The sequence below is a fragment of the Cnephaeus nilssonii genome (genome assembly GCF_951640355.1).
Source record: "Cnephaeus nilssonii genome assembly, chromosome: 5".
NCBI classification, from domain to species: Eukaryota; Metazoa; Chordata; class Mammalia; order Chiroptera; family Vespertilionidae; genus Cnephaeus; species Cnephaeus nilssonii.
The window spans coordinates 40,682,231-40,970,588 of NC_137076.1; the positions used below are offsets into that span (position 1 = coordinate 40,682,231).

Here is a 288,358-nt window from a genome sequence, read left to right on the forward strand (position 1 = left end):
TATACTCATTATTAAATCACAGAATATAGGGTTATATATTAGGATGGATAAATTGAGAAAGGCCCCAGTGAATTCATTACGTGTGTGTGTGTGTGTGTGTGTGTGTGTGTGTGTGTGTGTGTGTGTGTGTGTGTTTAAGCTGGCTTATTTAAATGCATTAGAAAAGTCAACCTTTATTTTTAATTTGGTCGGAAAAAGAGGAGTCTGAAAATCGATAAACAATCTTTAATATATAAAGATGAGTTACCAAGAGAGATTATGGAATTTCATTTCCCAAAGATGGTTAGATAGAGTGATGGATATTTATCTACACTCTCTCTAATAGTTTGGGTTAGGTAAGGTTTGCGTAGAAGCAAAAAGACCAGTTCAAGGTTTAAACTCTTAAAATGATAATGGAATTCGACAAGGGAAGGTATTTTTAATGGAAATGAAGAAACCCTATTATATTTTCCACATATAGGTTAAATTTATCTTTCAACTTGGGTCAGAAATAGACTAGGGGCACCTAGTTTTAGGCATGTTTTCATTGAAATTTAACAGTGCTAAGCAACAGGACCTTCTGAGGCTTGATGTGGGTGCCCCTGGTCCATTTTTAGGTAATTTGGGGCCAGCCCTGTGTGTTTCCCTCGACAGGCTAATATTTTGACTCCTTTTAAAACTGAAATAAAAATAAAATAAAAAATCTGGCCCTAGCCCATTTGTCTCAGTGGATAGAGCGGTGGCCTGTGGACTGAAGGGTCCGGAGTTTGACTGCGGTCAAGGGCACGTACCTCAGTTGCAGGCTCTATCCATGCCCTGGTAGAGACGTGTGCTAAGGAGGCAACCAATTGATGTGTCTCTCTCACATCGATGTTTCTGCCTCACCCTCTCCCTTCCACTTTCTCTAAAAAATCAATAGAAAAATATCCTCGGGTGAAGATTAACAACAGCAACAACACACACACACACACACACACACACACACACACACAAAATAATAATTAAAAAACAAGCTAGTGTTTATTAAGAGGAGAAGCTGAGCACTGAACAGTGGAGTGGGCAGAGAAATAGGGGGCAGACTGGAATGAAAAAGGTGGCAACACTCAATGGCTCTCCTGTGTCTCCAGCGCGAAGCTCCTATATGCTTCTCAACAAAACCAAAGCACTAGAGGGCCCTTTATAAACTAGCTTCCCTAGTCAGCACCTGAGGTGCCCCATTTTCACTGTGCCCCTGGGTGACTCTAGGTTAGGGTTTCTCAAAAATGTGTAGTCTCAGCATCATCTGTATTAGAGTCAGCTGATTCTTGAACCCATGCTAGACCTACTAAGTAAGAATCTCTAGGGAGGATGCTACAGTGTCTGCATTTGCAGGTAATTGTGACTGCACGAAACCTCAAGAATCACTCACTCCCTGGAGGCAGATTTGGATTTAGAGTCAGTTTAGAGAAATCCAGCTCTCCCCAAGTATTCTGCTGTCAAACAGTTCCTCAAATCTTCAGACCTGTTTCAAGAAGGTGGAAGAAGATGCAGTTCAGTTACCTCCTTCTCATTTCCTAGCATCCATTCCAATTGAACTGAAATCCTTGGGGAGTGTCTATAAATATGCCATCTGCTCAGATTTTTTTTTTTTTTTTTTTTGCCAGACAGTGGAGTTCGCACCACCTTCCCACTACTGCAGACCAAAATAGCTTCGTTGGGTCTGCCCGATTCTAACTACTAGGAGCTTAGTTTCCTGACAACTAGGCACCCCAAGACCACTTGGCTTTTTACAAGGGAATTCCATTATCCTTGGGTATCCTTTATGCAGTTGGGATGGGAGATAAAAACTTTGAATGCTGGAAAGAACCATAGAGTTAACCCAATCCACTCTCTAACTATATGGAAACAGATGCAGGCAGATATGTCTATAGAAAGAAGGCAGGAAACAAACATATCATTGAGTCCCTACTATGTGCCAGAAAGGTACTGCGCTAGATTTTTCAATGAGTTTTGTTATTTTTTAAAGTAGAGAACAGTCTATCCATTTTGTGTAGATAAGGAAGCTGAAACTCAGAAAATTAATTTGCAAAGTCATTCAGTGAACAGGTAGTATAGATCAAGGATGGAATCTAGATTCTAATAAAGAGAACAATATTAGCTATCATTTATTAAGCACTTACCATGTATTGGGCATGGTTCCAAACATTCTGTTTTTATTAACTTATGTAAAACTAGAGCCCCAGTGCACGAAATTCGTGCATGGGTAGGGTCCCTAGGCCTGGCCGGTGATCAGGGCCGATTGGGGCCTTCCAGCAGCTGGCCAGGGCCTTCCTTCATTCCGCGCCGCCCTCTGGTGGTCAGTGCACTCATAGCGAGTGGTCGAACTCCCTGGTCGAACTCCCAAGGGGACAATTTGCATATTAGCCTTTTATTATTTAGGATAAAAGCCACAAAAATCTTGAGGTATGTAGTAGTATTATGCCTTTTTGATAGGGGAAACTCAGGTAAAGAAGACAAAAGCGTGCCTGACGGTCACTCAGTTGATAAAGAAGCCTATGACTCCAATGTTTTCTCCAGCATCAAGTACCCTAGAGAGAACCGAAGCAGGGAAAGTAGTTATTGTCCACATAGGAGATAAGCAGTCCTGAAGGGACAGATTTAAGAAGCACTCCTGATGGTCTCTGGATCATCTATCTGTATGGATGGGAGGTGGGAGGGGGTGCTGGGGCGGGGGGTGGGGAACAGAGGAAGAAGGAAAAATTGAAAATAACTGCATTTCCTTGATTGCTTGCTTGGGAACTAAGTACATGCTGACACCGTTAACTAGACCTAGAATGAAGACAAAGTGGCATTGCCTTTATGTTCTGTGTTACATACATGGATGGTATTAGCTGTTTCTCCAGCTTAACTGTGAAAGGTCATGTATCCCCCTCTTCTATATAAAAACGCATTGATTGATGGATTGACCTTCAACAGAATTTGGGACATGGTCTGCCTGGTTTCCTGTGTGGAGGACAGTGAAGTACTAAAATATATACATATATAAATATATAAAACTTTAGGATGTAATAAATATAATTCTATACTTGATTAATTCCTTATTTGAGAATTATTTTCTGGTACCCACTATGGCCTGGCTATCAAGGATACTGTGGTGAAGAAGACAGACCCAGAGCATACCTTCAGGGACCTTATGTTCAGATCCTTATATTTACTATACAGACAGTAAATAAAGTATCAAAAATTAGTGAAAAAGTATAAAGATAACAAAGTGTCGTGGTAGAGTATAACAGTGCAGGGTCCAGGAGATACAAAGTCTTATAATACGTGGTAGCCATTTGATTCCAAGTGTGATAGGAAGAAATTGATGAGTTTTGAGTAAGGGAATAAAATATAATCTGTTATGCATTTTTTTTTGGAATTCACTATGAATGCCATTATATTCAGGGCCAGATTGTGAAGATAGAAATGGAAGCAGAAGTGATGGTTAGGAGGGCCAGAGGCAGACTGATGATGATGACTTAAATATAGGTGACATGAAGGCAAAGGGAAGTGGGTAGAAATTGAAATCTGTTTTTGTGGAGGGGGGGGTAGCTGGCAGAGTTGTTGATAGAAAGGGATGGAGAGGAAGAAAGGGAGAAATCCGAGATAACACCTAGGTTTTTAGTTTAAACAACTAAGTCCTGGCCAAGGTAGCTTAGAGCATCATCCTGATATGTCAAGGTTGTGGGTTCAATCCCTGGTCAGAGCACATACAAGAATCAACAGTGAGTTCATAAATGGGTGGAACAACAAATCAATGTTTCTCTCTCTTCTCTCTCTCTCTCTCTCTCTCTCTCTCTCTCTCTCTCCCCCCCCTTCCTTTCTCACTCTAAAATCAATATATAAAAATTTAAAAAACCAACAACTGGGTAAATAGTACTATTTACCATTATCATGGTAACTGGAAGAGGAATTAGTTTTGAAGAAAAATGGTGGTCAGATACACGTATGTATATGCATATGTATATGCATGTGTAAGTATGATACCACAGCTTACCAAAGAGTGTTCTGGACTGGGAATTTAAAAGCCTGATTTGTGTCTTAACATCCTCAGTAAGAGCAATCACCTCTCTACACCCCATTTTTCCCCATCTGCAACATGGGGATGATTATATCTGTCTGTTGCTTCAGAGGGATGCTGAGAAGATAAATGAGATAACATATATGAAAAGTACTTTGAAGTCTTGGGAGGATAAAAACTGTGTACAAATCCAAGCTATCATTATTACATACAGGGTGTGTTTGTATTTTTTATGTTTGTACTCAAAATCATCAGTATTATCACGCTTATGTGCTTTCCTCCATGTTCAGTTCTCAGAAATGGCAAGATGAACATCTCATTCCCCAACTGTCCCTTCACCTATAGCATTGGTCGGCAAACTCATTAGTCACCAGAGCCAAATATCAACAGTATGATTGAAATTTCTTTTGAGAGCCAAATTTTTTAAACTTAAACTATATAGGTAGGTACATTGTTATTATCTTAATTAGGGTACTCCTAAGCTGGCCTTTGCTAAAAACTCAAGGGGCCAAAGAGCTGCATGTGGCTCTCGAGCCGCAGTTTGCCGACCACTGATCTATAGTATTCTCTTGACAGGATTTTGCAGTTATTAGTGTTGTCTCAGATGTTTTTTAAGACCCTGGGGAAAAGGGGTTTTTCCCAGTTTGTCTCAGCCTGGGTGATTCTGGCAGATGACGCTAACGATGGCATCTTTTCTAATAGAGATGCAGAGATTATAGAGGACCAGCACGTTGTCTCACTGAAACCTCCAACAACACTCTAAGAAAGGTATTATTTTTATCACCATTTGACAGAGGGGAGATGGCTCAAGGGGTTAAAGTCATTCGCCCCAAAATTCATTTTACAGCCGGAGTCATTAAGGCTAATGAAAGAGTTGTGTTCTAAAATATAGCATGAACTAGCTCCAGGGATGTTCAAGAGCCTGTAGCCAGGTCCCAGATAATATTCATGGATGTGTGCGCGAGCTTCTTTGATCCCTATAACCTTAGACACAACGTCTTTGGTTCTCGGATAATGGGTGTGACTACTGATTTTCCTGCCTGGAGTTTCAAGAGCTGCAACATGTCACCCATTGCTTTGTGCCAATGTTCTCACTACATGTAAACAAAATAGGAACAAAACAAATAGTCTCTTGCTCTCCAGAGTAACTACTCGTGATGAATAGGATGGTCTTTTCCTTGGGAGGAGACCCAGTGCACTCAGTTTCCTCTGAGGTGATGTGCAAAAGAGAGGTCCTTGGAATGGTAGAAAGAAAACTGGATGTGGAATTCAGACACACAAGTTTGAATCTTGGTTCAAAATTACTGACTGTGTGACCTGGGGATGAAGTGAACCTACTGGAGCATCAGTTTTTATTTTATTTTTTAAAATAAAATTCACCATTTTATTTAAAAATATATATATTTTATTGATTTTTTTACAGAGAGAAAGGGAAAGAGATAGAGAGTTAGAGACATCGATGAGAGAGAAACATCGATCAGCTGCCTCCTGCACACCCCCTACTGGGTATGTGCCCGCAACCAAGGTACATGCCCTTGACCGGGACTGAACCTGGGAATCTTGAGTCCATAGGCGGATTCTCTATCCACTGAGCCAAACGGGTTAGGGCAGGAGCATCAGTTTTAATAACTCTAACCTGCATATACTAATATTTATCTGTTCACTGGCTGTAACCTTCTAGTCAGCTTCACCTTCATCTGCAGAGTTGCAGAAGCACAAGTATATATATGTGGGATAAGTAGTCACTTTCAGAGTGCCTTGTTTGTAGATTATTGGACTAAAAATTCTCTATTCCGTTCATTCCTTCCCTTGTCTTTCTCAGCAAAAATGCAAATAATAGCAAAAAATGCTATTATTTCCAGTAGTCATACAGTATGGCTCTCAGCATATTTATCTATTTAGAACCAAGCTAAGGAGGAATGACATACAGGGTTGCATGAGGATTGAGTTAATGCATCGGAAACGTTTAACACAGTGACTGGCATACAGTGAATGATGGATAATTGTTAGCTGGTTTAAATTTTTCTTACTTAGGTGATTCTCATTTTCTTCAATGGTTCGTCTGTGGCCCTGAGTGAAGAAGAGGGAAGACTCTGGCTCCCTTCTAAAAATGTCAGCCTAGTCGGTGGGCAGGTAGGGCTTTCTTGCATCCTATCTGCAACCCTCCCCCTTATTTTTTGCCCAGTTTCTGCACACCTAGGAAAGTATCTGGATAACTTTTTTGTTAAGTTGATGGTAAATGCAAATAGAATAATGACAACTTTGAGAGCAGTGACAACATTTTAACTTGTTTTCCCTCTGAACTGAGTCTGAAAAGCAACCCTAAACCTGTGGACAACTTGTTTTTCAAAACTACATTTCAGCGTTTACAGGTGTGTGCCTGGGGCAACCAAAACAAAGATTACAGCGATGGTTATGGCTGCCTCCCAGGCTCAGATAAAAGAGGCGCCTCACAGTTAGCTCTGCGTGCCAGCTCACCTGAGGTCAGACTTTGAATTTCCCCCGCTTACACGGCAGGTAGAACAGGGCCTCCCAAGGCTGGGTTTTAAACCCACACGACTGTTTTCCCCAGGCTCTCTCCCTTCCCATTTTGAGTTTCTGGGTCCGCCATCCTGCCTGCTGGCTCGGGTGTGCGTCCCGGGGGAGACAGGGTGGTGCTTGGATGTGGGCAGCCGGGGGAGCAACGCTGGGAGGCGGTGGCCCCGGAAATCGGCGGGGGACAGCTGCCCTGGGACTGTCCCCCAACTGACTCAACATGCCTAAGGGGTCACAGCATTGGGCTGGTCCTCTCCCCAGGGTCTCTCCAGGGCTGGGCAAACAGAAGCGCCCCGGGGATGCAGTGAACGTACCGGAGCTTCCCGCCCTTTCCCGGGACCGGCTCCTCCGCGCCTCCCGGCCGGCGGAGGACACGGCCGGCCCCTGCCCCTGCCCCTGGCCGCTTCCTCCGGGACTCGGCCGCCACTCCCCGCCGGCGGCTTCCTGTGGCAGGCGTGCGCCCCCAAGCCCGCCGCCCCGCCGCCCCCTGGGGTCCCCGCGCAGGTGCCCCCGGCGCCGGGCGAAGGCGCGGCGGGCGCTCGTGGGGAGGCGCTGTGGTGCCGGGCGGCCCCTCGCGCCCCGGGCGCCGGCTGCGGCTCGGCCTCCTCCTCCTCCTCCTCCTCCGCTCCCTCCGCTCCCTCCGCTCCCTCCGCCCTCCCGGGCTGGGAAAGTGGGAGGCGGCGGCGTGTGTGTGCGCGCGCGAGGGGGGCGCAGAGAGGAGGCTCCGGTGCCGCCGCCGCCGCCGCCGCGTCAGACACGCCGCGAGCCGCGAGCGCCGCGGGGCCGCATCCGCATCGGCCGCCGCCGCCGCCACCGCTGCGGGGCCGCGAACAAAGAGGAGGAGCCGAGGCGCGAGGTAGGGCGCGGGCACAGCCTCGCGGCGGGGAAGGCGGGGGTCGGGCGTCCCCTTCCCCTTCCCTCCGCGCCGCTCACGCTCTCGTCCCCCCCGCACCCTCGGGTCTCCGCGGGCGCCGAGCCGGGACCTGCGGGAGCCGAGCCCGCGGCCTCGCCGCCTTCTCCCGGCAGGAAGCTGCCCGGGCTCCGCGCCGCGGGCTCCGGCACAGCCCGCGCCCCGCCGCGCCCCGCCGGCTGCGCCTCCCCGGGGACGCCCGCCCCGTCTCCGCGGGGAGGTCGCCGTTTCCCGGCGGCGCTCCGTGGGGCTGACTTTCACAACTTCAGGTGCGGGTTTATTTTTAAGTCCTTGGAAACTTCCAGCTGGGGGGGTGGGGTGGGGTGGGGTGGGGTGGGGTTCGGTGCCCGGTGCCCGGCCTGACCCAAAAGGAGGCGGAGATTCAGGAGGTCCCCGCGCGGGCACCGGCCGGGCCGCAGCCCCCGCTCGGGACCCTGTCCCGCGGGTGCGGGCGACACCTGGCCCGGGTGTGTCTGCGGCGCCGGCCGCGCCTCCCCGCGGCTCCGGTCTACCTGCCGGCGGCGGGGGAGAGGGTGCAGCCCCGGCGCCCCCGCCCCGGCTCCGTCAAGAACAGCTGTGAACGCGCCCACCCAAACCTCTTGGCCCCCTCTCTCTTAGGCGGTCACGTTCCCATGCATTTTGGTGGTGGTGGGAGAGCGGCGCAGTCCCTGGTGTGAAGCCCCCCCCCCCCCCCTCCATGGCCCCGTGTTCATAGTATGCCCCCAGTTTCCAGTGCAGCATTCCATGGCCAGACTCTCTAGGTGATAATTTTGCCAGGTTTTCTGAATGGGATTAGGACAGGCCGTTCAGAAATCCGTTTCCGAGTTTGTCAACCGCTGCCCTGAAGGCTGCTCTTACAGTTCAGCTGCTTTCAGGCAGATCTGTGGTGGTGTCCTTTAGAATGGTCACAACCTTCAGCTCCTTTTTTTTTTGGGTTTGGGCAGGATTAAACAGTGCTATTTTTAAGGCCAGCGAAGAAACATATGTATTCAATATTGGGATCATTTACCACAAGGGATCACATGAGAGGCAGGGTTTTTTTTCGTAAACGCTCAAGTATCTTTAAAAATTGGGCATTTTGTTGGACTTAAAAGCGATTTCAGGTGTAGAAAACTTTCAGTTGCTTCTGTTCAGCTTCTCATGCGAGTTGAGGGCTCTATTTAAGGCAGCTCATAGCACTTGGAGGGGCTGAAGACATTATGGTCTTGATTGCGTTTCATAAATCCTATTTATTGCACGAATCCCGTGGAGGACTTCATAGCTGTTTCTGCACAGTGAACTCCTAACTACCGCTAGGGATTAATTTTGAATTGTTTTTAAAAGCCCGTTTTGTTTTTAATTGTTGGCTTTGGAGATCAGGAACCACATTCCAAAGCAGAGCTGCACTGTTCAGAGGAAGCACTTTTGTGTACTTTTTGGTTCTTGGCTCCTCTGTGAGCCTTTTCCCCAGATAACAATAGTTATTTTTTTTCCTCCCTCTCCCCCCCTCCCTTCCGCACTCCCCTCCGGTGACTCCAGGGCACAGTCTGAAATGGATGTTACATGAATCACTTCAAGGGCTGCATACAACTATGAACATTTCTGAAGCGTTTCCTCAGTAAACGATAAAGATGGATGAATCTGCCTTGTTGGATCTTCTGGAGTGTCCTGTGTGTCTAGAGCGGCTGGATGCTTCTGCCAAGGTTTTGCCTTGCCAGCACACGTTTTGCAAACGGTGTTTGCTGGGGATCGTGGGTTCCCGAAATGAACTCCGATGTCCCGAGTGCAGGACTCTGGTGGGCTCTGGCGTGGAGGAGCTTCCCAGTAACATCCTGCTGGTCAGACTCCTGGATGGCATCAAGCAGAGGCCTTGGAAGCCTGGCCCCGGTGGGGGCAGTGGGACGAACTGCACCAACGCATTGAGAGGTCAGAGCAGCTCCGGGGCTAACTGTAGCTCGAAAGATCTGCAGAGCTCCCAGGGTGGACAGCAGCAGCGTGTGCAAGCCTGGAGCCCCCCAGTGAGGGTGAGTAGCCTGCAAAGCAGTTTGCTTAATAAGGGTGTGGTGATGGCCACGTATTTTTTCTTTATTCTCCCAACTTGATGTTTTCTAAAGCAGCCCATTGCTAAAAAAAGCCACACGTACTGTAACAGATAGGAAATGATGCTTCAGGGTATTTTTCTTCCCTTTTGGAATGGAATTGGATATAAATAATCAATGTTCTTGTTTTTAAAATTTCTCCAGATAATCTCTATTATCTTTTCAGAAACAAGTAGCAATTCAATGAAACCTAAAACACAGCATCTTTTTGGGACCAATTTAAAAATGGAAATTTGTTACGGTTTTACTTGGTTGATGGATTTGGGAGAGCCATAGTTATGTATGTATGTGTACATTTGTGTATACGTGTTATAAACATGTGTGAGAGTAAATCGTAAGTAGGAAGTCAGGCCTTAATTTTTATGTTGCTTAGAGCACAGAATTTTCTGGTTGGGGGAATTCTTAACAAATCATGGCCACAGGTAGCAGAGTTTCGTTGCTGTAGCAACGAAATGTCATTTAGGACTATGCCAACACAGCAAGAGAATCTAGCTTTATGTTGGGTTTTACAGAAAGTGAAATTAAATATTCCATTAAAGTGGTTTTTCTTGGGTTTTGGGTTTGGGCTGAAATAATTTTAAGTGAAGTTAAATATTTGGATAGTTATTGTAACTTAAATTTCTAGAAGGTAAGGTATTCTGAATAAATCTGAATTTATGTTGTGGGTGATGACACACCAATAAGATATGCTTTGCTCATCTTTATAATAATAACAAGTAATTACGGGCTGCATACAACTATGAATGTTTGTATAGTTAAAACAATTCCATTTGTGTTGGAAGACACAGTTTTGATAATTGGCCAAAACTGATAAAAAATATTTTTAAAGAACAGTTAATCTGGATGAGAATATATATTTTTCAAATATTTTTAGCACACACACAAAACTGGCTTCTTTTATTTAATGTTGGAACAACCCATTGGGATAGCATTCGATGGTATAAATTCATAAATGTGACTATCAGACAACTGTAGCTGAGTACAGCCTTATAACCATTCCCTTCCTTCTCAGGCCATCTTTTAAAATGCTATATTATATCACTAGATGTAACATAGGTAAAGCATTTTAATCACTAGAAAATAGTTTCATCACTAGCATAGTAAGATTTCTCTTGCTTCTCATATTTAAGATTTTTAAGATAGTAATGACTTTGGCTTATGGAGGTTTTCTTTCCCTATTTGAAGCTCACATGTAAAATTGATCTGCTTATAGCTCTTTTCTTAAGACTTCTTTTATTTTATGGAGTTTACTGATACCTTGATTAGTGGATATGGACTCATCAATATTTCAACTACAGAATCAGTGATCAAGTTGATCATTTCTGAGACACCTGACCCAGGTCTGCTTAGTTTAATTAGGGAGTAGATTTAGTTCTTTGGAGAGATTTGGTTTCCTTGTTAATTAGACTAGAGAAGGCATAGCTTCTGGCTATGAATAGAAGTTTCTTAGTGGTTGACACCTTGCCTTACCTGTTGTGAGGAATGCATTGAAGGTTTGATTACTGATAAAAAAGGAATTTAACAAGAGGGCTCAAGCATTCAGCTTGACATTTTCCTTTCTAACAGAAATTGACTATGAAATGCTGTAATGTCCATTTGTTTGAACTGCTAAGCTCCCAAAATTGAGTTTCACTTTTCTTAGTGAAATTTTTGTGAGATTTGTTGATGTTAGTATTATTTTTGTGAGATTTTGTTGATGTTAGTATTATTTTTCTGGCTTATACGATTTTCCTAATTTATTTCATGTTTCTTCTTTAGCATGAGAAAAATTACTCACCAAGAAGGGCAACTCATCTTGAGCCTTATAACTTGAATTGTTGAAGTCCATAAAGGAGATAATATCTGTTACTTTGTTGGGGGCACGGAGAGTGTTGGATGAAACAACCGGGATTTTTCAGTTATCTGAGTGGATGCAAATGCTGCAATACTTAAAAATATAGTTTTTTTCCAAGTCTAAAAAATTTCTTATCAGTACTTTTTATCTTCAAGTATTCAAAACAACCAGGCATCTCAAAGGTGAAACATCTCAGGAAATACTCCTTTAAAAAGTAAGAAATCTATTAGATACAGACATGTGGAGGTTGTAATGTACTCCTTCGGACCCTTCCCTTAGGTGAGGGACCATAATAAATACCAAACGTGTATCCTCCTCCCTTAGATGTTCTGACATGACCAAGCGGCGCATGAGCCTTTTTCCACATGTTGCACAAAGCTGAAAGTGATAACATGTGGAATGTTGCTTCAGTTTATTAGTTATGTTCTATGATCCGTTAGATTGTGACCATGTGGCTTCCTCATGTGTTTAGCCGAGGTAGATTGAGTGTTATCAGCAGATACGAACATTTCCAATGTGTGACACACATCTTGTTCCCAGAATTTTAGTGTTTCCTGTCTAATATGAAGGAGAAAATGAAACAGTGTTGGGTTGGAGTCACCAAGGGAGTCCATCGACTCTTTACCCCAAGTAAAGAATTGCTGTTGGTTTTAAGCCAGAGTCAAGCAGTGGAGTGAGCCACAGGGAGGGGGTAGTTGCAGATAATCTGTTTAATGGACTAAAAAATACCTGCAGAAGATAGATTTTTATATACATGCAAAGTGAGATAAGGAAAACATATTTAAGTAATTCCTATAGAAGTACTACTTAAGAGCATAGTTAAATTTCTGCTTTCTGTGTGTGATCCCATTGTTCAGGATCTATATCAGTGCGTGTGTGTGTCTATCTAGGTATTATTACGTAATGATTTCACACTGCCTCAAAGTGAGTTTATTCAGCAGAAATAGATCACACATCGATTGATTTACACTGATTTACACATCACTTACTCTTTTTTAAAAGTCTAAAACATATTGAGCACTTATCAGGTTCCAGGCACTGCCCTGGCTGCTGGATAGATAATGATGGACAAACCAGATACAGATTCTGCTTAGCAATTAATGAGTATGTGTCAGTCTCGTTGGAGAGACACACTAACAATTACAATAGCAATGCAGGTAGGTAATTAAACACAGTAAGTGTCAGAGAGAGCCATGGGAGAGAAAAGAAGGGTCTGTGTTAACTGAGGGTAAATTGTGTGTGTGTGCGTGTGTGTGTGTGTGTGTGTGTGTGTGTGTGAAAGAGAGAGAGAGAGAGAGATTTTCAAAAACTTGCTTGAAGAAGAGGTATTTGAGCTGAGGTCTGAAGGGTGAAATGATGTTATTGGAGATGGGGCTGGGCAGTCACAGGGGCAGAGGGGGTGAGTATTCCAAAGGCCCTGACCGACAGCGCAGGGCATGGCTCCTAGAAAGAACCAACGGAAGGTGAGTGTGAACTAAGCAAGGGACAGGGATCGTGACCTAAGACGAGGCCTCAAGCGCAGCAATGTGCAAGGCATCAAGGGCCACCACAAGGCCACCTGGGGTCAGGGCCAGATGGGTGGTGTAGCTAGTCAGTGCTCTGCATCGGAGTTAGAAAGACTGAAAATCATTGAGACAGGAGTGATCACAAACCTTCAGGACAGAAATGGAGCCTGGGGGTCAAAGCTCTGAGAGCAGGAAAGGTAGGGCATTCTGAATATGGGGGGCATACAGATGAGATTTCCTCTCTCCCGCAAATGCCCAGGATGCTTCAGTTTCTCCAGAGTCATACCCACGCCTCCCTTCTCTCCCTCTCCTTATTGCTGACTATTATGGGCTGAATCGTTTTCCCCAGCATTCATAAATTGAAGTCCCATCTCCCAGCACCTCAGAATACGGCTGTGTTTGGGGAATAGCACCTTTAAAGAAGTGGTGAAGGTAAAATGAGTGTATGTGGGTGTGGCCTAAATCCACGATATGACGGTTAATCCTCATTAGAGGAGGAGATTAGGAGACAGACACAGAGGTAAGGCCACGTGAAGACACATGGAGAAGATGGTCATCTACAAGCCGAGGAGAGAGGCCTTCAGAAGAACCCAGTCCTGCCCGCACCTTCACCTTAGACGCCTGGCCTCCAGGACTGAGGAAATGAATATCGGTGGCTAAAGCCAGCCAGTCTGCCGTACTTGCCAAGGGCAGCTCTAGCAGAGAAATACGCTCCCTGGGGGTGTATTCCTGAAGGTCGGCCCATCGAGGGGCCTTTCGGTCGGTCCACTGCCAGTTCCATTCAGCCCCCGTTTCCCCATAGACCTGCCGTGCGTGGTCCAGCTCGGCCGAGGTGCAAAAACCTTGAGAAATTCTTCAGTCCCTACGCACCCTCTTAGATGCCCCAATGGCCCGGCATAGTTTTATAAAACGGTCGGGAGGTTTATGTGGCAAGATACCGGATTCACCGAAGGTTTTGGAGGCGAGGGAGGGAGGCGCTGGGAGAAGAGAGGTTCTAGCACTGTTCTCTCTCTCCAGTTCTTCTGTAAGTGGGGTCTGGAGAGCGTGCTTTATTGGACGTAGCGGTGTCCACCTGAGGCACCACCCAAAGGAAAGGCAGCAGGAAGAGCATGGGAGGAAGAGAGGAGGAGAAAGGCAGGATGGCAGGAGACTCCGGGGGAGAGCGGGGAAAGCTAGTGCTAGCTCTGATTGCTCCAGGGGCCGCCGTTGACCATCAGTGAGGGCACAGGGACTTGTGGAGTGTTCCTTTCAGGCTCCCTTCCGTGCTGTAGTCTGGCCTGGGGCAGAGGTGGCATTAGTGCTTGTTTCTGTTGAAAACGTTTACGTTTTGGGGGGAATAATACATCCAAGAAACAGCAAATAAGGCAGCATGTAGTGAAACTGCAAACTACGGGGTAAGATATGGAATATGTCTGCCCAGCCAGCGCATCTGTCAGCCTGCGCACTGAAGGGTTGCTGGTTTGAGTCCCCGTCGGGGCACATACCTGGCTTGTGGATTTGACCCCTGGTTGGGGCACTTAGGGAAGGCAGCTCATCGATGTTTCTCTCTCTCTCTCTCCCCTCGTCTCCCTTCCTCTCTCTAAGCATGTCCTTGGGTAAGGTTAGAAAAAAAAAGAAAAGGTATGGAATAGGTCTCTATAGTGAGGTCCGTGTCGAGTCGCCCCTGGATGTATTGTCTGGTCAAAGGGTAGATGGAGTAACTGGGTTAGAGTGGACAGGGACACAGAAGCACATGCTCCCCTGGTGTGGAAGGTTCAGTCCAGACTCTGGTAAAGGAATTGATGTGTCTGCACAGGCGGGGATGGGTACCTGTCTTCATCCACACTGGACCCAAGCACGACCTCTCATGTGGTTTAGATGAGGGAGACTCCGCCATTTCCTAATGAGGAGAGAGAATCCTAGATAGGCCGCCTCCTGCACATCCCTTCCTGGGGATGGAGCCCACAACCCGGGAATTGAACCATGACCTCCTGGTTGTTAGGTCAATGCTCAACCACTGAGCCACACTGGCAGGGCAGTCCCCACCTCTGATTCCCTTTCTGTTGCCTGTGGTCTCTTCCTCACCATTCCAAGAGCCCCTGGCTCCTCTTTGCCGCCCTCCCTTCCTGAACTCTCTTCCTCCTCCAGGAAGGATGCTCCTTTTCCCCACGGCAGTCAGACACTCACTCTGCTCGAGTACTCCAGCCCCTCTGCCATCCGTGGCTTTCACATGGTTTAAGCCAACCTGAGGCAATACATGACCAGCCTTTTTTATTCTAAGGTCAAGAGGCAAATGACTTTGCAGTTCACTTTGTAGCAGGATTCTTCAGGAGGATCCACAATAGTAGAGCAGCGTCATGCGTGCAGTATAGCGAAGCGTGTTGGTGATAGAAATCTCACACCTGGAAACAGCTTTGCTAGGAAGGCTCCCTCATCGTGGAACGTAGCAGACCTTCCCTCTCCCAGAGCTTTTATCATGAACAGTGTGTCTATCTCCCTCCCCTCTTTCTCCTACTTCTCCTTTTTACATTTCAGAGACTTCTAAAAGGAGTGACCTTAAGAAGAGCATTTCTGAGCCCCACCACCCTCTCTGCGGCCCTGCAGTCCTTTGTCGTGTATGTGCCTGCCAGTGCCTTAGTCAAGGGGATGGCAGCAGTTGCTTCATGAATGGCAACATATGGGTAGCTGTAAACACGGCCAATTTAAACACAGATGTGTGAGTGGGCTCTTTGGGGGTAGCTGAGAAGGGAATGGAGGTGCCATTTCAAAGGGTTGACAGTAGCAGTTAAGTGGCAGATTATTTGCATTGTGAGACATGGCAAAAGAGCAGTAGGAGGATGTGCAAACCAATTTTGAGATACATTAAATATAGTACAGAAAGGCAAGGACTGTCAAGTATAAACATTTTGTTCTGTTAGCCTAAGGAAATAATAAATTTCTTAAAGTATTTTTTTATAAGAAAAGAAATCCTTTTGAAACACTGCCTGTTCAAATCCAGCAATGAATGGAGTGAATTTTCATTTTTTTAAAGTATAGTAAGTGAACCTAAGCATTGAAATACAGAAATGAAATAAAAGTTTACTCTAGGGTGCTCCATGTCTAGTTTTTTTTTTATTTTAATTTTTATTTCAGAGAGAAAAGGAGAGGGAGAAAGAGAGATAGAAACATCAATGATGAGAGAGAATCGTTAATTGGCTGCCTCCTGCACACCCCCTACTGGGGATCGAGCTCACAACCCTAGCATGTGCCCTGTCTGGGAATCCAACTGTGACCTCTTGGTTCATAAGTGAACACTCAACCACTGAGCCACACCGCTGGGCCCATGTCTAGTTTTATGTGAGATACCCTCTCAAACAATATAGTAATAATAGAATTAAGAATATCAGTGTGGAATACATATAGCTCTGGCATTTGTACCAGGTGTACCGGTTAATAATGCAGATTTTGTAATAAAAGAAAACATGATAATTTCAAGAGAAACTTCAGAAGTGCTTTATTCAAAGTAATGTCCATCGCTAGCTACACATTTCCCCCATCTTTCAGGTAATTTGTGGATACCGTCCCAATAGAACTTTTCTTGTTTTGTGGCAAACCATTCACAGACCCAATTTTCCACTTCTTTGTACGTTTTGAAGTGCTGCTCAAAAAGTGCGTGTGCCATTGATCAGAACATGTGGTAATCTGAAGGAGCAAGGTCTGGTGAATACGGCCGGTGGGTTAATACTTCCCAGGCAAGATCTTTTGAGGTGTCTTTAACTGGTTTTGAAGTGTGTGATGGTGCGTTATCATGAAGCAAAATTACTTTCTGTGTCTTCTGGTCCATTCTGGTCGTTTTACAATCAAAGCGTGGCTCAAATTGATTATTTGTTGTTGGTAGCGCTCAGTATTAACGGTTTCACCTGGTTTTAGAAGCTCAAAATACACCACACCTTCCTGATCCCACCAAACGCAGAGCATTGTCTTCTTTCCGAAGTGATTTTGCCTTGCAGTCAATGTTGATGGTTGACCTGGATCAACCGATGATTTTGTGCATTTGGGATTCTCAAAATATATCCACTTTTCATCAACAGTCACGATTCGATGCAAAAAAGACTTTCTTTCGTGCCGTTGAAGCAACATTTTACTGATGACTTTTCGGTTTTCCATTTGTCTTTTGTTGATGTGGCACCCATTTTCCTTCCTTTAAAATCTTTCCCACTGCTTGTAAATGATTGGAAATTGTTTGCTGAGCAACGTTTAATCTTTGTTCAAGTTGTTTGTGAGTTTGACACGGATCTTCATCCAATAATGCTTGTAATTGTTGGTCTTCAAACTTTTTCGGTTGACCTGGACGTTCTTTGTCTTTCACATTGACATCATCACTTTTAAAGCATTTAAACCAGCGTTCACAATTATCTTGAGATGGAGCATGTTCACCATAAGCTTCCCGAAGTATACGATAATCTTCAGTAGCACTTTTCTTCAAAATAAAGTAATGAATTAAAACTTCCCATAAATGCTTTTTTTTGGCACGAAATTCGACATTTTTAAGCGTAAAAATATCTATGATGTTAACACCTTCAGCAAATTTGACATATGAAGTTTTTAAGCTTGCTGTCAATACAACCAAATAGCATACATATCAAATCGCATATATATCAACGTGTAACCCCATCTATTGAAAAAATCCACATTATTAACCGGTACACCGGAGGTGTGTTTGAGCACTGATACTTAAAAGTTGAACTTTTGATTTATTAAAAGGAGATTCAGTTCCTATAAAGGTAAAAATATTATTTCACTTCTAATTATATCACTGCTTAGTTTTAAAGATCTTTAAATACATTTAAAAGTTCTTTAACTCATTGAATACATAGATTAAACATTAACATATGTAATAAAATTAAATTTCAAACCTTAAATATTTGTTTTGCTCAGCTTATGCAAAGTGACATTAGTTAGCAAATCTCTCCATATTTTTCCATTGTTAAACTTGTCTTTTAAGCACACTCTTGGATAAATTATTTCCAGCATTTCATGTGTTTTTACTTTTTTCCCCCATAGTAGAGCACGATTGAAGAGTTTTAAGTCCATGAGGCAAAATATTTTGGTAGGCCTAATTATTTTCATTCAGTATTATGTATTTCATAGTACGTAATATTATGTGCTGGTATGAGCACTTTCTTATTTTACAAAACAAGTCCAGAATACTAGAAGGTATTGAAAGCCTTGATTCTTTTGTACAAAGGCAGGGATACTGTTGGAAGTGAAGTGTTGGTTGAAAGGCACCATCACGTGACAGCTTGAAATGTTGACATATTCCAAGATAGCCCAACTCCGGCACCAGAGAAGCATTGGGTCTCCGCGTCGGAGTATGAAAATGTATGCTGTGTGGAAACCGAGGATCACCTGTATGGTGGCAAGAAAGAAGGAGACCTGGGTTCTCGTCTTGCCTGTGTGACTGTAAGCCGGTGATTTCTCTTCCACAGGCCTGAGTTTCCTCTTTTAGACAATGAGGGCTTGTCTCATAGCAGAGTCCCTTTGCTGCCTTGACATTTTGGAAATAATTACCCTAGCAAAGGCCAACTCTGATAGTGAGCATTGAGAACAAACTGAGCTTGGGGTCTGGATATCCCCTTGGTGCTGTGAGATGAATGTGCCTCTCACAGTCACCCATGGGCACCAGGATCTGCCCTAAATCCCCTTAGAAGCCAAGTCACACTGTGTCTGCCACAGGAACCTCCGGATGAATCGGTGAGTAATCAGGGCGTGAGAAGATAGAGCAGAGCAGAAAAAGGGCAGCTTGGGGAGCCTGGCCTAGGATCAGTCTCTAAACTGGGCTGGTGTGCGTGATGGGCCTTCAGTGGCCTGGAATGATCTACCCCGAGGATATTTTTTTGCATTGATTTTTTTAAGAGAGAATGGAAGGGAGGGAGGGGTGAAAGAGAGACAGAGAGAGAGAGAGAGAGAGAGAGAGAGAGAAACATCGATGTGAGAGAGACACATCGATTGGTTACCTCCTGCATGTGCTCCGACTGGGCAGGGGATCAAACCTGCAACCCAGGTATGTGCTCTTGACCGGGAATCAAACCCGCAACCCTTTGGTACACAGGCCAATGCTCTAAGCATTGAGCACACCGGCCAGGGCAGGAATGATACACCTTTATTCTGCCTGAATACTACCTTCGTGTACAGTTGTCACACTGCCTGAAATTTCAGCACTTGGAGATTGAAATTGAGTTGTCCACATACTAAAATGTTCTCTTTGGAAGGGTATGGATTTATCCAGTCCCATTGCTTTTCCCATTCTTACTGAGGTGAGAACACCCACTCTTAATGGACAGGAAGTTTTATGCTGAAAGGGGAGGGGTGGACACGGAGTTTCTTTGGGGTCAGACAAGCCTGCATGGGGGAAGTGCAGTGAGGGGCTAAGGTGGGGTTTAATTTATCCCCTACACTGGGACACTTTTGAGAGGAAAAGGGATGCTGCTGATACTTTTGCAGAGTCAACAGCAGTCATCCGGGACTGTCTGGGGCAAACAGGGCCATGTGGTTACCCTAACTGAGGGCAGTGTGAGCGAGCCCAGGACATAGAAGGTGGTTTCACCAAGTGTGGGGAAGATGCCAAAGAACACAGAAGCTCTTTCAAAAATGTGCAGGGGAAGTGAGGGGAATTGATTTCTTCCTCTGAATGCTCCTTTCTGTGTGCTTTGTGGTTTTGCTGGAGCAAAAAATGGGATGTAGTACAAAAGGCAGGGGGTTTTAGCATCAGGCCAGCCTTCTTCTATTTCTTGTTATCTGTGTGGCTCTTGGGCATGTTATTTCCTTAGTCTAATTTCTTAATTTGTAAAATGATGACAATCTGCTTTCCAGGGTGGTGAGGATTACAGGAGATAAGAGATCGTAAGCACCCAGGACCTAGTAGATACTCAGTAAATGCCAGTACCGTCTATTTTCACTCTTTCCAGATATTAGAACTTTTAGTACCATATGTCAGTTATATTGTAAAATAAAATCTGTGTGTGTGAGGGTACACATGTGGGCGGGTGTGGTCTGATAATTTATTTTTTCAAAAATATTTATTGATTTCAGAGAGGAAGGGAGAGGAAGAGATGGACACATCAATGAGAAAAAAATCATTGATTGGCTTCCTCCTGCACGTTCCCTACTGGAGATCAAGCCTGCAACCCGGGCATGTGCCCTGACGGGGAATCAAACCGTGACTGCCTGGTTCATAGGGCGATGCTCAACCACTGAGCCACACTGGCAGGGCTGATAGTTTAATTAGTCAACATTTATAATGTTAATGCCATAGGATATTTGGTTCTGTTTTAAGCAGCCAGCTTAAACTTCAGGTACACAAGCTGTTCATCAGTTAGTGACTGCAAATGATGTCACTAAATAGGTGGTTTGTTCTGGTCCTCCCAGTGCTTGTAGTGCGACACGGGTTCTCTGGGTCTCACTTGTGAAAGGAGATGGTGAACACCATTATCTCTGGTACTCCTTCCTGTTCCCTCATCCTGGGGTGAGAGACCCAGCCAGCAGGATCAAGTATCTGTTACACAATCTGTGACTGGTTTCATTGCTTCTCTTTTTTTTTTTTTCCTTTTCTCTTGATGATGTGGGGAAACGAATAGCTCAAATATTTTCTTTTTTTTTCTTTTTAATTTTATTAATTTATTTTTATTGAATTTATTGGGGTGACATTGGTTAATAAAATTATACAGGTTTCAAGTATACACTTCTATGATACATCATCTATATATTGCATTGTGTGTCCACCACCCAAAGTCAAACCTTCTGTCACCATATATTTGACACTTGGCTCCTTTAAGAGTGTCTTCAGTGGAGCTTTGGGAAGGCTCCAATGGCCGTGTCTTTAAGGCAGAGAGAAATCTTGAGTAACTGCAGGAAGTAATGACCATGTGGAAGAGAGCTGTGGCATGGAGGCTGTCACCGAGACCGTTTGGCACAAAAGGGTATGGAATGCATAAACAAGTTTTGTCCTGTTGAATGCCAAACTCTCCCTTAAAAAGAAATGCCGAAGAGACCTTTCAATAGTTTTAGAGAGGAGACTCATTTTGGAACTTACCAGAATAAAAATGTGAGGTAGGGAAGAATTGTTAATAATTTGTATATCCTATCTAATAAAAGAGTAATATGCAAATTGACCATCACTCCAACACAGAAGATGGCTGCCCCCATGTGGACACATGATGGCTGCCACAAGATGGCCAGCAGGGGAGGGCAGTTGGGAGGGACCAGGCCTGCAAGGGAGGGCAGTTGGGGGCGATCAAGCCTGCAGGGGAGGGCAGTTAGGGGTGACCAGGCCGGCAGAGGAGGGAAGTTGGAGGTGACTGGGCCTGCAGGGAAGGGCAGTTAGGGGTGACCAGGCCTATAGGAGAGAGCAGTTAGGGGCAATCAGGCTGTCAGGGGAGCAGTTAGGCATCAATCAGGCTGGCAGGAGAGTGGTTAGGGGGTGATCAGGCTGGCAGGCAGAAGCGGTTAGGGGCAATCAGGAAGGCAGGCAGACGAGCAGTTGGGAGCCAGCAGTCCTGGATTGTGAGAGGGATGTCTGATTGCCCGTTTAGGCCCGATCCTGGTAGGACAGTCGGACATCCCTCGAGGGGTCCCGGATTGGAGACGGTGCAGGCTGTGCTGAGGGACACGCCCCCCCTCCGTGCACGAATTTCGTGCAATGGGCCTCTAGTTTTTTTGAATAAGAAACAAGATCATTTCACTTGTGCATCTCCTCTCCACAGAAACTTCTTCCACTCCCTGTGTCTTCCACATTGCTGTACCCAGAGTCTGTTCGGTCCCACAGCTCCAATCATGTCATTCTCCCCAAAAGTCTGCTGTGGATCCCTTTTACCTTGAACAGTAGTTTTCAAACTTTTAGTTTTTCATTGCAGAATCCTTTTATGAAGGGAAATCTGTATAGATTTTGTCTATCTATTTATGTGTATCTATATCTTAAATAATAATACTTAACATGTAAGTCCATTTAGAAGACTGAGAAAATATTTGTGGAATGTTTGCAATGCCAGGCACTTGGATATAGATAGTACTAAGGAAGGGTAGTTATTAATTAGATAAACTATTAAAGTTCTAAAATCAACTTTTAGGTCAAAATAGTTTCTCTTTTCATTGCTTACATTACATTTGACATTATCCCATTATTAAATTTTCACAAATCACTCATGATCTTCAAACCTTCTTCAAAAGAATGCTGGATTTTCCACTTATCTCCAACAGGCTGCTCATAATTTTACTTTTCCCCTTCATTTCAGTAATCCTATATAATAATGAGGTAATATGCAAATTAACCCTCACAAGATGGCTGCCTACGACCAGGCCAGCAGGGGGGTTAGTGAGGGACGACTAAATGACTGAACAGCAGGCTGCGTGGGGCAACCAGGCTGGCAGGAGGGTGCAGTTGGGGGTGACCAAGCCGGCATGGGGGGCAGTTGGGGGTGATTAGGCTGGCAGGGGGGGCAGTGAGGGGTGACTAGGCTGGCAGAGGAGGGCAGTTGGAGGGAATCAGGCTGGCAGGGAGGGCAGTTAGGGGTGATCAGGCTGGCACACACAGGCAGTGAGGGGCAATCAGGCCAGCAGAGGGGGGCAGGTAGGGGCTACCAGGCAGGCAGGCAGGTGAGCGATTAGGAGCCAGTGGTCCAGGATTGTAAGAAGGATGTCCGACTGCTGGTTTAGGCCCGATCCCAGAGATCCCCCAAGGGGTCCTGGATTGGAGAGGGTGCAGGCTGGGCTGAGGGTTCATCCCTCCCGTGCATGAATTTCATGCACCGGGCCTCTAGTCAATTTATATTTATCTATTTTTTTGAAGACAGACTTTTTATAAGTTCAGAATAATAATATTTAATTATTATCAAGTTGACCAAAGAAACTATTCTGATAGGTCCGGGTGAGGCTGTGCGCCCCTGGATCCGGGTGAGGCTGGGTCCCGGGTCCGGGTGAGGCCATGCCCCTGGGTCCGGGAGAGGCCACATGCCCCTGGGTCCAGGTGAGGCTGGATCCCGGGACCAGGTGAGGCCTCGCACACCTGGGTCTGGGTGAGGCCACGCGCCCCGGGTGATGCTGGGTCCCAGGTCCGGGTGAGGCCGCGTGCCCCTGAGTCCTGGTGAAGCCGCGCCCCTGGGTCCGGGCGAGACCAAACCAGAGGGAGTCAGACCTGCATTACCACCATTTGTCTACCATCCAGAGCTGAAAAGTCAGTGCCGACATGTACACATAAGGAACTGGTGGACATTGAAATTGGGTCTCAAAAGAACTGTTGGTCCAGAAAGAAACTTACTACAGACTGACTCATTTGCCTGTCAGCATAACTATTATTGCTCGTCTCACATTCGATTCTTGTAAGTATATTTCTAGTAACACATGATCTCACTCATCTAGGGGAAATGATGAACAACATAGACTGATGAACAAGAACAGACCCAGAAACAAGGAGGCATCGATCGGACTGTCGGGCCTCAGAGGGAGGGTAGGGGAGGGTGGGGATAGGGGGGAGAGATCAACTAAAGGACTCGTGTGCATGCATATGAGCCTAACCAATGGTTAAGGACAACAGGGCGGTGGGGGCATCCGTGGGGAGGGGTGGGGGATGGGAATGAGGGGATGAGGACAAATATGTGACACCTTAATCAATAAAGAAATTAAAAAAAAAGAAACTATTCTGATAAAGAGACCTTTGAAATTAGGCAGTGAAATATAGATGAAAATGAATATTAGTGTTATTCAACATTAGAAGTCAATATCTGCATTTTATTATAATAAAAAGAAAACCCTGATCCATGCAGATAGTCATAAATCTGTTGACATTTTATCTAGACTTATCCTTTAAAAATGCAAACCTGATTACCACATTTCACTAACTCCAAAATGCCATCAACTGTACGTTATTTTATGAATAGCACAGAAAGAAAAAAAAACGCTAATTAAATTTGATTCTGGGGATAAGACGTAAAAAAAAAGTGTACCTCACAATCATTGGAATTTAGTATTCCAGTCACTTCATCCTCTTAAAAATCAATGGCTCTGGTTCTCTCAGTATCAGGACAAAGCTCCCGATTATGTTCTAAGAAGCCTGCTTGGCCTCGCTACCCTGATCTCTGCACTTCAGCTGCACGGGCCTTCTTTCCAGTCGCCCAATCTTCCAGATGGCAGATCAAGCCTCAGTTCCTCTGGAGAGCCTTCCTCGACCTCCCCAACCAGGCCACATCCTTGAGCACTTGTGTGTTTTTCCCTGACAGCACTTACCATGGTTGACATCTCGTTTGGTTCACATCTTAGTTCAGCTTACGTGCTTATTTGCTCAGCATCCAGCTCCCTGAGGGCACAGAACATGTGCTTTTGCTCCCTTCCGTATCCTTAGTGTTGGGCACAGCACCCAGTAGCACCCTAGTAGAAAGCACTCAAACATTTGTTGAGTAAATTAAAATCACTTTGTTGCCGATTTTAGGATACTCTTCAATTCAGAGGATCCAGGAGATCCAAACATGTGAGAGTAGGTAATTAAGACTTTAATTTTAGAGTTGAATTACCAATATCTACCAAATTCTGTGTTCTTGTCGCAAATACCAAGTTCAGACAAAAAGCACTGAAAATTGCTAACTGTGTGTTAACCCTTTAGCTTAATGTTATCATCATAAGGTGGTCAGTGTGTTTTGGGGGGAACTCTCGGGTTCCATGATCTGTGCTGAGATGGTGCATCTGAGCTTCTCCTGATCTTCAGGCTTTCTCTATCTGACTGTACCTGCCTTGTACAGACACGAATCCAAACAGGGTTGATCATAGCTCAGCCTTCCCAAACAATGACACATTTGTGAGAAAGTCTACTGTATTCACAGTGATGACGGATGCTTTCCTCTGTGGCCTGCACCAAAACATGTTCATCTAGATTTTGGAAGCACAAGTTAAGACGTTAAAATTTGATACATAAAACACATGAAGGTGTCGGTATTTCCTTTGTGGTACAACTTTTAAATTAGTGAAAAATATTCCCAAAGAGAAGATTTGAATGAAATGCCTGTGGAACCTCACTGGTCCATTTATTTGTAAAACCAAAGGGTAATTTGAAAACCACTGACTGGCTGGATCAAGTCTTAATTCTTGATTTACACTTCCTCATCTGCTCCTGGCTGCTCCTCAGTGGTACGGACACCAAGCGTTACTAGTACATCCTGCAGTAGTCCATGATTTATCACTCACCCCCGGAACAAGCGCTGGGCTCACACATCCTTGGCTCACGTGACTGTCCCTCGCTCTTTGTCTTCATCTCAGCTCACATCTAGGCCTCATGAAGTCTTCTTGGACCCAGGCAGGATACCTTCCGATGCTCTCACCAGATGGCTCAGATCTCCACTGTCCAATTCCCTTGCTGTCATCTTTTTTTTTTTTTTTTTAGAGTAGAACATTTTTTTTTCTTAAATATATCTTATTGATTTTTTACAGAGAGGAAGGGAGAGGGATAGAGAGTTAGAAACATCGTTGAGAGATAAACATCGATCAGCTGCCTCCTGCACACCCCTTACTGGGGATGTGCCTGCAACCAAGGTACATGCCCTCGACCGGAATCGAACCTGGGACTCTTCAGTCCGCAGGCCGACGCTCTATCCACTGAGCCAAACCAGTCAGGGCCTGATAACTTTCTGATGGCTTTTGGAAATGCAGCCACAGTGAAGAGCCATACTGTACTTCAACTTTCAATAAGTTGGTATGTTTTTTTAAGGGAGCTTCTATTTATAGTTAAAATATCCACTTCCTGATTTTGTAGGGTAAGAAAGGACACGGAGTGAACATGTTCCGAAGATGTCTTGGGGAAAAAAAAAAAAAAAGTCTTCCGAAGAGAACGTTTCAAAAGCTTACTGGTAACTTATTCCAGTGCCTTGCAATCTTCCTAGCCAGGAAGTTCTTTTTTTTTGTATCAAATACAAATTCCTGTCCTTGCCGCTCAGTCACATTCCTCTCGTCCCATCCTTAATGGGAAGAAGCGCTCCCCTGTGCGCTGTCCTTCCTAACCTTGCGGCTGTTGTGCCGCCAGCCTCCTCCCGAGCATCTTTATCTGGCCTAAATAACTGTTTCCTTTGCGCGTCCTCTTAGGACCCATTTCCTAACGTTTTAATCATTTTAGTCGCTCTCCCTTGGACGCTCTCCAGCCTCTGCTGGTCTTGCTCAGGTTCAGGTCCAAAATAGCTCTTAGGCAGATAATAATAAAGTTCCTTCTGTGGAAGGGCTATCCCGTGACTCTCCTGAGCAAGCTGCTCCTTTTTTACCTGATCTTAGGCACCTTTAAAAATAACTCACCGCATGGCTCCTTTCTACCTTGCCTCGACCCTCAGACGGTTCTCCTCTACTTAGATCAGTTTGGGTTTCTCCCATTTGTTACTTGAGCCGTCAGTTTTTACTGCCATCCTAATTAAACCGCCTCCCGTGGTTTCTGTCGTCCTTATGGTAGTATCAGCAATTTGTAGCTACCAACGGGAACTAAACAATGTCAATCCAAGATGCTATTGCTTTAGTAGATATTTGTAATTATATGAATGCTTCGTTTTAAAACACATGTATAACTTGTTTATTACATTTATTTTAGGTATCCTGTTCCCCTATTTGGTATTTGATTGTTCTCTAATTGACGGTGTTTTACTTTTGGCTTCCAAGTGATAAGTAACTTGAGAGCTGGAACTCTTTATGTTTTAAACCTTCTTTTCTCTTCTTTACACTTGAAAAAGTAGTAGCTGTTCCAGTCAGTAAATACATCGTGATGGGAGTGATAGATGGTTCACATTCCAGAATTCCAAGGTCCATTTGGACGCATTCAGATCTTCATAAGAGAGAGTACCTAGCCACACATATAGTTTTGGTGCACTTAATGGTATTCATTTTCCATTATTTAAGTCAGCTATGAGTGTATTACCCAAAGGCTGGGTAAACCCTCATGAAACTTAGATGTAATTGGGTCCTGAATAACAGTTCTCTTGAGGGTGGCCCTCGAAACATTTGTGTTGCACCTACCGTGGTGGTCTAGAAATCATGTTTTCCTAGTTTATTAGAAAGAATGTTCTGCTGAATTTAATCAGAAGCCTTATAAAAGGCTTGAAATATGTCACCTGTGTTCTCGTATCCCCCAGGCACATCATCATTCTGACATAGAGGAAAATGAAATGGAGTTACTAGGATGCATGTGATCTTTACCAAACACCTTGTGATTTCTCGGCTTGAAAATCTCTGCTTTGGGAATGAAAATGTTACGTGTAATAATGGCCTCTGTTTTGATGCAGATTATCGACATACTAAGCAATTCCCGTGTCAGGTGATTCTATGGATGGTAGGAAGCACAGGTCCTGATGTGGTTAGCAATAGCACCTTCCCATGCTCAATCCCAGAAGAGGCAGCATGCACATTCACAATGAAATTACAATTCTTGAGCACAAAGAGGGAAGGGGGAAGGAAAGGGTAGTTAGAAGAATAAATCAGCCCCAAGACACTCTTTGCAATTCTTGAATCATGGACCAGCCAACTCTGCTATGAAACCCCACAAGGACCCCGGGCTCTCTAGTTCAGATACCTGTGATGAGTCTCTGTGATTGTTAATGTATCAACTATTTAACTATAATGCATAGATATACCTTGAGTTTATATTAACTCTCAAGAGACTAAGCTATGTGATACCTACAAATAAGTCACATTAAAGTCTACCTAACACAGGGGTAGGGAATCTCTTTTCTGCCCAGGGCCATTTGGATATTTATTTATAACATTATTTGCAAGCCATACATTCATTATCAACTTAACAATTAGCCTGCTATATTTGGTCGAACATTTAATTAACTCCTAATGCCTTGGAAGGGCCAGACCAAATGATTTTGTGGGCCTTACATGGCCCTCGGGCCGGACATTCCCCACCCCTGAGTCCTAACATTTCATTATAGATGAAAGAGAATGGCATATCTCGAGGATCAGCATGTCAGGAGGACTTGGTAACTTTAGAAATGTGTCACGCTGTGGTTTCTAGGTATGTTATGAATGAAGAAGGGCTTTGTGTGGGAGGAGTGGCAATGTTATATGAATGTTTATATGTCCATTTGCGTGTGTTGCTGGGTTAAGTTTCTTCTTTGTGACCCTAGCTTTCTTTATTTCTCTTTTCCACATTAACCTGCTATGTAAATTTCTCAGCCCCCGCTGGTGGCTTTTTTTCTCCTTCCAATTGTCTGGGCAGAGAGTACTCATCATTAACAACTAGTTAGTGTCTTGTCTTTGTTTAACTGCAGCCAGGCTATGGTCTGCCAATTCCGTCTGTAACTGGGGGCTGTTAGCCAATGTGGGATTTATCAAATATGGCTTAAGTCCAATGATTATATATTGAAATTTGGAATGTATGAAAAGGACGCATGTAGCAGTTGTTCAGTATACATTTCTTCTCTGTGCCTGGGCTGGAAGGTCACCATTTCTTGGCACTGTTATCAGACACATGGGCATGTTCGGCAGAAGAACCAAATAGGTGGGGGTAAGGATAGATGAAAACCAAAATTGATTTTCAGTTTGATCCTTACTATCAGTTTTCCTAGTCAGGTGAGTGTTACCTGACAAGTATGCAGAGTTGCTAATTCTTGGCAGCCATGCATTGGATAATACAATCTGCAAAGTCAGGGGTAATTAGATCACAACTGTCTTATCAATAGCCTTAGAATGGCAACCGTAGCAGTGTTAGCTGGACAGCAGAATCACTTTGAAGTGGTCATGGGGTCATTTTAAGAGCTGATCCTATGGAATAATGTCTATCCGTTCGAAGAAAGTAAATTATTGACTACCTGAACTTGGGGGAAAATATGTAACAAGATGTTTTGTGATCTTGAAAGGGTGAAGCAATGGTTTAGTAACCGTGTTCTGTTTGTTGCATCCAGGTTAGCCATGGATGAATTCATTCTGTTCTCAAAGAATTTGTTTTGCAGCGATGTCACTATGAAAGGATGCTGTGGTAATAAATTTCATAAGCTGAAACACTCATGCCCTAAAATGTGAAAATGCAGGACTCCTTTTATATACTAAGTGCAACCTGAAACCTTAGGTTGCCTTTACCTTCCACATCTCACGTGGTTCTTGAGTCTCTAGTCAGCCTACCAGAGACCCTATCTCTGTAGATAGTTTTCATCCTGATAAATACACTTATTTGGCACAATCAAAGGTGATCTGAACAATCATACATAGTTTTTCTGTGTTGTTTTTAAAAAAACACATATTTTTATTGCTTTCAGAGAGGAAGGGAGAGGGAGAGAGAGATAGAAACATAAATGAGAGAGAATCATTGATCATCTGCCTCCTGCACCCCCCCCCCCCCCCCCCACTGGGGATCGAGCCCACAACCCAGGCATGTGCCCTTGACTGGAATCGAACCTGGGACCCTTCAGCCTGCAGGCCGATGCTCTATCCACTGAGCCAAACTGGCCAGGGCATACATAGTTTTGATTAACGAACATGCTAGGCTTTTTTGGTAAGGTTAGAACAAAGAATGATATCACTAGCAGTTTTGCTAATAAAATAAATACAGATTAAAGACTGGAACCATTTCTGGTAGACTGTGTCGCCTTAAATCATTCAAAAGTAATGAAGCAGTTTTCTGCAACAGATTGTGTTTCCTGATGAAGGAAGCCACCTTTGTTCCCTGTCCCTGATGCATTCCTTGAAGGTGAGGTCACTGCATTACTGATATCTTTTTCCTTTCAGAAAAAGGGAGATGTGGCCCGCTCCCAGTGCATTCCATTTCTCACAGCCTGTAAAATAAGCTTAAATGTACCTGTCAATTAAAAGCTTTTGAAGGACAAAAGCCAACCTCAGAGGCTTTGTGAGCCATGAATTGACAATAAAAGACAGTATGCTTCTGTTTTTCAGATAGCCTATTTAAGGACAAAAGAACTATTCACTCCTACATGACTTTCATGTAGTTATAATAAGGGGGGGAGGATGGTCATATTTTGGGCAAGATTTTAAGGCTGCTCGACTGCGATGATTTGAAACCTGTTTTCACTTATTCAAACTAATAAAGTCACTGAGTGTGTATCTGTGTATAGAGTATATAAATGTCTTTATATCTGTATCTTTAGATAGAATTAAATATAAGAAGTAGCTGCCCACCCCCCTATAAAATCTAAGCTTCTAGAGCAGGGGTAGGGAAAGTCAGTCCCGTGGGCCATATACTAAGGCCCGTGAAATCATTTGGCCTGGCCCTGCAAAGGCATCAGGGGTGAGTTAATTAAATGTTTGACCAAATACAGCAGGCTAATTTTGAAGTTGCTAATTTTGTGTGGCCCGAGAAGGATGTTATAAATATCCAAATGGCCCTTGGTAGGAAAAAGGTTCCCCACCTCTGATTTAGAGAATATCGGGGTAAGCTCAAACTATCGAAATAGTCTCCTGACTGTAATCTTCCCAGTCCACCTCTGTCTCCTAGAGTCATTCCCTTGCATCTCAGTTAGTGTGACATGACACTCTCTTGATCAGAAACTATGCAGTGGCCCATGAGACTGAAGTGATATAACTGAGCCATCCATGCCTTTTCCTCCACCTTATCGGATGCTCATTCTATATTTTGCTCCAGCTGTACAGATTCTCTGGCTGTTCATCAAACCAGCAAGGCCTGGGGCCTTAGCACCTGCTTTTTGCCCTGCCTCAGAGGAAGGTCTTCCCCCCAGATTTCAACATGGCTCGCACCTTTACTTCAGTTTGATCTCTTCTCAAATGCCATTTCCTTAGAAGGTTCTTCTCTGACCACCATATCCAAATAAGCCCCTCCCTCTCCTCCTGTCAGTCTTCCTGCCTTGTCCTGCTTTATTTTTCTTGGTAGCACTTATGTCTGTTTAAAATTACATATTTATTTGTCTACTCCCCATCCCTCCCCCCAGTAGACAGGAAGGTCTATGAGGTCCAGGACTTGGACTGAACTTATCCCTGTCTGTATCCTCAGCCAATGGAACACTGCCTGGTGCGTAGTAGACCCTCGATAAGCGTTTGTTAAATGAACAAATCAGCGAGTGAGGTTTACTTGATGTTCTGGATGTTATGTTGGTCTCAGTTGCTCTGCCAACCTCATGTTGAAAAATGTGGCAAACAGGAAAATGATTGTTAATCATTTCAGATGTTTAGGTTGGAACTAAGGATTTTTATAGAGAAGAGAATTAAAGTGTCATACTTGCTCGTGGAGTGATTCATTTTGTGTTGTTTTGTTTTTATGAAGATAAATGTGGAATGATTTAAAAAAATAATCTTGCTATGAGTCTTTATTTTTTTTCAACCCAGGAGATGAGCAACACGATTTCAAACTACAGCAGTATCTCTGCTTTTAGCTTTCGGAAATGAATATGTACCCTTTGTCACCGACTGCGTCGGTGGAATTCAGTACTCATACATTTAAAGCTACCCAGAGCACCAGGTAGTAAGAGTATGGCAAGGAACGCTGTCTTTTGCATGTATTTCTGCAAACTCCTATGCTTAACATATTCTTGGGAAGAGAAGTGACATTGTTTTCTGTACCTAAAACTGTTTAAGAAGTGGGTGGAAACACCTATTAATCTTGGCTGTGTCGTGACTTGAGCATATTTCCTCCTATGAGGTAGTGTGGATTCAAATTAGCCTTCAGATATCCTTTGTTTTTCCTTTGCAGAATAATGCAACTGGATTGTGGGTGGATTCTGGTGAGTGTCCTGAGCCTGTTGATTAATGCCAGAAATGAATTTCCTTTTTCTAATCTAATCCTGGCGGCATACATTACAAGTGGAATTCATTTAAGTGTCTCTGTAGGCACTCATAAACATGACTGCAGTCACATGTTTCACCAAAGACCATACTTAAATCCGCACGTGTTTTCTCCAGCTTACTGACTCGGGGAGTCACTGCCTGCTGAAAACCCCCTTTTCCCATGTTGCCTTCCGTGTCCAACAATGGAATTTCACCGACAGATTCTTCTCTGCTTCCCCATGTATTGGTCCTTGGTCTGCTTTCCGCGTAGAATTAGAGGACGGGTCTTCTCTACTCCCTAATGGGGAACCACCAAAAACTATTTGGGGCAGTTCTGCAAGGTCACTGCACGTAAGTAGGCAGCGAATTCAAGCTGGGGGAACGCTCCGTGTCAGCATCTGAATCATCACAGACACTGACTGAGCTGTCCCAGCCCAGCCCTGCTTTGGGAAATGGGACATTTCACGGGGGTGTTTCCCTTTCCTATTTCTGTTCCCACTGTCAGCTACAGAGTTTCCATCATCATCTACAGGAATGTCATGCTCCCCGCTCAGACTCAGATCCCAAGGTCCACACCCCCTGCGTTGTCTCCAGTTAGGTGATGCTATTCCCTCTGGCCCTAGCACAAATGGTGGCCCCTCCCAGGTCTGTGTGTTACTATTATTTGTAACCTTCCAGATCGCGGCCTCCTGGTCAGAGCTTGGGCAGGGATGTGGTGATCTGCAGCTGGCCGCCAGGTTCCCCCAGCTCCAGGCTCTAGCTCCCACCTTCACCTTCGCCTCACATCATCAGGCCTGTGGGTTCGCTCTGTGGCTCCGCTCACTTGTCACTGGTTAATGACTGTCCTCTGGGTCAGGTACACACCTCTGAGGTCGCTGTGGACACCGGCCACCATTCATTCACTCGGTAAATATTTATTTGGGAAAAGCTCCCTGAGCTGGTTTGACTGCCTCCCCTGTGCAGGCGCTGCAATCCCTGTGTAAAGCCATGACGCTTGCTTTTTCTCACCCTCCCCCCTGCCCCACACCTTTTCACTTGTTGTTTGCCTTTTCTTGTCCGTCCTTGCTACCCACCCCCTCCCAGCCCCATCTCCAGTTTCAGTGCCCGAGCCTTTGTCTTACTCTGTTCGACAGTCCCTGATGCCCTTTTTAAATTACTTAACTACATTGGATTCACAGTAGAAAAACCCATAGAGAATAGAGAACGTAGTAGCCCGGCTGGTGTGCCTCAGTGGTTGAGCATCAGCCTATGAACCAGGAAGTCACTGGTTTGATTCCCAGTCAGGGCACATGCCCAGGTTGTGGGCTTGATCCCCAGTGGGGGATGTGCAAGAGGCAGCTGATGGATGATTCTCTTTAATCATTGATGTTTCTATCTCCCTCTCTCTCTCTCCTTTCCTTTCTGAAATCAATAAAAAAAAATTTTTTTTTATATAAAGAACATAGTAAAAGGCAGCTTTAAGAGCACACTTCTCTAATGTTCCTGCAAAATGGAACTTTATCTCCTCCCACCTTCCTCTTTCAAAGAAGAGCTATGAGATGATTTAAGTTTTTCTACAGCGCCTTGCAAGATCGTCCCATTTACCAGGAATTATTTTATAGAGGAAAACATTTGAATTGGCTTTTAGTTTCAGAGTAAATAATTGCTAGTTAAGTGACTTACATTCGTGGGTCAGATCCAGGTAATGTAAAATTGCCTCTCTTAAAAAATAAAAATTGAGAAGTGAAATTTGTCCCTTGGTAATCTGATTTGTAGAAAGTGGGGAACAAAGGATTCCAAACAGGGCTTTTAAAATCAGTTCTAATTAATTGTGTGTGCAGATGCATCAGCTAAGATTGGGAGGCAATTAGTCTAATTATGTTTAAAATACAGTTGCATGCTTAAATAGATAATCACACCCTCAGGCCTGCCTATCTTTTTCTGCTTTCCCCTTTAGGCACGTAGTGAATTTTTTTGGCCATGAAGCATGTCCTCATCAGTGTCTTTTTTAGCAGAACAAAGTGACAGAATACCCATGAGCAGGATTGTACATCGTCCCAGCTCAGCCCGATATTTCAAAGATAATACCCACACCACATACCTGGATGGAAAGATTAAGATATGCTGGGGAAAATGTAAAAGCCTCACTCCCCCTTAAATCTTATTTTTGGAAGGCTGAGTTAGTTGTCTCTGTTAACTATTTTTCTCAGGCTCCAATTTGAAAGAAACTATAGCTGAGCCCTATTGTGAATGGTATGAAAGAATTTGAATTGCAGAGTAAAACTTGAGTAAGTAACACCTTGCCTAACAACATACTATTAGCATGAAAGACTCAGTTGCAGACCAGGGAGAGGGGCCGGTAAAATTGCCACCTGGGCTTCTGGAGTAGCTTTATACCCATCAGGTCATCAGTTGGTACAGCTTACAGTGGATGTGACACTCCTGAAAAAACTGTGCTTTCCGTTCCAAGTTAAGCAATTGATATATTTGTGCAGGTGAACGAACAGAGATACTTTCCCTGCCTTTCAGTAAAAACTAAGGTGACCATTTTTCTCTTCGGTAGATTGTTTTATGGGAAGAATCCATTGAAGGTGGTCTTGTATAAATACTCCCCTATTGCCCTTCCTTTGGTTTCTGGTAGCATCAAAAATGATTTATAAATTACATCTTCATTTTATAGGATATCCTGCAGTTATAAGACTACAGTCTTTTATTTCTGACCTTCCGCGGCGATTTTTCTTTTTCTTTCGGCAGGGTTGACTGTATTTCTGACCAATTTTTTTGTAGCCGAAAACTGAAGTTTACTATCATTGCTTTATTTATACTGGATTATGTGGTTTCTCCAGGTAGGTTTTCACCCATTGGAATGGGATCTTGAGGATGGATAGCTGGTGTGTTAGGACAGTTGGAGCTTTGTTTTCTGGACTGTTTTTGCTAATCTACATATATATAAAACCCTAATATGCAAAAAGACTGAACAGCGGAAAAACTGTTTGCTATGATGTGCGCTGACCACCAGGGGGTGCGCGGAACATGGTGGCGTCAGCCGCGGCGGGATGGTGGAGCAGATGAGTGGGGGTGCCAGATCAAGGAGGGGTGCCGGTTGCTGTCATCAGGGGTGAGCCTCTGGTGGTTACTGAAAATTCTTTGCTTTAGTGCGCCACGGTCCCCCCTGGTGCTCGCTCCTGCTGCCCGCTTGCACCTGCTGCCGGTGCCCGACACCGGCCTCGATTGCTTGGTGCTGTCAGCAGGTGTGAGTGGCGGCTGCTGGCCCCAATTGCCCCTGAGGGCTTCTCCACCTCCCCCTGCTCCTGAGGGGTGATTGGGGCAGCATCTGCCACTTACACCTGCTGACAGTGCCAGCCCTAATCGCTCTGCGCCATCAGCGGGTGCGTGCGGGGCCGATGTGGTGGTGGCGGGAGTGGGGCTGCCAGCAGACGGGACCGGGGGCGGCCACGGCAAGAGGGACTGGGCGGGGGTGCAGAGGATGGGCCAAGACCCGCCCCTGTGCCCATTGCAGCCTTGCAGCCCACAGTTCCTTTCAAGGTGCACAAATTCGTGCACTAGGCCCCTAGTCCTGGTATAAGAACACAAGCTTACTACATCAGTGGGTTTGTGTGTACAATAGACAAACCCGGGTGGAGATTTGAAACATGGACATTAGAATATGTAGATTTTTGGTCAACGTGGCCTGTGCTGTTGTTACAGGAGAGGAAGGTGCCTCATCTCCCCCTGTTGCTGCTGGGGGGTGGAGTTCTCGGGATACCACTAGAATAAGCATTTCCAGAGGCCTCCTCGGGAGGATGCGATATGGTAGAAAGCTTTATTTCTGTGGAATTACACCCCTGAGATTCCAGAGTCCCATTTCCCTTTGTTCACTCATAGGAGGAGTATAGCTGGGGTTTCAGTAGATCCAGAAGCAGAACCAGTGTCCAGAGTTACCTTTCTATGTTGGAGCCGGGTCCCATCCAGCATCAGGTTAGTTACGGTCCATTAGTCCATTGTGTGTGGGGTCCGTGTGGCCGTGGGCCATAGGGGTGAATGCAAGAGAACCAAGAGAGCCGACTCCTATGTTCAGGGGGATATGTATTCCCAAATGTTCTCCCGCTTGCAATGGCCACGCCCATTCTGGCCAATCATCTCTGTCTCCAGGTGTGATTAACAGGAAAGTACCTTCCTTATGTCACCCCAACTTTACTGGGAATGCATCTATCTTCCCTTTGTTGGACTCCTCCCTCCCCCCCCCCCCCAAATTCCCCTACCCCCAGGGGGAGAGCAAAGTTGTAGCTTCCTGGTGAAGCTGCCCAAATGACATGTCTATAATTTCTGGCCTTCCCTTTGCTCCTTTCCTATTATTAATAGCGAGCTAATTACGACGGTATCACCATGACTCCAGTATGCACATGCATTAGGGCCTTCTGTTCACATGACATCCAAGACACAGGCTTATATCTACTAGTAAGTGGATTTGTTCAGAGGTGACAACTGAAAAAAGTTTCATTTTATTTCCTTCTTTGAGTCTATCTTGCCAGAGTTGGTAGAGTTAAAGTTGTGTTTGAGAGCTTCATCCTTCCTTTTATCTTTGAAACAGCTTTCTCTTCTTTTTATGGTAAACATAAGCACATTTTTCAAACTGTAGACCAATTTAGGAGTTTGGTTTGTGTTACAGCAAAAGGTAGATATATTATCAGATGTGTGATGCCAATCATGCTATCTCATGATGGGATATCTGCTTACAGATACGGGATGTGTTTGCTGCCATGTATTTTCCTCTGTGTGTTGAATGATCTATATAAATATGTGACTGTGTTTTATGTAACCTTAACTAAGAACTGGGTAACTCACATTTTTGGTACCTTTAGGACCTTTTTCACACACAGCCTTATATACCATCCTTTTTGTTTATTATTAATGAAACATTAAATAATAGAACAATGTATAATAATAAAAGCATAATATGCTAATTAACCCTTTGCACTCGCTTGCTTTTTTCTCGATTCCTTTATTCTAATGCTAACCGTGTCGAGTCACACTCGACATCCTAGTGCCAAAGGTTAAACCAGAATCCTTCTGGACGACCTTCCAGATGAAGCCAGGGCTGTGAGGGAAGCTGGGGTCCCGGGTGCCGGAGGGAAGCCGGTGCCAGCAGCCAGGAGAAGGAGGCCTTCTCTTGCACGAATTTCGTGCATCGGGCCTCTATTTAAAGATATTAAAGGAATTGACAGATTATAACAACAGTACTGGAAAACACTGACTTAAGTTTAGAAAAGCTTAGCTCTGTGTCCTAGTTAAATAGGTGCAACTTAAAAAAACTATTATTCTGTCTTATGTATTACTTTTTTTAGACATTCGTCACGTATCAGTTTATCTTCAATATTCCTCCATGCATTTTGCTTAGTTAGGACACTAGGTTTTGTGTCTTTCCCCATCAAGTAATGCTGGTTATAGTTAGATGAATTTAAATTATTAATTTATGGTCTGAGAATTTAGATTGATTGACATTCTGGCATTGGCAGTATATTGTCTTCTTGAGTCTACAAAAAAGATGTCTTGTAAAACTCTAGAATTGGAAGAAAGAGATAATCCATCTGGGAAGAGCTTTTACAAAAGCAGCAGGAAGTACCTACTGAATCAGCACTGGTCCATTGTGTAGAGGGGTTTGCAAATTTCTAATTAAGCCATGGAATACGTAGGTCCTCAATTCATATAGAAAAAAAATTTAATGGTGGTGAGGTGCGCGCAGGTGGTGTGTGTGGGGTAGCGCATGTAATGACAGTGAAAATTAGAAAAAGTAATATGTGTGGAAACAGCAAGAAAAATTGAAACAGTGTCTTAAAAAAAAATAGTGGAACAATAACAGCAGAGTCCCTCCATGTAATTTTAAGATCAGACAAAAGAATGGCCGGAGTGTAATGGGAGCGTGTAGAAGCCTGTAGCTAAATCAGAAATGAACAGGAATGCAGTTCAAAACCTCATTTACTGCTCTTTAGTCTGTTGTCCTAGAGACAGACTTAACATATTGACTTTGGCAACTTCGGGGTAGCTTGCCGCGTCTGCAGCTATTTAAGTGGAAATCTGAATTTGTGATTTGAAAATATACGTTTACTGTGGTCAGTGCAACAAATTACATTTGGGGTCGGGTGGGAATTCCCAGAAGGTCCTGAGTCATCTTCTAGAACATAATGAAATAAATGGATCAAATAAAGAATTCTGATTCTAAAGAGTTCAAATAGGGAGATGCAGAAAAGGAAAGCAAGACTCATTGAAAACACAGGGCAAGAGGCTGTTGAGACTGATTTAAATTTCAGGCACCCTCTCACTTTGTAGCGTGACTGAGGTAACTGGAGAATGCAGATAGCAAAATTAATAGTCACGGGGGTGCTTAAAATATTGTTTAAAGGTTAAAATGAGAAATTTAGCTTAGAATGATCAAGATCCCATCCAGTTCCAATTTTCAGTGATTCCTAAAAACCAAGTGAGGCTTTCAGCTTTCTCTGACTCTGCCTGCCATGCTTTGCCTTTTGGTGTTATTGTTACTCTGTAGTTGCAGGGAAAATTACATTTCAAAGGTTTTCTTGAAAAACATTAATCCAGCTAGGGATTGTTTCAAAAGTGTCAAATGAAAAAAAAAAATCACGGAGTTGGGAGAAGGGGCTTGAAGACTGGACAGCTATCATGAAAATGAATTCTCTTCCCTGCAGCGCTATTTTTCAAGACCACCTGTATTGGAAACACCAGGGTGCTGATTAAAAATGCAGATTCCTAGTCTCGCCCCAGACCCACTGATTTTGATTTCTTAGGGCTAGGACACAGGAATCTGTATTTTGAACATGTTCTTCTGCACACTGGATGTTTGAGGGAAAACACTTCCAAAATTGAAGTGCAAATCTTAGCTATTAAGACATACACATTTAATGTTTTAAATGTCTCTTTCCTCTGGGTATCATTTTGGAAGTGGTATTTCATCCTAAAAATATTGCTGAAAGGGAAAGATGAATTAGATGCTAGAATTTGAGGCACTGCACAAATGAGGTGTCCGTGTGGGTAGAAAAGTTTTCATGGAAAGAACTTTAATGTTTGTGATTAAATCACACATCAGATTGATGATTGAAATGGTTTAGGCAGAGTATTTCCCCTTTGGGAGCAGTGGCAGAGAATCATTAAGCATTGTAACTTTTACGCCTATTAAAAACGAAGCCCTGGTGTGTGGCTCAGTAGTAGAGTGTTGACCGGAGCTCCGAAGGGTCCAGGGTTTGATTCCCAGTCAAGGGCACATACCTGGGTTGCAGGTTCAATCCCAGCCTTGGTTGGGGCGAGCATGTGCAGGAAACAATTGATGTGTCTGTCTGTCTGTTACTTTCTCTCTCTCTCCCCGCCTCTCCTTTCCACTCTCTCTCTAAAAAAAAAAAAAATCAATGAAGAAATATCCTCTGGTGAGGATTAACAACAACAAAAAAAATGTATTCTAGTTGAAGTAGAAAAATATTTGATTAAGACTCAAATCCCTTCCTTCCCATCAAAGGATCCTATTTATAATATTTTTGGCACATAAGCTATATTGTTCATATATATAATCTTCATATTTTATTCAAAACAGAAATTACGTGAAACTCAAATGACCTAAAACTTTATTGTATTTAAAAAATGTTTTTATTGATTTGAGAGAGAGAGAGAGAGAGAAAGAGAGAGAGAGAGAGAGAGAGAAACATGGAGGAGAGGGAAACATTGATTAGCTGCCTCCTGCATGCCCCTTACTGGGGATCAAGCCCATAACCTGGGCATGTGCCCTGACCTGAAATCAAACCTGAGACCTCTTGGTGCATGGTATGATGCTCAACCTACTGAGCCACACTGGCCAGGGCTTTATGTATATTTTTAAGATCAGTTTTGAATGTTATGCTTTCTGCTGTTTAAACTACCTGGTCATCAGACTTAGAGACCCCGGCCATATGAGCCAGAGAAGCCTGCGGCATTGACTCTGCCATGCATCACAGGGCCTTATGGGTGAGAGCTAGCCCCATGTTCCTAGAGCAGTATGTATTTCAGTAAAGACACCCCTGGGTCTAGTTGTCTGACTGGCATTTCAGTCGGATCTCAGCCTGTGCTTTTGAGTTTTCATTTTAGAGAGATAGCCACACTCACCTTTGGTTTAGATGCATTTCTGGAGCAGCTGAACTTGGGCCCTGACTCCAGGACGTGCCCAGGTGGAGCTCAGGTGTGCTGATGTTGGTAGTGGGCCTGTATGGAAGCACGTCTCACGGTTCAGGTGCTTACCAACCCATCTCTTCCCCTAAGGCTTTACTTTAGTGAATGGTGATTTAAATACAAACAGAACCCCCAGAAATTCAGACCAAACAATTCTGGGTGAATTTTACTGCCTGTCTGCTGAAGGGTGAATATGTTGAAGGAAATCTATTCAAGTCTCTTCTAAAGAGTATATAGCATGTATTTCCTGTATTAATTGGGGAATGTTTAAACTTAGGTTCATTTCAAATAGACTTGAGCAGGGGCATAGGTTTAAATTTTTTTAGCCGCTAGTAGATGGCTTAAAAAGAAGGCTTGACTTCTTTCTAGAAGGCCTCCCTGCAATGAGAGAATGCTTAGACGATGTTTAGTTAGGTCTTCTAAGCACATGGGCCGTTGTATTATGAGGGGCTGGTATAGAAGTGGTGTAAGTCAGGTCAAGAATAAAGCAGGTTAGTATCCTAAGGTAGTCACCATTTCTCAAACCAGTTCCTTAAATATTTAAGTGCAACTGCATTTATTATAAAACACCTTTGAATTCATTAAATGACTTTGAATAAGTTGATTGTCTTAAGATCCCACTCTTAGATGTTCCAGTGTACACTTTGAGAGTTTGTGCTTTGTAAATCTCATTGTAGACCTTAATTATCTTTAAAGAGAAGTTTTTAATTGATATGTTTCATGTTATAATTGACAGTTAATTGATTGCAATGATTCTGCTTTAAAACACTGCACTCATTTCCTCGGTGTAGAAATGTTTGGTGGAGAGGTGGACGTTGCTAAAGCTGGAATCGTTAAATGTTTTAAACCTTAGACAGACGGTGCCTTTTAGTTTCTTAGGAGAAGTCTTTGAACAGTTAATTGAATAAAAACACATAGAATATGCGCACTGAGTAGCAGTGACTAGTTCCAAGGTTGATCCTTACAGACGTCTGTTTTGTTTTCCGAACAACACTCGTGACTCCGAGTATGCATATTAACCTCTCATTATTTCTCTCTATGCTTGACTTCTGGAACGTCACCTTCTTTCTGTGTTTCACTTGTGCACTTGGCCTGCATCATATTCTTCATGGTTTAACAGAAATATGTGATGGTAACAAAAATAGTCCCTTTATACAAAGTAGGTAGAGATGCAGTTTTGGCTGAAACAGAGGACCATCTAAGGTGTGAAAAGGCAAAAATTCCATGTTGAAGAGGGAGGTAAATAAGAAAAAAAGATTGAGAAAGCATTACTGAAATGAGCCAAATGTATATTTTAATATTTAAGAGTTGAGCAAGAGCAGTGCCAACAATTAAACTATCATTTTTGAGAGTGCGTGAAAGACCAGTATGGTATCTAGAAACAGGAAAAGGGCCAGGGAGGAAAAAAAAAATTAGTTTGGGAATTATTTACCTATCAGTTTTTATGCCTGAAATAGTTAGATACCCTAGAAATCAAATTGGAGGAAAAAGGACCGGGAAGCTGTAAGTGCTGCTTTTGCAGTGTAAAAGGAGGCAGAACCAAATGCCAATGATAAAAGAATTCTTTATAGCAGTATATTAGCGCAGCCAAAACACTTTCAGAGGCGGAAGTGAATATCCCTGAGCTAACGAGCCTGTAGTAAGTTTTATTTAGCACGTAGATGATGTGGAGGAGTGAACCCTGGTATATTGTTGACTGAGTTGTGCCAGAATAATGAAGGCAATGACTTGTTCATTGTGAAAGCAGCACCGAGTTGATGATCCTTGACCGTTCTGTTGTCAAATCTGATCTTGAGAAAGTCCGTTCACCCTGATAGACAGTCGCCCTTAGTTCTCAGGTTCTGTCCCTCACAGGTGTCTATTAGGACAGATCTGTAAGGATGCGCTGTGTGTTTGGCACAGAGGCGTCCCATAGGTTCCTGGCATTGGTAAGTTGGGAAGGCAGTGGAGTATCTATGGCAGCTTTATATTCTGTGTTTTTCCTAGTGGTGAAGATGGCTTGTGGCCACACCATTTGGCCGGGGCCAGAGTTCCCCCATGGACCGGACACCTGGCGGACTCCCTTCCCCTCTGCTGGACTTGGGCTGCCGCCCAATCCTGGAGATACTCTCAGTTATCAACTATTCTTTTTGGAACCTCACGCCTCAGTATTACCATTTCTCACCAGTCACACTGTAGAAAAAGATTGGTATTTGAGCAACATTTTTCTAAAGGTGTCCTGGCGTGGTGACCAAGTGCTTACAGAGGTTGTATTGTCCTCTGGCTCATCCCTTTGTTCTGAGGTTCAGTCTCTTGTCAAACGGATGCTTTTAGCTTCCCATCTTCTAGGTCCCAGGAAGAGGAAGTTTTTATGCTATTCCCTCAGTTTCTTCTCTTTGTCCTTTGACTTGGGTGTCCAGAAACTTCTGACATTTCTTCTCTTTTCTTCTGAGTTTGTCTGAAGAATTCTCTGTGTACCTGAAAATGTGTCTTTTTTTTTTTTTCTGAAGGGAGGATCCACACATTTTCCTCAGCTTTCCTAAGAGCTCTATAACCCCAAATGTTAAGAACCTCAGATCTCGAATAAGCTTATTTCTTGTTTCCTGATTAGGACTACAGTATTCTCTCTCTGCAGTCTTATTACTAATTCCTTATCTATACTAATAAAAGCCTAGGTAGTCCTCACGTGCGACGTTGTCACAAGATGGCCACCACAAGATGGCCGTGCGCACAGCGGAGACAGGGCCCGGTGGCCGCTCTGCGTGGTGAGGCCTGGGGGTCCCATGGCTCCGTGCAGCGTGGAGGAGGTGGGTCCTGGCAGAGGAGGCGGGTTGTGGCAGGGGAGGGCAGTTGGGGGCAATCGGGCCAGCAGGGGAGGGCAGTTGGGGGTGATCAGGCTGGCAGGGGAGCAGTTAGGCTTCAATCAGGCCAGCAGGGGAGCAGTTAGGGGGCGATCAGGTTGGTAGGCAGAAGTGGTTAGGGGCAATCAGGAAGGCAGACAGGCGAGCAGTTGGGAGCCAGCAGTCCTGGATTGTGAGAGGGATGTCCGACTTCCCGTTTTGGCCTGATCCTTGGAATCACGCCTAAACTGGCAGTCGGACATCCCCTGAGGGGTCCCAGATAGGAGAGGGTGCAGGCCGGGCTGAGGGACCCCCTCCCCCTGCACAAATTTCATGCACTGGGCCTCTAGTCAGTAATATATGTCCAGCGGCCCTTCATCTTAACTATCTTGTATCCTCTTGCTGAACCTTCTGGTCTCAGGGCTCTCTCCTTAATTTTTTAAAAACTCTATATAACTCGCCTGAATTTCATCATACTACATGTGACTCAACTGGATGTGTCTGTCCCTCCATTAGCCACCTTCAGGGCCTTGTAATTCAAATCTGCATTCAAAAATATAAATTGTTGTTGATGTGGGCAACCAACTTATAGGCAAGAATAACCATTTCCCTTCGTGAAATCAGTCTCACTTTTCTCCTGAGTAAATAAAAAGTGCCTTTGGATGATTATGCTTTTTAAAATGTTGTACGATCCCAAGCATGACCCTCTTTCTAACCAAATCATCTTCACTGTGTGTCTAGGAACATTTCAGGTTGGTTTTCCACATCACATCACTCCTTTTCCGTCTGTGCATGCTGTTCCCAGTTACTAGATGTCAGGTGCTGGTTTATTAGTAGACACTACTGTGCATGTCACACAGCCAGTTGGCAACACATTTTTGGCTCCTTCCGATGATTCTCTTTCTAGTTGGCTGGCAAATGGAATCTGTTCATTGAGAAGAGTGAGAGTGTGTGTGTGTGTGTGTATGTGTGTGTGTGTGTGTTTATATGTATTCCTGGCGGAGGATGAGGCAGAAGCAAAAGTTGGGCTGGTTAAATACAGTCATCTCTCTTCTGTTTTCTTTTATTCTTTTTTCATTATTTTGTAGCTGAGATTTGGGGTTCTGTTGTTCAGTTTTTATGCCTGTCAGTCAATTATTTGTTAGTTGTTGAGTCTGCACACTTAGCCTTTTATTATTAGAACTAGAGGCCCTATGCACAAAGATTCGTGCAAGAATGGGCTTTCCTTTCCCTGGCTGCTGGCACCGCTTTTGCTCAGGCCCCGGGACTGCCTTTCTGCCTTCCCACATTGCCCAGAGGCCTGGAGCGGCTGGGGTGGTGAGGAACGCCTGCGTCGTCGCCATGGCTGCTGGGCCCTGTGTATGCAAATTAACCCACCATATTTGTTGGGTTAATTTGCATACTCCTGATCGGCTGGTGGGCATTATGAAGGTATGGTCAATTTGCATCTTTCTCTTTTATTATTGTAGATTATTGTAGATAATAAGACATGTGGAGAGCAGCTACAGTATTTGGACAGGTTCAAGCCTCAGACTAATGAGAGGGCACAGTCCTCTCATTGCCACATGCATGTCCCAGCTTGGAGGGCGGAGCCCTCCCAGCACAATTATAGCCAACAGCTATAGTTGTAAGCTTAAACCTATGGTCCAAACATGTGGCCCCACGTGCCTGAGTGATGTGGGCTTGATTGAGTGCAGGTGCATGTAATTGAGTAGGATCAAAACTCACGAGAATGTTGTAAACATCTTGACCATGCCCTTACTTTGTCTCGTGGCATCTGGCTATAAAATAAAGACATGGCTTGTAGTCCGTGGCGCTGTCTCTTCATCAGAGAGGCAGCGTCCCACCGAGACCCAGCTTTCATCTCTTGTCTGTCTTTTTTCAATCCTTCACCGCCCCCACTCAGGTTCACCCTAGGCCGTGCTGGCGCGGCACAAAGACACACTATAGAAACATATATTTATGTATCCATTGCTCATGTTGTGAGACACTTGACCACGGTGATAATATGCGTTAGCTTGCATGAGAGTCTCTAGGGTAAATAGTGTGTCCTTGCTGTGTGCCAGGCAGTGCTCTGGGGCTTTACGTGTACTAACTTGTTGAGTTCTCACATTATTCAGCAAGTTAGTACATTATGAGGTAGTTGCTGTTATTATCTCAACCTACAAATGAGGAAATAGACACAGGAAGGTTAAGTAACTCGTGTAAGGTCACCTAGCTAATAAGTAACTTTATTATTTAGAAGAGGCTAAGCTATGATAAAGTAATGAACAACCCTTATATTTGAGAGGCTTCACACAACCAACACTTACTTCTTACTCATGATACATGTTCAGTGCGTGATCGCAGGGGGCTCTACTCATAGTAGTTAGTTACATAGAGACCCAGGCAACTCATACCAGTACTTCCAGGAGGGTGACTGGTGAACTGAGCTCTGGCTTTTAAAGCTTCCTCTTGGTAGTGACACAGTTTACTGCTGCTCGGATTCACTGGCCAAATGAAGTCACTTAAAGGAGGTAGGGAAGTGTCGTCGGCCATGTGCCCAGAGGGAGAGAAGGGTTGGCATGTTTGTGACCAGCCCTAATAATTACCACGGTGGCGGGGCCCGGGCTGGAGTCCTGGCAGCCGGGCAGCAGAGGCTGTGCCATGGTGACAGCACAGTGACCGTAACTGTAAGAAAACCCATGGCGGGTGTCCTGAGGCACATAGAGTCCAGAACAGTTTGGTCACTTAGGATGCGGAGGGCATGTCATTGAAAGAAATTAAGGTAAAGTCTCCTGTAATATGCTCATTACTACACGGTGTGTAATTGTTAAGACAGCATGCTATTATGTGAAACGCAGTGTAGGGTAATAGGTAAGAATGTGGATTCTGGAGTTAGGCTGCTGGGATTGAAATGCCAGCTGTCACAGATGACCTGTGTGACCTTGGGCACCTTGCTTAATGGCTTTGTGCTTCATTTGCCTCATATTTAAATATATACAGTATTTTTCTTGATTTCAGAAAGGAAGGCAGAGGGAGAGAGATTAAAAACATCAATCATGAGAGAGAATCATTGATTGCCTCCTGCATGCCCCCTACTAGGGATTGAGCCTGAAACCAGGGTATGTGCCCTGACTGGGTACCGAACTGTGACCTCCTGGTTCATAGGTTGATGCTCAACTACTGAATCATACTGGCCGGGCAGTTGCCTCATACTTAAATGAGAATGTAATAGTACCTGTCATATAGAGTTATTGTGTCATTGAAAGGGATTTAAAAAATTTGTGTGTATGTGTATTGCTATTAGAATAGTAAGTATGGAATTCATAGTAAATATTGAATATATGTTAGTGTTTTTATTATGAATTTTAATGTCACAGAAAATGACATCTCTAAAAACTTAACTATAAGCAAAGAATTTTGATGACCAGGTTAGTCTGTAAGGTTATTATGTAAGCTAAATTTGTTTTTCATAATGCTTGGGTATTTTTAATGTTTATAAATTTCCATCTGTATTAATTAAGAATTAAAGAAGTATCTTACTGAGTATTGCTTCCCACAGTTAGATTATAGGTGGGATCCTGTTTTAAGAATATCAGCATAAAATAATTTGTTAAACTTAGTTATCCTATATAATAAAACCCTAATATGCAAATCGACCCAACGGTGGAATGACCAGTCACTATGGCACGCACTGACCACCAGGGGGCAGATGCTCAATGCAGGAGTTGCCCTCTGATGGTCACTGCGCTCCCACAGGGGGAGTGCCGCTCAGCCAGAAGCTGGGCTCACAGCTGGTGAGCGCAGCGGCAGTGGTGAGAGCCTCTCCCACCTCCAAGGCAGTGCTAAGGAGCAGCAAGCCCTGCTTCTGGGTCATGGCTGGCGAGCCTCTCCCGCCTCCACTGTAGGCGGGTGGTAAGGAGCGAGGGGTCCTGGACTGCGAGAGGGCGCAGGTTGGGCTGAGTGACCTCACCCAGTGCATGAAATTTCATGCACCGGGCCTCTAGTTAAATATATTAATACCCAGAAAAACATAGGAAATATGGATGTGGAAAACTTAAACTAGAGGTTGTGTTTTGTTTTGTTTAAGCTCTAGAATGATGGTTGTCAATGGGGAACTGGGGGTGATTTTGCCCCCCAGGGGTCATTGGCAGTGTTTGGGACATATTGTCATACTGGACTGGGGAAGGCGATGCTACTGATGTCTAGTGAGTGGAGGTCAGACGTGTGCTCAGTCTCCTACAATTCGCAGGACAGCCACCCTCCCCAACAAAGAATTATTGAGCCCAAGTGTCAATAGTGCCAAGGTTGAGAAACCCTGACCTAGAAATAGGAATTGATTTACTATGGGTTACTTTAAATAGAAGGAACTCTTAGAGTGCAGGTGGATTCCTGTTGTAGTAAATGCCACTGTAATGACCTTCTGGAACTAGTACGAGGCTGTTTCCAAACACCGCCAGGCAGCTTATTCTAGCAAAGCTGTGCTCTGAGGTAGAGCAGTTTTTATTAAATGAGAAGTCTCGTGTCACAGGTGTGTTAATTAATCCTCACCCATGAAAGCAGCAATTAGGATCTCTCTCTTTAGATGTAGTGAATGTTCTTCACCAAAACTGATGTTCTTTAACTGCTATGGGAGTATCTATTTGAGGAGTTGTATGTCAGTTCACTTCCTGTGAGAACGGGAAGATGGTGGTACCAGGTCCAAGATCATATTCTAGATCAGGGTTTCTCAGCCTCACACCACTGATCTTTTGGGCTAGATAATTCTTTCTTTGTGAGGTCTGTTCGGTGCATTGTAGGATATTTATTTAGCAGCATCCTTGAAATCTACTCACTAGATGCCAGTAGCACCTCCACTCAAACAATAGGGACAATTAAAAAAATTGGCATTGCCAAGTGTTCTCTTTTGGGGGAAGGAGGCGAGGGGATTGCACTCAGTGAAGGTCCAGAGTAATTTGGAAGAGGGTGCAGGGGCATTCAGGTGGACTGAACGGATAGGTTTAGCAGGGTGAGGTAGGAACGGAAAACAACGACAAACCAGGAGTGCTTTTCAGCTTTAGGAATAGAGAATCGGAATGATAGTTGGAGAATATCTCAGAGTGCAGCATGGTAACGAATAGGGACAGAAAATGCTTTATAGCTGCTGTGGGGCAGGGGCAAAAATAGAGAAATTGAGGGGGAAGGAAGACCCTCAGACTTACCTGAAAGCTAGATTTTCAATTATGTCCCTTAATGAAATGTCAGCTCGTAAGGGCAGAGCTGACAAGTATGGAAGAGTAATGGTTCTGTGAAATAATAGGGTAGAGGGAGGTGGTTTTCTGATTAAGTTGCTCATTATCTGGAGGCTATGAAGAAAATCAGTCAATGAGTTATTATGGTGAAATATAACCTTCATTTTCCCAGAAGCCAAACCACCAAAAAAAAAAAAAAAATTTAAACTAACCAGATTTGTTTTTCATGACTTACAGTGACGATTCTTGTTTATCTGAGTCAAGTGTAATGCAATGTGTTAATAGATATAAAATACTTGAATACATGCCCCATGGTGAGCTTTCAATAAGTGTTAAACAGTTATCATTAGCTGTTAAAAATGAAGACCATGAATAATCATATTCAATATGGTTTTACTTTTAAATGATTTTACTCTAAGTCTTTGAAAATTGGTAATTCTACTATGATGTATAGACTACATGTTAGCTGTCAGATAATCAGAATATTACATTAACCAGAACATCCCTTTTACCAACTATTTAGAGTAAACCACAGTTTTAATATAATCTGCTACATATTAAGACTTACTTAATATTTACACCCAGGCAGTTTCCACCATTGACCAGATTCATAGATTATATCATGTCCAGAATTTATGGATTAAACTAAATTCCTGCTTAATTGTTTGATGGGCATGAACCTTATTTGGAGGTTTGCGCGCATCACTGAAGAAAGGTAAAACATACCTCAGAGCAGCCGACTTTCAGGACTAAAGCGCAGTTAATAAAAATTACTGGACCGACTTGGTTTTATATAGCTGTGATGTATGCACTATGCTTTTTCATTCACAGTATTTGATTAGTCAGGTTCAGCTCATTTGCCCCAGCTAAACCAGGCTCATTACTACTCCGGGGTGTGATGTGACTTATTTTAACTTCAAGAAGTTGGACAGAGAGGGCCAGTGGAATGAGAAGACTTGGATTCAAGGGGCCATTTTAGCCATTATTTCATCATTATTATATGACCTTTGGCAAGTCTTTTGATCTTGTTGAAGCTCAGTTTTTGACATTAAATGGGAATAATAATGCCTACTCCACACAAAGTTATTTTAAGAGTGAACTCATTTGGAAGGCACTGAGAATCATGAAGCTTGATGACTTGGTCTCCCTCCCTGGCTTTTTAATTTTTTTAATTTTTTATTTTTAGTTTCTACTTCTATTTTTTATTCTCCACATCACTACAATCGTGGGTCTCAACACTAACTTCCTTGTTTAAATTTCTTCAGAGCCATCTATTGAATAGAGAATCGAGTCCAACATTTTAACACAGTCTACAAAGGAGTCTGTTGGGCCTAAATCCACTTTGTCACCTCTCAGGTGCCCTCACTGGCCATGCAGTGTTGAGAATGCTCCAAGCCGGTTCTGCACGGCTGCCTTTGTGCACCCATCCCCTCTACCTGTGTCTTTTTCCCTCTACCTGTGTTTTTTCCTCCTCCTTTCGTCCACCTGACCAGCACCCTGGCTTGGCACGCTCTCCCCTCAGCAAGGCGGTCAGGCTGTCTTTTTTACCGGTATAATAAATTCTAGAATGGAAATATATCTAAATATGTGTTGGACGTATTTCCATTCTTTCATTATTTCTTTTTCACTTTTCTTCTTCAAGACTAATAGGTTTTGAAAGACAGGGCCTCAAGCTTACGTATCTTTATATTTCTGATGTCAAACAGTGCCCAACACGTAGTAGGTATTTGGTAGATACAGTTGAGTGAATCAATAGTTGAAGAGAGATGGCTCCAGACAGAAGTAGAGGAAGAAAAGCATTGATCATTGAGGACTCTGATGGGCACAGAAGTGGGCAGTTGGTGGAGGAGTAAGTATCCTGTCAGAGCTTTGGGCAAACACTGATCTTGGCCATTTAGAGTCTTGAGTGTAGGAGAAATTAAATTTTTTTTTTTGTATTTATGAATAACAGATTTGGGCCAACCAACATGATCAGATAGAGAGTAGTAAAGCAACGAAAATATAATAATTAGACACATTTGTTGAATGTGTATGTGCCAGTATGATTCGAAGTGCTTGGCATATTTTAGCTCAGTTACTTCTCAGAATAATCCCCTGAGGTAGGTGTTATCACCTGTCCCATTTATAAGTGAAGAAATGTGGGCACTGAGAAGGCACAGAAGCCCAGGCACACAGCTGCTGAGAGGCGAGCTGGGACCCACCCCAGACCCAGAGCCGAGGTCTTTAGCTATCTTTTATCACCTCACAGCAGGACACTCATTGGCCAAAGATGTTGCTTTAAAACCTCTCCAGCCTCCTGTGTTGTTTTTGCTTAGTGGCCATAAATTTAAATAAGTAGATCTCATTTTTATAGAAATTTTAAAAAGAGGGAGCCAGTCATATTTAAATAGTTATTAGTATTTGAAGCTTAAAGTTGAGATTTTAACATTAAGATTGAAATACTTCCCGAATTTTATGGAAAAACGGGAAAACCATTTAAAAAAAATTTCCATTTCTTCCAAATTCACCTTACTTTATTTTAATTGAATATTATTTTGGATTAACTCAGTGGATGAAGAAAAAAAATCCTTCACAGTGCACTTTATGAATCTGCTGTTTATATATAGTGATGGAACGTCTATGGCTCTGTCTGAGGGCCAGCATTTTGAGTAAGAGACATTTTGACTATTTATAAACATGCTGTGGTTTGTTTGGACTTGGATCATTTAAAGTCATATTGGGTTAAACATTATTTCTTTTAAATGACCCATCCATATAAATACAGTTAGAGGCTGCAGTATATTTTCATGTTTGTGTTGTTTCAAGTAAATCTTAGTCATGGTTGCAACTTGGCATTCTTTCTACATTTGACATTTGCAAGTATATCTCATAAACTCTCAAGGGCTAAACTGAGGTTGGTTTCGTTCCCACTTGTGAGGAGAATGCTCTGAAGGGCTCAATAAGTAATACTTGGAGGAGATATTCTCTACATCAGTATTCTCACTGTCTGGCCTCAGCGCAGGGAATTTATAGCGGTGTTAAGGCAACTTTCTGAAAACAGTGAGGTCAAGCAAAGTTAGACGTTTCAGTGCTTCGAGATGTAAAGGTTTTATACAACTAATGTGCATTGTGACCCTCAAAAGGGGACATAGTGTATGTACATCCTTTCCTAAATGTATGTGACCAGAGAATAGGGTTGTTTTATTTATTTATTTATTTATTTATTTATTTATTTATTTATTCATTTATTTTTAAGGTATATCAATTTGCATTTCCAGGTGTTCCAAGGAACACAGTCAGTTTGGGGAACCAAAAAGTCAGGTATTTTAGAATAAATTTATTACTGCTTAAATTGCTGTTTTCAGAAATTGTTTCTTTGTTCATTATTCAAAGAAATGGGCCAACAGAAGTATTAGAGAATTGAGTTGTTTGACAAAAGAACCGTTCTTAATTAAGTCCCAATATGTGTTTTAATTATTCTATGTAAGTCTCTTCATGTACTAGAAAAAAAGTAAGAGAGTTGTAAAGATGAGTCTATTTTCCCACAACTGAGGTTAGAGTTAAAATGTCATGATTTATTTTTATTGGAAAGCGGTGACAGTTGAGACAGAGTTCAGATATCTTTGGTTAACCAAATGGAGACTTAAGGATTTCTGGAAAAACTCACTCTTTTGAGAGAAAGCAAAGTTAACTGAACAAAAGTATAGCCATAGGTCAACCTGCCTTTAGCAGAATGAATTATAACTATAGGCAGGAACCTGAGGACCTTTTCTAGAATAAGCCCTGAAATGCGATTACTGTAGTAGATATCAAACTCTTCGTGAACCTAAAAGAGCTCTATTGTGCTTTGATTGTTTTTTTTTAAGTGTTTTTATTGATTTTAGAGCGAGAGGAAAAGAGTGGGAGAGAGATAGAAAAATTGATGAGAAAGAATCATCAGTTGGCTGCCTCCTGCACACCACCCCCCCCCCCCCCCAACTGGGGACTGAGCCCAAAACCCCAGCATGTGCCCTGAATGGGAGTCAACCAGCGACCTCTTGGTGCATGGGATGACGCTCAGCCGGGTGGGCTTGATTGCTATTTTTAAATATATTTTCTGGTTTTCACTCTTAGAACTATATGGAAGTTCTCTCAAGAACAGATTTAAAATTTTTTTTAACGCTACAAAATTATAGGAGATTTTTGTGATGTTATTCAGCCGAGTTAGTCTAGGACCCATAAATTAAACCAGGGAAATCCCAAGAAAATTTTTGTTTGTTTGTGGATATAGTGTATATCTGTAGGAAAAAAATACAATGTTACATGTACTAACATGATTACAAATTGTGGCAGGCAGAATAATGTCCTTCTCCCCCAAAGATGTCCATCAAATCCACTAACCCTGTGAATATGTTGTTACATAGCAAAGGGGAATTAAGCTTGGGATGGAATTAAGGTTGCTATATTAGCTGACTTTGAGGTAAGGAGATGATCCTGGAGTATGCAGATGGGTCCAATGTAATCACAAGGGTCGTTAGAAGTGGAAGAGCGAAGCAGAGAAGGTCAGAGTGTGCCATGTTGAGGAGGGCTCACACCGCTCTGGCTGGCCTTGAGGATGGAGGAAGGACCCATGAGCCAATGAATACAGGCAACCTCTATAGGAGCAAGAAAAGGTATTCTTCCTTAGAGCCCCTAGAAAGGAAAGCAGTCCTATCGACACCTTGATTTTATCCCAGTGAGACCCCCTTTTTGACTTCTGACCTCCAGAATTGTAAGATAATTTGTATTGTTTTAAGCCACAAAGTTATACTGGTTGGTTACAGCAGCCACAGGAAACTAACACAGTACACATGTATATTGTGATCTGTTTAGGCGAATTACCTATTTTTGAATCACTTACAGCCAATATTTTCTGGTGCAGGTTTTTAGTTCTCATAGAAGGTATACATTTAAAATATGTATCAATGAAGATCGGCCTGTGGCTCCTGGAAACAGTTGAAAAAGTAGCATATTTAAACAGTTTGCTGAAGAAAGACAAGAATTGAAAATGCATCATGTTACTTTTATAGGAAAGAAAATCCTTAATAAAGTTCAGATCAGGCATTTGGGATTTAGAATCACTTCATGGACTCTAGGATTTATGGAGTTCCCTTCATTTACTCTTGTGGCATTATTTTTAAAAAGTTTTCCTTTTAAGTTTCCTGAATGAAAGCATTTTGGGATGTTGTAGATTCTGTTCAAGTATCCAAAAATGGTATATGTATCCATGCGGGAGATTCCATTAGAGCTATTTCATTGCCCTTTGACATTCCCCTTAAAAGTGGCTGGGTTTGCCCTGGCCGGGTGGCTCAGTTGGCCAGAGGGTCATCTCACACACCGGAAGGTTGCGGGTTCAATTCCCGGTAAGGGCACATACCTAGGTTGCAGGTTTGATCCCTAGTTGAGGCACATAATGGGAGGCAACCGATCGATGTTTCTCTCTCACGTGGATGTTTCTCCCTCTCCTTACCTCTCTCTCTCAAATCAATAAACATATCCTCGGGTGAGGATAAAAAAATAAAAGAGTGTCTGGGTTTATCTGGGGGGAACATGTCTGCTGCCTGGGGACACGTAGTCTCTCCATTCTCAAGTTGTTTCCAGTCCACCAGCGGAGAAAGGCGCACGGGGAGTAATTATAGATCAATATGGTAGTATAGTAAACTAAGTAATGCATAGAGGGTATGGAACACCCAGGGATCCCGGCTACCCCCCCGCCGAGTGTTGTTTCAGAATATGAAATGCTAATTCAGATTTTAAAAGGAGCATTATGTTGCTGTGGGCTCCATAACAAGTTGTCAGGCATAAATTCCAACCTGACACCCATTAAGAAAACCACATACTTTTGGAGCCAGGGATGGTCTCCATGAGTCATTTTGCCATGTACCTATCAGTGAAAGATGAAATATTTGGAGACACATAGTTTACTCAAGAAGAACATTTTTAAAATATGTGAAGTAAGGAATAGTTCTTCGTTTCTCATTTCCCATTTTGAATCGTTTTAGTGTTGAATGAACTTAAGAGTTTCTTGAAAAATAGGTTATTGATCTGTGTGGTCGTCTTGTGATTTTTAAATTCTCTCCTATTTTTATCATTTTGTAATTGGAACTAATTGAACTCTCGGTTCTTTTTGTGTGTGTTTTTAAAACCGGTTAGGTAATTGAGATAGTACAACTTAGGTTCAGAATTAGGGGTAAGTAATGTTGTTTTAATTCGTTCAGTGCTTCTCCCAGTCACAGTTATTATAAGGCTTTAGCTTCACTGACTATTTTGGCACACTGCGTAAAAGATAGTTACAAAGATATATTTTCATTATCTATAGTAGTTTCCTGTAAAATGGATGGTGCATCATGGCCATATATTAAAAAGGGTCCCGACCTAGACATTTGCTGCTGGCTGTGCCTTTTCTGTTTTTTGGGGGAGGGGTAGTCAGCATGTGATATGATTGATTATTTCATGTTTAATTCATCTATGTTTTCTGTTTTTTCATCTCCTTTTAAAAAAAAAAGTCGGGCCCCATCCTATTTTTCCTTGTTATAGCATTATATATATTTTGCTTTTCCCTGCTGTGGAATGGTGGTGGTATGGTAACCAGGAAAAATTTTTATATATGCACATGACAACTACGGCAAAAAGCAGAATCCTTTGATTTATGAAGTTGAAACTGAATTGTAAATGTCAGTGAGTGTGAAAGACAAACCAAGTAGGAGTTTAAATTATTTTCAGAAACAAAAGACACTTTTTAAAAATATAGTGTGCTTTGCATTGTCTGGAAAAGTTCTTCTTCATTTGCCAAAGGTACGTAACTACCCACCTCTTTTCATTCACATGAAGGATATTAAACAAAGGAGGCACACTGTGAGTCACAACATTTGGTTGTTCCGATGTCACGGCATTATCTAGAATAATGGCATTAGTCAGAATATTGTTCTTCCTAAAAGTGGTGATCAGAAGTATGTTAGCATATTATTCCTTGCCTCATTGGTCACCCCATCACTTCACATATTCTTGTCTCCAGTCTTGGTCAGAGGGGGCTGTCAGCAACCCGGCAGCACTGTGGGTCACATCTTCTCTGTCTGCCAAGAAAAAGTGTCCCTTCTCTCCAAGGGTATCCTGTCTGCCCATCTCTTCTCTTATCTTATTCCTTAGTAGATGGTTTCATCCCTGCAATTTTAGTCTCTCCCTTTCCATTGATTTTTTTCTCTTTAAGTTCCTCAAATTCATATTCTCTTTCTCTTCCCCCCCCCACACACATACACACATACACCCCTCCCCTCAAATCTGCTGCTCCCTCAAGTGACCACTCCTTATATTACCTTCCTTTTATAAACAAGCCTTGACAGATAGTGTGTACTCATCTCCATTTCCTAGACTGACTCACTTCCTTTCTCTCTTGATGAAATTGCACTCTAGACAGTTCCTGCGAATTCTTAGTCACAGAATCCATCAGGTTTTTCTCAGTCTTTATCCTCCTTTACATCTGGGCATGTGACCTTTTTGCACACAGCTGGATTCTTGAAACCGCCTCTTTCCGTTCTCCTGTGCCCAGAATTCTGTCCAAGATTTTCTCTGCCCACCCCTTCTCTGGTGGTGACACCAGGCACGTGACTTTAGGGGTCAACATGGTGATGACGACTCGCAGACCGTGATCCCAGCCCTCACCTGTGCATGAGCTCTGGTTGCACATATTCAGCTGATTCTCCTACGTGTGAGGTTGGCCAGCACTCAAACCCAGGGTGTCCGACACACTGCCTTTCTTGTCACATGCTCGTCTCTCTCCATGGTGCCTGGCTTTGTCCATGGCCCCACCATCTTCCTGTCTCCCAGGGCTGACTCTCCGGGTCAGCCGGTCCCTCACCAGCACTTCCTTTGTCTTTGTGTTGCCTTTTGGATTCATCGGTGCAGAGCCTGCTGCAGGACTGGTCTCCCTCTCTCCAGTCTCTTCTCTTGTCCATTTAGCCTGCACACGGCTGTTGGATTACTCTGCTTAAGCAGGAAGTCCTTTTTCAGTACGGTCACCTGCAGAACGAGGCCACACATCTTGGGCTGGCTCTCCAGGCCCTGGCTCTCCAGTCCAACTCCCCGTTCCAACCTCATCTCCGACTTCCCCGCTTCAGCCCTCTGCCCCAGCTGGGTAAGCCACCTTAGGCACAGTCTGATGTCTCATCCTTCAGAGTACCCCGCTGCTTTTCAGCCGTCCACTGTAAGCCACCCAGTCCTCGCTGCCCTATTTCCTGGGTGAGTGCAGTAGCCTTGGACTCTTTGAATCCCTTCTTTTCTCCCTCCATTCTGCTCTCCGCTCACATATCACCTCATTGATCACTCCCATAGAAATCCCCCAGATCACTTTCTGTTTGCCACTGCCTGTCTCTTACCTGCACACTTATTTGTGGGTCTGCTTGTCTAGCTCCTCCACTGGAAAAGAGCTTTGTGGCAGCAGTGAGTTTGCCTGTCCTGTTCCCAGGGTAGGAACAACACGTAGGCCGTGTTCACTGTGTTCAGTAAACCTTTGTTGACCGATAAGATATGAGTCACTTTAAGATACGGAGTAGAATCAGTTTAAGACACGAACCGAGTGAACGAGCACATGTCTGACACTTGCTGCCTCATGTCATCCTACTGTCCCATGTGCTGAGCACAGCACCTTGCACTCGGGGGGCATCCGTAAACTGTCAGTTGGATAGGTGTCTTTTTTTCATTGGTTTTTTGGAGAGAGAGTGGAAGGAAGGGGTGGGGAGAGAGAGAAGCATCGATGTGAGAGAGACACATTGACTGGTTGCCTCCTGCATGCACAGGGGCCAAGGATTGCACCTGCAACCCAGGTACATGCCCTTGATCAGGAATGGAACCGGAGAGCCCTCAGTGCGCGGGGGCAGGTGGGAGGGGTGGGAGGGGTGGGGGAGCCACGCTCTCATCACTGAGCAACACCGACCGGGGCGGATAGGTGTCCTTTATAACTTCCTGAGAGAAAAGTTCCCCCTTGACGTTTCATGTCTAGAAGGCCCTGGAGGAGTGTCCTAAGGTAGTCTGCGTGTTGGAGGACTGATGGCCAGTTGGGAAGAAAGTTGGAGGCAATAGTGGGTGTGCTTCACCTTGGGGAAGAGCTGCAGCTGGGCAAGCCAGGTGGGGCACGGCCCTGGACCTGATGGAAATGCACAGAGTTCGGGGGTGCTGTTTACACAGGCATTTGCAACGACTGGGTCTGCTTCGTAGTCAGACAGCTCAGAACTTTTCATTTCATACTGAGTTTCCTCAGCTGAGCTCATGTAGTGGCGGCCTGGTAGGGAGCCGGATGGAACGTGGGGAATAAACATGTTCCATAAAAGTTAAAGTGTCACAAGGTAGAGAGTTGTTAACGTTGAGTTCTTTCTCGCGTTTGGTTGTAAAATGCATTTTAGCAGGTGAAAGATTAACGAGGGAAGCAATAAACTGACTGAAATTTGTCCCTCAGATTGTGATTCCACTTTTATTGTAGCAGACTTTGTTATTATTTTGTTACGGTATTTAGCCAACACTTGTTCATTTGGAGTTAATTCTATTATCTTAAATCCTTGTTAGGAAGGTGTCAAAATATACAGAACAGCCAATGATTTATAATGTAAAGCTTGTAATAATAACCACATTGCTGATGTTACATTGTGGTGTGCTTTGCCTTGGGAGGAAATATAAGCCAACCTTAAAAAAAAGCAAATGGGTTGAATATATATTATCACGCAATGGACGTGGCACTCAATAATATTATAAGAAAAAACTAGTAGTAGAGAATTTTTGAGATGGGCGAGGGGAGGAAGATTTATAGAAGGATGAATTGTATAGTTTATTATGATTCTAGTCTGTTTATCCACTAAGCACTAATTTATGCTTTAGCTTAGCAGCTCACTCGGTGCTCTATAAAGATCCTATATATAGGATCCCTCTAATAAAAGGCTATCAGAATTGTAGAATGCAGATATTACGTGAATGGTGAATTTTAAAATTCATGGCAAATTTTAGGGAGTAACAGATGAAATGTTGTATCACCTTGGATTTAACAGCTATGTTCTTAATATTGTAAGGCATAAAAGATGTCCCATTTAATTGTAAATGATAAGGTATGTTACAAGGAGTCTAGTGTTTATATGTTAAAACTAGAGGTCCGGTGCACGAAATTCATGCACTTGGGGTGGGGGTGTCCCTCAGCCCGGATTGCAAGAGGGCGCAGGCCAGGCCGAGGAACCTTGCCGGTGTACAATCTGGGCCGGGGAGAGACGCGAAAGGTTGGCCAGCAGGGGAGGGGCCTCGGGAGGGCTCCAGGGCATGTCCAGTTCCTCTCGCTCAGTCCCTATTGGCCAGACCCAGCTGTAAGCTAAGCTACTGGTCAGAGCATCTGCCCCCTGGTGGTCAGTGCACGTCATAGCAAGCGGTTGAGCAGCCTTAGCATATCATTAGCATATTATGCTTTGATTGGTTGAATGGCTGACCGGATGACCAGACCCTTAGCATATTAGGCTTTTCTTATATAGGATGAATTGCTGTCATGAAGAAGGTTTTTAGTCCAATGCATGTATTTGGCTGAGCCTTCTTATCCAATGTTACTGTTTTCCAAAATTTCCCAGAACAGAATTGTCAGTATTGTTGGTTATGGTCAGTCTTGCGTTAGACATTGCTTTTCTTTGATGGAGATCAACACCAACAATTTGGGCAATTTATGAGTGTCATTTTTGTGGGAAGCAGGTCTCAAAAGTGCTTCCAAATCCATGTCTGTGCCATGAGGACTCTCGGCTGGTAGATTGTCCATCACAGTTTGTTGGAAAGACGTGTATGTGCATGTGTGTGTTCAAATGCTCCTCAGAATTGTGATTATAAACATTGTCAGAAGCAGAGAGTGTTAGGAATCTTCCACTTGAAAGAAAAATGACAAAATGAATAAAATCATGACCTGACTTGCCCGTGGTTCTGGGCTCAGCCTCTCATCATGATGCCATTGAGGGTTACTCCTGCTCACCAGAGAGCACAGAGGGATGTCGTGTCAGCAGTTTGAAAGCCGTGTAAAATGCAGTGTGTGCCTCTCATTTCTGAGTAACCACTTGAGACCTTTTGGTATTAAAGTTAGGTTGTGTTTAAACTATTCTGACACGTGATGTTCAAAGACTTTTAACTAACCCACAATTACTCTTCTGCTAGACCTCTGCCTTGAAGGCAAATTTTACCTGTGACTGACCTTCAATATCATTAAATCTCACAATAATGAAAACCTCTGCAATGACTCTGTTCTTGAAAATTATAGATACTCACCTCATAAAATGTATGGATTTATAGGTTCTTATTCCAGATAGCATTTTCGTGTAATTACAAGTTCCTTTGTGCGTTACATACCAATAAATAATAAGAGGTTGTTAGTCGGTTCAGGCTTTGGGTTGCATAATTGGGAACTCTCTGGGGCTTCGTGGGCCAGTTGTCTCACTGAGGAACCCAGCAGTGGTAGCTAATTCCGCCGGAGCTGGGTGCTCAGGTGCCCAGACTGCTGGAAGGTGGGCAGGATTTCAAATCGCTAAAATGGCCAATGGCCAGGTGATGGTTGCTTTCTTGGAACAAAGCATGCGTTTCTCCCCCCGCCCCCCCCCAACACCTGCCCACTCCCCAATCCACCCTTGCCAAAGTATGCACTCTAAAAGTACTAGGAAAAGGAAAATGTATTCCACAAGGAGAGGATCAAAGAGATTCATTGGGTTCATTCATTTTTGACTGAGGAAAGCCAGTGTAAATATTTAATCTTATAACTCGTGAAGTGACATGTATTTAAAATGAAATTTATTCTTCCTGTGAAGAGTCAGCTAGCTGTGGACACCACTTGATGTTTTCCTGCCAGTTGTAGTTGTAAGAAGTTCAGAGTAAAGAAATAAAATTATGACCATTTAAATTTTATTATTACAGTTGTGAAAATTAAGCACGGTTTATGACACACAATAATGTCCTGCATTACATAGTTACTTCTCTCTTAGTTAGAGATGGGCAATGCAGTGTGAGGTGTGCTCACAGATGATGCCCTTTGACTGATTTGAAGTAAATTTAGTATTTCATTGAAACATAAACCAGAAGTTTCTCCTTCCTTTGTTCTTCTTTCCTCCCGTCTGTGTTCCCCCTAGTTGAGATTATCAGAGCCTAATTTTAATTGATTGCATGGATATTGATTGTTGATAAAAAACAAAACAAAACACAAAACACCTGTCTATCCAAGTATCATTCTAGTCAGCTGAGATTTAATAAAAATCTGGGGATGAAAAGCATGACATTTACGTGGATAAAATGATTTTGCAGAGGGTGACAAGTTACTGATTCAAGTGATTGTGTGCTTGATAAGAGGAAATAGTAGAAGGGCACAAATGAAGAAGTACTTTCATCTACATTTATAAACCCTTGGTTGCAACAGCAAGAATGCATGAAAAAACAAACAAACAAACAAGAATGCATGAACATGGTTCTTGAGCTTGGGCTCTTCGAATAGTCAGAGCAGCTGTCTGCTGGCCCTCGGGCCCTTGGCCTGCAAACAGGCTAAAGGAAACAGAAAACAGGAGACAGGGAAGAACAAACACAAGCTGCCCCTTATACACATCCCTCAAATATTTGGTAAGGGATTTCAGAGGAGAGCTCGTTCGTTTTTTTTAGCCATCTTTGATAGTATTGAAATATTTTCTTTCAGGAAGCAAGCCTTGAAAATAAAGCAGTAGATCCTTTATTTGACATTGGTTAGGAAATAAGGTGTTCTCGTGGATGAATATTTATCTAACTGGAGTTTATTATGTCAAATACCAAATACCAGAACCTTTTTTTTTTTTTCTTTTTGTAATTTTAATTCAGTCTTTCCTTCACTACTTCAAGCACTCCTCACATCCATTGAACAACGACTCCACCACACAGATGAACCCATTCCGGGGGATTTAGGATCGCCTCCATTATTACACTCCGGGTGCTCCGAGCCTCAGCACAGGCCAGAGCCTGCTTCTCTCTCTGTCTTGTGTGAGGTCAGGCTGTAGTCTTCATCTCCTCCACGATATCGTGCCGCATCTATCAGCTACTCCTCCTGACTCTTTTATGAGTCGAGAAGTCAGGTAACTGGACTTACAGTGAACTCTCTGTTATGTAAGGAAGGGTTATTAAGGAGTGTGTGGTAAGTTGTATTTGGGTGGAGGAATTCATTAGTCATGAATTACTATCGTGCTGAAAGTTCAGGGCTATGTTTCAGGGGGTGGATCCATCAAACATCTGACTTCTAAATATTGTAGATCACTAGGTTCTAAGGCGTCTTGAAAGAATGGTTAACTCCTAATGACCTGAAGTACAATTTTACTTCCAGATGACCTATACTTAACATTTTAAAATTCTGAGATGCACCCTGGCTGATGTGGTTCAGCAGTTAGAGCGTTGGCTTGGGCACCAAAAGGTCATGGGTACCAAAGGGTCACGGGTTTGATTCCCACCCCAGTCGGTCAGTGTGCATACGGGAGGCAACCACTTGATGTGTTCTCTTACATTGATATTTCTCTTTCTCTCTCTCTTTCTTTCTCCCCCCCTCCCCCCCTCTCTTCTTATCCCTCCCTTCCACTCTCTCTAAAAATTAATGGAAAAAATATACTTGGGTGAGGATTAAAAACAACAACATAATAAAAAAAAAATTCTGAGATGCTTCTTCCCATTAATTTAATTCATGGATTTATTAGATGCTACACTTATGTTGCAAGCCTCAAATGCGTTTCAATATTAGTTTCAGCCAGCTACACTTAAACAGTTAATGCTGCTCTAAACCTTAAGCTAACAATAAATGACTTGGGGTTTGCCTCATTTTGGACCACGGGTTGTGGTGTTCCCTTTCAGTCCTGCTCCACAGCCTTCCCTCGCTGCGTTGAGAGTGGCTGAACCCCCATCCAGAGGCTCCTGGTCCCAGCTCCAGGAGAATGGGTGAAAGGAGTTTCAGTTCAGGCCAGTGATTTTTATGGGGAGAGGGGCAAATATTTAAATATTTTAAATAACAAACTATTTGACCCTCCAAATGTATGTGTATATGTGTGTGTATGTTTATGTTGTATTATATGTATAAATTTGTACATGCACATTTAAAATAAAGATGACTATCAAACTTGATTCTGACGTAAACCCTAGCTATTGTTTATTCCCCCTAGGGATAAAAGCATTCACATTTGAGTTTAATATCGTGCTGGAAGTTCAAATATGTAGACTCTTCTTTGTACTGTAGTGATTTGGAGGATCATAGGAAATTTCTTAGGGAAATTGAAGAGACCCAGTAATTTCTTGTTTGTTTAATTTAAAAATAATATATTTTAATTGATTTCAGAGAGGAAGGGGGAGGGAGAGATAGAAACATCAATGATGAGAGAGAATCATTGATCGGCTGCCTCCTGCATGCCCCCTACTGGGGATCGAGCCTGCAACCCAGGCATGTGCCCTGACCAGGAATCTAACCATGATGTCCTGATTCATAGGTCAGTGCCAGGCTGGAACCCCTGGTTTAGTAACTTGTCTACCCCTGAGGTCCAGACTAGTGTCCTGGGCCCTTTGGCTGACTGATTTTCTCTGATTTTGCCAGCCATTACCTACCCTGATTTCCTGTTTCTGATTCACTGCCTGGTGACAGACATTCCTGATGGAGACAGCTTTGTTGGTCATTTCTCTGTTGCCTAGTTGTTGGCTTTGGTCTAGCTTCTAGACTTCTTCCCAGATTAATCTGTTTTCCTGATAATTGCCTTTATTGGAATTGGTCCTGTCCAGCCTGCCCAGCTCATGGTGGTTAACCAAGCCTTGCCTGACCATGTGAAAAATAGTATCAGGCAGATTTTAAATTCTAAACTAGCTTCTTTTATTGAAGGCCATGGGAATTCTACTGACAAGGAACTAAATGGTATTTTATTTTAAAATGTAACTATAAAAAATGAAATGCCAAATGTATTTCATTTACCAAAAATGTAAACAGCAGGAAAAATCCTGAAGACTCAACTATCTTTCCAAAAATAATTTTTGAGTTAGTGATTAATGAATAATGCAAAAGGAATGGAAGAATAATTCCCTTTAATAGATTTGACTGTATGTTTAAGAAATTTGTATTTATCCAAGTTATGAAGATAATTTCCTGTTGTTATATTGCCGTTTATTGTTGTGTAATAAACCACCACTAAATGTGATTTCTTAAAACAACAATTTATTATTTTTCATGATTCTTAGGTTGGCTGAGCTCAGCTGTGCAGTTTTTCTGTTCCATGTGCATATCAGCTGGGGTCACTCATTAGACTGTACTCAGTGAGGGGCCTGGCTGGGGCTGGAACATTCAAGGTGCTCCACTCTCATGTCTGGCACCTCAGCAAAGTCTTCCTGGGCCTTTCTTTCTCTCCATGGTCCATCAGTCTAGTCCACCTTCATTGCATGGTGGCAGTATTCCAAGACAGTTTTTATTACCTTTTTATTCTAACCTTTTAAAACTTTATTTCTAACGTGATTTTATTAGTTTACTCTTTTAAAGAAATAGTTAAATACACCAATCCTAACATATAAAAAGCCAGGGGCCGTCACGACCGAAACAACCGGATGGACGACCGAACAGTAGGCTGCGTGGGGCGACAAGGCTGGCAGGGGGTTTAGTGAGGGACAACCAAACGACTGAGCAGCAGGCTGCGTGGGGTGACCAGGCCAGCAGAGGGGCAGTTGGGGGCGACCAGGCCGGCAGGGAGGCAGTTGGGGGCAACCAGGCTGGCAGGGGGACAGTTGGGGGCAACCAAGCCGGTGGGGGGGGGCAGTTGGGGGCAATCAGGCTAGCATCAGGCAGAGGCGGTTAAGGGTGATCAGGCTGGCGGGGGGGGGGGGCAGTTAGGGGTGATCAGGCAGGCAGGCAAGTAAGGAGCCAGCAGTCCCAGATTGTGAGAGGGATGTCTGACTGCCGTTTTAGGCCCAATCCCTGAGATTGGGCCTAAAACGGCAGTCAGACATCCACCGAGGGGTCCCAGATTGGAGAGGGTGCAGGCTGGGCTGAGGGACACTCCCCCTCCCAATGCACGAATTTCGTGCATCGGGCCTCTAGTTGTTATATATAACAATTTTGTGTGTGTGTGTGTGTGTGTGTGTGTGTGTGTGTGTGTGTATCTGGTAGACTAAAGAAGATAATTTTTGCTTGGAATAACTAGACAGTTATACTGCTTTGCACATGTTGATATAATTTTCAAATGAATTGCTCTCATGAGATCTTCCTCATATATTAAGAGCATAACATGAGTCTTTGATATGGAAACATGAGGAGAAAGTATTTCTTGTTTCTAACAGACATTTTTATGCTCCATAGTAGCCATTGCATACTTATATTTATACTCACAACAATGACAAAATAAGTAAGGGCAGCTATAGAAAATTTACCCCCCAAAAGTGGGTTTCAAAATTAAAAACACATTACTATTTACATTAGCATGTCCAAAAATGAAATACTTATGTGTAAATCTAGCAAAATATGTATAAAATCTATATGAAGAAAACTATAAAACTGCGATGAAAGAAATCAAAGCACAACTTAATAAGTGGAGAGATACTTCATGTTCATGAATAGGAAAACTCCATGTTGTCAAGATATCAGTTCTTCCAACTTGATCTCTAAATTCAATGCAATCCCAATGAATTTTGTTATTTTGTGGATATCAGCAAACTGATTCCAGAGTTTATGTGAGAGGCTAAGACCCAAAGCAGCCAAAGAACAAAGTTGGTGTAATGACACTCCCTGACTTTAATACTTAATACAAAGCTAACAGTAATCAAGACAGGGTGGTTTTGAAAAGAACAGACAAATATTCAATGGAATAGAATAGAACAGTGGTCGCCAACGGGTGGTCTATGGACCACTGGTGGTCCGTGAGGTCCGAAAGGTTGGCGACTGCTGGAATAGAAGGCTCAGAAGTAGACCTACATAAATACCGTCAAGTGATCTTTGACATAGGATCAAAGACAATGTAATTGCTGAAAGATAGTCTTTTAAACAAATGCTACTGGAAAAATTGGACATCAGCATGCAATAAAATGAATCGAGACACAGACCTTATACCCTTCGCAAAAACTTACTCAAAATGAATCATAGACCTAAATATAAAATGCCAAGGTGTAAAACTCCTTGAAGATAACACGGGAAATAATCTAGGTGACTTTGGATATGATGATGACTTTATAGATACAACGCCAAAGGCACAATCCATGAAGGAAAAGCTAAGAAGCTGGACTTTATCAAAATTAAAAATTTGTTCTTCAAAAGACACCGCCAAGAGAATAAGAAGATCTACAAGAATTAACACTTAACAGTAAGAAAGCAAACAACCTTACTAAATAAAACTGGGCAAAAGACCTGAACAGACACCTCACCAAAGAATTTATAGAGATAGCAAATAAGCATGTGGGAAAATGCTCCCTATCATATGTCATCAGGGAAGTGCAAATTAAAACCACAGTGAGATAGCTACCACACACTATTAAATCAGCCAAAATCCAGAACACTGACCAAATGCTGTTGAGGTTGTGGAGCAACAGAAATTCTTATTTATTGCTGATGGTAATGCAAAATGGTACAACCACTTTGGAAGGCAGTTTGGCAGTTGCTTACAAAACTGAACATACTCTTAGCATATGATCCACAATTGTGCTTCTTAATGTTTACTCAAATGAGTAAAAACTTACGTTCATACAGGTGTTTATAGCATAAATGCCAAAACTTGAAAGCAACCAAGATTACCTTCAGTAGGTGAAAGGATAAATTGTGCTACAATGAAAAATATTTTTCAGTACCAAAAAGAAATGAGCTACCAAGCCATGAAAAGACATGGAGGAATCTTAAATGCATATTGCTTAGTGAAAGAAGCCAATCTGAAAAAGTTACATATTGTGTGATTCCAACTATATATAACATTCTGGAAGAGGTAAAACTATGGAGACAATAAAAAGATCAGTGGTTGCCAGGAGTTATGGTGGAGGGATGGAGGAATTGTGGAGCAGGGAAACTACACTGAGTGGCCCGATTATGATGATCTCTGAACGCATAATAATCTGGCCACTCAGTATATATATTAGAGGCCTCGTGCATGAATTCATGCATGGGTGGAGTCCGGCCAGTCTGTCCAGGAGAGGGGACATGGGTGGTTGGCCGGCCTGCCTGCCGGTTGAACTCCTGGTCGAGGGGACAATTTGCATATTAGTCTTTTATTATATAGGATATACACTGAGTGGCCAGATTATTATGCGTTTAGAGATCATCATAATCTGGCCAACTCAGTGTATATTGTGTATAATACTATAATATTAAGTGGATATCATTATTCATTTGTCAGAACCCATAGAGTGTACAACATCAAGAGAGAATTCTAGCCCTGGCCATGTGGCTCAGTTGGTTGGAGTGTTGTCCCATATACCAAAAAGTGGTGGGTTCCATTCCTGGTCAGGGCATATTACCCATGTTGCAGGTTCGATATGGTCCAGGTACATGCGGGAGGCTACAGACTGATGTTTCTCCCTCACATCAGCGTTTCTCCCCCCTCCCTCTCTCTCTACCCCCTTAAAAAAATTACAATTAAAAAATTTAAAATATTATCTTAAAAAAAAGAGTGAACTCTAACTTAAAATTTGGACTTTGGATGATAAAAATGTGTCAGTGTAGGTACATTGATTGTCACAAATGTACCCCTCTGGTGGGGGATGTAAGTGGGTCAAAGAGTATATGAACCCAGACCTCCTGGTTCATAGGTCGATGCTCAACCACTGAGCAACACCGGCTGGGCTTCTTTAATTTTAAACAACCCATTAGGCCTAGACCTGTTTTGGAAATAATAAACTAAAGTCTGCATAATGTTTCATTATTATTTATGAAATTAGCATTTGCTTCGATTTTTGCATCATGCTATAAATAATCATAGGTGGTTAAAACATATCCAGAGTAGGAGCTAAGTTGTCACATAAAATATTTTGTCTTGGAGTAAATTAGAAGGAAAAAAAAAATCTTGTTTTCAAACGTGGTTAAACGATGGAAATAAACAGCAAGAGGAGCAGAAGGAAGAAACTAAGAAAATGGAGTAGGGCAAATGGCAGAAAGACTCCGACAAGATGGATGTGAGCCGGAGAGAGGTATTGGTGAGAGAGGGGGGCAGGGAGGGACCTATCAGAGTGGAGAGATCTGAGGCCTAAAGGAAAGGCATGAAGACAGGAGAACACTGGCCGCTTACTGAGTGCTGTGAGCTCTGCCAGCACTTCCTGGTATATCACAATACTAGGTATCTTACTGTCAACATGGTGCAGGTCAGGAAACTCGAGTAATTTATGTCACTGTGGGAGTTAACGATGGAACCAGGGTTTGAACTCACGTTGTTTAATTTTTCTAGTACTATTCACTGACTCTCCTCGTGGGCCAAGCTTGACATTGAGAATAATACAGTTACAACCTGGGTGTGGTCCCTGCCCTCACAGAACTTAAATTTCACTGGGGAAGGTAGAGAAGTGATGATGCAGTTACAATGCATGGTGATAAGTTCTGTAGAAAGGAGAATTCAAACACATGACATCCGGAAAATTCTGTTTGGTGTGCTTTTCATCTCTTTTTTTTTTTTTTTTAAATCTCTTTCTCCCTCCCCCTCCCTACACACACACCTAATCCCATGGTTATTTTCTTAGCCATAGAAACCAGAGCCTTGAAACAATTCTTATATTTTATTCATGCCTGGGATTTTTTTTATTTTTTATTTTTTCGCATGGTTAGGGCTCACAGCCTACTTGGCTTTGTCCCCTGAATGTCACATTACTTGCAGTCAGTGTTGGGCAGCTTTCTAGGAGCACGGCACGGCCTTCGTGAAGGAGGTAGACAAGGCAAGCCTGCCGGCAGCTTCAGACCAGAAGTTTGATGCTTGATTCAAAACTCCATTTTCATCGCATTTTGTATTTGGGATTGGTATAATTAAAGATGGCTAGTTGTCATTTACTGGCCTTTTAGGTTACGTGTATTTATTTGATTTAATAGATAGGCATGAAAAGTATTTATTTACTGAATCATTAGAAAAGTAACATTTGACTTGGTAGCAACGTTTCAAGTGTTACTAAAGCTAACATAAAACAGATTGCACATATAACACATCTTTTTTTTTTTTTTAAGGAACTTTTGTGTTTGTCTTACTAAAAAGAAGTGTAGCTTTATAGTGTAAAAATTTATTTTTCATCCTCCCCCCCACCCAGCGGTAACTATTTCCTTTTTCTGAAGACTTTCTTCAGGGGTAAAGTAAAAGTGAGAGGGCACGGGAGGGCACGGTGGGTTTCAGTGGGTAACAATAGGATGAATGGAATTCCTACAGAAGATAAAGTGGGTGGAAGGGCAAAGGTCATTTAAACTCTGGACAGAAACTGCTAATACTTGGAGTCTTGGAGTCAGCCAGGAGGGGCATGGATGAAGGAGGTTAGTGAAGGAATGTGATTTCCTTTTAGAAAAACAAAACAAAACACACCCACACACAAAGGCCTTAAATAAGCAAGTCTGAGCTAAATCTTTACATTACTAAATAAAGTTCTTTTACTTGAGTGTGTTTCATTTTATCTGCTCGGCACCGCAGACATGAAAACTTGGCAGATCAGACTGGAGGCGCGACTCACCCGGTTTTGTTTGGGTTTTCCCCCAGGCCCTGCCCTCAGTGAGGTACAGGAGGACACCCCCCGTGGTGTCGTCATTAGCCCTGTGATCTGAGTCCAGCCCCGCTGGCAGGGTTGTTCCTTTGGCAAGTGGCACCTGTATAAACAAACGCGCCTCCTGTTGTCCCCTGTTGAGTCTTGGTGGTTTGTGACCCACCCAGCAGTTAAGGAAAAGGGAGCTTTCTAAACAGTGTCCTCCACAGAGGTGACCGGCTGGAACGGGCCCGGCCATCCCAGCCTACTGTGGAGTGTATCTTCCCAGCGGAGCTCACAGCAGCAGGAACTTACTAGCCCACCGTGGAGCTGACCACGAAGAGCTAGGGCTCTGAGCTCCTCAAGTTCTTCCCCGGGTCCTATCACATCGATTCAGAGGCTAGTCTAATCCTGCAAGGTGTTCTTACATTGTGGTGACTCGTTTTAAAATGGGGGGATTTGCTTTAGCAGACGGTAGACTATCCAGAAGTTAGCAGACCTCATTTCTTTTCAGATGACTGCCCCGTTCGCGTTGTCCCTGACCATTGGTAAGAGGACAGCACGGAACGTAATTTTCTTACATCTCCCATGGCTTGGTGTGTCTTTTGCTGCCTTCCCTATAAAGGTTGGACCTCCGAGGCCCCTGGGGGTATCCTGAGAGCCTGGGGCAGGGATTCTCAGTATAACTTACCTTCATAGCACTTTTGCAGAGCACGGCACATGGCAAGCGCTTGACCCAAATGTTTCTTGACTTCATTTACTTAATATTACTGAATTCTATGAGCAGTTGTGTGTGTGTGTGTGTGTGTGTGTGTGTGTGTGTGTGTGTGTGTGTGTGTTTGTGTTTCTTAATGTTTTACCCTGACGCAGTGTTGGCAACCCCTGGGAGCTAAATTACTACAAGGGGTCATGAGTCCAGTGGAACTTAAAGCATCCCGTGTAACTGGAGTCAGGTATGGCACGCAAAGGCATCATTTTCAGGGATTTGGAAGCGCTGTCTCATTTGTAGCAGTAAATATTTCATAGGTCTTGTCATATTTTCTCTATATTCTCTTTTAGTGTTCTGACATTCAAAAGTGCTCATCAGAACTACTGTTCTAAATTCCTTGAAATTATTGATCTTGAGAGAGAAACGTTAGGTGTCTCTCAGGTTGCTGCTTTTGCTGCAATTTAGAATTCCATCATTATTTATTCCACTTAAAAATATGTATGAAAAAGATGTATTTCGCTCTAGCCGGGTTGGCTCAGTGGATAGAACGTCAGCCCATGGGCTGAAAGGTCCCGGGTTCAATTCCTGTTGAGGGCAAGTATCTCAGTCCCATCCTGGGCCCTGGTTGGAAGGCAACTGATTCTCACATTGATGTCTCTCTCTGTTTCTCCCCCTCCCTTTCACTCTCTCTAAAAATCAACGGAAAAAGAACCTTGAGTATCAGGATTTTTTAAAAAAGTGTGTATTGTTCCTGTGTTGACAGTGAGGGGAAAACCAACTGCACGAGGCCCAGAATTCTCAGCATAGCTAAACTATAAATGCCTCCCGTGAGCGGGAATGGCTTTTTCAGAGGCCTTTTTGCTAAAAGGGGATTTGAGACGCTCTGGGGATATGGTTTGCTTGTTTTCTCAAGTCAGGATTTGGGGTTTTCCTGTGCGTCTGTGTTGTTAAGAAATTCTTTCAATATTCCTGGTTTCCTTTCCTTACCTCGAGTCAGAAGAATTCCACGCAGCGTCAATGTGCTGTGTTGGCAAATTTCAAGGAAGGGCAAGATAGGAATTTATTAGTCCACTTAAGGATGTCATTGGGCTCCTCTCGGAGTTACTAGCCGTGCTACTCTGTGAAAAAATACGCTGGAAGGTTTTTCTGACAGGAGAGTATTTGTCAACACTTTAATGAGGCCAAATGGCTTAAAAATAACCCCAGAAGAGTGGGCTCAGTGCTGCACTGTGCCCCTCGGGTTAGAGCAGTATATTTGACCTGCTTGGAAATTGGCCTGCTTTTTTAGGTGATCTGACCTTATTTGTACAAAAAATCGCAGTTATTCATATAAAAGAGAGCGCGCTGGGGAGAGTTTGCCATGCTTATTACTGCCTTATCAGTGAGATTATAGAAATATAAATTAGTTTCTGTGATGGAAATCTGACAAGTAATTTCTGTTCCTCCGAAGTCATACATGTGGTATTAATTTCGACCTCATTCATAGGTCCTCGGATACCCTAACACACAAGAAGTGTGTGTAAAATAGCTAGACTTATTGGCATGAACTTTCTTGCAGCTCTTGCCAACAAAGAAACACTATGTACTGAATTTGAATCTGGTTTCAAAACAAATGTCAAGATTTTAAAACACTGGGTTTACTGGAAATGTAAATAGCGCATTTAATGAAGCTATTTCTCTTGACTCGCTCGTTAGTCTGTCAGCACATCAGGTAACTCCGCGTCGCTGGTGAATTTCCATTTTAATATGTGATTCCCATCTTTCCTTCATTCACGAATGACTGACACAGAGAAAGGAACTTCTGCCCTCTTATAAAGTCTTCTAATCAACAGATCAACCTCTCAATATTATAAATTGCTACAAATTCCAGAAACAAGGTAAATAGAAGCCCAGACTCATCAAAGGAGAGAAGTTGATGGTATCTATGATAACAAGATTTAGTCTGTGTTTTTTTTTTGTATGTAAATTGGGTACACACTAAATACCCAACTTCATACTCTAATTGTTTTTAGTGTATGTAGAACATTAAACTTGGCTTACTTTGGCACATTTTTATGCTTGAGGGCTGTTGGAGGAAAAGAGATAGCATATTATTTTATCATAAAACTGTGCTATTTTGATCTGGAAGACGAGCCTTTGTCTGGGAATAGGGTAATTTTTTTGCCCATTTTATTTTATTATTTTAAAATTTAATTTAATATTTCCCATCACCAATTATCCCCTAGGAGTCGGGTAATTGTGCTGGAAGCTTTGTTGCATTCGTTTGGTTAAAAGAAGAGGTACACCTCAACATGGAAAGAAACTACAATACCGAAGACCTTTGGGAAAAGGGGTGGGGAATAGTATTACAGTCTATAGAAGCGCCTTTCTTATTTTATCACATTCAATGTGGGATTCGTTCTGGCTTACTTGATCTCATTTAGTAGTCTACCGCAAAGTTTTACTTATCCCCGAGTTTCTTTCTCCTCAGGGTGTAAGTTAGGGAACAGTAAATTAGAATGAGGGAGAGAGAGAGAGATGACTGGTCATTTTTGAGTCTTTCTGTGTTCTAGGATTATGCCAGGCACTTTCTGCACAGTAGTCTTGGGGGATGAAAACAGTTTTAATTCCTGTTTTGCTAAAAGCAACTGCTCAAAGCTAAGCTAGTAGTGCAGCCAGCCTTTAAACTCTGCCTGTTAAGTGTTCTTTCTTCTGTAATGTGCTCCTAAATAAATGTTTTCATAGACTCTCAGGCTGCTGGTACCTCCTCGGGAGTCTGGAAGAGAATTCAGAAGAGCTATCTCTTGACTAAGAATGCTAGAATAAGGGGGGAGTGGGGGAAGGGGATTGTTCAATCCTTCAGTCCACAAATATTTGATATGCCAGATACTATTCTAGGTGTACCTTTAACCATAGTGGCAAAACAGCTTACGTTCCTTTATATCATTTAGCTATGATTTATACATTTCTAGAAGATAATTCCTGTATCTGTTAGGGATTGGGGAACAATTAGAGACCCACCCTGGGTTATCTTCATTTTGAGGGAACTACAAACAGCAACGTGTTTTGAGTTGTGAGTTAATATTCTGGGATGCACTTTTAGCAACTGTTAATATGTGGCATAATTACAAAGTACTAAATAACAGCATGTCTTCAGGTGTGTTTTGTGGGGTTTGGTCAAGTAATTTTCGGAAATGCTTTGTGAAGGACAAATAAATAGGCTTCTTTATTGCAAAATTCTTAGAGCCCTTAAGATGGTAAGGTGCACTGTTAGTCTTGTGCATTGTTTCCCAAGGGTATGTGGTCATCAGCCTTCTTATCTAAGAACAGTCTAGCCCAAGCATGTCGAACTCGAGGCCCGTAGGCCACATGCCACATTTATTTGGCCCGTGTTAGCCTTTGAGTTTGACATGCTTGGTCTAGCCCAGTGGTCGGCAAACCGCGGCTCGCGAGCCACACACGGCTCTTTGGCCCCTTGAATGTGGCCCTTCCACAAAATACCACGGCCTGGGTGAGTCTATTTTGAAGAAGCGGCGTTAGGAGAAGTTTAAGTTTAAAAAATTTGTCTCTCAAAAGAAATTTCAATCATTGTACTGTTGATATTTGGCTCTGTTGACTAATGAGTTTGCCGACCACTGGAAACTGTTCAAGAGCACTTCCATTACCATCAGATACAGAAAGCTGTGTCTTCCTCCTTCATTCCCCCACCCCCCTTTTCTGCTTAAAAGCACACAGTCACCTTTCAAAGTTTCTTTCATTGAAGAGCAACCACCTCAGCATTGCTAATGGTAAATTAATTGTTATACTTTTGAGGCGCAAAGATTAAATAACTGGTGACAGTCATGTACCTAAGGAACTCCCAGGGGTTAGGCTTTCTTTCACTTTGTCCTAAACTGTTTCTCTGCTTGTCATGAAGTTGCGAGGGTAAATTACTATGTTCTGTCTTTAGACATAGGCACTTAGATAGGCCTGGAATGGACTGATACACTTGGGTTTCTGGAGATAGGGATTTACTGCCATTGTGTTTTCAGAGGTTCAGACAATGGTCACTGTGCTTTAAACCCAAATAATAATTATCGGCTGGCTACAAGCTGAAGACTTTTACTTTAAATGATCCTTTAAAAAGAACCACATCCCTTCCTTCAGATGGGATGGTAAATTGAAACAGTTCTGTGCACCCCAAGCTCCATTTCCCATCCACACAGAGACTCACTGTTCGAGGTGGTTAAATGCGTGCTCTATTCGCCTGGAAGTGTGGGCACAGGGAAAATACGGAAAATACAGGTTGATCTCATACCAGGAACCAGCCTCCTACAGAGGGAGGTAAGCATTACACTGAGGAAGCCAGGGGAAGAAACAGTTTTTGTTAGAGCCCCAGTGCAAACACTGGTCTTTAGGTCCCCAGCACCCACACTTCTGGCACAAAGCAGGCACTCCATAAATATTTGCTGAATGACTAAAACAATCGCTTCCTCTTTAATTCCATATCCCGAGGTCAGAGGTAACTGTGTCTGTTCCGGGGAACTCAGGGTGGTTTCTTCCGTTGACATTTGCCAGGTGCTGTGCTAAATGTCTTATATACGCTGTCTCTCGTTCAATTCTCACGACCAGATGAAGCACTTTTGCATTTACGGGCGGGAAAACCGAAGCTTGGGAATGTTAGATACTGTGCCCTAACGCAGATCTCCTCCCTGCTGGAGCCTGGATATGAATCCAAGTAGACTGACCCCACTGGCGTTTGCAGTTTTAACCAGTATCCTGTGCTGCTAGGGTTCTCGACGCGCCTCTGTAGTCATGATAGATGGGGTTTCGGTTTCAGACCATGCCCCCAGAACTTTTAATAGTAAACCTTGTATTTACATTGGAGAGAATGAAGCCAACGTGTGATTTTGACTGGGAAATCGGAGCTGTGGGGAAGTCGGTCGTGTTTTCTCTGTGACATCACAGGAAGTTGCCATGGAAATGAATATGGTGTTATGAATACAGAATTATAACCGTGAGTGGGAAAGAAGCTGCCTAAGGAGACAAAACGCGGAGGAGCAGTGAAGTCGTTGTCCTGACAGCGCCTTTTAGATTTCCGACGAACGATGGACAGACTTAGCAAAATGAGGCCTAAATGCCTAGTCTCTCTCCGCATTCCCAAACATCAGTGTTAAATCAGTCCGTTAACTCTCCCCGGTTCTGTGACTACATTCAAGACTTGTTGAAAGTAAAATAATTCCCATGTGTGCTTTTCAGTTTAGCAAATATTGTTTTTCTTTACAGAGCCTCCCCAACCCAGGCCCCCTCTAATCCCTTCTTCCAGATATTCCCAGTGGAGATAAACTGTTTTCTGGTGTTTGCATCAACAAATTCCCTGTAGAGTAAGTTAGCGCTGGTATTTGTTAATTGTTCCAGCCAATTCTGGCAGTTGGATGGAGGATGTGTAGTAAGAAAGTGTTATTTTTCCAACAGACACTTTAATTCCAAATCCCATCTTTCCTATTGCTGTTCAGTAGATGCAATAAAAAAGCTGCTTATTTAAAAAACATTGGACATATATCTTAAACCTTGTCATGGGAGAAAAAATTTTTAAAATATATTTTATTGATTTTTTGCAGAGGGGAAAGGAGAGAGATAGAGTTAGAAACATCGATGAGAGAGAAACATCTATTCAGCTGCCTCTTGCACACTCCCCACTGGGGATGTGCCCGCAACCAAGGTACATGCCCTTGACCGGAATCGAACCTGGGACCCTTCAGTCCACAGGCCGATCGATGCTCTATCCACTGAGCCAAACCGGTTAGGGTGGGAGAAAATTTTTTGATCTCCAGTAATTGGAAGTGGCACAATACTCTATCATTGTTCACCATCTAATTTCTGTATATTTACGTTGGGTCTTACTGGCTCCTGGGCACACAGAAGACTTCTGCTAATTACTGCTGTCATTTTACTTTGAAAGGGCTAACATTCTAGACAGGAAGGAACCTCATAGTACTTTTGGTCCCTTAAGCTCTAGAAACTTGTCAGTTTACTCATTTTAGGTAGAACAGTGAAACCTCAGTTCTTGAATGTCTCCCATCGCAAACAGTTCGGTTCTCGACCAAGTTGGTCACGGGAAAACATGTCTAGGTTGTCCAACAAAACTTTGGTTCTCAACCTGACAACCCTTTCATGCCTATACCTCATCATGACAGAAAGTATCTCTCAGGCCACAAACAAAGGAGAGAATGTGCCAACGTGAGTCAGTTTACCACTAAACCTCCTATTGTTAACATCTCAGGAAATTGTGCCATGAATATTTTGGTGTTTTTTGTTGTTGTTGTTTTGTTTTTGTTTTGTGCTGGAAGCTTTGTTGCATTTGTTTGGTTAAAAGAAGAGGTACACCTCAAAATGGAAAGAAACTACAATACTGAAGACCTGTTTTTGCTGGGGAAATGGATGATTAGCACAATTTTGAAACATAAAGAGAAAAACAAACAGACCATAAAGAGGCCATCAAGAATGCTGATGTGTCTAAGGATGTGCAAGTGCTCACAAAACAACAATCACAGGCAATTGGAAGAGGTAGAAAAACTGTTGTTGATTTGGATAAACAAAAAGCAATTAGCCAATGGGTGATAACATTCTGGGGCAATGATAAGTGAAAAAGTGAAGATGCTGCATACTGACCTACTGAAAGACACCCCTGGGATGAGTGCTGAAAGTGGTTCTTTTAGGGCTAGTAGGTGGTTCGATAAATTTAAGAAAGAAGTGTTTGCTTATAGATTAAACCATATACCTGGCATATACTGTATATAAAAAAAGGCCAAAGCAGGGAATCATTTGGGGTCTGGAACAAATTAATTCAATTTATATTATTTCTAGTTTGGGGAGGGGGGCGGGATGGGGCGGGGAGTGATTTGGTTTTCTAACAAATCTCTTCTCAAACAGCCTTCCGGAATGAATTAAGTTTGAGAACCGAGGTTCCACTGTACCACAATTACTCTGGGATTCAAAGTATTTTTCTCCCCTGTCTATTCTGATTTAAGTATTTTCCTAATCTGTGATTACAAAGAGAATAGTGAATAGCAGTGGAGCTTTCTATTAAATAAAAGGGAATTTTAAAATGATAAAAGGAACACAGAGAGAGTTGGTCACAGATGTGTGTGCCAGTGCTTGAGATAATAGTAATATTTGATATATACAAAAGACTAAGGTCTATCTGTTATAGAATTTACGTACATATTGGTGAGCCTGCCACCTTATTTAAGAGTTGAACATTATCAATACCAGTGAGGTTACTTGAATGTTCTTTCATTGTTCTATTCCCCTAGCAATGTGTGTTTTAACATGCATTTGTCTTGTAAAAATTGAGTTGTGAAGTTTACTACATAAGTACAAATAGTTGTGAAGAAATGGTCACACATTTGCTGTAGCAATTTGTTTCTTTCCTTCAATATTATGCTTCTTAGTCCTGCATATTGTTGTGAGCTGTGGTTTATTCCTACTGATGTGTACATTTCCTTTCCAATCTCTACTTTGACTTATGGGTTATTTTGAAATGTTTTAAAAATTTCCCAACCCATGGGGATTTTAAATTTATCTTTATATTATTGACTTTTAACTAACATGCTTTGTGATTAGGGGACATGGTCTACATAATACCTATTCTTAGAAGTCCATTAAGTCCATTTGAAAATGTGCATGTGAAAAGAATGTATACTCTTTCATTATTTGGTGTACTACATGTTTTTACTATATCAAACATGCTTTGTAGTCTCCTACTAAATAATGGGTTCATTAATTTTTCCTGTGTTTTTATTAAATTTTGCTCTATACATATTTGAGGCTACTTTAATAGATGTATTCATATATAGAATTATTATACCTTCCTATTAAGTTAGATTTTTAAAAGTCATTATGTGGATGCTCTTATCCTTTTCATTTTTTTCTGTGAAGTTCATAAATGATGATAGTGTATTTTAAATAATCTTCATTTAGGTTAATATTTACCTGGTTTATTTACTCAGGGTTTCAGCCTTTCATGTCTTTGCTTTATGTGTATCTCTTATAAATAGCATATTGCTAGATTTTATTATTATTGTTTTAAAACACATTAAAACAATCTAATGTTTAACTGATATTATTTTACATTTATTGTGATTAATGATATGTTCGATGTTGTACTATCATTTTTATACTTTCCATTTGTCTCAGTTTTTTATTCTTCTCTTTTTTCCTTTATTGTCCTTCTTTTTTAATTGCTTGAATTTTGTTTAGTTTCTTACTCTACTGCTCCATGCCACTGGTTTGGAAGCTGTGATGAAGATTCCTAGTTGAGCTCCTAAACTTATAGCCTCTTACTCTTGAGCACACAACTTAACTACATTTCCCATCCTCCCTTGCTGTTACACATTGCCATGTGGCTGAGGTTCAGCCAATGGAATTTGAAGAGACCTGATATGTGCTATTTTGGGGCCTAGATTTTTAAGGAGTACCTAAACCTCATCCATATTCCCCTTCACCTTCTGCTTTCTGGATGCAGAAGGTGACGAGACCCTAAGAATTGGTAGAGCCACAGATGGAAAGAACCTGAGGTCTGAATCTCTGTGTGGAGGAAAACCGCTCGCCATTCAGACATTAGACTCTTCTGAAAAATATTATGTTAAGCCACTGAAATCTGGGGGTTTCTTACGGCAGCTAATGCTTTCCTAAATAATGGCAAAATTATACACTGTTTTTATTCTTTTAATGGTACCCACAAAATTGACCATGCATAACTAGCAGAGTCTAAAGTTAAGCCCGATTTTAAACCCTTATGGAATAACACAAGGATCTTGAAACACAACTCCAATTGTCTCCCTTCTGTCTTATTTTTTTTTTTTTAAACCCCAGACATCATCACTGTTTTGATTTGCCTGCATTTTACTAATTTATTTGCTTACCTTTCCTTCTTGCAACTCAGCCTTGCTTTCTAGGGTTATTTTCCTTCTTGAAGTATGTCCATTAGAAGCTCTAATGGGTAAAACTCTACTGGTAATGAATCCTTTCAGTTTTTATCTGTCTGAATATGTATTTATTTTTCTTTTGTCTTTTAAGCCTAGGTTTTAAGTGTAGATTGATGGCTATTTTCTTTAAGCACTTTAAATTTTCATTAACTTTTGGCCTCCATTGTTTCTGTTTTTGTTGGAATTTGTTTTCGGCCTAATTGTCATTTGTTTGTTACATATTCCATGTGGTGTTTTTTTTTTCATTTAAAGTCTCATTTTTGTGTTTGATGTTCTGCAGTTTCATTATAGTATGTCTATGTGTGTTTTTTATTTATATATCTTCTTTAGTATTCATTTTGCTTAATGTACTTATTTGTACATTTATAAAGACTTATGTAAATTGGGTGATTTAAAAAAGGTCAATCATTTGATTTATTTCCACAGACCATGCATTTATTTTAATAACATGAATTTCTTTGTAAATAGTTTACAAATCAGGATGCATGTGTTGGTACATATACATTATATTGAACATGATATAAAAAAGCAGGAGCAAGAACAAAAATATATATTTTTGGACATTTGAAAAGGTGTATAATTTCAAATACACATTTATATTGACTAGTCATCTGAAAAAATTACAGCATATAAAGTGTTAAGAACCTGGTGATTTAATATTCTTTTTATATGTAGACTCTATGAAGTGCAGAAGCAGAACACTAATATTAATATAACCAGGGATGTAAAGAGTATTTATTTGCCTGTATTCTAAGAATAAGGCCTTTCATTTGTGATTTAAAGTGTTGAAAGCTACAGTATCTTGACAATCAATTTCTGATTATAGAAAGCAAATGAAAGGTAGAGACAGAGGACCATGTTTTGGACCTTTCCATAAGGTAATTTACCTTTTTTTCCAGCCCAAAAATATTGCCAGAAATGGTGAAAACATTATTAGATGGAATAATTTTGGACCAATTACGTTTTCTAAAGCACTATTATGAACATTTCCATTTTTCCCTTCAAAGGCAAACATTCTGATTTTATATTTAGCAGTCAGAAGTCAGAGGGTAAGGGGTGGATGAGGATGAAAAGGACGAGCACAGAGGACTTTTAGGGCTTTGAAAATACTCTGTATACTCTAATGATGGATAGATGCCATTGTACATTTGTCTAAACCCATATAATAAATAGAATGTACAAAACCAAGAGTGAACCATAATATAAACTATGGATTTTGAGTGGTTGTAATATGCAAATGTGGGTTTATAACTTATAACAAATGTACTACTCTGGTGGGGGATGTTGGTAATGGGGGATGGGCTATGCATGGGGTGGGGGGCTTGTTTTAGAGTTTTCCATAAAGTAATTTACCTTTTTCCCATTTACCAAGTGGGAAACCTTTGTACGTTTCTTTTAATCTTGCTATGAACCTAAAACTTCTTTAAAAATAGTCTTTAAATAAAAAAATTATTTGGAAGCACTGAGGAGGTTATAAGATCGTGAAGAATTATGGGATCAAGAGCAGGGAGAATGGAGGCCCCATTTCTAATAATCTCATCTCCTGAAATTAGATTAAGGTGATTCCACAGTACTAATCCCACAGGTGTGCAGAAACAAGCCCAAATCTCCTCCAAAAGAATATAAATTATCTTAGTCCTCCAATTATTTCTACTAACAATTTTGCAAAAGCAGTGTCTAACAATAAAAAATAAACAGTTGAGAGGAAAGATAACATTAGCAAAACCCAGAAAAACAATAGCAATAGAAAATGCACACAAGCTTCATATATAGATGTTATCACAAACAGACTTTAAAATTATTATGTTTATTATTTTCAAGGAAAGACAAGTCAAAGGAACTGGAAAGTATAAATAAGAACCAAATGGAAACTCTAGAACTGGAAATTACAATAACCAGAGAGCAACTCAGTAGATAGGTTTAACAACAGATTAGATATAACTAAAGACAGAATTAGCAACCTATAAAATAACTGAAAGAAAATATGCAAAATAAAACAGAGCAAAAGGATAAAAAATGCAGAACAGAGGTTAAGAGACATAAAGAATGTGCCTAGAAGTTTTAACATACTTGTAATTGGGAATCTTTGAAGGAAATGAGTTCTGAAATGGGGCACAGCAATATTTGAATAGAAAATAGCGCAAGATCTTTCTAACTGATAAGTAACTCTATCTACAAACTCAAGAAATTCTATGAATTCCAAGAAGGATAAATAAAAAGAAACTCAGACCTAGACATATCATTGTAAAACTGATGAAAGCAGTAACAAAGAGAAGATCTTAAAAGCAGCCAAAGCAAAAAAGACAAATTGCTTTCCAAGGAGCTACACTTACACAAACAACTGATTTCTTAGCAGAAACAGTGGAAGCCAGAAACAATGGAATGATATCCTAAAAGCATGGAAAGAAAAAAACTGCCAACTTAGAGTTCTCTGCCCAACAAAACATTCTTCAAGTATGAGGATGAAATAAAGACATTTTCAGACAAACAAAACTTCAAAGACTGTCACCAACAGATTTTAGCCAAAGAAAATATTAAAGAGTGTTATTTAGGTAGGAGAAAAATTATCCCTGATATTTAGAAATACAATTATAAATATGCTGTCTAGAGAAATCTAATAACTTTTGACTACCTAAAATAGTGACACTGTTTTGTTGGGTTTAAACTATACAGAGTGTTAAAACACATGATAAATGGATTTTGAAAAGGTGCTCAGCATAATTTGTCACAGGGAGAGGGGAGATACAGTTTCTCTGAAAATAGTGAGATACCATTACCCTCCACCAAGTGTGGCAAGGGTACATGGCAACCGGAGCTTTCAGAAGCTACTGTTGGGGAACAGGAGTTGGTCCAACCCCTTTCGAAAGTGGGTGTCATCTACAAAAGTTCATGATATGCATACCCTGTGATCCAGCAGTTTCACTTCTTAGTATACACTTAACAGAAATGCATATAAACGACATATTCAGGAATGTTTATAACAGCACCATTCATAATAACTAAAACCTGGAAAGAACTCAAAATGGACCAATTGTTGTATATTCGTGTGGTGGAATTATGTCAGTGAAAAGGAATACACTGACAATTACATGTAAACACCTGGATAAATGTCACAAACTCAATGTGAAGCTAGACGCCAAAAAACAAACAAACAAGCAAAAAAACAGGTTGCAATGGTTCCTTTAAGTAACATTTAAAAAAATGAAACAGCCAAAACCGGTTTGGCTCAGTGGATAGAGCGTCAGCCTGCGGACTGAAAGGTCCCAGGTTCGATTCCGGTCAAGGGCACGTACCTTGGTTGCGGGCACATCCCCAGTAGGGGGTGTGCAGGAGGCAGCTGATTGATGTTTCTCTCTCATCGATGTTTCTGGCTCTCTATCCCTCTCCCTTCCTCTCTGTAAAAAATCAATAAAATAAAAAAAATAATAAAAAACACAATAAAAGGTAGGAGAATTAGAAAGGAAGAAATGAAAATGTCATTAAAAAAAAAAAAGAAACAGAACCATAATAATGTGTCCAAATGTATACTTAGGTAAAAGTCGGGTTGGTGGCTGGCTTTCGGGAAGGGGCAGGGGGCTAGTTATTAGTGGGATCATGAGAGAGGGAGGCTTCTAGGTTCTGGCAAGTTCTGAGTGTCTCCCTTTGTGATAAACATGTGAACTGCGCATCTTGTCTTGTGCATATTTCTGTGAATGATATATATTCATTAAAATACATCCTAGTATTCATATAATTTTCAAGCCATACAGAAAAATTTTTAGATGGAGAACTACCTTAAGTTTATATGATCTCACTGTGTGTGTGTCTGTCTCTGTCTTTTTTAAAAAATACGTTGAGGTTCTCTTGGTACCGTTTTTCAGCAGCTCTCAGACCAGCTGCCAGGAGTAGGCGAGTCCCCTCGTCCCCCTTTACCTCTGGGGCCCGAACATGAACAAAATCCCTTAGGTTGCCTTAGCACAGCTGAGAAAAGATTTTACCAAATATCCAGAGAGGAAACGGCAAGGGGAAAAAAAAAATTACCGGGAACAACAAAGGAACATCAACCTGAAATACAGTCTCTTCTGTGCAGATTTGAATCTCACAGCCGCTAATTTATTCCCAAGGCCCGTGGACTCTGTCCTCTCCCATGACTGAGCGTGTCTGTTAACTTCTAAATAGAGATCTCATAGGCTTGCAGTTCCCTGGCCAAGGGACCGTTCCTTCTTGCGTCTGGCCGACGACTCCCCTGACAGGGCCGACACTGTAATAATGACTCAGCTGTACTAGAAGCCCAGCATCCTTGGGAACAAAGACTATTTCTTTGTCCCAGAAGGAACAACTGTGGAATGACAGCTTTAACTTGCAGACTTCTTATCTGGATACACCGAAGTCGCACACCACAGCCCCGAAATAGCTGCAGGCACTTGTTTATGTTGAAAAGAAAAAAAACAAAACAAAACACAGGCCCCAAATAACTCTCCTGGGGGCGGAGTCCTCGCTCTTCGTCTCTTGGAGGCAGTGTTTCTGCTGAAACTTTAAACTTCGACCTGAACTTAGCTGGGGGAAGAAGGGGAAGAAGAGGAAAAGGAGCTCCCGGGTGTGGACTGTCCCCGACCTCCGTGGCCGCAGGTGTTTCGCTTTCTGGCCCTCTCTTCAGCCCCACCTCACTCCGAGGAAGAAACGGAACTTCAGGGAAGTTGAGCGGTTTGCGGTTTGCCCGAGAGCACACCGCACGGCACGGTGGAGCAGGGAGCGGTCCCCACGCTTGTTCTTTCCCTGTGCACCTGACTTTCTCTTACAGCGCCGGGGAAATACTGATATTTTATCTTACACCTAAGCCATGGTCGGCACACTGCGGCTCGCCAGCCACATGCGGCTCTTTGGCCCCTTGAGTGTGGCTCTTCCACAAAATACCACGGCCTGGGCGAGTCTATGTTGAAGAAGTGGCCTTAGAAGAAGTGTAAGTTTAAAAAATTCGGCTCTCAAAAGAAATGTCAATCGTTGTACCGTTGATATTTGGCTCCGTTGACTAATGAGTTTGCCGACCACTGGCCTAGGGTACGGCAGGGATGGCCCTTGAAACAGAGAATCTGTGACTGTCGCAGAGGGGCCCCGGGCAGCGGAGAGCAGTCGCGGACTTGCCCTCGCACCCAATTCTTCCCCTGCCCCAATGCCCATCTCCTCTGGCTGTTCACGTGCAGGGCTGTGATGAAAAGTAAGGACACGCACGCTAACTCACCAGGACTTCCTGGCCCCACTCGGCCCCACGTGGCCCCCGTAGAAATGAAAGGAGAGTGCTTTAATGGGACTGAAATAACAGCACAGTATCCACTGCGGGTGCTGACGGCTTTACTGCTTTAGGACACCTTTGACTAATTTCCGAGCTTCTTTTCTAAGTTGACTGCAATGGTTTAGGGAGGGTATTGAGTTCATTATTGTGATAAATGTTCTCTTTATTCTGGGGGCACTTGAATGTTGCGTCAATGGAAATAGAATTGTGGCAACCACAGTGTGCTTCGTCTTAAACATTTGGAAAAGCTTCTACTTGAACCGGTAAGAGTCTCTTCAGAACGACGATTTCAACCAAAGCCATCTTTCCCCGAGTGAGACGGTTTAATTGTATCCCCGTGAAATTCTCCTTTTCACTGTGTATATGTGTGTGCATATATTTGCTCCCCCACTACACCTAACTTGTTGAAAATGTCGACGTGAGCACATAATTTTATTGAAAAGTCAGTTCCAGGGGATACATTGATAAACTGTTTCCTTATTGACCCAGCCCCCAAAATATTGGAGAAGAAAAGAGCATGTGTTTAACATTCCCTGCGGAAAGCTTGAAGCGCGCGCGTGCGCACAAACACACACACACACACACACACACACACACACACCTGATGGAGTATGGAAGAAATTATTTTGCCAATTTTGGCCACTTTTGCACAAAGTTTCATTTAGAATGTATTGAGCTGTGGCAGGCAGGTTGAAATTATTAAGTAAGCCAGAAAAGCTTTAAAGATTTTTAAGTATGTCGATGGGTTTAGATGTGGGCTTTTTCCCTGTCAGATTTTCAATGGATGATAATGATTCCAACTGCGTTTTCATTACTTTCTGTACTGTAAATAAGGGCAGGGTTTTCAGAAACGATTAGAGAAACACAGCGTATTGTTCCTCTGGGATCGTACCATTAGAATAACAGTCTTTGTACAGTGCCCTTGATTTTGGTAATTTGGTTTTGCTTTTACCTTGCAGCCGTGAAAGGGTACATGGATGAGCTGCATGGTTTACAATGAGAGTGATGAAGGACATGTAATGATTGTGTCGTCGTTAGTATTAAGGAGGAAGCTGCTCTGGGATGATGTATCTTTGCTGCCTTAGGATTTCATTTTAAAAACAGATGGGTCATAGGGAAGCTATTTCTCGCCCATCATGCTTTTCAGTCAAAGATATTATAGCAGCTTCCATGGCTCCTGTAGCAAATTACCACAAACTGGGTAGCGTAAAACAATAGACATTTACTCTCTCATAGTTCTGCAGGTCAGAAGGCTGAAATCACCCTCGCCGGTTTGGCTCAGTGGATAGAGCGTCGGCCTGTGGACAGAAGGGTCCTGGGTTCAATTCCGGTCAAGGGCACATACCTCGCTTGCAGGCTTCAATCCCCTGCCCTAGTTGGGACCCTGCAGGAGGCAACCAATCAATGTGTCTCTCTCACATCGAGTTTTTTCACTCCCCTTCCACTCTCTCTAAAAATCAATGGAAAAATATCCTCTGGTGAGGATTGACCAAAAAAAAAAAGAAGAAAGTAGAAGAAGGAGGCAGAAATCCAGGTGTTGGCAGGGACATGCTCCCACAGAAGCTCCTAGGAGGAACCCTTTCTTCTGTCTTTTTTTTTTTTTTTTTTAAATACTATATTTTATTGATTTCAGAGAAGAAGGGAGTAGGAGAGAGAGAAAAAAAAAACAAAACATCAATGAGGAGAGAGAATCATTGATAGGCTGCTTCTTGCATGCCCCCTACAGGGGATCGAGCTGGCAACCCGGGCATGTGCCCTGCCTGGGAATCAAATTATGACCTCCTGCTTCATAGGTGGGTGCTCAACCACTGAGCCACGCCAGCCAGGCACCTTTCTTCTGTCTCCTTAGCGTCTGGTGATGGCCAGTAATCCTGGGTGGTTTGGGGTTTGCACCTCCTCCCTCTGTGTATGTCGCTCTGTGTCTTTACCTGGTCTTCATATAAGGACCCCAGTCATTGGATTTAAATCCACAACAATCCAGCATGACCTCATTTTACCAAATTACATCTGCAGAGACCCTATTTCCAAATAAGGTCATATCCTGAGGTTCCAGGTGGACATGAATTTCGGATTATTTAACCCAGGACAGATCACCGTCCTTATTTGTTCCAAAGCACATTCACTTCACTTTACTGATACCTTCTTTATTTACATCTGGAATTAACTTGCTTAAGAATGTTAACTTATAGGTTGCAGATACCTAGTTAGATGTTGAATTTTAATAAGACCTTCATTACTTGGTTAGTTCTGGGCATTGCTCTTGTGAACATGGGAAGTTGCTTATCAACTAGAACAGCGAGAGAGAAAGTCTTGTCATAAAGAAAACAATACTATATGAAACAAGTTAATTTAAAGCTTTTAATCAGAAACTAGAAAAACAGTTGCCAGTAGCCTTAATAGTTTAAGAAAGGATCCTTTTGTGTAAAAAAGAGAACTTGAGGTATTGCGGAGAATCCTAATGATCTGGGAGTAGAGATGGACCTATACCTTTAAAGGACAGATTCTTCATTGATAGAATATTTTAATAGTCCAAGAAATTGTACCTGTGGAAATACTGTTTTTATTATTAACATTGGTATTTTCTAAAGAATATTTTGGAACATATGAAGTTAAAGGGATACTTTTAAAATACGAGGTGCAATTTTCCTTACTTCTTGCACCTAAAAGGAACAGGATACTTTATAGTGGGATCTGAAAGAAAGTAGGATTTTATATCAACACCAGTGGCCCAATGCACGAAATTCGTGCAAGAGTAGGCCTTCCTTCCCCCGGCTGCTTGCACCGGCTTCCCTCTGGCACCCGGGACCCGGGCTTCCCTCGCAGCCCCGGCTTCGTCCAGAAGGTGGTCCAGAAGGATGTCTGGTCATATTAGCATATTACGCTTTTATTATTATAGGTTTCCTAGTCAGTCTTTGAGAATAACTTCAGTTTTGTAAAGTGAGATACCTAAACCGCCTAAACAAACTTCTGTCGGTGGATTTAGGCACCACTCTAAAGGTAAGTACTCAGAAAATAGGGCAGCCGTTACTTGTGTTGGAAGACAGATTCACCTCTTTCCTTGCACTGCATTTCCATATAACCTGCAGGTTCCTAAGTCTGTCAGCTTTGTAACATTCCTCTCTCCTTCGCAGTTAAATAACATGAGTCCCCATCCCACATATTTTGGGAAGTCCAGGGTCCTCCCTGATGTTTCTGAGGATCTTGGGAAGGAAATGGACAGTAGAGGGGTGTGTCTGTGTGTGTGGAGGAAGCTTGTGGCGTGCATTTTTCTGGTCTCTGTAACTTTGGAATCCTACTCCCCTTGGGTTGTGAGTGCCATGTACGCTTCTCCCCAGCCATGATCGCTGCCCTCTCAGGCCTCATTGCTTCAAGCAGGGGGAAAAAAAAAATCCCCTCCTCTCAATCCTCAAAGCACCCTTTCCCCAAAGCTGGTGTATCTAACACTCTACTGAAGGCGTGGGGGATAAAGGAAACCAAATCAGAAGATAGTTTAAAACAGTTTAACATCTTCAAGTTCCTATCATTCTTGAAACCTAAAGCTTGGGGCTGAGACTGTGATGCTGGGCTCATCCCCACCATCCTAGACCCATCTTTCTGGGGCCTTCATCCTGTCTCTCCCCCCCCCCCCCCCCACCCGTTTCCTCCTGAGTGAGCAGAGACTGGGCAGCTCTCCCATTCCTTTTACCTCGTTATGCAGAATAAGTCAACTCTATCGCTCGCCAATGTGCCCCAGCTTTTAGGGTAGAGGATAGCGGTTGGTAATCGCCTTTTAACTAAAATACTTTCCTGAAAGAAAAATAATGCTCACTTTAAACGTTTTAGAATTCCTTCTCTGCAGTCCATCTAGAATGTCTTCACTGTTGGAGAAGTCTGGAGTTGAATTTCCTCCTGCCGCTGTTTCTCTCTTGGCAGGTGTCCCTGAACTCAGGTGTGGGCTCCCAGCTGCAGAGGCTGTATCTTCTTGTTCATCTATTTTATGTTCAGTGTCTAGCATGGAGCTCGGTGTGCGGTAGGTACCTATTCCGCACCTAGTCAGTGTGCAAAAAAAATAACAAAGCTCTCTTACCTCAGGTCATTGGGAAGTTAGGAACCTTTTCTCCACCAGCCTTCATCATCCAGAGATAGGCATCGTCTTTTCTCGTAGTTAATTAGGGATTGCTGTGGATTGCATTTAAAGGTCCTGAGGCTTAGCTCTCTTCAGCATATTATGGCATTGTTAAATAGGAATGGCTAACTATTTGTGGGATGAGTGAGAAAAATAGAAGAACAAACTCTCTATATATAAGGAAGGAAATCTTGAAATTCTTATTAAAACATGCCCCTGTCCATTGAAACTTCTTGTAGAAAGCTGGTAATACAAAAAACACAGTTGGAAACATTTGGCGTGGGGAGGCTTTTATCTTAGTGGTCCTGCAACCTCACTGTTTGAAAACTAAGGTGAGGCACAAAGAATGTGAGTTGGGAAATAAAATCTTTTATCTTGCAGATAATCCTTCACATGTCCAATCTTGTCCATGCCTGTCCATTTTTCTCTCATGTAGTCCAGTGTAGGCGGTGGAACCCAACATATAATTTAGATTGTACACCTAGGGCACAGACTTTCTTGGCATATTCCACACTTTGCCAGCATGCAAAAATAACAAAACTCTCTTACCTCAGGTAATTGGGAACGTAGAGACCTTTTCTCCACCAGCCGTCATCATCCAGAGATAGGCATCTTTTTTCCAGGGGCTCATAGTTAATTAGTGGGCCCTGTGGATTGCATGTAAAGGTCATGAGGCTTAGCTCTCTTCAGAACATTACTGCGCTGTTAAATAGGAATGGCTCAAAAGGAAGAGAATAGCCTTCCTCATGGGGCTCAGGAAAGTCAAGTAGCTTGTGATGAAGTGAAGCAGCCTGGACTCAAGCCCAGGTCTGACAGACTTCACAGCCCGTGTTGGTTACACGCTGCTTCATGGCCTCACCATCTGGTTTTCTAGAATGTTCATGTGGGGAAGGTCAGCTCTGTTTTGATATGTGCATGTATGATGGGCCCTGGTATTGCCGATGAGCTAGAAACACCTTAAGATTTAGAGTTGAATAAAGAGTCTTGCTGTGAGGCATTCAGTAGATAATTTGCTCTGAAAATGGAGATTTCCTGCAAGAGATCTCCTGCTATATGGGATGGATTTTGGAGGTGGGGGATGTAGGCCCCCAGCCAGCCTGACGATGGGTACCTTGAGGTCTACTTCCTTCTGTGAGTGAATTTCCATTAGTCACCAAGGATTGTTTGTTAATGCTCTCAGCCTCCTGGCTGCTAAATCCCAGGTGACAGATTTAAGGAAAAGAATGACATCAGCTGTTACTACTTTTAAAAACAAACAACCCTTCCTGTTAGCCTTGCTAATGGAGATAATCTGTCAACTTTATCTGTGTAGTCCCATAAACTTCATGATTTTATAGAAATAATAAGTCCCTTCCCTACATTCCCATTATCTTACAAAGGCTTCCAACAAGTAGTCATGTCCTAACTCATTTGTTTCTTGTTGACATTTTACAAATTTAAGCAGTTACTAAAAAGTCTTGAAAAACACTACTAAAAGCCACCTTTCCCCTTTTCTTTTATGACACAAAAAGCAACTCTTTACCTACTCACTTATTTCAGAGTGTCATCTCTGTAAGGAAACAGTAAGCATCCTAGTGTCTGGACAGTCAGCGTACTGTTTATTCTTTACACTTAACCACGTTGTCTTGTGGATGAAAAGGGGCCACGTGCTAAACTGACTAGCTCAGGGAAGGCCCACATGGCAACCTTGCAAACTCAGTGACCTAACGTAACCTCAAAGGATGGTCTGAAATTAAAACTTTTTAACTAAAAGCAGTTCATGGTGGGTAGTCATGTCCTAGGCTGGTGTCTTCCCTGACAAAGGTCAATCTTTACCTTAATTGAGCTTGTCTATTGTCTTTTGCACCTATGATAACATATCGATGGAATGTCAAAGTAATTTTCCTTTTTCCGGATCCTTCAAAGCACAGACACCACTCTGTGGAGACCACAAATCCCCTCATTGTCATTGAGTTAATTGTTGACTGCTAACTATCCTGTACCCACCTATGTAAAAGAAGTGTGTGTCTATCATTTTATTTTTATCTAATCCCAGAGGTTTCCCAGCTTTGCTTTCTCTCACCTCCCTAATTTGTCAACAGTGAATTTCAAACATCTGCTCTTTGGGTTGTAATGTATAAAATAAGGTGCAAAACCGCCATTCTCCGGAGCATTATCTCAATCCATTGAGATTTTTGCTTCCCGGCAATTGTCAACAGTTTGGCTCAAATAAACTCACAAAAATTCTTCACAGGTTTGAATGTTACTTATGCTCACAGTCTCCTCTCAGTCCTTTTGTAACAGAACCTGCTATGAAAACAGGCAAGGAAGGAACGACCGTTAGCAAATGACCCATCATTTGTGTTCTGGAAAAACATTACCCGTAAGTCCTTTGTGATCACATGAGAGCAGGATTGAATCTAAAAATCCCCAAATTAATCTGTGATAGACTAATGAAATGTCTCTTTTATTTTTAAACTGTAGAGGTTAGTTTTTATGTTATGTTAGTTTCCATACTCTCAGAGTTTCCATCGTATTTTAGAGGAGTTTTGAATTTTGTAGGCAGTGTTAGGAAATTGAGAATACTTTGAAAAGAGAATATCTTGGCATTCTTAATTACTCATGTGCCGAAACATGTGGATCATGCTACCTGTGTCCTCCTGTACAAGCACTGCTCAGTAAATGACTATTTTTGGCCGTCCTCTTTTGTAAATGATTGTATTTTACCTGATTTTAATGTAAAAATCAGCTATTTCTAACAAATCAGTTGTAATAATGTGTTCTCCCTTTTTTTTTCATTTATCAAATAAAATACAAATAACTTTAAAATTATTAAGTTGATTACATTGAATCAAGGATATATATAGTGTAAGTATATGTGTTTTCAAGCACATATATGTGTTTTCCAGAATAGTCACCATTTCAAATGTTCTTTTCAGTTCTCCTACATATGGTCACAAAACTCCATTTACTCATTGAACAAATATTATTTGAGTATGTACATTATGCCAGGCATAGCTCTAGACACTGAGTATAAAGCAGTAAATAAAACAAACATGGTCCCTCTTCTCATTTTAATAGGAGAGATGCAATATACAACAAAAATAGATACCTAATAGATTATCATAGGTATGTCTATAGATTGATATGAAACAGACTATAAGTACTATAAAGAAAAATAAAACAGAGTAAGAGGCTTTAGAGATTGGGGGAACATAAACATCAAACCATTTTTGTCAGACCATACATCTTAATAATTAGTTTAAAAAATGTAGTCGGGAAAAAATGTCTATTGTCATTTTTGCCAATAGCATTGGTGAAACTCTGAATGGAGAGGTGAACTGCCTCTGAGACCTCTTTGCAGAAATGACCGATTGGGTGATGACCTTAGACCTTACGTTCAGCTTAGAGAGGCCCAAGGTTTGATGCTGTTCTCCACTCTACTCTTATCTGGTACCACAATCTTAGAAGAATGAGAATAAGCGGAAAACAGTAGAAGTATAAAAAGACAGAGTGAGCCCTGACCAGCTTTCTCAGTGGTTAGAGCGGCAGCCTGCAGACCAAAGGGTTGCAGGTTCAATTCATGGTCAAGGGCACATACCTTGGTTGCAGGTTCCCCAGTCCTGGTACAGATGCCTGCAGGAGGCAACCAGTCGATGTTTCTCACACGTCAATGTTTCTCTCTCTCTTCCCCTCATCCCTCCCTTCTACTCTCTCTAGAAATCAATGGAGGGAATATTTTGGGTGAGGATTAAAAAGAAAAAGAAAAGGATAGAGTGAGCAAGATAGTGGATTTTGAGGGTATGAAGTTTCAGTTATACAAGAAGAAGTTTTTAGTGATCTGCTTACAAGATTGTGCCTGTAGTTAACAATATTGTATTCTACACATGAACATTTGTTGAGCATAGATATCATGTTAAATGTTCTTATCACAATAAAATAACATAAAAATTAAATAGGAGGAGTTAAATTTATATGATGGTAATAGATGTCCCTACGATAAAGAGTTTTATACACTTAAATAGCATCGGGTGCTTCAGATTTCACCATTATTTTCATTTATTTGGTACCTAAAATATCTTATTGATCTTCAGGAGTCTTCTATTAAAAGGTTTTCCAAAGTGAGTGTAATATGTAATGTTAACGATTCAGGGAGGTGGGGGATCGGTATGTATACACACAATTTTGGATATGGGTCATAGGTAGGAAGGGATGAGGAGAAGATGAGGTACCATCACAATAAGGGAGGAGAGACATGTTAACTTACACAGAAAGGCCATTATTTTCAGCATGGCTCCCAGATGGAACATGAGCCCAGCGCTGGTTCTGCCCTCAGCCTGGAGCAGCGGCAGGGGGAACTGGCCCACCATGGGTCGCTCAGCATAGCAGGGCTTTATGGTTTAATTGTGATGGGAGAGAAAGAGATCCAAGTTCTGTTTCTTCTGTAAAACAAGAGGAGTGGAATGAATGATCTCCAAACGTCCAGATTTAATAGTGAGAGAGGGCTGTGGTCTCAAACCATTGGAAAGGAATCCTTGGCATCCCAGTGGAAGGATTGGGCATTTCTGCACGGCGTGCCTATGAACACTCAGAATATACCGTATGGGATTTTCCTGATTCCCTGGGTTGGGCTACATCTCAGATTTAATTTACCAAGAAAAGAACACAGCGCCCTCCTTTCCCTAGGGGGAATGAGTGATTATAGAGACAGGAAGGGTCCCTGGTAGGTGAAACTCTTCCTCCGGCTAGTGAGGGGAAATGCTCATTTTGAAAGCAATGTTTTGTTCGTGTAGGTTAGAGTTGAAAAGTTGAGAAATGAAAGTGTCTAAAAGTGTTGGGTTTAAGTTGTTTGAAGGGCTTATGTTAAAGTTGTTGATGTTGATAAAGATGAAGAACAAAAGTGCCTGAGTTTGTTTCATACACATACTAATCTGATGTAAAGAATATATATATATATATTTTTCACCATATCACATTGAACGTGAGGGCTTTTACTGAATCTTATTGACTTAAGTAGGCAACAATCGAAGGCTGGACCAACAAACAACAACAAAAATCCAAGTTGGGGTGGGTGAGGGGAACCCCTGGAATCCAACTCCTAGATGGACCAGACTTACGCTGGGTTAGTCTGCATCCTGAATGCTCATTCTTTTCTGTCCCCACATTTGCTTTGAAGCTCCACACAAATGTAGCCCGGGAAGGGCAATTCACTGGAGTAGTTAACATTCCTCGGGTTGTGGCAGTGTGTTAAGCTGTAGTGTTATTATTGTAACTGGCTAATTATGTAATGTCAACAATTCAGTGAGGTGGAGGATCAGTGTTTACACAAGCGGGACTTGGAACATGAGCCTTTAGACTCTCCGGTTTGGGTACATTTTTCTCGTATGCAAGTTTTCAGTTTAACTTCTTTTTTCCCCCCTTTTCCCCTCATACTACATTATTCTTCCTGGATAATCCTTTCCCAAGTTGGGACACAGTAAATTGGAACCTAGAGAGGAAAGAATCAGTTAAGGGTTGGGTCCCATTTTGCTGCATTTGCTTCTTTTGCCTCGGCTGTTGCACAGATGGTCTGGCTCAGCCCGAGAACCACAAGTTTTCCTTGAATTCTGCTTGCCCTTCTATGCACTGTGTATGCCCCTCTATGCAATGGGTATGACCAGGGCTTATGCAGATTTCCGTTGCATTAAATTTAAGGCATTCGGTCTATTCACACCTTCCTCTAAAAAGCTTAGTGCAGGATGGAAATCCAGAGGATTTGCATTCACACTGTAATTTACCATGATTACGAAGGCTTCTGGTATGACTTAGTGGGTGGAACAGCATGTCTTAGGAAAAAAAATACATAATTCTGACAAGATGCTTTTTGAAAAGTCCAACCAGCTGTTTCAAGTAGAGCACTGTAAAATTTATTCAAAGTCAATTTTATTTCACTTGGAAGCAAATGTAGTTCAAAGAATGAGCTAAAGTAAACAGTGAAATTTAACTCACTCCAAGTTCGTGCAGTGTTGTCTTTGTACAGGGCTTTCAGCAGCTTTCTTTTCTGTTGTCAGGCTGTGTGCTCCCTTCTCCGGAGTTATCCTTGCATAACCCGAGGGCTGTGGGAACTTCCTCAGAGAGGGATGTGATGGAAGGCTGGGTCTGTCCCTCGGGGCCTTGGGCAGTAGACTGACCAAGGGATGAGAATGTGGGATATTGATTCACATATTCACAAAATTGAATTAATTTTCTTTGGCCCCTGTAACAAATGACCATGAACGTAGTGACTTAAGCAACACATATCCTATATAATAAAAGGCTAATATGCAAATAGACCAAACAGTGGAACAACTGAACAACTGGTCGCTATGATGTGCGCTGACCACCAGGGGGCATGCGCAGAACATGGCGGGCGTCGGCTGCAGTGGGATGGTGGAGCGGGTGAGCGGGGGGGGGGGGGGGGGGGGGGGGGCGGGTCACCAGACCAAGGCGGGGTACTGGTTGCTGTCATCGGGGCGAGACTCTAGTGGTTACTAAAAATTCTTTGCTCCCGTGCACCGTGGTCCCACCTGGCACTTGCACCTGCTGCTGGCACCTGCCACCGGCCCTGATCGCTTGGCGCCATCAGCGGGTGTGAGTGGTGGCTGCTGGCCCCAATCGCCCCTCAGGGCTTCTCCACCTCCCCTGCTCCTGAGAAGTGATTGGGGGCCGGCAGCTGCCACTTGCACCCGATGCCAGTGCCCAGTGCTGGTCCCAATTGCTCGGCACCGTCAGCGGGTGCGAGTGGCAGCTGCTCCACCTCCCCCTGCTCCTGAGGGGCGATCAGAGCAGCAGCCACTGCTCACATCCTCGGATGGCGCTGGCCCCGCTTGTACCTGCTGGGAGCGGTGGCGGTGGGAGCAGGGCTGCCAGCACAGAGGGGACCAGGGGCAGGGGGGCGCGGCAGGAGGGACCAGGCGAAGGCACAGAGGATGGGCCGAGACCCGCCCTTGTGCCCACCGCAGCCTTGCAGCCCACAGTTCCTTTCAAGGTGCACGAATTCATGCACTGGGCCCCTAGTTCATTATAATTTTGTAGGTCAGAAGCCCCACACTGGTGTCTCTGGCCTGAAATCAAGGTGTAGGAACGGCTTTGCTGCTTTCTGGATGCTCTAAGAGAGAATTTGTTTTCTTGCATTATCTGGAGGCTGCTCATGTTCCTTGGCTGGTGGTCTTCCATCTCATAGCCAGTAACGATGCATCTCTGCACCAGTATTCACAGCCTACAGGGTTCCTCCATAGACCTATCAGCCTCTGACCGAACTCAGCTGGGATTGTTTTCTGAATCTAAGGGCCCTGTGACTACATCCGGCCCACGTAGGTAATCTAGGGTAACCTGCCCATCTCAGGGTTCTTCACTTCATCCCACTTGCCGTGTCACTTTTGCCTTTAGAGTAATATCTTCTCAGGTGTTAGGGTCCTGGCTTTGCCACTAACCAGCTGTGTGATTTTGAGCATTCGGCTCTCCTTTCTGTCCTGGTGTGTGGGAGTTGGGCTGAAAATCCTTTGGGTCCCTTTCAGCCCCAACATCCTAGGATTATGTACCTCAAACAGGGGCAGTTTCAGAGTTACTAAGTGTTTAAAAAAAAACCCAAAACTCTCAAGAATGTCATCTGTGAGAACCAAGGTCTTACACCTTTATCAACTTTGTGAGTATCTGTGTATATATTCACATTATACATACACATATGCAATGTTTTCCATTCAAATATACAGGGAACTGTGACTATGAAGTACATAGTTTAACCCCTTTACCTCCGTAGAAATCTGTTTACATATATCTAAGGAATTTGAAAGTATAGAGCTATTTTAAAACATTTGAATATTTAAAAATAGTAGATCACACAGCTAATGCACAGTTAACATGTCCTTCACTGTAAAATTGTTAACATGTAAAATGGTTTATATTAGACTAATCCCTTTAGTGTTATGGACATAGACAATGGGCTATGAATGTTCTTTTTTGTTTACTTAATGAACTTTTATTGCATTTACAATTTTATTGTGTGCTCGGTAAAATCAGCGTGGGGATCTTTCAGAGTTTAATTTCATAACTTCTCTTTGTTTCTGTTCTTGCAAGTGTTGTCCTTTGTCTAGTTGATGTCATCTTATTTAATGAGACGATGAAAAAAATATCTCCTTTGGTACAAGTGGGTGTTTATAAAGTAAAATTCTCTAGGGTACAAGCTGAGGAAATCTTTAGGAGAAGATCTCTATTTTGTAAAAGAATTTTGAATTGGAGGACAAAGAGGTAAGCAAAACCCTAATTGTTAGCACACTTGTGACTAACAGGCAGCTATGTGCAGGGGTTGACGTAGGATGGCATAACATCCCTGATTTATTTTACAATTGAATTCTAATTTAAGTGCTGTTCCCTAAGACGGCTTGTCATCCCTTAAATGTAACTGGCTGACACTGCTTTTGAAGAGTTGTAAAAATCACCATTCAGTGTTCCTTGCTGTGGATTTGAAGTGGGTGTTTAGATCAAAAAGGAAGCGTGTCTTTGAAGAATGGTGATGAGAAGAGGAAGGGACCTATGAGCCCCCGCCCACACTGGCCATTTTCTGGGCAGTATCATGACAGATGGTTAGCCGGCCTGCACTTGGTTTACTGCTGTTGACCAGGAGCTCATTATTGGAAAATTTCTCCCGTACATTGGATAAGAGCTTGTAGCTTCCCTCTGTTGTTACCTTATCTTTTATTCAATCTGCTGTTAAGGCAGGTCTCCTGTAGTTTCCTGTACCTGTGTGAGTGGCTTTAAACAATGAAATGCACAAGTTTATGTTCATCCCAGTAAATGTTTTTTTTTTGTTTGTCCCATGTTGATTATCAATGAAAATCTTTCAAAATCCTTTTTCTGTTATCCAATGTATTAGTTAGCTTTCCCTTCTAGGATTGTGTTACTAGCAAATTAATCATGCCCTAAATAACTTCATTCATTTTATTAGTGAAAGTGCTGGACATCCTAAAGGGTAGAGAGCTACAGAGCTTTGGGACGATGGTTACTTTCTGTTGAGTCATTCATTTTACCCAATGCCTTAGTCAGTTCGGGCTACTATAACAATAACCAGACCGGTGGCTTACACAACAGACACTTATTTCTTACAGTTCTGGAGGGCGGAAAGGTAAAGATCAAGGTTCTGGCAGATTTGTGTTACTGGTGAGGACCTTTTTTCTGGCTCGGAGATGGCCACCTTCTTGCATGGCTGTACATGTGTGGGGAGAGAGGAAGAAGAAGCAAGCTCTCTGGTGTTTCCTCATATAAGGACACTAATACCATTGTGAGAGCTCCAAACCTAATTATCTCCTAAAGGCCTCGCCTCCCAATACCATCACACTGGAGATTAGGGCTTCAACATAGGAATTTTGAGCAGGACATACATATTCTGTTCATAAAAACCAACACGCAGTGCCCACTACTTGATAGATACTTATAGGCACAGGCCTGGGATCCTACCTTGAACAAGACAAACTCACTATCTTTTAGACCTTATGGTCTAGTGAAGTGGTCGGCAAACTGCGGCTCTCGAGCCGCTGTTTGCCGCTCTGTTGACTAACGAGTTTGCAGACCACCGGTCTAGTGTTTTGGGGTGGGTGGGGAGAGACAATAAACAAGCCAACAAATGAATAACTAGTGTAACTGCAGGTGGTGATAAATGCCATGAAGGAAGTGAGCAGGGTCCCAAGTGCAAGGTGAGGAGATTATGGTGGGTTCTGGTTGTTTGGGGCTGTTTTGATACAGTTACGGGAGGATTGTTTGGGGTGACATTGGAGTAGAGAACTGAACAGTGAGCAAGGATAAGCCTGTAAAGAATATTGCAGGCTTAGGAAAAATGAGAGAAAGATCCTGAAGCAGAGAAGAGCCTGGAGTGGTCATGAGCAGCAGCAGAGCCAATCGTTGTAGGCCATCAGTAGTTGGAGGTTAAGGGGTGAAAGAAATTGGAGAGAGCGAGCCAGAAAGTTAAGCAGGGGCCAGATTTTAGAAAGCCTTGGGGGCGATGGGAGGGAGCTTGTGTTTTATTGTAAGTGGGAAGGAAAGCCAGTGGGAGGTTATCAGGCAATAGTGTGGACAACAGGTGCTAGGTGTTTAAGACTGACAATACCTAGAGAGTGTTGCCTTGGCTTAGGCTGGTAGCAGGAGAAGTTGTAATATGTGGACTGGTTTGGGCTAGATTTTGAAGGTAGAGAGCCAGTAGGCTTGCTGGATGTGGGATGTGGAAAATCAGGAATGGAAGCATCATGGTAAAGCTTAGTGTTTGCACCCAAGCAGCTAGCTGAATGGTGAGGCCTTTTACCCAAATGGGAAAATCTGGTAGAGGATTGGTTTTGATGGAGGCCTTTGGAAATCAAGAGGTCTATTTGAGCCTGGCCAGTGTGGCTCATTGGTTGAGCATAGACCCATGAACCAAGAGGTCATCGGGTTAATTCTGGTCAGGGCACATGCCCGGGTTGTCGGCTCGATCCCCAGTAGGAGGAGTGCAGGAGATAGCCAATCGAGGATGTTTCTCTCTATCCTTCTCTGTTCCTCTCTCTAAAAATCAATGCAAACATTAAAAAAAAAAAAAAGGTCTATTTCAGACAACTTGGAGACGCTTATGAAATATTCAAGAGGAGACGTGGAGTAGGCACTTGGAGTGCATGGGAGAGGTGGCAACTGAGGTCAGGCCTGGGAGACATCAGTGTGCCAGGTCTTAGCCCTTTATGTGAAAATCATCAGGGAGCTTTTAAAAAATCTATACTTCTGACCCAACACCGGAAATTTTTATTTAATTGGTTTGGGGTAAGGCTTTAAAAGAAGAAACACTCCCTAGTTGATCCTAATTATGCAGCCAGGGTTGGTAGCAGGTGGTATACATGATTTTAAAAGGATGAGATCCCCTCGGGCAGTGGTCGGCAAACTCATTAGTCAACAGAGCGGCAAACCGCGGCTCGAGAGCCGCAGTTTGCCCACCACTGCCCTTGGGAGTGAATTTAAAGAGAAAAGAGAAACTTTGAGTACTGGAGCAACTGGGGAAGAAGAAACAGAAGCCATAGATCTATACCTATCTCTCTACATACAATGGCTCGGGAAATTAGAATGGAAATATAATGCTGTGTATCCTTAAAAGTCAGATCGATGGTGATGGTGGTGGGTGTGCTCTTACATTTTTAAAAGACATTGTGAGAAAGAGAGAAGTGCCTTTATTTTAAGCATTTTAAAATCTCATCTGTGGTTAATCAAGTGTTTGTGGCTGCGGTTCTAAGAATTCATATACTGTCCACTTGCTACCCGCCCCCCTCTTTAAAAACAGCTTGTAAATAACTGAATACTGGTAGTTTGAGTCACACTTTGGTTTCTTAAGTTTGCTTAAGAAGTAGGTATTTTAGGAACTTGACGTGTCGAGAGACTTCCATGTATTTCACAAGTTCAGTACACAAACCCCTCTTGAATGGAGAGAAGGGATTTACGCTTTTATTTCTTCCAAAGCCAACACACTTAGCTCTCCAGGCTCCATGCACAGCGTCTCAGGACCGCCAGCTCCTAGACATAAATTCTCAAGGTGATTAATCAAATCACAAGGTCTCGCTGTGAAATAGGGTGTGTGATTGTGGAGACAGTTTATGTCCTTCCTCTCTTCTTTTTTTAAACAACTGGACTTACCATATATATTTCTTCAGTAAGGAATTTTTTTTTCCAGTAAAAAAATTGGTGCAGCAAACTAAAAGTCTGTATTTATTATAAAGATAGAGTTTGAATAACAAGGGAGGTGCATAGTGGAAACGAAACCTGACTCATGTTCTGTTGCTATTCCAGTACAAGAGTCCATTAGGAGTAACTTGGAGTGGGAGTAGGGGATGTGTATTTAAGTCTATCTAGTTTTTCTTCTTTTCATTTTCTTCCAAAAGCTATTATGTGGTTGGTAAAGGAGGCTTCACTTGCATTTAAAATGCTTTATTTCTCAAGTTAGGTTGCGAGTGCAGGGTTATCTTTTAAATTATTCATCTTCTTAGTATGTCTGAATTATTTAATAAACAAGAGACTATTAAATTTTATAGTGAGTACATTAGAATTTTACACACTGCATTTTTTCTTATACATTTTATTTTTAAAGTTATACCTGTTCCTGATAGAAAATATATAACCACACAGAAGATCCTACAGTAAAAGTGTCCCTTCTCTCATACTGTAGCCCCCTTTTCCCGAGCGAAGTGATTACACTGGTCTCTGTTTTTTACTTCTACCAGGTAGCTTTCCAACCTCAAATGATATATCTCTTATTTCTTGATTTTTTTTTTTAGGCTTTGCTGATGTCAATTTCAGATACCAAGTTAAAAAAAAAATGTAGATTATTTCTGCATCCCACCTCCCTTTCCCTAACTCCTGATTTTTGTTCAGTACAGTATTATTTTTTTTTAATGTTATCAGAGTTTATAACATTCTATTCTATGGGTATAATTAATTCTTCTTTGTTACATGAGGAGATTGATTCTGAAAACTGAAACCCCATAAAAACAGCATTTGCAGGATTATGATTATATAAACACTCTTTACTGCAGTGTGGTTGGCTCCATAAAGAGGGAACCATCACCCATGTCCCCAGATCCTGCCTCCCTGCAAGTGGTGTCAATCCAGCCGCGAAGCCCAGTGGCTCCTCTTTAAATTTCTTTTCCATTTTCTTAGCCATCCGTGTTTCTTCTATCACATGTCACCTCTCTAGGAGTTTTCTGTACTTTTGGGGAGGTAAGTGGAAGATACCGCCTTGGATAATTTTTTTTTTTCCATTTGAAATGCACAGGGGATAAATTCTCTGAGGTTTTATTCGTTAAAAAATATGGGGTTTTGTTTTATTTTGTTGTCCATACACTTATTTAACAGTTTAGCTTGCTAAGTTTTCCTGAGTCATGTTGTCTTAGAAATTTAAAGGCGTTGCTCTGTTCTCGATAATCCATTATTGCTACCAAGAAATCAGATTCTAGTTCTAGAATGGTAAACTCCTTTGGTCTAAATCTTTCACATTTTTTTTCTTATCTTTGCAATTTTGAAATGTAATGAAATGAATATGAATCCCTTTTTCCTCCCTTATTAATCCTGCTTGGTCCTTACCGAGACTGTTCTAGCTGAGATTTTGGGTGTCTTTAGCTGAGGGCAAATTTCTTTCATTACTCTATTTCTTTCATGATGCTTCTCCCCCTTAATGTCTCTACTCCTTTTTCTTCTTTTATGAAGTTCACTTTAGATGGATATTGGATCTCTTTAGAGTTATCTTTCATTTCTCTTAACTTTTTAAATTTTTCATCTTTGTCTTTTTCCCCTCTATACTTCCTGAGGAAGGTCACCACCATTTCTTTTAGCCATGCCCTATATATTTTTCAACCCAGCCTTTGAAATTTTTCTGATTCCATTTGCTTTCATTCTGCTTTGATGTTCCTGAAATTTTTCTAGTATGCTAATGGATGTTTTCCCTATTTTCTAGAACTGCTGTGGTTTTATTTTTTAAAAGCATACTTTTTGTAATTTTCATTTGACCTCAGGAGGGAGGCCACTCAGGCAATTAAATGCATGCGCTTAGCTCACCCCACTGCAAACTACTGCCTTGATTTAAGTCTCTTCCTTTGATTTCCTGGCCTGGGTCAGGTATAACAGCAAAAAATGCAGGCAGACCCCACGTCAGTGCCCTGACCTTTTGCTTGGTTGGTACATATAGGCAAATAGCCACTAAAATTTCCTAAGCAAAATTCCTTCGAGTGGGACACCCAACACAGACTGCCCACTTGAACAGAGGTACAAGCTAAAAGTGGAGAAACTTGCCCCTCTTTCTCTGAATTGTCTAGTAGGTGGGAAGAAGAGTTGTTGTAACAACTCTTACAACAGGGGAGGGATTGACGTAATTCATTTCAGTAAATATGCTTACTATATATAATGTGTAGTACTGGACTCTCAGGTGATTCAAGAAGGCATAAGAGACCATCCCTGTCCTCAGAGGGTTTCAGTCTAGCAGGGTTATTATTTAAGTACACAAATGCGTATTATAAGAGGTACAATGAAGCCAATAGAGGACTATAAACAAAACCTCCTGGGGTCCAAAAGAAGACTCTACATCCATATTGGGAAATCAGGAAGGGCTTGGAAAATGTGGTATTTGAATTGTGTCTTGAAGGGTGAGTGGAATTCTGACAAGTGGACGTGAGGTGTGGGAAAGAGGGTTTTTGGGGTGGAGTGAGTGGCAGAAAAAGGCCCCAAAGTGGGAGAAGAGAAACCATATTACAGGAACTGGAGGGAATCTGGTTTAATTAGGCTGTTGGATTCTTGTTGGAGAGGAGTGTGAAGTATTTGATAAACAGTTGGGGTCAGAATGTGGGCATCTTTTTTTAAAAAATATATTTTTATTGATTTCAGAGAAGAAGGCAGAGGGAGAGAGAGATAGAAACATCAATGATGAGAGAGAGTCATTGATCGGCTGCCTTCTGCATGACCCCACTGGGGATCGAGCCCACAACCTGGGCACGTGCCCTTGACTGGAATCGAACCCGGGACCCTTCAGTCCGCAGGCCGATGCTCTATCCACTGAACCAAACCAGGGTAGGGCAGAATGTGGGCATCTTAAGTGCCAAACAAGCTTGGAACTGATTTTGGTAGAAAGGGAAGAAAAAGTGGATAAGACAGACGATCTGGTAAATATACATTTTTTAAGAAGGTGAATCTGGCAGATCTCTGTAGGATGGAATGAAGTAAGAGGCAGCAGAAAAGCAGTCATCTCATGAGTTGATTCTGTACTATGGGTTGGGCTGTCAGGATTCAAAAATGAATGAGATACAGTCTCTGTCCTCAAGTTGCTCACAGCCAGTGAACATGAAAAACTAGTTGCTTTGCCCAAAGAAACATTTAGTTAAATAATTTTTTAAACATACAAATGTAGTGTATTACATGAATAGACACGTTAAAAACTGTAATTTAATCTGTTGCCATGACCATCTCAAATTACCAATTTTCTTATTATCTCAATTTTCTATTATTATGAATATAGATAGAATGATATTCTTATGCAATACATATTAAATGTTTAATAAAAGTAGTCTCAGATGTACACATGTGGAATCTTGCTTAATTTTATATTGCTATATATTTAATCACCTAGAAATATGAAAATTAATATATCACTTTTATATAATGGTTATGTTGGTTGAAAATAACTGTAATTCATATCCTACTGTTTAATGATTTAAGTGAAAATAAAAGAGTTGCATTTGGGCTTGTCAGAACTGGCTTAGTTAGTAAAGCTTTTCCCCTTAAGTTTCTCTTATTTCTTATTTTTGGTGATTAATATACTTAAACTTGAATACTCTTTTTTTTTGGAGGGGAGCTTTAATAAAACTGCTTGTTTTAAAATAACTCTTGGTAAAATTATTCATTGCAAAATGGATTTTTTTTTTCCTTATCGTAGCATTTCTTGCACGGTCATGTAATGGAGAATTTAGAAAGGAAAGGCAATTGGTGTTTTCTAGTAACACTCAGTAGCACAGAATATTTGCAAGTCTTCTTTAAGCATCATTTTACAATAGACTTACTCAAAGGTGAAATAGCTTAGTTGAAACACCTCTAAGATTGTCTCTGCATTCAGTTAATACCTTTAATACTTTTTAAAGCCAGAATTTCAAATCATAATGCATATTTTTAATAAAAAGACTTAATTATATTTTAAAGACCTTCTTTCTACCCTATGGGTTTCACAGGATTGGTTTTATATCATTGATCCATTTCAAAGTAAGAGGGTGTTATCCTGCAGTAATTATTCAATCATCACTATGTAAACCTCACATTTAATTGACTAGCAGAACACTCCTTTGAAGAGTAGTAACAGAAAAACACACATTATGTGTTACTTTTTCAACATAAGCAAAGGTAGTGAGATGAAAGACAGCTTGGTGTGCTTGACCACAGCTGAGCTTGCCTCTTTTTTTCCCTAACAAGATTGTATAGGTTGTGATAGACTTTGGAGTATTGAAGCTAGCTTCATTTGATTTGATTTCTGCAGGCTAATTCATATTCTCATCCCCCCTCCCCCAAATATCCCCTCCCTGCTCACTCTCCCATACCTCATTACTACCTTTATTCTTGAGATTCCACTCCTTAAAAAGAAAGGACAAAATTAACAAGACTAAAATTATTCTTTCAAATGGTCTGATTGCCAAAGAAATCATAGCGTTATTAGAGATTGTAAATTATAATCTGTTCCTTTGCTTGTGGGCAGAACCAAACTTGTGAAGCTTTCTTATTTTTAAGAGTTTCCAGTGAAAGATCATAATCCATTGTGATATCCTTTAACACCCTTCACCATCAGGAAATTCCTTTATCCAGTTTAAATAATGCACATATCGGTTTAAGCCGGTATTTTTTTTTCTTCAGTGAACATGAAGCTGACTTACTTTCCCTGGGTAAGACCTTTTCATTGTATTTGAAGACTTACTTTAATACTACCCACTAATATATCGCAGTTTCTGCACCTTGTCTGTCATAATATTTTCCAGACACTTTTATCATTTATATCTCTCCCCACTGAATACTGCAGTTCCTTTTGTTTATGGGACTCAGAATCTATCTTGGACATCTAGTGAGAGATTGGCTCGTAAATGCAGGGTCCAATTATAGCAGAAACCCTACATTACGGATACCTGTCTCTGTACCTCAGGGATGGATTCCTTTTGGGAAAGGGGCCATCTTCCTAAGCTCTATACTTCAGATTTCTGTTTTTTCTAGTTTGCCACTCTCTTAATTGCCAGTGTAGCTTGTTATCACTGTGGTACTTGGATATCTTTTCCTCCATGCAGATCTGCTATAAGTGGCCATTTCTAATTTTTGTTTTTTACAAGTGCTGCTACTGTTTTTTAAAAACATTTTAATATTGAGGTAAAATTTACCTATGTGAATTGCAGTTCTTAAACATGGAATGTATTAAGTTTTGAGGGATATTTTTAACAATATATATTTTTATTGATTTCAGAGAGGAAGGGAGAGGGAGAGAGAGATAGAAACATCAATGATGAGAATCATCGATTGGCTGCCTCCTGCATGCCCCACACTGGGAATTGAGTCCATAACCTGGGCATGTGCCCTGACTGGGAATTGAACCAGGACCTTCTGGCTCACAGGTCAACGCTCAATCACTGAACCACGTCGGCTGGGCTGAGGGATTTCTGTGCCTGGATAACCAACATCCCAGTCAAGATATAGATTACAGTAGTCTCCCTTTATCCAAAGGGGATATGTTCCAAGACCCCAGTGGATGCCTCTGAAACCTTGGATAGTACAAAACCCTAAATATACTATATTTTGTCCTATACATACACACCTGTGGTAAACTTTTAATTTCTAAATTAGGCACAGTAAGAGATTAATAATAATACCTAATAATACAGTAGAACAATTATAACAATACTAGAGGCCCAGTGCACGAAACTTGTGCACATGTAGGGTCCCTAGGCCTGGCTGGAGATCAGGGCCAATTGGGGCCTTCTGGCTGCCAGCCAGGGCTTTCCCACCGGCTGCCAGCTGCCAGGCCGGGGCCTTCCTTCCCCCAGTTGCCAGGTGCCCGCTGGGGGCTTCCTTTGTTCTACACCGCCCCTGGTGGTCAGCACACGTCATAGCGAGCGGTTGAACTCCCGTCGAACTCACGAGGGGATAATTTGCATATTAGGCTTTTATTATATAGGATACTATAGTAAATGTTATATGAATGTAATCTTTCAAAATTGTACTGTACTTGCCTTTCTTCTTGTGATGATGTGAGATGATACAATGCCTAAGCGATGAGGTGACGTGAGGTGAATGTCGTAGGCACTGTGCCTACTATAAGGGTGACTTGAACACAAGGACTCATAGCACTGTGATACCCACAGTCAGTCAGATAGCTGAGATAGCTATGACGTGATGGATGGGTGGGGAACATATGCAGTGTGGAAGGTCTGGCCAAAGGGATGAATCACGTCCTGGGTAGGACGGAGCAGATGGTGTGAGATTTCACCAAACTACTCAGAATGATGCTCCACTTAAAATTTATGAATTATTTTTTTTAATTTTCCATTTAATATTTTTGAACCACAGTTCACCACGAGTAATTAAAACCATGGAAATTAAAACCACAGATAAGGGCACGGGGACTACTAGATAATAACAGAAATTCTTCTCATGTCTCCTTTCATTCATTCTCCACCCCCTACAGACAACTACTCTTCTGATTCCTATTACAGTAGATTGGTTTTAACTATTATTAAATTCATGTAAATGTAACCATATAATTTCTTAAATGTTTTTATTGAACAGAGAGAAGAAGGGAGAGGGAGAGAGAGATAGAAACATCAATGATGAGAGAGAATCATGGATCAGCTGCCTCCTGTACGCCCCCTACAGGGGATGGAGCCTGCAACCTGGGCATGTGCCCCCAACCAGAATTGAACCCGGGACCCTTCGGTCCGCAGGCTGACGCTCTAGCCACTGAACCAAAGTGGCTAGGGCCATACAATTTTTATTCTGATTTTTTTTTCACTCGTGTGTATCAGTAATTCATTTTTTTTTTTCTAAATAAGGATTCCAGTGTTTATCTAGTCTCCTGTCCTGATGGACATTTTGGGTTTTCAATTTTTGGTATTATGAATAGTGCTGCAGCAGGCATTTCTGTACAAGTCTTTGTGTGGACATATATCTTTATCTCCTAGGTTAATACCTAGGATTGGAGTTGTTGCTTCATAGAGTAAGTGTATGTGTAACTTTATAAGAAACTGCCAAACAGTTTTCCACAGTGGTTGTACCATTTTAGACTTGCACTAGCAATGTATGAGTTCTATTTGCTCTGTATCTTTGACAACGTTGTCAGTCTTTTTCTAAATGTATTTTTATTGATTTCAGAGAGGAAGAGAAAGGGAGAGAGAGAGAGAGAGAGAGAGAGAGAGAGAGAGAGAGAGAGAGAGAAACATCTGTGATGATGAGAGAGAATCATCGATCAGCCTCTTCCTGCACACCCCCTAGTAGGATTGAGCCTGAAACCAGGCATGTGCCTCGACTGGGAATCGAATCATGACCTCCTGTAGACAGTCTTTTAAAAAATGTTAACCATTCCAATGGGTGTGATATAATATCTCATTGTGGTGTTATTTTGCATTTCCCCGATTACTAATGATCTTGACTACCTCTTCATGACTATGTATGTATCTTTATGAAGTGTGTTCAAATGTTTTGTCTTTTTTTAAATTAGGTTGTTTGTTATTGATTTGTAGGAGTTCTTTATGTTTCTGGATTCATGTCCTTGGTCATATATATGTATTGCAAATATTTTCCCTATGTGTGCCTTGAATTTCTTATTTCCCTAATTGTGTGTTTTTTAAATATATTTTTATTGATTTCAAAGAGGAAGAGAGAGGAAGAGAGAGATATAAACATAAATGATGAGCGAGAATCATTGATTGGCTGCCTCCTGCACGCCCCCCACTGGGGATCGAGGCCGCAACCCTGGGCATATGCCCTGACCGGGAATCAAACCGGTGACCTCTTGGTTCCTGGGTCGATGCTCAACTGCTGAGCTACACCCAGCTAGGCCCTAATTGTGTTTTTTGAGGAACAGAATTTTTCAGTTTTGATGAAGTCCTATTTATAAATTTTTATGGTTAGTTAAGCTTCTTTTTTGGCATACCTCATCCCTTAGATATTCTCCCTTACTTTCTGCTAGAAAACTTACAGTTTTGGCTTTTACATGTGATTCTGGGATTTATCTCTTGATTAATTTTTGTATATGATGTGTGAGGTAGGAGTCAAGACTCATTCCGCCCCTCCCCTGCTGAGCTTCTAATTATTCTAGAACCAGCTGTTGAAAAGGCTTTATTTTCCCCAGTTGAGTTGCCTTAGCACTTTTATCTAATTGTCCATATAGGTTTGAGTGTATTCTAATGTTTTAATTCTGAAATTGTGAGTCATCTTTTCCCAATTAATGTCATGTTTAAATTACATGAGTAAACTCTCTCCAGGATATTCATGAAAGCACTGGACAAAAAACAATCTAAAACCAGGCAATTGAATTAGATCAAGGCCTTTCCTGCCCTTTTTATTTAATTGTAAAACCTGCTCCCACACACCCCTCTCCTTCTCTGTCCCTGACTCTCCCTACCTTCCTGGGTTTCTGTATGGAGTAGACAAGGCCATGAAGATGGTTATTTCTTCCTATCTAGTCCCACATCGCCGGGGGCAGGTGGGAGGCTTAGGCAGGGCAAAGGGAAGGGCAGGAATCAAGCTGTTTTTCAAAGAGATAGAAACTTGACCTTTTACCAGGACTTATCCCTCATCCTGCCTTACGTTCTCAAGATAGTAGCTCCTGTTACTACAGGGAATTTTCTCAATAAGTGTTCTTGCTCTTTGCAAAATACGATGGTAATTATTAAGCATGTGATGAAACAGAAAACTAACATTCAGGGCAACGAGTGGTATGAATTTCCTGCATTTTAGTTCAGTGACTGCATCTCAATGGCTATGTTCCCTTAGAGAAATGAATAAGATTTGTTTTCTTTAATGATCTGTCTGTCTGTTGAATACTCCCTTTTTAAGGCCATCCAAGATAAAAGCCGTAAATCATTTTCATGACTATTTCCTCATAACTCCCGAGTGAGTCTGTAAGGAAAATATTTGTTTGCTGTGGTTGGCTGCATAATTCATTTCACATTTTTCAAACGCCGACAATTTGCTCAGTACAAAGCACTCAACTGCCCATTTCCAGAATGCATTGTGTTTCCAGAGCTTATTGAAGTGGACACCAGCCAGCAGTACCAGCTCGCGTTTCCCCGGGGTGTTCTGTGCCACCTTTGTGTGCCCAGGTGCCCCGGCAACCTTGGGGAATGGGAATGACACCCCTCCTTCCGTGTTCCTGCTCCTCTCATGTCTCAGTGTCGCATGTCCCCCAAGTGCTGTGTGGGAGGCACTGAGGACAGTTTCAAAAGCAGAGGCTAGCCCTAACCGGTTTGGCTCAGTGGATAGAGCGTCGGCCTGCGGACTGAAAGGTCCCAGGTTCGATTCTGGTCAAGGGCGTGTACCTTGGTTGTGGGTACATCCCCGGTAGTGGGTGTGTAGGAGGCAGCTGGTCGATGTTTCTCGCTCATCGATGTTTCTAACTCTCTATCCCTCTCCCTTCCTCTCTGTAAAAAAAAAAAAAATCAATAAAATATATTTTAAAAAATAAAATGCCTTTCCTCCTGTTTCCCAATTGGTCAAAAATAATCTGTTTTAGCCAAAACCGGTTTGGCTCAGTGGATAGAGCATCGGCCTGCGGACTGAAAGGTCCCAGGTTCGATTCTGGTCAAGGGCACGTACTTTGGTTGCAGGCACATCCCCGGTAGGGGGTGTGCAGGAGGCAGCTGATCGATGTTTCTGGCTCTCTATCCCTCTCCCTTCCTTTCTGTAAAAAAATCAATAAAATATATTAAAAAAAATAATAATCTGTTGTTTTTTTTTTTGTGTGTGTGTGTTTTAAAAAGCAGAGGCTAACGGTCTGCCATTCATGTGGAGTACCAGGAACACATAAATATTCAAACCTGCTGAGCCTGACTCTCTCTAGAATTGTTTTTCAAGTTGCTTTTTCTTTTCTTTTCTTTTCTTTTCTTTTTAAAATTTATTTCGGAGAGGAAGGGCGAAGGAGAGCGAGAGAAACATACATGATGAGAGAGAATCATTGATTGGCTGCCTCCTGCACATCCCTACAGGGGATCAAACCCGAAACCTGTGTATGTGCCCCGCTGGGAATCAAACCGCAGCCTCCGGGTTCAGAGGTTGACACCCAGTCACTGAGCCCCAGCGGCCGGGCTTTCAGGTTGCTTTTTCTTTGGGAATGGCATTTTTCCACGTAGGTGTCCACATTTTAACACTCAGCCCAGTAGAGAGAACGTTAACAAAAAAAGTTTGGTTTGCTTTTTATTGCTATTTGGAGAGAGAGGAAGGAAGAGGGAGAGAAAGAAACGTCGATGTCTGAGAGAAACATTGATCTGCTGCCTCCCACTCCCCTCCTGCCAGGATGGAGCTGGCCACCCGGGCATGTGCCCCTGACTGGCGACCTTTCGGAGGATGACGCTCAACCAACTGAGCCACACCCAGAACAGTTTTTTCCTTTATTCGTATAGCAAGAATTTACTTACCGACACCGAGGTAGAAGCTTATAACATAAGGATGGATGACACGTGGTCCCAGATTTCACGGAGGTTACCATCTTTACAGTCTAGTAGGGGGAAGCCGGTTGTAAACTGAGTGAGAGCAAGGCTGTAACAGCAGTAATGCAGGAGACATTCTGTGGGAGCAGCAGAGCAACACCTTCTGCAGACCTGGGGGTGGTGGGGAGACTCTTCCCCAAAGCAGCAGTGCTGCCCTGCGTCCTGGAGCACAGGCTGCCATTGTGTCTGAGAGCGGGTCTGTTCTGTGGCCTTACACCAGAATCATCTTATTCACATCTGATTCTAGACAACAGAAGCAGCCCTCCTGGAAAGACACAGAGATGTAAGTGAAAGAAACGGCAGCGTAATTATCAACTGCAGCTGTCTAATCACCCGTAAACAAGTGCTGGGGACTCCCGAGGTAGGAAGGTGGAGGGAGAGTGGGCTGTTCTTGATGAATGTGGGTGCCGGAGTGCCTTAGTCCATGTGGGCTGCTCTAGTCAAGTACCACAGACTCTGGGTGGTGCTTCATAAACAACAGAAGTCCCTTGTCACAGTTCAGGGTGCTGGGAAGTCCAGGATCAAGGCACCAGCGTGGCTGAGTTCTGGGGAAGGCCCTTTTCCTGGTTATTGCTGGCAGCTTCTCACTGTGTCCTCACGGGCGAAAGCGGTTAGAGAGCGCTGTGGGGCCTCCTTTATGAGAGCGCTAATCCCATTCGAGAGGGCTCCAGCCTCATGACCTCGTCACCTCCCAGAGGCCCCACCTCCTAACACCATCACCTTTGGGGGCCAGGATAGCAACACATGCATTTGTAGGGGGACACAACATCCGGGCAATAGCGAGGAGGAACGGCATGTTTGAGGTTGGAGGCGATGACAGCAGCCTGGTTTGCCTGCTGAGTGTGGAAAATACGATGTGGAACGGTCAGTCCAAATGGACGGCCATAAAACGCACTGTGTGGAACGTTGATGGTATAAGTGGGAATCGTTTCCAGGTTGTAAAGACATGGGTGATGTGGATAAGGCATTGTTTTCAATACAATGGTGGTTTTCTGCTGGTCCTCTTCCTGACCTCGAGTTCTTGGTGTTTTTAGCCCCTCAATATGGGCATTTCCTAAACAGTGCCCCTTAGTCCACTTCTCTCCCTACAGCGTTGCCCTCCAAACTGCGCTCCAGGGTGTGCCCTCAGGATCTCCTGGACAAGTAGGAGCGAGGAACCCAGGGGATGGCTGTGCCTGACTCCATCCCACACAGACTCATTTACCTCTTCTCTATATTGTGGTTCATAGAAAAGAATTTAACAAAGAGTCTAAGATCATTTTTTTCTTGTTAGAAAACTCTGCTATTTTATCTCTGATGTTTGAACATAATCTTTTTACTTCAACTAACTTCATTTATATTTGGTTCAGTATTTGACTCCTGTGGGAGGATGGAATTCTCAGTCCCTTCTGATATTGCTTTGGCAAAATAACTTGTAATGTTCATCTGGGATGTTTGTTATAGTGAAGTGGAAATATTTCAAGTGATGGTTCAAAGATATTTGAGTGATGATCCAACCTAGACATCTTGAGAATAATATTTAAGACTTACGAACGATGAAGGAATCATTATTTTTATGAAATACTGTTATTACATCCTGGTAGATATTTCACTTTTAGAGAATAGCCAACATGTATTTCGTTGTACAAAGGACGTTTTTAAAAAATCCTTTCCTCAACCCATTTTGCTACTTATTTCTTTGTGTGCGTTACCCCCTATTGCTGTGATTTCCTTGTGCCTCGATTCTTTCTGGGTAGTTTTTGAAATTCAAGTTGGAATAAGCCTGAGTTTGTGCCAGTTTAGATATAACTAAATTACTAAATTATACACAGTTTATTGCTGTTCCCATGACCAGAGTATCTTCTAGATATTCTTTTTTAGTAGGTCATTGAATCTTTTTTACTTTATGGAGCAGTAAGAAATGCATGAAGGAATTTGAATTTCAGGAGGCTGTCTTGCATTTATATCTGAGCATTGGCATTTAGAGTCTATAAAATAAATTGTCAGTGAATGTTTTATTTACCTGTTAGACTCTCAGCAAGATCATCAAGTAGCGCTTTGCCAGATATATTGGGATGCACTTGATGGTACAGAAATGGAGGGTAAAGCATTTCATCAAAAATATTTGTGTGCTGATCTCATGAGGATTTTAATGTCAGATAAAATACCTGTACATATAACATAGAAGCAAAAATTATCTGAGAAGTAAAACTGGCTCACTGTCATAGGTATTCTTTTTTTTTCTGTGAGCAAGAGAGTCATCATTTATTGAAATGTATTTTAGATTTAGAATTGTTATACTGCCTCCCCTGTCTAAATTGCCAAGTTTTTTGATAAAGCTGGCAGCGTGATTGACAGCTGCAAACCCCAGGTTAGGCTGCGGAGTTGGCTTCTCTCTGGCTTTCTCTCCTTTTAAGCCTCCCTTTCATGTGGAGCCAAGTGAAATGTAAGCTCTGCAGCTCCTCGGGGGCCGTGGCCTGACGAGAGGACGCAGAAGGAAGGCGGCCGTTCGGAAAGCCTGCCGAAGGCGCCGAGGGCAGAGGGCCCGGGTGCTGACAGGACTCCCCGACCTCTCCAAGGAGATGAATGAGAAGGCGGTGCCTCCGTGAGCTCTGGGTGTATTTCACCCACAAGAGCAGTCCTGGGCTATCCAACCCAGTGTTCTGACTTTATCCTGCAGATGCTGCAGAAGGAGAAAATACGTTCTTTTATTGTTCTTCCAAGTCGTTAACCGTTTAGTCTTAATCATCTGCAGTCTGTGTGGGAAGAGGTCTTTTAAAGATCACTGAACTTGGCTTGATTTGAAATCAGAGTAGAATTCATTTCATTTCATGTGGGAAACCTTCTTTTGAGACATTTGACACAAACTGGCTTCTTAGCCTCTTTGAATTGAAAAAAGAGCACCATAGAGAAACACAGCCAGATGCACAAATGTCTGCTGCTGGGTTAGATTGCCATAAGCTTTATGGCTCTTTCTCTGGTTATTGATCATTGAAATAACCTTAGCACGTCAGTGTGAAGGAGTGCATGTCAGGTTGCAGTCACAGAGATGTAACTAGGCTAACCATCGTGGGTGCCCCGGTGATAGGTTTTATCCTCGCCGCTCATTGTGATAAGCATGACGGATGATTTTAGGTGGAAACGTCAGTAAGTCTGTGAGGCCGCTGGTGTGTAGAAGTGATCTGTGAAGGAATAAATTCCTTCAGTTCCCACAACAGCGTATCACCAGAGAACCACACTGTGGGTAGTTTGGAATGTTACAGATCTCCTCAAGGAGCAGTTGAGAATGGTTTCTAAGAGTGCCAGCTCAGTATCTCGGTGCATGGCTTTGGCTGGCATGGATTTGGGCAGAGTAGGCCAAAAAGAGCTAATTGAGGCGGGGGGGAAAATCGAGAGAACAGGCCGTAATGGTGAATAGAGTTATTTGTCACCAAGTTTGTAATAGGATTTTCAATTAATTCATGCAGGCCTCCAGTGCCTTACATTAGCCCTGTCAAGATGAACTACAGCCACCTCTAAAACGCCATCCCCTATTAAACGGTGCATGTCCGTGAATTTGTAATTTCTTCTGTTCAACCAGAAGATGAATGGATTCCACTCCGAAAGCAAATGTGGTGCTTCAGAAGTGCACGTTTCGAAAGCCCCAACACTTCCTAGGAGGAGCATTCTTTGCATTGTTCTGCAGTGACTATGTATTAACATGTAATTGCTATGTGGATTTGTCCAAAAAGAAAGGCGTCCAGCTGCATGGAGACAAATGCATTTTCAGGTGCTGTGTTTCCCTGGCGAACAGGCTTTTCATTCTGGGTGATGACGATGATGATGATGATCGTTCACGCTCGTAGCACTTGCTGCCTGCTGGGCCATTTGTAGTGGTTTTCGTACCTTCATTCACTGAATCCTCACGACGACCCAGATGAAGAAAATGAGGCACAGAAAGGTCAAGCTGCTCTAGATCACACAGCTTGTAAGTGGCTGAGCTGGGATGCAAACCCAGGCATTTGGCTCTGGAGTTGGGGCTCCCAAAAGGTGCCCTTTGCTGTCCGATCATGGTCCCATATCAGCTGTGTTCCAAGAATTCGTTTACTGCAGTAGTTGTCAGTGCGCTCTGTCTCTGGCTCGATCACTCTTGCTCTCTCCCTCATAGTAATATTTTTTAAAATATATTTTTATTGATTTCTGAGAGGAAGGGAAAGGGGGAGAGAGAGAGAGAGAGAAACATCAGTGATGAGAGAGAATCATTGATAGGCTGCCTCCTGCACGCTCCCCACTAGGAATCGAGCCCGCAACCTGGGCAAGTGCCCTGACCGGGAATCGAATCAGGACCTCCTGGTTCACAGGTCGACGCTCAACCATGGAGCCATGCTGGCTGGGCTCTCACAGTAATATTTATTGCTGTGTTTATTTACTGTTATTTCCTCAAACCTGACTTGGGAAATATTGTTAAATTGTGGTAACCATACTCCAAGAAAGACATAGTAAAGAAGAGAATGTAGGGAGGTCTCTCCATGAGAGTAGACAGAGATTAGAATCCTTCCATAAGGTTGGACCTTGAATGGAATATGACCCAAATTCACAGGATTGTGAAGCACCCGAGTTCCTGATGGGCGTTTCCCTTCTGGGGAAGCCAAAGGGTGCAGCCGGCTTGTTTACAAGATTGGGTCAAGGATGGGCAGCAGGAGTCAGGCCATTTGAGGCAGGATCTTAAGGCAGGGCCCCCAAGTCAGAGGGTACACGAGGGTCCCAGGATTCTGGAAGGCTCAACTCCCGTCTTCCGGAGTATTGGCCTCCAGAGCAGCTCTCATTAACCAAACACAACATCCTACAGGCCAAGCCAAGACCAGACGCCTGCCAATAGCATGTTGAGATCCAAGAATTGGCTGGTCCCCTTCAGCCAAACAAAATGAACAAAAAAAAAAGTTTGGCTTTTATAAGTAGGTCAGACTCTAACTCTCTGACTAGAAACCAAACTGTTTGTTTTTTTTTAACTACATTATGAAGTTTTGTTGCCATCCAGGGTGTAACACTTTCATCTGCTTTTCTTGTGGGGGCGGGGGCCAGGGAGAGGGTAGTAACACGAGTAATGCTCCCTCTTGCTCGACTTCATTAGGAAGAGGAAACTTAAAAACTGTTTCAACTAGTTGAGGCCTGTGCTTTGCCCAGAGCTGTCTGCCTGCCAGCCCACTTCCTGTCCGCTTTCCATCCCGCTGCCAGACTCATCTGCCTGGCACACAGCTCTGCTCCGGGCTGGCTGTGCTTCCCGCCTGGGCGTGGCGTGTCACTGCCGGAGGGACACGGCAGTCGAAGCTCTTTCACATGTCATTCAAGACTCTCCACCACCGAGTCTCTGCTCACCTCTCCTAACCTGATATTCCACAGTCCCTCTCCGGGCACACCCCGTGTTCTGTATAAAACCCCACTCCCGCTGCACAGCACGCTCCACGTCTTTGCTGGGGCTGTGTTCTCTGCCTGCAATGCCCTCGCTCCTCTTTCCTTCTTCCACTCCAGCTTTGCCCGGCTGACTCCTCTGTCTCCTTTCATTGGCTCAGGTGTCCTCGAGGAAGTGTTTCACTTTTCACCCACCACAGACCTGCGCTTTCTAAAGCACCTCTGCCGTATCTCTGTTGTTGAATTCCGTATCCGAGCATAACTCTTATCATTGCACTCACTACCCTGTATTATAATTATATCTGATATCTTGTCCTTTAAGGATAAGGACTGAGCCCTGTCCCTCGTTCAGTTCTCAGCACTAGCATGTGGCCTGCGATACCTGTTTTCGGGATGAATGGATAAATTAATAACTACGTGAAAAAGCAGGAGCCCGGTAATCTCATTCGGTGGAATTACGATATACGTGTTTGATTTGCCGTTTAGTCTTCCCATCAGTGAGAGGCAGCAGTGTCCCAGATAGGCCAGCGCTCTTCTTAAAGTGACAGCTAGTGCTCAGGAAGGGGCACCGCCAATGCCATTGGGAAATATCATATTTAACCCATTTGATGGTTAGGTTGCCTTGGGGCACCCCCACACATTTTTAAACCTGTCATTTAACATCAGAATGCAATTAGTAACGTTCAAAACCTCCACTATTAGCATATCAACCCAGTGGTGCTCTGTAACCGGGAAAGCGCAAAGTTGAAGGATCTTATCAGATTGTGAATGACCCTGCATGTCTGTACGATCACCGATGATACACTCTGAGAGGGCAGCAGCCGTGGCGCTCTGCCTCACTGTTGTATTCCCGGCCCTGGCACATAGTAGACCCTCAATAAATACCAGAGTTCATGAGACAATAGGTCCTACTGTCCACAATAAAAGCAGCTGGGAAGGTTTTGCCCAAAGCCAAACTCTGATTCTTAACCACCAAGTTTAAGAGCAGTCACTAAGTGAGTGAATTGTGCTTCTATTTAAATTTTTCTTCTCGATGCTTATCGTGTATCCTGCCGAATAAGGTAGTTACTATCAGGCAATAAGTTCGGTTTTTTTTTTTTTTATGTGTTTTTGAATTTTACACCAGGGAGCCAGACTCAGCAGTTGTATTTCCATGGATTAAATAAATATTCCAAACCCCACAAAATGAGACTCAGGAGCACAAGGCTAACTCCCAGGGGGTGTGCATGGGTGGTCAACTCCTCTTATTTCACTGTGACATTTGTTTGTTTGCAGTTTTTTGGTGAGACACATGTATAATTTTTTTATGTGAGATTTTTTTTATTCCAAGGGCAAAATGTTGGTTTGACCTTGGCTTGAAAAGAATGATAACACAGTTAAGTTTTCAGACACGTTGGGGATGTTTTTCCATTAAAACTCATCTCTTTTGTTTCAGGGTATACCTCAGTTACCATGTGCCAAAGCATTATACAACTACGAAGGGAAAGAGCCCGGAGACCTTAAATTCAGCAAAGGTGACATCATCATTCTGCGGCGACAAGTGGATGAAAATTGGTACCACGGGGAAGTCAACGGGATCCATGGGTTTTTCCCCACCAACTTTGTGCAGATTATCAAGCCGTTACCTCAGCCCCCACCTCAGTGCATAGCACTTTATGACTTTGAGGTGAAAGACAAGGAAGCAGACAAAGATTGCCTTCCGTTTGCAAAGGTAATGTCAGGGTGGGGTGGTTTTCCTCTTGCCAGTTAGTCCCCTGTACCTGGAATCACAGCAATAGGGCTCCTATTTCATTTTGAAAAAAAAAAAAAAAAAGGTAAAATAGTGTTGTTTGAACTATACCACTGTGCTTTTAAAAACACCTGGAAGCAGTCTTCTTAAAGTCCCACAGAAAGGAATTCTGTGCTTGGGCTGTTCTATATGAAAGGTAATTTTGGTTGATGCTCTGTGTGGTATCATTTTCATATTTTAGAGCCTAAATTTAATTCTAGGTTGCTATACGGGTTATGTGTGCCACCAGGGGTTTTAATTCACTGAATTGTGAATAACAAAATGAAACAGCATTACTTCCTTATTTTCTATGTAAATTTCTTTGCTGGAAAGCACATAGGAATATATCAACTGAATTGATAATCCCTGTGTGCTTTGGAATTTTAAGTAGGGTATTGTGTTTTATGTAAAGAAAAACAGTGGGATATGCATTTAAATGGGCATTCGGTGTATTATCAGAGAGAAAGTGACAAGAGCCTGAGAATCCATCTAAAACATGGGTTCAAGAGGCTGGGGAGCACTAGAGGTTGCAATCTGTGGATCTAAACAAAGTGAGCAGCCAACCCCTGGTTAGAAGGGGTTCCTAGTTTAACAACTTTCTGAAAGGACACCAGGTTGACTGAACGTTACCATTTAGTTCATCAAAACATTGGATTCATGTACTAAAGGCATGTCACAGGGTTTTTATCATGTATTCTTAAAACTTTAGTCACTCTATTGAAAAGATAAATTAAGTGACAATCTTAATGGGGTCAGGTAGACTAATGTTTATTGTTTCTTTAGGATGATGTTCTGACTGTGATCCGCAGAGTGGATGAAAACTGGGCTGAAGGAATGCTGGCAGACAAAATAGGAATATTTCCAATTTCATATGTCGAGGTAAGTTCATCTGTAGACACGTATATCATGTTCGTATTTAGCTTAGCAAACAAATTTTAATCAAGCCATTGGAGTATTAAGAAGTCCTAATAATCGTTTTGCAATATAGACATATATTAAATTTTTGTGTTGCATACCTTAAAAAATACAATGTTGTATGCCAATTACATATCAGTAAAACTTTGGTTGGGGGAGACAAAAATCTAGTCTTTTAAAAAAAATAATATCCTCGTCCTGGCAGGGTAGCTCTGTTGGTAGGAGTACCATCTTGTACACCAAAAGGTTTTAGGTTCAATTCCTGGTCAGGGCACATACCTAGGTTGTGGGTTTGGTCCCCAGTAGGGGTCAGTACAGGAGGCAACTGATGGATGTTTCGCTCTTTCTCCCGTCCTCTCTAAGATCAATGGAAATATCCTTGGGTGAGGATTAAAATAATAATAATAATAATAGTAGTAGTAGTAGTAATAATGTCCTCACAACACAGAGCACTGGGAATGCCCTGTTCCAGATCACTGGAGGGATTAGGAGGAATTCCTCCCTTCTGCACTACAATAAGGGAAGATTATGAGACTGAACTATTTGAAGCCCTTCACTTTGTGCCCCTGCTGAAAGCGTCCCTGTGTGTTGTGAAACCTCACTGTGTGCTTCCTATGCCGTTTCCAGGTGTTCTCTCCCTCTTGCCAGCTTGGGTTCAGAGGGTTGATAAAGTTCCTGTGTAAGGTGGAAGACGAATGTATCTGGTTATTTGTTTACCTTTATTATCTGCCACATCATCAGAATGAGAATAGTGATTTTCAGAATAGGCCTCCAATAAACTTCAAGTGAATGAATGAATTTCTCTTCTATCCCAAGAGCATCTTTTCCCTTCTCCCCCTTTTTAATCAGCTTTATTCAGAAAGGTTATGGCCAATCTGATGAAGTGAAGTCTTTTTAGAGAATATGTCTAAAATAACATGGTTGCATTATTTTAAGGAATAACACGGATTTAAAATGAACCAGGAAGTTGCAATTTACAGTAAGTCTTCATTACACGATATACACTTTCATGTCCTTTAGGTGAAATAATTTTTTTGCTGAAAACAAAATTGAAGGCAGTCTCAAAGAATGAAACAGAGCCCAAACAATGATACAAAGTTAGCTGAGGTCACAGAAGGTTTCTGGAAGAGTGAGTTCTTAGTGGGTATCTGTGTGATGGATAAAAGGGGGTTAACCAAGAGAAATGGAAAAGATGAATTTTTATGGCAGGAAGAACATTCATGCAGGCAGACCAGCGTGTGCAAAAGCCAAAAAGTAAGAGCGCTGATTGTTTGGGGAACTGAATGCGATTCTGTTATTTAAGACATCAAAGCATATAAAAGAGAAAAACCACTATCACTTATTTTCCCATCTTTTTATCTGAGGCATTTGTTTTGGCATGATTCTCAAAGCTAAAATGACACTCGGTTCCCCCCACAGATAGTGTGATATTGCCAAAGTTCCCATGAAAAACCAGTTGGAAAAGTAATTCAGACCATCTATGAGCCTTGAAATGATCCATGCCCTTCAGATAGCCTTGCTTATTGAAATATTTTTTTCCTCCTTTGAAAGTAAACACCAAAAACAAGTCTTAACCCTCAGTCATTCCTTCCTGTATATTATTTATATATTCTGACTCTGGGTCATGGACAATGACCACAATTTCCAAGAATTCGAATAGTTACACTGCGGAGCATGGGTAAGCACAAGCTTCGCAATGAAAGCCTGTCTTTACTTGTTAGGTATTATCAATATTGCATGCCAGTACTTGGTGTGTGAGGCAGGAAGAAGGATTGCTCTGCTTTTGTTATTGGACGGGTGTAGAATTGCTCAGAGAGGCATAAAGATCCACCCAGGAGAAGTCCGGAGTCACTCGAGTCATTGGATTCTTTACTCTGTCTTAAGTTGGAAAGAGAAACTGCTGCCCGAGTGGAAAGGATTTTCATTCTTTTCTCCTGCCTCTTTTCTTTCAAATGAGCATTTTCCTCATTTGAACCAGAACTTTGCCAGTTGAGACCAGGTAAATAAATCATCCATCTCTCGGAGACGCTGGCTATTTCTTTGATGTCAGGCCATCAGATGGAAGTTTCTGGCGGGGAGGGAAGCATGCGGGGATGAGTGGCACCTGGCTTAGCCGTTTTGGTGATACAGGGGAGAACATTTCAATAGCAACCTACTGAAATTCAACCATTTGAGTAAAGTTGAGACGGTCTTACGAGGCAGTCTCAGAGCAGAGCCAACTCTAGGAATCAAACTTGGGGCTTTTTTTCTGAATAATGCTTTTTCGTTTACTCTATAAACCACTTCAGGGCCCAGACCATCCCCAGTATAAAAACAGGCTGTGTTAGAAAAATTCACTTGTGAATTATTTTCTTTAGATCTTGTAAACATATATTTAAGTCTCCATCAATATTAGTTACTTTTGCTTTTTTTCACTGTGCTGCCAAAAACTGACCCCCTCCTCCCCAACCAGATGTTTTGAGAAGATCAAATGAGATAATATATCTCAAAGGGTCTGGCACTGCTATGTCTTATGCACAGTGGTTTGAAGCTCAGATCAGACTGTGACTCAGAGTATGCCAGAGTGCAGTCATGATCAAATAAAAGACTCACCACCATGTATAATGAGGGAAATGAGTTCAGAATTGAATTCCAAGTTTCCAGAGGAATGTCTTCATTTGCTACAGGCTTGCCAGCAGAAGCTGGGACCTCCCCCACCACCCCAATTCTTCCGTTGGCTTTGGTAATGGGAAGGCCCAAAGAACTTACATGTGTCAGAAACTAAACAGGATGGGCCTGGGGGTAGGATTCTGGACCTGGAGTAGATACTCTGGGGTGAGAGGTTCAGCTGTGGGATTAAGGGGTGGGGTGATTTGAAAGCAGCTGAGCATTAGAGATAGGTAAAGAGAGAATTTGGGTGGGAGGACTGAGATAGTGGGAAACACTCCTGGACTAGTTGGCCCTCCCTTCTTATCTTCAATTGTCTTTTCTCTTCTTCCTCAACTTGCTGTAACTGTAGACTGTGGTCTCTACCTGTGTGTTAGGGTAGGTAATAAAATGGTGGTAGTGATCGCATGAGTTGCAAACAGATGGCCCGTGATTAAAATACAGAATTCTCCAAGAGAAACTTGATTGGGGGTATTGGGTAGGGGCAAGAATGGCTGTATAAATGGCTTCACATTCTGTCCCTGGGAGCCTTTGTTTAAATTCTTAAGATAGTGTTCTCTTGCTGTTATCACATCCTCTCTTCCCTCCTGGGAACGCTTGCCTCAGACCCCTCTCCACTGAAGTCTCAGAGGTTGTGGATTCCAGTCTGTTTAGACCGGAGCTTCTTAGATTTGAGCAGGTTGGAAATGGTGAGGAGTAAGACTTTCCTGGGAAAGCCCAGGGAATTCTTGAAGACACCCTGGCAGGATATATATAAAAAAGTATATTTGTCAAGAACTGACTACAGTTAAAAAAAAAAAGAAGAATGTAGTATCTTGCTTCTTTCTTTGTTCAAAAATACCAGTGTTCTACCCAATAGAATGGAAAGATTTTAGCACCCTCATTAATTCGGAGCTGACTCATGCAAGTTTAGCCGTCATTTGGGCAAGGATGACATGATTCTTAGCAAGCAGAAGGTTTGAACGAAGTAAGTGCTAAACATCGGATTATGGATGGTTTTTCAAACACCATTGTGTATTGTAGGCTTATGATGAACGTACATTTTCATTAAATTTATCATTTTACTTTGATTCCTAGTGATTTGTTTAAAATACCACTTACCCAGTTTTAAAAACATTAGCAACTTGCTCCTCTGCTGTAGATGTAATATAAAAATAAGCATTCCTTATGTGCATAAGGCATAAAGTAGGCGTGGCCTAATAGTCAAGTACTCTTAGTCTTTAGTTTCTGCCAGAAAGAAGGGCTCCCTGTCTTGTTCTTTAGATCTCTGCTCAACTGTCACTTCTGACAGGCTTCCCCTCACCACCTTATCTAAAGTAATTCTTCCTCCTCCGTTTGCTGTACTTCACACACAAGGTGGTGTGATCATGGGGGGAAAAACTTGGACTCTGAGCCCACGTGGCTGAGATTCAAGTCTTGGCTCTGCCACTGATTGTCTGAGGGACTTTAGACCTGGCCTCCTCATTGTAAAATAATAGAACCCCTTCTTAGAGTGAGCTTAATTCCAATGATACTTATACACAGTGCCTGGCACCTGGTACGAGCTGAGTATGTGATAACTATAGTTATCATCCGTGTTAGTGTTCCTCCTTCATAGCACTTTTTATTTTCTGTAACTCATTTAAGTTATTTGTTAATGTGGTCACTGTCTCCCAATATTCCAGGCCGCCATTAGCATGTGAAGTCCCGAGGCAGCGTCTTGTCTTTCTGGTTTACCTTGGTCTCCTGAGGTTCTGGTACAGCACCTGCCCTTAGTAGGCTCTCATTGGTTGAATGAATGAATGAGCAACCTAAGAACCTTTTGGACCAAAACCAAGAATGAACTGGTTTTTAGATGTTGCCAACTTTTATATTTTTTTTGGCATTACCATCTAAGCATATATTTTATCGTTGGTTTATCTTCCTGCTATATTTGGAAGGTGTCTTGGGTAACCTTACTGAGATCTTTTTAAAATGAAGTTAGGTGAGTGTTTGGTTACACCAAATTTAGAATTCTTCCAGACTAAGATAATGGTGAATTATTTTGGATACTCTGGAGATTAGATCATGGAGCCTCAATCTTTTATCTCTAATACTAGAGGCCCGATGCATGAAATTCATGCAAGAGTAGGCCTTCCTTTTCCCCAGCTGCTGGCACCAGCTTCCCTCTGGCACCCGGGACCCGGGCTTCCCTCCGGCCGCCGGCAGGCACCCGGGACCCGGGCTTCCCTCCGGCCGCCGGCAGGCACCTGGGACCCGGGCTTCCCTCGTAGCCCCAGCTTCCTCCGGAAGGACGTCTGGTCTAATTGGCATCTTACGCTCTTATGATTATAGATAGAGAAGATTCCCTAATACTTTCTGAGATGAATTGCCACCTGCTTGAGATTATTCCTTTGGTTATTCCTTATTGTCAGGGAGCCTCATTTTAAAAAAATAACGTTATTGAGTTATGAATGACATAGAATAAACTGCACATATTTAATGTGTACAATTGGAGGTATTGTTTGTTGGTTTCAACTTATGGAACCAACCCAAAAGCAAATCTCAGAGGACCTTCCCATGGCAAGGAATAGAATGAGTGTTATCTGTCTTTTTTTTTTTAATTTCTTTATTGATTAAGGTATCACATATTTGTCCTCATCCCCCCATTCCCATCCCACACCCCTCCCACGCATGCCCCCACCCCCCTGTTGTCCTTAACCACTGGTTAGGCTCATATGCATGCACACAAGTCCTTTGGTTGATCTCTCCCCTATATTCCCACCCTCCCCTACCCTGCCTCTGAGGCCCGACAGTCTGATCCATTCCTCCTTGTTTCTGGGTCTGTTCTTGTTCATCAGTCTATGTTGTTCATCATTTCCCCTAGATGAGTGAGATCATGTGCTACTAGAAATACACTTATAAGAACCAAAAATGAGACAAGCAATAATGGTTATGCTGACAGGCAAATGAATCAGTCTGTAGTGAGTTTCTTTCTGGGCTAACAGTTCTTTTGAGACCCAATTTTATGTCAAACAGTTCCTTATGTGCACATGTCAGCAGTGATATTTCAGTTCTGGATGGTGGACAAATGGTGGTAATACAGGTCCGACCCTCTCTGGTTTGGTCCTGGGCAACCTGCAGTGACGCACAGCTGCTGACTGCTAGTATGGCAAGGCGATGTCAGCGTCTTCCATCTCTGGACTGCTTCTCTTCTGTCTTCATGGCTGGAGTAGTCCTGTTGATTCCTCTCTGTTGCCGGAATCCACATGGTCTCGGAGTTGTTTTCTGAAAATATACAAACATATTCTCGACCAAAAGTTAATAAAGGAATATTTCCTATAAATTTGACTTGGGATCCTTTTTCATTTTTTGCCCAAATGATTTTCCTCAGACTTGTTTTGACACCATGTGTGTTTTTCATGGGTGTCTTGCTTTTAGCATTACAATTATTTTTCTAAAGTACAAATTTTCTAGATGTAATTTACTTACAGGATATTTTTTCTTACATGATATTCTTCTACTATCCCCCCTTTTTTTGATTTAAATATTAGGAGGCTTTTGAAAAATTTTTAATGTAGTCTTGATAGCTTTTAAATTTTATTTTTTGCACTATAATATGACTACTTTAGGTTCATTACATGTTATGCAATTTTATCATGAGATGAACTACCAATAAAAATTTTAGTTAACACTTTAGGAATTGTTTTTTGTCCAGTACTATTAATTTTTCTAGAATATTCGCTTGTTTCAATTAGCCAATTTAAATTAGCCTGAAAACTTGACTACTGTCAAATTTATTACTCTAACAACAATCTTATTTTACCCTGTAAATATTAGTGGAAAGGATTATTTGCCTTCTTGAGTAGGCCCTGAGCATTCCTGGTGGTAGGCTGGATTTAGATATCATAAACCCACTTCCCCACACCATGGGTTCAAGACAACTCAAACAATTCTTGTTGCAGTGAGAGGGCAGCTGCTGTCGGCCAAGTCTCTGTCTGTTACCTGGGTCCCGATTTGAGCTGGGCATAGGACGTTAAGCAGCCATTGGGGCAGGAGACTTCCTTTAGAAGGGGTGAGGGTTCAGGCCCCTGCTAAGTTAGGGGAGTGAGGGTCTGTGCCCCACCTCTGTTGACCCCCAAGTTCTCTCCTGATGGCCCCTCTGTGACTGTGCCTGTCTTAGGTTGTTCCTTCCCTGAGGAATATTACCCATCTCCGGCTAACCAGCCATCCTCTGGGGCCAAGCAGGGTGATGTGAGGTTCAGTTCTGTCTCCTTGGTACCCTATGTCCCCGTGGCCTCCACGCCCAGCACCTGCCTTGGGATCCCCTCGCCTGCTGGCGGGGCCCCAGCACTGATCACATATCTTGGGGAACCCGGGTTTCTTCTCCAGGGAGGGCCCAGCTTGCCCCACAGGGTGAGAGGCAGATCCATGGTACCAGTCATCACGAGGCTTCAGAGTGTTATCTGTCTTAATGGAAAATCCTGTGTGTGGGCCTTAAGGGTCAGACTGCAACTTCCTCTCCTAAGGAGTTAGGGAACTGGGAAATACCATCTGTGTTCCAAGGAAGAAGAATGGAGGTTTGGGCACATAGTGTGAAGTTGCCAAGGTTATCTTTATTTCTCAACGTAAAGCCTTTGCTCTGGAAAATAATGAGAGCAGAAGACCCAAATCAGTCTTTGATTTCATGATCAGAATTGACGGAACAATATAAAGAGATTCTGCCACTTGTATTTTTGAATGTATTCTTTTTTCCTTTAAAATTAAAAAGTTACATGTTCGCCTCATCCATTGCTGGTGGAGCTGTGAAATAGCGCAGTCACTTTGGAAGATAATTTGGCAGTTCTTTAAAAGGTTAAACATAGAGTTATATTAAAAAGAATAGTGAATGTTCAATTGATTGAAATCTTATTAACAGATGGGGGGCGGGAGTTGGGAAGACAGAATTACTATATGACTCAGCATCCAAATCCCCCCTTTATTTCGGAGGCAAATTAATTTTTATAAAAGCAATTTAGAGAAATTGTTGGAAAGGCAGAATTACTGTGTTGCTTGTCACTCTAACTTTCTCCTTCAATTCTGAAGTAAATTAGTTTTTATAAGAGAAAGTTAGAGAGATTGTTAAGAACTCAGTAAGGGAGAATTATTCCGTTGCTTAGCACCAGATGTTCGTCTTTCGTTCTGATTCTCTGAATACTTTGGAGCAGCATTTGTACTTCATTTTTTCAGTGCTGAGGGCTCTGCCCCATGGTGCAGGTTTTCATGTCTTCTGAATGTTACCAGCTTGATACAAGTAATTGTTGCCTTCCATTCTGCCACAACGGCAGAAGGAAAATGAGCACTGGCTCCTGAATTTCTAAGGGCACAGGCAGGTCTCTGGACTCCAAGAACAACTCCTTAATCTATATAGCTAGAGGCAACCGGACTAGGCTCTGTCTGAAAAGGAGTCCTTGAAATTAGGTAAGGAACTTTATTTAGGGCAGTTTATGCTCTAGCTGTTCTTCAGCAGCCTCTTACTAGCTTAGAGTTTCCTTTTGTTTTCCATTAGGAAAACTTCAGGGAGCTGAGATTCTAAAGACCAGTTCATGTTTATTGAGTTCTCCCTGCATGAACGGACCGTTTCCGGTCCTCTGGGTAGTTTTTAGAGAACATAAAAATGCAGGTCTCCTGTAGAGCCTTAATCAGAGGCCGAGGATAATGACCAAATGATGTCTAATGTCCTCAAGGACTCCCCGAGGAGTCCTCCAATTCTTTAGCCTGGCCATTTTCCCCTCCACATGCCAAGAGCCCCAGCTAAGTTGGCCTTCTGATCATTCGTGGAAAATAAGATACCTTGGAACTGCTGCCTGTACAGCTCACCTGGGGTATTTCTTTGTACCCGTGTCTGTGGAAAGCTCAACTTTTCCTCCAGCTTCCAATGAAGACTCTTATTCCTTAAGAAGCCTTTTCTCCCTAATCCTCATGTGCATAAACAGAACAGAACAACTGTCCCCTGGCTGCACGCGTCCACAGAATGCTCAGTTTGTACCGTTCTTACACACGTGGCACATGCCAAGGGTATAGTTCTGTGTGGAGATGATTTGACGTTTTCCTGTGTTCCTTGAAAGCCGAATCTTACATAAAAATATTTCAAGTCATTTATTTCTGTAATATAACCACATTCCAGAAAAGTTGGAAAGTAAATAACCTTTAGTCCCATCACATATAATTTTCTGAAATATCCTTTCATTCTTTTTCTTTGTGCTTTAATGATATGACACACATGATCTTGTCTTTCTATACATTATTATAGTACTGCTAACCATCAGTTGTTATGACCATGTAATAAGCATTCTAGTAGCTAAACCATAATATGGTTAATCTCTCCCCCCACCCCCCACTGTTTAAACAAGTTAAGTGACTTGTTTGGGAGTACACGCCCAGTAATTGAGAAGTGAATCATGATGTCTATCCATCATTGCCCTGATCTCCTGCACCAGCCTCAGAGCACATGCATCTTAGTCTTTCGAATGTTGGAACAGGATCCCTATTTTTATAAAGATTCCTTAAGAAGTGTGGAGCACATTTTGATTTTTCATCAAGAATAATGAAGATTTTCAAGTTCTAATGCATAAAAGGTTTATTTTGGTTCATGCACACCCAGGGATACCAAAAAAAAAGCTAATTTTCACAAATGATTCATTACTCAACAATTTCAAATATCTGAGGCTTTTTGAAAAGAGGAAAATCACTAATTTAAAACCTTAATATTTTAAGGTATTTTAAATTTTATTATTTATTTTAAAAAGTTATTATGTTGCTATATACTAGTACATCCTCAGTTTTCTTAGTAACTAAGGTTTTAAGAAGCAGAGGCGGTTCACTGGAATTAACCAAGTGTTCGACCGTGTCTGTACCCTGTGAAGAAGACCAAATGGCAGTCCTATGCTGTCCTACACTCTTATGTGCACATGTGACATACAATAACATGAACAGACCAAGTGTCTTATTAAACCAACTAGGGGCCCAGTGCACGAAATTCGTGCACATTAAAAGGGAATTAATTAGAGGAAATATTTTAATATTGCTATTTGCCCTTTCTCTATAATAGAAGTGTCAGAGATGAAAGAAAATTAGTAAAATGTATATGAAAATCTCCCTCCTGTCAGAGTCTGGGGCACATTGCGGGACCCAGAGTCAAGTCCCCGCCCACCCCCGTGCCTCATAATCACATGAGACCCAGACCCGGCCGGACCCACCCCTGTCAAGCCCAGCAGGGTGAGGGGCACAGCCTCAGGTCCCCTGTCAAGCCCCACCAGGCGGGGGGTGCAGCCTCAGGTCCCCCGGCGCTGTGGTGGGGGGCATGGCCTTAGGTCCCCCAGTCCCAGCGCCGGGGTGGCGGGCGCGGCCTCAGGTCCCCCGGCCTTGGCACAAGGGTGTGAGAGCGTGATGACCATTTGCATATTAGCTCTTTATTATATAGGATGGGGAACAAGTTTCTCAGTAATGAAATAGAATGTGTTTCAGGAAAAATTTTTCTAAGTGTTATAAAACGACATTGCCTTCAATTATAGAGGTTCGTGGCAGTGTACCTATTAGGTCTCCATATGTATGGAGCAAAAATTTGTCTATATGCTGAGAAGAAGGAAGATTTTAAACAAAAGTATGAAGTCATTATGGTCAGTACTCAAAGCATTCTCTTTCTGTGCTAAATTCCTTCTTGGTGATCCCCCTTCCTCCATGTTCTTTACATCTGGCACGCGTGCGTGCGTGCGCGCGCGCGCGCGCGCACACACACACACACACACACACACACATATTCTTACTTTAGGTATCAGTGCTGGGGGACGATTCATTCACTGATTTATTAACCATTTACACATCACTATGGAATTTTCTATCAGTGGGTCATTTCACATTGGCAAAGTGTTACTTAGAATTTAAGGACGATTCCATATTCTTAACCTCCTGGGATATATGTATATTTCTTCTGTAGTATTCCTACACCTGGTAATGAGGTCCCTGACAATGAATTGTGTCCATGGAATGTATCTTTTTGGTTTATAGACATTTCTTATTTATGGTGTGCATTTGATGAACAAATACCAAACGGGGAAAAAAGCATACACAGAAGCGAAGCTGGTGTATTGTCAGATCCAGTGAGCATTGAACTGAACTGAGTCAGATTTTTAAATTATTCATCAGTCTGTCTCCTCAGCAATATAATTAGATTGTAGATCTATCTGTTGCTTCAGAAGTAACATTACTTATTTATTAAGTATTACTAAGTATTACTGCCTCTTTAACCTCATCTTTCAGGGGAGAGCTTTCCTCTTTCTTGACATCTTTTCTGCATATTCACTGTTCACAGCCTCCCTCTCATCTTGGTGGATGAAGTGTTTCTTTTCCTTTGCAGTTGCCCCCTCCTTCCTCCTGCGTCTTTCATCATCAGCAACTTGGTCACATCACATACATAATATTCTTCAACTGCATTCCCCTCCAGTTATGAAACTACCTCTTTCCTTCCTTTCTCTGCCAAAATCTTCACAAGAATCACTTATACCCGCTCACTGCCTCTGCTTTCTTACTGCCTCTGCAATTAAGCCTTTGGCCCCTCGAGCCCCTGAAAGTGCCCTCCTGCTTGCCACCTCAATGCCTTTTTTTTTTTTTTAGCTCTTTTTTTGTTCCTTTATCCTCCAGTGACATCTACCCCTTTCTTTCTCTTTTTCCCTCCCTCCCTCTCTCCCTTCCCTCCTTCCTTCAAAAATTAAACCATTGTGACCACCATTCTTAGTCTCCCTAAAACTCTGCCTTTTTTATTTCTGGGGCATTGGCTGGATGGTTGGTCTGGGAAACTTTGCAAGGTCTTTCCATAGCCTGAGAATTCTGTGCCTTTTGCGTTTCCTCCTGTCCCTGCTATCTGACCTACATTTTTCTCCCTAAGTCAGAGAACACTTACTAGTGTGATGCCACATGACTTTTATGTTTGGCTTGCAGAGTGGTTTTGTTTTAATTGGTTGTAAAGATAGAAAAATCAGATTTTACATAGGCCTCAATTCCCACCTTCCCTTTAAAAACACACAAACCATCAATGGATACTGGCAAGCAGCTGCCCCCTGAGAGAGGGCAGACACCCCTGAGTTCACCGTGGTGTCCGTGTCCACCACTCCCTGTTGGTCTCTGTCTTGCCTTCTTCCGTCATTGACCTCCTTTGCTCAAGCTCTGCTGGCTCATGAATGTGCACCTCCTTCCCTTAATGTTAGAAATCCATAGTGCTGTTTCCTCGGTGCTCTTTTTCTCAGGGGGCTGCTTCTCTGTTTCCCCCTTCCCCCCACCCATTACTATGACGAGCTTACAGTAGTCACTCAACATTTGAATTGAGTGAAAGGCTCCATTGGGTTTGATTTAGAATAATTTTGTTTGGGGTTGAGAAGAGTTATTTGTATTTTACAGAGGCATAGACCTTGACAGATCGTTAAGTCCAACGTCATGTTACATATGATAAATGTGAGACACACACGAGATCATGTGACTTACCCAAGGCAACAGAGCAAAGGAAGGGCTGGCTGGCACCCCTCAGTGAATAGTGAGAATAGTTTGCATTCACCTAGCCCCGTAGTCGGCAAACTGCGGCTCTTTGGCCCCGTGAGTGTGGCTCTTCCACAAAATACCATGGCCTGGGCAAGTCTCTTTTGAAGAAGTGGCGTTAGAAGAAGTTTAAGTTTAAAAAATTTGGCTCTCAAAAGAAATATCCATCGTTGTACTGTTGATATTTGGCTCTGTTGACTAACGAGTTTGCCGACCACTGTCCTAGTCCTTTAACCTGTTCTCGTTTCTGCCTGGAGTGTGCAGAACTGGTACTACCTTCCCCATTGTGTACAGCTGAGGAAACCGAAGCCACCGAATTTAAATGGTTCGACCACGATTCCTCAGCCAGTGCGGGCAGAGACCTGACTCCAGTCTAGACCTTTGGAGTTCCAAGCTTTTCCTGTGGTTTTTCTATGGCAGTTCTTTATTCAGCTCTCTAAGCTAAAGTTTTTTTTAGGCTGTCCATGAAACGCACCCTCCCATCGTCCCTTACATTTCAAAGTCAGAAACGTCGGGGGAGAAAAGCACATTCTGGTTTGTTTATTTATTTATTTTTTAACAGCCCAGGGCCAACCGAGGTGATGTTTCCTCTCCCTCACCTAGCAGTGCAGGGAGAAGGTTACTTTGAAAATCCTTTCCCTGGGCAGGATGTCCGGTGGGGTATATTGTGGGTCCGTGCTCCTCACTGCCCTCCTGCGAAAGGGGTGACCCTCGCTGTCCTTGCTAGTGAGCTGCTTCAGGGCTCAGGAGGCTTCAGAAATGTGGGCCCTGGGAAGTCAGGGGAGTCGTTTCAGTCATCCTTTTGTTGATGGAAGAAAGGCCTGAACCTGTAGAAAATCTTCATGCGTTTATTTGAGCCAAACTGACAGTTGCAGGGAAGCAAAATTTCAATGGATTGAGAAAGTGCTCTGGAGAGTGGCAGTTTTGCAGCTTATTTTATACATTAGAATCAAAGGAGGAGATGTAGGGGGGTTGCATGAAATTCACTGGTGGTAGATTAGGGAGTAGGAGAAAGCAAAGCAGGGAGGTCTCTGGGACTGGATAAAGAGTAATGAGTAAAACGGGGAGACACGTACTTCTTTTACATTGGTGGGTACAGGATAGTTAATAATTAACATTTACAGCGCTATGGAGATGGTTCTCAGGGAACAGGATCATAATGAGGGGCTGTGTTCTCCTGCTCTAGTGTGAAGTTGCACCCTGAGGGGTCCAGAAAAAGGGGATTGCTCTGACACTCCAAGGGTGTGTTATTGTAAATGCAGAAAGACAATAGACCGACTTAGGGTAAAGCTTGACCTTTGTCAAGGAAGCTACAGCCTAAGTTGTGACTACCCACCATGCCCTGCTTTTAGTTAGGAATTTTCATCCTAGGCTGTTATTTTCGGTCTCTTGAGTTTGTAGGGCCTTCCGTGGAGACCTCCCTGAGCTTGTCAGGTTTAGCAGGTGGCCCCGTTTTGTCCACACTTTGTGTTCAGCCGGTCATTGTGCTTAGTGACCCTCTGTATCTGGCCACCTTGGGTGCAGCTCCACTCCTGCCTCGAGCTCCTGAGGTATCGAACTGCACTGTCCAATATGTAGGGCTATCAAGTACTTGAATTGTGGCTGCTCCAGATTGAGATGTGATATAAGGGTACAGTGCCCACTGGATTGCAAAAACTCGATACAAAAAAAAAAGGGGAGAGAATGTAACCGTCTGAATAATGATTACATGGTAAAGTGGTAAATAAAACATATTATATTTCAACTGGACAGGGCTGGTCTGGGAGGCAGCTCTTTCTTCCCTTGTTAGTGTTAAGACACCAACATTTTCATTCATTCAACAAGTGTTTATAGAGGCCTAAATGGAGTTGCTACCTGAGGGAGGCTTTTGGATCAATTTGAAAAGACTCCTGAGTAATCCCATCAGTCTCTCTAATCATTCCTCCTCTGTGGGGGGAGTCTTGTATTATACATGAAGGCTGAGCTTGCTTTTGTACTTAGGTCATCCCCAAACAAAAACCTTGTTACCTAAATTGTGGGGAAGAATACACGACTAAAGGAAATACAAATTCCCCATTGCCATTATGTAAGATACATTTTGCAAAGGATTGTAATATGAGGCAAAGTATTCTCATGTCTTTTAGGAGGAGGTCAGTGCATGGATTTCTGTCCCACAGTTCTTCACAGTGTCTGGGGAGGGCACTCTGGACCTGGCCGTGCGGCAGAATGCTGAAGAGCTCCACTTCTCTCTTTTCTTTTTTTTTAAATATATTTTTATTGATTTCAGAGAGGAAAGGAGAGGAGAGATAGAAACATCAATGATGAGAGAGAATCATTGATTGGCTGCATGCCCCCCACTGGGGATTGAGCCCACAACCTGGTTATGTGCCCTGACCGGGAATCTAAACTGTGACCTCCTGGTTCACAGGTCCACGCGCAACCACTGAGCCACGCTGGCCAGGCTCTCTCTTCTTTTTTAAATTAAATTTATTGTGGTAACATTGGTTAATAACATTATATAAAATTCAAGCATATAACTTTAGACTACAACATTTAATCTTGGCTTTATGAAGGTGGAATTTGGGGAAGATGGACCATTAGCTAAGTGGTGATGGCACCGCTACTGAGCCATGTGGGAAAGCAAAGTGCTAGCCACACCTGGTTCTTTACACAAAACCAATGCTTCACAGGGTCAAATATTGAGATGTAAAAAGAAAGTAAAAGAAGGAAGGAAAGAAAATACTAGAAAAAACATGTTTTCTTTTTAAAAATAATTATGGCATAAGATTTTTAAAGCATGATGTTAAATTGAGATGCCATAATGGAAAAAGATTGATAAATTTGGCTCATAATATAAAAATGTATGTATAGCCAACATATATCAAATTAAAAAACAAATTGAAACAATATTTTTACTTTGATGGATATATTTATATATATAAAAAGCCAGCATCCGGAACGCCGGAATGAACGGAACGACTGGAATGACCAATCGCTATGACGCCCACTGTGGCTGGCCAACCTCCCGCAGCCCCTCCCCGGCCAGCCCGGCCTCCAATCGGCCCACCCCACCCCACCCCAGTTGGGGTCAGGGCCAGCTGGCCAACTGCCCGTGGCCCTTCCCCCATGTCGGGCTGGCCCCAATCAGCCCCCATTAAGGCTGGCTGGCTGGCCAGACCCCACCTGTGCACGAATTCAAGCACCGGGCCTCTAGTACACATCCTACCTAATAATAGACAAATATGCAAATTGACCATACCTCTGACACACCCACAAGCCACGCCCACAAGCCCAAGCCACGCCCACAAGCCAATCAGGGCGAGTATGCAAATAAACCGAACCAAAATGGCTACAGCCACCGAGAGCAAGGTTTCCCAGGCAACAGAGGGAAACAAGCTTTCTGCCTGCCCTTGACAGGCCTAAGCCTCCACTCAAGCTACAAAGTTTCAATTATAGAAGGTAAACAAATTCAAACAGAATGGCGGCAGCCACGGAGCTGGAGAGACCAGGCCAGGGTTGCCCGCGGTAACAGAAAAAACAAAGCTTTCCGCACACCCTGGCCGGGCTCAGGCCTCTGCTTAAGGCTACAAAGTTTCAATTATAGAAGGTGAATTAACTCAAACAGAAATGGCTGCCGGTGGAGCATGCAGGAGGCTTGGCTCCGCTCCAGGCTACAAAGTTTCAATTGTAGAAGGTAAATAAATTCCCGATACCAGTGCCTCCGCTTGGGTCGCCAGGGGGCGTGGCTGGCCTGCAAACCACCACAGGCCCCTTGCTCAGGCTGCCCCATGCCCCAAGGGAACCCCCACCCTTAGCTGGGACACCCTTCAGGGCAAACCAGCTGGCCCCCACTCCTGCACCAGGCCTCTATCCTATCTAATAAAAGAGTAATATGCAGATTGACCACCACTCCAACACACAATATGTCTGCCCCCATGTGGTCAAAGATCCTGCCCCATGTGGACACAAGATGGCCACCAGGGGAGGGCAGTTGGGAGGCACCCGGCCTGCAAGGGAGGGAAGTTGGAGGCGATCAACCCTGCAGGGGAGGGCAGTTAGGGGTGACTGGGCCGGCAGAGGAGGGAAGTTGGGGGCAAACAGGCTGGCAGGGGAGCAATTAGGCATCAGCAGCGGAGTGGTTAGGGGGTGATCAGGCTGGCAGGCAGAAGCGGTTAGGGGCAATCAGGAAGGCAGGCAGGCAAGCAGTTGGGAGCCAGCAGTCCTGGATTGTGAGAGGGATAACCAACTGCCCATTTAGGCCCGATCCCACTGGGCTGGGATCGGGCCTAAATGGGCAGTCGGACATCCCTCGAGGGGTCCCAGATTGGAGAGGGTACAGGCTGGGCTGAGGGACACCCCCCCTCCGTGCACGAATTTCGTGCACCGGGCCTCTCGTATAAATATATACATGCATTCATATTATGTTAGAGAATGATTTATATAATGCCTAAAGAACACATATAAATGTATAAGAAAATATCAATAATCTAATAGAAATATGGATAAAGTATGAGAATAAGCAAATCCTAGGGAAAAAAATAGACACTTAATCTCATTAATAAATGGAGAAATACAAATGAAAACAGTTTTCTTACCTCTCCAACTAATAGAAGTTTTAAAATTAATGATAACACTTAATACTGTTAACTATACAGGAAACGGACCTTTTTATACATTATGGGGGGTGATGAAAATTGACCTTTTTTTGGAGTTCAGTATGATAGTATCCTTCAAAAAAATGTCCTAAGTCTACACTTGGATCTAACAGTTTCAAATAAAAATGTATGTTGGCGATACATACATTTTTATATTATGAGCCAAGTTTATCAATCTTTTTTCATTATGGTATCTCAATTTAGAAGTTTTCCCTGAAGATCTGCTTGCCCAGACTTGCCAGGCTGTATTCCACGATGACATGTGTGCACTGAGGGACAGCAGACTGTCAACCTGTGTCTGCTGATGTGAACAGGAGCTCACGCGATACTGTTAGAGGCGAGGAGAGTGTGTGCTGCTCTGTTAAGATTAGTGGAGTAGATGGATATTTAACAGCATCCATATAGGAAATATATTATATTTATAATATATTACATTTATAATATGTTTTTTCAAATCCTTATTTGCCTTTTATTGAAAAACTGTTAGGTTCCAGGAACTCTAGTGTATTTGTATTCTCTAGTGTTCAAAAACTAGAGTCTGGTTTATCTCTATAGCGTCATATAAAATAGTCAATATTCAAGTTAGTTCGCATTAAATTTTTTGTTCCCTTTTTAAAAAAATTTAAGTCCCAATTGTTAAAAAGGCCATATTCTCATTAGCAAAGAGGACAGCCACATACACAAAAATTATTTTGGTATTTCTTAAGCTGCCTTGTGGTTGTCATTATTTTGTCAGTATTTTCTTTTTCATGTTCATGTATACTTTTGATAATCTCAAAGATGAAATCTTTCTAAATTTTAAGGTTTGCCAAGTTCTAAGATCAACAAATCCAGCTAGACCATGCTTTTTGCACCTGTGTGCTGAATTTTACCTTGTATCCAACCTAAGTCTTATCAGATATTCCTTACCAAGTGTTGGGAAGAAGGTATGTTAGTGTATACATTTATTCTGCAGGTGATGAGTGCACTCCTAAACTAAAGGTCACGGCTAGATAAATGCCATGGGAAGGCTATGCTACTGAGCTCAAACATTCACAAATGTTTCAACAAAATCCTATTAAAAGCTGTGAGGTCCTTGCTTTCCTGTTGTTACTCCAGGTTAAGTCACACTTACAGCAAAAGCCTCTTTAAGTTTCCGCCTGATTTACTTAATGCCTCTACCAAATAGACCTCACTTTATGATTTTCTTTGTGACTTGTAAGGCAGCAAATACTGTCCTTAATACTAACCTCTGCTGCTTTAGAAGAACTCTAAAGTAATTTTAAAATACGACAACATTCTGCTAACAAATATCAACATCCACGTGTGAAAATGAAATGCAGGAAAACTATACTAGGCTATTTAGAGGAATAGAAATTTGGAGGGATGGAATGGGAAAATGATCGCTGTTTAAAGTGAGATCATTATCCGTGTGGGGAGCGAAAAGAGACAAAAAGATCACTGGCTCCAACCTCCTTAGTTCATAGATGCGGAAGCTGCCAGCAAGAGCAGTCACACAGTTCATGGCTGTGCTGGGCCTAGACCTGTGGTCTTCTGCCTGCAGTTTGCTAGTTGCATCACACTGTGTATCCACCTGCGTACACATGTTTGTGCACATAGACTCTGTGTTTCTAAACATGCCAACCCTATGGCCCAGCAGTTCCACTTCTGAACATATACTCAATATCCACCAAAAAGACATGTACAAGATGATTCATGGCAGCATTGCTGTTAATAACCAAAATCTATAGGAAGGAAGGAAGGAGAATGGGAAGGGGAGGGGGTAGAAGAAAGAAGAGGGAAGGAGAGAAGAAAGGAGGGGAGGGAAGGGGAACCCAAATATAAATCAACAGTAGGGTGGATAAATGAACTATGGTATATCCACACAATGAAATATTACACAGCAGTTAAAAAGAATGACTGATTCATGGAGCAATATGAATAAGCCTGGGCCAGGGAAGGGGGGGGTGGGGAGGGAGCATGTTGTTGAGTGAAAGAAGCCAGACGTAGGAAATTATGGAGCGCATTTGTGTTCTATTTATGTCTGTTTATAAACTCCTTAAGGTCAGGGACCATTTCTCTGCACCTCTAGATCTCCAGCACCTAGCACATTATCTGGCACATAGCAGGTGCTCAAAGAGTAGTTGCTGTAATGGAAAGTATATGATATAGAAAAAAACCACATGGCAAGTTTTTTTTTTTTTTCTATTGAGAAAAGCGGTAGGAAATATAGGGAACAATAATTAATTCTCGGATGTTTTTATGAGAGCACAGCATATGGAAACCTGAAACATCAGCACAATATTAACTATAACCGGTACTTGGCTAGGTATGACCATAACTAGACTCTGGTAATATCTCAGGCTTTTTCAATACAGACACTGCTGTTGGAGCCTATGATTGGACTCAGAATGAATTCAGCCACGATACCAAGCAGATGGAATAGTTTTCTCTAGTCATATTTGTAGCCTCAGTGAGGAGGAAGTCAACTCAGTCCCTTCCCTATTTCTGTTCAGTGCAACAGAAGTGCTGCTGAGCTAATCAGTGGGTTTTAGCACACTGATTAGGTCATGCTTTTGAGGATTCGTGCCTTGGGGACCAAATGAGCTTACACTGGAAGAAGGCTTTCTCCGACTCCTTGTCCTCTGGCGTCACCGGGGGACTGGCCGTCTCTTTGGGGTGATAAGTTTGGGATGAGGGGAATGGAGTAGCTCTTCTGTCTGCTTTGATTTTAGACTCCTCCTTCCCAGCTTGTGTAGGAATGAGGACCCAACCACCACATGGCTTGCTGAGGTTTATTAGCATCCCACACCGAGGTTTGGGCAATTCCCACCACAAAAATAAGACAATTACATTGCTTCCTTCAGGTATTTGATTGTCTTGGAGATGGCTAAACTAAGGTGGGATTGGTAAACTCTGGATCTCCTGGTTGAATGCCATCGTAATGCTATTGTAAGACTACCCTTTAAACGTACCTCACTTCTTCATCCCTAAACACGTAGCACAATGAGACTTGGTTTCTTTCTCCTGCCGTGGGTGCCTCCGGCATTGATGGGTGGTACTGTGGCATCCCTGCCTACTGTTCCAGGCTGTCACGTGGAAGAAGCCCGAGAAGCCTGAAGGAAAGGTCTGCTTCTGTTTGAAAAAGATGTGCCCCACTACTTATAGATCAGACAGGCCCAGTGAATTCGAGTCCTTGGGGGAACCCAGGGACAAACTGTTCATCAATTTGCAATCATCTATAGAAGCACGGCGTATCGAGCTGCAGTTAATACAGCTTTGTGAGCAGCCACTTGTGCCAGAGCAAGTTCACTGTTAATTAAATGCTGACCGGCAGGATTCCCATTCGGCTCGTAGGACATTTGCATCAACAGGATGAAAAGACGTGGTCCTAACCAGTTAGGTGGGTGAAAAATAGCATTTGGTGATGTTGGTTAACCTAAAAGGTATTTGTGAAGTGCTGAGCAGGCAATGCGGAGGTGGGAAAAGCTCTGTTACTTTTCCTATTACCTAAATGACCTTTAAAAGGTTTATTTTTTATCTCTGTGTTTCATGAGAGTTAAATACTCGGTGTTTTCCCATTATTCTATTATCTGGGTAAGTTATATGCAGCTTGTTTTCACTGGAGCTTCCCCGGAACTTATTTTACCGCAGGGAAAACAAAACCCTTAGGTTCCCTCCTTTCTTGCTGGTGTTATCAGCCCCGTGCACAGCTTTCCACCCGTTGGGCCATTACTTCATTCACACACAGGCAACTTGTCAAATACAGCGAGGTAGCTTGCCAACAGGATGTGAATCTCATGTCTTACCCTCTTACGATTTAAAATTTAATAACTGACATGATGATGTGAAAAAATACATATCAGGAGTTTTTACCAACCATTTTGTGAGGCTCCCCCACATTTATGTGGAAGTAGATGAGTGAACATCTCTGGTTTCGTTCTTCATTGTCTCGCTCATTTTCACCAAGCCCAAAAGTTGCCCCTTTGGATGTTCAGTTTTGCTTCCAGCAAACCCCCAGCCATTGCTGGGCAATAGAGTCATCAGTTGGACAAACATACCCTTTCTAATTGATCGTCTCTAAATTTCATCAGTGAACTAAAATAAATCTTTATCTGTTAATGGCAATTTTAAAAATTCTGAAGATTCTTGGAAAAAATGTTTCTTAACCTTGTCGGTCTTGCATTGAACCATTTCTTCTTCTTTTTAAAAAAAAGTATTTTATTGATTTTTTTACAGAGAGGAAGGGAGAAGGATAGAGAGTTAGAAACACTGATGAGAGAGAAACATCGATCAGCTGCCTCCTGCACACCTCCTACTGGGAATGTGCCCACAACCAAGGTACATGCCCTTGACCGGAATCGAACCTGGGACCTTTCAGTCTGCAGGCTGACGCTCTATCCACTGAGGCAAACCGGTTAGGGCTGAACCATTTCTTCTTGATTTAGCGTCCCAGTATTGAGAGAAAAAGTATCTCACGTGGAAAAAATATATACCCACTTGCATATGCAAACTTCAAAGTGGTGATGTTAAATTTTAGATGAAAATGTGTTGAAAATAACCCTGGCCTGGTGGCTCAGGTGGTTGGAGCATCATCCTGTACACCAAAAGACTTTGGGTTTAATTCCAGGTCAGGGCACATACCTAGGTTTCAGGTTTGATTTCCGGTTGGCACACATATGGGAAGCGACCAATTGATGTTTCTCTCTTGTATCAGTATTTTTTTTTTTCTCTCTCCCTTCCTCTCTCAAATCAATAAACGTATCCTCGGGTGAGGATTTTTCAAAAGCATGTTGAAAATAAATGTCAGTGAGTCCTTGAGAATTGCCTAACTGGAACTAATTTGTTGGTTTGCAGTTTAACTCAGCCGCTAAGCAGCTGATAGAATGGGATAAGCCTCCTGGGCCAGGAGCTGATGCTGGAGAAGGCACCTCGGCAGCAGCTCAGGGCAGCACTGCCTCAAAGCACTCCGACACCAAGAAAAACACCAAAAAGCGGCACTCCTTCACGTCCCTCACCATGGCCAACAAATCCTCCCAGGCGTCCCAGAACCGCCACTCCATGGAGATCAGCCCCCCTGTCCTCATCAGCTCCAGCAACCCCACGGCCGCCGCGCGGATCAGCGAGCTGTCCGGGCTCTCCTGCAGTGCCCCTTCTCAGGTAGGTCACCCAAAAGGCGGGAGAAGAGGTCGGCCACAAAATGATCTAGTCATGAACTAGTTTGTTCACCAGCCAGAAAATCTTGTTTGTTGTAGCCTTCGGAAGGTAGTAGCTCTCCTGGGGAGCAAAGCCTTTCTCGTTTTGGGAAAATGGAGAAGAGAGAAATGACTTGAGCATATTCACCCAGAGCTGCACAGGCATTTTCAAAGGAAAGATCCGAAATTACAAGATGAATTAAATAATACTTATCAGTCTCACTAAACACTCAGTTTTACAGAAAGCTGCTTCGGGAGTTCTTGCCAACTAAAACTTTTATCGCCATCCAAACTGAAGATTCTGTGGTTGAAACTTGTGAAGTTTGCAGTTGCCTACATCTGTGTGACTTACCTTGGTATTTGGGCTTCTTAGTCAGAGTTCTAGAAAAAGGGCATAAAGAAACATTTAAGGTAGAAATTGGCCTAGCATTTTTTACAAGCTCATTAATTCATCAAGACTTTGGACTGTCTTAAAAAAATAGCTACATATTATTCTTGTGTTAATAAAAAGGCTCAAGATGATGGGGAACATTGGTTTAATCATTTGACAAACCTTTGCTGGGTGCCTTATTGTAGATTCTTCATGGAACTGCGTACACCAAACAAAATAAGGTGTAGGACTTTCCCGTTTTAGGCTTAATTCTGGACTGCAGCATGAGCCCCGCTGTGCCCAGCTGTAGTCATCCAATTAGATGATGGCTGTATTCTTTTCAACCCAAAGTCCAGAGAGCCTAGTCCAAAGTAGCCTGCCACAAGTGGGAGAAATGTCTTTCAAGTCTCATGTTTTATTTTAAAAATTTATATGAGCAGATTTTATATTCTACTCTATAGTATTTATAGCTGTAATTTAAAAAAAACACATAAAATAAATTGTTTTTCCTTAAAGGGAAAAAGGAGAGGGGAGGGGAGGAAGGGAGAGAGAGGGAAGGAAGGAAGGAAGGAAGGAAGGAAGGAAGGAAGGAAGGAAGGAAGGAAGGAAGGAAGGAAGGAAGGAAGAGGGAGAGAGAGAGAGAAAGGAAGGGAGAGAGAGGAAAGGAAGGAAGGGAGGGAGGGAGGGAGAGAAGGAGAGGGAGGGGGGGAGAGAGAGAGAGAGAGAGAGAGAGAGAGAGAGAGAGAGAGAGAGAGAGAGAGAGAGAGAGAAAGAGAAAGAAAGGAAGGGATGAAGGAAGGAAGGAGCAAGAAGCCAACAGCCCTGCCCAGGTAGCTCAGTTGGTTAGAGAATCATCCCGATACACCAAAGTTGGGGGTTTGCTCCCTGGTCAGGGGCACATACAAGAATCAACCAATGAATGCATGATAACTGGAACAATAAATCAATGGCTCTCTCAAAATCAATAAATAAAACTTTTTAAAAAGCCAATAAATATATAGTCCTTATCCTCAAGAAACCTACACAGTTTAATAAGTATCTGTTTTGGACCACAGAATAAATATTTACAACAGTTTTTGGTATTCCTTGCTAATATTACTTTTGTCTCAGACTCATTTATTTTACCTTGCTCCTTTAGATTCACACTGTAGGTTGTGAGATAAATGCTTTCATTCTCTGAATGGGATTGTGTTTTGTTGTGTTTTAGGCAGTAGGGCCATGAAACTTTTGATCTTAGGAGGGAAATAGGACACACACACACACACACACACACACACACACGGGTCTAGAACATGAGGGTGATGAGGGCAGAGGTCTTTGTTTTGTTCACTGATATGTCCCAAATGGCAGACATACAGTAAGCACGCAATAACTATTTGTTGAGTGAATGAGTCACTTGAATAATGGGTAGAGAGTCACGTGCTATTTTACATGTAACTAGCTGTCCGAAAAATAGACTAAATCAGAGCACCAAGTACCAACTGAGGTTCCTCTGGAGAGATTCCAAACGGAAGGTTTTGAATGAGGTTCTGAGGGAGGAGGCTAGTCAAGGTGGCCATTCACTAATAGAAAACAGGATCATTTGAGTGTGTTTTTTATTGTGTGACCTAGCAGCATTTTCACAGTGATGTTTTCTTAAAAGATAAGTGTTCGCTAAGTATAATGGCAGCTCACAGTGGGAATTGCTTTAAGAGAATAGACAGTAATCCTGGCAGTAGAGAAAATTAGAAGAGAAAGGAAGATAATACAGCGTTTATGTGTTTGCTAGCGAACATGGCAGTCGGGTGTGAGCTTGCCTGACGCTGCCACACTAGCGCTGGGAACGGAGACGGTAAAGGGATAAAGGGCGAGCGACTGTTGTTTTGGTTAGAGTAGCTTGGGAAACGAGGCTGGTTCTCTGTTCCCTGAACGCAGTTTCCCCTTCAGCCATTCCCCACGCCTCCCGCGTTCCAGTTCCTCCTGTTTTCCGTGGCAGCGTGTTGCCTGGGGCGAAGTTATGTCTAGAAGAGGATGGGAGGTGTTTGAAGTGCTGCCTGGCTCCTCCCGCCTAGGTTTACAGAAAACACGCCTGTCTGGGTGCTGTGTACATTGGAGGGAACAGCAGTCCACAACAGAGCGATGAGTACATGTAGCCCATGTGGACAGCAAACGCTCTCCTGCCAGGGAGATGAGTGGAGATGGGAAAACGGCGCGTGGGAGGCCATTTAAAATAGGGCTCTCCTCTTCTCCCCAGAAAAGGACCTCTCAGTAGGGTTGACTGAGGCCCGTGGCCGAATATGTCTCCTGCTATTGGCCTGATACTTGCTTTTCCTTAATTAGGTTTGGTTTCATTTATGTAAAAATCCAAAGTAAGAGGCCTAAAGAAGTGAGGGTTGTGATCTCACCCAAGTGAGATCCACATAGAGGCAGGTCGGTGCTGGAGCGATGGGGGCTTCCAGCTCACCTTTTCACCACGTGGTTAGGTCCTTGTCCTCCCGTTTCTGGATGGCAAATTCCGAATTCCAGGCGACAGGATGGGCAGTGAGCCGAAGAAAGGAGCAAAGGGCTCGCTTCCTGTTTTACTTGGCGACTAATGAGTGAGGGCTGCACTTGCCGGTATGTGAGTCGACAGATTGTGTATCGGCCCCGCTGTCCAGGTGGGTGATCAGGACAGATGTGCACAGATGTCTGTGACTAACAACACCTGTAAAAGCATGTGACGCTGCAAGCAACCCAGACATTTTGTCTGCTCCTCTGGCCACACCCATGGTACTATTTGGCCTCTGCCAGCTGGAGGAGTGATTCATAAGAGGGAGAGTTTTTTGTGGCATGTCTACCAGTATATTGCCAGTGGCTTCGGGGGAGGCAAGAACATTCACCCATTCATTTCCTTTTGCTCTCCCCACCTCTTTCCTCTCTGCATAGCCCTTCCCAATAGAGAGACTGATCTGCGGTTTCATGAGCAAAGGATGAGGACAGCGTCAAGTCAGGTTGTCCCCAGGCAGGGCATTTATTCTGGACACGCACCCCCTCAGCCACTTTTCTCCTGCTTTTAGTCATTCTTTGGGGACCATTCCCTCTTCCTTTGCTCCAGTGCTAGGATGCTGCACGGAGGCTGGCAAGATTCTCAAATTCGGTGCTTCACTCCTACGTTTGCTGCCGGAGACCTTAGGGAACCTCTGTCCAGCTTGTCACGGGGGTCCAGAGACCTGAACTGCCTTACTTGTCCTAGATCATGAGTTTATTAGCAGCTAATTATCCTGACTCCCAGTCTGGGGCTTTTAGGGAAACGTCAGTCCATCGTGAGGTCCTTTTTAGATATTGGTAGGGTCAGGCCCAGGAAGCTGTATTTTGGGCGGGTTTTTGTCTGCCCTTAAAGGCTCCTGGATACTGGTGCACACTTTGAAGTGAGCGTCATTGCATTTCCTAAGAAAGACTCCCATCTTCTGTGTGGTGCCCACTTGCAGATGCCCTGGGAGTGTGTACATAAAAGACTTATTGGATAAAGTAGCGGCAGGCCGTGAGGTTTTATTCGAAGAATGAAAAACCAATGTGTTTCCCATTACAATTTGATTAGAAATAGACTTTGATTCACAGAAGAGAGAAAATGAGGGTTTGAAGAGAAACCCTTGTTAGTGGCACCCCTTGAATCTGCTTCGGTCAGTCAAAATCTGAGCTGACAGGCACCGAGGTGGTTTTAAAAGGACATGGATGCCATGTACAGATTTATTGGTGAAAATAATTCGATGCTGGGATGCTGATTCTCCCGGCCTCAGCAGGGGCTAACCCAGTGGGACACTGAACGTTCCTTCAGGCCCTCCGGGAAGTAACTAATCTCGGAGCTTTTCTTTGTCCTGATAATCTTTCTCTGAATTTATGGGAATTGACGAAAGTATGTTTGGGATTAAGTTTTTATTACAAAAGGCCTGGCATGTTTGGTACAGCATTGTTTCCAGGGGAAGACAAGGTACCAGCAGCCACGCACATTTCTTTAACCATTTGTTACGCCATAAGCGTCTACAGATGAAGCGGCGGACCTTTTTTAATTAAATTCAAAATATTGTGGTAGTTAACTGGTTAATAGCGAAGGAAAAACCTAGTTTCTGCAGGAGCCCCTGTCCCTAGTTCTGCACCATCCAGTCACACCGTTGCACTCTGCAGTCAGACCTACGTGCAACTTGACTGAAAGTGATCAAGTAACCAAATGCAGGCCATGAACTGACCTGAATAACTCCGTTTCTTTCTAGTAAATTAACCTGAGGTGGTATCATGGATAAGACACTGGGAAAACAGCGCGTTTGACTTGACATCATTCCCGTAAAGGCTTTATCAGGGATTGTCTGCTGTAGGCATGTCTAGGAAGCTGCATTTTAGTTAGGTGTCCCCACTGAAAGGTAGAAATCATGAAAGTGATTCTGAAAATAGCAGAACAGCTTAGGCATTTCACATAGATTTAACATATTGATAGGCAGGTGAGTATTCAGCCACAACCCAACCCAGCAGGATCTTGAGGGGAATTGCCAGGAGGCTGGTGGCGCTAAGGCCTGACCATCTGAAAAGCCAGTTGGGTTGGCGGTAGCATCCCAGGTGAGGCAGCGTGTTCCTGTGAAAGGCAGCCGTAGTTGAATTCTGCATGTAAAACATTGCAGTGGCCAGTGTTGATCACGTGAGTTCCTAGTGTCTTCATACAAATTCGGTAAGCAGTAAATTTGTGTTGAATAAACTGAAAGGGATTCTGCCTTCCAAAAAAGAAAATACAGTTTGAAAAAATAAATGTTTTAAATATAGCCTTTTTATTAACTTTTTTTTCTTGACAGGTTCATATAAGTACCACCGGGTTAATTGTGACCCCACCCCCAAGCAGCCCAGTGACAACTGGCCCTTCGTTCACATTCCCATCAGATGTCCCCTACACAGCTGCACTTGGCGTGAGTATAGTTTCTCCCATCTGTTTCTCTCTCAGGGATTTTTTACGTTAACCTGGCACACTCCACCTCGGAGCACCTGCAGTTTACATGACACATGCTAGGTGGGGTGTGTCTCTTATTTTTTATCTGTTATCTCTGTTAATTTCACACACACACACAAATAGAATCTCTTGCCTGCAGTCTGCCCAAGTTCTTAACAGTGAGGATCAGTGGCCTGAAACTATTAGAACTCTGTAAAATCCTTTGAATTTTCATCATGGTTCATCCTGATTTCCTGAAGGCTTAACCTTCATTCTTTTGAGTTTCTAGACCTTGCTTACTTCTTACAAAAACACATTAATAGAAATCCTGAGGAAGCTGGCTAAATGGTTTTCTTGAGTCACATGACAAGTCGATTTTAAATCTCTGCATGTGCGATTCCCCTTTTCGTTTCTTGTCTTCTGTGGTATAACCATAGCCATGGCTGCCCAGAGGTCCCTGCTGCCTTGGAAGAGCCCTTACATTACGTTTGATTTTCTTTCTGCAAACATAGCATCTGCAGACAGAATCTAAGCACTAATTGCTTTAAAACATCCTTAAGGGGGGAAATTAATAGGAAGAATGAGGGCAGGCCAGGGAGAGGGACACACAGACGAAGATCACTCTGGAGAAGATACAAGCAAATACAACCTCAGGTAGCAGAAACACGGTCGTTAAATCCCTGTTTCCGGAAATTACAGGCAATTGAATGGCAAGGAACCAGCCATTGTGAGACATCTCTCATCCAGGCCAATGCCTGGGCTTATACTTTCAGACTGTGTCTGTCAGTGCGGAGTTGAATGAGGATAGAAAAGATCACTAAATCAGATGTCCCCAGTGAGCCCCACCCCTATAAATTGCTCTGCCCAAGCTCACCTGGTGGTGATGCTTCCAGAGAAATGGTGTGGCACAGGCCTGGGTTGGAAGCCCAGTTGAGCCACTTACTTGTTTTATGAGCAAGAAAAGTTACGTGGCCTCTTTAAGCCTCCGTGTTCCTACCCGTAAAAGAAGACTAATAGTACCTGCTTCGGAGAGGTAGAACCTAGAATGTAGAGAGAGAGGGGTGACTATTATTGACCTCTTCGACTGTTTCAAGGTGGGCCTGTGACATGTGCCACCGCTTTGCTCTATAAGAATGCCTTGGAGGGCCTGGTTCATTTTGTCATTCGGTTTGCTCTGCTCTTCGTACCAGGAATAGTGAGGCTTCTAAGCAGCTGGTTTATTTTTAGGTTGTGGATGTTATATATGTTATAAAGATTACATTTCCCTCTGCTAGAATGCTTAGAGCCAAATTGGTACCCTTCTCTAGCTGGGACCTCACCACGTTATTAGTCAAAGTTGGCTCCATCTAGTTTTACTGTCCTCAGTTTCCTTTTGCCCCATTTTTCTTCTTTTATGTTTGTCTTGATACATTTTATAAATCATTGAAAACGGACTTTGAAACAAGGTGGGATATAAATAAATGCAGTTACTACCTAGCTTGACTTAGACTTTTGAAAAGGTTTTATAGAGTTAAACATGTTCTTATTTTTACATGGAAGTTAATAATGTTCTGGTTATGCCCGGTGGCTCCATTAGTTGGAGCGTCGTCCCATGCACCAAAAGGTTGCTGGTTCGATTCCAGTCAGAGCACATACGTACCTAGTTTGCAGGTTCGATTGGGATGCATATGGGAGGCAAGCAATGTTCCACTCTCTCTAAACATAAGTGGAAAAACTATCCTTGGATGAGGATTAACAGCAAAAGATAAAAAAATAAGTAAAATAAAACTTAAAAAATAATAATAATGTTCTGGTTAAAGATTAAAGTTGTAGTTTTTTTGTTGTTTTGTTTTTGTTTTTTTAAATGTTCCCAGAACATTATAGCTTCCTTGACAGTACAAGTGTTTGGATTGGGAGGGTGAGTTGCATTAATCCATCTGGGGAGACGGTGAAATTCAGTTAACTTACCGACATGGGGTTTCCCTGGGATTCTGGTAGCACCTGGGTGTTTTGATTGGAGCCAAGTACCATAATCATCCTGCCCTCTCACCTCCGGAGAGGACCCTCTTTTCCCCCCTTCCCTACCCACCCCAACACTTGCACAACCAGTTAGTATTCCCATTCCAGATGACTGCTTTGCATGGGAAAATTCTTACTTGATTTCTTTTTTCTTTTTTTAAATGTTTTTTATTGATTTCAGAGAGAGGAAGGGAGAGGGAGAGAGAGATAAAAACATCAATGATGAGAGAGAATCATTGGTCGGCTACCTCCTGTACGCCCCACACTGGGATCGAGCCTGCAACTTGGGCATATGCCCTGACCAGGGATTGAACTGTGACCTCCTGGTTCATAGGATCACTGAGCCATACTGGCTGGGCCTCTAACTTGATTTCGTAACAGGGGGGAAAAAAACCTGATTTTCCTGATCTTAGAAAAGTTAATTAGTGGAAAAGACACAGAGCTGAGTCTCACCCCTTGTGGGTTAAAAATTTTACCACGTACGAAATGGCCGGTCGCTCTTAGCTGGAGGTGCACTGTCAGGCCAATCAAAGGGACGGGTCACAAGAGAGCATGGATATACAAGAATTAATTCACATTCAGTGATTTCATCCTGGGATTCCATGAGAAAGCTTGCATGTTAAGCAAGAGGAAGGTTTATTAAATGGTATGTCTACTGTGCCGATTTCACTTATGAAAATCGAATTATAAACAGACATATCCGTCATCCCAGGAGATGTCTAGGTCTCAAAGCCCCTGGCAGGTTGGCAGAAATGTTTTGCATTTAAAATGCTGGGTTTAAGTGGAAAAGACTCTCAGGAGCAGGTACCCTCTGCATTTCTCCTTAATCATGGCGAGTATCCTTTTTGAAATTTGAGGTATTTCCCAAGACTTTGAGCAGTATCGCAGCAATAGTGTGCAGCCTGGTAGGGAGGAAACCATGCTTTTCATGGCGTGGATTTATAGGTAATAAATACCCCCACTACAATAGAAAATGAAAGCTTTTTCTATGAATTGATCATTTTTAATCTTCTATGCCAAATGAAGTTATGAGCATATTGTCTCATACATTTCACAAGGAACTGTTAAAATGTTAAATATCTAATCTTAGGAACAAACTGTTATTACATCTATGTGATTCAGACATTAGTCTATTATTAGTAGTGAGGGTTTTTTCCAACTAATTTTTGGAGGGGAGGAGGATGAAGCTCTTAGTCGTGTATCTTCTGTACGGTGGCAGGAGAGCTTTTAAACGAGTGATTCATAATCCCTGACCCTCTGTGCTGGCTGAGAGGTGTTTAACTGTAAGATGTCACAGGGTGCCCAGGTCATTAAAGGCCATATATAGCCCATAGCCAACTTATAAACAGATTACATTCTAAAAATGTGTTACCCTATTTTTTATTTTACTTACACACACACACACACACACACACACACACACACACACACGGTTTAAAGATACAAAATTAGCCTTGCTGGTTTGTCCCAGTGGTTGAAGATCGACAGTGGTTGAAGGTCAACCTGTCAACCAGGAGGTCATGGTTCGATTCCCGTGCAGGGCACATGCCTGGGTTATGGTCTCAATCCCCAGTAGGGGGCGTGCAGGAGGCAGCCGATGAATAATTTTCTCTCATCACTGATGTTTCTACCTCTCTATCTCTCCCTCTCCCTTCCTCTTGGAAATCAATAAAAATATGTTTAAAAAAGTAAACAAAATGTAAATGATGTCAGGTTCTCAGATGAGCCAATATGTGATTAATTCATTATAGCTCAGAATTTACTGCCGTCGACGGGATCAGGGCAGGCCTCTGGAAGTGAAAGGATGGGCCTGCCATGCTGGCAGTTTGAGAGGAAGAAGTAGAGCCTTTGGAATTGGCAGGAGTTCTGAACATCAGGATGAGGGGTAGGATATGGCCAACACCGTCATAGCAACAGAAAAGGACTCCAGCATCTCAGAAACTGAGGCCTTTGGATCCATTGCTCGTTGTTCTAAGGCAGTGGTCGGCAAACTCATTAGTCAACAGAGCCAAATATCAACAGTACAACGATTGAAATTTCTTTTGAGAGCCAAATTTTTTAAACTTAAACTTCTTCTAACGCCACTTCTTCAAAATAGACTCGCCCAGGCCGTGGTATTTTGTGGAGGAGCCACACTCAAGGGGCCAAAGAGCCGCATGTGGCTCGCCAGCCACAGTTTGCCGACCACGGTTCTAAGGGATGGAGGCACAGCATGTTTTCTCACTCGTGAAACACTCACTGAGGATTTGTTATCTCTGTCTGCCGAGCCCGGTGCCGGCAGCACAGAGATGAGTAAGTAAGGCCGTCTCGGACTTCCCAGTCTCACCAATCACAACAGTAGCTGCCATTTATGAGCTTCTGTGGTGCTCCCGGCACAGGAAAGGCAGCGCACCTAAACTAGTTCTAATTATAAGGCCGCCTCACAGGTCCATATATTAAGGCCTGGAGACCTTATGTAATTTATACAAAGTCAATTAACTAGTACAGGTATCTCTTCTTACAGATCAACTGCAGAACAACAAACACACAATTTGTGAGCGAAATCCCATTCCCCAAGAGATTTTTTTCTAATTCTCAATTCCATCTTCCCCTTTAGACATAATCTTCTAAGCATTGACTTCTAGCATTTTAAAGTAGATTCTTTAATGTTTTTCTTCATAGCTGTGCCCACAGTTGACTGGTTTAATTCCAGTGAACATCCACTTGAGACGAAAGACTCACTCCTTTTCATCTTTATCTTAATTTTATTGGATTCTGACACCTAAGTTATTTTTTTTTAATCACTAGTATCAGCACTTTCACCTTCCTACTTCCTACTCATTGCTATAAAAAATAAGGTAAAATACTTAAATGATTGTACACACACTGCCTTGTGCCAATGGTGATGCTGCTGAAATTGGTAACACTGTTGACTGGTGGGCGCATGCCCAGCAGCAGCTGGGCCTTTTTCATCACCAGCCAGTGCACTTGTTTCTGTGTCCAGTACACAGACAGGCAGTTCAGAGAGGTCCATTTGTAGGGTTGAAAGTGGGTTGACTAGAAATCAGATTTACAAAGAAACCATTATGAGATTGGGGGATATTAAGTGGTATTTGCCCAAAGGATCTAGAAATGCCTGAAGTCTGTCCTTCGGTCACTTTTTTATTTTGGGAGGTGTGTGAGGGAGATGCATACATTAAGGGACAGTTGGAAAGAAAATGAACCCTTCATTGTCCGTTGACCTTGTAGCTAAAACTCCAGTGCAAAGCACTTTATAGATAAGTCTTTGCCCCAGTTTAAACCCCTATGTTCATTGCAGTGTTATTTATAATAGTTAAGATTTGGAAACAGCTCAGGTGTCCATAAGTAGATGAATAAAAAGCTGTAGTACATTTACACAATGGAATACCACTTAGCTATAAAAAAGGAGGAAATCTTACCTTTTGTAACAGCATGGATGGGCCTAGAGAGCGTTATACTAAGTGAAATAAGTCTGTCAGAGAGACAAGTAGCATGTGATTTCACTTATATGTGAAATCTAATGAACAAAATAAACTAACAAACAACATAGAAACAGACTCATAGATAAAGAAAATAGACTGATAACTGTCAGAGGGGACGGGTTGCGGGGGGCTGGGTGGAAAAGGTGAAGGGATTAAGCAAAAAAATCCACAGTCTTCATAGACACAGACAACAGTGATTAGCAGAGGGAAAAGGGGGGTGGGGTAGAAGAAGGTCAAAGGGGGAAAAATGGTGACGGAAGGAAAACTGACTTTGGATGGGGTACACACTATACAATATACAGATGATGTATTATAGAATTGTACACCTGAAACCTATATAATTTTATTAACCAATGTCCCCCCAATAAATTCAATGAAAATAAAAAATTTTAAGAAATATTTCTTTTAATGGGGGTTAGAATTGAAGTATGAAGCTACAAAACAGGGAAGAAATATCATTTCCGTACTTAATTACAAGTGTCCGGATTTTGATACTGGGTCTTATTTCAGTTTCAATCCTGATGAGAATAACTTCTTACTGAAGTTTGGAGTCCTATTTATATTTAGCTCACTGGACAGACTTTTTTTTTTTTTTTTAAATCTTCACCTGAGGATATTTTTCTCATTGATTTATAAAGTGGAAGGAAGGGAAAGAAGGGGGAGGAAAGAGAGAGAGAAACATCAATGTGAGAGAGACACATCGATTGGTTGCCTCCCACATGCACCCTGACTGGGCATGGGATCAACTTGCATTCCTTGACCGGAAATTGAACCCATGACCCTTCACATGGGCTGACGCTCTACCCACTGATCACACGGGCCAAGGCTGGACACAGGTGATTTTACTGGTTGCTGTATACATTAAACCCAAAGCAAAAGAAAAAGAAATAAAAAGACTTAATGGACCTTGTCCTCTGTCCTTAGCCAAATCCAGATCGTGTAAACACTGTCTGGGCTAGTTTCATGAAAGGGCAAGAGGAGGAGAGAGCACCCAAGAGAAGGGGTCTCACACCTCGTAACTGAACTTTCCACGCACCGTGTCCAGTAGCAAATGTGGCTGGTCCGTGGCCTGCAATTCAGTCTGAGAGAGCACTTCTTTTCTGGTGCTCACGCTAGCGAAGGGGGGAATCGAGGACTGCCTTATATGGCTGAGCCTGGGTTAGAATCTGTGTTTTTCTGCCCCCACAACCATGCTTCTACCATGTAAAACTTCGTCTTCTTTCAAGATCAGAGAGTCGTGGGAAGGAACCTGGACACTCAAAATAGGACCAGTTTACAGTAGCTGACCACGAAGGCCTGTATTTGAGCTAAGTGTTGTTCAGAAGTAGTCATTCTGGCCTCAGATCATGACCTCCTACTGGTAAACGGAAGGTCTGGATCTACAGAAACAGGAAGCTCATTTTTAATGCATGTCAGAATGATATCACGGGTTCTGCGTCAGTATTTCTGTGGCCTGGGCCATAGCGACGGACAACTTTACCTTGATCACGCGGACTTGCTGAGTTTCCGTAAAGCTACAAGGGATGAACACGTGTGAAGCCCCTATTAAATGACCCATGCAGCATCTGGTGAACGTGGCGTTTCCCTGTGGTACCTGGTTCTGTACAATGGTACGTTAACGACGTATTAGTAGCAAAGTGTCACCTGTGCTCCTGGCAGGGCCGTGGACGCGTTTGTTTTTTCCTGCTGGGGGAGAGTGCATGTTGGCCTCTGTGGCCGCGCTGGCCCGGGCTGTGAAATCACGGGCGGGTCTCCGGGTCGGCTCTGGGTGAGTGAAAGGCTGTGGTTTGTGCTGTAGAAATTTCAGGTCTTGCAGGATAGCAAACTGCCCGAAGCACAACACACAGTGGATTACCTTTTGAACTTCCACATCACCAGATTATTTCAGTTGAGGTTGTTTATAAAGCAACCCACAGAACTTCCTCGTCTGTCACAGCCCTGGACTCACCAGAGCCCTATCATTTTACCAGCCCCGCAGGGCTGAGCAACATCTAGGAATCTGATTTTAATCAGACTCTCCCTCTTGGCCTTTGTCTGTGTGCTTCTATACCCACGAATACACATCATGCACTCACAGATGCACATTTCCCCAAAGATGGGTAACCCAGCACTGGGAAAATTCCTGTCCGATTTTTTTTTTTAAGACTGCCTGTTTCAGGCACAATCTTTGAGGTCTTTTAGAATATCCCCTTTTATCCATATTTTAAATGCTTACTGTTTACTCTTTGTAAAAGTAACATGCATGAAACATTTGTTTACTGTATTTATTAACTACAAGGGGTGACCTATTTTTACATTTTGTTAACAAAATGTGATGTATATTTTGATCAGACCTGTCGATGTCCTTGCCTCCTTCTTCTTAGGACCAATTTAATACCGCCTCTGTTTTATTTTTTATTTTTTAATATATTTTATTGATTTTTTACAGAGAGGAAGGGAGAGGGATAGAGAGTTAGAAACATCGATGAGAGAGAAACATCGATCAGCTGCCTCCTGCACACCCCCCACTGGGGATGTGCCTGCAACCAAGGTACATGCCCTTGACCGGAACCGAACCTGGGACCTTTCAGTCCACAGGCTGACGCTCTATCCACTGAGCCAAACCGGTTAGGGCCCGCCTCTGTTTTAATAAGTTAAAATATAACAGGCGATTTTCCTTTCCTTTCCTCTTGAAGATGGAGTTCTCAGAGAGTGAGAAGTGGAGCCTTTTGGTTCTGTGCCTCCCGCACTCTGCTCGGGAATGCCTAGGAGCTGCGATCGCAGGGCGCAGGGCTTCTGCCGCGCGCGTGCCATTTGTCTTCTGCCTCGCCGCCGCAGCCACGCTGTTTTGAGATTGGGTCTAGGAAGGTTTAAATGGAAACCAGCTAAGTGGTAATTTTATAATCTCCGGTGGTATATTAGTCGCTGTGCAGTCTGGACTTGTTACCTCACCTGTCAAGCCACCGGTGTGTCATTGCCCATGAACTAACTGACCAGGTCACGTTTGCTGAGCGTCTTACCAAGGATTAGCGCTCCTTCTCTCCGCGTTGTCACTGGGAGGAGATGAAATGGAACGGATGCTTGTCCTTCTCCAGGTTAAAGGGTTTGAAGGCTCTGAGCCCAAGTCTGTGCCAATTCCAAAGCTGTGACAAATCAGAATGCTGCCCTCGTTCCTAGGGGGAGCGTGAAGAACGTCCAGGAAGCTCTGACTCCCTGAGCTGCCCTTGGCCTTGCCCGGGTGAGCACTGTGTAAGCAGCTCCGTGCCCCACTTATTTCTGCACTGGCTGCTCTGCACCCCCTTCAGCTGCTCTGTGGGAAAAATCCTTCCAGAAAGTCACTTTAGCAAAAAAATTAAATACGAGTGTGTGAGACAGTTGCAGCACGCATGTCTAGAAATTGGAAAATAGTTCCACTCCGTTTTTTATGTTTGTGGAGCTATGTACTTGAATAGGCAGATGCAGTCAGTGTTGTTAATGAGATTCACATTTTTACTTCAAAAAAATAAACATGAAATGACTGTTAGGATCTATGTTTAGAAGTCATTGGATTTTTCCTTATTAATATGCTGATGTGTCTAAGCCATCTTTGCTTTCATAGGTACATTCTTTACTCCTCCTTTCTCCTTTGATTCAGTTTTTACATCTAGTGGTTCAGAGATTTGGGGGAGGGTGCAGGCGGGTCTTTCTGTGCCTGTGTTCCCAGGAGTTTCAGTGTACAGACCCTAAAGAATTATCTGGGGTGTGTGGATCAGAAGGTAACAATTGCTCCATTGATTTTCAAAAGGCATGGAATCCTGTAGGCAGAACCCCATTAGTCTGTGCCCATAAAAGAACCAGCAGCTTTTCACTGGTGTACTTGTTAAAGATTACCAGCCTTGATAGTCCTAAATTTCAAACGCTGGCAGAGTTAAGAAAAGAATAAGCAAAAGTAGCAACAACAGCCCAGTGATTGCGGCTTGCTATTGTTTGGGCTTTGTGGAGACCGGGCATCAAAGGAAATTTTCTTCTGAAGGCATGGCTTGCGATATAGTATAGCCCTATTGTTTTGCGTTGTGTTTAAGTTTCAGGTTACAGAAACAATCACAATTTAATTCCCAGCAAGCAGTGAGACATTATAGCTGCCCCTTTGAAAAGCATTTGGATTCTTGGCCAAGTCTTATACTTAAAAGTCTTATTCATCTTAAAATTACACACAATTGTTTCGTGTGGTGTTTTGTGTTTTTGTTTTTTTTTCCTCCTTTCCCTCCTCCCAAGCGGGATTACTTACCTGTTTGCTGGAAAAAATTGCCATGGCTTTAAGATCTTAAAGGAGAACAAGACTGGAGTCTTGGGGGGGGGGGGGGGAATGTTTGTTTGTTTATTTTGTTTTAAGGAGGCTTTCATCTTAGGTAGCTTGCTGGTTCTGTTCTGTTTGGATTCCATTGAAGTCTTTTCCCATGGATTTCTGATTCTTTTTCCTTCCCACCTTCCATAAAACATGTAAATAAACATTTTGTTCCTTCTTGTTCCCCTCTCTTTCTTATCCCAGACTATGAACCCTCCGCTGCCCCCGCCCCCTCTCCTGGTCTCCACACCTCCGGGCGCCGCTGCTGCTGCTGCTGCTGCTGCTGGAACGGGACCGAGGCCCACAGCGGGGCCCACTGACCAGATTGCACATTTACGACCTCAGACTCGCCCCAGCGTGTAAGTGAGGGTGTCATTTATTGCTGCTTAAACGTGCATTTCAAACTCGGCCCAAAGAGCAGAGGCAGAGAAACACCTTTCTGATATGAGCTGCTGACAGGCTTATGGCTTCCAAAGTGGTTTGTGTTCTGCAAACTTCTACCCAGTCATGCATATAATGAGGCGACTGCTGAAACAAAATGGGCCTGATACAGGCGCTCGCTAGGCAGCCGTCCTGCTGAGGGAAGGCCTTTCAGAGTTTAGGGAGACAGCTGTTTGCTCCTTCATAATATTATATGTGTACGGAGCTGCCTTTTGAGCCTTTTGTCTCGTTTTCGTTCCTTGCATTGGGATACTAAGGAATGAGAAGGTTTTCCATACAAACTAGGTCTACTTGTAGTATGCATGTGAAAAGCTGTAGGTCCCTAGTATCCAGAAAAGTCTAGTTATCTCCTTCAGAGTTCATCCGTGGCAGAGTACAGCGAGGTTTTCGTGGATCTTATATTGTGTGAGTTTATACGTGGAACAGGTTAGCCCTGGGAAGAACAATTGGTTAGCGTAGCCTGCCTGGTTTCCCTATGGTGGCGGCACAGTCACCTTGCATGGCGGGGCTCTTCTGTACGCTCTGTGATCTGGACTTTTATTTCCCTTTGACGTTTTCCATCTCAGTCTTGTTCCTGGCTGAGCACACAAAAGCAGGTGCAGCCCACGCCTCTGGGTTCAGCCTGTGTGTGGAAGGCAGCATGCTGTGCCTCCCGGTGGGGTTTCACACCATATGTCCACATTTGGGGCTACTCCCCAAGTCTAACAAGTGCCATTTGAAGAGCTCAATTTTCCCAGTGGGTACCTAATCCCCAACAGCAGGTTAGGCACTCTGGGAAGCTGCCTTAATTCTTTCACACCCGGCAAATACCATTTGGTGGGGTGGTCACCTTCACGCTGGGGGGACCAGGTTGGCAGTTCTTAATCAGGAAAGCCTCTGCCTTTTCTTTCTTTTTCTTTTGGGGGCGGGAGGGGGGGCGGGGGACGCTGCCTTTTCAATGTCGATGGCAAAACCTCTTTCAGCGGACAAGTACCAATACTACTTACGGATGAAAGGACTGTACTTCCTGTTTTCATTTGTGCAAGATATTCAAGACTTTACACCAAGGATGAGCTTTGAGCATCTTGGGTTTTGGTACTTACTCAGCCCGGAATCAGATATTCTTTCTATTCCAGGTATGTTGCTATATATCCATACACTCCCCGGAAAGAGGATGAGCTGGAGCTGAGGAAAGGGGAGATGTTTTTGGTGTTTGAACGTTGCCAGGATGGCTGGTTCAAAGGGACATCGATGCATACCAGCAAGATCGGGGTTTTCCCTGGTAATTATGTGGCACCCGTCACAAGGTATGGCTTTGAACAAGTGGTTTACTAAGTTCCAAACAGAGAAGCTTTGTTCTCCTCCGTGGCGCTCAGCCTGTCCAGATTCCTTCTCACGTTATAATTGCCAGTTACACAGCCAACATTTAAAAAAAAAAAATCCGTATCTGTGCTTGCTGAGATCCCTTCTAACTCTAAAATGCTTGGCTTACTTTTCACATGGCTATATGTGAAATTGTAGGTTTCCACGAATAAATGCACTGGGTTTTAAGTTGTTTGCTTTAAGTAACATGTAGAAGACCATTTTCAGTACTTTTCTGCTTGAAAGAGCATAATGTTTCATCTAAACAAAAGCTGTATCATTAATACTCCCATGTTTCTATAATGCTTGCTATGTGCCAGGCAGGCAGATTTCTAAATGCGTTGCACACGTTAACTCCCAAGTCCCTTGAACAACTCGTTGTGGTAGTTTCTGTTATCATCCCCTCTTGATAGATGAGGAAATGGAGGTACCAAGAGCTTAAATAACTGGTCTGAGATCACATAGTGACGAAGTGCTCAGACCCAGGTGGTCCGACTCTGTGTTCTAAGAGCTTGATTACCTCTGAATTCTGGCAATTAATTTCTGTAATACCAGTCAGAAATAAAATTCCTTAGCTGTGGTATAGATGCTCTATCCTTCTTAACTGAAGGTGCTTTTGCTTCCCTGAGGGAATTTGGCAATGTGTGGGCACACAGTTGATTGGCGGGGAAGGGGAAGAGCGGTTGTTGCTGGCACCTAGTGCACCGAAGCTAAGGATGCTGCCGGAGGTCCTGCAGTACACAGGCACCTCCCACAGAAGGGAATTAGCTGGCCCCAGATGTCTGGGAGGTGGGGAAGCCCTGTTACAGGGTAATGGGAAGTCAGGGCTGTTAGATATACAAACATGTTCTTTATTTCATTTCGAGATAAGCCCATCATCTGGTCACTGAGGAAAGTAGCCTTGGAAACTGAATGGAATGCCCTTAATGGCAGCGACATTCAGGGAGCCTCAGTTTCTGGCCACCGGGCTCTTAAATGGTCCAGGTTTAACTGTGATAAATCATTCCTTAAACCCCCTGATTCTGAATAAATGGCTTAATGAATTGACATGTTTGTCAGCTGTTGGCCTTGACTTATAGGTTGGCCAGCAGCCTAATCAAATATAAATCACTGTTGTTGCAGATGGTGCTAGCTTTCATTTGACTTGCAGATTTTTAATCGATATAAACCTTCTTTTCTGTGTATGTTAAAATCTACATTCAGGATCCAGAAGGTAAATCCTGATAGGCCCTTCCTGGTGGGAAAAACACACACACAAAAAAAACCAACAACAAACCACAGAAACAACTAGGGGAAGTAAAAGAAACCAAAACCAAAATATTAAGCTAATAGAGGAAAACATTTTCATAAGACTCAAAAAACAAATTAAAGTCTCTGGAGAGTTGCTTACTTAGAGTTAATTCTTTGTTACTCCTCCTGGTACATAATAAGAACGTTCAAGTTAATGAAGTAGTCTACTTAGTAGAAAGTTACTATAAATAGAATCGATGTTTAAATGAATTTAGAATATTAAAAAAACATTACACAAAACTATGCCAAACCTAATTTAATTAAATTCAACCAATAAGTATTTGTTTAGAGCTGGCAGTACCACTAAAACTACAAATCCTGGAGAAATGGAAAAGAACCATTGCACACTGGCCCCGTCTTCAAGGAACTTTGACTGAGTCAGGAGTATTTAATAAGGAATTTTCTAAAAAACAATACACTCATTTTTGTAATCAGGGTCATTGGACAGAGAAATCCACATGAAAGATAATAGTAAAGTCTTCAGCCTAAGCCTTAGGCAAGACTTCTTGAAATGATAGGATTTCTGCTGGATCTTGAAACAAATGAGATTAAGGTAAGTCAAGAGAAGCTGGAGAGGACATTGCGAGAGTATGTGTATATGTGTATGTGCACCCATACGCATGTACACAAGCCCTTGGGTGACGTGGGGCTGGGGGCAAGTAGGAGAAGAGCAGAAAACATGGGCAGGGCCATGGACATGTGATTGTAAGCCTGGCTTCTTGGATAGCAGAAGTAGGAGAATCCAGGGCCTCAAGTCAGTGGAGGGGTTCGGCCTTGGTGTGGGGGAAGCTGAGCCCGGTAACTGGATGTTCTTGAGCAGAATACAATGCATGATTTTCTGTGACTCAGAATACATTTCAAGACCGTTCTCTGCCTCAGGGCCATTGTGAGTTTGAATTTGCTATTTTTACACGTTGTAAAAAGAATCCCATTCATTTTTTAAAATGTTTTGTCGTAAAGCTTTGAGTCTTTTTTTTTTTTCCCCCCTTTTAATTGTTCTGTCCCCCACTTCGCTAATGGATGGGGCTATCTGTTTTTCTGTCTCGGCAGGGCGATGACAAATGCTTCCCAAGCTAAAGTTCCTGTGTCTACAGCTGGTCAGACAAGTCGCGGGGTGACCATGGTCAGCCCCTCCACTGCAGGAGGGCCTGCCCAGAAGCTCCAGGGAAATGGTATGGCCGGGAGTCCCAGTGTGGTCCCCACAGCGGTGGTGTCAGCAGCTCACATCCACACGAGTCCTCAGGCTAAGGTCTTGTTGAACATGACGGGGCAGATGACAGTCAACCAGGCCCGCAATGCTGTGAGGACAGGTAAGGAGGAAACCGGACTGGGAAGCGTCAGGAAAAGGGTCGTCGGCCTAGTATCAGATCTTCCGTGACAGATGTTGACAAAAGCAGATGTGATGTAAGATAACCAATAACAGGAAACAGAAGTAGGCAGAGTCCAGTCAGCGGCACTTTACGTCTGCTGACTTTGGCCAAGCCTTCCCTGATCTGTAGATCGAAAGCCTGAAAGAGACTAGGCCGATCCTAAGAATGTCAGTAGTATTTGCAAATGGGACTTCTGTAGCCAGGATCACATGATCTCAAATCTCACTGCACATCTACTGCAGCTAAGTGTGCGGATAATTTTTTATGAATTTAGTCATAAGTCTATTTTAGACCCAGTGGGACCTTAAATCGATTTCTTTTTTCAATAACATTGAATACCTACCAAGAGTCTTGGGTAACAATGGGAGTAAACTTGTGACTTTTCTCTGGAAAAAAACAACAACAACAACAAAGAAAATGGTGAATGAGAAAAGAAAATAATTTTAAAAAGGACCAGAGGCCAGTGCAGTCTGACAGGGTAGACCACCAACAGAGGCTGGCTCCGAGTCTCTCATTCTGTGGAAAGGCCATCTTTCTCTAACTGAAGGGCCTCGGGGTCACAGCTAAGCTTCTAGGCACTCAACAGACTCCAGAGCCAACCTGGAAGGGAAGTGCATCCCGGGACCCAGCTAAGATTAAGTGCTTTTAAACCACCACATATCCCTTATTTATTGTAAGGACGCAATAGCAACCTTTCATTATGGACGGATGCAATGAAATGACTCACATTTTGATGAGCAGCATTTATTGGAAAGTCGAATCTTACCCTGTTCCCTGCTGTCGTTTACTAGTTTTGGCACACAACCAAGAACGCCCCACGGCCGCGGTGACGCCCATCCAAGTACAGAACGCCAGCGGGCTGGGCCCTGCGTCTGTGGGCCTGCCCCATCACCCTTTGGCCTCCCCGCAGCCTCCGCCTCCGATGGCTGCCGTCAGTATGGGTCGAGCCAGCGCCCCCTTAGCCTGTGCTGCGGCTGCTTCCATCACCTCCCCCAGCATCACCTCCGCCTCCCTGGAGACCGAGCCCAGCAGCCAGATAATGGCCATTCTCTCTGGACTCCCCGCCTCTCCGGACAGCGCTTCATCAGCTTGTGGGAACAGTTCAGCAGCCAAACCAGACAAAGATAGTAAAGTAAGGCCAACATCCTGTTTCTCTGCCGGTGCTGTGTGTCCCATCATTTCTACTAATGAAGGGACCCGTTCCGCATCCCTTCAAGTGCTTAACTGTGCGTGCTTCTGTGCCGGTTGCTAGATTCGTGTTTCTCTGCATTTCAGCACCCGCTAGTTGCCAGGCGCTGTATTAGGTGCTGGGGAGATCACAGTGAGTAAGACTTAGTTGCTTCTCCACCTGTGGCTTACATCTCATGGAGGAATTTCCTTTTCCTTTCCTCATCCTGTCGTCATTTTGCTGTCCTTAATTCTTCCTGTCCAGTCAGTTTGCTTTTTGTTAGCAGTTCTGCAATAGCTACATATGTGCAGATAGATAGGTGATAGATAGATATTTAACATACAAAGGGGATGAAACTGTTGAGGAGAAGTGTTATTTGTGGATTTATTTATTTATACCACTAGTATACTTGATTATAATCAGAATGAATAGTTTTTCTCTTGACTTGAAATTTAGGGGGAAATTATTTTACAAATCCTTTGATCTTTTATAAGTCTCTCATTTGGGGCTGAATTTCAAAGAAAATATACAGGGGAGGCTGTGTTTGGAAGACTAACCTATTGTTGGGTTTGGAGACAGGTGGTTGGAGCCAAGGGGAGTGGATGGTGATTAAATGTGAACAGAAAGAGGAGAGTGATAACAAAGTCTGGAGAATTGCATTATGTTCATGACCTTTTCCTCAGCATGTCATGCATTTCTCCTTTTAAGAAGCCCAGTTCTAGGAAGCTCTAGGGGTGATTATAAACAGCCACCTGGTCGGTGGTAATGGATGTTGCTCTATTTAAAAGGTTAGGTAAGCCTGTAAATAGGGCTTTATAAGGAAATAAACTTTACGGCTTACTAAAAAGTTAATATTTAATTGTTGGGTTAACATGAGTGTTTTTTGAAAAAGATTGGTATCTGTCCAGCGTTTATAATTAACTACATTAAACTTGCATTCAAGCTGACATTTTCAACTTGGTCAATACCTTTAAAAGAATAATTTCATAGTTTAGATTTTAAGAAGTTTTGGAACAGTGTGTCTCAGGGCCCTTGTCATTGAGTAGAACAGGGACTCTTCAGCCCCTGACCTCCCAGAAAAGAATTTGCTGAATCTCTGAGGCTTGGGAGGGCCTGTGCTAGACAGAATAATGGCTCCCGAAAGATGGCCATGTCCTACTCCCTGAAATTTGAGACTATTTCCCTCCATAGCAAAAGGAATTTTTACAGGTGAGATTAAAGTAAAGGTTTTAAAGGGATTATCCTGGATTACCAGGGTGGGATGTATGTAATCACAAGGGTCTTCATGAAGGGGAGGCAGGAGGATCAGGGCCAGAGGAGAATGGTCTAGAAGCAGAGATCAGGTGATTCGAGGGAGGAGCCACAAGCCAAGAAATGCAAGGAGCTACTAGAAGCTGGAAAAAGCAAGGAAATAGACTATTCCCTAGAGTCCCAGAAGGAATGCAGCCCTGCCAACACCTTGATTTCCAGACCTGATTTTTATCCCAAAGTTTGTGATAAACCAGTACAGGACCTTACTTGGGTTAATCTGTTGAGCACCCATCCTCAGCAGATGGCCACTGGCCCGTGTGGATACCATATTGACCCCGAGTGCCCTAGCTCCAGAGTGTTCATGCCATTTTCTTTTTTGAGGTGCTATGGGGAAATTATTGATCTCCTTCCTTAAATGATGTCTTAAAGTATTTCAGGGTCATCTTTTTTTTTTTTTTTTTTTTTTTTTTTTTTTTTGAGGCTACACTCTTGAAGTTTTTTTCGCTGTTCCTCGTGTCACAGGTTACAAGTTTTCCCTTCCTAAATCAACCTCCTCATTTAATGTTCCAAGTCCACTAAAGAGGCTTTTTCTGATTGATGGGAGTTCAGTGAATCCACGATTAACATGACCAGAGTGTGTCATTCAGCCCACATTTCTCCATCCTGTCCACCAGGATGTCGTGGAAGAACTTTTCAAACCTCCATCGAGATCCAAGCATCTTTTATGTCCTCCCATCCAGACAGTTCCCCAGAGGCCCCATCATTTTGGCGCTACTTGTTGTTAGCAAGCATGTCCTGGAGGAGTCTACTCCTCAGAGTCTCATTTCCTTTCCTGAGTAGACCTTTCATTTAAAACACTATTCTAGAATTTTCCAGATGGTCTGCAAAATACATTGTTGTTTTCTTTTTGAAAATTAGGACTACACATGCTCTTCTTTGGCCTGTTGAATTGACCCGATCTCAGGTCCACCAGGATCTATCAAAGATTATTGGTAGCATTTCAGCTGTTAATTTTCTTTGTGCTCTGGGGTAAATTCAACCTGCCAAGAGTAGTCATTTGATCTCTAAGTCCTGATCTCTTTATCCATTTCCCTCTTAGCAAGGTTTGTTCTTCCTTTCCCGTCAGAAGATTATCCTTGTCTTTCTTATCATCTGAGAACCACCATCTGTCCCAAACAGCAGGTCTGTGTCTTTCTTGTTCTCAGTTCAAACATAACTTTTAAGCAATGTAGCCTCTCCCCCCCGCCCAACTTTTTTTTTTTTTTTTTTTTTTTTGGTCTTTAGCATTTTTGCATTTTTAAGCTCATATGGACCATGCGAATGTTCTTTCATAAGGACCCTTCTCTTGATCTTTTTGTAGCAGTCCTTTAAAAATTTGAGCTCATTAGGCTGCCCCCTGGGGGATCACATCAGTACCTTTAGATGGCTCTACATTTTCATCTGCTGGGATAATTTGCAATTGTATAGTTAGAATTTTATTCTGGAGAGCCCTCCCTCTTGAAGTATCTTTCCTTTTGAGTTTCAGGTCAAGCATATATTTTCTTTGAACTTTTAAAATCAGTTCTTTTAAACTTTAGGGTTCAAATCTTACTATAGGGAACGTCTCTTTGCGTGCTTACCTCTAAGTTCTCAATGTTTCTGCTTCACCAGCCATAGCTCTTCACCCCCTCCCTGCCGCTTCCTTGCACTCCCCTCACCCCCACCCCCACCATTTGTTGATCAGAATTAGAGCCAAAGTTGCAGTTTGTTCAACTTTCTGTGAGATTAATTTATCAGAATGTCAAGGACAAAGTGTATCAGAGATTCTAGTTTCAGTTGAAACTTCCAGCAAATATATAGGTATTTGACCATTCCCTCCTTATTTCTTTCTCCTTTTGTCATTTCGTGATCAGCCCCTGACTTACACTCTCCAGGCAGTGTCGGTGTATCCCCCAAACAATAGCTTGTCAATTGCCCTCTTCTTTCCTCTGTACCCAAAAGCTCTGCCGTGGCTGGTGTGTCATGGAGCGTGTACATTTTCCACACGCACATGGGGCCATTGCAGCTCTGTATCCAGCTGGGCTGTTCCTTTGAACAATGTGTTATTTGAAAGCCCTCTATCACAGTCTCAGAAACGTGTTTTTGTCCTTGACTTAAGTCTCTAGCTAATTTGGCCTGGTACCTGCATTCTGTGCTTTGATAAGTAGGCATCTGAAGCTCTGTAACATCTTTCCAAACATCATCTCAGTTATGTCTGCTCAGAATCCTGGGCCTTTCTGCCATTGTTGTTGTTCTTTCTATGAGATTTCTGATATCTTCTGCAGTTAACAGTTTAACAGCTTCATCCGGACATTTTTCTAACTTCATATTCTGTTTAAAGGCTTCATTATTTGGTCAGCTAGTCTCCAGGCAAATGTGTTTGCCAAGCCTTACGAGATGCTCATGTATATGTGTGTGTGTGTGTGTGTGTGTGTGTGTGTGTGTGTGTGTGTGTATTTTTTTTACTGTGTTTTCTTATTATAAAAAAATTTAACTATACATATTTATTTAGAAGTTAGAGAAAATCCAAACATCCAAACAGAAAACCTAAATATAATCCAAGATTTCAAAGAAAGTCATTAATATTATTGTGTATAAGTGTTTTTCCCCCTAGATACCAAAATGTAAGAAATATTATTTTGGTATAGTAAGCTCTCATCTAGAAAATAAAATCATTTTCTTCGGCATCAATTATGTAATTAACTGTTTATATACTCTCTAAATTCTGTTAAAAGATAAACTGGGGTATATTTTACAAATTTAAAGAGTTTATTTGAGCAAATACCTATTAAAATCAGGCAGCGCCCAACCAGAAGTTGGTCAGGAGCACTCACCAACAAGAGTCAAGGACAAGACTTTTATAGAGAAGACAGGAAGCAAAGCCAGGAAATTATTTGATTGGCTATAGCTTGAGCAGTTGCCTTATTCGGGAAAGCCTAGTTGGCCGTTTGTGATTGGCGTCCTTAGGTTTTGATTTCTTAACCTTGAGGCATTGACAGATTTAGGTTTTGGTTTGCTACTGCAGGCTGCTCAGGCCTTAGAAGCACCTCAGTCTAATGGCCGCTAAATTAGTTTAACAGTTTTAACCCTCACATCAGAAAAAGAGAAGAAACCACCTCTACTGGCCCAAGTGCTTCCATGTCCCACCCCCGCCTTCCTAGTCTGGGGATGCTTCAGGAGTCTTCTCTGATGGTGACAGTTCTTCCCATAGGAGTTGGCAGGAGTGGTGTTGGTTCTCTGCCACATCCTCGGTATGTTCCTGAAAGGCAGCATTTTTGCAAGCGGTCTCAACATTTAGTGCCACAAACCTCCCACCCAGATTCCCGATGACTCTCCCCTGAGCTAACCACAGGTTTTCTTAAATCAATCTGCTAATGTTTGAGGACCTTTGCTATTATTCTTAGTTTTCTTAAGAAGAAGGACCATCTAGTTTTTAAGTACCCATTTTCTTCTATCCTGAACACATGTCCTTAAAGTCCCTATGGATCACTCTTTGCTCACATGGTCTTCCTTTCTCTCCAGTTTTTATTTTGCTGTCAAAAATGAGATGGTCTGGCCCGGCCGGCATGGCTCGGTGGTTGAGCGTCAACCTATGAATCAGGAGATCACGGTTCGATTCCCAGTCAGGGCATATGCCCAGGTTGTAGGCTCGATCCCCAGTGTGGGGTGTGCAGGAGGCAGCCAGTCAATAATTTTCTCTCATCATTGATGTTTCTATCTCTCTAGCCCTCTCCCTTCCTCTCTGAAATCAATAAAAATATATTTTAAAAAAATGAGATTGTCTGTGGGCTTCGCCATTTCATTTTCTTAAGTGGTTGGAGTCACTGTTGCTGCCCCTGCCAACAGCTGGGACTCAGACTAGGTCTGGACAGTGCGAATCTGCACACGGAGTTTGGCTCATAGTGACCTTGGTGATCAGCAGCCCTGGGTCAGTGTGTCTGCTCTTGCTGTCCATTGCACAGAGTAAACTGCTTCTGGAGATGTTGCCTGTGCTGAACTCACAGAAGCGTGAGGGTTTGGCTCTGATATAACCCCTTCCTAGCAGTGTGATTCTAGGCAAACTTAGGGAGGTGTAGACAGTGAGAATAGCATTGATCCTATCTCATCAGGTGGTTGGGTGTGAGGAATACATGTGGAAATCTTTATAAAATGCATTAAGATTCTTGAATCCAGTGGTATTTAACCATCTCTAGAATATCATATGGCCTTTCCCTCTTTCTATGCACTTTAAAAAAAAATGCTTTCCTGCCTCCTCTCCTACCCTTCCGCCTCCAGACAACAGCCCCCCACGCCCCCAGTCATTCTTTCTCCCCTGACCCTGCTTTATTTTTCTACAGAGCACCAGTTTCACAGCCATGATGGTGTCTGTCTAGAGAATGTGAACTGCTTGTTGTCTTGCCCACTACTGTATTCCCAGAGACTGGCACATTGTTGGTTCATACATGACAGTCATATCTGTTAAGAGAATGAGTGATTGTTAATAGACAATCATATGAATTAAGTTTTTGAAATTCCTTACCTAAGGAAAGTGACTCGGATTATTGGGAGTCTGACTGCATAGATTTTCAATGACTAGTGGCCTGGAAGACTATTTACCTTTTGCTACTCTCTCTGTACATCTGAGGTCAAGGAAAGGAATAAGACTCGGATAGAGTGTGGTTAATTGGCTATTGCTGTATGAAATTTATTTTTGCTTGGGAAGGAGCTTTGACTTGATGTTTCCCATATTGTACTCATTTTTTGTCATGTGACTAATAGAAAGTTAATAAGTTGATGTTCAGAAATTAATGTTACATGTAAAAATTATTCTTTCTGTTATCTGGTGGTTATTTTCTGACCCAAATAGTTCTTTCCCCCGCCCCGTTTTGTTGTTGTTGTTGTTTTGTCTGAGAAGCCATTTTATTTTATTTTTAAATATATTTTATTGATTTTTTACAGAGAGGAAGAGAGAGAGATAGAGAGTTAGAAACATTGATGAGAGAGAAACATCAATCAGCTGCCTCCTGCACACCCCCTACTGGGGATGTACCCACAACCAAGGTACATGCCCTTGACCAGAATTGAACCTGGGACCCTTCAGTCCACAGGCTGATGCTCTATCCACTGAACCAAACCAGTTAGGGCAAAGCCATTTTAAATCATCAAATCTTCTGACGAGAAAATGATGACCATAACATTATTTCATCTACGAATAATTTCTTGGGAAACCCACAAGAGAAGAATTATTAAGGTTTATGTTGAAAGATATGCCCTCCGTTTTTTATGCATGCTCACATTACATTTAAAAAAATGCTTTGCTGAGATGTAGTCTTTATTAATTCATCTGTAGTTTTCTGCCCCTGGATTTTGAAAAAAACAAAGGCGCCCGGAGATGATAAGTATCTGAGTGTGCAAAATAATCTCTTTCATGTGCACATTGTTCTGCTCACATAGAAAACGTCGGAATATGATAATAAAAGCACAGCATCTGAGAACAGGGCATCATCTTTGCCGTGTGACTACCCAGCCCCTACCCGCGCACCCCGAGACAGCACCTAATCCTCCACCGTCTGCTCCTCGGATCATCGGCAGCGGCCGATGGTGAGAACACATCCCGAGAAGCCATTAACGCAATCTGTATTTAATGTGTTTAATCATTTTAGATGAACCAAGTCATCTTTCTTCTTAATCACTTTAGAGGCTGTTCCCTGGGCTCCCTTCAGTTAACTGGTATTTTTCTGAGTACCCAGACTGAGCTTTTAAGAAACATTTTTAGCCGAGGCTTGCTGAGATTGCAGTTTATCAATGGACTTGATGTTCTCAGTAGGTCCGTGGGGGTCCGGGGATTAGAGAGTGCTTTCCTGCATCCTGGCAGAAACAGCTGGAAGCGGAGGCTGACTGCTGCTTTAGACCTGGAGCCAGTGAATGGTATTCTTTCCCTGCCCATTCCAGGCCCCCCAGACCTCAGGCTCCTTAAAGAAGTGTGGCAGCAGCTCCAACAGGCTCCCACCAGCCCACTTCATTGGCCATTGTGTAGAGGGAAGTCTTTATCGCCACTGGATGACCCAAAAACATCCCCTTCCTTCTTTAGCCCTGGGATGAGCTAAATATTTTCCCTTCCTCCCACCTGCCTCATGCTCTTTTGGTCTTGGCCCCTCGGCTCAGGAGGTGCCGGGCTCTGTACCAGGCAGGCACTGGGTGTGATGCACGGGTGTATGAGCTCCAGGCACTGCCCTCAAGCAGGTCGTCCAACTTTATAGGCTCATTTACTGGAACGCATAGAGTAAGCTGTTGGCGAATGTGAAGTGAGTTACATGAAGCAATAGCTAGGAAGGGTATGTTGAGGCCGGACCTTAAAGAGAAACGCAAAGGAGTCTTCCTCTGGCTGGGGTGGGGAGAAAGGGGGTCCACAGTCGATGGATTGGCTCTTCTTGTCTGCGGCCTGCATTGGGCATGGACTGCACTCCCACCGTCTTGCCCCTCCCTCTGTTTCTGACCCATGAGTCAGCGCATACTGTGAGCACAGCACGTTAGGGCGGTAAACGGGCCTGTGGCGCGGTCTCCCCAGGTGCCTTTCGTTGTCTGATAAATGATTATGTTTGTTGCTTCCTTTTTTCCTGCCATTTGGGGTCGAATGGAACTGTGTCATTATGGAGTCGAACTCTTTTCCCCAATGGATTTCCACTGGGTATGACCTAACTCATATTCCCAAGAAAAATTTCTCGTTGTTATATCTCGTTGTTATATCTCATAATTCTATTTTTCTACTAGTGGACCTTAATAATTCCAACTTGTCTATAGAGTTTTCTGAAGAATTGCTTCTATAGGAAATGTTTTATTTTCAAGTCATGTTTCCATTCAGAGGACTTTATGACATAGCTGACATCTTAGTAAAACAGTTTAAAATGATGGTTGTTACCTATGTTTCGTCATCAGAAAGATCATTGAGCCCTGGCCGGTGTGGCTCAGTTGGTTGAGCTTTGCCCTGTGCACCGAGTGGTCATGGTTCGATTCCTGGTCAGGGCACATGACAGTGCTCAGTCTCCAGTAGGGGGCATGCAGGAGGTAGCCACTCCATGTTTCTCTCTCATTGATGTTACTCTCTCTCTTCCTTCTCCTTTCCTCTCTCTCTAAAATCAATCAAAAAGTATTTTTCTTAAAAAAAAAAGAACATTGACATTTAAGGCTTGGGGATGAAGGGGAGCTGGTTAAGATCTGGTTTTCTGAGAGGAGCAAAGAGCAAAGATGTCAGAAGAGACAGAGATTCAACAGATAGCTTCTGTGGAGGGCTATTGCTGGGGAAAATTCTTATTTGTACATTTACTTGCAAAAAGAGACACACAGTGGTTTTCATTGTACTGAAGCTTTCTTTAACTTTTTGTAGATTTTTTTTTTTTTTTTTGGCTTTCTGAACAAGGAGGTACTTGTACAATAGAAATGGTTTGACTTCTGGTTTGGGGCTTGTTAAATTTTATAAAGATGGCATGTGAGAAGTAGGTTAGCCTTTAACTCTGATCAAGACATCACTATGATAAATATAAGAAGTCAAGTCTGCGGGTAGAGAGTAAAATGCGATTAGGTTTGTGTTTAATTCAGCATGCAAGAACTAGAGACAGGATAGGCCAAATTTCAGGGAATTAAATCCATAATCGGAGATCTCCATTTTGTCCTAAAAATATCTGCTTCTGCCTTCACCACGCCTGAGAGGTGAATCGGTGAGTTTTTTTGTTTTACATCTTTTTTTACCTGCTTATCCTGCCTCAGTAGAAGATAGGGATGAACAATGGAATGCCCCAAACAAGTAAAAACTTGCAGGCAGAAAAGGAGAAGAAAGAGAAGCAAATGGTTGGGTTAATACCACTCAGAATTGACAGGTAGATCATGGGTAACCAAATAGCCACAGGAACAATATTAAAAGATCAAACCAAAAGTTGAAACTGTAGTGCCCTATAGATTATAATGCAATGTTACTGTCAGTTTTCAACTAATGCACTTTCTTTTTTTCTCTTTTTTTTTTTCTAGAAAGAAAGAAAGGGTTTGTTGAAGTTGCTTTCTGGCGCCTCCACCAAACGGAAGCCCCGAGTGTCCCCTCCAGCCTCACCCACCCTGGAAGTGGAGCTGGGTGGCGGTGGCAGCAGCAGCGAGTTGCCTCTGCAGGGAGCGGTGGGTCCCGAGCTGCCGCTAGGGGGCGCCCACGGCAGGGCGGGCTCCTGCCCCATGGATGGAGATGGTCCCGCCCAGGCAGTGGCTGTGGGAGCCGCTCTGGCCCAGGAGGTCCTTCACCGAAAGACTAGCTCCCTGGACTCCGCCGTCCCCATCGCTCCACCTCCTCGACAGCCGTGCTCCTCCCTGGGCTCGGTCATGAATGAGTCTAGGCCTGTTGTTTGCGAAAGGTGAGTTCAGTGCTTTTCCAGCAGAAAACTAAGAAATGCGTGGCAAGCTTTGTGCTGGAATATTTATCCTGACATTTAAGGTATTTTCCCACATCCTCCTCTCCGTTTTTTTAAACTAAGTATGTAATAACAACCAAGCATTGGCTTTCTTTTACCACTTGCTGGAACATGCTCTAGTCCCTGCTTTTCCTTCCTGTGTGTCTTTCCTGGGTGTAGGCCTCCCGCCGCCTTTTTGTGTATTTTCTCCAGCCAACCAATCCAGAACGGTACCTGGATGAAATTCGTCAGTCACCGGAGACTGGTTCATATCTGTTCCTTCTTCTTGCTTCTCTTCAGTCGCCAGCAATGGCGCCCTAGTGTGTCATCCTTTGCCTTTTTTTACTAGTACCTGCTGCTTGTAAAGCAACCGGAGAATTCCGCCAACTAGGAGGATTCTCTTTTTACTCTTCCTGAGCCAGGAGAGAGTGGCTCTGTTCTCGAGACCTGCCACCTCTCTGGACCCAGTGACTTGGCTCAGCTACACTCCGAGCAATGAACCCTGTTTGAGGGATTCTGGCCTTGAACAACTATTACAGATGTGAGCAGTTCTGTTGGATACAGTCACTGGGGGTCTAGGAGTGCATTAGGAAGGAAAATATACTTGGTCAGACAAATATCTGCTAGGATTCTATGAACTGAAAATGAAGCACTGTTGGTTCCACAGGAAAACATCATGAAATACACTAAAAATAGCGGACTGTTTTCACATAACGCATAAATATATAAACATTTTTTTCGAAGAGTGTCATCTGGTTCATTGTTTCTATAAGCGTTAGGCCCTGTGGACTTGCATTTCACAAGCAAAGCAGATTTCTCATTTGTGGAGGTGTTGCCTTTTAGGTAGCATTTCCTATTGAGGATCCAAAATCTTACTATCCAAGTGTTACACTTTAAAATGACTTCAGTGCACCTAACTCGGTATTTCAGATGAACATTTGTACCCACCCAAATCTGAAGCCTTCATTCATATATATATTTTTTACACCCATAAATAAACTGCAAAAGAATAAACTTCAAACAACCTATGTGCATTAAGTACAAAGTACACAACTTATTGTGTGTTTTTATAGTGAGGTGGGATAATTTTCTGTAATTGTAATCCTTATAAAACCAGTTTTTTCCCATCAACGAAATCATCCTGTCTTTCCCCTCATCTGCTGTGCTCTTGGTGAAGCTTTGGGGTTTTGTCCTGAATTCGCGCCCTCCTTGATTCTGACAGTAGCCTCTTTTTCTGCAACCTCCCTCTGCTTTCCAGGGACGGAGCAACTGTGCCTGGAGTGAGTCCAGCGACTTGTTTACTTTCTTTTGGCCACAAAGGCTCCTCCTCTCCCCAGCCCCAGGCATTGAGCTGCAGTTTTCCCTTCATGCCTTGAATCACTCTCTTCTTTCTCCTGTCATTTGTGGTGTTTGTGTGACTGTTCTGAGTGCTCATTCACTTTGCCCAGACTCTCCCTTGGCACTGGCCCGGGCACCGCTCTCCCGCCCCCTTTTATGGGATCCTTTTCAGTCGCCAGATGTCCTCCATCTCCGTGGCCTCTGCATTCCAGCCCCTTCCTCTGAGAGGAGCCTATTTGGAACAGCAGGCTCCCGCTGTTCAGTGCGTCTGAAAAGGGGAACAGACAGGTGATGGCGGTTCAGGGAGTGCGGGACGCACATCAGAAAGGGGAACGCGGAGACTTTGATGCTGGGACAGATGGGCACAGACACGCTGGAATTCTCTGCACTGTTTTTTATAGGACCATTCCCATTTTTACAAGTAGGAAAGGGGCCTTTGGGGAAGATTTCTGCCCAAGTTTATATTTTTATAACCCACATGTTCAGTGGAATATTAAATGCTGTAGCCTGACCCGCTTTTCACAGCCCCTTTGCCTTCCTACCACGATGGCGATAATATTTATTTAACTTGGAGTCTTAGGTCTGCCTGGCTATAACAACGAAGGGAAAAACGTGTGGAAACAAGTAGTAGGGGGAAACATCCCATTTATTCACTGGGAATGAAATGTTTTGCCAACTGTATCATTTTGATATTTCAAAACTTTCAGCACACAAGTGCTTAATGCTAAACATGAAGGAAAAATGAACTTTCCCACCAGTATGATTCAGAAAGAGTTTCGGGATCCTAGATTCCTTGATTCACAATCTAAATATCCACAACTCCTGCCCTGACAGAGTACAGAATGCCTGTGGTTCTCTAGGTAGAATTTTTACTGATAAAATTTCATGGAACTCTTTTTCAATGGATAGTATTGGCACAGTGCGAGATAGGACCCAGCTGCAGATTATAATGAGAACAAGCGTACAGTTTCTTCTCAAACCCTGACCGTGTCCCATTGATCTAGAGGAAACGACTGTGACTAGGGCAGCCAGTGCTGTCTGTCAGAGAAGGAAGCCTCCGCGTGACAGGACGACTAAAAGAGTCTCACAGTGAGGAAGGAGGGACCTTGAGGTGTGCTGACAGGTCCTGGTGTCGGCTGAGAGGATTCTCTGAGGAACTAAAGGATTCTTTTGTGTTTGTCCGAGAGACGGAAGGAAACAAGCAAGAAATAACGCTCTGTCCCAGAGGCAGCAAATGTATAATTGATGACAGCAAAAATAATAGAGCAAGTATTTTGGGCTCTATTTTAGACGGATTGAGGAAAAAATAATCAGAAATTGCAAACAGAAAGTGGAAATTAAATTATTTCAGAAGAGACGGCAAATAAAAGAAAGCATATGTGACAGCTTTATTTTGTCTTCTAAAAACCACACAAATAAAGGGCTTAAGGAGACACAGCACGTCATCTCTGTGTATATTTTTAAGTTTAGGAATTAAATTGATAACCACATACCTGTAAGCCCGTCTCCTAAATTCGAAAAGAACCTGTGATCTTTGATCAGGGATTAAACGAAAATACTTGGAAACATACAAATTGGATAGAGTTGGATTTACAGAAAGGCAGCCGGCTTCACCAGCATGATCAATTTGAGTCAGTGACATTGAACCCACAGGGTGAAGCAATGGACATCATTTGCTTGGACTGCAAGCAAACTGCCGAGAGAGCTGGTATGGTTTTGCTAGTAAAATACTTAATTGGCTGTTCGATTGTTATAGCAACTAACAGAAAGCAGTGAATGGTTACCCACCCAGACCAGGGTGATGGGCGGATGCTTCCCAGAGCCACCGGGGACCCAATTTGGGCTATACCAGGGGAGATTAGAAACAAAAATGTATCAACTACAGAGTATGCAAGAGAGGCCAGAAAAAGTAAAGGAAACGGAAAACGTACACTAATAAAGATTGCAAGTGCCCATTTAGATCGAAGCCAGAACACCACAGCCCAAACCAGGAAGATGGGCCTTGGGAAGTCAGTGGGACTTCTTCACATAACAAACCTCTGTTCCTCCCATTCCACACGGACACAGTCGCCAGAAACTGAGCCAGGGTCCACCAGCCACAAAGAGGCCCATCCACGGCGGCGTCTGTGAGCCACACTGCCTCCCAGGGCTCCGTTCAAAGGGAGCAGCGGGTACTTTGCAACAACCACAGTATCGTTTTTCTCTAATCTTTCCATTATTTTTATTCACTCATTCATTCATTTTTAACATCGTGATAAAAATATATACATAAAATATGCCATTCCTTCCGTTTCAAATTCAGTGGCATTAAGTACTTCCACAATGTTGTATAACCATCGCCACGATCCATTTCTAGAACTCTTCCATCATCTTAAACAGTTTCATCTTAAACTGAAACTCTGCGCCCATTAAACACTAACTCTCCACCCCCTCTCCCAGCCCCCGTCAACCAACTTCTACTTTCTGTCTCTATGAGCTTGACTAGTCTGTGGATGCGTGAAATTGGGCGATATTATCCTTTTCTGTGTGGCTTATTTTACTTAGCATAATATTTCAAGGTTCATCCATGTTGTGTACTATGTGTCAGAATTTCATTCCTTTTTAAGGAGCTTTATACATTTTAAAAAGTAGTTTTGCTGTATAATGAGGCCTTTCTTTTTTGTCATTCAGCATGCTTATTAAGAATTATCATATGTGCTGTGCTAAGTAGTGTGAGACAAGTGAATTACCATCATCTCACCCCTCAGGCAGCTTACCGTCTAGTACAGTGATGGCGAACCTATGACACGCGTGTCAGCACTGACACGCGTAGCCATTTCTGATGACACGCAGCCACTGAGGCGACTGCATGCCGAGGATGAAACATTTGCTGCTCCTGAGGATGAAACATTTGCGAAATAATGTTTTTTCCTCAAAGTGACACACTACCCGAGTTATGCTCAGTTTTTTGGCGAAGTTTGACACACCAAGCTCAAAAGGTTGCCCATCACTGGTCTAGTAGAATAAATGTGATAGGGATGTAGATGGCAATAATACCATGTAGACGGGGCCAAATGCATTAAAAAACATACATGAGGCCTCTGGAATCTGGTCAAGCATGAAATTACTTCCAGTCGTGGGGCTTGAGAAGGTTTCACAGGGGAGAATTGGAGAGCCTGATTGGGTCTGGATAGGCAGAGAGGTCCTCAAAGGGAGTTCCCAGTGAGTTAATGCCTATTTAACTCACTACAACCCATGAGCCAAGGTATGGAGTGGGGGAGGTAAAGGTCATATTTGGGGGACATGTTCAGGTTTAGACAAGTGTTTGGTACGTTCATGGAGATAATAGTAACTACAGCTATGAAGAGGAGGCCGGGTCATTGAGGGCCTGAGGATTAACCTGGCAGGCAATGAGAAGATGGGAACGATTTTTGAGCGACAGGTAGCTGCAAATGGAGTTGACAGTTAAGGAAATGAATGTGTTCAGTGTAGAATGGAATGGGGACCAGAAGAGATTTGAGGCAGGGAGGACAGGTAGGTTGTTTGACCAGGTGGAAGGTAATGAGTTCGTCCACAAATGATGGTGGCCATGACCATAAAGAGGAACGGATGGGGTACAGATTTTGAGGGTGGATCAGCAGGTCCCATGGAGGTCATGGGAGAGAAGTCTTTGACTCCTGAGGTTCAGACCTTCCCAAAAGCCCTCTCCCACTGAAGACAAGCATGATCCGAGTGAGGCTCAGGGTGCAGCAGCAGACGGGGAGGGCCGCCACAGCTGTGCCTCACATCTGTTTGTTGGTCTGTAAACTTTCTACTTGGCAAACCCTCTCTGTGCCTGAGAGGGCTGACCAGTTGTGCCCAGATTTGGCTTTAAGAGTTCGTATTAGAAATCTGTATGCAAACTACCTCATAAGGCTCCGGGCCAGAATCGGAGCTGGACGATGTCTAAGGAGAGTCTGTGCCTGCTGCACCTGGGAGTCTTCATGCAATCAGGCTGTGTCACAGTTTCCATTATGCACATGGTGTCTCCTTCCACCCCCCAGAGGCTTAGAACTTAGCAGCGAAAATGTGCTTCCCCTGGGAACGGAGCAGGAAGATTATGTTCTTAGCCCAGCAGCAGTTCTAGTTGAAAAGAATGTTGACAAAATTGGTTTAGTGCATTTTGTAAAATGCAAATATTCATCTAATTCACTTCAAGTTTTTCGAGAACTATTTTTGTTTCATTTTCCCTTGAAGGCAGAACTGGTGGGGAGCACATTTCATCACACATCTACTCTGAATGGGATCTGAGTCACTTGTGCACTTTATTCCCCCCAGAATTTTAAAGCTTTGCTTAAATTTTAACTTTCCTCAAATGGCAGTTGTTTACATTGCTTTTTACATGGATTTTTAGCATGTTGGCAACAGACGTGAGAAATCTCATTTGGATCCCTGCCTTCAGAGAAGTCAGAGAAGGTATTGGTCTTGCTTTTATAGATGTAAAGGATTAGAAAGAATTCCAAAACCTTAAAGTACACCATTCTAAAGTTTGTCAAGTCTCATTATCAGGCAGGCTTCCTTTAGGTTGTGTTGAGTCTGTTTCTTGCGTAGCGGTGGCCAGCTACTGACGGGCCCATTCTTCACCTCCTTGGAGCGCCAGGCCCCTGCCTGCTTTGGCCGAATGATCATGCTGGAGTGTGAACTATGTGAGCATCACACAGATGATCTCACTACATTACGTGATAACACCTGTTTAACTCACTACAGTCCTACTCTACAGACAAGGAAACTGAGACCAAGACACCTGAGATAATTGGCCCAACGTCAATCTGCTCCAAATGACCTTATGGCTGTGTCAGACTCCAGGCCAGGCCTCTCTCCCCAATGCCATACCTTTGCCCTCAGCCCATGTTTGATTGAACCCTAAGCCTTGTTGTCTATAAATATTCATGTTTGAATTGAACCTTTTTTAAGGAACAACAAGCCAGCCTCCTTGCTGTGCGTTTGCTTCCGTCTTGGAGGATAATTTGCTCTGTTGCCCAAAGTAGCTCTGGAATTGTTTGGGCAGCCACTAGACCTTTGCAGAGATGCCTTTTTAATAGAGCAATCGCCTGGGACTCTCCCTATGGTCCTTCTTAATGAGAATAGGTTCTGTTTCTTATGGGTAGGAGACCGGTGAAACTAGCAATCTTCTGAAAGGGCTAGGCTCCGATGGGTTTTATGGGTTTGGGAGCAGTGTATAGAATTTGTTCTGCTGGTCATGTTTTAAGCCATAACATTATTTACTTACAGTCAAGAGAGGGTCCTATAATCTACTGCTGTGTAACAAATTACCCCCAAAACTTAGTGGCTTAAAGCAATACACATTTATTACCTCACAGTTTGTGTGGGTTGGGAAGTTGGGAGCAGCTTATCTGGGTGGCTCTAGCTTAGGATATTTCTCGAGATCACACCCCAGATGTCAGCCTGAGCTACAGCCATCTGACGGCCTGCCTGGGCTGGGACTGCCTTTCACGGTGGCCCACTCACATCACTATAGGCGAGCTAGTTTTGGTTTTGGGGAAGAGACCTCAGGCACCCACCATGTGGTCCTCTCCATAGGGATGATGGATTTTATCACAGCATGGCAGCTTGCTTTTTCCCAGAGCCCATGATCCAAGAAAGAGTAAAATAGAAGCCACATGCCTTGTATGACCTAGCCTCCAAAGTCACACACGGTCATTTCTCGGTGTATTACTGCTCACACCGTGTGTCACCATCATGGTGGGAGGAGGCTACGTTAGATGTGACTACCAGGGGGCAAGGCTCCCGGGGGCCAGCTTGGAGGCTGACTACCATGCCCCACCATTTCCCCCCTTTGGTTGGGAAAAGCAGGAGAGGTGTGAAGGGGAGCGTTAACGCTGGGAAAATAAAAAGGATTAAAAGGATATAGAGCATAGCCCTGGTTGGTGTGGCTCAGTGGTTAAAGCGCCGGCCCACCGACCAAAGGGTTGCGGGTTCGATTCTTGGTCAAGGTCATGTACCGGGGTTGCGGGTTCCCCAGCCCCAGTAGGGGCACGTGCGGGAGGCAACCAATCGATACGTCTCTCTGACTTCGATGTTTCTCTCTCCCCCCTCATCCCTTCCTTCCGCTCTCTCTAGAAATCAATGGAAAAAAATATCCTCGGGTGAGGATTTAAAAAAAAGGTATAGAGCATAAAACACGCCCCTCCATCCCCTTTTTCTGGCTTCCGTGGCTGCTAACCATCATTTTGCAGAAGTGGAGACCAAGGAGCGTGGAAATAGGGTAGATAACATTGAATCGGCAGGGCTTCTGGGGTTTCTAAGTGATAATGACTCCTTTTCCTGCTGAGGGGAGTGGGGGCCAGTGGAGAAGCAGACACAGTTACTGCACTAAGAGAGAGCCCAGTGTCAGCCTTGTTCCTGACAGTGTTGGACTGAACTTGTGGCCACAGTCTTCCCCTCCCTGCCTAGGCCTTAGGACAACCTGCCCGAGGGAGAATGTGAGTGTGTAAAGCAGGTGAGCTTCCTTAGATTTGCTGCCTCGCCCCCGTCAAGCCCCAATGTCGGGGCCACAGAGAGGCCGCCTTGGAGACCCCAGTCCAGAAGGCAGGCCCGAGCCCGGCCACTCCGAGCTTACAGCATGACGGAGAGGCCGGGCACAGCCGCTGGGCCTGAGGCAGGCCGAGCGGGGAGCGCTGGCGCCTCCAGTGTCCGCAGTCCAATAAATCCACTCCTTTCTTCTTGAGAGAAGAGAAGGACAGGCCATTTCCTCCAGGGAAATGGAATACGATTTTTCTTCTGTGCTATACACGTTTGAGGGGGACAAGATGGCTCTCTGTCAAGGGCATTCATATAAAGCAGTCCGGGTCACCCATAGTGGGCCATTCAGCATATCCAGACCGTCAGCACCAAGTCCCTGCTTCACAGAGCACAGCTGTATCCTGAGCGGCTTTACAGACATTATCAACAAGACCCATGCCGCTTCCCCTTCTGCTGTGCACACCGTTCTTGCCACTGCTCGGGAGGGCCTTCCCTAAAATCTCTCTCTCCTTTCTAGGCACAGGGTGGTGGTGTCCTACCCTCCGCAGAGCGAGGCCGAACTTGAACTTAAGGAGGGAGACATTGTGTTTGTTCATAAAAAACGAGAGGACGGCTGGTTCAAAGGCACGTTGCAACGCAATGGGAAAACTGGCCTTTTCCCAGGAAGCTTTGTGGAGAACATCTGAGGGGACTCACCTCGGGAAGGCCTCACATCCTGTCACTCCACAAGAGAGCACAGCGCAGTGTCACGGAAAGAGCACATCGGTGGACTTCTAGGTGGCTGGGAGACGAGCGGAGGACGGGCGGGTGACCCCAGGGCCCCAACACATGGAGACCTGCAAGCGGCGTGACGAGAGCGTGGTTGTGGGTTTTGTCACTCCGGATTCGGATGAGGAAGGTGTGCCTTGTACTGTCTGATTGACTACACAGAGAAACTGTTGTTGTTGTTTTTTTAAAGATATATAGCTAAAACGGACAATTGTTTACAAGGCTTAACTAATTTATTTGCTGTTTTAAACTTGAATTTTTCTCGTTATGGATCAATTCTTTGGGTTATGATTTTAAGGAATTATTAATTTATGAAATGATAGCTAAGGAGAAGCTGGATTCTCTCCTGTTGAGAGCAAGAGATTCTTTTTAACAGAGAATGAACTCCCCCTTCCCACACTGATATTTTTTTTGCCTTTTTTTTTTTTTCTTCTTCTTTTTGAAGACAGAAATGCCAGTTCTCTGATTTGGTTTTCCTCTTTGGGAAACCACAACGTGCAACTGAATCAGTACCAATAAGGGCCTGGGGTTGGGAGACAGAAACTTGAGAAAAGAGACGTTGACGATGGCTTGTCTTTCTGGTTTGGTCAGGAATCGCCTTAAGACCTAGTCCTCGATTTAATTTTATGGGTTTTTTTAATTTTCCTAGCGTGAAATCAATGAAGCGATCAGGAAGAGTAAAGCACAACCCTTGAACAACAACAAAAATGTATTCAGAAATCTATTTAGTTTTATAAGAGAAGCAGCTTGATTTCATTGGTGGGCAGTTGGGAAATCTGAGGTTGGACTCCTGTCCGAGAATGGCTGTGAAATGTCATGTGCCCGTTTTGCCTTGAGTGGTCTGCATGCCCAGGACACAGTGAAGCGTTTGTGAGGTAGTGGTGGTCCGTGATGCACCCGTGCGGAAGTCAGTGGCTATGAGAAACACTGTGAAACGTTTACATACACCCATCGTGAGTCCTCTCCCATGTGTGCATGTGGCTGGGTTGGTTCCCACAGGAATCTCTGCTGTGCATGGTCTGTATATTTCATTGCAATTTCCTGTCGAGGTGAGTTTGTGCTCGGAATTGACCGATGCAGGAGCTGGAAAATAAACAGTACTCCTTTTTTCCGACCCCCAAAGCCACTGCTGACCGATGTCTCTGAGTGCACTCCCCCTCTCCCTGGCCAAGGTATCCGTCAGCCGTGACACAAGTCATTAGTGAAAACGGGCCTTTATCCGTGCTCCCGGCTGCGGAGGGATGTCAAGGGTGAGCCAGGAGGCCGCTGCTGTCACTTCTCCCGCAGCCCTGGGAGGCTCGGCACGAGGGAGGGTGCCCACACCTTACAATTGTGGCGGGATCCAGCTGAGCCTGTCTTTTTATATCCGTCCTTTGACGTCATCGGCCTCTTCCTCCCATTTCATTCCCGTGCCACGCAGTCGTGGGTCTGAGTAGTCCTAAAAAAAAACAAAAGGAGGGAAGACAGCCTGGGAGTGAATGAAATCATTGCCACAGTTTCCTCATGAGCAAACACACACAAAAACCTTTTTATTTCTTACTTTTAAGAATTACAACCGGGAAATAGAAACATGAACAGAGAAGTCCTCTTGCAACAGCAGGAGGTTTCATGGTCTTAAAAAGATATATGATGTGGTTGAAATGAAAATCATTCCTAAATTAACCATTTTTTTATAAGACACTGTACATTATGTTCCTGTGTGTTGAATTTTTTTAAAAAAATACTTGGATATTCATGTAATATATAAAGGTTTGGTGAGATGAACTTTAGTTAGGAAAAAAAAGCTGCTATCAGCTTTCATCTGTGTAAGTTGACACCAATGTGTCATAATATTCTTTATTTTGGGAAATTAGTGTATTTTATAAAAATTTTAAAAAGTAAAAAGACTACTACAGGTTAAGATAATTTTTTACCTGTCTTTTCTCCATATTTTAAGCTATGTGATTGAAGTACCTCTGTTAATAGTTTCCTGGTATGAAGTTGGTTAAAATTTCATCTGTTAATAGATCACTTAGATAATATAATGTATGGGTTTTTCTATTGGTTTTGGGGGGAGACAATAGATGGAGATTTTGTAACAAAGTCTTGTTACACATTGATAGGGTGATGATTAAATTGCCATTTATCATGTTAATAATTTGAAGACTGGAGAAAAGGTTCAAGATTAAAATTTGATGTTCATCCTTTACATGCCCCTTGTGTCCGTCCTTACAATTCTTTTCTTTTTTCTTTTTTTTTAAATCTGGGACATATTGTACTTAGTTTCTACTTCATAAAAGTTCTTTGCATGCACCTCAAACAGAAAATGCCTACAATAATCGTTTTGGTGGTTTTACTACATTTTACCTCTCCAACTAACAAACGTTCTTTGGTTAGTTCCCCCAAGAAGTTCAAAGTCTTTTAGAGCTTGTGGAGTTTCACCAAGTGTAACCCTTCTGCTCCCGCCCCCTCGCTGTGGTGACTGCATAGTCTGGACCGCTCGCACTCTTGTCTTAGCCATAGGAAGAGCACCAGACCTGCAAGCAACTGTGTGGTAACCCGTGGGCCTCAGCAAGGCCTGGGAACATAACCTGTGGTTTTAATCTTTCATGGAAGGCCAACAAGTCGTAAGGTTAGAAAGACCATGTATGCCATTAGAATATATATATTTTCCTCTTTTAACTTTCAGTTTCTATCAAATTACTTATCAGAATGAAAAATCAGGAATTCTAGGTTGTATCATAGCTTTGCCAAAAAAAACTCCCTGTGACCGCTTGGACAAGTCAATTATTATTTAGTTTCTTCCGGTTGCTGCTCTGAGTACCTCCCTGGGTGAAGAGGAGCAAAGGAGACCATGCCACTGTTTTGAAACGTGCTATTTTAATATACTTTCATCTCTGGTTTCAGATATTTCATCTCACTCGCTTGGAGTATATGCATGTAATGCCTTTACTGGGGTCTAATTGGATTTAGAAGGAACAAAGTAAGGTGATGTTTCCAACTGCTATGCATTTAGTTTTCTGTTCATAATGACAACAGGACGTTTTTCCTGCCTCTGTAAGTTCAGGTGAATATTTCATTCCAGAACTCTAATCATTAGAATTCAAGCTTAGAACATGTTTTCCATACACTAAGTTGTACAGCTCACTATGTGTATCCATGTGAAGTTTTTAGAAATATGTTTTCAACCAGTTAGTGTCCTTACCGAGGTAGCATCCTATTGAAATGACTCCTTTCCAGGAAAAAGAATTTGCCAACCCACCACAGTAATGGAGAGGATACTTACAGAAGAGAGTAGCCAGCGTCCAGGCTTAGCAAGGCCTCACCGCTCCCTCCCTCCCGTGAGCTCCTGGCTGGAGTGGCCGTGCTGGGGGCTTTGCTTGTTCCTGGCAGTACATCACCTGGGACAGGACAGCTCTCCGAGTGGAAATCAACCATTGTGAATCGTGGCAGTTTAAAATACCCTCCCTCTGGTTTACAAATGAACGTTTCTCTTGTGTTTCCTATTAATAACTTTCTGACGTGGCTCTTCCCATTGAAAAGCACCACCTTGATTTCACTCAATGCAAATTCCTATTGTACTGCAACGACCCAGATCCCCAGGAACGAGGTTGAAGGGACCTGCAGCGAGTGGCATTAATCTTGGAGCCGTCATCCAATACTGTTATTGTTGGGTCGGACCACTTTTAGCCTTAATGCCACACCCCCGCAATACAGCTGTTGTAGGCAAGAAGGGCAACAACAACAACAAAAAACCTAAGACTTCCTTCACAGAACAGAAAGTGTGTGAGCAAGTAAGATGTCACATTCTGAGTCCTTGTGGCACTGTGGCTAGAGGCTTTCTCCAGCCCTTTCTGCAGATTCTCAAGCTTGGCTTTCCAGAAATCCAGTTATTTTTGACAGTGGAGTCTCTTGAGAGAGACTGTTAAAGATCATTAGATCACAAAACCTAATTGGTAAGGCTAACGGTCTAATAGCAGTTGTAAATTTATCTTTGATTGCTATTTCAATGTTTGGACACTGAATATATATGTTATGAGAGCATCGAGTATAGGGACATAAACTTCATCAGTATCTGTTGTCTAGAGCAGTGCTGTCCAGTAGAACTTCTGCTCTGGAAAGCGGTGGAAATGTTTTAGATCTGTGCTCTCCATTCTGGTAGCCACTAGCCACATGTGCCTCTCAACCCTTGAAAGGCTGCTGTGACTGAGGAACTGAGCTTCTCATTTGATTTCATTTTAATTAAAATTTATAAATATCCATATGCATATAAATGGCTACCGTATGAGACAGTGCAGTTTTGGAGAATAAAAATGAGCATCCAGAAAAGGGATAAAGGAAAATGTTACACTCTATCTGGCCTCTGCTTTGGAGGTACCAACTTATAAGTTAAAGCACACAGAACCTGATTGTGTTAGAAACCCTCCCAAGATCATGTGAAAACATTTTAACTTTGAGCAGTAGAGATTATTTCTTTAATTTTTTAAAAATACATTTTTATTGATTTCAGGGAGGAAGGGAGAGGGAGGGAGAGAGAGAGAGAGAAACATCAATGATGAGAGAGAATCATTGATTGGCTGCATCCTGCACGCCCCTTATGAGGATTGAGCCCACAACCCACGCATGTGCCCTTGACTGGAATCAAACCCAGGACCCTTCAGTCTTCAGGCCGATGATCTATCCACCAAGCCAAACCAGCGAGGGCTATTTCTTTAATTTTGATAGTTTCTTCCTTCCTCTGCTCTACCGCTCCCCCCCCCCCCCCAAGAAAGATGAAGCTAAAGATTAGATTTAAGAAGAAAATGGGGGGATTCTGCCTGAGCCTTGTGATGTGGCTAGTGGCCCAGTGCCTCCTATGCAAGCAGAGACCCTGTAAGTCCTCAAAGGCCAGGTCTTGTCTTGATTGTAACTTTCACCGTGATCCTGGATTCACCAAGGATCACCAGAATAAACACAGGACTCCCAAAGCTGTTCAGATGATGGGATGATGTGTCTACTGTGAACTTAATGAGCATTATCTCCTCAGATGGAGGTTGGGGTTTATAGAGGGGGAGGGGGAAAGGAATGCTCACCCAGTAATTAAACATGAAATGCCACCTCTAAAACAAAGGCCATGCTTCTTATTCCCCAGCCCCTGAGCAAGGTCAGTTCAAGTGAAGGCCAGCGCCTTATCTTTCCAATCACATCCATTTCATTTCTTTGGCTGGCGAAAATTGAAAGCTTAATGGAATTACCTTTTCCCTTTTTTTAAGCACTCAAGGGTGCTACAAGACATAAAGCAAAAACGTCCCTTTGAGTAAAACCAATTTCCTTATAAATTATATCACAAAAGCACACTCAATAAACACCCTAAAGGCAGAAACAAAGTCAAGACTGATGCTTGGCTGCCAGCTCACCCTTTAATACACGCTAATTCAATCATCACCTGCGTCTCCATTGTAAACCCCCTCCCCCTTTTCTGCTTTTCCTTTTTAACTAAGGTTTAATAAGAAGTTCTGTAAAATGATGCTGATTGAGAATCCTGATTTTTTATTTTTTGAGGGGGATGTGGATCTTGCGAGTCTTTTGTGTGACACGGGTATCTTTAAACCACTCCTTATCCAGTGAGACCACCTTGGTTGTGCAGATCCTCTATGTACAGTAAAAGAAGATGGACATAGCCCAGCCAGTGTTGCTCAGTGGTTGAGCATCAACCTACGAACCAGGAGGTCACGGTTTGATTCCTGGTCAGGATACATGCCCAGGGTGTGGGCACAATCCCCAGGACGAGGAGTGCACGGGGCAGCCGATCAATGATTCTCTCTGATCATTGATGTTTCTGTCTCTCCCTCTCTCTGCCTCTCTGAAATCAACAAAAACATTAAAAACAAACAAACGTAAAAAAGGTTTGAAACATGGCAGATGACGTGGACCAGCAACAAACTACCAACGCTGTAGAAGAGCCCCTGGATCTTATCAGGCTCCGCCTGGATGAGTGAATTTATGTGAAAATGAGAAATGACAGCTTCGAGGTAAATTTACATACTTATGATCAACATTTAAATATGATATTGGGAGATGTGGAAGAAACTGTGACTACGATAGAAATTGATGAAGAAACATATGAAGAGATATATAAATCAACAAAACGGGATGTTCCAATGCTTTTTGTCCGGGGAGATGGTGTTGTTCTAGTTGCCCCTCCATTGAGGGTTGAAACAAAGACTATATCCTGTGTGGAAATTAGGAGACTTTGTATGATTGCGTCTTTAAAGGTAGAAAATATTCAAAAGAGAAACCTGCATAAATTTTGATATTAAGAAATGACCTAGGATTCTTCTGCTCCTGAAATGAGTTTATTTGCACATATCTCACAAATTCTTAAGTGCCAGAAGCCAGTTCCAGCCTGTCATCAGGGCTGAATCATCTGGAGATGGCTGAGGGCATTTCCCCAAACCTGAAAAGGATGATCGCTTGCTGCCAGACAGCTCAGGGCATCTTAATCTACATGTTATTGCCTCCTACTGGCCAAACACCTGAACAGCCGAAGGCAGTTTCTCCAAAACCTGATACTCTGACAATGGATTGTGTATACGAAACCCTACCCTTTGATGTGTATATCTCCACCTTGCCTTAGGACAAATTGTGTAAATAAATAGCAAGGGGTCCTGAGACAAGGAGAACTTGGTTTCTTTAGCCAAGCTCCTCTGGCCCCCCAAATGCCTTTCAAAATTATGTTTCATCTCTATGGACTCTTATTTAATTTACGCACAGCGCCTTCTCCAGGTTCCTGAACCCTTCTAGATGCCAGACCAAGACCACTGGCACTTAAACTAAATGGCAGATTTTCATTTTTCTCCAACCCTTCCAATAAATGTGATCACCAAAACACACACACACACACACACACACACACACACACACACACACGTAAAAAAGATGGACATAGAGAATAACTTGAGACATAGTGCTTAAAAGTGGCTCGTATATTATGTAGACCCCACGACTCTCAAGCAGCCAAGCCCAGGCACCTGCTAGGACACAAGTCTGAGGTAAGGAGCGAGGACAAGTTCCTCCATTCCTTCTGGAAGGAAGAGCTGGGCCCTCGCAGACAGGAGGGACTGTGGACAGCCGCCCGCGCCCTCTCTTCCTCTGGCCACCATGGCACTGGGGCCATCTCCATATATAGCCCACACGGCTCGTTCTGGGGTAGCAATTGTGGATTCCTGTGATGTGGTGATGGTTGCAGAAATCAAAGCGGGGCTTGAATTTCTACTCTTTAAGTTGAAATGTTCTTTCCTGTGATTTATTTACCCACCAAGACAGATGTGTGGCACTGGCAGATTATCAAGTCAGCAGCCCCTATAATAAAACCGAAGTGAGTGAAACTTTCAAGAAGAAAGAAGGTCGCAAAAGAAATGCTGCACAAAAGCAAAGCTGTAATAATCTCCCCTCCATCTGCCTTCACCGTGGCTGAGGCATGGTGAAAGCAGGCCTAGAACTTGCAGAGTCAGGCGTTAGCCTTGGGTTCTGAGTTCAACCTTTCCTCACCCTGGAGAAGGCCTTTTTCTTTGCCTTAAGAAAAACTGTGTTTTGGATTATTTTTTTCTTACCTCACTGCCTCTCTGTCTCCATCTCTGCCGGCCCCTACCCTTCTCCACCCCCTGCCCCTGCCCCACGCTTTTCAGTGTAGGTGTTGGGTAATGGAGGTTGGTGTCTAGTGGAATAGTCCATGAACGAGTGTCCTCAGCCCGAAATGGTCTGCCAACTACTCCCCTTCAGTCCATCTGAAGAGCCATTGAGATTTTTGTTGTTGTTTGTTTGTTTGTGCCTTTTCTCTCTTTAGTTTTGTTGTATCAAGTCGTTATCAGGGTCTGGAATATAAAAAAAAGATAGCACAGCTGAATCAGAGGGGAAAATGACTTCAATGATTCCATTTTCAATTCGGATTCTGAAGGAGCTGAATATATTCCTTAGTTGTCTGAAATGAATACACATGTGCCCTACTATATTTCAAACTTACCATGTATTTATTGAGTGGGTTCTCACAAACCACTGTGTTTTTAGCTAGCACCGTGATAGGTATTATGAAAGATACAGAAGCAATGCTTTTTTATCCAGTTTTTTTTTAATTTGGAGATAAGTTACAAGAATGTATACACTAAAAATGGTGAAAATAAAAATAGGTAAAATATAGGGTCATAGAGCACAGGAGACTTTCAAAAGGAGGGATAATTCAGAAAAAATGAAAGCCATTGTCTTGTCCTCAAGGAGTCTACAGTCTGGTTGGGAAGGAAATACAAACTGAAAATTATAAGATTAGTGGACAATGCATCATGATAGTAACTTCAAGGTAGGGATCACGAATACAGTATGAGCTCAGAGGAGAGGGAGAGGCAGGACTAAGATTTACTAGTAGATAGAAAGGTGATAGGACCGGGACAATGAATGGGGAAACTTTGAGGAGGCATCAGGAAGTGAAGGACTTTCTGGGGACAGGACGCAGAGCACATTAATAGCTCCACAGCAGTTGGGCTGGAGATGGAAAACCCATGACTCAGGCAGAAATGTGGGTTTTTGTTGTTGTCGTTGTTGTGTGTGTGTGTGTGTGTGTGTAGTTAGTTTAGGCCAGGTACTAAGAAATGTGTGGGTTTTTTTTTTTTGCAGAAATGTGTATTTTTTTTATAGTTAGTTTAAGCCAGGAATGTGTGTGCGTGCGTGTGTGTGTGTGTGTGTGTGTGTGTGTGTGTGTGTTTTAGTTTAGGCCAGGTATTAAGAAATGTGGTGGGGGGTTTTTTTGTATTTTTTATTTTTCAGAAATGTGTACTACTATTTATTTATTTATTTGTTTATTTATTTTTGTGGTTAGTTTAGGCCAGGTACTGAGAAGTCATGAAAGCCAAGCAGAAGTATTTACATACCTTGATGCTGTAGAGGTTTCCTGATACAGAAGTGACCTGCAACAGCCTGTAAGATGAGGAGTAGGGGAGCAGGGAGCTAGGGACAGCATGAAGAGGTGGGGGCCTATTCCATGGGGGAGAGGGGAGTGCAGAGAGGGAATGATGAGGGAAGTAAAGCAAGGAGAGACCTTTTTGGGAAAAAAGTTAATGGATGGCTGAATGAATATAGAAAATGGAGTGATAAAACCAGAATCACACCTGCCATCTCCATCAAGCTGAGCGTGGCAGCGGCGGAGCCTTTGAGGGGGCACAGACACTGGATGGAGAGTATTTCCAGGTAAAAATGGTAAATTTTATTTTGGAAATACTGAGTTTGAAATGATTGCAGGAGTTTAAACTGTAAATGCCTATAGGCAGCTGAAAATACAGACTTTAAATTTAAGAAGGTTGACAGTGAGAAAAAAAATCTCAACTGGGTGATTCTGAACTCCTTCAAGGAAAATGAGACCAAAGGCTGATGCTGGGGAAGGTCACGGGCAGGCGCCTGCGTGGAGGGGACATCACACAGCACTTTCTTCTGGCGAGGGCAGGAGGGGGCGTCAGGATAAGTCACACATCCAGGAACCAGGAGAGCTGCTCCAGGAATGGTCAACAGCACCCATCACAGCAGACAGAGGAACTGAGGAAGTTTGTATTTCCCAATTTCCTCGCACACCCCTGACAATCCCAACTGAATCCCCAGACGGGATGTTGCATTTGACATTCTGAGAAATTCTGCTCAGAATGCTTTGGAACCGAACCAAGAAGTTCTTGGCAGCTGTCCTGACCCTTCTCCCTCCTCTGTTTTAAAAAATAAATAAATAAAAGAAAGGAAGAAAGAGGGGGGAAAGGGGGGAAAGGGAGAAAGGGAGGAAGGAAGCTATACCTCTTGTGGAAAAGAATGTAAAGATTGTGTAGACCCAATCAAAGTGGAGACAAAGGTTCTGTGCTCTTGTAATGTGATTGTGAATGACATGTAAATCCTGCTGGCAGATCATATGGGGACTAATATATAAAAAGATGTCTTTAAAAATCACATAAAAATCTAATTGAACACAGCACAGTATTTGCTATGTACACATGACAGTGTTTTCCCGTGCATTGATTTTTCTTCTTCTGCAAAATAAGAACACATCATTTATGAGAACAGTCACATATCCCCCAGGCCTCCTGGGCTATGCCTACAACTGCGTGCAGAGGACCTACCTCCCTGGTACACCCGAGGAGCAAGTTCGGCAAGTGCTCGGTGCTGCGGACACTTACAAGCATTTCCACTTGGTGTTTGGATTCCCATCTTGGCCGGTTGTTGGCTTTATGCGATTTCCCCCATCTCTAATCGTTTTCTCTGCTTCTTAGATTACATCGCTCCCTCTGGGCCCGTGGCCACGGGGAGGGAGGGAACACACGCTGTTGTTGGCTCTGCAGGGCTCCTGATGTCTGTTAACTCTGCTGGTGATTTTTGAAGATCAAGAACACAGGGTGACTTGGAACAGTGTTCCCTTCCTGACAGGACAAAATGAGGAGTGCCCAGGATTGTCTGTGTTTCTTCCTTGCAGAAAGAAAACACCCTGGGAGGCGGTCCTCAAAGATAGTGTGTCCAGACGGTGCGTCCCTGTGTCTCAGATTGCCACGCGTGCTCCCCTGGCTGACGCTGGGGGACCCCTTGGAGCTGGCCGGGCACCGGCTGGGAGGTGTCACCTGAAGTGACTCCAGGTTCTCCCCAGCAGCCCGTGTTTGTAGCGACTCCGCCTGTTCCTTCTGCCCTGGGCTGATAGCTCCATGGGCAGGCGCCTGCATGGAGGAGACATCACACAGCACTTCCTTCTGGCGAGGGCAGGAGGTGGCCGTCAGGGTGAGTCACACGTCCACGAACCAGGAGAGCTGCTGCAGGAATGGCCAACAGGACCCACCACAGCAGACAGAGGAACTGAGGAACACACAACCGTGCAATAGCAAGGGACGTCGGGTGTCACAAGGGTCCGTTCTACCCAGGAGACTAGGTGGTGTGGAGGGTCGGACTGTAAAGCACAGTTTTGTTGCAAACTCAAGTCCTCCGAGGCCCAGCTCTGCTCCTGCTCCTCCTCCGCTGGCAGGTAACTGCCAGGTGTCCGTGCAGAACGCTGCTGAGGGGGGCTGCGGTGCTGTGATTTATAATGAGAAACATATGATTGGTTTTCGTCCCCATTTCTGTCAGAGAGCTCCTAAAACCCTTGAAATTTCCTGTGATGAGAGCAGCAAAGGTGTCTCTTATTAGGTTAATGAGGTGACTTTGGGAGGCTGTTAAGGATGGGGCTGGCTGCCAGTGCAGCCAACCCTGCGATTAGAGAGCGGGAACTTTTAGTCCCACCCCCTGAACTTCAGGAGGGGAGGGGCTAGAGGTTGACTCCATCACCAGTGGCCAATGATGTAATCAATCATGCCTATGTAATGAGGCCTCCATAAAAGCCCCAAAGGACAGGGTTTGTAGAGCGTCTGGGTTGGCGAACGCGTGAAGATTTGGGGAGAGTGGCGCCCCTGGGATGGCCTGGAAGCTCCAGGTCCTTTCCCCAGACTTTGCTCTTTAAATACCTTCCATCCGGCTGCTCCTGCTGCTCCTCGGTACATCATTTGATAAGAAACCAGTCATCTAGTAAGTAAAATGTTGCTGAGTTCTGTGAGCCACCCTTGCAAATAAATCAAACCCAAGGAGGAGGTTGTTGGAACCTCCGATTTGTAGCCCGTTGGTCCCAAGCACCGGTACTACCCTGGGCTTGCACTGGCTGGTGTGTGAGGCAGGGAGGCGGGGCCCGTCTTGCAGGACGGGACCCTTTACCTGTGGAATCTGACACTGCCTCCCGGTAGATAGCGTCAGAATTGGATTGAATTCTTGGACACCCTGCTGGTCCCTGGGAACTGCCTGGTGTTGTGTGGGGAGCACCTCCCTCCCCTCCTCCCCAGGACACACATTGGAATTGGGTCCCGAGACCTAGATTAGAGGCCCACCTGGAAACCGTCTTTTGCAATTACTCCTTCGGAATGCGAGTTAAACCGTCTCTAAGTGTGTGTGCTGCATCTCTCAGTATTCTCTGAAAGGAGCCAGTTATTCTGGTATCGCAGGTTGGTCTCCTCTGCACTGTTCAGTCTTTTCAAACAAGTAGACTTTTGTCTGTTGTTATTTTGCTTATCCTTCAAGACGGGAGTCGGTGTGTATCTGATAATGGGAACTGAGATATGTTCTTTTATGAGATACGTTCTTTTATTTTTTATTTTATTTTTGTTAATTCTCACCTGAGGATATTTTTCCATTTGTGCTTTTGTTTTTTTAGGGAGAGTGGAAGAGAGAGGAAGTCAGAGAGAAACATCGATGTGAGAGAAACACATCGATTGGTTGCCTCCTGCATGAGCCCTGACCAGGGCCTGGGCCGGGGAGGAGCCTGCAACTGAGGTATATGCCCTTGATCAGAATTGAACCCGGGACCCTTTAGTCTGCAGTCCGACGCTCTATCCACTGAGCCAAAATCAGCTAGGGCTATTCTCTTAGAATGGTGTGGATTCTGCTGCAAACCTTTGGGAGATGGGAAATGTTTATATTTGCTGTAGTTTTCTTTGACATCTTACAGATAAGGATGAGACTTGGAGGGTTGTGGTACCAAAGGCCATATCTTCCAGACCTAAAGATTTTGGGGAGGAATAACATGACCCATTTCATCCCCAGCGAGCAAATGTTCAAGAGCACCTTCCGCCCACCCCCTTCCCCCAGTCAACTTCCCATGATGACAGGAAACCCAGAGGTCAGTCTTGCTGAAATGCTCCAACTCTTTTCTTCGTATCTGTCTGAGTTTCCTAGTAGTTGGGTGTGGAGGTAGGTCCAGATGGGCTGGATCCCATGTCAGTAAGTGAGTAGGGTGGAGAAGAACCGCTGACTGAACAGGGACTTGCTATGTCCAGAGCCCAGAGCTGGACAAAGCCCTGAACCCACCTAGTGGCCTAGGGCCATGGTTGGCATACTGCGGCTTGTGAGCCGCAGTTTGCCGACCACGGGCCTAGGGTATTCAGGAGAGAGGCAGTCCTCCTGCAGACATTGATCTCAGTTTGTACTCCATCTCTTCCGGTCTTCCTGGCCAGGAGGTTAAAGATGTTGCACATTCCCTTCACCTCAGGGAAGGAGGCTCCCAGCCACACTGGCTCAGGGACTTTCAGTTAACCTCCTTTCATTCCTTGTCCGCTCTGAGTGCAGGGTGGGAGAGGAGGGTGGTGAGCAGCTAAGGAGTTGGGATTGGTTGTGTCTTCTCAGTAGAAGGGGGTGGAGTAGGGATTGAAGTTGTCCCTAAATTTTGTGTGTCTGTAGAGCAAAGCCCTTTGTAGGACCTCACTCCCTACTAGACCCAACCCCAGAGTGTTGCACGCTTTAGTGACCAACTCTTTCATCAGAAGCACATCTGCCCGAGAGGCGTAAACCCACCCAGGGGAGCGGCCACCGCTTTGTGCAGTTGCAGGGAGCACCATCTCACGTCTTGTGTGTGGGTGACACCTCAGCAGCACCCCCAGAGCCTGGGTTGGAATGACTTCAACTCACCACTCTGCGGACCAGACTGCCCCCAGCCTCCTGCACTACAGGGGTCTCTTTATTGAGGGCTGGGGTAGGTTTCCTTTCAAACCCTCAAAGCACAAAGTGTCCCGTGCATTTGCCCCTTTCTCCAGGCAATGTGGATTTGGACCCATGCCTATTCTCCTCTCGGGGTATTCTCTTTCATTCTCACCAAATTGGGAAATGTCTCAATGCGAATTCCTGGCAGGCTCCACCTTAAAAAGGTGCCCACCACACAGATGTCTCGCCGCCCTCTGAAGTTACCCAGGGCGGTGCCCTTGCTCTAACTACACAGCTGCCCGTATTGGAGCCAGAGTAGAGAGGGCTGACTAGCTCATCACCCCAGCTGTGCAAAATGTAAGCCCAAGCACTACAGCCAGATGTCCCTGGCATGCGACCCAGCATCTGGTAACGTCTAAGAGGCCTCACTGGGTCCAATTGTCCCTGTTCCAACTGCCCAGTGGCCTCATCGCCAGCCGCACCGCACCCTAGCCCAAACCAGAAAGGTTGGTCAGTTCCCGCTGGGAGTGGCTGCCCATCTCTCAGACAGGACCTTCCCCTCTGATACAATGGGTCATGGCCTGGTTGATCCTCCTTTTTCTCTGGTCTTGACCACAATCCATGTCAAAGAAGCGCCTCTGTTGTTGGCATGGGGATAGCCCTGTCCCCTACCTACTGTGAGTCGAGTAGAGGTTTAACCACATTGTTTTCTTGAGGTCATTTCAAGGAGAATTTAGAAGAGCCAGGGCATGCTGGACATGATGTGTTGCTGGTTCCTTTGGAGGGCTTTATGGAAACTACTTCTGCAGGGGAAGCATCACAGGCTGGTCCCTTCCTCGTCTCTTGTCTCGAATTCCTTACAATGACCTAACCGCCCACATCTCTGAATCTCCACCCCTGGAACTCCAGGCACCGTTTAACGAGTTCATTCTCAGAAAGCCCTGATGTGCAGGTTCTGCGGGCTTGAATTGAAGAGTAGGCAGAATGAAAGAAAGTGTGCCCTCCAGGAAGCAGCAATCTCAGAGAACCTCGTTTGACTAAATAGAAACATGAAACATTCAGTTAAAGCAATTGAGTGAGAACTGACTGTGCCCGTTTTAAAACGATAAAAGAAAAACGTCTTCTACCATAGGGTGACTGGGTATCACCTCTGAGGAATCAGGAAAAGTCACAGGGTGTCAGTGGGCGGTCAGGAGATGGGTAGGGGATGTTGTGCTTCTGTCTCCCCTCCGGCTTTCTCCCACCTTCTCTCCCTCCCTCTTCCTCCCCCCACCCTCTGCCGATTATTCTCTCAACTTCCTTTTTTTTTTTCTTCCCTCTGTGCACTTTGTTCTTTAGGAATTAAATAGAAGTCTGGCGATTTTTGAATTCAAATTGCTAGTTTGCAGCTTCAACAAATTTCATAGGAATTATGGAGAATATGAAAAATTTAGAGGAATGTGGAGTATTTAATCATATTACCCTGGATAGAATCATTCTCCTTGAAAACAACCTCTCTCCTCTGTTTTCTCACCTGCCTCATTCTCCTCCTCCTTTCTTAGACATTTCTCTTTCTCACCTCCAGCCACATTTCTAATGGTCTGAATACTTCATTATAACAGAATAGTGGATATTTGTGCACAAAATAATTGATCTTAATATAATAGTTATAAGATTGGATGATTCTAAGTAACCTTTTGAAATAATCTCACAAATGCTTGGTTGTCCAAAGATATGTCAACTGCATTGAGACTAACAGGTGATGTTTAATGAAGTTAAATGAGGCCCGGATGATATAAACTACCTTTAACAAGTCTTTCATATTTTTTCTGTGGTAGAATCTAAGTATACAATAATATCAATGAAGTTCAAACGGCCAGAAGGTATGCTTGGGATATGTTATAGTTGTTAATTTGCCCCCCCCCCCCATATTTATGAGGTACACACTATGAAAAGAGTGTGTTTAGACTTGAGGTCATGGGGTTTTGTTCAGACATTTGACATTGCAGACAAGATGGGCTAAGCCTTGCCTTGATTTTCAGGGATGTGGGCAGGCTTGGAGGGCATCCTGTAATGTCAGCTGATGGTGTCGTCTTCATAATAACAGAGCGTGGAATTCCTCAACTCTTGCTTTACTTCTGTGTTCTCAAAGAAGAATGTTCTTCAAACTAAAAAAGTGCAAATCCAATCTATGAGAAAGTTGTATGAAAGTATTTTCCTGGTCAGGAGAATTGGATCCTAGGATGTTGAGAGAATTTGCAGAAATGATTGAGAAATCTTTTGGATAATCTCTGAGGAATCATGAAGAAGAAGAAGAGAGCCACAAGAAATGGGAAAATGTGCATTGTAATTTTCAAAAATAGGAAGAAGGCAGATTCTAGAACCTGTGCATTAGTGAGCTTGGTATTGATCCCCAGTTGGAGTCTTGAAGAGAATGCTAGGAGGTGGTTTCTGAGCTCTTAGGAAGGAAAGCAGTGCGTATGAAGAGCCAGCACAAGATCACTAAAAATAGTGTCAGTCTGTTTTCATCTCCTTCCTTGACAGGATGATTGGACTGACAAACCTGTAAATGAGATTGATATAATGTGCCTACATGCCAGGAAGGAATCTGACATGTTCACTCCAGTACCGTGGGGAGAAGGTAGAGAAGCAGGCTATTACTCACTGTGTTTAGGTCACAAATAACAGAAACAAATTCTAGATAATTTCAGCAAAGAAATGGATTTTATTCAACGATATAGGGCAGCTTGTAGACTCTCCAGGAGGGCTGGACAACCAGGCTTGGACATCACACATCAGAACCACATCCCAAAACCACAGAACAGGTCTGATGAGGACATGACAGCTTTTTTTTTTTTAATCTTTAATGTTGACAGTATTACAGATGTCCCTCTTTTTCCCCACATTGCCCTCCTCCACCTAGTTCCCGACCTGCCCCAGGCCTTCACCACCCTATTGTCTGTATCCATAAGGAATGCATACATGCATATAAGATCTTGGATTAATCTCTAGGACATGACAGCTTTTCAACACTGGCATGAACACCATTGCTTGTATTGCTGACACCACGGCTCCTGATGTCCGGGAAAGGGCAGAAAACTGTCCCCACCCTCTGCCAGCAGGGAATCCTTAAAGTCCCAACTGCTTTGCATCTCTAGCTCCTGGGTCAAAGTTCAGCATGATGCCTCTGATCGGAGAAGCCTAGATTGCATACCTAGACCCTAGCTGCAAAGAAAGCTGGGAAAGCCAGTAGTGACGTTTTTCACCTTTCACCTGGGAGGTGGTCTCTGCCTTCTAACAGACTCATAAGGTAGATAGTTGCCCCAGATGGAAAAGGGGTTTAGATGATGGCTGTCATAGAGGATGGCTAATGTTCTCCTCACAGGGGTTGTGGAATAGGGTAATTGGGTAGGTTTATACATGGTTAAGGAATCATACTAAAGGTTGCTAAATTAATCACTCCTTTGTAATATAAAAGAAGGTTTTTAATTGACATACCACAGGACTCTGCATTTTTGTGCTACACAAGATTTTTTTTTTAATCAGTGGCTTGGCTGAAGACAGAAAATATGTTTATTTTATTTGCAGGTGACATAGAGCTAGAGCAGAATGCTAATACATTCAAGGGCAAAATCAGAATTGCAAAAGATCTCTAAAGTCTGAACCGATCAGCCCAAACTTCAAGACCAGGCTATCAGTAGTAAATGGCAGGCTCTGTTTTGGGCTTTGAAAAATCCAGCTACTCAAATACCTAGTTGCTGCTAAGAAACAAGCCATGGTTGAATGTGGTTGTCAAGAAAGCTAATTAAACCCTAGACTGTGTGAATAGATGCATAGCATTTAGAACAAAGCCTGCCTCGCTCTGCACTAAATAGACCAGAGCTGAGCACTGTGCCAGGCTGTGAGCACAGAGTGTACGAGGGACCTGACAAGCTGGAGGGTGTGTGGAGGGGAGCACCAGGATGGTAAGCCGTCTCAGATCCCGGGATAGGAAGAAGGGTCACAGAAACGGAGGGAGGTTGGCCTGTGAAGAAAGGCCTTCAAGGGAGGGATAAGATGCAGGCTTACCTTATTTTGTTGCATGTCTACAAATGTGGGTTGTTGTTTTTTGTTTGTTTTTTTACAAATTGAAGGCAAGGCCCTCCGCCAGCAAAAAGATTATGACTCGCTTTTTAAAGGTTCTTGCTTTATTGTGGTGGTCTGCAACCAAACCTGCAATATCTCAAAGGTATGTCTGTGTGGTCACCGATTACCCCAAAAATTCCACCTGGACGAGGCTAAGAATTATCCCACTGGGTGTCAAGAGGTGAGCCTAAGGCCACTAATGCAAATTATAGAGTCGTCAATAAAAGGGAGGCTTTCTGTCCGAACAATCCAAAGCTGAAGAGTCTGTGCTCAGAGGTGGTGAGTGACCTGTCATGAAGAGGTCCAGATAAGAGATTGGGAGCCAGCATTTAGAGGTGCTGTTGAGGGGCCTCAAGCTATGCAGGCTTACCTTAAATGAACTTACAACTTTTTTTTTGTTTTAATATTCTTATTAAAATTTTTATTGAGATAGAATTGATATAACAGGTGTACAATGTAATGATTTGCTATCCTATATAATAAAAGGCTAATATGCAAATCAACTGAACGGGAGAATGACCGCTCGCTATGATGCGCACTGACCACCAGGGGACAGGTGCTCAACACAGGAGCTGCCCCCTGGTGGCCAGTGTGCTCCCACAGGGAAAGTGCTGCTCAGCCAGAAACTGGGCTCACGGAGAGTGGGCCTAAGCCGGCAGACGGACATCCCCCTGAGGGGACTCAGACTGCGAGAGGTCACAGGCCAGTCTAAGGGACCCCCCCTAGTGCACAAATGTCATGCATCAGGCCTCTAGTTTGTATGTATTGTAAAATGGTTACCATAATAAGTCTGGTTAACACTGGTTACCTTACCTTACAGAGTTACAAAACTTTTTTTCTTATGAGGAGAACTTTTAAGAGCTAATCCCTTAGCAACTTTGCAATACACAATGCAGTATTATTGACTATCGTCACCATGATGTACATTATATCCCCATGATCTATTTGTTTCTTAATTAGAAGTTTGTACCTTTTGATTCCCTTCACCCATTTTGCCACACCCCTCCTCCCCCCTCACCTCCCCCCACCTCCAACACCTCTGGCAACAAGCAATCTATTCTCTGTATCTATGAGTTCAGTTAGTTTGTTTTATTTTTATATTTTTAAAGCGTCTACAGTTAAGTGAGTCCATTGGTATTTATCTTTCTCTGTCTGGCTTATTTTGCTTAGCACGTTGTCACAAATGGCAGGATTTCCTTCTTCTTATGGCTGAATTATATCTGTGTGTGTGTGTGTGTGTATGTGTGTGTGTGTGTCTTTTCTTTAGCCATTCATCTGTCGATAGACACTTAGATTCTATGTCTTGGCTATGGTAAATAATGCTGCAGTGATTATGGGGTGCATGTACCTTTTTGAGTTAGTGTTTTCATTTTCTTCTTATATATACCCAGAAGTAAAAATTGCTGGATTATATGGTAGTTCATTTTTAAGTTTTTAAAAAATATATATTTTATTGATTTTTTACAGAGAGGAAGGGAGAGGGATAGAGAGTTAGAAACATCGATGAGAGAGAAACATCAATCAGCTGCATCCTGCACACTCCCTACTGGGTATGTGCCCACAACCAAGGTACATGCCCTTGACCGGAATTGAACCTGGGACCCTTGAGTCCACAGGCCGATGCTCTATCCACTGAGCCAAACCGGTTAGGGCCATTTTTAAGTTTTTAAGGAACCTCTATACTGGTTTTCATAGTGGCTGTGCCATTTATGTTTCCAACAGTGCACAGGGGTTCCCTTTTCTCCACATCTTTGCCAACAGTTGTTATTTCCTATCTTTTTTATAACTATTGGAACAGGTATGAGGTCATATCTCACTGTGGTTTGAATTTGCATTTCTCTTACACTTAGTGATATTGAGCACCTTTTCATGTACCCGTGGGCCATCTGTATGTCTTCTTTGGAAAGCTGTCTATTCAAATCTTCTGCCCATTTTTAAATGGATTATTTGTTTTTTTGTTATTGAGTTGTATGAATTTTTATACATTTTGAATATCACCCCTTATTAAATATACTAGCGTTCCCGTTGCAGGAAAAATCCTGCAATAGTGTTTCCTGCTGCACTCTACCCAGCCCCGCCTCCGCTCCTCCCTTGTCCCCCGGCCCGCCTTCTCCGCCAGCCCACCCGCTCTCCTTCCTTCTCCCCCAGCTCCGCCTCCGCTCCTCCCTTCTCCTCCCCCCCTCCCCCCGCTTGCTTGCTTCTCCGCAGCTTTGCTCCCTTCAGCAACTCTTGGCTTCTTTCTAAGCTGTCTTATATGCAAATTAGCCACCATCTTTGTTGGGGTAATTTGCATACTCATCCTGATTGGTTGGTGGGCGTGGCTTGGCTGGTGGGCGTGGTGAAGGTGCGGTCAATTTGCATATCTGTCTATTATTAGGTAGGATGATTTGCAAATATTTTTTCCCATTCAGTAGGTTGCCTTTGCATTTTGTTGATGGTTTCCTTTGCCACGCAGAAACGTTTTAGATTGATGGAGACCCACTTCTTATTTTTGCTTAGAACTTTTAACTTTAAGATTCTATTTTTTTATGAAAATACAAGGCATTCCAAAGGTAAGATAATTAGCTCTAATGTACATGTGATCATTTTAAAAGATTGTTTAATATAAAAACTGCCTAAAATTGTCTTTTGGGTGACCCAAAGCCTACAAAGATTGTTTACGTACACAGGAACCTCCAAAGGCCGAGTAGACATGCTGTGGGGTGGGGTGCATGGATGGACAAAGGCAAGGGTCTCCCTGGCCTGTTTGATTTGGGCTCTGTGAGTGTGGGCCCCCAACAGAAAATACATCCCCAAGAATTCAGTCCCTCTCTTAAGGACGGACTCGGAACAGCTGAGTCTGCAGTCCCGGAGAGCTCCGTGTTTTCTGGCCTCATGCAAGCCAACAAGCTACTCCCCGAGGACAACCAAGCAGACAGCCAGTAATCTCTAGCTTAGTCTCCACTGAATACTTGGGCTCCCCCCAACGTATAAAGGAACTTACAGAACGTCCCCCTTTTACCTTCATGATTTGTAATGCTTTTATCTCAGTTGCTCATGAATCATTCCAGTCACGTAGGCCTGGGAGCAGCAGGGAATAAATGAAATTACTCCAGAGAAAGCCAACAAGGACGTTTAGCTCCGGGGCACTTGGAGAACCACAGTCTGAGCCTCTCACCCACACACCGGAGAAAAGGAATTCAGAGGCCTAACAAAGGGAAGCAGGCTGGTCAGACTGGTTGAACACCTGGCAGACCGCACGCAGCTGGACGGGTGGTGTCTGGGAGGTACGCCTAACCATTGAGGATGTCATTTAAAGAGCACAGTTGTAACAGATGTATACGCTGTCACTTTCTCCTTCCAACGTATTAGTCAGATTAAACCAGAAAGAAACAAGGGAAAACGTAGACAAGCATCATATTCTTAGGTTAGGACATCACGGTAGTGATGATGATTAGGATGACAGTGGAGCTATCTGTTTTCATATCAGTGTTCAATGTCCATGTCACCTGCATAAAAAACCAATTGTTTCTCTCTCCTGAATACTTCCCTAAATCAGAATTCTGGAAGTTCAGAGTAGTGCTGTGATAGTAGGTTTCCGGAAGTTCAAAGTATTCCTGTCCTGGCCGGGTAACTCAGTTGGTTAGAGTATCATCCCCATACACCAAGGTCATGGGTTCAATCCCCAGTCAGGGCACATATAAAATCAACCAATAAATATATGAATAATGAGTAAGGGGAACAACAAACCAGTGTTTTTCTCTCTCTCTCTCCCCCTCTCTCTCCCACTTTACCCCTTCCCTCCCTCCATTCATCTGCCCTTCTCTCTCTCTCTCTCTCTCTCTCTCTCAAATCAATAAATTAACAAAAAAGTATTCCTGTATGCCTGGTCCAGGTCCTGCTAATCACACTCAAAAATGTAGGCAAGGCCAGCATACAAGGCTGCCTTTGTGATTGAAACCTTTGGGGGCATTGAGGGGGAGGGCAGGGCTTTCTAATGGGTATAGTGGGTTTCACATTTGTAGTGACATCTCAGATGTGCAAAATCGGTGCTTTCTTTCTCCATAACTGCACTCAATTTGCCTATGAGGTAGTGGAAACCTCAGTCTTGGCACTTTAGGATAATTGATTCCCTTTTGGCTTAAAAGCCTCTTCTGGGTAATTCCTCAGTCCATTCAGGATTTTAACTCCATCAGGGCTGTTTTCTCTCGTCTTCTCCTCCCAGATGAATCCTGGGTGAGTCTCATGCTTCCCATTTTCTGGCCCCAATTGGCCTGAAGTTTATGTAATCTAAGGGGCCCTCTTTATAAAAAAAAAAATCATATTACCAAATTTGTTATGACATAACGAATAAAGAAATCACAGCGAATTCCATATTTTAAAAAGTTAATGATACAAAATCCAGGAAAGGAATATAATATCTTTTGTTAATTAATTGACTGCTATGCTTCCATGTTACCTTCTTCCTATAGCCTCTGGCTGTATATACTTTAGTCACCCTTTTTAAAGAAAACACTTGTTTAATTTCATTTTCTCTAGAGGATAGAATCATTCCATCGTTCCTCTGGCATAACCGATTGAAATTTGTTCAGGGATAGTTTGAAAGAATTGTTATTGGTAATATTGGTTGCAATTCTGGGGTTGTTGTTAAATTTGGGATAACCTCTATCAAGTTCTCTTTATATATAAGCTGTAGAATCTGGAAGAATTTTCCCCCAGACTGGCTTCTGGCTCCATGTGTTTCAAACTATGTTTTAAGTTCACGATCCACACACTTATGGATGCCAGAAGCCACAGTACAATCTACACTGTGATGCAAACTCTTGTCATGCTGCCGGGTGAGCTGGCCCAATGGGTGGTAGCTTTCCTGGAAGCCATTCTGACATCGGATGACTAGCAGTAACTATACACAGACGTGCCTGGGAACCAGATGAATATATTCCACTAAGTCCAACGACATGTGTCCTCAACTCAACTTCCCCTCCTCTGGATCCCCAAGATGCGCATGGCCACTTCTATGCCATCTAGCACAGGGGTGTAGGGTGGAGTGCAATTGGTCTTAACCATCTGAAGTTAAAACAGTGTATGTCTGTGTATTTTATTTGAAAACAGATGAACACATTGCTAGGGGCCTCCTAGGACATTGGAAAGAGCCTGAGCACATGAAAGAAGCTTCATTTTCATTGACCTCACAGTGTAGCCACATGGGATGGGATGGAGGCTACTGAGTGAGGACAGAAACCAGATAGATTTCTGCAGAGAAGACCACACAAAAGACCACAACATGCAATGTCCAGTTCAAGTTCAGTGACCCGCCAACAATGTCATTTGAAGGAGGGGTGTGGGTGGGGATAAATAAAGCCTGAGAGGCAACTCAGAGACAGAGAGGATGTTCCGCAGGCTCTTGAGCACTTGCTTGCCCCTGTGCCCACTAGCCTAGGCAGACCCCCCCCCCCCCCCCCACACACACACACACACCTGGCACAGCCTCACCGCCATGCGTTTCAGGAGAGATTTAAGCAAGGTCTCTGCCACCTTAACTTTCTTGGACATTCAAGTGATGTGATTTTTGTTATCACCCTGTTTTTCTTCTACGCTATGTCACTGCTGCGAATGGCCATCATAGTGGGTGTTCAGTGACGTTTGGGAATGAGGGGTGAGCTTTGATAGCGGAAAACGCAGTGCCTCTGCCATCCTAGTGTGCTGGAGTTTGGTGGGGAGCCAAACTGATTGAGAGGCCACAAAGGCAGCATTTACCTGAGGAATTACCGTGGCGACCCATTGGGGTCTATTTTCCTCCGCCGGCAAAAGTTAATGTGTTTCCCGGTTGCTACCAGGGAAGGACGGGGCCCCGGGAGATCCCGGTTCAACAATGACTGTCTTCTGTAACAGTCATTGGCTTTACGACCGACCGCCTCAGGCACCGCTGAGGAACATCATGAGCTGCCCTTTCTCCCTGCACCTCACACGGGAAAAGATAAAGCCGCAGGGCTCTGGGGACCTCTTGCGTAAGAAACGTCTTTGTTTAAGGCCAGAATGACGACCAAAAAGTCAGCAAGGAACAGTGAAGGTGTGTGGTTATGAACCAGTGCTTCTCCTGGCACCGCCGAGCCTCTCTGGTGTGATCAGGTATTTTCTCAACACCCCTCCTCTTCAGTGCTGTCAGAATTTTAGGAGTGATGCTTAAGTAATTACCCTTCCCTCCCCCCTCCCCATTTTCTCTTCCCTCTGAATCACTGCCAAAGCGGCCAGAGCCATATAATTTTAGAGCTGGAAGCTCAGGGAGAGAGGTTTGGATCATGACGAGCCAAGCGCGGGAGAGACTTGAAAAAAAAATTGAACAACCCTTAGTTGTTGATCCTACACATTTACTTAATATTAGCCGGTGTTGGCGGAGGTTTATATTGGAAAGACTGTGGCTTTCGGTGTCCCTCATAAGCAAGATAAAACTCGGGGAAAGGAGTGTTGGTTTAATTTAGCAAGGCTCTGGTTTTTATTGGATGCTAAACAAATCATGGCGTTTACAAGTCCTGTGACTCTCACAGATTTACCCAGCCTGTTTTAGTGTGCTCTATGGGGTTGATGGAGATGCCAAGATGGGGGCTTTGGAAACACGAAACATCTGTAAATTATAACCCTTGGGTATTTCACCTGTGGCTGCTTCTTTTCTTGATGTTATTTTGTTGTAATATTAATTTGGATCTGGCATCCTCTTTCTGTCCCTCAAATGCCAAAACATATATTTTTGGAACCAGAGGCCCATGGGATGGTCAAGCTGAATTCTGTTATTCCCCAACCTGTCACCTTTTGCTTTTAACACCAGCATTTGTATATATGGATTTATAAACCTTGTCCAGTGTAAGTCATGGACGTCCATGATTATATTGAGTATTTTGCAACCAGGATTTCAAATGCTTTGGTTTAGCTAGTAGAACACATCTCTGGCGTGTCCTCTGCGCGCTGCAGGCTGGGCACGGCAGGAGGTACGTTCACTCTCCCTTTGCCCGGGAAGGCCGAGGAGTTTCTCAGAGGGGACTCATTTCCTCTTCTGCTTCCTGTGTGCCAGGCCTGACGAGGGCCCTCTGTTCCTATACCCCGGCCTCCAAAATAAGACACAACAACACTGCCGAGAAGATGACTTCTGCCATCCTGACAATCAACGTAGATGTGTAGAACTGATGTTGTGCTCCAACAGGCTCCCCCCAAAACAATCGAGAGAGACTCCAGGCCGTCTTGCCTGTCCTGGTGGGCACGACCTTAGCTACAAGGAAGAAAAGAGGCCATGTTTTCTTATAACTTGTCCATGAGGAAAGCTACAAGGGGGAGTGGTATATAAGCCACTAAAAGAATAGAAAGCCCAAACCAGTTCAGCCCACAGACTGAAGGGTCCTGGGTTCGATTCCGGTCAAGGGCATGTACCTTGGTTGCAGGCTCGATCCCCAGTAGGGGGCTTGCAAGAGGCAGCTGATTGATGTTTCTAACTCTCCCTCTCCTTTCCTTTCTCTAAAAAAAAAAATCAATAAAAAATATTTTTAAAAAATGGAGACGTGTTGGTGACTGTCCAAGGTTCCTTAATTTGGAAGAGAACTCTACAGTGTTGACCTGCAAAGCCTAAGAACCCCAGAGGCATGGTGCCGCCACAGTGGCCCCGGGAAGCTAGGCCGGAGGGATGCAGTAGGCAGTGCGACTTTCAGAGTTTCTGATCCGCTCGTCTCCCCCAGGGAAATGTGGGACTCGAATGTTTTGCTGGAAAGGAAGCAGACTTTAGGAGGTCTGGTGTCGGGGGTGCTCCGGGAGCTGAATGTTACATTTTATTTGTTCCAGAAAGTCCTGGCAACTTGGTGCAGCACATGTGATCAGCGCCATACGCCCGGCCTGTCTCAGCCATGGAGCCGTGCGTGTGACAAGGACTGCAGAGCAGCATGTGCTGGAGGGGGGCGGGGGGGAGGGGGTGACAGACACAGGAAGGAGAAGCCGGGAGCACTAAACTGTTCCCAGTGGTGCAGTGAGGAATGGGGACGACTGCCTGGCAGAGATGCGTGTTGGCTGGAAGAGGTGGTGATCAGCAGGGCTGGCGGGAAGAGGAGACTGTGTGAGCTGACAGAAGAGGCTGCAGTCTGCAGGAACCTCAGATCACACAGCCAGGAGAGAGAGGGGTTTCATTTCTCCCCACCTGGGAGCTGGGTGGGGGGCCCAAAGGGACCTTTCACGGAAACTCTGGCAAGGGCTCCTCCCTTCCAGAGCGAGGAGCTGGGAACCGGAAGCTGACTGTCTTCAAAGGCTTAAAAGTCAGAGGCAGTTGCCTTCTGTTTGTTGAAAGACACTTTGTGGGGAGGATTTCTACTTAGATTCTGGCTTGAAATAAATACCCACCCTTTCTCCCCCTATCACGATCCTTTCTCCTGCCCAGCCGGTGTGGCTCAGGGTTGAGTGTCGACCTATGAACCAGGAGGCCACGGTTCAATTCCCGGTCAGGGCACATGCCCAGGCTTGCTCCCCAGTGTGGGGTGTGCAGGAGGCAGCTAATCAATGATCCTCTCTCATTATTGATGTTTCTCTCTTTCCCTCTCTCTTCCTCTCTGAAATTAATTTTAAAAAATATGTACTTAAAAAAGATTCTTTCTCCTTGCAGAAGCCTAAAACTCACAGGTTTGCCCCAGGGTTTCTCACATTTCTCTCAAGTGGGATGACCAGTGCATTGGGCCTGCAAAGCTATTTACCAGAACGTAGCCATCACCACATTGAGCCTCCCGTGTGGCCCGTGTGGCTGATGTGTATGAGACAGTGGTGTTTCCACCGAGGGCCTGAATGAAAGAAGTGAGGTCAGAGCGGTTTGTCAGCTTTGGAACTGGGGAATTTTCTAGAGCAGGAGCCTTAGACAGACAGCCGTAAGCCTATGGAAAGAGACTCATTGACTCGTCCAAAGGAAGGGAGCAGAACACAGGGAACCTTTGGAGGAAGAGTCACCGGGGCACTCTTCTCCCACCTTTCCCAGGTCACACAGGCTCACACACGCCCTGGGGGAGAATGATGGTCCCTGGGACTCATGGCGTGCTCTGGTGTTTTGGCTCAGAAAGGCACCATGGCATTAAGTGACCCAGGGACCCTGCTCTTAGAATGAAGCCTGAGCTCAGGGGCACAGTGTGGGGGTGGCCAGAAAGGAAGTGTCTCTGTCACTGTGCTTGGCTTACAAGGAATTGTCACCACGGGAGCTTGTTAGCTTCTGTCAGTGGATCGGTGACTTCCCAAGCTGGTGGCTAACCTTAAGAGGCCTGTTATAGACATTGTGGGGCCCGTGGCCAGGGAAAAGAATGACTACCTCCCCTTCTATCCCATGACCCCTGGCAGTCTGGTCAATATGCTGGCCTTTTGTTCCTGGAGAGGACAGGCACTTTGGAAAGTGGGGTCATTCCTTCGCTTCTGTAGGTCATCTTCCCAGACTTGCCTAAGTCTTCTGCTCTGTTTTGCACATCTGTTGTTTGAACTTTTAAAAAAACTTATGAACTACTGTATTTCAAGCATACAGAAGAATGCATAAAATAATATAATAGATAACCAACTATCCACCATCCAGATTTAACAAATACTAACATTTTGCCCCATGTGTATCATATATTTTTAAAAATTACAGACTTAAAACTCATGCATATCTATTTTTTAGTATACAGAAAAGCATAAGTTTATTTTATATATATTTTTTATTGATTTTTTTTTACAGAGAGGAAGGGAGAGGGATAGAGAGTTAGAAACATCGATGAGAGAGAAACATCAATCAGCTGCATCCTGCACTCCCCTTACTGGGGATGTGCCTGCAACCAAGGTACATGCCCTTGACCAGAATCGAACCTGGGACCCTTTAGTCTGCAGGCCGACGCTCTATCCACTGAGCCAAACCAGCTAGGGCAACAAGTTTAATTCCTACTATCTTGTTCACTATTCACAGCAGCTTCCTTTGAGTCTTCAAATAATGCAAACTTTGTGGATTTGGGCATAGCACTGAAGACCCAGAAATTTTCCCCAGCAATTCTGACTCTGCTATATGCTAGTTGCATTAATGACCATGCCAACCAGAAAGATTGCAAATAGTGTTTGTCTCAACACTTGAACAAAATTTCTCCAATTTTTATTGTGTATCTTTCTCCACTGGTTTTCCAAATGTCCACAGAGTTAATACTCATCCCAGCCAAATGCCAGGAACCTTCTGGTTCCAAAGGTTATAGGTGTGAAAAAAATATACTCTATCTACTCAGAGTCTTGCCTCTTGAATAAGAAAGGACTACTAAATATTTTTGGAAAATTAACCCTTTAAATAATGTTCAAAATTTTTTAATGTCCACATCAGAAACACTCTTGGAAGGCGAAGTGTTAATTTGCCCATTGTGACAGAGGTTAGATATTTAAGGCGTTATAGAGAGACATCACTCCTGAATTCTAGTCCTAAATTTCCAATTCAATTCATTTCTACCAGAATGCCTGCAAATGGTTCGAACTTGAAATGCCTGAAGCCAAACTCATTCTCTTTCCATCTGATTCTGTGTTCTTTCCAGTTTCTCTATTTTTCCATTAAAGGCACTACCAGTTTTCCAGCCACACGGAATCAAAGCCTTGGAGGCTGTCTCAATCCCCTGTCACCTTTGTCTTCAACACCCAGCAACTCACTAAGTTCTACTGAATCTTTCCTCATAACGTTTCTCACATCTGTTTACTCCATTCAAATCCCACTGCTACCCTTCAAGTGGAGATATTTTTCACCTTTATGGTTTGGTTATTACAGCAGATTCTGCCTTTCCCCTTTCTCCTTTCAATCTATTATCAGTATCAGATTAATCTTCCGAAAGAAGCATTTTGTGCCATTCTGCTCAAAGTGATTCAGTGGCTCCCAGAGTTTATCAAATGTCAGCTTTTTATAAACAAACAAACAAACCAGAACCTTCAATGGTTTTTCATAATATTTTCTATCTCCAATTTTCTCTGTTTCCCACATTTTTACCCCACTGAAGCTTCTGCCCAGAGACACAGTACTACTTGCCCTCTCTGATTCTCTGAGTGATGTTCCATTATTTTCTCTGCCTGAATCTCCTTTCCTTTCCTTCATTAAACTAACCAACCTTCATGGCACCTAATATGGATGAATCTTGTGGTAGTTCAAAGCACAACAGTGAACAAGATAGACATAATTCCTGCTTATACAAACCTTATGACCTAGTGGAGAAAGCAAAAGAATAAATAGGCAATTGACATTCCAGGCTTTGCAGGAAGTACTATGGCAAAGACAAGAATCCCAGACTCAGGCATGGAGCTCAGAGCCAGCTTTCCAGAGGAAGGGACATCCAAATTATGATTCATTCTTTATGGTGGTTAGCTAGGTGAAGAAGAGGAAGAAAAGGAGGAAAAGAACTTTGCAGCAGAGAGAATCATTCTGCTCAACTCCTATGCATCCTTTAATACCAGCTCAAATGTCTTCTTGACCAGGCAAGTGTATTCTGGGAGCACAGGTTGAAAGTTGAACAGACCCAAATTATAATTCTGACTCTGCTATATGCTAGTTGCATTAATGACCATGCCTAATCTACACAATTTTACTAAGAGTCAATCTCTTAATCTGTAAAAATATGAACTCATATCAAGAATTTACTTATACAATAAATACACATTAAGCATAAGAGTCAGGTACTCTTGGTGATAAGAACACAACTGTAATTATTATAGAAATCCTGGCTTTTATGGAACTTTTATTCTAGTAGAGAAAAATAAGCATAAAATAAAATAAATATGTAGCTTCTACAGTATAATAGAGGGTAAGTTCTATGGAGAAAGTAAATCAGAAAGGGATAGAGAGTGCAGAGGGGTTGCAATTTTATTTATTTATTCATTTATTTTTTAACTCATTTATTTATTTTTAAAAATAGTATTGGGCATGCCAGGCACTGTTCTAGGCCCTGGAATGCAGCAGGAAGCAACAGACAAAACTCCCTGCCTTTATGGAGCTCACATTCTTGTAGAGGGAGAGAGACAAGAAACAAGATAAAGAATTGGAAAATATGGAGATGCTATGTAAAGCTGGAAGAATGGATGGAAAAATGAGTAGAGGTATTCAAATATTAGGGAGGCCAGCTAATCCTACTGAGAAAGCAATAGTTAATTAAGAACACAGAGATAGTGATGAGTAAAATCATGTGACCAAATGGAGGAAGGAATTCCAAGAGCAGCAAGTATGAAGGTGCCAAAGTAGGACTCTGCTGGTGTGGGCAGGAGAAGTGAGCAGGGGGTGGATCGGTAAGGACTGTGAGGCGGTCAGGTTGTTGTGAGGACTCTGGCTTTCATTTGGAGTGACATGGATAGCCAGTTTGGCACAGACAAATGCTTTGATGAGACTTAACATTTTAACAGGATCACTCTGGCTGCTGGGTCAGCAATAGTCTGAAGGGGGACTCGGGCAGAACCTGGGGGCGCAGTTGGGAGACTACTGTAATAATTGAGGCAAGGGGGAATGGTGGTTTGGATCAGGGCGGTAGCAATGGAGGTGGGGAGAAGTGATAAGGTTCTGGATCTATTTTAAAGGCGGGACCAACAGGACTTGTGGTGGACCAGATATGGGGTGCAGTAGAAATAATTTGATTCCAGTTTTGGCTGGAGCCACTGGAAGAATAAAATTGCTCTTGACTGAGATAGGAGAAGACTCTGGGAAGAACAAATTGGGGGAAGTATTAAGAGTTCAGCTTTTGACATGTTGACTCTGATTTAGAGTGCCAGTAAGTTTCTCTGAAAAGGAGACGGATCAGTAAAGACTTGAAGGAGATGAAGAGGCAAAACGTGGGAGGACTATATAAGAAGATGTGTGAGAGAGCACCTAGCCCAGTGCAGTGCCAGACAAGCTCAGGCCCAGTTAATTCCGTTCGCCGGCCATAAAGATCTGCTTATGCTCCAGGAGGCAGCAACGGATGCTAATTCATCATGACATCCTCCCTTCAGTGGGCAGACCCTACCTTGTCCATTGAAGTTGCTAAACATTATTTTCTGAGTGCCTGAGAGAAAGGAATCAACTATGATCAGTAAAGGAGACTGTCCCAGCCATCTTCCCTTCCAAGGATGAGATTCTGGCCAAGATGCTTTGCACTTGGGGGAGGGGAACCAGGGGGCTGAGCCTCTATCTTCCAGGTAATGCAGTAAGGGGGTTCTCCAAATGTGGCACCATCTGCAGCAGCAGCAGCAGGGACTGGAGCCAAATTCCTGGACTCTCTCCCAGACCCTTTCAATCTGAATTTCTAGGAGAAGAAGCTGGGCTCTCTCTGATATAAAAAAAATCAATCTCGAGTGATTTTTCAGAAACTAAGATTTAAGAACCACTGACACTAAAGATGACCGTTTTCCTTGGAGGCAGATCATGTCTAGTTGTGAGGTGGGGACTGCAGCCATTCTGCAATTTGATGATAATGTGTGCTCATCACCTAATCCCGTGGTCGGCAAACTGCGGCTCTTTGGCCCCTTGAGTGTGGCTCTTCCACAAAATACCACGGCCTGGGCGAGTCTATTTTGAAGAAGTGGTGTTAGAAGAAGTTTAAGTTTAAAAAATTTGGCTCTCAAAAGAAATTTCAATCATTGTACTGTTGATGTTTGGCTCTGTTGACTAATGAGTTTGCCGACCACTGACCTAGTCAAATCGCTCCAGTTGAGTTAGACCCTGGCTGGCTCCGAGCCCTTGGGCATTGTCAGGTGACTGCTTCAGCAGGAGAGGCCTTTTGCCAAATACCTCTCGGGTGAACTTTGCAGCTTGAGGAGAGAAGTATGAGGGAATGCATAAATGCCAAATCTTTTATTGTTCTAGGAGTTTTCAAACAATAAATGTCATTCTTTTGCACATTCTCAAGAAATAAGGCAGCACACCTATTTTAGTCTTAAGTTATGATGCAGCAGCAAACTTGGTGTCTTCCCGTCGTCGGTGAGTCTCTCCCATGTTGACTTCTGGTACCAAATCTGAAGAGGGCCAAATAAGCTGCTGCAGGAGCCCGGAAAAGAATTGGACGAAAGAGAAAAAGGCAAGAAATCAGACTAAGAGAATCGGAATGATGAAAGCTCCGTGGGCAAAGTGGTACCTGGCAAATTTATGGTTGAAAAGTCTAAAATCCCTAAAATGAGAGTGACAGGGATTACAGGGAAGGGGAGGGGATTATGAAGGAGATCAAGAGCGCAAACTTTGGAAAAAAGAGACTGCAGGTGGAAGGAGCTCCAAGGGAAGGAGGAGGCATTTTTAAAAAAGGGAAGAAGAAATGAAAAAAATAGAAAGACGCACTTTGGGATAAAGGAAAGAAGACAAATTACAGTCATTTCGCAGCTCAGAAAAAATAAAATAAAAACTGGGAAGGGGGAGTGCCTAAGAGAGATCACATAAGAAGCAAGGATGGCTAGCAATGCCGCTTTACCAACCAGGAGCTTGAAGCCGATAACCTCTGTCCGGAGGTCACAGCACCAATTCTGGGGACTCAGCAATAAAGAAAAGTAGGTCTCATGATCTGAGTGTGTACCCCTGCACCAATATGTGTTCCTGTTAAATAACAACTTTTAGTCTTAGCTTGCTTTGTTTTATTTATTTTTTAAAATGTTTTTTTTTAATTGATTTCAGAGAGGAAGGGAGAGGGAAAGAGACATAGAACCATCAATGATGAGAGAGAATCATTGACTGGCTGCATGCCCCCCACTGGTGATTAAGCCTACAACCTGGTTATGTGCCCTGACCAGGAATTGAACCGTGACCTCCTGGTTCATAGGTCGATGTTCAACCGGCCAGGAGCCACACCGGCCAGGCTAATGTGATTTTTTTTTCCATCACCACGTATCCCCTCTATGCCCTCTTTCACCTCCCTCCCACAATCACCACACTGTGGTCCATGTCCATGAGTTCTCTTTCTCTCTCTCTTTTTTTTTCCTTTTTTGCTCAATCTCTCCACTCCCCCACCTCCAACAGCCTGCACCAGAGCTGTCTGCCTGCTCTCCATCTGTGAGTTAGCTTGTTTTGCAGTGATGTCAATAAATAACATCACTCAAAACAAAACCAAACAAAAAGCCTTTTATGGCCCACCTTCCCACGCCACTAAAATGTTACCCCCTAAGGGGCTGTTCGTGGTGTTCATTGCTCTCTCTCCAGCACCTAGGAGAGTGCCGGGCACACGGTAGTCGCCCGAGGAGTATCTGTGGATGAATGAATAAATCCCTCCCGCTTCCTGAAGGGAAGAGCCACACTTGCACACATTCCCACCTGTGGAGGATCACTGTTTCCTGTCGTTTCCTTCCACATGCCTCACCTCGCCAGTTAACTACCCCCTGAATAAACCTCCGCAGTTTTCACTTCAGATAGAACTTTCTGGTGACCCCATAAAAAATTGGCAGAAATTCCCGGGAAGGATGATATTGTAATTGGTCTTGTGGGGGATGCATGGAGGGATACATTTCACATTATTCTTGTTTCCAGATGGGCTTTAGTCCCCAGGGCAGTCATTCCAGAACCTTTTCTCAGTCTTAAGTTTACTCTAAGAAATATAAATAGTGATTTAGGGCTTGATTGCTCCCACAAAAGGCTCCCGTGTTTTTGGTGCAGGGTGGGAAGTAGGGCAGAGGGGAAGGCGGCTGAGAAGCAGGATGAGGGGCTGGTGCCCACAGGGAGGGTGCTGTGTGGGAACGAGATGCTGGGGTGCAGGGCCTTCCTGGAGGAGGAGGGTTTGGGGGGCAAAGGGGTGGGCTAGAGATAGAATTGTCTTCATGGTTAGGAGCTCTGAGCGGCAATAAGCCTTGGATGCTGGCATGCCAGGTTGGAGCACATGTGGGTCCATCTCACCTTTCACAAAAAGTCTCCGAATGCCAAGGCTGATATCCAAGGCTACTTAGCTCAGCTGAGTGAGGAGCTATATGACTAATGTTTACTGGTGGCATTTCTTGAGCTTTTACTAGACTAATATAATAAATCCTTCAATAAATACTGGCATTTATGTGTCAGCCTCTGTGCTGGCTACTAGGGACACAGCCATGAACAAGGATGTGAGATACATTTTTATCAGAGAACTCTTGTCTGTTTCATGGTCTCAGATATGAGCCCTAGTCAGATATTTCTTCAAATGCCTGCTGTTGTTTTCAAAGGGATACATGCAGAGGAGATAGATCAGAGTAAATTCCTCAGGAATTTTCAACTGTGGGTCAGAGGAACCCCATATTCTAAGGATATAATGTAAGGGATTGAAAATCATCCAAACACACACTAGGCACTCGATTCATGTAAGGCTCAGCCAGAATTCCAGTGTGCCAGCCATTCCTTTGTGAAGGAGGGTTGCATAGCTTACCTGGACCGCTGCAAAGCCTCCTAACAGCAATCCTTGCTTCCACTCTTGCTCTGCAGAGTCTTTCTTCCCCACGGTGGGCAAAGTATTTTACCACAGCCTGGCTGACAATACTCCAATGACTTCCTGTTGCAATGGTATAAAATCCCATCTCCTTAGGAGCTTCACTGCCTCAGGACCTGGCTTCCCCTTACATCGCTGACTTCTCTAGAAGCTTATTCTGGCCCTGGAGTTGACCTGAAAGCTCTCCCCGCCTTTTCTTTGCTTGCCTAGCTCTTCATTATTCAGGGTTCAGTTCAAATGTCTTCTAAGAGAGGTCCTTCCTCACCACCCCGTCTTAAGTAGCTCCTTACCTCTTCCGCACAGTCTCTTGACCCCATTAGCATGTTTCATATTCTTTGTAGCACAAACTTCAAGCGGTTCATCTTAATTATTGGATTACATATTATTACCCATCTCCTTCTACTAGAACGTAAATGCCTTGAGAGCAGGAGAGCAGGTGGTACTTAATAAATACTTATTCAACGAATTATTGCCTATCACCTTTCCTAAGCACCCAAAGGTTTTCTGGGACTGTCTGGGACTATTACTGGATTGCCAATGGTTTGACAACACTTTACAAATCCTATTTGAAATCATGGTACATGGCACAGAGCCCCAGCACCTGGTGTGAACCCACTGCTTAACATTTTTTTGTCAAACTGACTTGAGCTCAATTAGCATCAGGCCAGAGACTGGAAAAATTACAAGTGACTGAAGAATCCCATTAATTTCTTCAGGCAGTCCCAGTAGCCCAGGAGGGTAAGTCCATAATGACTACTTGTTCAAGAGTTGATGTCCTCCACATCTCCTTTACTGGAAATGCAGGGCTATGGCAGAGGCCAGGAGCATGGTGCTACCCAAAAAAGGGATATCCCTAACGGGGCTGGGTGAAATGTGATGGGTAATGGCACAGTGGTCTTGCACTTGATGTTACCTTGAGACTTGATGTTGGTAGGATGGTGTCCTTCCGTAATACATTTGGTAGCTTCACTTACTGAATTGACAGCCTCTATGTTTAAAACTGACAAGGAGAAAATTAGGGTTTCCCTTGCTTTTGTGTGTGTCACACACGAATAACCAATTGCTTGGCAGCTAGTTAAAACTCATATTTCCCTTGTCAGGTTTTTAGCAACTGTGAAGATCAGGTTACTATGTCTCCCCTGCCTTTGCCCTCTGGGCTAACTAGTTAGTTATATTTGCATTTATTTTACTTTTTAATAAAATATGTTTTTATTGATTTCAGAAAGAGGAAGGGAGACAGAAAGAAATCAAAACATCAATGATGAGAGAGAATCATTGACTGGCTGCCTCCTGCATGCCCACTACTGGGGATTGAGCCTGAAACCCGGGCATGTGCCCTGACCGGGAATCGAACCGTCGTGATCTCCTGATTTATAAGTTGACCCTCAACCATTGAGCCACATGGGCCACACTGCATTTATATTTATATAAATCTTTTTCTTCTGTCCCATTGACAGCATGGTATCTAAAATGGCATATTATCTTCACAGATTTTCCATGTTGGAATGTGTTTGCTCTTATATAAACTCAGACATAAAAAGACATTTTGCATCCTGGCTGGTGTGGCTCAGTGGTTGAGTGTCAACCTGTGAACCAGGAGGTCACAGTTTGATTCCTGGTCAGGACACATGCCTAGGTTGTGGCCTTGATCCCCAGTGTGGGGCATGAAGGAGGCAGCCGATCAATGATTCTCTCTCATCATTAATGTTTCTATCTCTCTCTCTTCCTCTCCCTTCCTCTCTGAAATCAATATATATCATATATAATAAAAGCCTAATATGCTAAGTGTCAGACCATTCGTACGACCGTTCAACCAGTTGCTATGATGCACACTGACCACCAGGGGCATTTGCTCCGACCGGTAGGTTAGCTTGCTGCTGGAGTATGGCAGATTGGGACTGGGCAAGATAGGCCAGACATGCCCTGGAGCCTCCCTGGCTGGCCAATCTCCCGTGGTCCTTCCCCAGCCTTTAAAATATTTCTTCTAATTAATTTTCTTTCAATGTGCATGAATTCATGCACTGGGCCTCTAGTATATATATCTGACATGTTGCATATATGTACTAAATCTTTGTAATGACTTAAGGTCAAAGATTTTTTTTTTCTCAGTGGACTCACCATCAACAAAAAAGATTTGTTAACTACTGGGAATTTGAGAGTTTTCTAATTCTGCTGGAACAGGAAGTTCTAAACATTTGTGAAATAGATTTTTTCCTCTGTATAGGTTCATTTACAGGTCCTATGCCATACAATTGTGTCCTGACTCATGGAAAAGAAGACACCTCAATTTAGAATGTTTTTCATGCTACACACCTGGAATGGAATCCTTCTCTCCTTTCTCAGTTCTGTGGGACGATCAAATCTCAGAACTGTGGGAAACAGACAAGCTCTGCTCCAACCCTCTCTTCCTGTCTCTTCTTGATCTACAACTTACACAGAAATGCAGCTGAGAATCACTTACTGGCAGCTGTAGCCACAGATCTTCTCTCCACATTTCAGAGAAATAACTGGGCAGGGAATTAAGAGTTGTCTCGAGGTTTCACAAACAATGCCTCCGGACCATGGCGGTCATCACCCTGTACAAAGGATGAGAACCAGAGAACAGGATATGAAGTTTTCTCACCCTAAGGAAAACCCGGAGAGATACTCTTTTAAGGTTTATAGGAAATGCGTTTCTGACCCACAGGTCACAGAATAGCTCACCATGAATTTTAATTGGCTGCCAAGTCATTGCTAATTCATCTCTGACTTACGCAGAAAAAAAGTGATTGTTATCAAAAGGAATTTAACAGGAACACTTTTTCTTTGTCTTCATCTTTCTTTCTTTCTTCCTTCCTTCCTTCCTTCCTTCCTTCCTTCCTTCCTTCCTTCCTTCCTTCCTTCCTTCCTTCTATCCTTCCTTCCTTCCTTCCTTCCTTCCTTTCTTTCTTTCTCTCTCTCTCTTTTTTTTTTTTACATGAGCATAATTTTACAGCTGCTAAAAGTCTAACAGAGGGGATGGTAAATAAACGTACGGAGCTAGGGTGCATTCATTTTCAGAACTTTCTGCTTGAAGAGGAGCCTGGAAAACTGTAAGATTCACTTTGGGTTATAAATCTTTTATTCTGGGAGAAACCAAGATGGCAGCACAGGTAAACACCTGAACTTGCTGCCTCACACAACCACTTCAAAACTACAACTAAAAGACGAAACGGACATCACCCAGAACCACAGGAAGGCTGGCTGAGTGGAAATTCTACAACTAGAAGGAAAGAGAAAAGCACACTGAGACTCAGAGGAGCTGCGGAAGTAAAGTGCAGAGGTACCAAGGCGCACGGGCACGTGGAGAGGGCTGGCAACTGAGGACGCGGCTGGCTTTTTCAATCCACAGGGAGACACAAGCTCTCAACTGCTCTGAACTCTAGTTCTGGGCGAGTCTCTGGGGACCCAGACTCATACGGGGAGAAACTGGACTGTCTGGCAGTGGGCGGAACTCCAGGGTGGCTTTCTCTCAGAGGTGCTTGCAGCGATTACCAAGGGACACTGAGACCCAGGGGCCTCTTAGGGCAGGGCTGACAGGAAGCCATTGCTGTTTGCTCCACCCTGAGACTCCGTCCCATCCTAGCTGTGCGCAGAGGCTTTTGCATATGAATGGCCTGGTCCTTTGAAATCTAAACTTACCTAACAAACTGCAGCTGAGTCAATGAGACCCAGAACATCCAAAAGAAGGCTCAAGGCCCCACAGCAGCTTGCATTGCTTCACAGCTGGGCCTCATATGGGCACCTCCAAAACCCAAACAAAGAAGAGGAATCTGTAGATCTCTCCGTAGCTCCTGCTGGGTGGCCTCAGGCAGAGGCTAAATTAGCACCTCCTTGGAGATCCAAGAGCCAGTGTACCCAGGGGTCAGAGTACAACCATCCAGATTACAACTCCTCAGATCCAAAAGGGACACACTCAGGGGGCAGACTCAGTGAGCACCAAAGCCCCACTGAAGCAAGTCTTGCTTCATAAGGGTGTCTCCAGCACAGAAGTTCTCCCGTCGTAGACACAGCTGATCCTCACAGCCAATTGGCCTGGAGGTCAATTCCTCCCAGTGATACCAACAACAATCAAGGCTTAACTACAACAAGACTGTGCACACAGCCCACAAAGGGGTGCACCAAGAGTGTCCACCTCAGGTAACTGGGGAGGCTGAGCCACTGGGCCCTATAGGACACCTAATTCACACAGCCACTCTATCAACTCAGGGAAGCAGCCAAAATGCTGAGACAAAGAAACAGGTCACAAATGAAAGAAATGGAGGAAAGCAAATGACTGGATATAGAGTTCAAAACCACGGTTATAAGGTTTTTCAAGAATTTTCTAGAAAAGGCCAATAAATTTAGTGAGACCCTCGAGGATATGAAAAAGGACCAACTAGAAATTAAGCATGCACTGACTGAAATAAAAAATAATATACAGAGATCCAACAGCAGACTAGAGGAACGCAAGAATCAAGTCAAAGATTTGAAATACAAAGAAGCAAAAACCAACCAACCGGAAAAGCAAAAAGAAAAAAGAATCCTAAAATATGAAGATAGTGTAAGGAGCCTCTGGGACAACTTCAAATGTACCAACATCCGAATTATGGGGGTGCCAGAAGAAGAGAGAGAGCAAGATACTGAAAACCTATTTGAAGAAATAATGACTGAAAACTTCCCCCACCTAGTGAAAGAAATAGACTTACAAGTGCAGGAAGCACACAGAACCCCAAACAAAAGGAATCCAAAGAGGACCACACCAAGACACATCATAATTAAAATGCCAAGAGCAAAAGACAAAGAGAGAATATTAAAAGCAGCAAGAGAAAAACAGTTAATTACCTACAAGGGAGCACCCATACGATTGTCAGCTGATTTCTCAACAGAAACTATGCAGGCCAGTCGGGAGTGGCAAGAAATATTCAAAGTGATGAACAGCAAGAACCTACAAGCAAGATTACTCTACCCAGCAAAGCTATCATTCAGAATTGAAGGTCAGATAAAGAGCTTCACAGATAAGAAAAAGCTAAAGGAGTTCATCACCGCCAAACCAGTATTATATGAAATGCTGAAAGGTATTCTTTAAGAAGAGGAAGAAGAAGAAAAAGATAAAGATAAAAATTATGAACAACAAATACATATCTATCAACAAGTGAATCTAAAAATCAAGTGAATAAAAAAATCTGATGAACAAAAATAAATAAATAAATAAATGTTTTATTCTGACAAGGGAGTTATCATCTTGCTACTGCCCAAACCAGGCCAAACCAATTTTGTGATGCTGTGAGACAAGCTGAAGGAACAAGGCATGAGGACCTGTCACACTGAACATGTCAAATGAAACCAACACCAACATATCTTTAGTTTGAGGCACTGAACTCCTAGGCCACTGACCTCCTCCCTGCCTGTCCTTGGCTTCAGAGGATCCATCTTCGTCCCTACCCATTCCTCCCATTTCTTTCTTCCCCATTCCCCCCTTGACTGTTCTCTCTTCAAACTCATTTTCTTTCTTTCTCCTCCTTGGTGTTAAGTTTGATCGAGCAATTGAACTGATACCCCTCCCCCGGGAACTGGCTTTTCAGGCTACTTCATTATGGACATTCCCTTTGCTGAAGACCACATTTCACTTGCGGTGACCACATTCCAATATCTCCCCTCCAGGTATGCATAAAGAAGTCTCCCCCCAGAAAAAAAGCCTGCCAAAAGTCCTTTAAAAGCTGCTGACTCCTGTCATTGGGGGCTGGAGCCATCCAGGCTCAGCCACCTGGTGTGTGGATGATTGAATAAATTCATAATCTCTTACCACTCTGGCCTCGTGTGTCCCTCCTTCAGCAACCTAACACTTGGTACCTATTACATACACTGAGTGGCCAGATTATTATGATCTCTGACGCATAATAATCTGGTCACTCAGCATATAATCTATATAATAAAAGGCTAATATGCAAATTCTCCCCTCGACCAGGAGTTCGACCAGCAGGCAGGCTGGCCAACTGCCAACTGCCCAGTGTATATATATATATATATATACACTGAGTGGCCAGATTATTATGCATTCAGAGATCATAATAATCTGGCCACTCATGTATACTCATTATAATATGTTTTAAAAATTCGCAGCCAACTCATCAAACATCCAATGATCTGTAATGAAATCGAGCACTCTTTCTGGGAATGTGTGCTTCTTGACAGGTAATGTCAAACTGTTCATTCAACACACATTCCCGGTCACCTTTGCCCTTGTTTCCTTTATTGTAGAGGCTAGAAAGAAAAATTCTCAACTTTACAGCTTCTCTCTTTCTTTTTTTAAGGGACTTTTAAATGTTTTTCTCCATAAAGGTTTTTTAGCTTCCCAACTTCTCTTGCAGCTAGTTGAAGCCTGAAGAATCTGATTGAAAACTTCTGTTGAAATTTTTCAGGTCTGACAACAGGCGATTCCAAAGGCTTTACCTGGCAAACCTCCAAGGAGAAAGCTGTCTGCAGACACCAGACCACTTCACAGCTGGTGTGTTGTGATCTCTAAGGGCTTTGCCATCAGGGACTCAGGGACCCCTGGCCTGCCATGCTCTTACCCATAGTTGCATTCCTAGCCCAGGTGCCTCTATTGGAGGGTCTCCTCACTAGGGAACCTTGAAGACATTTTATTTTCCTCTGACTCAGTACTTTTCCACTCTTAGCCCTGCTCCTTACACTCTTCCATCCCCACAGGTCCATAAAACTGCAGGAATCTTTTGCTCAGGGCTCCCTCAAGAATAAGACATCCCAGGTCCATGCTGGTCCACCCTGTCCTCCAGTGGTGTGGGAGTACAGTCCATGGGGGGAAATGAAACTGGGGGTATAGGCGCTTTCTCAGGTTAACCTCCTGCTTATTCTGTTGCACTAAGCGATTTAAGGCTTCACGTTGCTTTCCTTTTGGTTCATTGTTGCTTGAATTAGCAGCTCCAACACCTGCCAGCTCAGCTCTCTCTCCTGGCTCACCTGAGCTCCTGACAGAGAACTGTGTGACACAACTTTGGACAATAAATCAAAAAAGTCAGCTGTATGGCGTAGAAGAAAGCTTTTACTTTCCTGCTCAGGCAAGTAAGGTATTGGGGATTGGAGGACAAATGGCATTCTGCCTTCACCTGCCTAGAATACAGCTGTGATGTCTGTAGATGCAGCAGTCACTGTATGAATATACTAGTGTCCTGGTGCACGGATTTGTGCACATTGAAAGGAAATTAATTATAAGAAATATTTTAATATCACTATTCACTTCTTGCTAATGAAAAGAAAATAGGATTCTACCGAGTCTCCTATCTACCTACTCCAGGACTTCTGTGAGGATCAGATGAGATGAGGCATGGGAAAACGCATCACAAATATTTAGTTAAACTGTAAAATGTTTGCACCTGGCTATAAAGCAAGTTGGGTTCCTGGGCTGAAGAAACTCCAAGGAGGCTAGCTGCCAGGGAGAGGAAGCTGGGCGTTGCTACATGACATCATTACCTGGTGCCCACAGCGATCATTTCCGGGCTGGGCTGGGCGGTGGGCCGCATTTTGCACCATGGGGTCTTGGCAGCGTTGGTTGCGATTTGGTGGGGTGTTGCTCTGGGGTGGTGGTGGGGCCTGTATCCCACTTGGGGGAAGCCGAGAGTTGCTTTGTGGGCCAGGTTTGTGGTACCATTTATTCTTAAATGGCCAGTGAACATCATGGCAGCTCCTATGTTGAGCGTCTGCCCCCTGGTGGTCAATGTGCATCATAGCTACCAGTCGGACGGTCGGACAGACACTTAACCTTTTATATGCTATATAATAAAAGCCTAATATGCAAATTGACCAAACGGCAGAACGACCAGTCACTATGACACACACTGAACACCAGGGGGCAGACGCTCAATGCAGGAGCTGCCCCTGGTGTTCAGTGCGCTCCCACAGAGGGCAGGTCCACAGCTGCTCAGCTGACCAGGATGAGTGTGCTCCCATAGCAGGCTGATCCCTGCAGGCCACGCCCCCCCCCCCCCCCCCCTAGTGCATGAATCCCGTGCACTGGGCCTTTAGTATATAGATAACATGAGAAGCCAAGCCCTTAAAGATGTTGAGAAGAAAGGTGGAAAGAGCCTGGGTTCTTGATAACAGTGTTGAGCCACTGCAACAGCCTTGGGATATTTCTCTCTGTACTTCCTCTTGTGTAAGAAAAATAGACTTCTTATAGTAATTTAAAAATATGTCCACAACTTCTTTGACCCTCTTCCCATCAAAAGGAAAAGTCTAATTCCCCTTTCCTTAGTTATGGGTTAGCCTTAGCTCATTGCTTTCAACAAACAGAATATAGCAAACATGATGCCGAAGCCAGGTCTTGTTCTTGTTCTTTCTCTTTCTCTTTCCCTCTCTCTCTCAACACATGCCTCAGAGGCCCTTAGCTGAGCTGCCCAGCTCTACTAGAGAGACCACATTTTATTTATTATTTATTTTACATGAGCATGAGCCTGCAGCTGCTGAAAGTCTAACAGAGGGAATGGTAAATCAACATATGAGCCAGGGATAGATCGCTGGAATGTCGAGCCCTAGGATTTGGATTACTTAGGGTTTAGAATGAATCATTCTTGGGGGACTAAGGGGAGAGTAATGAATGCTACTAATTAGCCTGCTAAGCATTCTCTGTAACTAGAGGATATTTGGTTGCAACTAGAACGCTGAAGTAATTATCTCTTTATTATGTATGAATCTGTTTCCATGACCCACATGGGCATTTATGACTGGTTAACTCAGATAAATGGATGGCCAGGCTAATGACAGCATTATAGAGTTATGCCCTGTCGCTTCCTTTTATTCTAGGGCAATAGGCTCCAGCCCTTGTAGTACAAGGTGGCCACTGAGTCTGAAAGCACAAATATTATTTTATCATGTAATATTAATAAACCACTCATTATGTATTTATCTGTGTTCCCAGAATGTGGTGGCCACCCTGAGAGATACTTTTGGGGGATGTATCTTTACCAAAACTTAATATTTCTGCTCTCAACCCTCCCACCTTCTCTGAGAAATACTCCTGATCCACGTAGGTGGGCTCCAGGCGACGCTGCCTGTGTGATACGAGCTCGCTGGCCTCAGATGACTGAACCAGAGGTGAGCACTTGATTCAAGGAGGGCCAATCACATTCTCTCCCGGAAGTAGGAATGGAGAGCCAGCCAGGCAGTCTCTGCTAATGACTGGAACAGTCACAAATACATTCATTAGCTGCGATGCAGCTACATTTGGACTTATGGGAACGGAATCAGAGGAAGCTGGACCCTAACATTAGAGAACAAAGCAGATGTACCCTCCACACCCTCCCCCCCCAAAAAAAGCACAGAAGAGACAGTCCAAGAGTACATCTTAGGAATGTGGTTGCTATTCATTTCTTCGTTTTATTTTATTTTTCCCAACACCATGTATCTCCTCTAAGCCATCTTCCACCACCACCAACCCTGCCCCACCGCCCCCCACACACGCAGTCACCACACTGCTGTGCATGTCCGTGGGTTCTCTTAATTCCAGCCTTTCCCAAGGTCAGGCTATGCTCCTGCCCTTCGTTCCTTGGCATGCTGTAGAATCCTTATACCAAATTCCCGCTCGGTGCTTAAGGCCAATTCAGTTGGTATTTGTTACTTGCCACCAAGAGTCTAGCTAACCTAACTTTAAACTGTAGGGGAGGAAAGGTAATTTTCTGTCTACCTTTCTGAGTCCTTAGAGGAGACTCCTGGAATAAAAATTAACGAGAAAAAACAAACAGAAGTTTATTAACATGGTTAGCTCATATACACAGGGAAGATGCCCAGGGAAAAACGAGTAACTCCCCAAGGTGATTTAAAATTCACAATTAAATAGCATCTTACTATTGCAAGGGGTGAGGAGAGGTTGGATCCTTAGGGGAGAGTAAATGATTTTTAGGAAAAGTGAACGGGCCCTTAGAAGAACAGACAGGAGGCATTTGTGGCAAAATTCATCTCGGTGTGGTGTCCACTTCTCATCTCTTCCGTGACAGTCTTTCCTGGCTGACAAAACTCCTGGGAGGGGATTGATGACAATGGAGTTCCTTTTGGAGGATCTGTCTTTCAGCAGATAAGCCTCTACCTGCATTTGCTGTTTTTCAAATGCCTGCAGCTCAAAATAATCAATAGATCCGAGCTGCATATCTGGGGGTTGGCACATTGTGCTACCCTTCAAAACCTTGTCCACTGTCTCCCCCGGGACTGCCACTGGCCGCCAGGGTCAGCAAGGTCCAGGTAGATAAGTGAGAACCCATTGTCACTGAAGTGGAGGCAATTTAAGAGCACCCAGAAGGGCCCCAGACACATCTGCTTTAAACACAAAGGGCCGCCACAGCCGTCCCGCAAGCATGGCAAGCTCTCTGTCCAGTCCCAAATTGATTTTTTTTTCCTAATAGAAAAGAATTTCCCTGAGGTACCAACTAAAGAATCTGCTCTTCACAAAACAATTCCAAATCCTCCCACTCCAGCAGATCTTTGCTAAAATGAAAACATGGCCTCGAATAGCCACAGCTGAATTGTCCCCATCGGTTATTTGCACTGTCCTTCACTAAAACAAATTCCATTGGGTAGAACCAAAGGAAACTGCTCTCCAGGCTTAGTTCTATGTAGAATGCCTCCAAACTCACTTTGTTTGGTATTGCTTCTGTTTTGTTTTTTAACCCTCACCTGAGGATATATTTTTTTAAATAGATTTTTATTGGTTTTTAGAGAGGAAGAGAAAGATAGAAACATCAATGGTGAGAGAGAATCATTGATCGGCTGCCTCCTGCACGCCCCACACTGGGGATCAAGCCTGCAACCTGGGTATTTGCCCTGACCGGGCATTGAACCGAGACTCTTCGGTCCATGAGACAATGCTCCAACCGACCGAGCCACACCTGCAGGGGCTGTTTCTGGTGTTTTTAATGGTAGGCAAAAGGAGGCTTTCTTATGTCAGTCTAATCTCCCTTTTTGTTTACAGCTAATAACTTTATCAGGCTGAGCAACAAGTAGGGGGAACATGGCAAAAGACTTTAAATGTAAACGTGAAAAGCAAGAATAAACGAAAGAGAAAGGCTAACAACCCAAATAGCATGACAAGAAGCACAGAGTGGGGGAGCAGGTCAGTAAGGGAGGCCCCTCCGGGCTAGACAAGGACCACTTTGTCCCAGAGCCAAGCACTCCACCTGGACTAGAAGAGGAAATGAAGACACGTTTGTCGGGTTAACTGACTGAATGAACAAATGATTGAAAGGATTGATAAAACAAAGGGCAAAAGACTAGATTACCCGCTGCTCATAGGACACGCATTTGTTTCTGTTGAATTTGAAGTATTGACTCCGAATTTGTCCAATCCCGTTAGAATCTGATGTAGCCCCTGGGTATGAAGAGTAAAATTCTAAAAGCTTGTCAGGCGCCCACAGTTAATGATCTTATGCCATTTTGAATGTGGATGTAAGACCGCCTCACTGTGTAGCTAAGCAGGGGGCCACTCTGTGCAGTGTCTGCTCTACGTGGGCCACCAACTCCACAGAGGACAAGAGTGGGAGGAAGCGCCTCTGCCCCCGGTGTCCCCAGTCCGGTGCCAGCCCTGTCGCGGGGCACAGGGAACCAGCGCCACCCCTTTTAATTACAGTCTCTGGAAGACGAGGCCGAACCCCCTCTGATTTGGCACAAGGCTGGTGTCATCATCTTATTAACAATATCATATCCCAGTGCTCCAGTAATTACAGACTCTTCCCGAAGCAATCAAATTGCCTGTTTGAAAGACTGTTTCCTTCCCCTAAAGAATGTGAGCGGCTCCCCAGAGCCCAAAGGTGATGTGTTTGAATGCCCCGCCGTAACAATGAAAAACGATTATAAATAAATGGCACAGAGCTGCTCTGTTCTTAAAAATCGCTGCATGATCAATTTGAGAGACGTGCATGGAGAAGGGACTCATGAGAATTTGTTTTCATTATTCTGCCTGAAGGAAAAAGAGACTTAGTTCTTTGCTGGCACCCTGTACACCAAGGCTGAAAGAGACTTTGAAAACGCTATCCTTTTCATCCTTCTCAAACCACTGGCAGGTACAGCCGCCCTCATTTTGTAGGAGGGGAAACTGAGGTCCAGATGGATGTGTGTGTCTGTTCTGAACAGGCTCTTTAAAGGTTCAGATGCCATCCTCTCCAACAGATTTTTAGGTCTCTCCCCTCGTCAAAACTACTCTGATAATTGTTTATGTCTGAAAATTCACCATAAGGGGAGACATTAACAGAAGGCTATGAAGAAGAAGGTGCCAACTTTTAAAAATGAATTTATAATGAGGTAGGGGTGTGTGTGTGTGTGTGTGTGTGTGTGCGCGCGTGCGCGTGTACACGTGTGAGTAAGTACATCTTGGTTTTGGGGTGAGGAAATAGTAAGGCTGGAGGGACGGGAGGAGGCAAGGACATTCCATTCAGCCATTGACATTGAAGCAACTGCCCTTGCCCGAAAGTTGGAGCATATGAGGGAGAGGGCTTGGGACAGCCAGAGATCAGAGCTGGACTGATGAAAAATCAGCTAAATTCCACTTCTTTTGGAATAAAGAACAATACCCGTGGGACAAAATATTTTAAACTGTAAAGAAGAAACCTTGTTACTAGTTGATACAGGACCCCATCTGAGTTCACCGGCTGCCCAGAATGGCAGTTTATAATTAGATTTTCATTCAAGGGTCACACTGCAGACTATCGAGAAGGCTCTCAGAGACCATATTGAGAAATCGGCCCATTAGCATTTGCCATTTATAAAATATGAAAATTGAATCCATTTGAAATGTATAGATATGAGTCCAGAATTCTCGACAACTTAAACGAAACATTCATTCCTCAGGATCCCAGAAGTTTCTATTTCCAGAGATTCTTTCCTGCAGTTTGAAGCTATCAGTACTTCTTTGATGAGTTTCTTGGTTCAGGGTGACATTGCACTTTTGCACAACTCTCAGCAATATGACATTCACCAGGAGTTGGTGGAATCCCTGCCCGCCCTCCGCCCCCACCAAATTCAGAGGAACCTTATGTCTGCTGACTTTTAAAGGATAAGAACACAGAAATTACTTAGAATTGTTTCTGAAATGTGGCTATTGATGTGGTTTGATAGTTTTAAAGGAAGCAACTAATCATGTTGACCAAGTCGCTATGTAATTCAGTAAATCAATCAGCTGAAGTCATTGTCTGGTTGCTGATCAACTCAACAGCTTTTGTTTGTTTGTTTTTTTGCTTTTGTTTGTTTGTTTTTGATATGGTAGACACAGCTCAAGTTAAGCAAACCAATCTTGTCAATGCTTACGGAACAGAAGTGGACGATATTTTTGCCATGACCAGGTAGCTCAGTTGGTTAGAACATTGTCCCGATAAGTCAAGGTTGTAGGTTCGATCCCTGGTCAGGGCACATACAAGAAGCAACCAATGAATGCATAAGTAAGTGGAACAATCTCTCTCTCTCTCTCTCTCTCTCTCTCTCTCTCTCTCTCTCTCTCATTAATTAAAAGAGAAGTGGACAATATTTTTAAAATGTGGCAGTCCATATGGAAAACAGAGCCTCATTAAAGAATTAGATGGAATTAAATGGGTTAAGCTCAACAGAAAAAAAAAATAAAATAAAAGGAAAGACTGTTCTTGCCAAGGAATGAAGTCTCTGCAGAAATTGATTATAGGGAGGGTCTCTCTGGGCCTTGGAACAATTAGCTCTCGGATAATTAGAGGACAGCCTTTGTGCTTCTGGGGATTCGAATGTAGCAGGTGTCTCCTGTCCCTTAGGAAACTGCTCACTCCTTCCAGCCTCTCATTTTTTGGATGCTTGCCCCTGCAGGGTAAACCCAAGCCTTTGAGAATTAAAGATTTCAAGTCATAGGGAGTCTGAATAATTGGATTCTTGGAAGACACCACTTTTGCAAGACTCTACCACAAATGTACCTCCTGGGATGCTTTCTATTAAAAAAAAAATCCCCCTTCTATTGAGAAAAGTAAGAGCTAAGATACTAAAGTGGGTGATGGAGAGGCTATTTTTTTCTGTTCCTTTACTAACGTTATTCTTAGGGCAAAGTGAGCAGGGGGAGAAGGTGAGTAGGCCTTAATCTTATAGATGCCTGAGAAGAATAAAATGTGATCTTCGTAGTGGGCGTTGTTAGGCATTTAGAGAAATGGGGAGCACAAGGGAAGGTGGCAAAGGTGAACAATTTTCTCATTTTACCTGCTGAAACGATTCGATGTGTTTATGCCGGGTGGGTGTTACTAACCTGATGAAGGACAACCTGACAGAGAGTTAATGAAGGATCTCGAGTGTAAGGAGCCAGAGAAATAGACATCCCCTCTTGGGGTGGAGGAGGGAGGTGTGGGAAAGGGAATTAGAATAGGAGGGTGAATACTTACCCAACAAGGAGGAGTCAGCACACTCTTCCTTCAGGGTGAAAGACTTGACACATTTTGGCATGAGGTTCAGAATACTGCATATTTTTAGCAGCTGATGTGAAAATTCCTCTTAGGGCAGAGACTCATCTTTGAGGAAATTGCCTAGATAAGTTCCTCTGGGAGGAGCAGTGGCTCCTGGGGTTTGACGAGGTCATGGTCCAGCTTTCAGAGGCCAGAGTCAGGCGACTTTGTCTAATAGAGGATGAGGCCTGAGAGGAAGAGGAGACAGACAGGTAGACAGACAGATAATATAAAAATAAATATATAGATGATAGATAGATAGATAGATAGATAGATAGATAGATAGATAGATAGATAGATAGACAGGCCAACCAGATAGACCTCAGAGGGGCTTCAGGATAGGCTAAACATGGCAAGATGTTTGGTAGAAATGCATGTATCAGTGGGGTTGATCACCTAGGAGTGGAACACAGATAGAATGTGTGGATGTAGGATCTGGAAACCTGTAAGTCCATGGTAGGGCCCAGGAGCCATAGGGGGTCCTCTCTGAGGTCTGACTACAGAGAAAAGCAAAGTCAATTAAAGAGGACATGCTGTATTTTACTATGTGGCTGCAGAGATCAACACACAGCGCATCAGACTCCTACCTGAAGAAGAGAGAATTGCTTTGCAATATAGAAGTCTACTTCCAGTGGTCATTCTCATTTAAGTGTTTGCATCGACACATCTTTTTGGAGGGATTTTTGGCAGTATCTGTCAAAACTTAAAAGGGGCACATCTTCCAACTCAATAATTATACTGCAAGGAATCTGCCCTATAGAAAAAACACATGTGTAAATATGGAAGATCAAGGAGGTTTTTACTGAAGTATGATTTGTAATAGCAAAAAGTTGAAAACAACCTGGTTGTCCACAAATAGGGTAATGGTTACATTGGTTAGTATACAGCTGTATGGAAATATCTCCAAGATACTGAGAACTGATGTTCTTTAATTGATATAAAATTCACATAACATAAAATGAACCCTCAATCATTTTGAAGTGTGCAACTGAGTGGCATTTAAGACAGTCACAGTGTCACACAGCCATCACCTGCCTAGTCCCAGGGTATTTTCATCACTCCAAAAGGAAACCCCAAACCCATTAAGCAGTCACTCCCCTTTAACCCTCGAAATGGCTTTTAAATGTCAGAATAGTGGGTACAGTATTATTCCACTTACGTTTTTGAAAACCTCCAAACTCTGTGCTGTATGCCCACACACCTACAGAGGCAAGGTGCAGGCGTGGTTATAGGTGGGAGCTGGAGCCAGCCTGCCTGTTTCATATCCTGGCCCTAACAGAGACAGCTGTGCATCTCTGGGCAAATAGTTAGCCTCTCTGTGCTATGAGAAGCATGTGTGATTTCCCATTAAAAAAGAAAAATTTCGTCCTGCCTGGGCAGTGTGATTCAGTGGTTGAGCATCCACCCATGCACCAGGAGGTCGCTGGTTGATTCCAGGTCAGAGCACATGCCTGGGTTGTGGGCTCGATCCCCAATAGGGGGCGTGTAGGAGGCAGCCCATCGATGTTTCTCTTTCCCCCTCTCTCAGAAATCAAATATATATATATATGTCCTAATCTACACTGAGGTCAGAAAGATATCAATACAAAGCTGCTATGTGCCCATAGAAACCACGACACTGACAATGCCCTGAGAAGCCTTTAAATTGTTTCTAAATCTGGACGTAGCCCCATGCAGAGTCTGGGGTGCCAGGCTGGCTTAGGTTTGGGAATATCTAATGAGGTTTGAAGGTGGTAAAGGGAGAGCTCGGGTCCCCTCCATTTCCTCAGCAAAGAACGTGGACGTGCCAGTGTGGGGTCTTGCCAAGTCTTGCAGAATGAAAAAGTGAGCTACTGTCTTTTCAAAGGGAACAGCTTAAATCTCACATGCCACAGAGCCACCCAAAATGAGGACGATAGGCAGCATTTTGCTAGCATATGTTTTCCAGGATTTAAAAAAAAAGTGTGCTTCTGTTGATTTGATTAAGTGATTCAAAAAGGTGAAGCAGGGTTTGGCATCTTCAAAAGGGCGATTTTGCTTCTGATAGCTTTCCAGAAAAATTAAATGTGTTGTGAAGGATAAATTACAGTTTGATCCGAGTTGTCTTGTTAAAATGTCATTCCTCTTTCCCAGCAAACTACTTCCCGTCTCATTAAGCCAGTTGACTAGATATATCTAGACAATTATGACGGTGATTTACTACCTTACTGCTGTGTGTCTCTGGGCTCAGTGGTTCTGGGAGCTGAAGGGTGGGGGGAGGGAAATAGCACTTCCATCTTCTGCGGCTCGTGGAGGGTGATCAGCTCCTCGGCTGTAGCATTAAACACAGCCATAGAAAGCAGAGACACAGTAAGGCATTTTCACTGCTGTTATGAACTGAGATATAAAATGAGATTTATTTGCAACAATCTGATAGAGAAAATTGAGTCCTGGGGAATGGATGTCCCAGAAAGCCTTTCAAGTCAGCCAGGAGTTACTAGAGGATGTGAGTCACACAGCAAAGTATGAGTCGGAAGAGAAAAAAAAAATCGAGCTTTGACATTTTCTGCAGCCACTATTAAAGATAAAGGAATTGACCAGTTTGTACACTATGAATTATGGCCACAATTACAGTCTTCACTCCCAACCGTTAGATACCTTGGGCCCTTAAATTGGTGCCATAATTCAGCCTTTTGCTTTTTTTTTTTTAAATGCTATTCTTCTACAGATGGAATGCCAAATAAACAAAACCCACAAAAATGGTGCTCTCCTTTTCCCAAAAAGGTTTAATCCTAATAAATAATTTCAAATCATTGGGATGGTTCTTCTGGAATTGCAGTTTATTTCTTGTTTTATGAAAACTACCATTGAAATTTGAATTTGATGATACAGCCATCCCCAGTCGATGTTTTCAAATGAGAGTGGAAATTTGAAATTTATGTTCAATTTCATGTACTCGGGTATTCATTCAGCAGCCAATATTTGTCAAAATTCTGTGTGTCTGACATGGCAGAGCTAAGTTCATAGATTAGAAATATGTGATTTTTCAATTTGTGTGATTTGCTTCCAGAATCTTTTCCAAGTCTCTACATGTTTGCAAACTACCAGAGATCAAAGATAAAACTAAAAAAAAAAAAAAAGTGAAGGTTCCTAAATATATGAGGGCTTTGCCAAAATCAGGGATGGCTCCCTTCTCTGTAAAGCCAAGGTCACTTCTTTTTATTAAACAAGGGGTCTGAAGCTCAGAACCCCAGCGACTAAAGTTCTTCTATAGGCTCCTCTATATTCTACCTAAGTTAATGTGATACAACATTCATATAATAGCCACACCTGTTTCAGCTGCTTGGGAGAGTAATTTTTTCAATAGTTACAGCAATATGGACTCCCCCGTGCACTTGATTTTGGGATTTTTGCCCCTAATATAAAGCTATTTCTATGAGTGACCAGATGACCACTTTGAAAGGGAAAACTTTCTGACACCTTTATTACCCTCTCTAGACAGAAACTGGGGCCGTGATAACATTCAAGGGTTACAGGCATATTCTATCATAACTCACTACCTCACCTGAGGCAACCAGGGTTGGTCCAATGGATGGCTTCTCTTTTATTCTCCTCAAAGAGAGTTTGTGTAGAATTTTGCAAGCATTTCTTGTTCTGCTTGTTGTGAATATGTACAATTTATCTTTTGGGGGAAAGTGCATACTGTTTTTGTGTAATTTACTTAATAGTCACAATTTGTTCATTTCTTCTTCCTTTTTTTCCCCCCCTGAGAGAGGTGGGGAAAATGATTAATTGTGTGGTAGGTGACAGGGAGTCTTTCTTTGGTCCATAAAAGGTAATTGAATCAAGAGTTTCCCAAAATCAAGAGTTTCTCAAAATAATTGATTTGAAAGTTCACATATGCATCATATTTATATTTACCTTATTTTTGACCTGTGATTCATCCTTGAATAACACTCTTTTAAAATACATTTAGATAGATGGATGGATAGATAGATAGATAGATAGATAGATAGATACTACTGATTTCAGAAAGAAAGGGAGCGGCAGAGAGAGATGGAAACATCAATGATGAGACACATTGATCGGTTGACTCCTGTACACCCCCTACTCGAGATCGAACCTGCAACCTGGGCATGTGCCCTGATCAGGAATCGAACCATGACCTCTTGGAACATAGGTGGATGCTCAACCACTGAACCACACCGGCTGGGCTTGAATAACACTCTTAAATTCAATTCTCTAACTAAAATTTTGAAAATATTTTCATTGTTTTATTTACCATTCATCATCCAAAGGCTATGTATTATTCCCTACTTTATTCCCCCCTGCTCCAAACTTTTTTCTCTTTCTGTAATTGTAATATTTTATCTAGCTTAAAACTAGATGAGCCGAAGCCGGTTTGCCTCAGTGAATAGAGCGTCAGCCTGCGGACTGAAAGGTCCCAGGTTCGATTCCGGTCGGGGGCATGTACCTTGGTTGCGGGCACATTCCCAGTAGGGGGTGTGCAGGAGGCAGCTGATCGATGTTTCTAACTCTCTATCCCTCTCCCTTCCTCTCTGTAAAAAATCAATAAAATAATAAATAAATAAATAAATAAATAAATAAATAAATAAATAAAACTAGATGAGAACTTTTAAAGAAAACAATTGCCGGTTACATTCAGAAAAGATACTTTGGACAGTCAGTTATCTCTTTTTTATTTATTATTGGCTGACTTTTTTTTATTTAAAAAAGCTTTTTATTTAGAAATAATTATAGACTCACTGAAAGTAGCAAAATAAATGCTTAGAGTTCTCTGTACTCTTCATTTATCGTCCCCTGATGGTGACATCTTATATAAGTGTAGCACAATATCAAAAACAGTAAACATCAACTAGACCATAGACCAGTGGTTCCCAACCTTTTTTTGGCCATGCCCCACGTAAGCATCTCTAACATCCTGATGCCCAACCCCCGCCCCGTGACATATAATTCTTATTATTCAAAAAGTGAACTCCTATTCATGTGGAGGAAGCCTAAAAGGCCATTAACTTGGTCTAAACAAGCTTCCAAAGAAAAAAATAAAAGAACAAAATGACAGGCGAAGTACTGAGGAAGAAAACACTAAGAAATTGTTAAAAATAATAATATGAAGTGGTATGAAAAAATAGCAAAGTTTCAAAACATATAATAGAGAACAGAAATGCATAAATACATCACAATATATATTTACATACTGCATATGAGGTCCCTAGAACCATAAGAAATGCAAAAAATTCACTGTTAATGACTCATTTTTTTAATTGTCCCCCTTAAAAATCAAGTTACCTCCCTGTGTGGCATGTGCCCCACATTGGGAACCACTGCAACAGACCTTACTTCGTTTTCTGCCAGTATTGTGCGTGTTGATAGTTCTGCATGGTTTGACCCCAGGGGTCAATCTGTATAACCAGCACCACAGTTAAGATCAGAACTGTGCCCTCACCACAGAGGAATTCCTTCATTCTCCTCCTTTACGTTCACATCCTCCCTCCCACCGTCCCCTGACCCACACCCCTGGCAACCACTAACCCGTTCTCCATCTCTGCACTTTTGTCATTTATGGATGTTATATAACGGGAATCACACAGTAGGTAACCTTTTGAGACTGACTCTTTTTCACTAAGCATAGTGCCCTTAGATCCATCCAGGTTGTTGCACGTTTCAATAGTTCATTCTTTTATGCAGCTGAGTAGTATTCGATGGTATGGATGTTCCAGGTTAAACCATTCACTCGTGGAAAGACATTTGGGTTATTTCCAGGTTTTGCTATTACAAAGATAGTGGCCATAAACATTCATGTGTGTGTGTGTGTGTGTGTGTGTGTGTGTGAACATCAGTTTTCATTTCTCTGGGATAAATGCCCAAGACTATAGGATGGCTAGGTTGTATGGAAAGTGAGTGTTTAGTTTGCCCTACAAATTTTTCCAGAGTGGCTGTACCATTTTCTATTTCCCTGAGCAGGGGTGGGAGGGATTATTGTTCTGTATCCTTGCCAGCGTCGAACTTTTTCAGATTGGTAAATGAGCATCAAGACATGGTAAGAAGACAGGAAGGCTGCACACAGACTGAGCAGCGTGTGTGCAAAGAGGTACTTGGCTTGTACACGAGCCTTAGACAACTTTTTCAGGAGGGCTGACAGCAACATGTGTTGTAATATAAAATTCCCTGGGCCTTGTCAGCCTGTAGCCACACATCCGTTAACAGTGGCTGCAGGTGAGAGAAAGCCCAGCTACTGCCAGCTACGCACCCGGGGCTATTTCCTCTATAACAAGAAGTCCAGCCATCAGAGGTTGCAGAGGCTCAAGCTGATGGCAGCTGCAGCTTCAAGAATCACGTCGACATTCCTTTGGGGAAAAGAGAGAAGGCGAAAAGGTAGTGTTGGCATCAGGAAGGAAAATATTTTGCCAGGAACATCACAACGGTCTTCTGTTTTTGTCGCATTGCCCTGAACACTGTCCTGCGTCCCTTGTGGCTGGAATGTTGAAGGGAGAAGCGTCGTGGAACGCTGGTTATTTCAGGCATTGCCCATTGTCTGCCGCAGGGGGACAGTCAACATTAACAGTCCCCTTTGGCCAGCTTAAGGCTTCACCTGACCGTGCATGGCCTCGTCTTCTTGCAGTATCCCCATCCTCCAGTATTGCTGGGTGTGACCCTGGGCGTACCCCACTTGTGCTTGTAAACAAAGCCCTGCCCCACTCAGTACTACCCTGCTCAGGCAGGTCCCGGTGAGGTAGGACAATGCCCACAGGGCCTGCCCTCTGCCAGGCCTCTGCCCTGGCCCTCTTGCTGTCCCCATGGAGGATCAGGAACGCTCACACCAGCTGGGCTGCATTTCTTGCCACAGTGGGGAGAGGCTCATCCTCCCTGCCACGTGCACCCTTTTCACACAGTGTGCCTTGTGTCTCATGAAGCCCTCCTGAACCCGTTTCCTCCCCGGGGCCTGTCACCCTTCACTCTTCATTGGTTCTGACCTTGCCCGTGGGGCTGGGCAGGTGACCAGACACTGGCAATCCTTTTCGCGGGTATGTCTTTTTCATTCTTGACACTCACACGGAAGTACACGCCAGCATGCCCTTTTAGAGGCAAAATATCTCATGCAAATAGACAACTGTGGAGGGGACTCCACCAGCTTCCTCACCTGCCCAGACACAAATCTCGGTTTAAGCCTGAGAGGGCCACCCTTACACACTGTCATCTTGTTTGATCACCTGTGTTCATTCAGCTGGTCTAACTGGCTGGATCACTAGCTCCGTCCTCCCTCACTGCTCAACGTTTGTTTCCCTGGTGGTAGTGTTGGAGCCAAAAGGGTCTGTTTTCCAATCAAGAATGGACACCCTTGCCCTGGCTGGTTTGGCTCAGTGGATAGAGTGTTGGTCTGTGGAGGAAGGGTCCTGGGCTCGATTCCTGTCAAGGGCATGTATCTCGGTTGCAGGCTCGATCCCTGGCCCTGGTCAGGGCACCTATGGGAGGCAACCAATCAATGTGTCTCTCTCACATCGATGTTTCTCTCTGTCTGTCTTTTCCCCTCCTTTCCACTCTCTCTCTAAAAAGCCCCCACAAAAAATACAAAAAACAAAACAATGGAAAAAATATCCTCAGGTGAGGATTAACAACAACAGAAAAGAATGGAGACCCAGTTAGAGCCTTCCTTAAATGCCTATGCTCTTCCTATGCTAACTACTGCCTTCTTAGCATAGTATATGCAACAGTAGTTGGGATCTGCATTAGTTAAGATGCAAATGCCAGTTGCTATAACAGAGACTCCAATATAACCATGGTTTAAACAAGACAGAAATTTATTTTTCTTGCTGAGCTCTGAACTGTTAGGGCACCTTGCTGCCTTAGATCTTACTGCTCTGACATCCTCAACAGGTGACTTCAAACCCTGTGTCCTGAATGGCTAGCTCTCAGCATCAGTTCACACCTAGACAGTGAGAAGCAGGAAAGTAGAATGGGAGGAAATACTCCTTTTACTTTATGGGCATAACCAGGAAGTTCTCCACATAATTTTTGCTTAAATCCTATTAACCTAACTTTTGTGCCATTGCTCCTTTTAGCTGCAAGGGAGTGAGGGAAGTGGGTTCCTTGTTCTAGACCGCCACAAGATTAGCTAGAGCTTCTATCAGAACAGGATTATAGATATTGGCAAGCAACTAGCAGAATGGGGTATAATGCCTTCTAGATTTGGGGACAGGAAGGAGTGCTATAATTTAGGGCAGTGGTTCTCAACCAGGAGCAGTTTTCCAGCCAAGAATGGAGACCCAGTTAGAGCCTTTTGGAGACATTTGGCAATGTCTGGAGATATCATTGGTTGTCTAAACTGGGGGTAGGGGGTGCTACTGGCATCTAGTGGGTAAATGCTGCTAAACATGCCACCCAACAGGATGGCCCGCCACAGCAACAAAAATACTAGCCTAAATGGAAGCAGTGCTAAAGTTGAGAAACCCTGCCTGAGGGATATATCTTTACAGATCCTTAGTCTACCACATGTTAACCACCCCTCTTGGCTTTCATTCTGTATTTTCCTAAGAAAATTTCTAAGACGAGTGTCCTCCAGGTGAGATTTGGGTGATATGAGTATGCTTCTGATAAATTAGAATTGAAACTTAATATGGTCTGAATGCTTGTGTCCCTCACCCCACGCCCCCAGTTCATAAATTGGAATTCTGATGCCTGATGTGATGGTCTGAGGAGGTGGGGCCTTGGTGCCATGCTGAGGTCATGGGGGTGCACTCCTCATGTATAGGATTAATGCCTGTGTAAGAGACACCCCACAGAGCTCCTTTGCCCCTTCCACCATGTGAGAACAGAGTGAAAAGTTGCTGGCTCTGAACCTGAAAGAGGGTCATCTAACCTTTAAGATCAAGTTCCTGGCCCCTTGATCTTGAACTTCCCGCCTCCAGAACTGTGAGAAATACATTTTTTTCTTTGTTTATAAAATACTCAGTCTGTGGTGTTTTGTTATAGCAGTCCAAACAGACTTAGACAGAACTATAAGACAGTTGCCATAGGCTATTTCAATAAAGGAATAACACTTGGCGACCATAGTGTGTATTTGCCTGGTAGCTATTACAACCCAGCTCTAGTCCTGAAGAGGAAGATTTCCTTCTTGGGGTTTTCCCCAGCTATTTAATAATATATACGACACCAGTAATCCAGAGGAAAGCAGGAAATCCATTCAATTAAAGACAAGTGTAATTTTGTACAATTAATCATAATCTTCTTAAGGGAAATAAAAGTAATTTGTTTTTAGTAAGAGGGAGCCTATAATTATTCGTGAGAGCGGAAAACCCACTCATTAATACATCATGTTTACTTTGAATGTGGTGACATACGTTGCAGTTTTGCAGTTAGTCTTTGGCCTGAAAAAGTATGTGTTAAGTCTTGTCATTTCTGGTTCCATAATCTGCTTTGGTGACAGATTAAAAATGCAGTTTGGCATTTCAGGACATAAATCTCAAATAATCAACCCAAGAGAACAGCACCAAACCCTCAGAGAGGTTTCCAACAGGAGAGGATGGCACTTAATAAACTCCAGGATCCGTGATGTGACTTGTCCCTGGTTCAGCCAGAAGGAGCAGGAGAAGGTCACGGTTGCTACAGTGACCACTCCGAATGTGTTCTATAAATCTGGACAATCGACTTCTGGAAACTCTCCCCTGGGATGAAGATACAGTGTGTGTCAGCCATGTATCACGAAACCTTTGATTATTGGGAGCTGTGATTTAGGCAGAAGACATTTTTCTTTTGCACAGAAACAAGCATGGTGTTCCTCATTTCCCATCTCCCTGGACCTGAGAGACCTAAGTCCTTCATAAAACTTTATAGTCAGCTCTCTTAAACATCCATTTCACAGCGAATCACAGACTACTTTTGCACTTTTGTTCTATTTCTTTTTAAATTTTTTGTTTCTTTTTAAAATATGTTTTTATTGGTTTCAGAGAGAAGAAGGGAGAGAGAGAGAGAGAGAGAGAGAGAGAGAGAGAGAGAGAGAGATATCAAATATGAGAATCATCGATTGGCTGCCTCCTGCATGCCATCTACTGGTGATCGAGCCTGCAACCCGGCCATGTGCCCTGACCAGGAATCCAACTTGGACCTCCTGGTTCATGGGTTGATACTCAACCACTGAGCCACACTGGTTGGGCTCTGTCTACTTCTACATTTTTCACAACTCTAGTTTTGTCTTTCCTATGAGACAGTAAATATCTTGAGGAAAAAATTCACTGCAATGTTTTGTTTTCCCCATGACATTTAATACAGTTCCTTACATATACATCTTCACTGATGTTCGTTGTTTTAGCTTTACTTAGTACCGTGGTTAGTAAGCATGCTGTTGGAGCCACAGTTATACTTATCAGCATTTTAAGGCTGTATGCCATTACATTGCTCTTAATTAGAAACACAACAGAATTTGGAACATTAGAGAATAAGAGATTGGATTTTGTGTGATTAGGAGATATTTTAAGTAGGGAAATATGTACACACATATACATGCAAATAATATACAGAATTTTTTTTTGTATCTGTGATATCTAGTAAAGACCATTTAAAGCAGAATGCATCAGAAATGTTAAGCTTATGTGGCGATGAAAGAAAGCTTTTTAATATCTGTGTTCATTTGCGAGGTGGAAAGAGCATAGCTCTAGTAACCAAGACGACTGAAGCCGCTGGTCACGGTTCACCACTTATTAGCTGTGTGCCTGTGAGAAAGTTACATGAACCTCCAGGAGCCTGCCTTTCCCTGGGCATGAGATGGGGATTGTGATATATTCCTTCCCCAGGCTGTAGCACATATTAAATCAAAGGAATTCACATGTAAAGGACCTAGCGCCCTGTCTGAGATACTGGAAGTAACAGGTATCAGAAAAAGAAACCAAGGAAAAGAAAGCTTTTTATATACTACTTTATTTTTAGTATTTTTAGAATGCTTTTAAAATAAGAAACCAGAAGAATGCTATAAGATAATGCTTTAAATAGTGATTGCTAAGCCATGGTTCTTAGTGCATATGCCCAGAGTTCCAATTGAAATAAAGTACCATTAATTATTAGTAATTCTGAAGTGACAGCATTGTGCTAAGTGCTTTGTACAGGATCAACTCATATTATGCTTGTAATAATCTGATATGATTATAACTTTCCCCATTTTGCTGATAAAGAAATTTTAACCCAAATTAAAATGACAATGAGGTATCATCTCACACCTGCCAGAATGGCTACCATCAGTAAATCAACAAAAAGCAAGTGCTGGTGAGGATGTGGAGAAAAGCGAACCCTAGTGCACTAATGGTGAGAATGCAGAATGGTGTAGCCACTGTGGAAAACACTACAGAGTCTCCTCAAAAAATTAAAATTGGAACTGCCTTTTGACCCAGTGATCCCAATTCTGGGAATATATCCTAAGAATATATGTACTCCTGTGTTCATAGCAGCATCTATATATATAAAATCATTATATGCAAATAGACCGAATAGCAGAACAACTAAACAACCGGTCGCAATGACATGCGCTGACCACGAGGGGGCATGCAAGGAACATGGCAGGCATTGGCAGCCGGCGGCAGTGTGCAGAACATAGTGGGCATTAGCTGCGGCAGGATGGTGGAGCAGGTGAGCGTGGCGCCAGACCAAGGCGGGGTGCCGGTCGCTGTCATTGGGGGTTATTAAAATGCTTTTAATAGCCTCTGGTGGTTATTAAAAATGCTTTGCTCCCATGTGCTGCAGTCCCGCCCAGTGCTAGCATCTGCTGCTGGCGCCGGCCCTACTCCCACCCGCTGCCAGGCCTGGCACCGGCCCCAATTGCTCGGTGCTATCAGCGGGTCCAAGCGGCTGCTGCTGGCCCAAATCACCCCTGAGGGCTTCTTCACCTCCCTCTGCTCCTGAGGAGCAATTGGGGCAGCAGCCGCCACTTGCACCCACTGCTGGTGCCAACACCAATCGCTCCGTGCCATCAGCAGGTGCGAGTGGGGCCGGTGCCATCAGTGCATGGGAGTGGTGGCGGCAGGATTGGGGCTGCCGGCAGACAGGGGACCGGGGACCACTGCAGGAGGGGCGAGGGAAGGGCATGGAGGATGGGCCAAGACCCGCCCCTGTGCCCACCGCAGCCTCACAGCCCACAGTTCCTTTCAAGGTGCACGAATTCGTGCACTGGGCCCTTAGTTACTTATAATAGCCAAGATCTGGAAACAGCCCAAGTGCCCATCAGTAGATGAGTGTACATTTACACAATGGAATACTACACAGCCATGAAAAAGGAAATGTTACTTTTTGAAACAGCATAGATGGATCTGGCAATTCTTGTCCTAAGTGAAATAAGCCAGTCAGAGAAAGACAAATACCATATCATCTCACTTATATGTGGAATGTAATGAACAAAATAAACTGATGAATAGACACAGAGGCACAAATACATGGAACAGACTGACAGATGACAGAGGGTTGGGGCAGGGGAAAACTGGATGAAATAAGGTGAAGGTATTAGCCAAACAACATATATGCATAATCTATAGATACAGAAAACAGGGTGGTAATGGCCAGAGGGAAAGATGAGAAGGGGTTGGGTAGAGATATCTGTAATAGTGTCAACAATACAAATAAAGTAAAAAAAAAAAAGGTTAAAAACAAAAAAAGTTGCTGTTCTGACTTGTACCTGGGGCCATCTTTCCTCCAGGCTTGCTGATGGCTGTCTTCTCGCTGTGTCCTCACATGGCCTTTCCTCTGTGTGCACACAGAGGGAGAGGGAAAAAGAGGGAGCTTCCTCTCCTTATAATGACGCCTGTCCTCTGGGATCAGGGCCTCACCCTTACTGTAGACTGAATGTTTGGGTCTCCCCACAATTCGTCTGTTGAAATACCAGTCCCTAGTGTGGTGGTATTAGGCAGGGAGGCTTTGGGGAGGTAATTGGGGCCCGAGGGCAGAGCCCCTATGAATGGGATTCGTGCTCTTATAAAAGAGACCTCGGAGAGCTCCTTTGCCCCTTGTGCAGTGAGAGGTCATAGTGAGAAGAACCAGGAAGAGCATCCTCACCAGACGCCGAATCTGCCAGCGACTTGGTCTTGGGCTTCCCAGCCTCCAGAGCTGTGGGAATAACTTGGCTGTTAATAAGCCATCCTGTATTTTGTTATAGAAACCAAAATGGACTAAGACAGCTCTTATGACCTCATCTAATGTTAACTGATTTTCCTTAAAGGCTCAGTTCCAAAGGCAGTCACATTGAGGGTTGGAGCTTCAACATATGAATCTTTGGGGGCACCGTTCAGTCAATTCACATGAATCCCAACTGGAGACCTAGTTATTTTTTTGTAATATTTCTTAGTTATTATTCATTTACTTAGTGAAGGTTATATTCTCAAAGAATCCTTCTCTGACCTGAGACCCCATTTGGATCAAAGCCCCCAGCCATGCCCTCTCCTAGCAGCCTGTACTTCTCCTTTATAGGCCTCCTCACTATTGCAATTAAATAGTAATTGCATGATTAATTGTTTAATGTCTTTCTTCCCTGCCAGATTATTTCCCCAATGAAAACAGGAACCAGGTCTATTTTAATAACAGCCATATCCAACACTGGTTCTTGCCCATAGCAATAAATTCTTTTTAAGTGAGTTATTTCATTCACTCACTTATTCATCCATTAGCTAACATATTAAGTATTCACAAGCCCTAGGAACTGTGCTGTAAACAGGGAAGCAAACATAAATGTGCCTGCAAAGAATTCACAATTTAGTACAGAACATTCCTCTTGAGAACTCGGTGAAAGAAACGGTTCCTCTCTCCAGAAACTACCCATCTATAATGAATGCGAGGTTTTGTATTGAGCTTGCTGTTCACAGAGACCTGGAAGTCTATTCACTATCTTCCTAAAATGTCTTGATTTCTGAAATCAGAATCCCCTTCTGAAAGGCAGTCTTGAAAACACGTACAAGGTAAGGAGAGGAATAGAGGAGGGCATCAGCATGTCCTGCTGTGGGTCAGAAAGGGCTTCCACTGGAAATGAGGTAATTTCACCGGGAGAAGAAGTGAGAGCATCAGAGGTTAAGGAAGACAGTGTTTGTTTGGAAAAGCATGGAGGCATAAAAGAGCATGTACCTTGTATAGATGGGAATGTGTGACTGGGAAGAAGCTAGGTGGTGAGGAGTAGGGAGAAGTTGTCAGCAGAGGGTACTGTAGAGGTAATTAAATCTAAGTAGATCAGGGAGGACTTTGCTTCATCCTGGGCTTGTTTGTTTGTTTTTGTTTTTTAATTGCAGGAGGTTATTCAGGGAGTGACAGGATGAGTCTTGCAGTTTAGAAGGAGCCCTCTGGTGGTGGTGTTGAGGGCCTATTGGAGCCCGCAGACCAGCTGTACAAGTCAGTTAGGCTCCAAGGCCTGAACAAAGGTTAGACAACGGGATTTAAGGAGAGGGTAGAGGCTGGAGTGATATTTAGGAAGGAGAATCAGCAGAGCTCTGTGGAGTGGATGTGGAGTGTGTGAGAGAGGGTAGGGATAAACTCTACGTTTTGCCTTAGGCAATTGAGTGCATACTGGTGGTAGGTTAAGTCTCCTTGGGCAGCCTCTTTGGCATGAGTGCCAACTCATCAAAATGAAAGTGCCCACAGACACTTCTCATTCACAATGCAATAAGCTGTTGTAAATGCTAAAACACACATTCCTGACAACTTAGATTACGCAGCAGACTGGCGTGGGGAATGTCCAGAAAACCAACACTGCTTGTAACTCACAGCAGGTGTGTCTGTGCAGTCACACCGAGGCAGCGTTCTGATCTTTTTTCTTGCAATGAGAGCATGGAACTCAATACAGCTGCAGTTTCAAACTTCATCTACTAAGATAAGGAGCTTTCAATTAAATATTTTTGTTGTTGTTAATCCAACTGGAGGATAATTTTTCTATTGAATTTAGAGAGAGTGGAAGGGGAAGGGAAGAGGTAGAGAGGAGAGAGAGAGAGAAACATCCATGTGAGAGATGTTAGCCACAGTAATTGGTTGCCTCCTGCACCTGCCCCAACCGGGGCAGGTAACCTGCAACCCAGGTACGTCCCCTTGACCAGAATCGAACCCAAGACCCTTTGGTTCAAGGGCCGACACTCTAACCACTGAGTGATGTCAGCCAGGGTTCAATTAATTTTGAAATAGACGTTTTATTGAGACATAATATACATAACCTATAATTTACCCATTTAATGTAAACAATGCTTTCAATTAATTTTTTATATTTAAAAATATTGTTTTCTCTAAAATTCTTTTGCAATTAAACGGTACTCCTTTCCTAACCAGACAAAATACTATAAAGTATGTCTATTTAAAAATTTAGCTAATTGTCCTTATCCATAAGGAATATTCTCAGGTGCCTCTGGTTATTGGAGTCAAGAAAGAATACAGCCTGATGCAGGTTTAAATTAAAGAAAAATAAAATACGTGGTCAAAATATTATCCGAAGTGACATGTGCAGCGAGAAGAGAGGACCGAAGGTGCCTGTGCGCCTGGCTCTCTGTGTTGCTCTGCTGGGGCGAGCAGACCCAGTGTAATTCACAGCCTCTCAGCTCACCGTCAAGGGGCTAGGGAGAACCGCCCCCTCCGGTACACCTGGCTCAGGGCGGATGTGTGGTGATGGGTGTATTCTCGCCCAGGTCGCAGTGGCTGTTGTATTGAGGGGGGAAAATAATAGTCTTGGGTTTACACTAAAGTATGTGTTGAGAAAAGAAAGCGCAACCTAACCATTACTGTAGATACACAGTGAGAAAAAATGGAAGGTTTTGAGAAGTTTGAATGCCACCTCACATTGTGTGTTAATGATCTTTGAGGTCGCTGGGATAGATCTAATAAACCATGCTTTTTGCTGAAGTAACAATTGTAGGAAAAATATAACCCTTTTTCTTATTGAAATCGACAGAACTGTCCGAAAAGATTGAACCTCTCTGGTTTGCCCTGCAATACTGGATCCCAGAATACACTTGGCCTTTAGGCTGACCCACATATTGGTCAGCTGTGTAAAACAGATTTTTTTCTTTCCAAGGTTGCATATGCGTGAGTAGTGAGAGAGGGGCTTAGACAAACTTGCTCCAACTCATTCTGATAGCATTGCTAGACTATTGGTTCTTAAATGCAGCTTTTATCTTGTAACTTTTGGGGTCAAAGTGCCTCCCTATTTAATGACTGCATATCCCTTTAAGGTCTGCTATCACCCATTGTATTCACTTTTAGTGAAGTGTACCTCCTATTGTATTCGCTTTCAGTAAAGTCTGCTTTGGTGTATTGTCCTCTGCTTACAAAAATGGATGCTATAAAAACAACCTCATAGTATACAGTTTTTCATGACAGCGAAGTCCACTCTACTGCTTAGTATGTCTTTTATGAGGACCCATGAGGAGGAAATTTCACTCAGATCTCTCTGCTGCACAGTGTATGTATTTCTTATAGCTATTATTACTTGTAACTAATCATGTTTCCTTAGCTGCTTTGGCCACTAGGCAACTCGGAATCACATATGCATCTCTTCTTTAGTTCTCAATATATCCTTATGGCTTGACTTTATTTGTGTTAACTTTTCCACTGACCTCATGCTATTGTTCTGGCCTTGGGGGCTGAAGTCCCTTGCCTTGTAAAGTCATTGTGCAATGAACTTTTTAAAGACAACACGCATTTATTAATCTAACACCTTCCATGGGTCAGGGGTCTGAGCTCTGTGTAGCTGGGTCCTCTGCTCCTGTCTCAGAGACTTGCAGTCAGGGTGTTGGCTGATGCTGCAGTTCTCATCTGAGGCTCAGGGTTTTCTTCCCAGCTCACTGCTTAATGGCGGAATTCTCTTCCTTGCACCCATAGGACTGAGGTCCTTATTTTCCGGCTGGTTTCAGCTGGGGCTTGCTCTCAGCCTCCAGAGGCGGTGCCTCTGGGCTAGCCGTGCATAGCCTGGCGGTTTGCGTTCTTCCCGGAGGCCAGAGGAACACTTGGCCTGCCCTGAGTCCCCCTCACCCCTCACATGTCTTTGGCTCCCTCTGCCACCAGCTAGAGGAAGTGCTCTGCTTTGAAGAGTGTCACCTGATCACATTAGGCCTGCCCACATAATCTACATCTTTTAAAGTTAATTGAATTGGGATTTAATGATATCTTTACATTCCTTTCACGGTTGTTCCTAGGTAAGTGTTTGATTGCATGGCTGGGGTGGGAAAGGAAAACCTTGGGGAGGGTCGCCTTAGAATTCTGCCAATCATAATCCCAGAGTGTAGGACGATGCAGCTGTGCGAGGGAGCAGGAGGGTTTCAGTACACAGCCACTGAGCAATCTCCAAGATACAGTATCCTGAAAAACCGAGGTTAGAACGGTATTGGCAGCCTACAACTTTTTGTATAAGCAAGAGGGTAGAACGGGATAGATATGTACATTTTCTAATATTTAAAAAAAAAAAGCGAAGGAAAAATAAAGAAATTAACAAAATCAGCGATTAATAGGGGTAGGAAGAAAAGAGGAAACAAGGGCATGGATTAAAGCTATTCTATCTGAATGTACCTGTTTTGTGGTTTACACTTAAGAACCATGTAAATGTTTCAGATCATTAAAAGACAAAATTAAATAAAAATGATAAAAATAAGGCAATTTCCAAGAATTGGAAACAAGCTGGTATCAAGTTTGTGGCATAACTCCTTAGAAAGAAATATTTAAAGAGCTTTCAAATCACAGTATTTAAATGGCAGTATTTCTAAACATACTTTAGGGATAAAATCCAATTCCATTAAGAAATCTTAAACTGCACTCAGTACTCTTATTGTCAGTGTTAATATTTGTATTGATGGGGTTTCCCTCCTCCCCCAATTTTTATAAAATTCTGGTAAAATACACATAACATAAAATCTACTCTCTTGCCCTGGCCCGGTGGCTCAGTTGGTTGGAGCATCATCCCGTGCACCAAAGGTGTTGCGGATTGAATTCCGGGTTGGGGCACATATCTGGGTTGCAGGTTGGATCCCCGGTTGGGGGACATGCGGGAGGTAGCCAATTGATGTTTCTCTCTCACATCGATGTTTTTCACTATCTCTCCCTTCCTCTCTAAAATCGATGAGCATATCCCCAGGTGAGGATTAAAAAAAAAAAAAAATAGTGCCCCAACCATTTTAAGTGTATAGCTCAGAAGTATCAAGCAGATCGATATTGTAGGGTTAGGGTTAGGGATAGGGTTACCATTAGGCAATTAACACCACTATTCCTCTCCACAACTTTTTTCATCTTGCAATACTGAAACATCATAACCATTAAACAATCACTCTCTATTCCTCTTCCTCTACCCTTTCTTTTCTATATGGTTTTGACTACTCCTAAGTATCTCATATATGTAGAACCATATAGTATTCAGCTTTTTTTTTTAAATATATTTTATTGATTTTTTACAGGGAGAAGAGAGAGGGATAGAGAGTTAGAAACATCGATCAGCTGCCTCCTGCACACCCCCCACTGGGGATGTGCCTGCAACCAAGGTACATGCCCCTGACCGGAATCGAACCTGGGACCCTTGAGTCCGCAGGCCGACGCTCCATCCACTGAGCCAAACCGGTTTCGGCAGTATTCAGCTTTCTTGTGACAGATTTAGTATAGCGTCCTCAAGGTTCTTCCATGTTGCAGCATATTTCAGAATTTCCTTACTTTTTAAGAATGAATAATATTTGTGTGTGTGTGTGTGACATTTTACTTATCCATCATTCCTGGATAGTTACTTGGGTTGCTTCAATGATTTAGCTATTGTAAGTAATGCCGCTTTGAACACTGGTACACAAATATCACTTCCAGAGCTTGCTTTCAATTCTTTTGAGTATATACCTTAGAAATGGAATTGCTGGATTATATGGTAGCTCTATTTTTTTTTTCCCGGAACTACTTTACTGTTTTCCAGAGCAACAGTCTACAGTCCCAACAAGAGTGCACAAGAGTTCCAGTTTCTTCACATCCTCACCAACACTTATTTTCTTTTTAACTAGAGACCTGGTGCCCGAAATCCGTGCACTTGGGTGGGGGAGTCCCTCAGCCCGGCTTGCACCCTCTTGCAGAGGGTGCAAGACGTCTGACTGACAGCTTAGGCCTGCTCCCCGCGGGGAGCTCACTGACCACCAGGGGGCAGCCCCTGGTGGTCAGTGCGTGTCATAGCAACTGATCATTCTGCTGTTCAGTCGATTTGCATATTAGCCTTTTATTATATAGGATAGTAGCTATTCTAATGGGCATGAGGTTGTACTCATGAATTTTTGCAAGTAATTTCAAATCCCTTTTGGATCTAGGTGGAATAAAAATAATATTTTAAAGAATGTTTAATTTGCTTAGTTTTTTCTCTTCTCCTCCTTCAGTCTGCATCTAGCCCTCAAATCCAGCTTTTTCATGTATTTCTTTCTTCTCCCTTTTCTCTGATTTTTTTGGTAGTAATACAATTTTGTACTTTGTTTTTGGACTACTCCCTAGTGTTTCATGTGTACTAGTATTTAGTCCTGTTGTCACAGGTTGTGCTTTTTTTTTTTTTTAGTAGTAGTAGTAGTAGTAGTAGTAGTAGTAGTAGTAGTAGGAAATATGGTTCACACTCTCCTTAATCACCCTAATGAAATGATATTATATTAAGGCTTCCATTTATAGTATAACTAGAGGCCTGGTGCACGAAAATCTGTGCATTGGAGGGGCGGGAGTCCCTCAGCCCAGCCTGAGCACTCTCTAAGTCCTGGACCCCTTGCTCCTTACTACCGCCTGCTTGCTGCTCCTTAGCGGAGGCGGAAGAGGCTCCCGCCACTGCCGCTGTGCTTGCCAGCTGTGAGCCCAGCTTCTGGCTGAATGGTGCTCCCCCTGTGAGAGTGCACTGACCACCAGGGGGCAGCTCCTGCATTGAGCGTGTGCCCCCTGGTGGGTCAGTGCACATCATAGCAACCGGTTGTTCTGGTCATTCCGCTGTAATGGTTGCTTAGGCTTTTATTATATAGATTGTAACAATCACTCAGCTTTTAGCTTATTAACTGTGAGTACTCAGCACATATCTTTAGAATTGCAGGAAACTATTTTTGTTTGCAGCAGCTGATGAATGTTTTATTGATCGTGAAAGAGTATTCAGTCATTCAATTAGTACTTCTTAATCTCCTATTATATTTTGTTTTTAACAGGGCATCTGCCTTTGCAATCCCCTTTTGGGATGAATGGTAATGTCCAGCTGAGGCCCATTTCTATGGCAACTTGGGGGAAGGAACAGGTAGGGTAGGTTTTGGTATGAATTTGATACTTAGGGACCACTACTTCAACAGGTTGGGCATGCATTCCCCAGCCAAAGACAAACACTGGAAGAAAGGCAGACACTGGAACTCCGAATAGTGTACAGTAGGCCCTGAAGCGCTGGGGTTAGGGACACCCACAGCCCCCATCCCAGGCGAAAATCTGCCTATAATTGCATATATTTTAGTTCTAATGGTGATCAGTTTGTCTTGGTTTGCTGGGGACTGTCCTGATTGTAAAACGGAAAGTCCAGAGTCTTAGCAGTCCCATTACTTCCAGGTAAACAGGAGTGGTTGGTCACTAAAGCTTAATTCCCAGGAGGCCAAGGGTATGGAGTACACTTCTCACTGAGCATTATGTCCACGCCTCTCTCCTTCCTGCATCAAGACTACAAGTCCCAGCAGGCAGTGCGGCCGCGCTCTCCTTCGATGGTGGGGCGCGGGGCTGACGTTGGCGCCCTGACGCCTTACTCTTAGCGCCTTTGCTGGGGATCCAGCGTGGTCGGAATCCGGCGGCTGGAGGAGGGGTGGAGGTGCTTCCATTCGAAGCGGTTGGGCTACTTTTCGCAGCGGTTGAGCTTTTCTTTTTTTTCTTTTTTTTTGAGCGGCGGTGGTATGAAAGTCGCGAATCTGGAAAGGGTTCGCCATATTCTTAACTCTCTTGCCTCCGAGTTGCCGACTCCCCCGAGGTCGTATGGAAGTGGGGTTGTCCAGTTGCGTGGCTGCGGTCCAAGCGCCCCGAGTCCCCTTGTTTGTAAAGGGAGCGGGCATGGCCTTTATTTAACAAGTGCAGCTGCCCGCGTCGGTGCAGAGACACACTCCGCCCCGTCCCGTCCCGTGCCCCGCAGGGCGCCTCCTGCCCGGCTGGACGCTTGGGGTCCTGGAGACTGTCTTGTGAGGCCCCATTCATAGGCACCCACCCCCCTAGTGCTGGCCTCGGGAGCTGCTTTGTTTTGGCGTCTGGAAGGAGAGAGCCACACAACAGCTAACTTTGTGTGTAGGGCAGAGGGCGCACCCGTCAGGGCCAGCTCGCAGGCGCCCGGGAGGCAGGGCTGGGCAGGAGGGAGTTGAGGCTGGAAAGGTAGGCGGTGTCAGGCGTGAAAAGCTGGCTTCGTTTCGCTGAGGGCTGTACCTACTAGTAGGTGGATGCGAGAAACTGTTGCACAGAGGTGTTTGAGTACCAGCCAGTTTTGAGATGTACCTGCTTTGTTTGCTTTGATACCTCCATAAGCACTTAATTAGTTTTTAAATCCTTTGGGTGACTTTTACAAGTGGACAATTTGAGATTTTGTTCTGCCAGATTCCTTTTAATTACATTTAAACCTCAAAAAGAATTTGTTTTCCTGTTTCATAATGGATCAGTTACTTGTTTTCCGAATTTAAGTCTCTTGGTGGTAAGGAGGTGTTAAGATGCAGGCGTTTGATTAATTGCTAGGATGGACAGATGCACCTCGTTGACTGCCAGGAACAGAAGCCTGGGGATGCATCTGGTGGCTGGAACCTTTAAAATAGCATTACTTACTGGTTCACCCTAATTGGTTACACTGGTTAGGAGAATACTAGACTTTCCAAAAGAAACACACATAAGTTATAGACCAGGGGGGATTTCAGTGAATGCTTCTTGCTCATATTCCTTGCTATATGTTACTTTGACAAAGGGGCGAACAAGGTGGTCCTTGTGGAGTCACCGCAGCCATCATGTTGGCTGGACTGGATGGAAGCTGTTGGCTGAGCTTTCAAGGGTTGTGGACCCAACAGCTCTTCAGCTGAGAGCCAGGAGTGAGACACAGGATGCTGTGGGCCGTTCATTTCTTTGAATCATGTTCCAGGAGTGGTTTACACCCAGAAGTGTGACTTCCCAATGATTCACTGTTTTTAAAGGCTTGAGGGAGTACTTCGAGTGTTAACTGGTGGGCAAGGTCTGCCAGAAAGAAATAATTTTTTAAAAATCTACATTTTAGAGAGTTAAAATGGTGTATTATTAAATAGAGAGTGTTCTTTGAAGTGTAACTTTTTGTTTTTTAAACACTTGAAAAAATGAACATTAAAAAAGGTAAATAATTGTTGCTTTTAGTAAAAAGTTGTGGGTTTTTTTTCATGGTTTATAGTTTTAGCTTTTTTTTTTTTTTTACAGCTACTTGTTTTATCTCTCTTAATGTTCAGGCTGGAAGAATAGTAATAGTAGTGATAGTAGTAGCAGTAATAATAAAACATGTACCATAATGAAGAAGAAAAAGGAAAAAGGAACCCTAAAGTTTATACTCAGGGCAGGACCAGGAAAACAACTGGACAAAACCCTAAGAGAATTAAATTTCAAAAAACGAATATAAAACCCAGAAGACTGATGAATTGAGTCGGTGGGGTCAGTGTCAAAGATAAAAGTATTGTTAGATAAGTTTTACAAAGCATTATGAACACATAAAAGGCTTCCCCCTTAACTTTTTGTTGATTAAAAACAAGTTTTAAGATGTACATTCTGTAGTATTACTTTATTTCTCCTTGTTCTCCACTTGCCCTCATCCCAGTTTTATTAAACTGAACCTCTTGAGATCAGGAACCCATGACATCTTTTTAAAATATATTTTTATTGATTTCAGAGAGGAAGGGGGAGAGAGAGAGAGATAGAAACATCAATGATGAGAAATAATCATTGATCAGCTGCTTCCTGCAGGCCCCCCAATGGGGACTGAGCCCGCAACTCGGGTATGTGCCCTTGACCGAAATTGAACCTGGGACCCTTCAGTCCCCAGGCCAATGCTCTATCCCCTGAGCCAAACCAGCTAGGGCCCATGATAGCTTTTATCTCTAGGTTTTAGTTTAGCACAGGCCTAGCTCATAGTAGATGCTTAACAAATGTGCACTGGGTAATTTTTCAATTCAAGTCACAAGTTTGTGTAAGTGGTCATTTGGCATTTAGCTGTGATGATGCCAAAGAACATGATGTTCAAAATATACTTGAAGGAATAGAGAAAATTTTAGGCCCCATTAACTTCTTAGTAAATGCAACTGGAATTAACAGGTTGGTCACAAATTGGAATAAAAACTGTGTATTTTAAATTTTGGCCTGTCAATCTGTAGGAGCACAGAGGCCTTGTTATCAATACACCAGAATGGCCAAAGGCCGCTCAGGGCATGTGCCTGAAGGGAATGTTCAAGGACTCTGAGCCTGGGAATCCTAATCAGGCCAAGATACCATGAGCGGGTGCAAGGACACACGGTACACTGTGCCCTTCTGTAGCCAATATGATCGATGTCACTGTTGGCACAAAGCCTTCTTTGTCTAAATGGTATAAAAGTAGGTTACTGACCAGTCTAGTCACCTGAGGATGGAGTGAGAAGAAGTCTGCTGGAGTATGGAGAGAGAGCAGCTAGGATGGAGTGTGTGAAGAAGTCTGCTAGAGAGAGCAGCTGGGCAGGAGAGACAGGAGAAGCTGCTGAGCCGGAGAGCTCAGATACCACTACCATGTGAGGCGGTGAGTCTAGGAGGCAGCATGAGGCTGCTCAGTTAATAGCTGTGGGTACAGAGACTGATGCTGTTTATGGGAAAGATATAAGTTCACCAGGCAGTGTCTGGCTGCCTGCCTCTATGGTCTTTGCTGTGAGGACTGTTCTTGTCTGATGGCTATATGGCCCCTGGCTTCAGCAATAAAGACTCCTTCTTCTACACCCACAACCTCTCATTGCTTCTCCGTCCAAGACCCGGTGTCCTAGGAGGTCCATTCCCAGGCAGAGGGACTCAGACCCCACACCTGTGACTAGTGAGCAGAGGATAAAGGAGGAACTTGGACTAAGTTCCCAACAGGTAGTACAGTGGGCAGGGTTTAAGCAGGAACCAGCCTTGGCGTAGTCGGATAGGAGAATTTAGAAGAATACATGGACTCACAGCCACCCAGAACCAGTCAGAGCACCAGAGCTCGTGAGGGGCTCCTGCTGCATGCTCTGACAATCCATATATTCTTTCATTTTTAGATAATACAATAAGGGTACAGTTCCATCATTTTTAACATTATAATCAACATGTTGAGCTCTAGAACTTTTTCAGCACTTCAGAAAGCGCTCTCAGTCTTCCCAGTTAATATTTCCTTATAGGTAACCACTATTCTGATTTCTGTCATCTTATGTAAAGTTTGTCAGTTCATGAATTTAACATTAATGGAATCACAGCAGGTCTTTTTTTTATGTTGACAGAATATTTGGAAGTATATATATGTTTTCTATACAAGGAAGGCTTAGCATGGCAATTGCTCAGTTAATTCCAGCTATTTTGGTTACGTGGCACCAGTTTTCACAGTTAGGAATATTAGCTACTCTACCTGAGGGGATAGGAAGGTAGCTTCCAAGCAGATCCTTTCTGGCATATCTGTTATTTTAATGCCTCTCAAACCAAGTTTAAAATGGGACTTCTAGGTATTCTAGCTCAGATACGAAGCAGTTTTTATACTCTCAGTAAAACTTATATATTTCTTGATGATGCTTTATCTTGTTTTTAATTTATGTGCTTTTTATTTCTAGGGATAGCCTTTTAGTACGAGCAAAAACTGAAGATGTGATAACTCAGCTTCATACTAACCTTTTGGGTTCCATGCTGACCTGCAAAGCTGCCATGAAAACTATGATTCAACAACAGAGAGGATCTATTGTTAATGTAGGTGAGTCTTCACCTTTGCGAATTTATAGTTATCTTTTAGTACCATAAAAATATTTAATTGACTAAATTGGAATTTGTTCATGGCTGAAACTTGGATGAAATGTGTCATCTTATTATCAGTGGAGAAAGGATTTGATTAACTGATGAATGGGTAAAACAGGAATCACAAATTCACATCTGTACAGTGGTCAAGTAGGTGTGGAATGAGTTGACACCCCCAGGTATTAGAAAAATGACAGCACAAGCCATGTGATAAATGACAAAGACCCAGCTTTGGTGTCCAGAGGCCATTGGAATGGCAGGAGCTACCACTGCTCAGATCCAGTAGAACGTTGCTATGCACAAATGTGGTCCCAGGTTTGCCAGCTATTTTGATTTTTAAAGAGAAATTGGACATCCTGATTTTTATGTGAAACCTAGTTTTTAAAGCATAGAGAAGGAATTGAGCTTTTATATACTGGAGACTAAAAATGATGTCTAGATCAGCTGCCTAGGTCATTAACAAATCAAGTACAGAGGTTTAAGAGGAAGCATTTAAGAAAAGAGAGTAGCCCTGGCAGGTTTGGCTAGGTGGATAGAACATCAGCCTGCAGACTGAAGGGTCCCAGGTTCGATTCTGGTCAAGGGCACGTACCTTGGTTTTGGGCACATCCCCAGTAGGGGGCGTGCAGGAGGCAGCTGATCAATGTTTCTCTCTCATTGATGTTTCTAACTCTCTATCCCTCTCCCTTCCTCTCTATAAAAAATCAATAAAATATATATAATTTTTTTTTTTAAAAAGAGAGTAAGTTTTTCAGTTTTTTAGCCTGGATATAAGTAACCTATCGTCTTCAGTTCATCTGACTCATGGGGTGGATCAACTGTGTACTATGTGCCTGTAGACCTTAAAATGCAAAATGATTTGAAATTTTATTTCAATTTGGCAATTGAAAATAGTGGCATACTACCTGCCTTTTAAAAAGCCACAAATGGGAAATATTTCCTAATTGAAGTAAATGACCCTATTCTTTTTAATATAGGAAATGTCTTTCCAACCGATGTAGGGTTTTTCTTTTTTGAAAGTGAAAAAAAATATTATGCTACTAAACATTAGAACATTTTTGACATTTATCCTTAAAAATATGAGATTAATTTTCTTATAAAAGATTAATAAGTGAGCCAACCTTTGTTTTCTAACACAGCCAGATAATGATTTTTGAAAATATATTTTTATTGATTTAGAGAGGAAGGGAGAGGGAAAGAGAGAAACATCAATGATGAGAGAGAATCATTGATCGGCTGCCTCAGGCACCGGGGATTGAGCCCGCAGCCTGGGCATGTGCCCCAACCAGGAATTGAACCGTGTCCTGGTTCATAGGTCAATGTTCAATCACTGAACAACACAGGCCCTGCCAGATAATGACTTTTAGGTTCTTGTATTTGTTTAACTCTAAAATATCTCCCTTTTAGATATATTTTTAAAAAATCCTCATCATTCCCTTGTCAGGCCAAACTTTAGAATTGTGCTAAAAGTAAATAAAATTAGATAATTTAAAATAAATTAAGAGAATCTTATTACAGAAAGGACTACTTTAAACTTCTAGAAAATTGATGGTATTTCAGAAATTACCACTTTTGACTAGAAGAACAATAGTATGTGGCATGAACCCAAGCTTTTATAGCTTCCTTTGGCCTTTCTTTCATGCCTGTATTTTTCTTTCTTTTTTGCGTTCTCCGTATTGCTCGCTCTTCCAAATACCCCTTGTTTATTCATCTGCATTTCCTCTGCTCTCTCTCTTCTCTTTTCTGTGCTTCACTGTTATCATTCTTTGTTATTAGGATATTATGTAGATAAACATTTTAATGTTGGACTTGATTATAACATAAAAAGTATTTGGAATGTTTTCTAAAATAAAATTACTTCAAAAATTTTGTGAGGTTCTTGCTTAATTTTACAAGTACAGGTCACTAGTGCAGAAAATTACTTCCCCACTTACGTTTTGCTTGGATTTATTTGCATACAGTTGCTATTTAAATTATAAGTTATTCTTTCATATTTAAAAAAAATGAGACTACCCAAGAATCTTTAGTAGTCAATGCAAGTTATATTACATCACTGAAGGTAACTAAATTGCAATTTTACCAAAAGTTTGTAATTGAAGCTTTTCTTAGATGGACAGTAATTCAAATTTAGTGAGATTTATCTTCAGATGAACTATATCTTAGGTGGAAATGAATGTTTCCTTATGTCTCTGTTGTAGAATCATAAAATTAATGAGTCATTATCTGACTTTTTCTGGTTTTAACTTCTTTCTACTATACGACTTTGTAAATACTGTAGAATTTTTCATCATGCGACCTATTCAGAGATGAGAGTGGGGCTTTTTTCACTTAGTGGATCAATTCTGAAACCCTGTTTGGCATTTGAGGTTTCAAATAAGCATCTTTCAAATCCTGTTTCCTGTGTATCTGCAGCAGATTCAGACTCTTACCACTCAAGTGACAATGGCTAGAATTCCTAATTTTAGCAAAGGACAAGATATAATGATTAGTTCTTTGTTTGTTTAGTATAAATTATCTGCATATCCAGATAACCCCATTAAATTTGTTTGAATTTGATTTCAAATTTTATTTCTAGGAAGTATTATTGTTTTAAAAGGAAATGCTGAACAGTCTGTGTACAGTGCTAGTAAATAAGGATTGGTTGGATTTTCACGTGCTCTTGCTAAGGAATAGTAAGAAGGAAAATTAGAGTGAATGTGGTTGCTCCAAGTCAGTGAAAACTTTTTTCTTTTTAGACATAGTTTATATATGTTTATGGCTTTATACAATAATTGCAGAGATTGTAAGTACATCAGCACCATTAGGCACTTCTCAGCTTATTGGTGCAGGAACGTGGAATCTGCACTGTCACTAGACTCTTGAGCAGCTAAATGCAGGAGGACCTTCCTACGTCCTGACAGGACCTCCATGGCCACACTGCCAGGCTGTGCACCGTGCTCAAGGAGGAGGCCAAGAGTAATGACAGGCTGTCTTGATTGCATAAACCACGTTGCATCTTTTACTAAATGATTATTCCCAAACTAAAATAACAAAAGAAACTTGTAATTTAAAAATCGGTTATAAATTAAGAATGGCCCAGCCAGTGTGGGTCAGTGGTTGAGCATCAACCCATGAACCAGGAGATCACAGTTCGATTCCCAATCAGGGCATGTGCCTAGGTTGCAGGCTTGATCCCCAGAAGGAGGTGTGCAGGAGGCAGCTGATCAATGATTCTCTATCATCATTGATATTTCTATCTCTCCCTCTCCTTCCTCTCTCTGAAATAAATAAAAACGTATTTGTTTTAAAGAAAAGAATGTAAGAATATCAGTTGTGTGTGTTTGTGGGAGAGGGGGGAACACAATAAATCTTTATATTTAAAATAACTGGATAGCTCTATAATGCACTGTGCTTTTAATAACAGTACAATCCAGAGGAAATAAACAAGGCTGCATAGGTGATATCATTTGCACCTTTCACAAAGCAGTCATGTGTACTAATTGATCTACTCACTACTCCAGAAAATCAGTATTTGTACAGATAAAGAATTGCCAGAGGTCATATAATGTTTCTTTTCCAAATAGACAAGATACCTTTCACTGGACTTCATTGTACCTCAGAGAGCTATCCAAGATTCCTGTTAGAAATTGAACACAAAGAAAAATTAGAAGGAAAAAAAGATACTTACACAGACTCAGGAGGAAGAAAGATCTTTTTTTAAAGTCACTCTATGAAGTAATAAGATTTTAAAGTGATTTTGTCAGCAGTTGCCTGTTGAATGACCGAGTGGAAACTCATTGTGTAATGTCATGGGGTGGAAAGTGGTAGTGTGTCTTAACAGAAATGAGAACACTTGGACTCTGGCACCAACAAGTTCAATTCCATGTGCAGGAGGAACTGAGATTTCTGAAATCAGACATATTTGGGAGTGGCCAACAGTGAAGATGGATAGAGAGGTGGCTGTTTACTGAATTTTCAAAATAGTAGGAGTCACAGTGGGAAACTTGCAATAGAGCTGCCTCAGGAACACTTGTGTTCTTGTTAATCATGACGGAAAACCCCAGACAATAGAGCGTCAATTCACCTGTAAGACAAAGCAAGTGTGAAACCAGAGCCCCTTTAAGAAGTCAAGAGGAACCTTTTTGTGCACCTGTCCCTTTTATATGCTGACTTTGGGTATTCCACATTACTTGAAAATATTGTTGGATTAAATGGGACATAAAGGCAATTAACTTGGTCTGTTTGTAACTGGTAATTGAAAATATTAAATCATAATGACCAGAATTATAGTTTAGGTTGCTACAGCTAAAGAAAGTCTTCATTTTTTTCTTTATAGAGAAGGTAGCCATTAATTGGCCTATTAATTGGTACTCATAGATTGACATCTGGGTAGAATAATTCTAAAATGATTGTGAAAAGAATCAAGTAATGAACTGGTGACTACAAAAAATTCCCAGTACTTTATATTATCTTTAAAATATTTATGTTTAAATATTAATTATGGGAAAATGTGAGGTGGAAAGGACCTTGTAGCTCATTTATTCCAGTCATTTTTGCTGTTCAGAAGACTGGGACCTAGGAGAGAGTGACTAGCCGAAGGTTTATGTCAGGACTGTTACTAAAAGCTTTATCTTTTCATCCCCAGCTAAGGTAAGCTTAAAAGTAATGGCCTCTTAGATTTCCTTTGTATCATTAGAAAGTTTTTAGGTCTTTTTTTGTCCTTTTGTTAATATGGCCTGTCTAAACTATCTACAATTATCCAGTTCTGTAGAGTTTATATTATTTGCCTTTTGCCAAGTTACTAGTTGATAAAATTGCCTGGGGTAGTTAAGAGGGTAATAAAAATGTGCTAAAACTTGAATCTACCAGTATCACCCATTAGATGGTGTGATAGAAATTTTGGTTAGGTATTTACTTGACTTTTGAAGTAAATGCGTATTTTCATGTACCTCTGCCAGTTAGCCAAGGAATTTTGTGCTAGCTCACTATAGGTATTTAAGGATTGATTACCTACATTAAGAAAAGACATTTTGTTTAGTTTTTTGGTTGTAAGAAAGAGTAAGGAGGAAATAGACTTTTGCCATCTTTTCATTTTACGCCAGTAATAGGTGCAGGTTGGACACTAGAGTTGGTGTTTTATTTGGCACTGATGTTGAAACAGCAGGGATCAGGGGATGGTCAAATGTTCTTTTCTTATTTAATTTTTTTAAAACATATTTTTATTATTTCAGAGAGGAAGGGAGAGGGAGAGAGAGATAGAATGATGAGAGAGAATCATTGATCAGCTGCCTCCTGCATGTCCCCCACTGGGGATTGAGCCCTCAACTCAAGCATGTGCCCTGACAGGGAATCGAACCGTGATCTCCTGGTTTGTAGGTTGACCTAAACCACTGAGCAACACCAGCCGGGCTGGTCAAATGTTCTGATAGCCCTTTTGCTGTAGAATGTCCCTGCATCCAAATGCATTGTTTTATCACAGAGACTGGCTAAATTCATGCATTGCAAATCCATGAACATTTGATAGACTGTGGTTTAGATACAGTATGTCCATTTTTCAAAAAAAGAAAATAAAAGATAATCCAAAGCTGCACTGCCATCTTGGCACTGCTTCCTGTTTGGGGACGCTTTGTACAGCCTGATTGATTTTAGTGTTGGCCTCGCTCATCCGTGTGGAGAATAGATCATTAGTGGTTTGGAGCTGCATGTGTTTCCTTCCTTCTCTTTTGGAGATTGCAGTGGTGTGGGTAATGAAGAGTTAATTCTAGGTCATGGTGATTTAAAAGCTGATGGTTTCAGGGCAATGTAAGTATTCTTATAATAAATCATTCAGCAGGCTTACGTATGAGAGTGTGTCCTATATTTAAGGGCTGTGTTAAGTTCCAAAATTACAAAAATGAATAAGATACTCTGTCACAAGGAGCTAAGTACAGTGGGAAAGACAGACATATAAACAAATAACTACAGTGGCATGTGGTGCATATAAAGATACATGTATGATGCTATGGAAACGCTGAAGAATGAATGCTTAATTTTGTTCATGTGAATTAGTTGTCAAGGCAACAGGCTAAATAGTGGGAATGCAATTTGTATACAAAGGGAAGGTTTATGAGTGTTATGGAAGTGCGTTTGTATGTATAACCTTTTCTAAAGATCTTTCCAGTGCAATTTTATACTACACAAAAAAACCTGTTGCTAAAATTGTGGCTGTTCAATATTGCTATATATCTTTAGTAGGTTTCATAGTATGAATATGCTTCATTGGTCAGAAGCAACGTATAAGTTGAAATAGTACAATTAAGTTGATTCCACCATAAATTGATTCTGTGGATTATTTATTAACTTTATTTTCAATAGTAATTATAATAATATTCTTTATCGGATCTTTTAATAACATGACCAATATTAGAATTATGGATTATTTATCAATTATATGTATTTATTTTTTGTTAATATTCACCTGACAATATTTTTCTAATTGCTTTTTAGAGAGAGTGCAAGGGAAGGAGGAATGGGGGAGAGAGAGAGAAACATCAATGTGAGAGAGACATATAAATTGGTTGACTCCCACACCCACCCCACCCAGAGGTGAGGAGGGAACCCATAACCCAAGTACATGTCCTTGACTGGTAACCAAACCTGCCACCCTTGGTGCATGGGGTGATGCACTAACTAGGTTTCAGGTTGGATCCCCAGTCAGGGCGCCTGTGGGAGTCAACCAATTGATATTTCTCCTACTTTGATGTTTCTGTCTACAACCCCCCTCCCTCCCCTCCCTCTTTCTCTCTCTAAAAATCAATTTTTAAAAAAGCCTCATAGACACAGACAAAAGTATAGTGATTACTGGAGAGAAAGGGAGATGGTGGGAATTAGAAGAGGGTATAGGGTGAATGAAGGACATGACTTCGGGTGGTGACCACACAATAAAATACATAATGTTGTTTTATATAATTGTACACCTGAAACCTATGTAATTTTATTAACCAATGTCACTCCAAAAATTCAATTAAAAATTAGTAAATAAATTTGCTAAGATTTTCTTTCAGTGAAACACACAATATAAATTGTTGCTATATTCTAGGCCCTCATTATAGATAATTTGAAGTTAGTACTGTGCATCTTTTTTTTCAATAACTTTTTTTTCTAAATAAAAAATAAATTATATCTCTTGTAGACACTTAGGAAAGTACAGTTAAGTAAAAGAAGAAAATAATAGTCATTACCTGTAACTCTAGTGTCTAATGATAATCTCTATTAATATTTTGGAATATATTTTTCCAGTCATTAGTATAAGCTTTTTGGTGTTTTTTTTTTAAATGTATTTTTATTGAGGTGTGATGATATATAACTATATTACTTTCAGGTGTAAAGCATGATTCCATATTTGTATATATTGTGAAATGATCACCACAGTAAGTCTCATTAACTTTCCTCTTCTAACATGTTACAAATTTTTTTTCTTGTGATAAGAATTTTAAGGTCTACTTTCTTATATACTTTCAAATATACAGTATTAACTATAGTTACCATGCTGTATAGTATATCCCTTTGACTTACTTATTTATAACTGGGAGTTTGTACCTTTTAATAGCAGTATAACTAAGTTCATTTGTAACCTACTTTTTAAATATATAAATGTTTTCTCTTATATTAAATGTTTTGCAGTGGAATCATTTTAATGCCTCCACATTGTATTGTGTTGATGTACCATGATTTATTTAACTATTTCCTTATTGAAACACATTCAACTTATTTCTAGTTTTTTCCTAATAAACCTTTCATTGTCATAGGCTTCATGATAGAAAAATCTATGATTATTTCTCATAAGACTTATAAGCAACTGTTTAGATATTTGTAAGTGAAAACCTAAGGCAAGGAAAAATTAAATAATTACATAGAGTGTATAATAAACCTTTAGCTTAATACAAACTCTTAATCCAGTGCTTAGTTCACTTTTAACCTGGTATTTAATTTAATCGATTTTTTTGTTCTTTTCCTTTTTATTGAACTTATTGGGGTGACACTGGTTAACAAAATTATATAGGTTTCAGGCTCACAATTCTACAACATATCATCTGTACACTGTGTTGTGTGTTTACTACCCCAGTCAAGTCTCCTACCATCACCATTGTTTCCCCTTTACTTTCCTCCACTTCCCCGCACCCATACCCTGGCAGTCACCACACTCTTGTCTATGTCCATGAGGTTTTTTCCTTCTTTTTGTGAAACCCCTCCACAGACATTCCCCACCCCACTCCTGATAGCTGTCAACTTGCTCTCTATGAGTCTGTATCTATTTTGCTGACAAGCAAAATTAATTAACCTGGTATTTTAAATGGCAGTATATTTAGGTTGATTTTAGTTTGAGTTATAATTAGTTTCATTTTAACACAAGGCAATTTGGAAACTGTATTTTTGATATTGCACATTAAACTTTTACTTCACATGTCATGTCTAATATTAATCCATTTATTCTTTATGATTTTAAATTTTTTATATTTTTCTAATTATTCCTTTTATGAGGACTACTTATTTGCTTAAATAATTGAATAGTGAACACTGATTATATAAGCTAAGTATTTTATTGGTAATGTGTGTTTTTATGTCTTAGATTAATCACAGGATTTTATTAATAAATCTATAGTCCTTACATGTATCTATAATGCAAATCATTTAGGAATAGTTGCTTAATATATTACATAATACTTTATACTACAGAACATTATACTTTAGAACATATTCTCTGCAAGTTTTATTGCATACACCAATGCCATGTTAAAGTTTTTATTTTCTGTGTATACTATCAGAATTGGATATGACTAAGATTTTTTTTTATTATATGAATATTGGGAATACTGGTCTTTTACTCATCAACTGTCCTAGGAAATGGAACTAATCATCATAGTGCCAAATCGGTTCATGTGATGCCTTCCTTCCCTCTACCCTGCCGTCCACCGCTCTACTCCACTAAGTGAAATTAACCAATTCTATAGGATATTCACTAGACTTCCTTACCTTATAATTAGGGATGCAAGTGACTAATTCCTCCTTAAATTTTAAGGTTCCCTAAAGAATATAATTTTTATTCTAATTTATATGTGCCCACTTACATTTTGCTATGAGTTGGGCCAAATATTTGGGAATCAAAGTTTAGTGTTCAATAAATGTTCATTAAGTTAATAAGTCAAAAAAATGTAAACTTGGTTACTTGATTGCTAGCAAAACTATTTTCTAAATAGAGTTTATTAGTAACCTCAAATTTTCTGGAACAAACTTATTTTTATTTGAGATTGAGCAACTGTCTTAGTATCTGCTCTTTTCTACTAAACAAACATTTCTCTTTAGGATTTGTTCATACAGATATGACAAAAGCCTTGAATGAAGAACATTTAAAGAAAAATATCCCTCTTGGAAGATTTGGAGACCCCATTGATGTGGCCCATGCAGTTGTGTTTCTCTTAGAATCACCCTATATTACAGGGCATGTTCTGGTAGTGGATGGGGGATTACAACTCACGATGTAATTTACAGATTTCTCAGGTATAATGGTGATTAGAATCAGGCACACATTGTTGATTAGACAATCATATCTACATGGGTGACATTTGCTAATCAAACCTATTCATGCTACAAATGTTGATTACCACCTTTATATGTATATATCTGAAAAGAACAATGTTTGACCAATTATGTTTTCTGAATGGTATGTACCTTACAGATTGTAGTGATTTAAGTTTATAGACATTTTTCAAGTGCTATAAACAGTTATTACCTGAATTTATATATTTTGTCTCAAAAGTGGGAAAATTATAAAGTTTAATTTTTAGGAGTTATTATATTAAGTTGAATGCTCTTGAAGTTAACCTTATGGACCATTGCCAAAATAAGAGTATTTACAGAGCATTGATTAGTTGTCAATACTTTAGGCACCCTGCTAAAGTTAAACATTATATTATTTTCTATATGCCTTGTATGATGATCAAGGTTATGCCTTTCAACCAGTTTTAAACAGGTTGAAAAAAATGGTATTGGTTTAATACAGACATGAATTTAGAGTCTGTTTCCATCCCCCACCCCAGTGGCATTATCACTGATTGAGCTGCTGGACAAAATAGTCTACAAACGTAAGTGTAGTACAGTTGAACATTGTGTAGAAATTCTCAATGATGGTGAGCATTACCTTTTAAGGTTTCAGTATCTACTAAATTGAAGTGTTGTGTTTTGTTTTTTTTTCATCTATGGAAAACTCAGTATAACAACTACTTAAAAATAGTATAAAACTAGTTACATTTTAAAAATTAAGAGTATTTCAGTATGATTCTTAACCTAAAATTTTAGATAGTAAACACTTAATTACTTATGAAGAATCATAAATGATAAATATGCAGTAACAACAGATTAGATGTCTTATTAGGAACAAAAGCATTAGTCTTAAAATGTTTAATTGAGAATAGAGATAAAGAAACAAAATGAATGTAAAGTATCAGGCCACATCTATTTTGCATTGAACTATAGGGTGTCCCAAAAATGTATACACACACTTTGCATAATTATATAGGCAGTGTTTAATAAAATACATTTCATTTTCAAAATTGAACTATTAGCTGTTAAAGTGTGTATACACTTTTTTGGGATACCCTGTATTTTGTGGGGAAGAGTGTGATATTTAATGTCACGGGATTCATGTTGATGTTTATTACTTAAAAATGTTTTAAATATTTATTGCATTTTATTTTATTTATGTTTTTAAAATATGTTTTTATTGATTTTAGAGAGAAAGAAAGGGAGGAGAGGGAGAGATAGAAACATCCATGAGAGAGAAACATTGATCAGGTGCCTGCTGCACTCCCCTTACTGGGGATTGAACCTGCAACCCAGGCATGCCCTGACCACGGAATTGAACTGGTGACCTCTTGGTGCATGGGACAACGTGCAACTCACTGAACACATTGACCGTCCTAAAAAGTAATCTTTTTACAGTTTTATTGGAGCTGAACATTACATTATATAAACAGATTTAATTTTACATTAAAAGTCCATGCAAAGGCATAAATAGGATATCCTATATAATAAAAGCTTAATATGCTAAGTGTCTGGTCGGCCATTCAACCAATCAAAGCATAATATGCTAATGATATGCTAAGGCTACTCAACCACTTGCTATGATATGCACTGACCACCAGGGGCAGATGCTCTGACGGGTAGGTTAGCTTGCTGCTGGGGTCTAGCTGATCGGGACTGAGGGAGAAGGGCTGGACATGCCCTGGAGCTCTCCCACGGTCCCTCCCTGGCTGGTCAATCTCCTGCATCCCTCCCTGGCCCTGATTGTGCACCAGTTGGGTCCCTCCACCTGGCCTGTGCCCTCTTGCAATCTGGGACCACTTGGGGGATGTTGGAGAGCCAGTTTTGGCCCGATCCCACAGGCCAGGCTGAGGGACCCCACTGGTGCACGAATTCGTGCACCAGGCCTCTATTAGTAAATAAATGCAAAGTAATTTAAAAAATAAAAATAAAGTAAAAAGTAATAAAGGCAAATCCATGTTTTAAATTAAGGTTGCTGATTTCTTAAAATTAGAATTTATCTTTGAAATAGACTTCTTTATATATAGGATTCTTTTTAGGATGTGAGAAAGCCCATTAAGTATGAATAAAATTAGTATTATTAATCAAATTGTCTACTAAGTGGAAGCATGGTAACTTACAGAATTTATCAGGCATTAATAATTCCAGGCACATATAGGAAATGCAACATAAAGATGGTTTCAAATGTGGTAGCTGATGCCTCTAAGCTAGGAGAGTTTATGCAGACAGAGCAGGCCATTTTCTAACGCTGCCTCATCTGCAGGCCTTTGGCTTCCTGCACTTCCTCATTTTGACATCCTCTCAGGCTGAATTCCCTTCTTTGGACACCCCATGTTCTGAAATTATCAATGAAGCTGATTTGACTGGTGATTAGGAAGAAAGCAACGTATTTCATGGAACTGATGACACTAAGATGTAGGCTACAGATAGGTTTAAACTTTAAGTGTATATTTACAGTTTAAGAAATATAACCCTTTTAAATATTTCAACTTGTCCCCCAGCCTGTATCAAGCTGCTGGTGTAATATGAGGAGAAATTTTGAAATTTGTAAAATGAGCTTTCACTATTCCACTCCAGGTGAATTTTCCACCCACTTCCACTAACCTGGTAGAATTTGTATTTTAATACTTGTTAAAAAAAAGTTGCCAGCTATTGCTTATGTTCAGAGGTTCAAGAACTTTATTGAATTCTTAACAAGAAGTGTCATCTGTAGCTGCTCTGTGACAAATATGAGCCCATAATGCAACTTGTATTTAGCATTGAAAAAAAAAAAGTTTGTGCTTAAAGACAATGCATTAAAATTTTTGCCTGGAAGGTTTTAAAATTGGTGCTCCTGTTCATACTTTTATTCATATTCAGTTTATGAGACAGTTTTTAACTGCTTTCTAGAGATAGAATTATTCTATCTAATAAAAGAGTAATATGCAAATTAACCATCACTCCACTACACCCACAAGTCACGCCCACCAGCCAATCAGGAGTGAGTATGCAAATTAACCCAACCAAGATGGCTGCGGCCACAGAGAGAGCAGGAGGGAGGCTAGGGTTGCCCCCGGCGATGGAGGGAGCCAAGCTTCTGCAGCCCTGGCCTGCTTTGGCCTCCACTTAAGGCTACAAAGTTTCAATTATAGAAGATAAATAAATCCCAACAGAAATGGCTGCCACCACGGAGCGAGCAGAAGGCTTGGCTCCGCTCCAGGCTACAAAGTTTCAATTGTAGAAGATAAATAAATCCCAGATACCAGGGTCTCCGCTTGGGTCACCGGGGGGCGTGGCTGGCCTGCAAACCACCACAGGCCCCTCGCCCAGGCCAACCCACACCCCAAGGGAACCCCCACCCTGATATGGGACACCCTTCAGGGCAAACCAACTGGCCCCCACCCATGCACCAGGCCTCAATCCTATCTAATAAAAGAGTAATATGCAGATTGACCATCACTCCAACACACAAGATGGCTGCCCCCATGTGGTCAAATATCCTGCCCCCATGTGGACACAAGATGGCCACCACAAGATGGCCAGCAGGGGAGGGCAGTTGGGAGGGTCCAGGCCTGCAAGGGAGGGAAGTTGTGGGTGATCAGGCCAGCAGGGGAGGGTGGTTGGGGGCGATCAAGCCTGCAGGGGAGGGCAGTTAGGGGTGACCAAGCCAGCAGAGGAGGGAAGTTGGAGGCAAACAGGCTGGCAGGGGAGCAGTTAGACATCAATCAGGCTGGCAGGGGAGTGGTTAGGGGGTGATCAGGCTGGCAGGCAAAAGCGGTTAGGGGCAATCAGGAAGGCAGGCAGGTGAGCAGTTGGGAGCCAGCAATCCTGGATTGTGAGAGGGATCCCAGATTGGAGAGGGTGCAGGCTAGGCTGAGGGACACCCCCCCACCCCCCCACCCCCCTGTGCACGAAGTATGTTATAAATTACTTTGAGAGGCAATAACAGGCACAAAGAAAATCAGTGAATTGACATGCTTCTCTTACGTAGAATAAAGGAAGAAGTCTATTCTGGATATACGAGTTTTGCTTTACATTGCTGAAACATTTTTCAGGCTTTCAAAATGGAAATATGTGCAAATTGAGAAATCATACCACTACCCTATATTGAAAAACATACTAAAAGTATTTAATAATTTTTAAGTTTCTTTAATATTAATTTCACTTTTAACGACATTACAAGTTCTTCATGGAAAATCCCTCTGTCTTTATTTAGTGTAATTTTTAAGCAACTTTTTGTAGTTTTCAGCATACACATATTTCACAAATTTGTTAATTCTATCTCTAAGTACTTCATGTTTTTTTAGAGATATAATGACATATACAACATTCTATTAGTTTCAGGTGTTCAACATAATATACTGTTTGTATATGTTGGGCACTGATCATATAGTAAGTCTACTGAATATCCATCACCACCCATAGTTACAGATTTTTTTTTTCTTATGATGAGAACTTTTGGTATCAACTCTTTTAGCAATTTTCAGATATAAAACACATTATTGTTAACTGTAGGCACTAGGTGTACATTGCATCCCCAGGGCCTCTAGGTTTATCTTTTTTTTTTTTACTCTCTAGTCTTCCGGCATCTAGATATCTGTTTTCTTGCCCAGGTTAGGGAAATTTTCATCCATTGTTTCTTTGAATATGTTTTTTGCCCCCTTTTTCTCTCTTCTCCTTTTGGGACCTATATTATGTGAATGTTGGTCCACTTGATGTTGTCCCATGAGTCCCTTAAGCTATCTTTACTCTTTTCCTTTTGTTCCTCTAATTGGATGAGTTCCTCTCCACTGTCTATGAGTTTGCTGTTCCTTCTGCTTCATCAGTTCACTGTAGAAACCCTCTATTGCATTTTTCATGTCAGTTATTGTACTCTTCGTCTCTGTGACTTCTGTTTGGTAATGTCACATTGTTGGAATTCTCACTTTGCTCATGTATTTTTCTCCAAGCTCCTTGAGCATGTTCATGACTGCTCTTTTGGACTCTTTATCAGTTAAATCACTTATCTCCCTTTCATTAGGTCTTTTCTTAGTTTTTATCTTCTTTTGTATGGAGTAGATTCCTTTATTTCTTCAATTTTTCCTTGACACTCAGTATGTTTCTATTAGGTAAAATAGTCACCTCTCTCAATATTGAAAGAGTGGCCTAATGTAGGAGATGAACCATATTATTCAGCCCTGTTCATGCTGTTGGTTGCCTCTCAAACCTTTGTCATTGTCCAAATGGCCTATTTTATTCGGAGTTGCTCCCAATAGTTGCAGGTGTGCCATGACCTGTCAATGTCCCAATGGATACAACCTCAGTCAGCATCTAGATTCAGGCTGATTGGAAGCCAGACTCTCAGCAGTTTCTAAAGTATGGGAATGTGCCTCTTTGAGGGGAATACTGGGAGAGGGGGGGTTTCCTCCATACTGAGCCTTGGGTTATAGCCAATAAAGGTCTGTTTGTTGGCTTTCATCTAGTTGAACCTGTGAACACAAAGTGCCAGGGTTCTTGTTCCAGCATTAAGAAGGAGTCAGCAATCTGGAGAAAGGCTGTGTGTAACTGAAGTAAGAGTCCAGCGATAAAAAGATAATTTTTGAAAGGCATTGGGGGTCAGAGGAGCCTAGCTAAAGAAACTAAGTTCTCCTTGTCTCAGGACCCCTTGCTTTTTATTAACACAATTTGTTCTAAGGCAAGATGGAGATATACAGTTCAAAGGGTAGGGTTTCGTACAGAAGCGTTGTCAGATTGGGGAATAGCCTACTGCTGTTCAGGTGTTTGGCCAGTAGGAGGCAATAACATGTAGATTGCGATGCCCTGAGCTGTCTGGCAGCAAACAATCATCCTTTTCAGGTTTGGGGAAATGCCTTCAGCCATTCCCAACAGGTGATAACATATGGAACTCAGCCCTTGTTGAGTCCCCAAGTTCCATCAACCTTTTTTTTTCTTTTCTTAAATCTGTGAAACTTGAGGTAGTTGTGTATCTCAAAATTAATAACTATCTATCTTGGAGGTAGGCGATTGAGAATTTCATCCTGCTTGTTAACCAGCTGCCCAAGTGTTTGTATCATTTGTCGAAGATCCCTGGATGTCACTGGTAAATCTTGGTCCTTCATTACTGTTTGCTCAGGTCTGCGTTCAGTTTCAGTGTTACAAACAGAGACGCCCATCAGCCTATCAATCTCCTCAGCACTGATCCCATATACAATTCTTAAACTATCGTAGCTTACATTCGATGTACCTCTTCTCTTTAGTGGTGGCATCAATAATGCTTCCTCGAGGTCCTGTTCTGACACTTCAGACTGCAAATCCTTTGTTATCTGGTATTCTCTTAAGGTTCCATCTCTTTTACATTTCCAAAGAGTTGCTGCTTTGAATAGGTTAGGAAAGTCTTGCGGAACAATGCGTTCATGACCTTCTAATCGTAAGATCTTCAAATACGGGAACTTTTCCTTTGTGTGTTTCTCCATAAGCTCTCTTTCCGAGAGAGCTTATGGAGAAACACATTTGGCAGCATTTGGCAGCATCATCTGCAACAGATCTCAATGTCATCACATGACCAATTCCATCATTGATTAAGGCCTTCATAACCTCATAGGGAGTCATCTCTGAGAAGGTGGAGAAAAGTTTAAGTTGCGTGATAAATGCTTGAGAGGTCTTTCCAGGAAGCTTGTCGTTTGGTATGAACAAGAGAAAGTTCAATATCTTTTGGTCCAATCCTTCTTGACTCATCCAATCGGCTGTTCCCTTGATGTCTAAAGTTGGATCTAGCTCGATGGCAGGAGCTTGCTTGTTTGGGAACATGGTGGCATATAAGGTATTGAATCTTTTGTTTATCTGCGTTTTCGGATTCTGTTGTGGTCTTCTGGCGACATGGAACATAAGAGATAGTGCAATTTTTTACAATTTTCAAGTTGACCTCGGGGTCGCTGTCTACTGAGTGGTCCCACCTTGCAGCTCTTCCATCTTTCCCAGGCACACCTCTGTCTGGTTTGATATACTTCTCGAAAGGCCTGGATGGAATTTCATAGAGCAATGGAAATACGGCCAACAGGGAGGAAGTGTTGATGGATATTGTTCCTCCACGCGTAAAGCTTGACGTCTTCGTGGGCTCAAGAACACCCATTGTAGCAGCCATAACTACATGATCCCTCAGAGGGATGCACACTTCAGCACTCCCGACAGACAATATCTCCACATGTGACGCCATAGAGTCCTCCATCAACCTTTTGATGAAACTCTTGAAATTATGACATGCTGAAACTGGTTTCCGGCAACAAAGCCCACTGACCACCAGGGCCATGGTCTCAAGGACATGTCCTTTGGGCAGCAGCCATAAAAACTGGAGTGGTGGATGTTTCATAAGCTTCTTCAAAGGAGACAAGAGTAGCCTGGGCTGGGCAGTGTAGGCACCAAATACTGCCTGCTGGCCTTGCCATTTGTGGAGAGGATTTTGGTCAGCCCCTAGAAGCCTGCCCCTTAGGCCACAGCTATGAAGACAAGCTAATTGTCCTCTTTCTCAGAAAGATTGGGATATGTTTCAGTCTGCTGACTGTATGCTATGACCTGTGGCTGGGGTAGTTGGCTAAGAACTGTTTCTCCATTACAGTCCTAGGGGGCCCACAAAGATGAGCCCAGCTGGACACCAGAGCCAGGCCAACAAGGGGTGTCTTCTGGGCGGCTGCTTCAGATGTGCGCACAGCTCGTTTTCTGGAGGTACCAGTGACCCTGGAGCGAGCAGATGGAGTGTGTGAAGATAGTACCTGCCCTCTGAGGTCTCTGGAGATGCACAGTCAGCTTTTAGAGTGTTTCATTAGATGCCTGCCTCTTAGGATGCACCTATAGCTAGGCCCCTACATGGGTATTAAATTAGATGCCCACCCTTCAGGCTGCCCCCTTAAGATAAGCAAATAGGCCTCTTTCCCACAAAGACTGGTCACTTTTCAGTCAGCTGTCTTTGTGCTGGGCCCCAGGGTGGGTGAGTCTGTGCGTGGGAACCCTTTAAGAACAGTTTTTCTGACTGCTATAGCCTCGTGGGTCTCATGCTCACAAGCCCCACTGAATTTTGAGGGGATACATTTTGGGGACACTTCTTTGATTTGCAGGTCTTAACCGTTAGGTTCAAACCTCTTTATTGCTCAGAGAGAAGCTTGGTATCATGAGTTTCCTCCTAATTGTAGGTGGCTCTGCTGAGGGTGGGGTTTGGCAAGATTGTGTCTGAGCCTCTCCTTCCTGTGTCAGTGTATTTTAAAATATTTTTCCAATATATATGATTCACTTAGCTAGTGTTGGGTTTCTTTCAGAGGAGATTATTATGTAGTATGTTCAGGATCTTCCTGTGTTACCATCTTGAGCCAACACGCTGTATATTTAATTTCTAAGGGAGGAGATATGATATGTGGTCACAGAATACTTCTACCTGGGCCATCACACAAACCAATGTTATTTGCATGCATACATACAATGAACTAATGTGGTTTTCAGAATTTTAAGATGGCTCCCATTATCTCTCACTTGCTGTTGTACACTCACCTTCTCTCAGTTATGCAATCAAACACAAATTGCTTTGAAGTGATTTTGCAGACATAATTACGTCCCTAATCCAGTGGTTTTAGGAGGGATTATCTGAGTGCGCTTCACCTGATCAGGTCTTCCCTTAAAAGTGGTTGGACCTCTGTTGCTATAAGATTAAAAAAGTGAGAGGGATTTGTCTTGATGGAGATTCTCATTGCTGAGTTTGAAGGTGGCAAGGAATGCAGGTGGTGGGAGGAGTTGAGTGGCCCCTAGTGACAGACTCGGTGAGACTCGTGTCCTGTAGCTGTGAGGAACTGAATTCTGTCATAACAACTTGAGCTGGGAAGAGGATCTTGTTTCAGTGTGAACACAGTTTAGCAGATACATTTTCCATTCACCATGTCTTGGTGCCATTGAAAAAAATACATTATGGCACAGACCTGTTTTTGTCTCTATTTCACTCAAGTAGACTAGATGCTACAGGCAATGTCTCATTTATGTCAGTCTTACAGTCTCAGTCCATTGTCAACTTGCTCTGAACATCTGAAATCATCAACTACTACACAAACTCAGACACACTACATTTCCATAGCACAGGTGCTCCAACTTCCAGCTGGCCCTAGATTCCATGACTTATGAATGGCTATATTTTTTCACCTACATGTGAGATTAATTTTCAAGAAAATCAAAGAAAACCTGGCCTTTAACATGTCTCCTGCCCTTCTACTTTTATCTAAATGAATACAATGTAGTAAGATTTCCTTCATTCTTCTCCTTCTTTCAAACCCTTGGTTATTTGGCTGGTTTGGATGCCTTTCCTGGAATGGACTGTAATATATTTCTGCTCTATTCAGATACTTTATATTATTTATATTTAAATTAGCCATTTAATATGGTTTGTTTATAAGCTTTCTACGTAGGTAGCATGAAAAGAAAATAAAACACATAAAAAATGTCGAGAACTAAAGTGTTATCCTTATTAGAAAGCTCTTGATATTATTAAAATTTAAGGCAAGTAATTCCCTTTTTATGATTTAATATAAAACAATTTGCAAAGACAAGGCATTAACTTGGATTTCTTTCCTCTTCCTTTTCCATCCTTACATATTGCACTGGGTTCACGGTAGCTGTCTGGATACACTGCCACTTTAGAATCATTTTAGTATTTTTGTGGTACAATTGCTTCATGTTACACATTGCACACTATCATGTTGTGTAGCAGTTAACACTAATGTTTAAAGACTCCTTTGATAATATGAATTGTGGTTACCATTGAACAATTGGTTTCCTTTAGCATTTTGGCATTTCAAACACTTTATTTTATTTTACTTCTTCTTTTTGAGCCTCATGGACCCCTGGGGTCAGATGGGCCTTGGTATATTAGAAAAATAAAAGGATGTGAAGCTCTTGTCTTTGTATGAATGCCTCCTGCCTGCTGGTTGACATTTTCTGAGCCTGGGCAATCACTGTTCCTCCTGATGCGTGGCTGCCCCACCAGAACATGTGGAACTTGTTTCCCACTGGTCTCTGGCAGCCACTCCATGGGTGACGGCTGCCTCTTCATGGGTGAGCACTCCATCTCCATCAGCTCTTCATTTGTGGATTATTCTCCCCTATTTGTTGGCAGAGTTTCCACCAGAGTAGAGTGGGTCCCAGAAATTGGTACCCTCCCTCCTTTTTTATTTTTAGGAAATATTTTTATTGATTTTTAGAGAGAGAAGAAGGGAGAGAGACCTAGAAAGAAAGAAAGAGGTGTGTGCACATGTGTGTGTGTGTGTGTGTGTGTGTGTGTGTGTATGAGAGAGAGAGAGAGAGAGAGAGAGAACAGAGACAGACAGAGACAGACATTGATGTGAGAGAGAAACATCTATCAGTTGCCTCCTGTACATGCCCTGCAACCTAGGTATGTGTCCTGTCTGGGAATCAAACCCATCTGCAACCTTTTGGTGTACAGGACGATGCTCTAACCCAGTGGTCGGCAAACTCATTAGTCAACAGAGCCAAATATCAACAGTACAACGATTGAAATTTCTTTTGAGAGCTAAATTTTTTAAACTTAAACTTCTTCTAACGCCACTTCTTCAAAACAGACTCGCCCAGGCTGTGGTATTTTGTGGAAGAGCCACACTCAAGGGGCCAAAGAGCCGCATGTGGCTCACGAGCCGCAGTTTGCCGCCCACTGCTCTAACCAACTGAGCCACTTGGCCATAGCTGGGACTCCTTTTTCCAGGTGTATGGCCAGCTCTTCCAGGATAGCAGCGACATCTTTCTAAAGGAATCTCCTCCTCCAGGGATGCTGCCTGGTTCTTTCAAGATGACTAACCTGAAGGCAGTGGCTAGCTCTCAGAAAGTGGCATCTGGATTTTTCTGGGTGATGGTGATCTCTCTCTGGTTGGTCACAAAATCTCAGGAGAATATGGCCTTGCCTGCTTCACTTGAAATTTCTTGTGGAGATCCCCAGATTGCTAGTTTGTGGAGGGAGCTATGTTTTTGGTCAAAGAGAACTGCCCCTCTGCAGTCCAGGAGGAGCTCACTGCAGATGCAGGTTGCATGTTTTTGGAGGACACCTTCGCCTGGGATTGGTGCCTCTTCTTCAGGGACAGCATCTTTTCCTGGTAGGAGGGTTACTTATTGATGTTTGGGGCCAATTCTTTACCAGATGGGATTGTGTGATCAGCCAGTGTGCTGCTGTTGACCCATGCTCATGTCCACACAATTGTGCCCTGCGTGATGAGGTCTGGTAGCCTTCCCTGTGGGACAAGGCCCGGCTGGAGCACTGGGTGCATGAATCCCAGTGTAGGTAGGGCAAGGGTTCCATGGTGATTTCCTCATTGGGCCTTCTCTTCTTCCTCGGGGTTTGCCTTCTTGAGGACTTGGTAAATGACACCTAAGGTCAGTACAGGCAGGGGGTTAATGACACATTCAGCAGGATCACTAGCAGGATGGAGGGGTGGGACAATACGTTTCAGTCAGCGTACAGAAACAGGAAGGTTTTGGGGGAGAATTATGAAGAGCCAAAAGCTCATGCTGTCCCAAGATATGACAATGTAGAAGCAGAGGCTGAAGAAGATGGCACAGATAGGACCATCCAATACCTCATTATGATTATGAGCTTCATCATAATGAGGCTGATCCACAGGGTCATGAAGAAGTTGACCAGGGAAGTTGTTTTGCCATGGGCAATGGTTTGAAGGAAGACCCAGTAGTCTGGGGATCTCCACAAGAACTTTCAAATGAAGCAGGCAAGGCCATATTCTCCTGAGATTTCGTGACCAACCAAAGAGCGAAGCCAGTGATGTATAGCTCAGCCAACTCCAGGCTCTGCTTTTTGCACATGTCCTGCTCGAAGAGCTCAATGTACAGACCCGGGAAGATGGTGTACAACAGGTTGAAGAGCGCCAGGAACCAGCCTTCATACAGAGGCTGGGAAATGCAGCCACTGTAGAAAGTGAACCACACCTGAACCATCATGCTGCCAGCGTCTTCTAGATGAAGTAGCATAGGAACTTGCAGACTAGCATGTAGCACCAACACACATGCACCAGTAGCAGCTGCCTCAGGAAGCAGAACTGGTTAGCATGTACCACCTGCATTCGCTCCTGGTCCACCACCCCTACATGATGTTCGCAGTCTTGATCATGTTGACTTTGTTGAAGACCTCTTGCCAGGTTCTGGTATTTCTTCACGAGCGCCACAATCAAGGTCTTCTGATTAGCCAGCACCCAGCAGCAGATGATCACTTGGCATCTTGAGGCCAGTGCCATGGAGGCCTGCTCCTGCCACACCTTAGGGATTTCTCCTGGGGCTCCTTGCTCAGGGACAGCAGCAACTTGTTCAGAAACTCTCCATTAATGACCACAGCCATCTTGATCTGTGGCAGGTTTTGTTGCTCTCCCAGTAGGCCTCCAGGTTCTGAACTATTTCATTCTCCTTCAGAATGGGCATGTCCTTGGACAGCAGCTTTCAGGCAGAGTGAATATTCTTGACTTCTTTGGCTTATCTCCTGTGAGTACCCAAATTTGTGAGTACCCTTGCTTGACACACTGGATGGTTTCAAGGACTCCATCATGGAGCCCGAGTTTAACAGCTATGGCTCTCAACAGCTGGAGGTTCTACTTATCTCCTCGTATACCTGGTACAGAGCCTGGCCCCAGTTCTGAAAAAGGATGCTGGCCTCCTATTGTCCCTGGCGCCAGTCCTCATACATGACCTCATCCACGTTTTTGCAGGCCAGGCACAGCATGAGAAGGGTCTGCTCCATTAAGGAGGTTAAGGCCTCTTCATGGTCCACTCTGTCAAGACTTTCTCACAAAAGTGATCAAAGTTTACAGTCATTGTCTGCACCTTTGATGTAGAGGAAGATAGAGCTGTAGGGGTTTCAGACAAGCTCATACATCCACTGTAGGATGCTGTTGAAGCCATCATGGCCAGGACCTGGTACACCTACTTCGTCCCCAGTTACATCACTGTTATGCTATACTGTGTGCATGCCACAGGCTTAGAGCAGATATTCCAAGGCCTCTTTGACTAGCGCCTCCTTATTAAGGGAACCTGCCAGGTACTGCAGCTGGTTGTCTTTCTCCTGTACCATCTCTGTGTGTCAGATGGCCAGCAGGCTCCAGAACTCCAGCACTATCCTGTCCTTGTTGCTATGCACATCACTCAGGAACCTTGAAATTTGGGAGAGGAACTTCCCAGCAGCACATTTATTCCAGAGGTAGGTGTTCTCCTTAACATAGGGCCTCCTCCTCATCTAGGCATTAGACAATGGCATTGATGCAGCACTTCTTGAAGGCCATGAAATGCTATGTGAGTGTGCTTGTCTTCTCTGAGAAGATGTACCCCACCTGGCCCAGCTGGTCACTGATGCTGGTGCTGTGGGGTTTGGCAGGCATTTCCTGGGGCTCGTAGTTTATCTGAATGTCCAAATTGATGAAGATGCTATTCTCCAGATAGATGAACTTGTTGTCTATGATGACCATGGCAATGGGCACCATGATTGTGAGTAGGAGGGTAAGCGCCAGAAGATGAGACAGTGCAAGATGAGATGGTGGTCACACTGTATATGTGCTGCTCAGACACATAGTGGTGCTTGCACAGCATTGAATTTTGTCACCTTGTCCTAGAAGCCCAAGGTCAAGCACCACATAGAGATCAGCACCTGAAGATTAGGGGTACCAGCCTATTCAGTAGTTGGTCTATGTTGGTTCTCGTCAATAGACAGTGCCACAGTTCCTCATGGTCTTTGTGTCAAAACTGGCTCAGATAATTATTCTGTAGCAGGTGTCTGGGTTCTGGATCCTAAAACTACGTTGGAGAATGTCGTCACTGTCGGGGGAGTATTTTTGGCTCTCCTACTTCAGGTGCCACATAAAGTTGTACATCTGACTTTTGGTTTCTTCACACATGTGACCTTGCCAATTGCATGAAGGCTCGCTCCCACCACACCTCAGGGCTGTCTTGTGGGTGTTGGAGTCCTTGTTCTATGGCACCAACCACAAGCTCTTCAGCTGGATCCCCAAGGACTGCCACAGCAGTCACGTTCCTGGCCCGCAGGAAGTCTGTCCTCTACTCACTGGCTCATGCCAGGACTCTTGCTCATCCACATTCAGATATCAGATGACGCCCAGGGCTCCTTGTGCAGGGACAGCAGCAGCTTGTTCAGAAACTCTCTGCTAATGACCAAAGCCGACTTTACCTGTGGCAGGTTTTTTTTTTGCTTTCCCAGTAGCCTTCCAGTGTCAAAACTATCTCCTCCAGAGAGAGCATGTCCTTGGACAGTAGCTGGCAAGCAAACCAGATATTCGTTGCTGTCTCCTGTGAGTACCCACACTTTGATGTTTTCTTCCCGGAGACACTAGATGATATCAAGGATGCCATCCTGGAGCCTGTGTTTAATGGTTGTGGCTCCCAGACGCTGGAGGTGCTGCTCCATCTCCTCCTATGCCTTGTGCAGGGTGTGGCCCTGGTTCTGAAGAAGGATGCTGGCCTCCTGGTTCCACTTACACCACTCCTGGTGCGTGTCCTCATGCACTTTTTGGCAGGCTTGGCACAGCATGCTCAGAGTTTGCTCCACAAAGGAGGTTAACACCTCTTCCGTGGTCCACTCTGTCAAGCCTTTCTCACAAAAGCAATCAAAGGTGACAAAGACACTGTCTGTGCCTTTGGTATAGAGGTAGCTGTAGCTGTCGGGGTTTCAGACCAGCACTGACTCTCACTCTCAAAGCTGTGGAAGCCATCATTGCCAGGACCTGGTACACCCTCTCCTCCCCAAGCTGCCTTAACGCGATACTGTCCTGCGTGCATGCCACGAGAATGTAGCTGTAATGCTGGGGCCTGTGTGATCAGCACCTTCTCATCAGGAAAAGCTGCTTGATAAAGTAGCTGGTTGCCCTTCTCCTGTACCATCACCAGGTGGCAGATGGCCAGCAGGTGCCAGAATTCCCTCAACATCCTGCCCTTGTTGCTAGCACATCATTCAGGAGCCACACTTTTTAGGAGAGCAGCTTCAAATCAGCAAATTGGTTCCAGATGTAGGGGTATCGTTAACATAGGCTTCCTCCTCATTTGGATGGTAGTGCCATTGATGCAGTACTTCTTGAAGTCATGATGTGCTGTGTGAGCCTGCCAGTTTTGCCCAAGAAGATGTACCCAGGGGGCTCAGCTGCTCGTTGAGGCTCATGCTACAGGCTTTGGCAGGTATGTCTGGGGGCAGGTAGTCCATCTGCATGCCCGAGTTGATGAAGATGCTATTTCTCAGATAGAATTCATCTATGATGAACATGGCCTTCGGAAATATGATGCTGTGCAAGCTGGGGAAGCCCCAGAAGAGGAACGAGTCCGTGGTCACACTGTACATGTGCTTCACAGACACATGGTTGTGTTTGCATGACTTTGAATTTTGTCACCTTGTCCCAGAAACTCATGGTCAACGCCATAGAGATCAGTGCCAGGGACATGAATGTCAGGATCACCAGCCTGTTCATTAGACTGTCTATCCTGGTTTTCTTAAGATGGACCTTCCACAGTTCCTCATGATATGTGTGTCAAACTGGTTTAGATTATTATTTTATAGCAGATACCGATGTTTTGGAACCTATAGGCATGCAGGAGGGTGTTGCCATTGTCTGGAGAGTATTTCTTCCCTACCACTTCAAGTGTATAATATGGTATATCCCACTCTTGGGTTCCTCACACCCCTGACCTTATCAGTTCCACAAAGGCCCTCTCCTGTTGCACCTTGGGGCTGTCTCATAGGTGTGATGGAGTCTTTGTTCTACAGCAACAACTCCATGCTTTTCACCTGGATCCCCAAGGGACTGCCACATCAGAGAGATGCGCCTGTCCTGCAGGACGTCTGTCCTCTGATTACCTGGCTCCTACCAGGACTCTCGTTCATCCACATTCGCATTTTGGACCGGCTACCAGGGCTCCTTGTGCAGGGACAGGGGCAGCTTGTCCAGAAACTCTCTGTTAATGACCACAGCCATCTTGACCTGTGGTAGGTTTTGTTGCTCTGCCAGTAGGCCACCAGAGTCTGCACTATTTCCTTCTCCTCCAGAATGAGCATTGTCTCAGACAGTAGCTGGCAGGCAAAGTGGATATTCTCTGCTGTCTCTGGCTTGTCCCCTGTGAGTACCCATATTTTGATGTTTCCTTGCTTGAGACACAGGATGGTTTTGTGGACGCCATTTTGGGGCCTTTATTCGATGGCTCTGGCTCCCAGCCACTAGAGGTTCTGCTCTATCACCTCATACACCTGGTGCAGGGAATGGCCCTGGTGTGGAAAATGGATGCTGGACTCCCAGTTGTCACCAGTGCCACTTCTCCTACATGTCCTCATCCACCTTTTTGCAGGCCTGGCATAGCATAAGCAAGGTCTGCTCTGTAAACAAAGTTAAGGCCTCTTTGTTGTTCACACTATCAAGCCTTTCTCACACAAGTGATCAGAGATGAGAGACAGCGATCAGAGTTGAGAGACAAGTGATCAGAGATGAGAGTGCCTTTGGTGAAAGGTAGATGGAGCTGTCAGGTTTTCTGACCATCATGGACACCTGATTTCTGATGATGTTGAAGTCCATCATGTCCAGGACCTAGTACACCTGTTCCTCATTCAGCTTTATCACTGTGATGCTGTTTTACGTGTGTGCCAGGAGCACGTAACCGAAATTTTGGGGTCTCTGTTACCAGCACCAGCTCATCAGGGGAAGCTTCCCAGTACTACAGCTGGTTGTCTTTCTCGGGCACCATCTTTGTATGGCAGATGGCCAGCAGGTGCCAGTACTTCCCCACCATCCTGTCATTGTTGCACTGCACATTGCTCAGGAGCCTGGTGCTTTGGAAGAGCAGCTGCCCATCAGCACATTTGTTCCAGAGGTAGGTGTTCTTCTTAATGTAGGGCTTCGTCCTCATCTGGGCAGTAGACAATGGCATTGATGCAGCACTTCTTGAAGTCATGACGTGCTGGGGTGAGCGTGCCTGTCTTGTCTGAGAAGATATACTTCACCTGGCCCAGCTGGTTGTTGATGCTGGTGCTGTGGGGTTTGGCAGCCATCTCCTTGGATTCGTATTTTATCCACATGTCCAAGTTGATGAAGATACTATTCCCCAAACAGATGAATTCGTCTATAATGAACATGGCCATGGACACCATAACCCTGTGCAGGATGGGGAAACCCCAGAAGATGAGGAAAGATTTGGTGTTCACACTATATGTACATGTGCTCCACAGACACATAGTGGTGTTTGCATGACTTTGAATTTCATACCTTGTTCCAGGATCCTAAGGTCAAGGCCATAGAGATCAGCACCAGGGATATGAATGTCAGGATCACCAGTCTGTTCAGCAGATGATCTATCTTCTTCCTTTTTTGTTGGTTTGCTGGAGTTCCTCAAGATTTTTGTGTTAAAACTGACATTGATTATTCTGTAGCAGGTGTCTGATTCATATCCTACAGCCATGTACCAGTAGTAGGATGTTGCTACTGTTAAGGGATATCTCTTCCCTACCACTTCGGGTGCCCCATAAAGTAGTGTATCTGACTTTTGGGTTCCTCACAGAACTGACCTGGCCAGTTCCATGAAGGCCCTCTCCTGTTGTACCTTGGGGCTGTCTCGTGGGTGATGGAGTCCTTGTTCTCTAGCACCAATTCCGTGCTTTTCACCTGGATCCCAAAGAACTGCCATCTTGGAGAAATGCACCTGGCCTGCAGGACGACTGTCCTCTGCTCACCTGGCTCCTTCCAGGACTCTTGCTCATCCACATTCACATTTTGGACCAGCACCTGGGGCTCCTTGCTCTGAAACAGCAGCAGCTTGTCCAGAAACTCTCTGTTAATGACCATAGCCATATTGATATGTGGCAGGTTTTGATGCTCTGCCACTAGGTTGCCAAAGTCTGCACTATTTCCTTCTCTTCCAGAATGAGAATGTCCTTGGAAAGAAGCTGGCAGGCAAAGTGTACATGTGCTATCTCTGTCTTGTCCCCTGTGAGTACCCACACTTTGCTATTTTCTTACTTGCGACACCATCCTGGAGCCTGTGTTTAATGGTTGTGGCTCCCAGCTGCGAGAGGTACTGCTCGATCTCCTCCTACACCTTGTGGAGGGTGTGGCCCTTGTTTTGAAGAAGGATGCTGGCCTCCTGGTACCATTTACACCACTCCTGGTGCGTGTCCACATGCACTTCTTTGCAGGCCTGGCATAGGATGCTCTGGGTTTGCTCCACAAAGAAGGTTAACACCTCTTCTGTGGTCCACTCTGTCAAGCCTTTCTCACAAAATCAATCAAAGGTGACAAAGACAGTGTCTGTGCCTTTGGTGTAGAGGTAGCTGTAGCTGTCGGGGTTTCAGACCAGCACTGACTCTCACTCTCAAAGCTGTTGAAGCCATCGTTGCCAGGACCTGGTGCACCCTCTCCTTCCCAAGTTGCCTCACCATGATACTGTCCTGCGTGCATGCCACGAGAATGTAGCTGTAATGCTGGGGCCTGTGTGATCAGCACCTTCTCATCAGGAAAAGCTGCTTGATAAAGTAGCTGGTTGCCCTTCTCCTGTACCATCACCAGGTGGCAGATGGTCAGCAGGTGCCAGAAGTTTGGCAACATCTTGACCTTGTTGCCCTCACATCTCTCAGGAGCCTCCCTTTTTAGAAGAGTAGCTTCAAATCAGCAAATTTGTTCCAGATGTAGAGGTCTTCTTACCATATGGCCTCGTCTTCATTTGGACGGTGCCATTGATGCAGTACTTCTTGAAGTAATGATGTGCTGTATGAACGTGCCAGTCTGATCCAAGAAGATCTAACCCACCTGGTTCAGCTATTTATTGAGGTTCATGCTGCAGGCTTTGGCAAGCATGTCCTGGGGTAGGTAGTCCATCTGCATGTCCAAGTTGATGAGGATACTATTCCCCAGGTAGATAGAATTCATCAATGATAAATATGGCCATGAGCACCACGATGCTGTGCAGATTGGGGAAGCCCCAGATATGAGGAATGACTCAGTGGTCACAATGTATGCATGTTTCTCAGACACTTTGTGTTGCGCCACGACCTTGAATTTTGTCACTGAAGCCCAAGTTCAAGACCATGGAGATTATCACCAGAGACATGAAGGTCAGAATCACCAGCCTATTCATGAGACTGTCTATCTTTGGTCTCGTCAATGGAACTTGCCACAGCTCCTTATGATCTTTGTGTCAAAACTGGCTTTGATGATTATTCTGAAGCAGGTGACTAAGTTTTGGATCCTACAGCTATGTAGGAGCATGTTGCCACTATCTGGGGAATACTTCTTCCCTCCCACCTCAGGTGCCCTATAAAGTGGTGTGTCCGACTTTTGGGTTCTTCACTCACCTGTCCTTGTCAGTTCCACAAAGGCCCTCTCCTGATGCACCTTGGGGCTGTCTCGTGGGTGTGATGGAGTCCTTGTTCTATAGTATCAACTCCAGGCGTTTCACCTGGATCCCCAAGGGACTGCCACATCATAGAGATGCGCCTGTCCTACAGGACGTCTGTCCTCTGTTCACCCAGATCCTGCCAGGACTCTTGCTCCTCCACATTCACATTTTGGACTAGTTACCGGGCTCCTTGCTCTGGAACAGCAGCAGCTTGTCCGGAAACTCTGTTAATGACCACAGCTGTCTTGACCTTCGTCAGGTTTTGTTGCACCTCCAGTAGGCCGCCAGGGCCCGAACTATTTCCTTCTTCTTAAGAATGAGCATTATCTCGGACAGCAGCTGTCAGGCAAAGCAGATATTTTCTTGTCTCTGGCTTGTCTCCTGTGAGTTCCCACATTTTGATGTTTCCTTGTTTGAGACACTAGATGGTTTCAAGGACACTGTCCCAGAGCCTGTGTTTAGTGGCTCTCCGCCACTGGAGATTCTGCTCTATCTCCTCATACATCTTGTGCATGACGTGACCCTGGTTCTGAAGAAGGATGCTGGCCTCCTGGTTCTGCACACCACTCCTAATGGGTATCCTTGTCTACCTTTTTTCAGGCCTGGCGCAGCCTGCTCGCAGTTTCCTTTTCAAAGGAGTTAAGGCCTCTTTTGTCGTCCACTCTGTCAAGTCTGTCTCACAATAGCAATCAAATATGACTGACAGAATCTGGGCCTCTGGTATAGAGGTAGATATAGCTGTCGGGGTTTCAGATTAGCACTGATAGCTGCTTTCGGATGCTGTTGAAGCCATCATGGCCAAGACCTGTAACTCCCACTCCACCCCCTGCTCCATCATGGTTGATCCTGCCCTATGTGTGTACCAAGAGCACATAGCCAAAATTCCGACGCTGTTACCAGACCGGCTCATCAGAGGAAGCTGCCTAGTACTACAGCTGGTTGTCTTTCTCAGGCACCATCTTTGTGTGGCAGAAGGCCAGCAGGTGCCTGAACTCTTGCACCATCCTGTCCTTGTTGCTGTGCACATCACTCAGGAGCTTAGCATTTTGGGAAAAGCAGGTCCCATCAGCACATTTGTTCCAGAGGTAGGTGTTCACCTTAACATAGGGCCTCCTCCTCATCTGGGCAGTAGACAGTGGCATTGATGCAGCACTTCTTGAAGGCCATGATGTGCTGTGTGAGCGTGCCTGTCTTCTCTGAGAAGATGTACCCTAACCCAGCTGGTCATTGATGCTGGTGCCGTGGGGTTTGGCAGGCATGTCCTAGAGCTCATGGTTTATCTGCATGTTCGAGTTGATGAAGATGCTATTCTCCAGATAGATGAATTCATCTATGATGAACATGGCCATGGGCACTATGATACTGTGCAGGATGGGGAAGCCCCAGAAGATTTGGTGGTCATACTACATGTGCTTCACAGACACATGGTGGTGGTTGCATGGCTTTGAATTTTATTACCTTGTTCCAAAAGCCCAAGGTGAATGCCATAGAGATCAGCAGGGACATGAAGGTCAGGATCACCAGTCTATTCAGCAGACTGTCTACCCTGGTCCTCTTCAGATGGACTTTGCCACAGTTCCTCATGATCTGTGTGTCAGAACTGGCTTAGATGAGTATTCTGTCAGGTGTCTGTGTTTGAGTTTTACAGTCGCATTACAGAACTTTGCCACTGTCTGGGGAATATTTTTTGCCTTTCCATGGTGGTTGCCCCATAAAGAGGTGCATCTGACTTTTGGGTTTCTCACACACCTGACCTTGCCAGTTCCATGAAGACCTGCCCCACCATACCTCAGGGCTGTCTTGTGGGTGTTGGAATCCTTGTTCTGTGGCACCAACCACTTGCTGCTCAGCTGGATTCCTAGTGATTACCACATCAGAGAGATGTGCCTGGCCTACAGGATGTGTCTTCTGCTCACCTGGCTAATGCCAGGACTCTTGCTCATCCACATTCACATCTTCGACCAGTGCCTAGGTCTCCTTGCTCTGGAACAGCCAGAAGCTTGCCCAGAAACTCTCTGTTAATGACCACAGCCATGTTGACCTGAGGCAGGTTTTGTTGCTCTGCCAGTTGGCCTCCAGTGTCCGCACTATTTCCTTCTCCTCCAGAATGAGAATGTCCTCGGACAGTAGCTGGCAAGCAAAGCAGATATTCTCTGCTGTCTGGCTTGTCCCCTGTAAGTACACTTTGATATCCTCTTCCTTGAAACACTGGATGGTGTCAGGGACGCCATCCCAGAGCCATGCTTAATGACTGTGTCTCCCAGTACCTGGAGGTTCTGCTCTATCTTCTTGTACACGTGCAGGGTGTGTCCCTAGTTCCGAAGAAGAATGCTGATCTCCTGGTGCTACTGGCACCACTCTTCATAAGTATCCTCACCCACCTTTTTGCAGGACAGGCACAGTTTTGCTCAGGAGAGGAGGTTAAGGCCTCTCCCAGGGTCCACTCTGTCAAGACATTCTCAGACCAGCAATCAAAGATGACAACTTCTCTTGACTTTTCTTTCATGTTTTCCTAAGAAAAATTTTATGTCCAGTGTCCTTTTAGGTGAGATTTGGGTGACATCAGTATGCTTCTATTAAAGTAATATTGAAACTTTTCTATGGTCTGAGTATTTGCATTCTCTTCCATAGCCCCAATTTACATATTGAATTTATAATGCCTGATATGATGGTATGAGCAAGTTAGGCCTTTGTGCCATGCCTACCCAGCTCATGAGGTTGCACACCTCATGAATAGGATTAATGCTTTTATAAAAGACACTCCACAGAGCTCTCGTGGCATTTATTTGTTTGTTTGTTTGTTTGTTTGTTTGTTTATTTATTTATTTATTTATTTTTTGCTAATCCTCACCTGAAGACATTTTTCTATTGATTTTTAGGAAGAGTAGAAGAGAGAGGGAAAGACAGAGAGAAATATCAATGCGAGAGAAACACATTGATTGGTTGCCTCTTGCATGAGCCCTGACCAGAGTCCAGGCCGGGGAGGAGCCTGCAACCAAGGTACGTGCCCTTGACTGGAATGGAACCTGTGACCCTTTGGTCCACAGGCCGATGCTCTATCCACTAGAGCTAGGGCTCTCATGGCTTTTGCACCACAGCAAAAGTTGCTTGAAAAGGGGCCCTCACCCAACCTTCAAAATCAAGTACCTGGCCCCTTGATCTTGAACTTCCTGCCTCCACAACTGTGAGAAATACATCTTTTTGTTTGTTTATAAGATACCCAGTCTGTGGTATTTTGTTACAGCAGTCCAAACAGACTTAGCACTGTAAGACAGTTTGCCATTAGCTATTTTAACAAAGAATGAAACTTGGCGACCATAGTGTGTATTTGCATGGTAGCCATTACCAATCCAGCTTGTCCTGAAGAGGAAGATTTCCCAAGCTATTTAATAATATATATATAATACACCATTAATCCAGAGGAAAGCAGGAAATGTATTCAATTAAAGACAAGTGTAATTTTGTACAATTAATCATAATCTTTTTAAGGGAAATAAAAATAATTTGTTTTTAGTAAGAGGGAGCCTATAATTATTCGTGAGAGTGGAAAACCTATTCATTAATACATCATGTTTACTTTGAATGTGGTGACATACGTTGCAGTTTTGCTGTTAGTCTTCAGCCTGAAAAAGTATGTGTTAAGTCTTGTCATTTCTGGTTCCAGAATCTGCTTTGATGACAGATTAAAAATGCAGTTTGGCATTTCAGGACATAAATCTCAATCAATCCAAGAGAACAGCACCAAACCCTCAGAAAGGTTTCCAACAGGAGACGATGGCACTTAAACTCCAGGATCCGTGATGTGACTTGTCCCTGGTTCAGCCAGAAGGAGCAGGAGAAGGTCACGGTTGCTACAGTGACCACTCAGAAGTGTGTTCTATAAATCTGGACAATCGACTTCTGGAAACTCTCCCCTGGGATGAAGATACAGTGTGTGCCAGCCATGTATCACGAAACCTTTGATTATTGGGGCTGTGATTTAGGCAGAAGACATTTTTCTTGTGCACAGAAACAAGCATGGTGTTCATTTCCCATCTCCCTGGATCTGAGAGACCTAAGTCCTTCATAAAACTTTATAGTCAGCTCTCTTAAACATCCATTTCACAGCGAATCACAGACTACTGGAGGCTGGGAAGCCCAAGACCAAGTCGCTGGCAGATTCGGGGTCTGGTGAGGATGCTCTTCCTGGTTCTTCTCACTATGACCTCTCACTGCACAAGGGGCAAAGGAGCTCTCCCAGGTCTCTCTTATAAGAGCACGAATCCCATTCACAAGGGCTCCACTTTTGCATTTTTGTTCCATTTCACATCTTTGTTTTTGTCTTTCCTATGAAAGCTGAATGCATTTGAAACATTAGCTTATGTGGCAGTGAAGAAAACCTTTTTAGGATCACTGTTCATTTGTGAGGTGGAAAGAGCATAGCTCTGGCAACCAGGGCAAGGACTGGAGCCTCTGGTCACAGTTCACCCCCACTTGTTATCTGTGTGTCTGTGAGAAAGTTACCTTCATCTCAATAAGCCTCACTCTCCTTGTGCATAAAATTATGTCTTCCTTTCCACGACTGCCGTGCACATAAAGTCAAAGTGTCAGCGTGGGCAGTTAGAGTTATTAAAATAAGGAAGAAAGCAAAAAAGAAATAACTTTCATAAACTGGGAAGCAGGTACAAGTAACAGAACAGAATTTCCATCTAGCTTACTGCTAAATAGACCCATTGACACACTCTAGGGGCGGGGCAGGAAACCTCCTTAGAAATGCCAAAAGCCAGGTAAGGGAGCTGGGTGGAAGGAAATTCCTCCACTAGGTGCATGCTGAGTAAGAACTAGATGATGTAATGAAACTTTTGGACATGTGTTAATGGGAGTCAGAGTGAGGAAATAGAGGGGCAGGGCTTAGCGAGGGAGCAATCGGAAAAAGAACTGGATTGGATAGAGGGCATAAAACCCCAATCGAATTTACTGGGAGGGGAGCCCAATCCAAGCCTGTGAAAAGTTAGAAGTTTAGGTTGGATAACTTAATGGTTCTGCCACTTCCTTTACCTAAACCAAGAAGATACATGGAGGATTAACAAAAGTCTGGTGACAGTGCTTCTAGAGCCTGCCCATCCTCCAGGTCCCCAAGATGTATTAATTCCCCTTAATTTACGATAAAATTTTGTCATGTTTAAACTTTTCCAGGTGTGTATTATCCAGCAGCGCTTTGCAGCTTGGTTGTAGAGAAGAAAGCAAACGGTCACAATGTATTAGTCTGCTGGGACTGCTGTAACAAAATCCCACAGACTGGGTGGCCTAAATAACAGATATTTACTTTCTCCTAGTTCTGGAGGCCTAGAAGTCCAAGGTCAAGATGCCGTCATGGTTTGTACCTGGGGCCATCTTTCCTCCTGGCTTGCTGATGGCTGTCTTCTCGCTGTGTCCTCACATGGCCTTTCCTCTGTGTGCACACAGAGGGAGAGAGAAAAAGAGGGAGCTTCCTCTCCTTATAATGACGCCTGTCCTCTGGGATCAGGGCCTCACCCTTACTGTAGACTGAATGTTTGGGTCTCCCCACAATTCATCTGTTGAAATCCCAGTCCCTAGTGTGATGGTATTAGGCAGTGAGGCTTTGGGGCCCGAGGGCAGAGCCCTTGTGAATGGGATTCGTGCTCTTATAAAAGAGACCTCGGAGAGCTCCTTTGCCCCTTGTGCAGTGAGAGGTCATAGGGAGAAGAACCAGGAAGAGCATCCTCACCAGACACCGAATCTGCCAGCGACTTGGTCTTGGGCTTCCCGGCCTCCAGAGCTGTGGGAATAACTTGGCTGTTAATAAGCCATCCTGTATTTTGTTATAGAAACCAAAATGGACTAAGACAGCTCTTATGACCTCATCTAATGTTAACTGATTTTCCTTAAAGGCTCAGTTCCAAAGGCAGTCACGTTGAGGGCTAGAGCTTCTACACAGTTCAGTTCATACACATGAATCACAACTGGCAACCTACTTTAAGTAAAAGTTTTTGGGTGTGTCCGATAAGCCCAAGTTTCTACTCTGCATAAATATTTAATCAAAATCAAGCTGAGGGATGGGTCTTTGTAGCCTATGAATAAGGAACATAATGTTAGTGATCATTAAAATGAGGTCCCCACAGTCCCATATGTGCAATATAGAAATGCAGAAGACTTTACATTTCAGTTCAGCTTCAAATATTAAAACCATGCATTGTGGATTCTGGCTTTCCCAGATGAAGTTGGAAGAGTGAGAATGTGCAGAGCCCAAGTGCAGTCAAGGGTGCCAGGAGGAGTCTGTTAGGAAGTGGGATGTCCCAGGGCCATGCCAGGGCCTCTGGTGCAAATCTGCCCATCCCAGGAGTCATAGGGCCAGGATGAGAAATGCTCACTTAAGTCTGGGAAACACAGCAGATGATTTGAGAGCCAAGTGAGACAGTGCAGCCAGAAGGTGCTGAAGAAGCAAAGATGTGGAAATGGAATGGCAGGAGGATGGGATCAAAGGATTGAGGCTGGCTTCAGAACTGATGTTGGGAACATTGAGTTCTCTTATGTGTAGCTTGGCACACACGCTACACAGAGGGCTTGATCTTGGCAGATTAAAAAAGGAGTTTCATGAAATTTCAGGCATTATACTCTTTCACGGCACTTCCTGATGAAATGTCCAAGCTAGGTGATCTCATCTAGGAATATTACCCTACTTTGACCAACGATCTTTTTCATCATTAAAAGTGAAATTTTAAATTAGGATTTTTATTCTTTATATATAAATTATGCTATCTTACAGCTAACCTTGTAATATATTAATGAGTAGTATCTATAGTTATTTTTAATATTTCTTAGTTATTTTTCATTTACTTTATGAACATTACATCCTCAAAGAATCCTTCTCTGACCTGAGACCCCATTTGGATCAAAGCCCCCAGCCATGCCCTCTCCTAACAGCCTGTACTTCTCCTTTATAGGCCTTCTCACTATAACAATTAAATGGTAATTGCATGATTAATTGTTTAATGTCTTTCTTCCCTGCCAGATTATTTCCCCAATGAAAACGGGAACCAGGTTTGTTTTAATAATAGCCGTATCTGACATGGGTTCTTTCTGTAAAATGTTTTTCTTTAAATTTATTGATTTCAGAGAGGAAGGGAGAAGGAGAGTGAGATAGAAGCATCAATGATGGGAGAGAATCACTCATTGCCTCCAGGATACCCCACACTGGGGATTGAGCCAGCAACCCAGGCATGTGCCTTGACTGGGAATGGAAACGTGATCTCCTGGTTCATAAGTTGATGCTCAATCAGTGAGCCATGCCAGCCAGTCTTAACAATACATTTTAAAAAAATGAGTTCTTTCGTTCACTCATTTATTCATCCATTAGATAATGTTTTTGTATTCACAAGCCCTAGGAACTGTAAACTATAAACAGGGAAGCAAAAATTAATGTGCTCAAAACGTTCACAATTTAGTACAGAAAGTTCCTCTTGAGAACCTGAT

General features: G+C 43.2%; 1 protein-coding gene and 3 pseudogenes across 6 annotated transcripts; 3 read left to right on the forward strand and 1 right to left on the reverse strand.

The window, feature by feature from the left end:
- Positions 1–7,117: 7,117 nt before the first annotated feature.
- Positions 7,118–181,951, forward strand: SH3RF1 (SH3 domain containing ring finger 1). Of its 3 annotated transcripts, XR_013813614.1 has the most exons (13): positions 7,118–7,412; positions 8,985–9,469; positions 116,486–116,761; positions 117,602–117,697; positions 139,375–139,677; positions 144,879–144,989; positions 154,997–155,151; positions 156,349–156,519; positions 158,915–159,174; positions 160,026–160,366; positions 169,673–170,043; positions 178,436–178,816; positions 179,336–181,950. XR_013813614.1 is itself a non-coding variant. In XM_079773206.1 (12 exons), exons 2-12 carry the CDS (start codon positions 9,077–9,079, stop codon positions 178,602–178,604), a joined length of 2,646 nt encoding a protein of 881 aa, XP_079629332.1. In that variant the 5' UTR covers positions 7,118–7,412; positions 8,985–9,076; the 3' UTR covers positions 178,605–181,951. The 3 variants fall into 3 exon arrangements, 2 of the variants coding, with proteins under 2 accessions (XP_079629332.1, XP_079629333.1); XM_079773206.1 differs by having other exon boundaries at positions 178,436–181,951; XM_079773207.1 differs by lacking the exon at positions 7,118–7,412 and adding an exon at positions 7,461–7,735 and having other exon boundaries at positions 178,436–181,951.
- A 1,665-nt stretch (positions 181,952–183,616) lies between these two features.
- LOC307100344 (U6 snRNA-associated Sm-like protein LSm3) lies at positions 183,617–186,462 on the forward strand (annotated as a pseudogene). The gene has a single exon. The product of its transcript is annotated as a U6 snRNA-associated Sm-like protein LSm3 (transcript).
- Positions 186,463–238,645: 52,183 nt separating this feature from the next.
- On the forward strand, positions 238,646–261,575 carry LOC307099029 (3-oxoacyl-[acyl-carrier-protein] reductase-like; annotated as a pseudogene). The gene is made up of 5 exons: positions 238,646–238,657; positions 250,152–250,288; positions 251,782–251,918; positions 254,535–254,668; positions 261,281–261,575. The product of its transcript is annotated as a 3-oxoacyl-[acyl-carrier-protein] reductase-like (transcript).
- Positions 261,576–272,820: 11,245 nt separating this feature from the next.
- LOC307099030 (phospholipid-transporting ATPase IK-like) lies at positions 272,821–274,502 on the reverse strand (annotated as a pseudogene). The gene is made up of 2 exons: positions 273,270–274,502; positions 272,821–273,207 (listed from the first exon to the last, which is right to left on the reverse strand). The product of its transcript is annotated as a phospholipid-transporting ATPase IK-like (transcript).
- Positions 274,503–288,358: the final 13,856 nt, after the last annotated feature.

Coding starts and splice junctions, on each gene's coding strand:
- SH3RF1 (XM_079773206.1), top strand. CDS start 9,077: ATGGATGAATCTGCCTTGTTGGATCTTCTGGAGTGTCCTGTGTGTCTA. Junction 117,698..139,374: donor TTCCAATTTCATATGTCGAG/GTAAGTTCATCT, acceptor GTTGGTTTGCAG/TTTAACTCAGCCGCTAAGCA. Junction 156,520..158,914: donor TATGTGGCACCCGTCACAAG/GTATGGCTTTGA, acceptor CTGTCTCGGCAG/GGCGATGACAAATGCTTCCC.